Genomic DNA, 288,358 nt, shown 5'->3' with positions numbered 1-288,358 from the left:
CCAAAGGCGCACGGAACTCTGTTACCTTCCCACCAAAGGTAGTCCCTATTTTTCTACTTGCATTTTTTACGTGCTTTCGAACTGCTAGGTTGGCAGAAGAAGAAAATTTCGTCTTAGTTCTAGGTTGCTTCTCTCCTTGTTTAGTTTCCACCCATTGCTTCTTGTCCTACCCTCAGGTGCTTTGGAGAATAGCTTGACTCCCTCTTCTTTGTGGCAGCCCCTGAGATAGTGGAAGACTGCTATCATGTCTCCCCTGGTCCTTCTTTTCATTAAACTAGACATACCCAGTTCCTGCAACCGTTCTACATATCTTTTAGCCTCCAGTCCCCTAATCCTCTTTGTTGCTCTTCTCTGGACTCTTTCTAGAGTCTCAACATCTTTTTTACATCATGGCGATGTAAGTACTGGATGCAGTATTCCAAGTGTGGCCTTACCAAGGCATTATAAAGTGGTATTAACACTTCACGTGATTGCTTTGGAGAGTCCAAAGTTTCTGGTGTCGATGGGCTGATTATTCAGAAATACTCAAGTTTAGCCTTAGGGGAGAAAGTGAAACATTCATCTACGTGACTGAGGGGCAGGTGATTTGAGGGACGTCCCAATCCTGTTTGATTCTCAAAAGCAACTTCTAATTTTCTGCTATCAGTATAACTTGTGTACAATCTTTAATTCAGCTTTAAAAAAAAAGAATTGTTTTTTTTTTTTTTTTATATCTCTTTGCTGTGGGCCTGATCGATTGTTGTGATAGGCTTTTCTGACACTTAACCCTTTTAGGTTTCTGAAGGCCAGAGTAACACGATTTAGTCAACACATGCAGCCGAAAATGTGCTAGATATTATATTTGGATATTTAACATTTGGTATTTGACATCTGTTTGCTGGCCGAGCAGTTCCCCAGGAGTAATAAGAAAGGCTCTCTCATGTATCAAATGCTCAAAACCTTAATACTAATCCAATCATATCCTGGTATAATTTGGCAAATGTCTATAATGTGAGGAAAAATTAGTAATATTATCCCACCTTCCTCCAGTTATCTCAAGGAAAATTAACTTTTCTCAACAAACTACCAGCTCTGTTAGGTGGATGTTCATCCACTCAGTCTAAGAGTCTCTGGCTCGTTCTCTATCTCCTACACAGCCAACCACTTTTTCTCTCTTTTTTTTCTCTCTTCCCTCCTTTCCCTTTCCCTTCCTTCCTTCCTTTCATTTTCTCTCTTTCCTTCTCTCTCTCCTTCCTTCTTTCCCTCCTTCCCTTCCCTTCCTTTCATTTTCTCTCCTTCCTTCTCTCCCTCTCTTTCATTTTCTCTCCTTCCTTCCTTCCTTCCTTCCTTCCTTCCTTTCATTTTCTCCCTTTCTTCCTTTCATTTTCTCTCTTTCCTTCTCTCTCTCCTTCCTTCTTTCCCTCCCTCCCTCCCTTTCATTTTCTCTCCTTCCTTCCTTCTCTCCTTTCCCCTTCCTTTCATTTTCTCTCCTTCCTTCCTTCCCTCCCCCTCCCCCTCCCTTTCATTTTCTCTCTTTCCTTCTCTCTCTCTACTTCCCTCCCTCCCTTCCTTTTATTTTCTCTCTTTCCTTACCTCCTTCCTTCCTTCCTTCCCTCCCTTCCCCTTCCTTTCACTTTCTCTCCTTCCTTCCCCCCTCCCTTTCATTTTCTCTCCTCCCTCCCTCCCTCCTTCCTGCTTTGGCTCTCCAGATTGGAAGCTGAGTTTCTCTCCCCCTCTGTCTCCCCGAAACTCTTCAATGTCACCCACCCATGCTGTAAACTTTCAGCTCATTCTCTTTGCCTTGCATTCTGATGAACTTCCCTTCCATGGGAGTGAAGGAGTCCTCTTTGGTTGAGTTGCCTCTTTCACTGCTGCTGGTACCTTTTTTCTGCTTGGCACAACAAAAGAGCAGCCCATTAAGTATAAATGGCTAATGGACTAATGGGAATACCTCCCTTTTCAATGGACAGCCCAGGCTGGATGGAGCCCAGAGCTTTAAAAGTATGAAACCTGCTGATTAATCCTCAGATTAAGTATTGTAAATGCAAGCACTTTAACGGGTTTAGGAGAGTCCAGGTGAAAAGGACTGTATTTTATAAAATAGATGTTCTGATCAGGGAAACACCAAGACCTGTTGGAGCTTATGAAAAACTACACAGAACTTAGAATAGTAGGGTTGGAAGCAGGGGGGAAATCCAATTTCTTTTTACTACCGGTTCTGTGGGTGTAGCTTGGTGGGCGTGGTGTGGGTTGGTGGGTGTGGCTTGGTAGGCATGGCAGGGGAAGGATACTGCAAAATCTCCATTCCCACCCCACTCCAGGGGAAGTATTCTGCAAAATCCCCATTCCGTCTCCACTCCTGGGGGAAGGATATTGCAAAATCTCCATTCCCACCCCACTCCGGGGCCAGCCAGAGGTGGTATTTGCTGGTTCTCTGAACTCAAAATTTCCGCTACTAGTTCTCCAGAACCTGCTGGATTTCACCCCTGGTTGGAAGGGACCTTGGAGGTCTTCTAGTCCAATCTCCTACCCATGGCAGGAGATTCTATACCGTTATAGACAAGTGAACCAAGGCAATTCTATACCATTATTGCAGTGGTGAAATCCACATTTTTTTACTACTGGTTCTGTGGGCGTGGCTTGGTGGGTGTGGTGTGGCTTGGTGGACATGGCAGGGGAAGGATACTGCAAAATCTCCATCCCCACCTCACTCCAGGGGAAGGATATTGCAAAATCTGCATTCCCACCCCACTCTGGGGCCAGCCAGAGGTGGTATTTGCTGGTTCTCCAAATTACTCAAAATCTCCGCTACCGGTTCTCCAGAATGTGTCAGAACCTGCTGGATTTCCCCCCTGCCTTATGGACAAGTGAACCAAGGCAAATCAATCATATCCTGGTATAATTTAGCAAACGTCTATAATATCTTTTTTCCCAAGATGGCGCTGCCCACAGCGACCTCAGTGAAATGCTCTCTCATGACTATAACTTTGTTGCTTGTAATCTTTACAATTTACATTGTTTTATTTAATTTCCTAGTACGATTTTTGTTGATTCTATCACCAAGTGTTGTATCTTATGATTTATGATGAATGTATTTTTATGATGACTATGGTCATGATTTATCACTATAGCTTATATGTACAATGAGAGCTTATGCACCAAAGACAAATTCCATGTGTGTCCAATCATACTTGGTGTCAACGTTCCAGAAAACCCCAACTCCAATTAAAAACTCCGAGGCAAGCATTTTCTCAAAGTTCCATTTATTAGAGTAGGTAAACTGGCACATCTGGGAAAACCCAAATCTTAGCGGTCCGGGTTTTCCCTCAGTAAATCAAAACCCCCAAAACCATCCCCTCACTCATCAGTCCATCACATGCTCCAATCACCATCCATCCCATCTCGAGACATCACTCCAACCACTCCTTCTCCAGATGCAGGATTGTCCTGACCTTGACCGAAAGGATGAATGCTATTTTGTCTAAATACATTCCTTCTACTAAATCCCCCCTCCTACTTTCCCACACATGAGAAGGTTGCAGTGTGGAAGCTTCCGGGGGTTAATATGGCTTTCAAAGCTGACACTTGGCCAATAAGGAATTCTGTTCCAATCTATTCTATTCTATGCTATTTTATTTATTTATTTTATTTCCAATTTATATACCGCCCTTCTCCCTGAGGACTCAGGGCGGTGTACAGCCAGAATTAAGAACATGAAATACAAATATTAAAAAACAATTAAAATATATATAAATTTGGCCCAAAAATTAAAAATCACAAACCAATTAAAACATTTAAAAATTTCTTCTTAAGCCAGCCCGGCTTGCTGGAAAAAGTGGGTTTTAAGGGCACGGCGGAAGGCACAGAGGTCTTGGATTCTCCTTATCTCTGGGGGCAACTGATTCCAGAGGGTAGGTGCCCCCACAGAGAAGGCCCTCCCCCTGGGGGTCACCAGCCTACATTGTTTGGCTGATGGCACCCTGAGGAGGCCCTCTCTGTGGGAGCGCACGGGTCGATGGGAGGTCGTCGGTAGCAGCAGGCAGTCTCGAAGATAGCTAGGCCCTATGCCATGGAGCGCTTTAAAGGTGATAACCAACACATAGCTATGCTATGCTATGCTATGCTATGCTATGCTATGCTATGCTATGCTATGCTATGCTATGCTATGCTATGCTATGCTATGCTATGCTATGCTATGCTATGCTATGCTACTCTACCCTACGCTACTCTAATTCTATTCTATTCTATTCTATTCTATTCTATTCTATTCTATTCTATTCTATTCTATTCTATTCTATTCTATTCTATTCTAATATGATGAAAAATTGGTAATATTATCCTACCTTTCTCCAATTATCTCAAGTAAAATTAACTTTTCTCAACAAGCTACCAGCTCTGTTAGGTCGATATTCATCCACTCAATATAAGGGTTTCCATCACAATGATGCAAGAACATCCTCTACTACAACCGGACATGACAAGATGACAAATCCAGTCCAGGCCATCTGGTCCATGAAGCTCTCTTCCAATACTGAGTCAACCAACTCTGGCCTGTAACATCCAAGTGCCCAAGAGACTCTCCCTTCGCCTGGTGCTGAAAGGATAGAGTTTTCAGTTGTGCAATTTCAGGTCTGTTTAAGGGACAGGAGAAGGATGAGAAGCTGAAATGGGAGTCTCATACAGACTCTTTGCTCCCAAATCTTTAAAAACACACCTGAATTGAATTGAATACTTTATTTGGCCCGATTGTGATTAGACGCACAAGGAATTTGTCTCAGGTACAGAAGCACTCTTGCAAAGCAAAGCAACAGAGAGAATAACAATACCAATAAAACTTCTTTTTTATGATTTGGAATACCTTAATTTCGGGTAGAGTTGGGGTGACCGGATGGAGCTGAGCATTTATTGGCCAGATGCCCTTCCTGACATCACATGGAGTTTGCAACAGATATGGGTTTTTTTGCACCCTAAGAAAGCAATACTGCTGCTACCTAGGTTTGAACTCTCAACCTTCCGAAAGGGAGCTGAGATTCTTCACCACTAGGCCACATAACAACAACAACAGAAACAACAACAACAACAACAACAACAACAGGGATACCAAATCTCAAGCCAACATGGCAAGATAAACCATCTACTATACATGGATGGCTTAAAACTGTATGCGAAAAGTCCCACAGAACCTGAATCAATACTCAACACAGTTCAACTGTTCAGCAGAGACATCAGAATGAACTTTGGACTTGAAAAATGTGCCATATTATCCATGCAGCGAGGAAAAATGGAAAAAAAAATAGAAGGAATAGAATTGGGAAATGGAAGCATCGTGAAAGCATTAGCAAAGGATGACAATTTGCAGTATCCCCAGAATGTCAAATGAAGGCATTCTGCAAGGGGAAAAAATTGAAGTATTCTATAGAATTCCCTCACATTGTGTTCTGGAGCACAAGGTCTTCCCCACCTCTGATTTTAGCTGCAGAATTACTGATTTTTAAAGATACAGAATTAAAAGAGATGGCAAGGACAGATACATTAAAAGGTAAAGGTGAAGATTCTCCTTGCAGATGCATGCTAGTCGTTCCCGACTCTAGGAGGCGGTGCTCATCTCCGTTTCAAAGCCAGAAAGCCAGCGCTGTCCGAAGACGTCTCCGTGGTCATGTGGCCGGCATGACTAAACACCAAAGGCGCACGGAACGCTCTTACCTTCCCACCAAAGGTGGTCCCTATTTTTCTACTTGCATATTTTACTTGCTTTCAAACTGCTAGGTTGGTAGAAGCTGGGACAAGTAACGAGAGCTCACTCCATTACACGGCACTAGGGATTCGAACCGCTGAACTGCCGACCTTTTGATCGACAAGCTCAGTGTCTTAGCCACTGAGCCACCACGTTCCTGACAGATACATTAGCTTACAGCTAATAAGTGGTTCATTCAGCTGCTCCTATGACATTGTGTACAGTTTGCAGACAAGGAAGGGAAGGAAGTGAATCTCCATTTATGCATGTTTATTTTATAGTTTATAGTTTATATTTACGTGCACTGCTTATTTTATGGAAATGGAAATGAAGTGGACAGCTAACAGCTAAACTTTATATGTGTTTCTGCTATGCACAAAAGAAATGTTGCCAACTAGTGATGGCACAAAATGTGCACATTAGAGCAATGATAGCCAATAATCAAAAGTTGTCTGTGTTTCAATCCTGAAGAACACAAGGCATAAATTAGGGGGGACATCACAAAGAATATTTTTGCATTTGCGGTCAAGCGAACTCGTCAACCTCAGTTTTTTTTCCCCTTCCGCCTCATCCTTCTTATCTCTAGCTCGGATGACTCTGTTTTAAATTTAGCTTAAATGCATATTTATAGAGTAGACGGGAGTATCTTCTCCCTGTGATAACGATCTGCTAATCATGATAAATACTTCACTGATGAGCTAAGTATGTAATTACACGACAGACTACATTTACTCAATAGAGCAGATAGAAGTCTTTCATTTGCTACTTACACATATGTTTATTGCTCATGTGAGCTCATGTCTCAAAATGATCTATGCACACACTTAGATTTTTGTCTTTTCTTGTTTGATGTGCAAACCAGGCAAAATCCAGTCTGGAACACTGACTTGATGTAGATTTGCAAACTAATCCAGTTCAGATTTGAAAACCCGATCCTTTGAACCCTTCAAGCTGAATCATGGAGTCTGATGGATTCGGTTTGGCTTTCTAAGGGTCAAACTGGATAACATTGTTTCCGCTTGCGTGCAAAACTCATCTAAACTCATCTAAATGGACTTGGAGGCATTTGATGGATTGGATGGTTTGCATCAAGTTGCCTGTTTCAGTCCCGAAATCTAATTCAATTTGGTGATTCAGATTCCGTGGTGTGAAAATGTAGAGCCCCCGGTGGCCGCATTGTCAGTTTAGGTAGAACAAAGCTGTGCTGAGTACCTCATGGACACATTTAGCAACATGCAATTGACTTGAAGGACATCAGCAGAACATTCCTTTAACCAGACAGTGTCATTGGAAGGATATTTTGTAAGCATCGGACATCACAATACGAGTTCAAAAGTGGCCATTCTTCAGTAGTCTTCTTTTGTTTGAGTCATGTTAAATAAGAACATCTTCATCAACACTAGATGTAGTGAGGACAACCAAACTGGATGGTTTTAAGTAATTCATTGAGTTGATCGAGTGATATCTCACTTCCCTGATGAAGGGCGCTATTCTCTAGTTGCTATAGAAAATAATACCACCACCATGATCAATCAATCAGAATAGAGCTGGAAGGGACCTTGGAGATCTTCTAGTCCAATCCCTGCCCAGGCCATTTCAAACAAATGGCTGCCCAGTCTCTTCTTAAAAACCTCTAATGATGGAGCACCCAGAACTTCTGAAGGCAAACTGTTCCACTGCTTAATTGGTCTCACTGTTAGGAAGTTTCTCCTTAATTCCAGGTTGCTTCTCTCCTTGATTGGTTTCCATCCATTGTTTCTTGTCTTGCCTTCTGGTGCTTTGGAAAATAAGTTGAGCCCCTCTTCTTTGTGGCAGCCCCTCAAATACTGGAAGACTGTTATCATGACCCACTCCCCCAGTCCTTCTTTTCTCTAGACTAGCCATACCCAGTTCCTGCCACCATTCTTCATATGTTTTAGTCTCTAGGCCTTTAATCAACCTAATTGCTCTTCTTTGCACTTGTTCCAAAATCTCAACATCTTTTTTGTAGTATGGTGAGCAAAATTGGATGCAGGTGTGGTCTTACTAAGGCTTTATAAAGCGGTACTAATACTTCATGTGATTCTGATTCTATACCTCTGTTTGCCTACAACCAAGCATCATCATCACCGTGGATGAGGAGGAGGAGGAAGAGGAAGAGGAAGAGGAAGAAGAAGAAGAGGAGGAGGAGGTGGATTTGAACAAAGTAGAACAATTTAGATGTTCTTGTATTAGCCAGGCTCAATTTCACAGTTATTTATTTATTTGTCTGTCTGTCTGTCTGGCTGTTTGTCTATCTAGTTATTTACTTACTTACGTACTTACTTGCTTACTTTTTATTTGTTTGTTTGTTTGTTTGTTTGTTTATTTATTTATTTATTTAGGTTTCCACACATCTGACAGATTGTCTAGGCTAAGAAATATTCCTTTCTAGTCCTTTTTTCAGAGTCCACCAAAATTCTAGCCAGTTCTTATCAATGCCTGTATTTATTATGCCTCCATTTCTTGAATTATTCATGAAAACAACAACACCAAAAATAAAATTTTAAAAAACCAAAGCAAAACAAAACAAAACAAAACATACAAAGCAAAACAAAACAGGGAAGATTTTATTTCTTCTTCCATAGATGGCTTCCTTCAATGGTAGATCCACTGTGGTAGATCCACAGTCAACTGTTCTTCTTCTTCTTCTTCTTCTTCTTCTTCTTCTTCTTCTTCTTCTTCTTCTTCTTCTTCTTCTTCTTCTTCTTCTTCTTCTTCTTCTTCTTCTTCTTCTTCTTCTTCTTCTTCTTCCTCTTCTTCTTCTTCTTCTTCTTCTTCTTCTTCTTCTTCTTCTTCTTCTTCTTCTTCTTCTTCTTCTTCTTCTTCTTCCTCTTCTTCTTCTTCTTCTTCTTCCCCTTCCCCTTCTTCTCCTTCTTCTCCTTCTTCTCCTTCTTCTCCTTCTTCTCCTTCTTCTTCTTCTTTTAAAGATACAGGTTTCAATTGCAGTTGCGATGCTGTTAAATTTAAATCCCAGCACACAAAATTAATATCTACCTTTCAAATCCAGCCCTTTGGGAAAAATCATGAACAAGGAGTAAGATTATTTTTTTTTAGTTCATCATGACCAAAAATATCTAGTAATACAAGCTGTTGGATTTGGGAGGGGGGCAGGATTTTGTAAATCTTGTTAGACCTATTAGAGCACGCATTCTTTAAAAGGCAATTGTAAAGCCCAGTCTTTATACATCACCATTCCCGCTGTTTTGTCATTTAAAATAATGATCTACCCATCAGCAGGCACAGCGTGAAGAACATATGAGGGCTTGTGGAAAAGCTGTAGGAAATAAATGTATCTGTTTTCGTTTTAATTTGCGAAGCATTTGCTTGTCACTGTGACTAAAAGGCCTTAGGAAATGGCCGCATGGGGTTTGGTGGAGGACGGAAGCTAAAATAGGTCAGATTAGAGTAATGCTTGAATGAGAAGAATGCTTGAATACTTCAACCAGATTGGAAAGCTGTAGGACAGGTTGGGAAGATAGACAGAGCAATACAAGTCACAAAAAGACGAAGGCAGGACTTTTGGGTTGAAATTAGGAGTTGAGCTCATTTTGATTAGAATAGAATAGAATAGAATAGAATAGAATAGAATAGAATAACAGAGTTGGAAGGGACCTTGGAGGTCTTCTAGTCCAACCCCCTGCCCAGGCAGGAGACCCTACACCACTTCAGACAAATGGTTATCCAACATCTTCTTAAAAATTTCCAGTGTTGGAGCATTCACAACTTCTGGAGGCAAGTTATTCCACTGATTAATTGTTCTAACTGTCAGGAAATTTCTCCTTAGTTCTGAGTTGCTTCTCTCCTTGATTAGTTTTCACTCCTTGCTTCTTGTACTACCCTGTTCTACCCTCAAAGTGATGAGCACTTTGACCTTATGAATAAAAAAAAACTTTGTTACTGTGGGGTGCTTGGTGCTCTCTGAGCTTCGAGGTTTTCTTGCAGATGTTTAATTGCCAACTAGGTAATATCAACATTGCAACATCTGAAAAAAAAAAAAAACCCAACCCACCGACTCCAAGCTCACACAGTTCAAGCCTTTGTAGTTCAGGCTGAATTAGATTCAATGTTAGAATGCTCCCAAATCAGAATTTCCCCATCATCTTGTTCTTTGACCTAAAGTTGAGTCTGCCAAGATTTGTCCTTTTCCTTGTTTATATAGATGTAAAAGTAAAGGAGACCTTGTGGGTTTTACTCACCTATAATGGAGATTCTCAGATATCCAGGTCATGGTTGTCACCAAAGGTGCTTTTTCAAGAGGGAACTGGACTTCCTAGTTTTTTTCTTTGAAGCTGTTTCGCTTCTCATCCGAGAAGCTTCTACAGCAGTATAGGGAATGGTGTTCATCTGCTTTCAAGGCCATTGAACCAGAGCTGTCCGAAGACATTTCCACAGTCAGGTGGCCATCATGACGTCAAGGAGCATTTTTACCTTCCCACCAAAGTGATGCCTATTTACCTACTTGCATTTGCATGCTCTCAAAACTGCTAGGTTGGCAGGAGCTTGGGTGAAGACGGGAGCTCACACCATCATGTGGCATGTCTCACATGTTTTATTGTACTGTGAGTTATACAGAGTTTATAGGTCACTGGCTAACCTTTTTGCCATCACGTGATGGCAAAAAGCTGGGGGAGTGCGGGATGGTCGCGCACATGCGTGCCCACACCCATAATTCTATGCGCTCTGCCCCCCCCCACGCATGCGTGTGTGACTCCCCCATGCTCCCCCTACTTTTGGCATGTGATGGCACTGTGGGCCCAGTAGTCCCATTTTTTTGCCCTCCCCAGGCTCCAGAGGCTTTCTAGGAGCCTGGGTAGGGCAAAAACAGCCTTCCCCACCTCCCTGGAGGCCCTCCGGAGGCCGGAAACAGCCCGTTTGCCGACTTCCGTTGGACCCAGAAGGCCCAAAAATCAGCTGGCCAGCGTGCGCATGCATGCTGGAGCTGAGCTAGGGAAACGCTCAGGTGCCCACCAATATGGCTCCACGTGCCGCCTGTGGCACGCGTGCCATAGGTTCACCATCATGGTTATAGGTCATTGTATGTTCTCCCCTTATTGGAGAGATTGCCAGGGAGGGCAGACAATTTTTATGTAGGCTTTCTCCTCCAGGAGTCAAACCTGGTTACCACGCGTGCAGCAAAGGTGGGTTTCAGCAGGTTCTGACCAGTTCTGGAGAACCGGTAGCAGAAATTTTGAGTAGTTCGGAGAACTGGTGGTAAAAATTCTGACTGGCCCAACTCCCATCTATTCTCTGCCTCCCAAGTCCCAGCTGATCGGGAGGAAATGGGGATTTTGCAGTATCCTTCCTCTGGAGTGGGGAAGGAATGGAGATTTTACAGTAGCCTTCCACTGCCACGCCCACCAAGCCACGCCCACCAAGCCATGCCACGCCCACAGAACTGGTAGTAAAAAAATTTGAATCCCACCACTGGCGTGCAGGGGCAAAATTCTGTGTTGCTGCAATGTCCACAAGAAAAAAACTGGTTACAGAATTATAGCTGTCAACTTGTGCCAATTTTTTTGGAGATACCTTTAACAATTTTTTGAAAAATATATTTACTCATATATTTATCGGCTCTCCACTCATGTAAACGAGGGAGTGACCCTAACTATTTGAGAACATGTATTTTCTTAACAGGGGTGTTATTATCTACTATTAATGTCAGTACTATTTTTTAATATATTGTAAATAGTGATGTCTATTGCTGGTCTATGACCGTAGTAAAGTTATATTCTATATTCCTGACGACACTCAGGTCTCAAACCTAGGCTGCTGGCTTTCCAGTTGACAAGCACAGCATCTTAACCACTGAGCCACCACACCGTCCTTATATAGATGGATACTCCATAAATTACTTAACTTCAGGGAAAGCAGAATCAATATTCTGATTATTTCCTGACTCTTCTACCCATGTAGTCTACCACGTCCTACCTACTCCCATTTTATGTTTCATTCTATTCTATAAAGCCACCAGACAGTGAAAATAATTTTTAAAAATGTAGTATTTCTCTTCTACAAACCATCTGTCATGTTTTGGTGTCTGCATGAGGAAATACCTTTTTTTTTTCAATATAACCTGCAGTGAAGGCCAATGACTGGACTTGGCATTTCACTGTAAATGTTGCAACCCCAACTCCCGCAGAGGGATTAATTGAAAACCTGCAGTGGCTCCTTGCGTACTCCTGATCAGTGTTTTGCCAAATTACTTGCAACAGGAGCTTAATTTTCAAGTTTCTGATATATCCAAAAGACCCAATAGAGACTGGAGATATCTTGATGTGGTCCTTGCAACCTTTGATTCCAGCCAACTATGAGAAAATGTTCTGCCACTAAAATCCAATATGACGAGAAGAAGGATTTTTTAAAAAAATCTTTCATTATTTGTCATTTCTATGCCAATCACCCTATTCTAAGTGTCATACCTTTTAATGCAAATAGAATATTATTAATCATATTTATTACATTTAACAAGCTTATATAATTCTAATAATAGTACAAACATTTATGCTAAATTAAAATCTTCCATTATTTGCTTGTTAATATTTATAATCCTTCATTATTTAGTTATTCAATATTTCAATATGTTATTTTTATGTCAATCACCATATTCTGCATGTCATACATTTTAATACAAATAAAGTATTTCGATCATATTTGTTACATTTAGTAAACATACACCTATTCATATTGAATTATAATCTTTCATTATTTATTTAATCGATAGTTTGATATATTATTTTTATGCCAGTCACCATATTATTTAAGTATATTTAGTAATACTATCATTCAAACTCTAATTTCCATTCTTACTATTACTTCTCCTTATTATATAAAAATGTGTATTTTATTAATCCCCCTCTCTCTAGTTTCCATCCCTATTCTAACTTTGATTATGCCATTACTGTATTTAAACATATTCCCTTTTTAACCATCATCTCTTACCCTCTTTAAAGCTTTAATTGTTCGTTTCTTAGCTTGCCTCCCATATTCCTCTCTTGGATCTTTATTTCTGTCTGCTTTCACATCTTGGCTATTCATTTTAAACATTTCTCGAAGGATTCTTGATAATCTACTGAAAGATGGATCTGGCTTGTCTGTCGGTCTTAGATTGTACATGACATAGGGTGATTGTGTAATATCTTTCTACGGGGAAGTTCATATGAAGCTATAAATCACCAACTTTTCAAAGAAGGAAAAAGTACTTCTTCCCCAAAAACAGTAGTATAGGAGGTTGAACTATTTCACATAATGAGAGGCCGAAGCCTAGGATTCATTCATTCATTCATTCATTCATTCATTCATTCATTCATTCATTCATTCATTTTGTAGGTCACCCAATTCTGGGCAGTTTGACAAAATTAAAATAGCTACAATTCCATAAAAAACAAAAATACCCATTAAAAAAAACATACAAGGAAACAAAACCATATTTTCATTTCCTCCTCCATCATTTTAACCCAAGGCATGGAGAAAGAGTTTGTTTGGTTTTTTAAAAAATGAAGGCTGGCAAGTTAGGGCCAGATCAACATAAAACGATCAACTAGAATAATATTAGCCTTAAACCCATTTGGAAAAGTTTGTAGAATCAGTAGTCTTCTCTTTAACTAATTTGGTGATATCTATTCATTGTAGAATCTGCTTTCTAAACACTAGCTGTGTCTTCACAACATGCTGAATTAATATATGATCAAATAACCAGGTCTTTCAAACTGCAGGATTCTATAGTTTTGATTACTCCCTCCTGCTTTCTAACAGAGGTCAGTTCAAAAAATAACCCCTGGATTGCAATTTGTGGGAGGGGGGAGAATTCTTATTTCTTTGCTTTTGCTTGCTGTGCTGATGGCCACAAACTTTTCACATTTAGCAGGGGTTAATTTATGTAATCCAATTTAACACCTCCCTATGTTCATTTTTAGTCTTTCAAAACTACAGCTAGACTTCCATTATGCCAAACAACTGGCTTCCCTACTTTTTAAGTCAAAGATTTATGTTGATGAGCCTAAAGATTGCATGCTACTGTTTTGGCTAAGCAACATTGTGGGATTCAGAACTGGGCTCATCTGGATTTGTGCAGCCCAAATCTGAATTTATATCTTTGAATTGAGAACATCCATTTGTCTTGGGGATAGAGTCTTGTATTCAATTGAAAGGGCTCCATGTTTTTGACTTCTCACACTATTGCTTACTTATAGACAGAAGACCTCCTAACAGAATATCTATATATATATATAAATGGCTGTATGTATGTATGTATGTATGTATGTATGTATGTATGTATGTATGTATGTATGTTCCAGCATAACTCTGGAATGCCTCGAGCAATTTCAACCAAACTTGATACACAGGTGATTTACTAACTGGAAATACTGGGGGTGGGGGTGGGTGGGGGGTAAGACACCCCTGGTGTGTGTGTATGTGTTCCAGCATAACTCTGGAATGCCTGAGCCATTAAGGAGAGGAAATGCAGTATCCTAGAGCGGCAATTGTTTCTGATGTCATGGGAGGGAGAAGGGAGAGCCTGGGCTGTTAAGGTGAGCAAGTGTGGCTTCCTAGAGCGGCAATTGTTTGTGATGTCAGTTCCTTTGCAGCTTCCTCTGGAAAGCCAGCCATGATGTTCACCCTCCAGTGGACCAATGGGGAAGTGCCTGATGGATTTGGGGCAAAGTGCCAGGATTGTAGACAGGGTGGGAAAGAGGAGCACATGGGAGGGGGAAGGGAGAGGGCAGGGATGATGGGCATGGGAGCAGGGGGAAGAAAGGCCCCTCTCAATGGCTCCCTGTCAGACAAAGGCTTCGACGTCTATATATACCCAGGCAAAGCCGGGTTATCAGCTAGTATTTAATACATTCCAGTAAGTCCACTAAGAAGTGACTTTAATTTTTATTTCCCCCAAACGAATTTCCTCTGAGAAATCTATGTTGTCTGAACTTTGCAGCTTAACCTTGCTGATAGTCAGGAACATGAGCTGTCTCTCTCCAATCCAGTGTTTAAAGATCAGCCTGCAAATTTACTCATTTTCTCCTGGCTGTCTGCTAAAAGCAAATAAAAACAATTAAAAAAAAGAGTTGTGGTTCCATCAGGAAGAACGAATATTAGAGAAAGTAAAGCAGAGCAGGAATAGGAGCAGAAGCAGAATTGAAGTACTGCTGTTGCTGCCCGGAAAAGAAAGCCAATGCTGAAAAATAACAATAACAACAAATAATCCTTCCCTACCTGGCTACTGTAATTTTATATCCCAGATGTTAATTACAACAGCATCAGAATTTTTTTTAAAAAAGAAATGTGACCCCCACACAAAAAAAACCACTTAGCAGAACAACACTTCCTTTTACACTTGACGTGATAAAGGAACAGAACAAACAAAGCAAAAAGATCAAAGCAACAATTCAAATGTGCCTTTCCTGCAGAATACACCACAGAGCGCATCAACAGTGTGCAAGACAAATAAACTTCACAGGCAAAGCAGCATGCCCTATCTTGCCTTTTTAAATATTGTTGTGGCCCACCGGCGGCCAGTGGAACTGACAGCAGAGTTGGACAGTGAGGAGGTTGGGGAAGAACATGGGCCAGTCCTAGGGGCTGGGGAAAGCTCGGACGAGGCAGAGAGGGAGGTAGACAGCAGCAAGGCAGAGGAACAGCTGGAGCCTGTTCCCAGTCCATGCATGCGCAGAGCTGCCAGAAGACAAGAACAACTCAAAAAGCAGGGTCGACTTGGGAGTAAGGCCATACCTTGGAGATAATTGGCCCCTCCCATAGGAAATAAAAGAGGAGCAAACACGGAGTGGGCTTTTGCAGGAAACCATTCATTCATTCCGTGACTCTGAGAGACTCTGTTCCAAGTTTTGTCTTGTACTGCAATTGGAAACAATTTACGTGGCAGCTTGCCAAACGAGATAAGGTGTGTTGAGAAATATTCCTTTTGAAAAACTGTTTGGGCAAACCTTGCTGACCATGAATGAACGTAATTCACAGTCGTGTAAATAACAGGTTTTGCCAGTAATTTCTGTCTTCTGCTTGTTAAGGGAGCCTAAGTGAGAACAAATATACTCTGATACCAGGGGTGAAATCCAGCAGGTTCTGACAGGTTCTGGAGAACCGAGAGTGGAAGTTTTGAGTAGTTTGGAGAACTGGCAAATGCCATCACTGGCTGGCCCCAGAGTGGGGAGGGAATGGAGATTTTGCATTATCCTTCCCCTAGAGTGGGGTGGGAATGGAGATTTTGCAGTATCTTTCCCTGTCACACCCACCAAGTCACGCCCACAGAATCGGTAATAAAAAGAAATTGGATTTCACCACTGTCTGATATTGTCATGAATGAAAGGGCACAAAAGAATGAAATGCAAGGATGAGTCCAGTGCTTTTATCCAGAATTGCTCACTTTGTGCTACATGTTCCTTAAATTCCTTCTGCTTTACTCCAAAACTCCACCCAGACCCCAAGTAAGTCATTGGCTCTACTGACTTGGAGAGGAGCACTATTTATTTATTTATTTATTTATTTATTTATTTATTTATTTATTTATTTATTTATTTATTTATTTATTTATTTTTGCAAGAGTCAAAATTATTTCTAATGACATCAGATAAACTGTACCACTTTCTGATTTTAACTGATCTCGAGAAACAGGGGGATTTAATTTAAATAGATTGTTCAGGTTTGCGCATTTTTGTGCAAGTCAGAATGTACAGAATTTTGTAAAGCTGGATTGTGGGGGTTAGAAGGAGTTGTTCAGTGGTCAAACCCATAAGTCGTTTGAAGAAATGTCCATCTGGGTTCAGTTCCAGGTGGGGAAGAAAGTCACTGGAAACATGGAGACTGCTTGGAAAGATGGTTTTTAATGGTGGACAGGACTACATGGTTTGAGATCCTGGGGGGGAGGGGAAGGGAAGAGATGCTGAGAGTGCCCCTGTTCTCTCTGGGCTTTTGAATTTGAGCTTGTATTCTAATTGGTTGTCAGACTCCCATGGGGCCATGCAGTGGCAACTCTGTAGGCTGTCCTGAGTCCCAAGCTTGGTTGACTCTTGCTGGGTGATGATGATTCATTAGAAAGGGCTTTGGGATTCCTATTATGGCTCTGCCAGAAGGAGGTAGATCTTTGTTATGTAGAATAGATTGGCCCAGGCCTTAATGGCCCATTGACAAAGGTTGTGGGAGGGCTGAGTTTCTGCCTCCCTTTTAGGGGAAATATTCTGCCCTTTTAATATTTCCTAAAATATCTCATTTTCCTAGGACGGGGGTGGGTGCTAACTTCCTACAATATCAATATTTAAGGGTATATTAAAGCAAAATGTATTGTTGTGAATGCTCAAAGTGTATACTTGTTTAAAAGTCCAAATAATGCAAATCAGGAGTGAAATCCAGCAGGTTCTGACAGGTTCTGGAGAACCGGTAGCGGAAATTTTGAGTAGTTCGGAGAACTGGCAAATACCACCTCTGGCTGGCCCCAGAGTGGGGTGGGAATGGAGATTTTGCAATATCCTTCCCCCAGGAGTGGAGTGGGAATGGGGATTTTGCAGTATCCTTCCCCTGGAGTGGGATGGGAATGGAGATTTTGAAGTATCCTTCCCCTGGAATGGGGTGGGAATGGATATTTTGCAGTATCCTTCCCCTGGAGTGGGGTGGGAATGGAGATTTTGCAGTATCCTTCCCCTTCCCCTGCCACGCCCACCAAGCCACGCCCACCAAGCCAAACCATGCCCACCAAACCATGCCCAGAGAACCAATAGTAAAAAAAAAAAAAAGGATTTCACCACTGGTGCAAAGCATTTGTTTTCCTCTATGACAACCTAAATTAAAGAAAATGAAATCCTGACAAAATTCAAAGGATGCTAGATACGTCACCTCACACACACAAGAGTAATAAACGAAACAACGATGCATCATTGTGGTTAAATGTAGTCACTATGTGTTTAGTAGAAGTTGTTTATCTAGTTGAGGTAGGTCGGCAGAAATTACATTGAGAAAAGGTGAAGCCATGGATTTGTGGAACAATATTTGCATTGGAGAATGGATCGGTGTTGTAAATATTGACACAAGTGAACTAATTTCATATGCTAATTAAGGGACTGTCCCCTACTGTCTATTGGAGATGAAGAAAAGAAAGGTCATTAAACATTTGAGTGAGCCGAGATCCATTTTGTAGTTTTATTATTCTTTTTTTTTTTTTTGCAGCAGATGGCATGGCGCAATTAGAAAAGCATGTTTTCTGATCGCTGCCTTCTAATAACTTTCAAAAATTCTATGTCGTTCTGGGGGAACATCAGAAAGACAACAAGGATTAGCGGAGCTCAAAATGTGGGTTGTATTTTTATGGCGTGCATATGGTAAACGCTATTTGGAAGCGGAAAATAAACCTGCTTTTCATGCCTTTTGAAAAACCCCCCTTTTTTAAATCTGATTTTGTGACACACATACACCCACAGGGAGAGAGAGAAATACACATGCACACATGCACACAGAGACACACAATATTTGAGAATATGACAGCTTCAATTAATAATGTGCATTGTCTGCAAACGGGTTTTCTGAGCCCTAAAGGCATCCAATATAATTCAAGGGACCCCCAGTGGCATTGATGGTACCAGAGAGATTGATCAGTTGCTCCTTAGAGAGGACCATGTAGTCCATCGCTTTTCCTGCAACCTTGGAAACTGGCTTGATGGAATCTCTGTAAGTGGTTGTTTTTGCCCTTGGCTTTTTCACAATTACGTTGTTCCATGTCTCCCTTCTGTTCCTATCAGACATTATCCAGGCACAATGTCTGCCTGTCTCTGGCACAATTCTCCAGCACTGAATTTCTTTGCCAGGTTGAGTTCTCACGCAGTGTCCAATTTTCTCTCCATCTACAGAAAGAGAGAAACTCCGAAGCTAATTCAGGGGAACAACCTCTGTTGTCTCCCCAGTATGGGCTCAATCACATTCCAGAAAGTTTTTTTTTTTTAATTTCTCAGATGATTAGGTCTTAACAGCAGCTGACAAAAAAGCCAGCACAGTTCTAGGCTGCATAAACAGAGGGACAGAATCAAGATCACGTGAAGTGTTGATACCACTTTATAATGCCTTGGTAAGGCCACACTTGGAATACTGCCTCCAGTTTTGGTTGCCATGATGTAAAAAAAGATGTGGAGACTCTAGAAAGAGTGCAGAGAAGAGCAACAAAGATGATTAGGGGACTGGAGGCTAAAACATATGAAGAATAGCAGCAGGAACTGGGTATGTCTAGTTTAATGAAAAGAAGGACGTGGGGAGACATGATAGCAGTGTTCCAATATCTCAGGGGCTGCCACAAAGAAGAGGGAGTCAAACTATTCTCCAAAACACCTGAGGGCAGGTCAATAAGCAATGGGTGGAAACTAATCAAGGAGAGAAGCAATTTAGAACTAAGGAGAAATTTCCTGACAATTAGAACAATTAATCAGTGGAACAACTTGCCTCCAGAAGTTGTGGGTGCTCCATCACTGGAGGCTTTTAACAGGAGATTGTGCATTTGTCCGAAATGTTATAAGGGTCTCCTGCTCGAGAACTTGAAGACTTCCAAGGTTCCTTCCAACTGTATTTTATTATTCTATGTTCCATGCAAACTAAGACAATTGGGCTGTCGGAGATAATTCCGGACATCTGGTCAATTTAACTGCAGCCTGGAAGGAACATCGTCAGAGGCAATCGGGATATGTAGCTGATATAAGATATTCAACAGAGGTTGTATACGGTGCCAATCAAATGACATTTAAAAATACATTAGAATGAAAGCAAATAAATGCAAAATATATGTAAAATGGAAAAGTCTCTCTGAATATAAAATTGGGGCAGTTCCACCTGAAATAATATTATACCATACCCCCTTAGGGCATACCAGTCAAGTAATGTTGGAGCTAACTAAGCTACAACAGTCTTCTCTGGAACAGTTTTGATGGTTATATTAGAATGAAATTTATTTTTTGTTTAACTATCTTCCGGATGGTAGAAATGGCCATGGTCCTTCTCTTGAATTGATCATAATCAAGCCTTGTTTGAGTATTAAACAGACCCAGAATTGAGAAAGGATCTGATTTCTCCTAAATAAAGAAAAGGAAATTTGGCACATATTTTCTCCCGGCTTTCTAGCATTTTGAAGACACTAACAGATGTTTAGCATCAGGAGAACACAAAGAAATCAAATAATAATAATAATAATAAAAAAAACCCAGCCTTTTGTGGTTTAAGATGTTTAAGAATATAGGGTGTTTTGTACATGCATGGAAAAGCTTTTATTTATTTTTTAATGGGGTGCTTTATGCGTCCGCTGGTCCCAGATGATCTGTCCACAGAATGTGGAAAGCCTGCTGCTCATGACAGTTTTATAAGACTGAACGTCTCTAATTTACAGCCATCATTCCTGGGTCTGTATGAAGTTTGGGGGTCTCTCTGCTGGGAGAGAGAAAGAAGATTGCAAAATTAAGACCAAAGCCTTTGTTTCTCCTCAGGTGTTCCTCAAGTGCCGTGCTGACACATTTCCAGTGGAAATTTCCCTCATGACAGCTGTTGCCTGACGCAACAGCCTAGCTAACGCTCCCTTCAGGTAATTTTTGGGTAATGTGCTGGAAATGTCTTTTTAAATATATATATACACAATATATTCTGTGGCGGTTTCCCTCTTTAACGAATTATTGCTTTTAGTAAAAAAGCTTTTCCAGTGGCCTTCATAATCAGACATCAGTCCAAGGAGTTTGAATTATACACAGTCTTTGTGAATGTAAGATAGGAACTTAGAAAACTCCTATCAATCAATCAATCAATCCATTTTTATTTGGTCATAGATGAGCAAATAGGAAAAAAAATCTCAATTAATTAAGATTAAAAAAAAGAGAAATGTGCGTCAGGCACTGGACCCAGCTGTTCCTCCTCTTCCTCATCAGCCACCTCCATTTCTGGGAGCTGTTGACTCTTCATCTGAGGGCTGACAGATGGCCCAGGCTCCACCTCTCTCTCACTTTCTCTCTCTGACATCTCCATTCCCTCTTCCCCCTCAGTGCTCTCAGGTTGCCTGGATGCTGACTCTGACTCCCATGGCTCCTCCTCATCTGATTCGGTTGCTGGAGGGGCCAGTGGCCACAACAAAATGCATACAACTCTACAATATTTAAGAAAAATTAGTCCTTGACCTACAACCATTCATTTAGTGATCATTCAAAGTTAAAACAGGACTTTAAAAAGTGACTTATAACCCTTTTTCATACTTATGACTATTTGCAGCACCCCTATGGTGATGTGCTCAACATTCAGACCCTTGGCAACTGGTTCATATTTATGACGGTTGCAGTGTTCTGGGGTCACATGATCTCCTTTTGTGACTTTCTGACTAGCAAAATCAATGGGCAAGCCAGATTCACTTAACAACCGTGTTTTCCAAAGCACCCGAAGGTCAGATATGGAATAATGGATGGAAACTGAACAAGGAGGGATTCAACCTGGAAATAAGGAGGAATTTTCTGACAGTGAGAACAATCAACCAATGGGACATCTTGCCCTCAGAAGTTGTGGGGGCTTCATCACTGGAAGCTTTCAAGAAGAGACTGGACTGCCATCTGTCAGAAATGGTGTAGGGTCTCCTGCTTGGGTGGGGGGGCTGGACTAGATGACCTACAAGGTCCCTTCCAACTCTGTTAATCTGTATTTGATAACTTGCCCTTTCCCCCAGGTGCTGGACTGAGCTGTTAGGTAAATCCAATATTGGTGTGGTTTGCATTGTGAGTTGTAGTGCCTTGCTACAGTATTATGACTTGTTAAATTGTGTGTTTTGTTTATAAACGTTTTATGACATTACTTTCTTGTAGATCATAAATAGCGCCACAAAGTTAGGTATGCATTTTGTAAATGATTCTAAATATTTAAACTCAAGTCAAGATAGGAAGCCTGGAGGGGGAAAAATATCCTGATCGTATCCAAGCTATCAATGAATATCTCAGGATTTGTATAGGAGAAGCACATGGGGAAAGAATCAAAAAATGGATTAGTCTAAAATCACTACATAGGCACAAGCAGACTAAGTCCAAGCTCCCTTGAATTCAGTTGACTCTTATCTAAGTGATTAATGTGGAGGAGGAGAGTGCAAAAGTTGGCTTGAAACTCAACATTAAGAAAACTAAAATCATGGCATCCGGCCCTCTCAATTCCTGGCAAATAGATGGCGAAGAAATGGAGGTAGTGACAGATTTTATTTTCCTGGGCTCCAAGAAGACCACACATGGGGACTACAGCCAAGAAATTAAAAGACGCTTGCTCCTGGGGAGGAAAGCTATGGCAAAGTTAGACAGCATACTAAAAAGCAGAGACATCACCCTGCCAACAAAAGTGCGGTCAAGGCTATGGTTTTCCCAGTTGCAACATATGGTTGTGAAAGTTGGACCATAAGAAAGGCTGAGCGCCAAAGAATTGAGGCCTTTGAACTGTGGTGCTGGAGAAGATTCCTGCAAGTCCCTTGGACTGCAAGGAGATCAAACTGGTCAGTCCTAGAGGAGATCAACCCTGACTGCTCTTTAGAAGGCCAGATCCTGAAGATGAAACTCAAATACTTTGGCCGCCTAATGAGGACTCACTGGAGAAGAACCTAATGCTGGGAACGATTGAGGGCAAAAGAAGGAGGCGGCAGAGAATGAGGTGGCTGGATGGAGTCACTAAAGCAGTCGGCGTGAGCTTAAATGGTCTCCAGGAGATGGTAGAGGACAGGAAGGCCTGGAGGAACATTGTCCATGGGGTCGCAATGGGTCAGACATGACTTTACAACTAACAACAACAAAAGACCAGATCCACATGTGAAGGCCAATTAAACTGATTTATTGCTAAACAACCAATGCCTAGGAATCTTATCACCCAACGGTTAGCTAAGGGTCAATGGAATTCAAGGGGAGTTGGACTTAATTCACTTGTGGCCACATAGGGATTCTAGCCTGATTCCCTCTTTTCACTCCATCCCCTGGTTCTTCCATTTTTTTCTCCTACAATTTGTCACTGACAGAGCCTGTCCTTGGCATTATCCAAAGTAAGCCCCCTAAGGAGACATCAACCAAACCCAATGAATTAATGAGTTAATTAATCAGCCAAAGTGTTTTGACATGACAAATAAAACACAAGGAACACTGAGAACATGTTGGCCTCCTTATGAAAGCATCCTGTTACAAATAATCACATTCTGCGCTTGAAAACGAAAAGTGACATCCAACAATGTTTATAATAGAATGGAATAATAGAGTTGGAAGGGACCTTGGAGGTCTTCTAGTCCAACCCCCTGCTTAGGTAGGAAGCCCTACACCACTTCAGACAAGTGGTTATCCAACATCTTCTTAAAAACTTCCATTGTTGTAGCATTCACAACTTCTGGAGGAAAGTTGTTCCACTGATTAATTGTTCTGTCAGGAAATTTCTCCTTAGTTCTAAATTGCTTCTCTTCTTGGTTAGTTTCCATCTGTTGCTTCTTGTCCTGCCCTCAGGTACTTTGGAGAATAGGTTGACTCCCTCTTCTTTGTGGCAGCCCCTGAGATATTGGAACACTGCTATCATGTTGACAGGTTCTGGAAAACTGGTAGCGGAAATTTTGACTAATTTGGAGAACCGGCAAATACCACCTCTGGCTGGCCCCAGTGTGGGTTGGGAATGGAGATTTTGCAATACCCTTCCCCCAGGAGTGGGGAGGGAATGGGGATTTTGCAGTATCCTTCCCCTGGAGTGGGGTGGGAATGGAGATTTTGCAGTATCCTTCCCCTGTCATGTCCATCAAGCCACGCCCACAGGACCAGTAATAAAAATATTTGGATTTCACCACTGCAGCAGATGTATGTTGTGTTTCTTTCCACCACGGCTGTTTTTCTATTCACAAAGCTGTGAACCCGACACACACACAGGGTTGCAATCTTTTTATTCAGCCTCAGGTTAAGGAAGGCAGAGATTGTGAGCTTTCACAAACCACCAATCTGCTAATGGGTCCTCCAAAAAAAAAAAAAATTGCAAACATTGAAATAAAGTCAGAGCGTTTGCTGTTCCGAGAAAGGGGATTTGGTCAACATCTCTATTGGCAGATGTTCCCAAGGAATCCCATGAATTTGAAAAGAAGAGTGTCTGGCTTAGGCAATGACTCAGGAGTCATTTGCAGACTAAAAAAAAGAGAAAGAAATTGGAAGTGTCCCCAGTCAGGCAATGTGACTTCATCCAACTGCACTTAGCTGATGCTGGATGCTATAAAAAGGTTACTTTTTCAGACTGAGTTGACTCCTGGTGACTTCATGGGCCCGTCCACCTCCTTTTCTTGGCAGGAGTTATTTGCTATTTGCCTTCTTCCTGTTTGCTCTCACTTTGCAGCCCTGGGTTTCCCATTCAAGTACTAACCACCCTTGACCCTGCTTAGCATTCGGTGGTGGTTGTTTTGAGCTCAGCCAAGAATAATCCTTGACTGTGCCAACCAGCTGTTGAAGTGGAAAAATAAGCAAGAGGCCTTGAGCAATGAAGGGGAAGCCTCGCCCTACCATATACCATATTTTTCGGACTATAAGATGCACTTTTTCCCTACTAAAAGAGGGTGAAAATTTGGGTGCGTCTTATACACCGAATGTAGCAATGCCCAGCTGCTGGGCCTTCACCTGCTGGCCTCTGCCTCCCAGCAATTTACCTCCTTTCAGCAAACAGCCCGTTTCAGCTTCAGCGCAGCCTAATTAGCACAAGCAGTTGATTGTCGTTGGATCGGCCTCCCGACCATCAGCTGTTTCAGGCTGCGGGGATTGCCATTGCCTATTGCCGCCTCCACGGGCCTCCGCTGTTTGCTGCAAGGAGGCAAATTGCTGGGAGGCAGATTTTCTTTTTCTTGTGCTCATCCAGCTGTGCTGAAAAGGAAAAGGAAAGTAAAGCAGGCTGTTTGCTGCAATGAGGCAAATTGCTGGGAGGCAGAGGCAGATTTTTTTTTCTTGTTTTCCTCCCCAAAAAAGGTAGGTGCGTCTTATAGTCCGGAGCGTCTTATACTCCGTAAAATACGGGAGATGCTGCTGGTTAGGACAAGTGAAATAAAGCCAAACATTTTTTCTAAATAGTTTCCCAGCTTCTTGATGAACATTAAAGCTGCCCATTCAGTTGTTCGACATTTAGAGGGCCAAGAAATATTGATAAAATCAGGAAAATATCCTAGGAGGTGGGCAAAGAAAGTTATTGTTCTACCATTGCTTTATTATCGTTAAACAAAGACCAGTTTGGGTATCACTGGACAATTGAAATTTCAGCTCCTGATAAAACTGGAAATGTTTTTTTTAAACTACATTTTGACTTATTTTGAAAAAGAAAACAACCAATGGCCTAGTTGATCGTCTATTTTTTTTTGGGGGGGGGATGGTACCTTTCTTGGTGATAGGCATTATTTGTTTTATAGAATTTGTTAGTAACAGATGAAGCACTTGGTGGCCCTTGTGGGTTCGGCTCATACATAGAACAGAAACATCCAGCAGAAAATTTTGGTTTTCGCTATCCAAGTTTAATTTTTCTGATGTTGTCTCTCTATTTATGAAACTGGACATAGGAAAAATGGGTGTTTTAATTTCTTAATGTGCTAGAAATTCTGTTTATATATAGCACCACAGAGCAAACTAAGAGTACAATCACCATGTGCTTTACTGCTCATCTACTGTATTTAACTGTAACAGGAAACAGGAAACTCTACTTAGGACAAAAGAGCATGGAGTATATATCATAGATCCAAACTTGTAATTGCTGCCATTTACTGGCTGAATACTACTGTAGTTGTTGCATAAAAATACATTCCAACAATAAATTCCAACAGAATGCGTTTCAGGTTCAGTCAAATTCTGGATCCTTATCTAGATTTGGCTTGGTATGGAATTCTACCCTACCATTATTGGTGATCTATGTTCTTGGGAGACCTAACAAAACAACAACAATAAATTCACATGGTTGTCAGATATAGGGTCCCCCTTGAGATATAAAGTGACAGGTGATAGATGATTGACACTGAATTGAACCCAGAAGGGAAGACATTAAAAAAAAAATACTCTGTACTGTAGTCTAAAGATTCTAGAAAGCAACCAGGTTAAGGAAAATTTGTTGAAAAGTAGGTGAGTGCTGGATTAAAAAAAAAAGAGATTCCATTTCCCCATGCTGTTTGTTTGATTAAAAAGAAACATACCTCTAGTAACTAGAGTCTAGTTCTGTGATGGCGAACCTATGGCATGCGTGCCCAAAGTGGCACGCGAAGCCATGTTGCCCGGCACCCGCGGTCTTGCCTGTTTGTCTTCCTGGTTTCTGGTGTGCATGAATGTGTGACCATCAGCTGTCCTTCACGTGTGCAGCAGTGCCGAAAACAGGTGTGCGCATGCGTGCCAGCCAGCTGATTGTCAGGTGCACATGCACACCAGAACCCGGACGTTCAGCTTTTCCAGAGTGCAATCCCTTCGTGCATGCGGCAGTGCTGAAAACAGGCCTGTGCATGCGTGCCGGCCAGCTGATTGTCGGGCGTGCATGCACGCTAGAACCCAGAAGTTCGGTTTTTCCAGAGCACAGCCCTGCCAGGCAGATGTGTGCACACACAACATTTACGTGCCACCTTTTAGACACTTGGTGCTGAAAAGGTTTGCCATTACTAGTTTGGTTGAATTAGAGCAGGGGTCAGCAACCTGTGGCTCTGGAGCTGCATGTGGCTCTTTCACCCCTCTGCTGTGGCTCCCTGTTGAGTGCTGTGGCACTCAAAATATGTGTCACAACCACCAGTGTGCGACATTCGCTGGCACACGATTTATTGAGCTTTTCAATCGCTGGTAGGCCAATCATGGATAAATCCAAGAAAAGAAAAGTTTCAGAAGAAAACAGAACATTTAATTCAACTACATATGCTAGTTTTGTAGCCGCTCAAGAAATAGTCAGGCACAGGAAGGGTTTTGTGGCTCCCGGTGTTTTCTTTTCTGTGGGAAACGGGTCCAAATGGCTCTTTGAGTGTTTAAGGTTGCAGACCCCTGAACTAGAGTCTAGCTGAACTTGGAAAGGCGAGGAAATAAAAAAGAGGGGGGGGGGAGATCTTGGAAACTCTTTGGTAGAGTTTAATTCCTGTTAACTACCAAGAAATAGCTATGCAATTTTATTGGAAATAAGGGGTTAAGGCATAGGGAAGGGGAGTGAGTGCAAGTGCCCCTTTCTTTCTTTCTTTCTTTCTTTCTTTCTTTCTTTCTTTCTTTCTTTCTTTCTTTCTTTCTTTCTTTCTTTCTTTCTTTCTTTCTTTCTTTCTTTCTCCCAGATGGAGATCAAGGAGATGCATTAAACAGTCACTTTACTTGAATTACATCAAAAGCTTCTATTGCTCTCTCTCTCTCTCTTTTAATCCTACTTGAGACAAGAAGGAAATGGGAGATATTTGGTGTCACAAATCAGGTTGCAACAAGCCTCCACCATCACCCCTTATTTAAATATGTTTCAACCACTAGTAGAGCAAAGGAAAGGAAGTGGAGGAAAAGGAGGTGGGGGAAGGGAAATGGGAGGAGGAAGAGGAAGGAAGGAAGGAAAGAAAGAAGGAGAGGAGGAGGACAAAGAAAAGGGAAGGAAAGAGATGGAAATGAGAAGGAGGGAGGCAGGAAAGGAAGGAAGGAGGAAAGAAGGAAGGAAGGATGGAGGAAGGGAAGGGAAGGGAGGAGGAGGGGGAAGGGGAGGAGGAAGAGGAAGGAAGGAAGGAAGAAGAGGAGGAGAAAGAAAAGGGAAGGAAAGAGATGGAAATGAGAAGGAGGGAGGCAGGGAAGGAAGGAAGGAGGAAAGAAGGAAGCAGGGAGGAAGGGAGGGGGAGGGGAGAGGAGGAGGAGGAAGAGCTTCTAATACTTTTTTTAAAAAAAAATCAGTATTTGAACAATTGCTTTGACATTAATTCAAGTTTTTTGTGGGGGGAGGGGTAATGACTTCATGAACCTATCTGAGCTGTTTTCTTAGAGAAGAGTTTGCCTTGTCCTTTCCTGGATTATTATTTTTCAATTTAGCCTTCAATCCTAGGATTGCCTTGAAGTCTCCCAGTTCAATTCCAAACAGAACTTGATTCTACTTAGCTTTCTTTGGAGATCAACCAAAGTCTCAAATCTGTCTATAAAGTATGTTTTAAAAAAGAAAAAGAAGAAGAAATCAAGATAGCAGTCACAACGGTATTTATTTATTTAAGAAAACGTATATGGCTGTCCAACTTATTCTCAATGACTCCCGGTGGATAACAAGGATAAAAACCCAATGCAAGAACCATAACGAAATAATAGCACACACACACACCATCACCACCATTCCGGCAACAACAATCAAATGAGCCACTTGGTGGGCTCCATCCCAGGGGAGAAATCTACTTACCTTCCCAACCGGTTCGGAAGTGCATGACCGCACGTGTCACATGGGCGCTTGGACCCTCTGTGCATGCGCAGAGGGTAAAAAACAGGTTACTTACTGGTTAAAACCAGGAAGTAATGACAAAAGGGCTGGTGGGTGGAGCCTCGTGCCCAGTGGTGGGTTTCAATTTTTTTTACTACCGGTTCTGTGGGTGTGGCTTGGTGGGCGTGTCTTGGCTTGGTGAGCGTGACGGGGGAAAGACTGCAAAATTCCTATTTCCTCCCAATCAGCTGGGACTTGAGAGGCAGTGAATAGATGGGGGCGGGACCAGTCACAATTTTTACTACCGGTTCTCCGAACTACTCAAAATTTCCACTACCGGTTCTTCAGAACTGGTCAGAACCTGCTGAAACCCACCTCTACTCGTGTTGCTATTGCTACCGGTTCTGCAGAACCACCAGTTCTGCTTATTGCTACTACTACTACTATTATTATCATCATTATCATCATCATCATTATTGCATATGAGAAATTAGGTTTGGATGAATATTTTTTCCCACACTTGTTAATAGCTGTTGAGTGAAAACTGCCGATGAATGCAACCCAAGCTCATCACTGCTGCAAATGTGCCAGCTGCTATGGCTGTATTAATTTCTCCCGTTTCCTTAATATTAAAAACAAATTTCTCATCAGCTGCAGTTCATTCAGGATTTCGTTCGTAACGCCTGGCTTTGACGTACTGAGTTTCAGACTCATAATATAAGGCCAGATTCAGACACGTTTATTTTTTTTTTTAAAAAAAATAGACATTCCTTTGGTTAGGACAGGAGGAAAAAAAAGAGTCAAATCCTATTTGTCTATCATTCCTGAAGCATGAAGCGATGATATCCGTTTCTGAAAATCCGACTCGGCGTTAAAATGATCCCAGTTTGGAAAATGTTTGCACTTGCAGGAAATTTGATTTGCTAAGAAACCTAGAAGACAATCAGACAAAAGGAAATGAGAGAAGCAACCTGGAATTGAGGAGAAACTTCCTAACGGTGAGAACAACTAACCAATTGCCTTCAGAAGTGGATGCTCCATCACTGGAGTTTTTAAGAAGAGCTACGTGTCTGAATTTAGTGGTATAGGATGTGCTGCTTGAGCAGGGGGTTGGACTGGAAGACCTCCGAAGGCCCTTCCAGCTCTATTCTTATCTACCATTGACCAGTTGAGATTGTGCGTTATTCCCTTATTCTATTGTTCTAAAAAGAAACGGAAGTCAATGCTTTTCTTTTTCTTTCCTCTACACTTTTTCTTCTTCCCTATTGTCCCATTATTTTTATTTTTATTTGTATTTTATACTAGCTGAACGCCCATGCTTCGCTACAAAACTATGTGCTCGGGCTTGATAAATTGACACTTGCAGGATGAAACTTAATGTAGAATGTGTAACTCTGTAGCATCAGATTGTGTTAATATAATGCAACTGACAGTTGGAACAGAGGGGAAGGGGGAGTAGAATGTACCAGCCCGCAGCATCCATCGGTATTCATCTGGCTAGCATCCTGTTAGTGTGTGAAAGAGTTGAGGGGTGTTTGGAAACTCAAACAGTATTTGCTGTGTGAGCAAGAAGAACACAGGAAGGAGGCTGGGCGTGGCTTAGCTCAAATGTTCTGTAATAAAGCTGCTTGCTGCTGTGAAAGTAAAACTGAAAGTGAAACTCCTCTCCTCTGCTTGTGTTTTGCATTTGGAACAGATTTCTTTTCAGGTGGGGAGGGGGAGTAGAATTTCTTACCATCAGAGTGTGTTAATAATAATATAGGAAATACTAATGCTCTGATGGTCATTTCAAGAAATCCTTCCTTAGGAAGCACCTAGAAGTCAAGAGGAACATACATGGCAAATTTCAAGTTTGTAGGCTTTACAGTTCTGGAGATTTCATGATTAATGCGTGGTTGGTTTTCGTTTTTATATACAGTATATAGATTTCGATAAACTAATAAAATTTGCAACCAGGAAACAACTCGGATATAAAATCCCAGATTGAAGGAATATGTTTGCATTCCGTCTTTGAATGGGCTGTTTATAGACATTGTGACAAGTTGGATTCCATGGGGTCAAAGTTTACTCTATTGTTCAAACAATGAGTCATATTATAACCGTGTAGCATCTTTCCTATGCATGATCTAAAATGACACATTTTTTGAACAATAAACATTGGAAACACACATTTATGGCTCCAATTACTTGGTTGTCTGAAGACCTGATCACAGTTATGACTTATGAGCCAGTTGTTTACAGATGTAGATGATATACAGATGATTGCAGTGAAATATGGTCATCCTTGACTGAAATTGTTGGATGTAGAATAATTAATCATCTTTGTAAATGAAGGATTTGGTAATATACATTCTAACCCATTTAAAAAACATGGCGACATATGTTGTTCTATGTTTCTTTTTTTATTTATTTTTTTCTGTATTTCTGCAATAAAAGGATAGGCTCTTCTTTTTTAAAAAAATGAGTGCAGGAAGTCCACTACCTATGACCACAATTGAGCCAAACATTTGTGTTGCTAAGGGAGACATTTGTTAAGCGAGTTTTGCCCCATATTAGGACTTTTCTTGCCACTGTTGTTAAGTGAATCACTGCAGTCGTTAAATTAGCAACACTGTTGTTAAGTGAATCTGGATTCCTCATTGCTGGAAGGACACAAAAGAGGATCACGTGACCCCCACGGGACACCGCAACCATCATAAATATGAATCAAGCATCCGAATGTAAAACATGTGAGCTGAAAGGGTCATAAGTGTGAAAAACGGTTGCAATTCACTTTTTTTCAGGGCTGTTGCAAGTTTGAGCGGTCACTATTTATTTATTTTATTTATTTATTTTATTGAATTTCTATACCGCCCTACTCCCGAAGGACTCAGGGCGGTGAACAGCCACGAAATAAAACACATACATATAAAAATTTAAAATCGAATAAAATGAATTAAATAAATTTGGCTGAATTAATACCCATGATTTAAAATACCCATATTTTAAAACACATTAAAATTTAAAATTTGCACTTAAAAGGGAGAAGATTTAGGCGAGGCCAGCTTGATGAAATAAAAGAGTCTTCAGCTCGCGGCGGAAGGTGCGCAGATCCGGAATCCTCCGTATCTCTGGGGGGAGCTCGTTCCAGATCGTCGGTGCCCCCACAGAGAAGGCTCTCCCCCTAGGGGCCAACAGCCGACATTGTTTGGCCGACGGCACCTGGAGGAGCCCCTCTCTGTGGGAGCGTACTAGTCGGTGGGAGGCTATTGATGGTAGTAGGCGGTCCCGTAAGTAACCAGGTCCTAAGCCATGGAGCGCTTTAAAGGTGGTAACCAGAACCTTGAAGCACACCCGGAAGACCACCGGGAGCCAGTGCAGCTCGCGCAGGAGAGGTGTTACATGGGAGCTCCATGCCGCTCCCATAACCACCCGCGCGGCCGCACTCTGCGCCAGTTGGAGCCTCCGAGTGCACCTCAAGGGGAGCCCCATGTAGAGAGCGTTACAATAGTCCAGACGAGAGGTGACGAGGGCATGAGTGACTGTGCGTAGCGAGTCCCGATCTAGAAAGGGACGCAACTGGCGAATCAGGCGAACCTGATGAAAAATCCTCCTGGTCACGGCCGTCAAGTGCTCTTCTAAAGACAGCCATGAATCCAGGAGGACGCCCAAGTTACGAGCCCTTTCCGTGGGGGCCAATGATTCGCCCCCAATAGCCAGCGATGGCGCCAGCTGACTATATCGGGACGTCGGAAACCACAGCCACTCGGTTTTGGATGAGTTGAGCCTGAGCCCGCTTCTCCCCATGCAGATAGTACTAAATGTACTGTTGTATTTTTAGTTCGAAGACGGATAGCACGTAGAGTTGGGATAAACTAGATTTTAGTTAGATTTCCTTTTCATTGCTTTGATCTCTTGCCTTTAATGTCTGTTGTTCATTACAATTTCTCTTCCTTTTCTGTCTCCTGAATAACATTATTGACTCCGAAAGAATGAAGGCTACCTATTTAGGTAATTGTGTTATCCTGTTCTGGGCTTCCTTGTTACAGCTTTTGTGCGTTTCTTCATTCAACATGGGGGAAACCATACCACCTTGTTTTTTTGTGAACGAAACAAAAATAGAATTCTTGATTGGCCAAGTATGATTGGACACACAAGGAATTTGCCTTTGGTGCATATGTTCTCAGTGTACATAAAAGAAAAAAAATACATTCATCAAGAATCATAAGACACAATACTTAGTCATAGGTTACTAATAAACAAATCATAGTAGAAAACAAATAAAACAATATAAATCGTAAAGATACAAGCAACATGGTTATAGTCATAAGTGGGAAGAGATAGGTAATAGGAAGGATGAGGAGAATAATAGTAATAGTCTGTTAGTAAATAATTCGACAGTGTTGTGGGAATTAGTTGTTTAACAGAGTGATGGCATTTGGGAAAATACAGTCCTTGTGTCTAGTTGTTCTGGTGTCCAGTGCCCTATAGCGTCGTTTTGAAGGTAGAAGTTGAAACAGTTTATGTCCAGGATGCGAGGGGTCTGTAGATATTTTCACAGCCCTCTTTTTGACTTGTGCCTTCCTCAATGGAAGGCAAGTTGGTAGCCATTGTTTTTTCTGCAGTTCTAATTCTCCTCTGAAGTCTGTGTCTGTCTTGTTGGGTTGCAGAACCAAACCAGACAGTTATAGAGGTGCAGATGACAGACACAACAATTCCTCTGTAGAATTGGATCAGCAGCTCCTTCGGCAGTTTGAGCTTTCTGAGTTGGTGCAGAAAGAACATTCTTTGTTGACCTTTTTTGATGATTTTTTTGATATTAGGTGTCCATTTTAAGACTTGAGATATGATAGAAACTTGAAGGTCTCTACTGTTGATACTGTGTTGTCTAGTATTGTAAGGGGTGTCACCACAAGCTGGCAGTGACAACGAATAGACCATCTGTTCAGATCCTTATTTTGAAAAGGCTGGAAATCTGGAAGCAAAGCAGGTAATCTGATGAAATCCGACCCAGGTTGTTGGGAGCAATTTGTTGATTCTGTAAAACTCTTAGAGAAGGCTGTAAAGCACTGTAAAGTGATATATAATTCTAAGTGCTAAGTGCCATATACATACACATAGGAAGTGGCTCAATGGTTAAAAGATGCTGGGTTTATCACCTGGAAAACTGACAGCTCATGTTTGAGACTTGAGCATTGCCCGACAGGGTGAGCTCCCGTCCCTTTCCTTAGCTCCTGCCCACCTAACAGTTTGAAAGCGGGCAAATGCAAATAGATCAATAGGTACCACCACGGTGAGAAGGAAACAGAGAAAATGAAAAGAGTGTAAACAGAACAGAAGAAAAATACTAGAACAATACAGTAAGCAATGACAAAGGAGCACAGCGAGACTAATACATCAAATATGATAACCAAAACAATGGATGGGTAGAAAGCAGAGAGGAAGGAGGAAATCGGTGAGCTAGTGATAACTTTCTGACCCATTTTCTTAGCAACTCCATGAAAGATTGTATTCTTTGCACCGTGATCTCAGGTAATATACAAAGAAACCTATCGCCTTTGCAGTGTTCAAGCTCTGTGAAGATGTGTAGCTCTGAAAGAAATTGGATTGAATTGGGAGAGTCGAATCAATTTTGATCAATTCTTTACCTTTGCATGGCCATATACTTTTGTCAGAAGGAAAATCCATGTGGTTCAGTTCCAAGTTGGGAGAAAGACGCTGGAAATAACATGGAGGCTGATTGAAAAGAAAGATGCTGTTTGATCTTGATTAATTTTATAAAGCAGAACCACTAAGCAGCGAGTGGTACTTCTGGAACAGCTGACCAAATGGTTGAATAGGTGGATGGATCTTTATAGTTTCTGTAACTTTGAAGTTCAAGATTTGTGCAATATGGGCTTTGTGTTTCTAAAAGAGTGTTGGGCAATTCCTATTTTGGCTAATGGCTTTCGTCCCGTGTTGGATCTTGGGTGAGGGGCTGCTTGTTCTAATCCTATCCCTCTGCTTCTGTTAGCTGTCAAACTTTGCTGCAAGGAGTTTCGAAATATCCTGTCTTGAACGGATTTCTGCCTGCAGTATTTGCTTTGCTTGTGAATGGAGCCATCTAGATAGTTGATTTCCTCTTTCAATAAGCTTGTTATCTCTTAAGTGCCAGCATCTGCTGTGGGCTGTTAAGAAAGACTGGGGAGCTGCTTTCTGCTTTCTAAGAATATGTTTCTCCATTTCTCCTTTGGGGAAATGTAATATTCTGCCTCTTAATAGTTCCCCAAAATAATTCATTCTTCTGGGGGTGGGGCTTCCCACCCTTTTTAAGCATTCTAAACAATCTGAGAGGCTTGTTTGGTGTAGTGGTTTAAGGCACCAGGCTAAAACCCAGGAGGCTGGGAATTGTAGTCCTGTCTTAGGCACAAAGCCAACTGGGTGATATTGGGCCGGTCACTCTTTCTCAGCCCTAGGAAGGAGGCAATGGCAAGCCACTGTAGGGATCATGTAGGTAGCCTCTAGGAGTCCATGATGATTCAAAGGTGTTTAGAGTCTAACCAACCAAAACCGATCTAATTGGCAGATTTTCCAAATCAGTTCCAACTTTTGAATTAGATCCGGCCCCAATTTCCGAATAGATTTGAATGTTGAAGAAGATCTTGACTCGCCCAACCCCAATAGACCTTTAATAGAACACTTGGCAAGTCTTCTAATATTGAAATATTTAAAGCCCAATACTTCTTTTTTTTAAAAAAAAAATAAAACCTTTGTACTTTTTTTTCTTTTGCTGAACTTTTTTTTTTTTTTGCTTTTTAATCTTAAACTGAGACACAGGCAGGATAGATGATTGGGAAGCCGAGATGAGCATCTCTGATTTTGCAGTGTCCTTAATTGTATTCATTCTACATTCTGATGAGCAGGAAATTACATCAGCCAAATTATTATTCTTGCAGAAGAATTATATCTGATGGGGAGCCGGGGGAGGGGGGGTGGAAAGGAATCTGGCAGGCACCTTTGAATGTAACTTTACCCTGCATTCAGATGCATTTCTGCACTCTGTATAAAAGATAGCCTTGTAATTTTATGAAAAGAACATTTAGACAGCTGTGAGCTTAAATGCTCTCGCATAGTTTCTGCTCTGAAAATTAGATTTTTGCAGGCGTGTATTAAAATTACAATTTCCAGGGAGAAAAGAATCCAAGAGCCTGAAAACATATTTCCTTGAGGCAGATGTTCTCAGCCTAATCCTGGGCAAAAAGGATATATATACCTAATCCTGGGCAAAGAGGATATATACTGTATGTGTGTGTGTGTGTGTGTGTGTGTGTGTGTGTGTGTGTGTGTGTGTGTATAAATAGTGGGTTTCAATTTAGTTTGCTACCGGTTTGCTTGTGCGTGTGCGCGCGCAATGCTTCTGCGCATGCGCAAAAGCATCCAGGCGGATGGGCAGAGCTTCCCGCCACTGCCGCTACCGGTTCGCCCGATCTGGGGCGAACCGGTAGCACCCCACCACTGGTATGTATATGTATATGTATATGTATATGTATATGTATATGTATATGTATATGTATATGTATATGTATATGTATATGTATATGGTAGCTCAGTGGCTAAGATGCTCAGCTTGTCGATCGAAAGGTCGGCAGTTCAACGGTTCAAATCCCTAGCACCGCATAACAGGGTGAGCTCCTTTTACTTGTCCCAGCTTCTGCCAACCTAGCAGTTTGAAAGCATGTAAAAAATGCAAGTAGAAAAATAAGGACCACCTTTGGCGGGAAGGTAACAGCATTCCGTGTGCCTTTGACATTTAGTCATGCCGGCCACATGACCACGGAGACATCTTCGGACAGCGCTGGCTCTTCGGCTTTGAAACGGAGATGAGCACTGCCCCCTAGAGTCGGGAACGACTAGCACATATATGTGAGGGGAACCTTTACCCTTACCTTTACATGTACATGTACATGTATATATATGTATACATATGATATATAGCAGCTGTGGTGGTTCAGTAGTTAGAATGCAGTTGTTCTGTCCCCTCCCACGAGTGGCCTTGCAGAGGCTCAAATAGCCCGGCAGTAACAAACGCAGGATAGAGAGACTGAAGCTGGCCCTTTAATAAATAGTTCTCTTCCAAAGCGTATATCAGTCCAATAGTTACTGTGCAATGTTCCAAAGGTCTTGGCAGACAGCCAGCAGGCTAATGAGGAATGCAGACTCTTGTCAAAAAACTCCAAACTAATAGTTGTAACTCCACTGCATCCAAAACGCCAACAAATTGTTCACCACGCCTTTCCAGCCCAGTCATACCCCTTTTATACTTTGTAGGGTGTGGCCCTACATCTCCTGACCACACCTCTTAGGATGTGGCAATAGCTGTTCTCTACGACGTCTCCTACATCTCTCTCTTGCATCCAATAGGGGCTCCCCCTCGTTACCGGCCTCTGTTTCCTCCTCAATTTGGCTGGGGTCCAGAGGCATGTCAGCAACTGTCAGTTCTTGCTGACTCACCAGTGAAGATGGCCCCTCCGGCACATAACTCGTGACAGCTTCCTCCTCCTCCACATCATCCTCTGAATCAGCATGTGAAGATAAATCAGCCTCCGGGGCCGGGGTCACAACAGCAGTATTGCAGGCTAATTTTGCCAACTGCCAGGAATTCGATCCTGACCAGTTGAAGGTAGACTTCCATCCTTCCGAGGTTGGTAAATTGAGGACCCAGATTGTTGGACGCAATTTGTTGATTCTGTAAAACTCTTAGAGAAGGCTGTAAAGCACTGTAAAGTGGTATATAATTTTAAGTGCTAAGTGCCATATACATACACATATACATACACATTGGAAGTGGGTCAATGGTTAAAAGATGCTGGGCTTATCACCTGGAAAACTGACAGCTCATGTTTGAGACGAGCATTACCAGACAGGGTGAGCTCCCGTCCCTTTTCTTAGCTCCTGCCCACCTAGAGTTTGAAAGCGGGCAAATGCAAATAGATCCAATAGGTACCACCACAGCAGGAAGGTAACAGGGAAAATGAAAAGACTGTAAACAGAACAGAAGAAAAATACTAGAACAATACAGTAAGCAATGACAAGGGAACAGAACAAGACTAATACATCAAATATGATAACCAAAACAATGTATGGGTAGAGAACAGAGAGGAAGGAGGGGAGGTGGAGTCTGCTATCAATCAAATTAGATAGATAGATAGATAGATAGATAGATAGATAGATAGATAGACAGATAGATAAAAGGATAGATAGGCAGGCAGGCAGGCAGGCAGGATGGATGGATGGATGGATGGATGGGCAGGCAGGCAGGCAGGTAAGGTAGATAGGTAGATAGACAGAAAGACAAAAGATAGATAGGATAGATAGACAATAGAGATGGATGGATGGATGGATGGATGGATGGATGGATGGATGGACGAGGGAGGGAGGGAGGGAGAGAGGGAGAGGGAGAGAGATTTTGAGATTCTCCTGTTATGGAAGCAGAGCATCTGGGCTAGAGTGAAAAGAGATTCTGTAACAGGCAGCAGATGGAAGAATAAATATTCCGTTCCAAGAGGGAGATGCCTCAGCAGATGGCAGCATCTGGATGACCTTGACTGATCTTGGAAACTACATCAAGTTGGCCATAGCTAATATGGGAGAGTGTCAAGTAATTTCAAGGCTGTATGTTAGTTTGGGAAATTGCAAAGAGAAGCTGGAAGATGCCAGCGACGAATCCATTTCCATACTGCTGGGAAGAAAACAATGCAGGCAGGGCCCAGCAAGCCACTAGCAGTTGAATAATTGAGCTCGACTCAAAAAGGAGCCTATTTTGTAGACCATCACAGGTAGCAAAAGTCAGCTGATCTCAGAAAAGCTCATCTAAGCTTCAGATCTGGTCGATATTTGGATAGGAGACTTACCAGGAAATTAGGTAAAGGTAAAGGTTCCCCTTGCACATACGTGCCAGTTGTCCCCGACTCTAGGGGGCAGTGCTCATCTCCGTTTCAAAGCCGAAGAGCCAGCACTGTCCAAAGACATCTCCGTGGTCATGCGGCTGGCATGACTAAACACCAAAGGCGCACGGAACGCTGTTACCTTCCCACCAAAGGTGGTCCCTATTTTTCTACTTGCATTTTTTATGTGCTTTCGAACTGCTAGGTTGGCAGAAGCTGGGACAAGTAACGAGAGCTTACCCTGTTACGTGGCACTAGGGATTCGAACTGCTGAGCTGCCGACCTTTCGATCGACAAGCTCAGCGTCTTAGCCACTGAGCCACCTAAAGAGCCACTGAGCCACCTTAGCCACTGAGCCACCTCTAAAGGGACGCTTTAGAAATCACTAAATTTTCTAAATTTAGAAATTTAGAAAAATCAGGAAATTAAAGGGCTGTAATCATTCAATCCAGAGATGGGCTTTACATACTGTAAAAACCGGTTCGTCCAGCACTGGAAATGTGAGCGTGTGCCATCCACGCATGTGTACGGCATCACAAAACATGGCAATTCGCTCGCACCACCATCCGCACATGCGCGCAACATCAAACAACACAGCAATTCACTCACTCACGCGTATGGTGTCACAAAACACAGCAATATAGGACAGGATTGCGCCCGGGCGGGTAGGCGGGCCCAGGGCGGGCCCAGGCCCACCCGTAAGTCGCTAATACCGGTTCACCCAAACTGTTCTGAACCGGCTGAATCCCACTTCTGATTCAATCCAATCCAGGTCAAGAAACAGGCACCCAGGGATTCTAGAACGCTTCTCTATTGGAGTAAAACCAAAGAACGGAATCTTGAAAAACCTGTCCAAATTTCTCTCCATCCCATCATAGTAAACAAAATGAAGGTAGGATCTGTCTGTAGTAGTCCTCAATTTACAACGATTCATTTAGTGACTGTTCAAAGTCACAACAGCACTGAAAAACATGAGTTACGACCGCTTTTCACCGTTAAAACCGTTGCAGCATCCCCATGGTCATGTGATCAAAACTCAGAGGCTTGGCCACTGACTCGTATTTATGACCGTCGCTGTGTCCCGAAGCCGTGTGATTCCCCTTTTGTGACCTTCTGACGAGCAAAGTCAATGGTGAAGCCAGATTCACTTAACGACCCGGTTACTAATTTATCAACTGCAGGGATTCACTTAGCAGCTTTGGCAGGAAAGGTTGCAAAATGGGGCAGAAGTCACTTAACAAACATCTCACTTAACAACAAACATTTTGGGCTGATAAATCGTAAGGATTACTTGGCTCATTCCTTCTTTCCCCACTGATTTAATGTAAGCTGTCTCTTAGGACACTCTTAAATTCTCTTAGAGTAGGCTAGAATGGAAAGTTACAATCTTGGAAAAGGCCATTGCAAAACACTTGTGTGGATATGGTCACCAGGACCTGAGTTCAAATTTGGGGCAACTTGATTATTTATTTAAATCCAGAAAGGAGGTTACAGATTTTAGGTTGCAGAGAACCTAAAGGTGAGTAGCTCAGGTGTGAGTGAAGACGTTAGGCAATTGATCAGATATTGTGCATGTCTAGTTTAATGAAAAGAAGGACTAGGACTGACATGATAGCAGTGATCCAGTATTTGAGGGGTTGCCACAAAGAGGAGTGAATCAAGCTATTCTCCAAAGCACCTGAGGGCAGGACAAGAAGACATGGTGTCGCGATCCACTCGACACCTCACCTGGATCAAGGACTCGCCCCTGATGCGCCATGAGAGCCACCGATGATGGGGGGGAGCTTGCGACGGGCGCCGGACCTTTCTGTACCTGCATTCACTGGTGGTGGGGGTGTTAGCTTAAGCCTAGGCGGTCGGACACGGGGGCGACCAGGGAAAGGGTTAACTTCTGCACAGCGGTAGCGTCCTGGGGGCGGTGGCCGGCGGCGCATGTGCAGCAGGCCCGGAAGGGTGGTGGCGCGATGGTTAAAAGGGCGTTGGGATGCGGCCGCTCCCAACGCCGACTTTGTGTATTGACGTACCATCAGTTTCTCTGCCGATTTGACGTGCTGAGTGGAAGAAAGTGTATCCTGAATAAAGGCATTGCAGCAGAACGTGGCTCGAGTGCTTTTTCTTCACTTGCTCACTTGGCACGCCACTCGGTTCCTGATAGAAAGTCGGCGTTTCCCCTCCTCGCATTCGGCGGCATGGCGGAGGGTGCGGCAGCTGACGCTCCGGCGACCGAGGGGGTGGTGGAGACGGACGAAGAGGGCCCGTTGAGGACCCTGGTAGCCGAGGATGCAGAGCTGCCAGTTGTGCGCCCAAAGGAGACCACGCCCCAGGCAGCAGCTGTTACGCCCAAGACGGAGGAGCGCCGTTCCCGGTGTGAGGAAAGCCCTCCAGGTCAGTGGTTTCCATCCCTCCCTGACCTGGGCGGGTCATCGTCGTTCCAAGGGTGGAGAGAACGCAGGTGGACAGATGAGGAGGACTACGAGATGAGTCGTTCTACTGGGTTAGGGGCGTCCACGCTGGATGTATTGCGCGAGAAGTTTGGTGAGGCGAGTTTTAGGGATGCCCCCTCGTGGCAGCCATGGATGTCGGAACCCCAACCCTGGCACAAGGCGTCGCAAAGCGTCTCGGCACCGCGCTTCCGGCTGGCTAGCCCGAAGTTGCAGATTGAGAAAGGGCAGTTAAGACTCGAATACCGGGGCCAGGCAGTAAGTGGCCCCACTCCAGCTGTATCTCGTACGCAGCTGCGAGACCAGGATCGGGAGGCCATTCCACCGAGAGGCTCGCACCCTGATCAGCAGGGATTGCGAGGACCCAGGGGCCAGCAGAGGGCTGTTCAAGGGGGGAGCGGTGACAGGGCTACCCAGGCTGTTGGACCGGTGGCCCCGGGTCCCGGCTGGGGTCCTGGGCCGTGGCACGGCCCACAGCAACTATGGGGCCCTCCTCCTCTACAAGCCACGTTCGACGGCAGTCCTGATAGGGTCTCTTTGTTTATCAGCCAAATATTGAGTTATATGGACTTGTACGGTCATCTCTTCCCGTCGCAGTGGTCTATGGTGGTGGCCATTACCACTGTTCTGTCAGGAGAGGCAGCAGACTGGGTCGCTGACTTACATAGCGACCATGCGAAAGAGTTGGCCGATGTGGGATTGTTTCTGGAGGCGCTGCGTTGCCGTTTTGAAGACCAATCCCGCACTCAATTGTTGGAAGGTGAGCTGGTAGCATTGAAGCAAGGAGGCCGTCCTGCCCGGCAGTATGTCCAGGAGTTTCGGGCCGTGGCGGGTCGCTTACGGGCGTGGCCTGAACGCCTCCTGATTCATCAATTCCGCTTGGGTCTGGACAGAGAATTAAGACAGGCGTGTGTGTACCGAGGACTGCCACCGAAACTCACGGAGTGGTTTAAGGCTGCAGTAGACCTGGATGTTAGCCTACGGGAATTCCGTCCTCGGGGGGTGGCTGGTTTTCCTACGGCCACACGACGCAACAGCGACAAACCTATGGTCGCGCGGGGGGTGGCCTCTTTCCCTCCCCGCTCCCTCCTCCCAGTGGGGAGGGGTGCTATCCGTTGTTTCAGGTGTAACCAGCTTGGACATCGTGCTGCTGACTGCCCCATACCTCCTGTGTCGACTGTTCCCTCCAAGCCACTGTCCTCAGGGGGGCGAAATCGGGACCGCGGACGTTCTTCCTCGGAATGGTCCAAAAGCGCCACCCCTACGCTGCCATCAACGCCTATTCGTGGGTCGGTGATGGAGCCGAGACCATCACCGCTCCAGGGGAGCACTCCAGTGGCCTCGGACAGTAGTGACGGCGACGCAGCTGGAGACCTCATGGTAAGTGGACCAATTCGACCGTTTGTGATACCAGTGGTATTATGGCATTTGCGGTCAGGGGAGGGGTTGCACCGAGATGCCCTCATAGATTCTGGGTGTACCCGATGTCTCCTCCGCAAATCTGTAGCTGTAGAACTGGGTCTCCGTATGGAGCCTTTACATGTTCCTATACGATTCGAACAAATGGATGGGTCGTTATTGGGGGGCAGGCCAGCAACCCAAGTGACTGAGCTAGTCCGGTTGGAGGTGGGTGATCATTGGGAAAGGATCCGCTTTGTGGTTGTGGATACTATGGTCGAGCCCGTTATTCTCGGTCTAGCCTGGTTGGACAAGTGGAGGCCTACCATATGGTGGGAAGGCGGGTACCGGAGGTTACGGCTGAGTCTTGGTCCCGAGCCAGAGCCAGAGGAACCGGCTGATAAAGTACAGGGGGAAGGAGACGCCGCCACACACACACAACCACCGAACGGGTACCCTGTGGAATACAGTGATTTAGCAGCTGTCTTCAACGAAGACCAATGTGAAATACTGCCACCCCATAGATCAACTGATTGTGCCATTGAACTAAAACCCGGCGTCCGGTTACCGAAACCCCATATGTACGCCATGACTAAGGTGGAATTGGAGGAGTTGAGGCGGTACATTGACAAAAACCTGGCCAGGGGTTTTATTCAACCCAGCCGGTCCCACATGGCAGCGCCTGTCCTGTTCCGGGAAAAGAAAGATGGCGGGTTACGTTTATGTGTGGACTTCAGGGGCCTGAATGCTGTTTGTGTGGAGCATTTGTATCCCCTGCCTCTCATGAAAGATTTATTGGCTACCTTGTCGACTGGAAAGGTGTTTACGAAATTAGACCTACGGGAGGCGTACTATCGAGTACGGATTAAGCCTGGCGACGAATGGAAAACCACCTTCAACTGTCCTCTGGGTAGTTACAAGTTTAGGGTGATGCCATTCGGTCTCCAGGGAGCACCGGCTGTCTTCATGCAGGTGATAAATGAAGTCCTGCATGACCATCTGTATAGGGGTGTTCTTGTCTATTTGGACGACATCTTGATTTATACAAAATCAATGGCAGAACATATAGTTTTGGTCCGTCAGGTGCTTAAAAAATTGTTACACGCCAAGTTATTTGTAAAACTCTCGAAATGCGAGTTCCATCAGACAAAGTTGGATTACTTGGGATATAGAATTTCAGGCGACGGGGTTGAGATGGATCCGAAGAAAGTGTGCGCGGTATTGGACTGGCAGGCACCAAAAACACGGAAGCAACTACAAAGCTTTCTTGGCTTTGCGAACTTCTATCGCCAGTTCATACCAGCGTTCGCACATATAGCCCTCCCCTTGACAAATCTACTCCGTACAAAGGATACGTATCAAAAGGCACGCCCAGGGCAGTTGATAACCTGGTCGCCTGAATGTCAGCAAGCCTTTGACGGGTTGAAGACTTTGTTTTCACAAGCTCCAATCCTCAAACATCCAGACCCCACATTACCTTTTGTAGTACAGGCTGATGCCAGCGATGTGGCTGTGGGGGCGGTCCTTATGCAAAAAACCGCAACCACTGGACTAACCCCTTGTGCTTATACGTCCCGTAAACTGTCCCCTACTGAGAGGCGTTGGGCTATTTGGGAAAAAGAGGCCTTTGCTGTTAGGTGGGCTTTACTGACCTGGCGGCATCTACTAGAAGGTAGCGGAATGAAATTCGAGGTATGGACGGACCATAAAAACCTTGAAGCATTGCAAACCCCACGGCGCTTGTCACCGAAGCAAGTAAGGTGGGCGCAATATTTCCAACGCTTCAATTTTGACCTGAAGTATGTACCGGGGGGAGAAACTTTTTGGCGGATGCATTATCGCGCCTCCCTCAATATAACAGTAAAAAAGACCAAATCGTACAAGCGATAATACCGGAAGCCCAAAAGGCGGGTCGAACATCCCACGGTACAGTGTCCTCGTGGGAAACAGAACTTAAAAAAGCATTGGTGTCGGATGTGTGGGCGTTGGAACATAAATCAATGTTAACGTACGAGAATGGTTTTGCTTGGGTAGGGGGTAAATTGTATGTACCCCTGAGTCTACGTCCGCGCGTATTACACAAGTGCCATGATGTGAAAACAGCCGGCCATTTTGGCTTTCTTAAAACACTGCACCTCGTACGGCGTCAATTTTGGTGGCCTCGTATGAGGAAGGATATTGAGGACTATGTGAAAGGTTGTAAAGTGTGTGCGGGGGCTAAACCCCGGCCTGGCAAACCTCTTGGCCTTCTGCAGACCGTAGCAGAACCGAATCAACCATGGGAGGAGATCGCTATGGATTTTATCGTTGAACTCCCAGAAAGTAACGGATGTAACGTTATATGGACTGTAATAGATCTCTTTTCGAAACAGGCCCATTTTATACCATGTCGAGGGTTGCCATCTGCCCGTAAATTATCCAAACTGTTTTTAGTACATATTTACCGGTTACATGGGGCGCCCCGCCGTATTATCTCAGATAGAGGTGTCCAGTTCACCTCGAAATTCTGGCGTACGTTTGTGACCATGATCGGTTCATCACAGGGACTAAGTTCTGGATTCCATCCATGTACAAATGGAGCTGCGGAGCGGGCAAACGCTATGATAGAGCGCTATTTAAGATGTTATGTTTCATATCAACAGACAGACTGGGCGGAGCTCCTCCCTTTCGCCGAGATAGCATATAACAATGCAGTCCATGGGAGTACAGGGGTCACCCCCTTTCAGGCAGTCTATGGTAGAGAATTCTCTGCCGTCCCAGAACTTGACAAGCGAGATCAGGAGCAAGTAACCCCAGGTATGTGGGCCGTCTATGTTAAGCGAGGATGGCCCCAGATAAAGGAAGCGTTAGAAAGGGCGACACGTATGCAGAAACATCAGGTGGATAAGCGGAGAGCAGACCATAAACCGTTTGCAGTAGGAGATAGAGTATATCTCTCTACCAAATATTTGAAATTACGGACACCAAGTCGTAAATTGAGTCCTAAATACCTCGGCCCGTTCCCTGTCGTAAAAGTCATTAATCCAGTCACAGTGGAACTTAAGTTACCACCGTTACTTGGCAAAGTCCATCCCGTGTTCCATAGTAGTCTATTAAAGCCAGTAGAAGGACTCCGGGAGTCTGGCACCAGGCCTGGCCCGGTAGAGGATAACCAATACGAGGTGGAGCAGGTCCTGGATTCAAAAATCAGTAGAGGGAAGTTAAAATATCTCCTCCGGTGGAAGGGATATCCCTTTGAGGAGGCTTCCTGGGTGGCCGCTACTGATATACGCGCTAATCGTTTGATCAAACAGTTCCATAAGACATACCCTCACAAACCAGGGCCCCGAAGCACAGAACTGACATCTTGATGTGTGGCTAACCTGTTTCTTTGTGTGTTCCAGGAGGGCTCCTGGTAGGGGGAGCCGCCTGTCGCGATCCACTCGACACCTCACCTGGATCAAGGACTCGCCCCTGACGCGCCATGAGAGCCACCGACGACGGGGGGGGAGCTTGCGACGGGCGCCGGACCTTTCTGTACCTGCATTCACTGGTGGTGGGGGTGTTAGCGTAAGCCTAGGCGGTCGGACACGGGGGCGACCGGGGAAAGGGTTAACTTCTGCACAGCGGTAGCGTCCTGGGGGCGGTGGCCGGCGGCGCATGCGCAGCAGGCCCGGAAGGGTGGTGGCGCGATGGTTAAAAGGGCGTTGGGATGCGGCCGCTCCCAACGCCGACTTTGTGTATTGACGTACCATCAGTTTCTCTGCCGATTTGACGTGCTGAGTGGAAGAAAGTGTATCCTGAATAAAGGCATTGCAGCAGAACGTGGCTCGAGTGCTTTTTCTTCACTTGCTCGCTTGGCACGCCACTCGGTTCCTGATACATGGATGGAAACAAAGAGAGAAGCAACCTAGAAATAAGGAGGAATTTCTTGATTCTTCTTCTTGTGCCATATCCGTCATCGGACGTTGGCGATCATGTTGGCAATCCTATTTTTGTCAACAGCCGTATGAAAAAGTGCTGCAGAGTTTTGTCCAAACCAGTCCCTTAGGTTTTGAAGCCACGATGTTCTTCTTCTGCCTGGACCTCGTTTGCCTACAATCTTTCCCTGGAGTATTAAGTGAAGGATGCACTATTTTTCTGGGTGCCGCATCACATGTCCAAGATATTCTAACTTTCATTTTTTAACGGCTTTGATGATTTCCCTTGGCTTTCCCAGGCGGCTTATCACCTCCTCATTTGTGACTTTTAAAAGTAAAAAAAAAAGCCTCTGATGATCGCGCGGCTCAGCTGGGATCATCAAAGGCTTTTAAAAGAAAAAAACCCTTTTTCTTTTAAATGCCTCTGACAATCCAAGCTGAGTTGCCTGATCGGCAGAGGCATTTAAAAGAAAAAAAGTCTCTGCCAATCAGGCAACTCAGCTGGGATCGTCAGAGCCTTTTGAAAGCATTTTTTTACAACCTCTTCGCCAAAGAGGTTGTAGAAAAAATGGTTTTAAAAGTAAAAAAAAAAATGGCTACACCCACCCAGTCACATTCCCCCCCACCAAGCCACGCCCACAGAACCGGTAGTAACAAATTTTAGACTTCACCACTGCTCCAAGGTCCTTTCCAACTCTTGTTATTCTGTTTGTAACAGATGACCAAAGCCAACCAGTTAGCTTATGATATCCCTAAGCAAAACATAATTGCCAGACTAGGACCAATTTGAATGGAGAGTATCTCGTAGACCAACACTCAAAGAGCCATTTGGACCTGTTTCCCACAGAAAATAAAATGCCGGGAGCCACAAACGTCTTGCAACATTCGACTTTTTGTTGTTTGCCAATTTCTCACCACATATTAAGCGTACTGGTAAACCAGTCTCGTCAGCAGTGAAAGTAAATGAATCTGCCCACATTCCATTAAGTGTTCTGTTTTCTTCTGAAAGTTTTCTTGGATTTATCCATGGTTGGCTTACCTGGGGTCAAAAAGCTCAATGATCACATGCCAATGGGTGTCACACATTGGCGGTTGTCAGGGGTGGGTTCTATTTACTTTTACTACCGGTGCGCAACGGGATCGCACATGCGCAGATCGCCAATGACGACATCTGGGGTGGTAGGCAGGGCCTCATGCCGGTTTTACTACCGGTTCTTGTGAACCAGTCCGAACCGGGGGCAACCCACCACTGGCGGTTGTGATGCCTATTTTGAGCGACAGGGAGCCGCAGCATAGGGATGAAAGAGCCACATGTGGCTCCAGAGCCACAGGTTGCCAACCCCTGTCGTAGATCATTCCTTGACTTAAGGACGTAGATCTGTCTGTTGCTCAGTGCTTTCTCCTGGTCTCCTCTCTGCTTTTCACCCACTCTGAACAGTAAAAGCAAAGTAGCCTTTTGGCTAGACACCCCGACTGCCTTTCTTAAACCCACTGAAACATTTTGCGGCTTTACAAAAGTCTAGAGCAGAGTCTCTGGACTTCTGCAGGCCCTTTGCTTCGCTTCAACGAGTCAGCGCCTGCCTGTTGTCCAACTATCAACTGAACTCGATGTGAAATACACGCCTAGTCCTCAGTCTCTTTTTTGTTCAGCCTCTTGATCTTCAACAAGAGTTTGATGCTCAGAAGTCTTAAAAGAGGCATTGCATTTATACATGATGACATGAAGTCGCTCAACTTCAATTTGCAAATCACAATATTTCTAATTATTTCTCATATGTTTTTCATATGTTTTATGGAGGCTAAAACATATGAAGAACGGTTGCAGGAACTGGGCATGGCTAGTCTAGTGAAGAGAAGGACCAGGGGAGACATGATAGCAGTCTTCCAGTATTTGAGGGGCTGCCCCAGAGAAGAGGGGGTCAAAGCACCTGAAGACCAGATAAGGAATCATGGATGGAAACTGAACAAGGAGAGATTCAACCTGGAAATAAGGAGAAATTTTCTGACAGTGAGAACAATCAACCAATGGAACATAAGTTGCCTTTGGAAGTTGTGGGAGCTTCAGCACTGGAAGCTTTCAAGAAGAGACTGGACTGCCATCTGTCAGAAATGGTTGGGTGGGGGGTTGGACTAGATGACCTACAAGATCCCTTCCATTATTCTGTTCTGTTATCTTCAATTCATGCATCACCTAGTACTGCAATATCAATGAACCAGACTTTTTTCCTTTCCACAATAGTGATGTCAGGCATGTTGTGGGTCGGATGTCTGTCTATTTGAATCCAAAAGTCCTACTACAGGAACTTGACTTGCTCATTTTCAAGAACTTTGTCAATTTGGTGTTCCCAGTGGTTTTTTTTTTTTTTTTTGCTGCATTCAAACCAAACTTCTGGCAAAGCTTCCAATGAAAGATTTTGGCAACTCAATCATGATGTTTGTCAGCGTTCCAGAGAAAAACCCGAACTCCAAGTAAAGACTCTGAAGCAAGCATTTTTCAAAGTTCTGTTTCCTAAAATAGGTAAACTGGCACCTCTGGGACATCCCTCAGTAAGTCAAAACCCCCAAAACCATCCCTTCATTCCTCAGTCGATCACATGCTCCAATCACCATCTGTCCCATCTCGAGACCTCACTCCGACCACTCCTTCTCCAGATGCAAGCCCTCCAGTAAAAATCCCGCCCGCCTACTTTCCCACACATGAGAAGGTGGCAGCATGGAAGCTTCCGGCCTAATATGGCTTCCAAAGTTGACAACATTGTCTATAATCAGTTTGTGAGATTTTGGTGCAGCCACTGATAAGGTGATCCTTACCAGGTTGTTGTTGTTGTTGTCGTCACATTAATTTCTCAGTTATGTTTCAGAAATGTATATGCTAAGGCATGTAAATATCAGGGTTCCAAGTAATATCCCCAACGAAAGAAAACTCTGAGGCTTGAGTTTCCTCAAAGTTAGATTTTCTTAGAGATGTCATATTGGCACATCTGGGAAAACCCGAATCTGAAAGTTTCCAGGTTTTCCCCACCCAAAGAAAAGCTCAAGTTCCTGCCCAGCACCCACATGTCCATCACAAGGTCCAATCAAAGCACCATCCCAACTAGAGATGCCTCCCAGTTCCAGCCTTCCAGGTGAAGGGCAAGATGGCCTTGACTCTCTGAGAAAGGAATGTTATTATGACTATATATCAGCCTGGCTCCATACAATCCCCCCACCCAGTTTCCCACAGTAGTAAATGTGGCAGGCCTAAAGATCCGACAAAAAAGATTGCTTCCAGGACTGACAGTAACTTTACCATAAAGGAACAAGCAGCGGTTATTTTAGCTGATGGATGTGAAGTTTTTGATCAATACGGCCAACACAAATAGAACTCGCAAATCCAGTAGGAAGTCACTGGCACAAAACTCACATAACTTGCAGTTGAATTTATTTATTTTATGTTGCACATGGATATATATATATATATATATATATATATATATATATATATATATATATATATATTTCAATCTCCTAACGGCTTGTCAAAAGATGACTTTGGAGCTGAATGTGTGAATATTATTTTTTTAAAAAAATATATTTTTATCCTGCCTATTAGTTTTATAAATAGCTCGCAGTGTCAAACTTACTGTTGTGTTTTTTGTAAACAAAGTTCTGAAATTTTGCAAGGAAGAATAATCTGAAAGCTTGCTATGAACAAGTGACAACAATGTCTGTAACCTTTGCCTAATAGTAATAGCAATCGCTCTTAGACTCATATACTGCTTTACAGTGCTTTACAGCCCTCTCTAAATGGTTTTACAGAGTCAGCATAATTGCCCCCAACAATTTGGGTTCTCATTTTACCCACCTTGGAAGGATGGAAGACTGAATCAACCTTGAGTCTGATGAGATTCAAGCTGCCAAATTGCAGGCAGCCGGCAGTCAACAGAAGTAGCCTGCAGTACTGCACTGTGCAACCGTGGTTCATAAGCTTTTGATTCCTTTCTAATTGCTCATTTCAAAACTTCTGATCTCGTTGAATTGTTCGCTGCTGTCGCTTTGTGTCACAACCAAACACTGAACCTCTTTGGGTTGCACCACTGTACCTGTCTTTTCATGGTCATACCAGGTGTTGCTTAAAGATTCTTAGAAAGGCAGATGCCTGAAATATGTCTCTCAACACCAAGGCATTAACAAGTTTATGAGTAGTGACTCATGTCCACTTGGCTTTCCTGTTGATGCTGATATTAGGGCTCTCCCTGCATGGCCGAGACTTATTAAAGGAAAGAAGGAAGATAAACAAAGAGGTTGACCTTTGCAAGGATTGAACAGCAAAAGATCAACAGGCATTGTATGGCTAATGTTTAACCATAAGACAAGGAAAGCAGAGACAAGCTGGTGATTTCAATATACTGTATAGTCAGTTCACTCAACCAGTTCTCCTTATGTCAAATTGATTGATTGGTTTATTGGTGGGTGGATGGGTGGGTTGGTTGGCTGGCTGGCTGGCTGGCTAATTAGTTGGCTGGTTAGCTGGCTGGTTGGTTGGTTGGCTGGCTGGCTGGCTGGTTGGTTGGCTGGTTGGTTGGTTGGCTGGTTAGTTGGCTGGCTGGTTGGTTGGTTGGTTGGCTGGTTAGTTAGCTGGTTGGTTGGCTGGTTGGTTGGCTGGCTGGCTGGTTAGTTGGCTGGCTGGTTGGTTGGTTGGCTGGCTGGCTAGTTATCTGGCTAGTTGGTTGGTTGGTTGGTTGGTTGGCTGGTTAGTTGGCTGGCTGGTTGGTTGGTTGGCTGGTTAGTTAGCTGGTTGGTTGGCTGGTTGGCTGGTTAGTTGGCTGGTTGGCTGGCTGGTTAATTGGCTGGCTGGTTGGTTGGCTGGCTGGCTGGCTGGCTGGTTAGTTGGCTGGCTGGTTGGTTGATTGGCTGGCTGGTTAGTTGGCTGGTTGGTTGGTTAGTTGGTTGGCTGGTTGGCTGATTCAATGATTGATTCTGTTCTCCCCTCTTTTCCGCTGGTTGCTGAAGAAAATGTATGCTCCTCCCTGTAACATTGATTTGTGTTGCTGTTGTTCAGTCATTAAATTGTGTCCAACTCTTCATGAACCACAGCACGCCAGGTGCTCAAATTCATGTTCAATTGACTGGTGTACCAATTTGCTAACCAATCTAATCTTCCAATTAATGGTCCCTCTGTCCTACACGGTGGAGTGGCAGAGCTCAGATCCACAAGAAAGCCTTGGATTCTTCTTCTCAAGGTCTTTGCATTAGTCAGTAAAACCAGATTAGGCTAATAAGAGAAATCTCTTCTGTCAATACTCCAGAATAATTGTTATCAATCAATCAGAATAGAGCTGGAAGGGACCTTGGAGGTCTTCTAGTCCAACCCCCTGCCCAGGAAGGAAGTCCTATGCCATTTCAGCTAAATGCCAATCTCTTCTATATGTTGAGACCAGGGGTGAAATCCAGCAGGTTCTGACAGGTTCTGGAGAGCTGGTAGCGGAAATTTTGAGCAGTTCGGAGAACCGGTAAATACCACCTCTGGCTGCCCCAGAGTGGGGTGGGGATGGAGGTTTTGCAGTATCCTTCCCCTGCCATGCCCAAGCCATGCCCACCAAGCCACACCACACCACACCCACCAAGCCACGCCCACAGAACCAGTAGTAAAAAAAAATTGGATTTCACCACTGGTTGAGACTCTAGAAAGCATGCAGAGAGGGGCAACAAAGATGATTAGGGGACTGGAGGCTAAAAAGTATGATGAACGATTGCAGGAACTGGGTATGTCTAGTTTAATGAAAAGAAGGACTAGGGGAGAGATGATAGAAGTGTTCCAATATCTCAGGGGCTGCCAAAAGAAGAGGGAGTCAAGCTATTCTCCAAAGCACCTGAGGGCAGGACAAGAAGCAATGGAAACTAATCAAGGAGAGAAGCAACCTAGAACTAAGGAGAAATTTCCTGACAGTTAGAACAATTAATCAGTGGAACGACTTGCCTCCAGAAGTTGTGAATGCTCAACACTGGAAGTTTTTAAGAAGAGATTGGATAACCATTTGTCTGAAGTGGTGTAGGGTTTCCTGCCTAAGCAGGGGGTTGGACTAGAAGACCTCCAAGGTCCCTTCCAACTCTTGTTATTCTATTCTATAATAAAAACACACCTAGAGAGGAATATACATATATGAGGGCAATCTTCTTTTCCAGACTTCACACAACCTCAGGGCAACATCCTAATACAGAGAGTCAGCAGTTTACAAACAGACTGTTTAATGACTATTCAAAGTTACAACGGCAACTGAAAAAAGTGACTTGTGACCATTTTGTGACACTTATGACCATTGCAGCATCTCCATGGACAGGTGATCAAAATTCAAGTGCTTGGCAACTGTCTCATATTTATGATGATTGTAGTGTCCCAGAGGTCACGTGTTCCCCTTTTGCGACCTTCTGACAAGCAAAGTCAGTGGGGAAGCTGGATTCATTTAACAACCGTGTTACTAACTGAACAACTGCAGTGGTTCCCTTAACCACTGTGGCCAGGAAAGTCGCAAAACTCACTTAACAAATGACTCACTTAACAACAATAATTTGGGGGCTCGATTGTAATCGTAACTTGAGGACTACCTGTATTGTAATTCCAGCAAAAGACAAAAAAGAATCATTCCATCCACCTTTGCACTTAGCTCTGTCCAGCAGCTGAAATTAATTTCTGTTTGGTTTAGTTTTAGAATAACTGAAATTGTAAAAAATTGAGGCCACCCTCCTCAGTATATTAAGGTGGCTATGTTATCCAGCATGCACTGGCTTCAGAGACTTTTCCAGTTGTTCTCTCCATGTGGGTTTGTATGCAGCTACTTTAGTTAATCCAATTAAAGAAGAATTAGGGGTAACATAATAGCAGGATGTCAGTATTTGAGGGGCTGCCACAAAGAAGAGAGGGTCAAATTATTCTCCAAAGCACCAGAAGGCAGGACAAGAAACAATGGTTGGAAACTGATCAAAGAGAGAAGCGACCTGAAATTAAGGTGAGGACAATTAACCAGTGGAACAGCTTCGGAAATTGTGGGCACTCCATCACTGGAGGTTTTTAAAAAGAGACTGGACAGCCATTTGTCTCAAGTGGTATAGGTTCTCCTGCTTGAGCAGAGGGCTGGACTAAAAGATTTCCAAGGTCCCTTCCAGCTTCTATTCTATTCTATTCTATTCTATTCTATTCTATTCTATTCTATTCTATTCTATTCCATTCCATTCCATTCCATTCCATTCCATTCCATTCCATTCTAATTATTTCATTCTATTCTAATATTTCATTCTATTCTATTCTAATTATTTCATTATATTCTATTCTAATTATTTCATTATATTCTATTCTATTTCATTATATTCTAATATTTCATTCTAATTATTTCATATTCTATTCTGTTCTAATTATTTCATTCTATTCTATTCTAATTATTTTATTCTATTCTAATATTTCATTCTATTCTATTCTAATTATTTCATTCTATTGTTTCATTCTATTCTATTCTGTTTCATTCTATTCTAATCTAATTATTTCATTCTATTCTATTCTAATTATTTCATATTCTATTCTAATTATTCTATTCTATTCTTTTCTATTCTAATTATTTCATATTCTGTTCTATTTCATTCTATTCTAATTATTTCATATTCTATTCTGTTCTATTCTAATTATTTTATTCTATTCTAATTATTTTATTCTATTCTAATATTTCATTCTATTCTATTCTAATTATTTCATATTCTATTCTATTGTAATTATTTCATTCTATTCTATTCTATTCTAATTATGCAAATTTGCAAAGATGTGTATGACTGGAAGATCCCTCAAAATGTTCAAGCTTTCTGGAGGACATAATTGCTTTAAATTTCAAGAAGGGGATACATCTCCACCACCCAAACTGCAGGGGTCTATGACAACTTGTCACAGCCAACTCTCCTTAGCCAATTGGCTGCAGCCAACTTGCTGCACCACGACCAACTTGCCATGAGGCCACTCGCCATGGCCAACTCACCACAGGACAATTCATCCTAGGACAAGAGTTACGCTAATATAGAAGAAATAGTCTAATACAGTAGAATCGTTAAAGAAAGGATGTCAAAGAAAAAACAAAATGTGAATGATGGAAATTAAAATCATTTAAAAAAATCATTTTAAATAATTAAATTGAATTGTTGAATTGTGCCGCAGCGAGTTGCCCCGTGGCTGGTTGGCTGCAGTGAATTAGCCATGGTGAGTTGATCGTGGTGAGCTGGCCATGGCAAATTGACTGTGGTGAGTTGGCCATGGCAAGTTGACTGCAACAAGTTGTCCCATTCCGAACTTCAGGTCCTTAATGTGAAGGGTGGTTTGATACTGTGCAGGTCCTCCTTCTTAGCAATTGTTCAGAAACATTTCTTTAAATATGCCCAGACATGTGCAAACGATCTGTTGTTTCCATTTAAGACCCAACTGAGATCCAGTTGAGCAGTTTCGACTGCTTGCAAATCCTTGTCAGGATTCCCGAGGCTCAACAAACAGGAAATAAAGTGAAATTGATCCAAATTCTTCCATTTTGGCTTTCTTATTGGTACCTACTGTTTAAAACAGGGGTGTCAGACTTAAGGCCTGCGGGCCGGATTTGGCTCACAGAGTGCTTAGATCTGCTCCAGGGTTCGCCTGGAAACAACAAAGGACCAGCCCACTGTGCTCTGTCAGTGAAAACAGAGCTCAGGGGGGTGCCCCCCCTTCTCCATTTTCAGCCGTGATGGCCTCCCGCAGCCCTCTGCCAGTGAAAACAGAGCTGGGGGGCCACGCACACACACCCCTAAGCTCTGTTTTCGCTGGCAGAGGGCTATCAAAACTAGTTAAAAAAAAACAAAAGAAGAAATGTTTCCCCTTTTGCATTTGAGCATGCAAGAACGGACAGGAAAGGAGAAAGGGAAAGAGGAAAAGCAAAGAAAAAGATGGGAAGATGGGAAGAGAGCAAGGAAGAAAAAATAAGGAAGGAAGGAAGGAAGGAAGGAAGGAAGGAAGGAAGGAAGGAAGGAGATTATAATGAGAGTGAGGAAGGTGTAGCACTTGGCCACCCCAGATGTCCCCGAGTCCTGTGTCACACCCACCATGGCCACACCCACCCCTGGCCATGCCCACAATGCTCCCCCAGGCACATCTCACGCCCTCCCCCCGGCCCTCCGAGATCAAACACAACCCTGCTGCGGCCCTCAATGAAATCGAGTTTGACACCCCTGATTTAAAATCTTTCTCTCTCTATTCTTCACTCCGCTGCTACTCGCAACCTCTATTTTAGCCACTCTGCAAGGGAATTGGCTGCTAAACTGTATCATAATTACTTTAGTGCAGTGATGCTAATGAGGTCCTACCATCCTAATTAGCCACAAGCTTTTAAATGCAAGAGGGATGGCAACTTTTCTAACTGCTCTGTGACAACAATTGCTGTTTTATTGCTGCCTGGCTGCTTTGTAAATTGACTTGGAGAACTGCAAACAGAATGTTTTGAAAATGCACTTGGAGAGGCTTAGCAATTTGTAATATTTTGTCCTTATGTGGAGCAGGTGTGAGGGGATATTTTATTGCTCAGAGCATGGCACTGATTTTTTCCCCCTAATCTAGCTTTCATTTGTTGCATTTGGGGCCAGTTGAAAAGAAAGCACTGGTGAGAAATTGGCAGCAAATTGGATGGTACCACTTAATGCTTTCCAATTAAAGTTCCATGACTCTATAGCAGAGGTGGGTTTCAGCAGGTTCTGACCAGTTCTGGAGAACCGGTAGTGGAAATTTTGAGTAGTTCAGAGAACCGGTAGTAAAATTTCTGACTGGCCCTGCCCAATGGTGGGATTCAAATAATTTAACAACCGGTTCTCTGCCCTAATGATTTCTTCCAACAACCAGTTCACCAAACTGCTCAGAAAGTTAACAACCGGTTCTCCCGAAGTGGTGCGAACTGGCTGAATCCCACCACTGGCCCTGCCCCCATCTATTCTCTGGCTCCCAAGTCCCAGCTGATTGGGTGGAAATGGGGATTTTGCAGTAACCTTCCTCTGGAGTGGGGAGGGAATGGAGATTTTACAGTATCCTTCCCCTGCCATACCCGCTATGCTATGCCACGCCCATCAAGCCATGCCATGCCCACTAAGCCACACCCACAGAACCGGTAGTAAAAAAATTTGAAACCCGCCACTGCTCCTCTTTTATGTCTTATGGGAGGGGCCAATCATCTCCAAGCCTTACTCCTGAGTCACCCCTTTTGTCTTAATTGTTCTTGTCTTCTGGCAGCTCTGTGCATGCATGCACTGGGAACAGAGTCCCCCTGCTCCTCTGCCTTGCTGACGTCAGACTCTGGAGGCTCTGGAGTCGGCACATAACTCCCAGACAGCCCTGGCCCCATCTCTGCCTCCGATGCAGAGCCCTTGTCCAAGCCTTCCACAGACTCCACGACTGGCCCATGTTCCTCCCCAGCCTCCTCACTGTCTGACTCTGCTGCCAGCTCCTCAGGCTGCCAGCAGACACAACTGCTCAGCCATAAAGTTTGAACAACTGAGGCCATGTACAAAGAGGAAAAAGTCTTTACAAAAAGCTGCCTGGTGCTTTGGAAAATAAATTAACCCCCTCCTCTTTGTGGCAGCCCCTCAAATACTGGAATGCTGCTATCACATCACCCCAATCCTTCTTTTCTCCAGACTAGCCAAACTCAAATCCTGAAATCGTACTTCCTATGTTTTAGTTTCCAGGCCTTTAATCATCTTAGTTGCTCTTCTTTGCAGTGTTTCCAAAGTCTCAACATCTTTTTTTTGTAACGTGGTGACCAAAATTGGTTGCAGTATTCCAGGTGTGGCCTTACTAAGGCTTTATAAAGCGCTACTCATACTTCATGTGATTTTGATTCTATGCCTCTGTTTATACAACCAAGGATTGCATTCACTTTTTTGGCTGCTGCTGCACACGGCTGGCTCATGTTTAAGGGATTGTATACTAAGGACTCAAGGTCCCCCTCATTTGCACAAAACCATGCAAGTGTCCACAACCAACTGAAGCTTCCAGATACTTTTCAAGGGCAGTTCCACGCAGACTGCATTGCAGTAGTCAAGACAGCAGGCGACTAAGGGACAAGGGATCATGTTATGCATTAATTGGAAAAGTCTGTAGCAGATTTCAGATTTCAAAACAAACAAACAAACAAGCAAACATTTGGTGTCTTGGCTCCAGTGAAAACTATCATGTTCAGTTGTCACATGCAATGACACAATCCATTTTTGATGTTTGATCTGTGATTGCCCAATTCCCACCTGCAAACTTAATGCTCTCTTCCTAAATGGAGCCAGTAAATATACCCCCCGTGTATTTTTGTATGGTTCACTGAACATCTGAATGCTGTCAAGGAGGACCCAAATTTAAATATCTCCTGCCTCTTGGGATATCTGACATATATTACTTTCAATTCTGAAAGACAGCCAGCTGTCAGAATCTCTGCTCTTTGTTGAACTAAACCTGCAAGTGAAAGATTGCATTCATTGGTATTTTTTCGCTGAATCAGGACTTTTGTGCTATTAATTCATTAATAATTGGGAGCGGCCCAGAGTCAATTACAAGGCGAGAGGCTGTATAAATGTTTTAAATAAATAAATTAGTAAGAAGAAGCATGGATTTCCCCCCCCCAAAAAAAATAATGGATATTGAACATTGGCATATTGGGATTTTGCTTTCTCTAATAGTCCGATGTTAGAAGCTTTTCAGAATTGCTGGCAAAGATTTCTTGCTTACCTTCCTACTCAAAGCATATTGTGGAAAATTGCCACAAATACTTTCGGTCTGAGAAGTACATTACAATGAAGGTATCTTTCTTCAAAAAAGAGAATTATCACTACACACTTCATTCTTGGCATGGTCAAAAAAAAAATCCTACATTTTCGGTGCTCAGGGGATGACCATGCAATTTTCAATGATGCAGGGAAAGCTTCGTGAAGGAATCGGATCCTTCGAAGACATTATACTCAGAAGATACACTAGAGTTTAGGGAGTTCCCATTGCGGTTTTGCTGGGAAGTAACCAAGTATTTGAACAAGTGGGTGAGTTGGTTCTCATGGTCTGAAGCTCAAATCTTTCATTGCCCTTGTCCAGCGGTGGGCTTCAAAAATTTTAGCAAAAATCTCTGCCCGGTTGTTGGGTGGGCGTAGCCATGGTGGGCATGGCTAGTCAGCCTTTTGCACAATAGTGGGGGAGATTTTTGCCCTCCCTGGGCTCTGGAGGCTTTCCTTGAGCCTCTGGTAGGACAAAAATGGTCTCCCCAGGCACCAGAGGCCCTCTGGATGCTGGAAACGGGCCCATTTCTGGCCTTCCCAAACTTCTGGGAGGCCCATTTTTTGCCCTCCCCGAGCCTCCACCTGCATCCAAAACGGGCCGTGTGGGGACTCCTGGGAGGGGCAGGCAGGGTGGGCAGGGCCAGCCAGGAGTGGGATTTGGGGGTTCTCCGAACTGCACAGAAACTTAGCTAGAGGTTCTCCTGAACCCCTGCAAACCCCCAGCAGCCCACCCCTGCCCTTGTCTCTTCCTCAGTCATAGCAATTCCTCCCTCCTCCCTGCTCTGTTATAATCAGCCTAGTTCTTTGAATACTGGGTAGAAGCGAATCCCACAATCTTGCTGGAAGCAAAATGATCACTGCCTAGTTGCTTGCCTGTTCATAGTTTGTGAAGTTTTCCCCTTCCTTTTTTTCCAGATAGAAAAAGATAATCCACCGTCAAGAGTGGTGGGTTGCCCCCGGTTCAGGCCGGTTCTATAGAACCGGTAGTAAAACCAATGGGAGGCTCCGCCCACTGATCCTGATGTCATCAGAAGTGATCTGCGCATGCATGCAATCCCGTTGTGAACCAGTAGTAAAGGTAAGTAGAACCTACCCCTGACCATCAACAACCTTTGGGTATTATAAAAACGTCTCGTATCTTGGCTATTTTTTTATGTGTGTCTGTGTGTGTTGTAGAATTACGATGTTGCAGAAATCAGTTAAGGAATGCTTCTAGACTAAGTCGTGTTTTTTTTTAAAGCAGGGCAACCTGGTCTATCCAAACATGAGATGGAGCATGCTGCTTTCGCTCTTGCCTTTCAGCCCCAATCTGTCCCATATTTGGGTAGACCAGGTTGCCGTGATTAAAAAAAACACTTAATCTCTCCCCTGGTATAGCTGACAAAGCAAGGAGAGCCCATGGCTTAGAGGTTAATACATCTGTCTAATATGTAAGCAGCCCAGGTTCGAATCCCAGAAGGGTATGGCTAGCTGATGAGAGCTAAATACCTTGAAATAGATCTCTACTAGTCTCCCTTTATTTCTTTGTTGGTAAATATAAATTTAACACAATCCTTCTAGACCAGGGGTGTCAAACTCAAGGCCTGGGGGCCAGATCCGACCCACGGGGTGCCTAGAAACAGTGAAGGACTGGTCCACAGTGACTCTGCCAGCGAAAATGGAGCTCGGGAGGGCCGCAAGCTCCATTTTCACTGGCAGAGGGTTGAAGAAGGCTGTCGCAGCCAAAAATGCATCTTGGGAGGCCGCAGGAGACCCTTGCGAGCTCAGTTTCTGCTGGCAGAGGGTTGCAGGAAACTGTCACAGTTGAAAACGGAGCATGGAAGCCCCTTTTTGCTGGCAGAGTGCTCGGGCCACCACAGGTGCCTCCCACACTGGTGACATTGAGCTGGCCATGCCCCCCCGCCCCCCCAGAGGTCAAACACAACCCAGATGCAGCACTCAATGAAATCGAGTTTGACACCCCTCTTCTAGACCCTTTTAAATTATAGTTGCTTGGAAAATTGAGGAGGAAATGGATCCAGCCACTTATATCCTGTGCCACTTAGCCAACCTAGTCTGACCTCAGAAACTGAATAGAGCCACCCTTGGTTGGCATCTGGAAGAGGGAGGGGGCAGCTTTGGAACACCAGAACGGCTGACTAAACTGGATAATTTCCCATGAGAAGGCAACGACTAATGATTTCTCTCCCATGCCCCCAAACTTTGCATAGATGGACTGTGTTACAGTAACCGTAGATACTTTCTCCTGTTCTGGCTCCATGGTTTTGCAGTACTTTGAAAGTCATGTCAGTTTTAGGGAGGAATTCCCATCTCTTCTCCAAAAGAGGATATTTGTAGCTCAGGGAGGAAATGAGGAGTCTCGGCTAACACTGATGTTATTACCTAGCTTGGTAATGAAAAGTCTGCAAAAAAAACAACTAAGCTCAGAGAGCACCAAAGACCTCACAGTCCCCCTCCTCCTCTTCCTCCTCCTCCTCCCCCCTCCTCCTCCTTTTCCATAAACCCTACTCCCTTCTAGCACTGATGTTATTACCTAGCTTGGTAATGAAAAGTCTGCAAAAAACAACTAAGCTCAGAGAGCACCAAGGACCTCACAGTCCTCCTCCTCCTCTTCCTCCTCCTCCTCCCCTCTCCTCCTCCTTCTCCATAAACCCTACTCCCTTCTAGCACTGATGATGTTACCTAGCTTGGTAATGAAAAGTCTGCAAGGAAACAACCTCCTCCTCGTCCTCCTCCTCCTCCTCCTCCTCCTCCTCCTCCTCCTCCTCCTCCTCCTCCTCCTCCTCCTCCTCCTCCTCCTCCTCCTCCATAAACCCTACTCCCTTCTAGCACTGATGATGTTACCTAGTTTGGGTAATGAAAACTCTGCAAGGAAACAACCATGCTCAAGAGAGCACCAAGGACCCCCTCATCTCTTCTGTACTTCCATTCAATATAATTATCATCTTACCTCCTGGAGTCCAACACCCCCTTCTCTTTTGCTACAGTCTTTTCCCATTACACATCCAAAATTAACCTAAGGCCAAAAAAAAAAAAAAAAAAAAGCAACATTCAAAGTCCAGTGCCTGTTCCCTCTCTGTAGCCCTCTGCAATCTTTCTCCATTCGTCACAAATCAAACTGTTATTAGGAGCCTGTTTTTCATTGTTCTGCTGGTTACCTTCAGTTGAATCAATATTAATTACTGTGTATGGAACTGTAGCCTGCAAACAGAACACGATGCAGTTTGAGATCTCTCTGGCTTTCCAGGGGAAGAAGGAAAGAAATACCTAACACCGGAGGAAGGCAAAAACGAGAGAAAGACATATGGTGATACACCGAGGTGGGATTCAGCCGGTTCGGGTGAACCGGGAGTAGCCACCAGGGCACAATCACATCCTATATCGCTGTGTTTTTGACACTGCATGCATGTGTGGACGGCGCACGCGAGTTAATTGCCGTGTTTTGTGATACCGCACGCATGCGTGGATGGCACACACACACTCACATTTCCATTGCTGGGTGAACCGGTTGTTACAGTAGGTGAACCCCACCTCTGGTGATGCAGTTAGTCCTTGAATAAGGACCACAATTGAGCACAGCATTTCTGTGGCTAAGCGAGACAGCTGTTAAGTGAGCTTTGCTCGATTTTACAACCTTTCTTGCCACAGTCGTTAAGGGAATTCACCTTCAGTTGTTGAGTCAGTAACCTGGTTGTTACGTGAATCTGGCTTCCCCATTGATTTTGCTTGTCGGAAGGTTGCCAAAGGGGATCAGGTGATCTCAGGACCCTGCAGCCATCATAAATATGAACCCGTTGCCAAGCAACTGAATTTTAATCACATGACCATTGGGGTGCTGCAATGGTTATGAGTGTGAAAAGGGGTCATTGCTGGGGTGAAATGCTCCCGGTTCGGACCAGATCACCCGATCCGGTAACGATGGAGGTGGGTAGTTCGGAAAACCAATAGCAAAAATTCCTGCCCACCCCCCATACCCACAACTTCTTCGGCCGAAAAAATGCTTTTAAAAGTAAAAAAAAAAAAAAAAAGCCTCTGAAGATTGCACGACTCAGCTGGGATCGTCAGAGGCTTTTAAAAGCATTTTTTCTACAACCTCAGAAAAAATGCTTTCAAAAGGCTCTGACGATCCCAGCTGAGTTGCCTGATCGTCATTTAAAAGAAAAAAAGCCTCTGCTGATCAGGCAACTCAGCTGGGATCGTCAGAGCCTTTTGAAAGCATTTTTTTACAACCTCTTCGCCGAAAAGGTTGTATAAAAATTGGTTTTAAAAGTAAAAAAAAAAATTTTTGGCCACGCCCACCAAGTCACATTACCCCCCCAATCAAGCCACGCCCACAGAACCAGTAGTAACAAATTTTAGATTTCATCACTGGTTCTAAGTCAAGGTCTACTTGTATAACTGTCAATAAATAATTCAGATAATAACTGAATCACAAAGAAAAGAGAAGAACAAATAGGAATCAGAGAATTGGATTGATCAACTGCCACATTCTAGATAACTGTCCAGATCATTCCTATTCATTGTCCATTTAAAAAATAGTTAGGTTTCTAAGGAAAGATATGAGGGCTAGCACCATACATGTTCTCCATGGGATAACACACTTCAGGAGCAAATATGACCCACAGAAAAACCTGTTAGACATACCTGCTCAGAAAGTAAGTCCTAGCTTGATTTTTACACATGCGCCCAATATAAGCCCTACCCCCAAAATAAGACCCTAATTAAGACCCTGCCCACTCCATGGTGCATGGGTAAAAGTTAAGCTAGGGTGGGGATGGGGGAGTGGAGCTCTGGATCAATCTGGAGCTCTGTAATCAGCTAGAGAGGCCTTCAGGAAAGCCTTGCTGGCTACTGAAGATATGGCCCAAGCTGTGCGAGGCCTGGCTGCAACTATCTGAAGCCAAAGCAGTTCCTGAAGGCCTCTGACAGCTAAATAGAGGCCGGGGGCAACACACGTAAGTGAGGTGAGTCAGTGGATCCCCCTCCCAAAAAAATAAGACCTGGTGCCCTATTTTGGTGGCAAAAAAATATAAGACAGGGTCTTATTTTCAGGAAAACACGGGTATATATATTTATTGATTATGAGAATTATTTGCCACCCATCTTGTATCCAATGACTCTGGGCGTCTTAACAACAATTTTGCTCGTCTGTTGACCGGCAGGATTTTCAATCTGCTTGCAAGGAAGGATGGAGGAAGATGGCATGAAAAAGTTGAATTTGTGGTAGGATCACCATGGTTGACTGGTTGACTCCTTCCTGTGGCAAGATTTTTTTGTTTTGTTTTGTTTTTTTAATTTGATTTATATGGGGCCCTTCTCCGGAGACTCAGGGTGGCTTACAATGCGCTAAGCAATAGCCTTCATTCTTTTGTATATTTATACAAAGTCAGCTTATTGCCCCCACAACTGGGTCCTCAATTTACCTACCTTAGAAAGGATGGAAGGCTGAGTCAACCTTGAGCCTTGGCGAGATTCGAACCTGCAGTAATTGCAGGCAGCTGGTCTTAATAGCCAGCTTAATAACAGGGTGCCTTAGATTACTGTACTACCAAGGCTCTTATACAATATTGCCCATCTAGCAGGGTCCCTGCTAGTTTCTTGTGGGTCTTTATTTTTGTCAAGGATATCTTTTTTAAATAATAATAATGTAAGGTATAATTTGATTAAATCATCTCATTGGTGAAAGTGAAACCCTGCCACATAATTCAAAGAATAGATCGAGATATGGATCCAGCCAGGAGAGGGAAAAGACCATATTCCATGCATTTTTTTTGTCCTACCTGGCTTGAGGCCCATCGTGCATTTTCTTAAATATATATATATCTGTTCTCACCCTATTTCATCAAAGCACTTAGCTAAAATGTTGGAAATCTCCCCTCTTGTGTCTTTTTACTTCCATTCCCCCCGTAAGTTATGCACGTAATTTCTCCAGTCTGTTCCAGATACAAAAAGATGTTTTGCCAAAATGTAGACAGATTTTTCTGGGCTCTGCTCAGGGGTTGTAATCCTGCCAAATGTTTACCAACTCTGAATGTAAAACATAAAAAATCCTTGTGACAGTCCATATTTTGCTGCAAGATGCATCAGCTTTCAGCACATTATTTGATTCTGTTCCGTTATGTCTGGATTAACAAAGAGAAGGACTAGAGGTGACATGATAGCAGTCTTTGCAATACTTGAAGGGCTGTCACAGAAAGGAGAGGGTCAACCTATTCTCCAAAGCACTGAAAGCATGAAAAGAAGTAATTGATGGAAATTAATCAAGAAGGGAACCAACCTAGGATTAAGGAGAAATTTCCTGTCAGTGAGAACAATTAACCAGTAGGGTGTTGGACTAGAAGTTATCCAAGTGTAGGAGATGACCAGACTGAGCTTGAGGGAGGGGTCAAGCACGTCATCAGCCTGCAGTACCTTCATGACCACAAGAGATCAAAGTCCATTCCACCTTGAGTTCCATTGACTCTTATCCATCATCAATTTGCTTTGACCATTAGTAGTTCAGACTCTTGTAGGGAGTGTTAGCATCAGGGGTGGGCTGCTGGGGGTTCTCAGGGGTTTGGGAGAACCTCTAGTCAAGATTCTATGCAGTTCAGAGAACCCCCAAATCCCACTCCTGGCTGGCCCCGCCCACCCCTCCCCTCCCTGGAGTCCCCACATGGCCCATTTTGGATGCAGGGAAGTGCAGGGCGTGTGCGGAGGCTCAGGGAGGGCAAAAAATTGGCTTACGGGAAGTTTGGGAAGGCTGGAAACAGACCTGTTTCCGGCCTCCAGAGGGCCTCTGGAGCCTGGGGAGGCCGTTTTCACCCTCCCAGAGGCTCGAGGAAAACTTCCGGAGCCCGGGGAGGGCAAAAATGCCCCCTCCCACTGTGGTGCAGGAGGCCAGCTAGGCCACGCTCACCATGGCCACGCCCACCCAGCAACCGGGCAGAGAACCCCTTGCTAAAATTTTTGAAGCCCACCCCTGGTTAGAATGCAACAAACCTGTGTTCCTTTGAACCACCTCCTGATTCCCTGTGCTTGACACCGAGTTCCCTTCCAACTCTTGTTATTCTGTAATTCTGTAATGAAATCTCCAACTCACAGGAAGCCAAATCTATTAAGGAGAAGTACAAATGAAGATTTAAAGAGACACGTAGCACTATAGCGATGGACAGATCAGTATCTTTTACAGGAAGGAATCAAAAGAGGATGAAATGTCGCTAATCCCAGGTTTCGTTTTGTTTTAATTTGCTGATTTATTTTGTAAGTCTTTGCAGGAAAGAGTCAAACTTGGCAACCATAATGCCTACAGATTTGGGGGGTTGTCAACTAATAAAAAAGAGCAAACCCCAATAAAGTAGAAACTGGTAGAAATGATAGATCTTTCATCTCTTCATCCATCGCCTAATCTCCATATACCATGATGCAATGAAGGACATTTTGTGCTTTTATTCTAAGCTTCTTAAGATGTCTGGCTGGCTGCAGTTAGAAACCACGCCTTCGGCTTCTGAGATCTTATGCACCAAGTATCTCTCAGATAAATATGTCAGCATGTTTTCATCCATAACATGTATTGAATCCAATTAGTTTTGGGATATAGCCCTATACATCAGTGAAAAGTCTGGATCCCTGTAGCCATACTCGCCAAGTGGCTTCCATGACACTTGAATAACAGAATAACGATGTTGGAAGGGACCTTGGAGGTCTTCTAGTCCAACCCCCTCCTCAAGTAGGAGACCCTATTCTACTTCAGACAAATGGTTGTCCAGTCTCTTTTTGAAAGCCTCCAGTGATGGAGTACTCATAACTTCTGAAGGCAAGCCATTCAGTTGCATTAACGGAGGGATTCAATCAAGATCATGTAAGGTACTAATGACACTCTATAAAGCCTTACTAAGACCACACCTAGAATACTGCATGTAGTTTTGGTCACCACACTATAAAAAAGATGTTGAGGCTCTAGAAAAAGTGCAGAGAAGAGCAACAAGGATGATTAGGGGATTGGAGGCTAAAACATACAATGAATGGTTGCAGGAACTGGGCATGGCTAGTCTAGTGAAGAGAAGGACCAGGGGAGATGTGATAGCAGTGTTCCAATATTTACCGGGCTATCACAGAGAGGAAGGTGTCAAGCTATTTTCCAAAGGACCCGAAGGCCACATAAGGAATAATGGATAGAAACTGATCAAGGAGAGATTCAATCTAGAAATAAGGAGAAATTTTCTGACACTGAAAGCAATCAATCCATGGAAAAACTTGCCTTCAGAAGTTGTGGGTGCTCCATCACTGGAAGCTTTCAAGAAAAGACTAGACAGCCATTTATCAGAAATGGTGTAGAGCCTTCTGGTTGGACTAGATGACCTACAAGGTCCCTTCCAACTCTTGTCATTCTATTCTAAATTGTTTCCAGTTATATTTGTCCAACGTACATTGATTCTTGTTCACGGACCAGTGATTAAGATCCTGTCTTTCTTCCACATCTGATCTCGCCTTTCCTCTAATCATTGGAGGAATCTAATTCTTCTAATCGTTCTTCAAGTCTGTCAAGACAGATTAGCCCATTCTTGGAGATCTCTTGCATGGTTGCTGCTGAGGTAGGGAAGAAGGGATGATCTCTCTGGGTACTTATTGCGATGAGGAGTTAAATAATTGATGCATCAAATTAAGGAAATCAATGGGATGGCCACTATTTTTTTTTAAAAAAATAAATAAATATTAATCAGTTAGAATAGTTTTGCAACCAGGCTTGTTTGCCCCAATGTAAGAGACAAATGCCTGATTAATAGTGACAGCAAATGAGCTAACAGGAGCAGAGAAGTAAATATGATCAGACATACTAGAAAAGCTAAATGTGAAGGATGAATATTATTGTCATTGTTGCTGTTATGTATTTCCATTCCCTCTTCTCATCTAAAGGTACTTCACTGTGTTTAGATATTTCACTTGAAGCAGTAACCAGATATAATTTGAGCTGATCTTAGTAAAATGAAATTTGACATCTCTTCACATGTTGTGGACGGACCATCAAAAAAAATCCCCCGTCACTTGAAATCGATATAATGTAATGTACAACATTACAATGTAACATGTAGAATTCCCAGACAAAATGTAGGCAAATCCTACATCGCGAAGCTGTTTTGGTACAGAGAGAGAAATCTTTAACTACATTGATGAAGAAAGCTAAAGAGGGTGTAAAAAAGAGCGGAGAGGAGCAGATATTCAGAAGGTTAATTCAATTCCTAATCAGGTTCCTAATCTAAAGCAGGTGTGTCAAACTCAAGGCCTAAATCCGGCCCATAGGGCCGGCCTGGAAATATCAAAGGACTGGCCCACAGTGCTTCTGCCGGCCAAAACTGTTTTTGGCTGGCAAAGTATTGCTGAAGGCCAGGAGGCCGGAAATGGGCCTTGTGGGGGCTTTGCAGGGCCCTCGCAAAGCCTCTGCCAGCCAAAGCCATTTTTGGCTGGCAGAGTGCTGCTGGAGGCCAGTGACGCCAAAAATGGATCTCTTGGGGGCCTCCGCATGGCCCCTTTTTGGTAGGAAGAGTGCTGCTGGAGGCTGAAAATGAGGCACAGGGGGCATGCATGGCCCCCTGCATCCGCTTTTTTCCGGCAATATGCTGCAGGAGGCCATTCTGGCCAAAAATGGGGCAGAGGGCCCCCACTCTCCATTTTGGCCAGCAGGGTGCTGCAGGAGGCATCTGTCCCCTCTCCCCACCCCACTCCCCACCTCCTGACGGCCCATGGAGGAGAACTGCAATGCTGATCCAGCCCTCAAAGAAATCCAGTTTGACACCCCTGATCTAAAGAGATTTAACAGATTTAACAGATTAACAGAGTTGGAAGGGACCTTTTAGGATATCTAGTCCAATCCCCCGCCCAAGCAGAACACCCTACACCATTTCTGACAAATGGCAGTTCAGTCTCTTCTTGAAAGCCTACAGTGATCAAGCTCCCTCAACTTCTGAAGGCAACTTCTGTTCCATTGGTTGATTGCTCTCACTGTCAGAAAACTTCTCCTTATTTCCAGGTTGAATCTCTCCTTGTTCAGTTTCCATCCATTGTCTGTCTTTGGAAAATAGTTTGACCCCCTCTGGGAACATATTCTTTCTTTATTTGTGTCAGAAGCACCTACAAATGATAGATATAACATTCAACACCGAGCAGATGAAGTAAGTATAAAATAGGTCATGGTAATATAGCCTGCGTAAAATATATATATATGTAAAATAATAAGTAGAATTCAAACTAAATGACATTCGACAGCTTTTCCTCTTGCCAGTATGGGGACTTCCTCCATACATGTTGAGGGACATGGTATGGACCATAGCATGTATGAGATGGATCGTTCTTCTCCTAATCCTTATTTACCAAAGCACCTGAAGCCAGGATAAGAAACGGTGGATGGAAACTAACCAAGGAGAGAAGCAACGTAGAAGTAAGGAGAAATTTCCTGACAGTGAGAACAATCAACCAGTGGAAAAAAATTGCCTTCGGAAGTTGTGGGTAGTCCATCACTGGAGGCTTTTAAGAAGAAATTGGACAACCATTTGTCTGAAGTAGCATAGGTCTCCTACGTGATTGGATTAGATGACCTCAAGCAGGGTCGTCTTAACAGCATTATGGGCCCCGGGCAAAGCAGTTTACTGAGGCCCCTACGACAACTACTCACAGGAATAAAAATGTAAATGGTCGATAAAATTAAACATATATTTATCTGTGCTAATTTCTATTAATGCATGTTAGTATTAATAAAAAATGCAATAAAATGTAATAAATATGTTGCTGTATTTATATGCTACAAGGTGCATTGAAGGGTTAACATACACAGATTAGTATGGGGCCCCTATGCTTGTGGGGCCCATGGGCAAGTGCCCATCAGGCCCATGCGTTAAGACAGCCCTGCCCCCTAGGTCCCTTCCAACTCCGTTACTATTACCGATTGTCCTTTGATCTTCCTACCGTGGTGTGCAGTCTATTTAGCAATTTCCATACAGGAATATATTCAACACGTCCCATTCTCAATAAAAGCCACATGCTTAATTTTGCCCAGAAGATGGTATTCTAGGCCCCAACCAGTGATCTAATGAACATTCTTCCTTAAAATTAAACAAACAAACTAACATACTTTAATGGTGTGAGCAAGCACTGCGTTTTCCTTTCTCCATCAGCAAAAAAAAAAAAAGGGGGGGAGAACAGAAAGAGCGTTGTCAGCGACAAGATGGAAACTGTGTGTTTTCTGAAGCATGAGATAGGAGCCCAGAAGGCATAATTGACTTAGCAAACAGAAATAGTTACATGCCACTGAGCCAGATTCCATCACTATGCAGGAAATCAATTAAGCAGTGCCTTCCTTAAACAGGATTTTGGAATCTGTAGATTTCCTCTTGTCAGTCTTTGAACCAAAATCTTTAAAGGGAAGTTCTGCATCTTTGATCAAATTACTTTTCAAAGTCTTTTTTTAATTATTTTTTTAACTTCAAGTTATTTAAAGTTCTTGGTTTTAACTTACCCAGAGGCCATGCATCATCTTAATGAAGCCGTAGAGGATAGGTTGACAAAGAGATGGATATATTTTTATTTAAGAAGATCACATGACAGTGTATAAGTAACACAGGTTAGACTACCATATTTTTTGGATTATAAGATGCACCGGTGTATAAGACACACCAAGATTTTGAAGAAATAAATAAGAAATAAAAGTTTTTTCCCTCCCTGGCCCTCAGGAGCACTCTGCAGGCCTCCCAAACTCTCTGCGTGCCCTGTTTTACACAAAAACAGGCCCATTTTTTGCCCATTTTTTCCAACCATGGGGGCGTTTTTGCCCTCCCCAGCCTCCAGGAGCACTCTGCAGGCCTCCCAAACTCTCTGCGCACCCCATTTTTCACAAAAACAGGCAAAAAATGGGCCCATTTCTGCAAAAAACAAGGCTCGCAGAGGGTTTGGGAGGCCTGCAGAGTGCTCCTGCGGGTTGGGGGAGGGCAAAAATGCCCCCGTTTTTGCAAAAATCAGGCGAAAAATGGGCCTGTTTTTCGCAAAAATGGAATGAGAGGGGCGGGGCTTTGGGACGCAAAATATGGCTATATTCGGTGTATAAGACACACCAATATTTCCACCCTCTTTTGGGGGTGGGGGGAAAGGTGCATCTTATACTCTGAAAAATATAGTAAATATGCCATGGCTGCCAAAATTGGGATTTCCATTAGAGGGCAGCAAAGAGATTCAGAAAGCTGTAACTCTTCACTGCCCTCTAGTGGGCCTTTGATATTTCTCTCTCCCTCCCTCCCTCCCTCCCTCCCTCCCTCCCTCCCTCCCTCCCTCTCTCTCTCTCGCTCTCTCCCCCACATATTGTACCCTTGGGAATTATAGATATTAGAAAAGGACAATTCATGTATATTTTTTAATTTAGAAGGTCATCTCTTTGTCCTTCTCTCAGATCTGAACATGTTGACAAAGGAACATGCTGTTGCTATGCTGATTGCAGTAGTTCATTCGCATTACAAATATGGCAGATATCCAGTCATTGTGTGCACAGCTTTGAAGGGCTGCCAAGGATCTCAAAGAGAAGTGAGGCAGTTTTGCCCCAGCCCAATGGAGATGAATAGCTCTTCCACTTGGCTTGAGAAAGGCAGCTTCGGCAGGTGAGCAGAATCCACTCCCTTTGCCATGAGAGAACCTTCTGAGGTAGGTCAACCTGATCGTGATGCGTTGTGAAGTAGCATCCCCAACACACAGTAACAGAATAACATCTCTCTTCTAAGGTTTTGTCAGAAGCGATTCTGCAACTTCAAACAAAATGTTGGAAGGGACTTTGGAGGTCTTCTAGTCCAACCTCCTACTCAGGCAGAAAACCATATATCATTTCAGACAAATGGTTGTCCAATCTCTTCTTGAAAACCTCCAGTGATGGAGCGCCCACAATTTCTGGAGGCAATACCATTCAACTGATTATTTGTTCTAACTGTCAGAAAATTTCTCCTTAGTTCTAGGTTGGTTTTCTCCTTGATTAGTTTCCATCCGTTGCTTCTTGTCCTGCCCTCAGGTGCTTTGGAGAATAGCTTGACTCCCTCTTCTTTGTGGCAGCTCCTAAGATATTGGAACACAGCTATCATCTATCCCCTAGTTCTTCTTTTCATCAAACTAGACATACCCAGTTCCAGCAACCATTCTTTATATGTTTTGGCCTCCAATTTCTTAATCATCTTTGTTGCTCTTCTCTGCACTCTTTCTAGAGTCTCCACATCTTTTTTTCATTGTGGCGACCAAAACCGGATGCAGTATTCCAAGTGTGGCCTTATCAAGGCATTATAAAGTGGTATTTACACTTCACGTGATCTTGATTCTGTCCCTCTGTTGATGCAGCCTAGAACTGTGTTGGCTTTTTTGGCAGCCGCTGCACACTCCTGGCTTCTATTGTTTTGGAGAATAGGTTGAGCCCCCTCTTCTTTGTGGCAAACCCTTAGATATTGGAACATGTTATTGGAACACAGTACACCGACATGTATGCAATATGCATCAGTCAAGCCTGTTCAAATGTAGATTCATTTCTTTCAGGGTAATGCCAAGGTTTATCATAAGAAGATAAGCTTTTGGATCAGACCCCTGGTCCATCTAGTCCAGTACTCTGTTCTTACAGTGGCCAACCAAGCACACAAGGAAGCCATCTACTCTTCCAGCAGATATCTATGGAGATTCTCAGTCATCCAGTTCATGGTTGTCCCAAAGGTGTTTTTTTTCAAGAGGCAACTGGACTTTCTGGTTTTTCTTTTGAAGATGTTTTGCTTCTCATCCATTCTGAAGAAGCTGAAGAAGCTTCTTGGATGTGAAGCGAAACGTCTTCAAAGAAAAACCAGAAAGTCCAGTTGCCTCTTGAAAAAAGCCCCTTTGGGACTTCCAGTAGATGATTTCCAGAGGTCATCATACCACCATTAAAGCTAAGAGTCATTGATTCCTGTGGCCTTCATTAATTAGACCTACCTGTTTTTGAAGCCAGTCAAGTTGGCATCCAGCACCATGTTTTGGGTTAATAGTAATACTACTCTAGCACCGCATCCCTAAACAGCTCCTCTATGGTGAGCTGTCTCAAGGAAAGCGATTGCACGGGGGACAAAGGAAGCAATACAAAGACATGTTGAAAGCCTCCTTCAAGTCCCTGGATATTGACACCACCTCCTGGGAAACCCTGGCATAAGATTGATCAACATGGCACCCGCTGATCCACCAAGGCTTCCAGACATTTGAAGACAGAAGGACAACCATAGCTCAAGAGAAGCGAGTACGTTGCAAAGCCAGAACTGCAAATGCTGCAACAGTGGTGCCCACACCTGTCTGCCCAACATGTGGCAGAACATTTCATGCCTGCATAGATCTTACCAGCCACCTGCGGACACATCGTGAACAGCCCACAACCTGTTAGATGTCAAAGTCCTCTTTGAACATGATAGACAAACGTCACTCTAGCACCACTCCAGACATTAGCATGCACACAGATACCATGTTTTCCCAAAAATAAGACCCTGTCTTATATTTGTTTGAACCCTGAAATAAGTGCTTGGCCTTATTTTCAGGGATGTCTTATTACTTTGGGGTGCATGGAGCAAGATGGGGTTCCTCTTGCTGTCTTGTCTTACCTGATTTCCAGCTCTGTCTCCCTAACCCTAACCAGAGGAAATAGCAAGGACTGCCTGTTCATGCGTTTAAATATTTTTGGGGAGAGTTTTTTAACGCATGCGTTCAAAAGTCCGATTGGGCTTATTATCAGGGGATGTCTTATTTTAGGGGAAACAGGGTAGAGACACAGATATAATGGCTAGTAGCGATTCATAAACGACTACTTCCTTCTTTGTCCAGATTGGTGGTCATATTGATTTAATGTTTTCATCCTCAGCTAAGATCTCAGAACTATACAGATGAAGTTGATGCTTGGTCATCTGTTTAACGCATGTGTGTGGTGGTGTGGTGGGTGCAAACCTGACCAGATCTGGAGTGCAAAATTCCAGACTGCCAACAGATGTGGACTAAAACCAGGGAAAAAAACAAACGAACTCCAACCATTTCCTACCTGCTCTTGAGCACTTGTATTTTTGCACCCCGGATTTGGTCAGCTAAACTTAGAGACAGATCCTTCAAAGCTTTCTGACGCTGCCTTTTAACCAACCTAAATAATTCAATATATTCAGGCAATGTGATGACCTCCTTGTTCTTCTCTAGACCCAGCCCAGATAATGTAGGAATATATTGAAAATGCAACTGTCACTAACAAATTCTTGAGAGAAATGTTGAATGATTTTATCTGCATTTAATGAGAGTTGTTCCTCGGAGGGGTAGAGATGTCTGCACAATAAGAGGCACGTTTGCTGTACTGTAATCCAGTTTTGATTGTATTTTGGACCATTACTGGAATTTTCCTTCCTTTCCTGAAATATGGTGTGGATTCACTGAAGTAAAACTGCACGTGTACAACAACAGTTCATTTGTGAGGTGATCGGAGAAGCGGTTCTGTTCATCACCCAGGGAGTCAGTTTGTGTTTTTTCAGTGAATGATGCTCAGCCGTCAACTGTCTTCGAGGCTAGATGGCACTAATGAACATTGTCATGACACAAAATCAAACCTAATTTCATTGGGTGCAAGACAACCGTGACTTTGGCTGTTAAAAAATGATCTTGTTCGTATACTCGTAGGGTTAGGATGAGGCTGGGCTTCATGTTAGTGTATCGTTGCAAATAATACAACCATGGCTTGCAAGAGAAATGCAACGCAGCCTGCCCAACACACAAACACACACATATACATTCATCTGTCAAAAAGCCATTTTGAAAAGCTAGTCAAGGTTCTAAGATCAAAGGTGGGAAGAAGTTATGTTACACTAGCAGAGTACAGGAACAACAAGGTGAAGATATGGGCTTTAGGGCAGAGGTGGTATTCAGTCGGTTCGTACCAATTCAGGCAAACCGGTAGCGGTGACTGCAGGTGAGCCCGCCCATCTGCCCCGGTGTAATGCCATCCTATTTAGCCATGTTTCCGAGGCTGGGCACGTGCGAGCAAAGTGCATGCACGGAAGACCAGGTGCATGCACACATTTGAAACGAATGTGTGTGCATGCGGCAAACCAGTGGTAAGAATATGTGAAACCCACTGATGCTTCAGGGCCTTGTTTACTTAATTTTAATATTGATTGTGTGTGTTTGTGCAGTTTATCTAACAAAGGAGCTGAAGGTCATCTATCACTCTGGAGTCTTACTAACCACAACTTTCAGAGGGAAGCACTGTAGTTTGATAACCATTTGTATCTAGTGCTACCATATTTGGTCTGAAAAAATGGAGGACGTATTCACCTACCATCCAGTACTTGATTGTATGTTGGCAGCAGGGGTGAAAACCAGCAGGTTCTGACAGGTTCTGGAGAACTGGTAGCAGAAATTTTGAGTAGTTCAGACAACCGGCAAATACCACCTCTGGCTGGACCCAGAGTGGGTTGGGAATGGGGAATGAATTTTGCAGTATCCTACCCCTGGAGTGGGGTGCAAATGGAGATTTTGCAGTATCCTTCCCCTGCCATGCCCACCAAGCCACGCCCACCAAGCCACACCACGCCCTCCAAGCCATGCCCACAGAACCGGTAGTAAAAAAATTTGAATTTCACCACAGGTTGGCAGTCTAGATATAGGAGCTGCACAGGTAGTCCTTGACTTATGACCACAATTGAGCCAAAATGTCTACTGCTAACACAACACAACAATTATTGATAGCAAAGAGTTTATTTCCCAGACCTCTTTCCTGCTGATTTTTGTACCCCAAGTACAGTGGTTTTTGAAGCGTGTGTGGGTCTTTTCTTCTTGTATTATCCTATCAAAGGATTTCTCAAACTTAACTAAGCTTATACAATAAAAAAAACCCAGCATATTGCAAGACTAGACAAATGAAAAGGAATTGGGATTATTATACCAGATTGTACTGTAGCACCATGAACCTGGAAGACACTTCGATGCATTTTTTTTAGACATTAACAATCTGTATTTGAGAATGACTGCCCAAAAACATGACGAAACCTGGCTTAAAAACAGTCACTGTGAGAGGGACTTTGGAGTCCTGGTGGACGATCACTTAAACATGAGCCAGACATGTACAGTAGCAGCCAAAAAAAGCCAATACAATCCTTGGTTGTATAAACAGAGACATAGAATCACAATCAGATGAAGTATGAGTACTGCTTTATAAAACCTTAGAAAGACCACACCTAGAATACTGCATCCAATTCTGGTCACCACATTACAAAAAAGATGTTGAGACTTTGGAAAAAGTGCAAAGAAGAGCAACTAAAAGGATCAAAGGCCTGGAGACTCAAACATATGAAGAACGGTTGCAGGAACTGGGTATGGCCAGTCTGGAGAAAATAAGGACTGGGCGGGGGGGGACATAATAGCAGTATTCTAATATTTGAGGGGCTGCCCCAAAGAAGAGGGAGTTAACTTATTTTCCAAAGTACCAGAAAGCAAGACAAGAAACAATGGATGGAAACTAATCAAGGAGAGAAGCAACCTGGAATTAAGGAGAAACTTCCTAACAGTGAGAAAAATTAACCAATGGAACCGCTTGCCACCAGAAGTTGTGGGTATTTCATCACTAGAGGTTTTTAAGAAGAGACTGGACAGCCAAACTTGTCTGAAATGCTATAAGGTCTCCTGCTTGAGCAGCGGGCTGGACTAGAAGACCTCCAAGGTACCTTCCAGGTCTATTCTGATTGGTTGATTGATTGATTGATTGATTGATCCACTTTTGTACTGTGAGTTGTGAAATTGGGTAGCATGTTTGAGTCAATGCAGGCTGTTAAATTTGACATGTATTTTCTATTGATCAAATTGCTATCGATTAGCATCGTTCTTACTACACCAGTCAATCATCCCAGCTGGAATAAGTATTACCAAGAAGTTTTCAGAAGGATCTCATTTGCTTTTAGGTGGGCTAACATGGGCTTTGTATTCATCTATTTTTGGTTTCAACCACACAAACCAAAAGGCAGTTAAGCATTACTTAATTTGTTTGATTTTTTTTTCCAATCTGTTTTTTTTTTCCCCAGGGGACAAACAAATCCATCATGGCACCATTAATCAAATACTGAAAATGTAAGATGGGGAACCAGACAAGAGATTGGTATATCCTAAGGGGACGACGACCCTGTCCTACTTTTTCAACCTTAAATTCACTGGATACATTTCAGGCTCCAGTTTTCAGAACCTGTTTGTTCTAGTGATTAAGGTACTAGGCAAGAAACCAGGAGACTGGGAGTTCTAGTCCTGCTTTAGGCACAAAGCCAGCTGGGTGACCTCACTCTCTCTCAGCTTTAGGAAGGAGACAATAGCAAATGGCTTCCAAAAAAAATCTTGCCAAAAAGTAAAAGGACTAGTAGGCCAGGTAGCTGCCCGAAGTCAACAGTGATTCAAAGCCATGCACATTATTTTTATTATAAATGTATTAGCTTAAATATTGATTTCTAAAATGGATATGTGTTGTGGCCTGCCTGCTGCCAGCAGAGCTGGCGGCAGACTAGGACAGGGCTCTGGAGCCGCATGTGGCTCTTTCACCCCTCGGCTCCCTGTCATTCAAAATATGCATCACAACTGCCAATGTGTGACACCCGCCAGCACGTGATTTATTGAGCTTTTCAAACCCCGGTAGGCCAACCATGGATAAATCCAAGAAAAGAAAAGTTTCAGAAGAAAGCAGAATGTTTAATTCAACTACATATGCTAGTTTTGTGGCCACTCAAGAAATAGTCAGGCACGGGAAGGGTTTTGTGGCTCCCGGTGTTTTCTTTTCTTTGCGAAATGGGTCCAAATGGCTCTTCCAGTGTTTAAGGTTGCAGAGCCCGGGAGTAGGACAATGAGGAGGTTGGGGAAGAACTTGGGCCAGTTCTGGAACTTGGGGAGGGCTCTGATGAATGCTCAGCATCAGACACAGAAATAGAGCCAGGGCCATCCGGCATTTCCCAGCCAGAGAGCAGATGCCTTTGGAGTCAGAGATGAGTGAGGAGGAGGAGGAACAGCTGGAGCCTGTTCCAAATGCACGTATGCGCAAAGCAGATAGGAGAGGTGAACAATGGAGGACAAGGAGCCAGCTGGGGAAGCAAAACAAACATGGACGCTGACTGGTCCCTCCCTGGCTGGGGAATAAATAGGAGGAAAAGGGAGCAGTTTGATTGTCGCAGACAACCGTTCGCATTTCTGGAAAGTTTGTTCCTTGTGCAAGACAAAGACTGCCTTGCCAGAACTGAGGTTTGTCTATTTCTCTGTTTGAACTGACTTTAATTTGCAGCCTCCTGGCTGGAAGCTCACAACTTTGCATTTATCATAACGAGCTGATAAGGACTATTGTTCCAGTTAACTCCTTGCAGGACTCTTTCCTGGATTTTCTGTTGGTGAATGCAGTTAATTCCCAATGTGTAAATAAAGAGGGGTTTTTCTTTGCGAGGGAGTCTGTTTCTTGCTTCTGCAAAGGCTGGGTCAAGAACAATATGATACTTTATTTTTTCCAGGAATACAAGGCAACTGATATGGAGGCCTCCCTTCGCTCTAATAGTGATTGGGTGGAGAGAGGCAGCGGTGAAATCTATTTACCTTAGCTACCGGTTTAGGTGCGCTCCTGCGCAGGAGCACGAGCACACTACACGCGCATCCGCAGAAGGTAATGATGTCCATAATGACGTCCCAGCGGGTGGGCGGAGCCTTCCGCCGCCACCGCTACCGGTTCGTTGAGCCAGATAGAACCGGGGGGATTTCACCGCTGGAGAGAGGGAGTTACCCAAGCCCACCCAATGAGTTTTGTGACTGGAAGGTAGTCTAGAACCTGCACCTCCCCTAACCTTTAATCATGTGTCACACCTTTACGATCAATACTTCAATGGAAGATGAGGAACATCTGCCCTGTGGTTAAAATTCAACTCTCACAAGCTTTTAGATAGCTTAATGAATAGTAAGCTATTATAAAAGCTACCATATTTGAGCTGCAAACTTCCAGAGGGCTGCCAGAGGGCAGCAAAGAAACACGGAAGACTCATTGCCATCTAGTGGCCATCCATATCTGTGCAGCTCCTATTTGGCTGGCCTAAAGTTGCAATATCGCACCACTTGGAAGATCACACTGTGTCCTCCCATCCCCCCACTGCCAATCCTTTTGCGATGCGTGCTTCTGTATGCTTTGTGCATATATCGAATATACCAGGGGTGAAATCCTCTGACGTCTGCTACTGGTTCTGTGAGTCTGCTACCGAGCGCACGTATGCGCGCCTGATGCACGCCCGTGTAGCGCTAAAACATTTTGAAGCCTTCCGAGTCTACAAAGGTAAGTAGAGGGGAGGCAGAAATCCGCTCTACCACGCGATTTAGATTAGCTAGAAAGCAGGAAATCCGATGATTCTAGCTAATATAAATCGTGCATCACAGCTGATCGTCACCCAGCTGATCATCGGAAATACCGGTTCACCCGAACCAGTAGCATTTTTTTATTACTGGTTTGCCCAAACCGGTCTGAACCGGTAGAATTTCACCCCTGGAATATACATACATTGGCTATTGTTTGGCTTCTGGAATGGACTGTTCTCTCTGTTGTAGAAGAGTTTGTGGTCAGTTTGGAAAACTCTGAAGATCTCCTACCTTACCTGGTGACTTTTCTCGGGTTTTATTAAAGGAGCCCATCATCGAATGTTTGACAGCAGTAAGCCAGGGACAAAGGTCATATTTCCATGGAGATACGGTTGCCATCTGTATTTATTGGCTACTTGCCAGGCCCGCAGTCTGATTGTGGGAACCAACGGTGACAATAAATGCACCGCAGAGTGAAGCGTTGTGGATTGGAGCTTGCTTTGCAAAAGGAGACTCCCAAAATACAGGCAAGAAACAGAGAAGTAGAGTCAAAATCGTGGAATCAAAATCGTGGTAAGGGATGTTACATCAGCATCAGGAATTGATTTGCGAAGACCCAAAGAAATGTGCGATTGTGTGTGGATGTGTGTGTGTGTGTTATTTTAACCCTGCATGAAAACAGAACATTTCCCCAGTGCTTGCTCAACTCATTATAGGCAGAACGAGTGGAAAGCTATCCAAAGCACAATCAATTTCTAATTAGACAATCCTCCCCCATCTCTTTCAACCCCAGGGTTTGATTTCAAAAGGTTTTCCTCATTCTGTAAACTGCGAACCTTCTTGCATTAATTAAGCCATCTCGGAGCTGGTTGATGTCCTGATATGTTTAAGATAGATGATAACTGCATTTGAAAGGGCTGGATTTTTCCACCAAGGAGTAAACCATCAGAATAGAGCTGGAAAAGACCTTGGAGATCTTCTAGTCTAATCCCCTGCTCAAGCAGGAGACCCTATACCATTTCAGACAAGTCTCTTTTTGCAAACCTCCAGTGATGGAGCACCCACAACTTCTGAAGGCAACCCATTCCACTGGTTGATTGTCCTCACTGTTAGGAAGTTTCTCCTTAGTTCCAGGTTGCTTCTCTCCTTGATTAGTTTCCAACCATTGTTTCTTGTCCTGCCCTCCAGTGCTTTGGAGAATAAGTTGACCCCCCCCCCCCTCTTCTTTGTGGCAATCCCTCAAACCGTACATTTGGAAATTTTTAAGGGTAACTGCAGTCCTAATAATACTGGAGTGGAAATCCTCTACTAGATGGTTCATTGATTCCAAGAATTAAACAGGAACAGAAGGAAAGTCCATGTTTCAGCTTGAAAGGCACCAAGATGACAACGCTGGGCACGCACACCCAATGAAGCATGGCATCAAAGAAAAGACAGGAAGACAAGCAAGCAATGGGTAGACTACTAGGAAATGCCTGGAGAATCCAGCTGGCTTGAGGGGGAATTGTGCAAGTGTGTTTGGGGAAGTCACCCAGCTAGGTCTCAGCTGGAACCTTTCTCCTCATTTTGACATCTGGTAGCTTAAACAGTAGAGATTATTATTTTTAAAAAAGATAACTTTGATCTTTTTAAAATACCCCCCTTGGTGTGTAATCTCACCTTTATTTTCTCTTTCTCTAAAATACAACTTAAAGAAGTAGCACCCAACCACTACTATGCCTCCTTTCTTCTCCTCCTTCATCCTCAATCTCCTCCTCCTCCTCTTCTTCCTCTTCCTCCTCCTCCTCTTCTTCCTCTTCCTCCTCCTCTTCTTCTTCTTCCTCCTCCTTCCTCCTCCTCCTCCTCTTCTTCTTCCTCTTCCTCCTCCTCTTCTTCCTCTTCCTCCTCCTCCTCTTCTTCTTCTTCCTCCTCCTCCTCCATCCTCCTTCCCTCCTCCCTCTTTCCTCCTCCCTCTTTCCTCCTCCCTCTTTCCTCCTCCTCCTCCTCCTCCTCCTCCTCCTCCTCCTCCTCCTCCTCCTCCTCCTCCTCCTCCTCCTCCTCCTCCTCCTCCTCCTCTTCTTCTTCTTCTTCTTCTTCTTCTTCTTCTTCTTCTTCTTCTTCTTCTTCTTCTTCTTCTTCTTCTTCTTCTTCTTCTTCTTCTTCTTCCCCTTTCTGCCTCCTTTCTCCTCCTCCTTCATCCTCCTTCTCCTTCTTCCCCTTCCCCTCCCCCGCCTCCTCCAAACCACTATTACACCCCTCCACTTCCTCCTTCTTCCATTTTCCTTCTCTTCTTCCTTCATCCTTAATTTATCTTTCTCCTTCTTCATCCACAGTTCTTCCTCCTCCTTTCTTGGTCTTGCTCTGATGATACAGTTTGCCCTGAATTATGGCGCACTGGCACATTTATAGGGTGATTTCATCCACTGATTTATTTAATTAATTTCATGCTTTAATATTATGCAGGGGGGACATGACAAAGTGAGCCATTAACTATTTCTGCTAGCAATAGATCTGGATGAATTTCTTTGGCGAAAATTTATAGGAAATATTGAAAGCGGATTTCTGGCATCCATGCCAACAGGATGATATTGAAAAGAGTGAACCTGGCCAAAGTCTGTTTCATGCTTGGAATCAAGAAAGTTCCTGTTGGCAACAGTCAAGATTTGTGCATTCTCCTGTGGGGGTCTGCGGAGTCCTTGAGATCTGCAGTTCATGATGAGTTGCGAAAGGACTAATAAGGACTTTGAACTGTGGCTTATTTCTTCACGATTGTCTGTCTGTAGCACAGTTATGAATTTTCCCCTCTAGGTTTGTCTATGTGGGGAAGGTTAGGCTGAGAAAGGCTGCCACACTTTTTGGTGAGTTCCATAGCTGAAAGAGACTTGAATCTGGGTTTCCTTCATCTTTATCTCAACGTTCCAACTGACGAATCCAACCACCTTCAAGACCTTCCGGTGTCTGAATGCAAAACTTTATTGAGTACATCATTTCGGCACTCATGAAGGCAAAACCAGTTCTACCTGTAATATACAATATTACTCTTGTGTATTATTAATCCAAAGTTGTCATTACTGTCTAGATGGAAGTTAAACTGCTTCTAGTTTCATGCACTATCATGGGGGGATGAAGATGAGGTTGAGGATGAGAAGAAGGTGGAGGAGGAGGAGAAGGAGAAGAAGAAGGAGGAGGAAGAGAAGGAGAAGGAGGAGGAGGAGGAAGAGAAGGAGGAGGAGAAGGAGGCTTCTTTATCACAGGACTGCAATGAAAGGAACTAGATTTCTAAAACACATCCAGTGCAAAAAAAAAACCTTCTCTACTTCAAGAACACGTTAACCAGTATGAAATAGACCAAACACCCAACGAAGAAAGCAGGGAATACATCGTGGAATTTTGGAAAGTGATGCAAGGGAGGAAAAACAAGATTAGCCAATTAAAACAAACCTCAAAGCATTAAAAAAAAAATACATATTAGCAAGCAAAACCCAAATGAATTCCATACAGTATAACAAAATAAAAAGCAGCCACAGATGCAATGAGCAAACTTTTGGCAATAATATAAAAATACTCTTAATTGCACGTATTGTTTCCAGTAATCACACACAGGCTGCACCTGGATTTTTCTGCCCTAGTTAACGTCAATAGACTGGTTTTTATCATAGTTAAAAGTCTGAACAGACCATTTTCCTTGAATGCTGTTTTTATAGCAGTAGGTGAGCTGTATTCTCCTTTTTTCTAAAACATGGGCTGCAGTTCAGCAAATGATACCGGAGCTATCTGGCTACCAGATAGTCCAATAGTCTAATGAAAAGAAGTCTAATAAAAGAAGTCTAGTGAAAAGGAGGACTAGGAGTGACATGATAACAGTCTTCCAATATTTGAGGGGCTGCCGCAAAGAAGAGGGGGTCAACTTATTCTCCAAAGCACCTGAAGGCACAACAAGAAACAATGAATGGAAAGTAATCAAAGGAGAGAAGCAATCTGGAAATAAGGAGAAACTTCCTAACAGTGAGAACAATTAAGTGGAGCAAGGGTGTCGAACTCAATTTCATTGAGGGCCACATCAGCGTTGTGTTTGACCTTGGGAGGAGTGTGTGTATGTGTGTGTGTGGTTGGGGGTGGGCATGGCGAGCTCAGTGTCAATCATGTTGGGGGCGCCTGCAGGGGTGGGCTTCAAAAATTTTAGCAAGGGGTTCTTTGCCTAGTTGCTGGGTACGCGTGACCATGGTGGATGTGGCCTAGTTGGCCTCCTGCACCATGGTGGGGGGAGGGCTCCCTGGGCTCCGGAGGTTTTCCTCGAGCCTCCAGGAGGGCGAAAACAGCCTCCCCAGGCTCTGGAGGCCCTCTGGAGGTGGCGTTCCCAAACTTCCGGCAGGCCCATTTTTTGCCCTCCCCGAGCCTCCATGCACTTGCCCTCCCCGCGCCCTGCACTTACCTGCATCCAAAATGGGCCACATGGGGACTCCTGGGAGGGATGGGGCAGGTAGGGCCAGCCAGGAGTGGGATTTGGGGGGTTCTCCGAACTGCACAGAATATTAGCTAGAGGTTCTCCCGAACCCCTGCGAACCCCCAGCAGCCCACCCCTGGGCGCCTATGGTGGCCCAAGCGGTCTGCCAGCGAAAACAGGCTCCCGAAGTCCATTTTTGGCTGTGATGGCCTACTGCAACCCTCTGCCTTTGCCCTCCTGAGCCCCGTTTTTGCTGGAAGAGCCACTGCAGCCCCACAGGCCAGTTCTAAGCACCTTGTGGACTGGATCTTCCCCATGGGCCTTGAGTTTGACACCCCCTGAACTAAAGGAACAGCTTGCCTCCAGGCATTGTGGGTGCTTCATCATTGGAAGTTTTCAAGAAGAGATTGGACACCCATTTGTCTGAAATGGTAGAGGGTCTCGTGCTTGAGCAGAGGGTTAAACTAGAAGATGTTCAAGATCTCTTCCAACTCTGTTATTCGGTTATTCTCCCCGGTTTGCCTGGGGGAGAATGGATGAACCTATTCTCCAAAGCACCAGAAGGCAGGACAAGAAGCAACGGACGGAAATTAATCAAGGAGAGAAGCAACCTGGAATTAAGAAGAAATTTCCCGACAGTGAGAACGATGGAAGTAATCTTTCTTTTAGCTCAGCACTATGTTGTCTTTGACATTGTTTTCTCCTTTTCATTCTCCTTGTAGTGAAATTGTTGGCAAAACCTTTCGGCACTGAACAGAACAGCAGCCACCTGGTGTGCATGCGTGTGCTGAGGAGATGATCTTCTGGTTTTCAGCTTACGCATGCGCACCGGCCATCTGATCTTAAAGTTTCTGGCACACATGCACGCGTGAAGACCAGCTGGCCAGAGCGCTTGCACGTGCCAGAAACAGGAAGAGCAGCCGCCCGGGTCGCATGTGCACTCCGGGAAGATGATCTTCTGATTACTGTTGCATGCATGCGCACTGGCCACTTGGTCTTCCAATTTCTAGTGTGCATGCACACACAAAAATCAGCTGGCTGGCAGGCATGTGCACACCGGAAACAGGAAGATCATCTTCCTGGTGCGCACATGCCCACACGGTGGCTGTTCTTGTAGTTTCTGGTGCTGCCGCGCACGTGAAGACCAGCTGGCCGGTGTGCCAGAACCCAAAAGAGCAACGAGCGATGCCTCGCATGTCCAGAGAGATGGCTCAGTGTGCCACTTCTGGTACGCATGCCATAGATTCGCCATCATGGGTCTAGGGTTTCCTGCCTGAGCAAGGGTTTGGATTAGAAGACTTCCAAGGTGCCTTCCAACTCTGTTATTCTTATTTCTAAATCCTCTCCTGGCTCTTTGTATTGTCTTTTGACCCAGCTGTATGTTTTCTACCGTCATTTTAATGATTTATGGTGGATCCATTTTATAGGCTGATGTTATGAGGGTTTGTTTTCAGTCTTGGACTTTAATGGTTCCCTGAACATTGATTGGGGTCCTTGTTTTGCAGAAGGGCAAAAAATGACGAGTAAGTAAATTGCTAATAATGATATTTCATGCACAGACCCTCAGTCTCTTACCTTGGGTCACAGACATCTGTTCTCAACACACCCAAGGGCTGCTCTCTGATTTATTTCAATACATACTGAAAGTTATATTACAGGGCATTTCATGCCAAAACAGCTAGACACAAAGATAATTTTGTTCCTCATGCCATCATTCTACTGAACACCTACCAGTAATTCCCACAGGACTGCTTTATATCTAAATATATTTACCCATGTGATATGTCTGTATTACTATTATCTGTCTGTATTACTATTAATACAGTCTGTAATAGTCTGTATTACTGGGATAATTACTATTATCCTTTTCATCTTTTCTATTACCTTCTCTTATTGAAAGTTTGAAAGTTTATTAGATTTCTATACCGCTCTTCTCCTGAAGGACTCAGGGCAGTGTCCAGCCATATTAAAACACATAGATTTATAAAATTTAAAACCAATTAAAATCTAATATAAAATTTGGCCCGCAAATTAAACACACATACACCCATTTTAAAAATTCATACTAGGCCAGTCTGGCTTGCTAGAACAGAAGGGTATTAAGCGTGCGGCGAAAAGTACGCAGGTCGGGGCTAAGATGAAGCTCTAGGGGCAGCTCATTCCAGAGGGCTGGTGCCCCCACAGAGAAGACTCTCCCACTGAGTGTCACCAGTCAGCATTGTTTGGCCGATGGCACCCCGAGGAGTCCCTCTCTGTGGGGAGTGTATTGGCCAGTGGGAGGTTGTTGATGGCAGAAGGCAGTCTCGTATATACCCCAGTCCTAAGCCATGGAGCGCTTTAAAGGTAACCAACACCTTGAATTGCACCCGGAAGACCACCAGAAGCCAGTGCAGCTCGCGCAGGAGGGGTGTTACGTGGGTGCGCCGAGTCGCACCCATAACCACTCGCGCAGCCGCATTCTGGACCAGTTGGAGCCTCTGAGTGCTCTTCAAGGGGAGCCCCATGTAGAGAGCGTTGCAGTAGTCCAGACAGGATGTGACGAGGGCATGAGTGACCATGCGCATGGCATCCCAGTCTAGAAAGGGACGCAACTGGTGCATCAAGCGAACCCAATAAAAAACTCCCCTGGCCACGGCCATCATGTGATCTTCCAAAGACAGCCGTGTATCCAGGAGAACACCCAAGTTGCGAGCCCTCTCTGAGGGGGCCAAGGTCTCGTCCCCAATAGTCAGCGATGGGACCAGCTGACTATACCGGGACGCCGGAAGCCACATCCACTCAGTCTTGGAGGGGTTGAGTTTGAGCTTGTTTCTCCCCATCCAGATCCGCACAGCCTGCAGGCACTATTGGTATCATTATTATGATTATTATGATTATTATGATTATCACTACTCTGTTGTTTGCATGTACCCTGAGAGCTTCTGCACCAGAGAGAAATTCCTTGTGTGTCTAATCACACTTGGCCAAATAAAGCTATTCTATTCTATTCTATTCTATTCTATTCTATTCTATTCTATTCTATTCTATTCTATTCTATTCTATTCTATTCCATTCCATTCCATTCCATTCCATTCCATTCCATTCCATTCCATTCCATTCCATTCCATTCCATTCCACTCCACTCCACTCCACTCCACTCCACTCCACTCCACTCCACTCCACTCCACTCCACTCCATTCCATTCCATTCCATTCCATTCCATTCTATTCTATTCTATTCTATTCTATTCTATTCTATTCTATTCTAATGAAGAAATTATCTACATGTAAAGAATATTCCAAAGGGGACATGGTGGCTCAGTAGCTAAGACGCTGAGCTTGTCGATCAAAAGGTTGGCAGTTCAGCAGTTCGAATCCCTAGTGCTGCATAATGGGGTGAGCTCCCATTATTTGTCCTAGCTTCTGCCAACCTAGAAGTTCGAAAGCACGTAAAAAATGCAAGTAGAAAAATAGGGACCTTTGGTGGGAAGGTAACAGCGTTCTGTGCGCCTTTGGCATTTAGTCAGGCTGGCCACATGATCATGGAGATGTCTTCGGACAGTGCTGGCTCTTCGGCTTTGAAACGGAGATGAGCACCGTCCCCTAGAGTCAGGAACGACTAGCACATATGCGCGAGGGGAACCTTTATCTTAAAGAATATTCCAACTCATGGAGATATTTATAAAGTTCTCCCAACAGGTCAACAGATTGTTATATACAAAATGAAACAGATTTAGTATAATGTAATGTAACCCATTCTTATAGTCTTCACTTTCTCAAGCGGCTTAGCTCTCCACTTCCCAGGAGTTAGCGTGTTGCCAATTTCGACAGCTGCACCAGGTTTCCCTTTGTCTTCCATAATCCTACAAAAGAAGAACACACTAAAAGCAGCCTAGGAGAGACAGAGTTGTGAATGCCATAATTTGGAAATATGGAAGACAGACATGTCCGAACCATGCTTCCCCTCCCTTACCCCACCTGACTTAACAGAAAACAGAGGCCTTCTGGTAAGTGAAATGTCAAAAATCTGTCATAAACCATGCAACTATGTCTCCGGAGAAAGTAATTAAACTTGGAAACTAAGGTTGTTTTCATAAACAATTTTTTTCTTAATCCATACACCACGCACACTGAGTCCAAGGATTGTGAAAACACCCATGTGTTTCAAAAAGCTGATTAACAGTCCCAGACTCTAAATCAGGGTATCCCTAAAGTGTAAGGTGCAGCTCTCTCTTGGGGAGGTGCAGACGGAGTCCAGAGGAGGTCAAGAAGCTTTCCGTTTTTATGTGACAATAAATCCACCTTTGCCAAAGTTTTATTCTATTGTTTCTTCATCGTTCATTTGTGTTCTTTTTGGTTATTTGGAGGCTTTAGGCAATGGTGAAATCCAATTTTTTTTACTACTGGTTCTGTGGGCATGGCTTGGTGGCCGTGGCAGGGGAAGGATACTGCAAATCCCCATTCCCTCCCCACTCCTGGGGGAAGGATATTGCAAAATCTCCATTCCCACCCCATTCTGGGGCCAGCCAGAGGTGGCATTTGCCGGTTCTCCGAACTACTCAAAATTTCCGCTACCGGTTTTCCAGTTAGAACCTGCTGGATTTCACCCCTGGTTTAGGAGGGGTGCAGACATTAAGGTTATATTAGAGGGAGGTGTGATGGCAAAAAAAAAAGAGAGTTTAGGATCACTTGCTACAGAGATGGTATTCAGCAGATTCTGACCAGTTCTGAAGAACTGGTAGCAGAAATTTTGAATAGTTTGGAGAACTGGTAAATACCACCTCTGACTGGCCCCGCCCCCATCTATTCTCTGCCTCCTGAGTCTCAGCTGATCGGGAGAAAATGGGGATTTTGCAGTAACCTTCCCCTGGAGTGGGGAGAGAATGGAGATTTTACAGTATCCTTCCCCTGCCATGCCCACCAAGCCATGCCCACCAAACCATGCCACGCCCACCAAGTCACACCCACAGAACCGGTAGTAAAAAATTTTGAAACCCATCACTGACTTGCTATAAGTATCTCGCTCAATAGTACTAACTGTGAGAGGGATGTTGGAGTCCTAGTGGACAACCATTTAAATATGAGCCAGCAGTGTGCATCTGGTCTACAACCTTGAAATTCTTTCTTTGTTCTCCCCTAGAAGGTCCAAAATTTCAGTATTTTTTGACCTTGACAATAAAGCTAGGGAGAAAGCGGATTTCAGAAATTATAGCTGAAAATATTGATGCTTGGTAGGTTTTCATTATAGAATACTTGCAACTAAAGAAGAGTTATGCTCAAGCAGCCGAACAAGTCCACATTAATTTTCTTCCAAAGTATGTAATTTAAAAATGTCTCATTCTAAAAAAACAGACTGGTTTGTCAAATCTAACCAACGAATGTTAATTTATCTGAACTGTATTTCAGGACCCAGCAAAGGAGATTAAGGACTTTCAACCTCCAGCTCCAGACTGATCAAATAGCTCAGGAAAATGATAGCAGCACACACAAACAGAAATCATAAATCACACAGAAAAAATATTGTTTTTTAAAAAAATCTGGTCGGTAGCAAGTTCATGTCTTTTTGGCAGACACAATAAGCTGTAATAAAATTAATATTCAGCAAGACTTGGCACACATTTCTAATATTACTAACGCTCTCCCTACTTTGTCTACAGATTAACTGGTCTCACTAAAATTCATATAAACTGCAGGCATCAAAAATACAGTGGCTATGGCTATTATTTGCAAAATAATAATAATAATAATAATAATAATAATAATAATAATAATAAAGCTCTACCTTGTCGTGGTGGAGGGGCTTGCGTGCTCTAGTGATCCTAAGGGCTATGCTGAACAGGTGCAACCATATCAGACAGACCTTAGGTGAAGGGCCAGACAAAATCTGCTCCACAACCCATTCAAGCATGGTGAATACGGAAAAAATGAAATTTATGCCGGCTGAACCGTCGCCTGGATTAACAAGGGTTCCGTTGGATGCTATGGCTCCTGGGCATTCTACGCAAAATGAGTTACAGGGCTCAGCTCCCTCTGCTAGGCAACCAGGGCATGGAGCTGACAAGCTACTGGAAGAAAAACCCAAAAAGCGAAAAATCTGGACCAGGGAAGAAAACACCTCTATTATGGAAGCTTACTATCAGTCTGAGCCAGCAAAACATGGATTTCATAAAAGAATGTATCAGATTTGGAAGATGAACCATACGGACTGTGACACCAGTGAACAAAGGTTAATGGACCAACGACGTGTAATCCTAAACCACAAATTTTTCACTACAGAAGAATTAATAGCAATAGAAGAGAAAGCAATTAATGGTCTGAGTACATCAACAAAGAAGAGTAACATCAAGAATGATTTCCAGACTCAAAAGCAAATTGAGGAAGAAAGGGAAGAAGAGGATACTGAAATGGATGAAGATAAAGAACAAGGAAGCACTAAAGAACAAACACCAACAGATAGTGCTCAATTAGCTGGAAAAATAAAGCACCAAATGGAAGATGCTGAAAGAACACGTTTGCCAAAGCTGAACCAAGTGAACCAGAAAGAATTGAGAAATGTACTAAAAAAGGTCAATGAGGCTGTGCAAACTATTTGAACCACTACATTAGCCGAAACAAACCAACTGATGTATGCAGCAGCCGTCATAACCACCAAAGAACTGGGGTTGAAAATACAAAAGAACCAAAGAGGCAAAAAGGGGAAGCCTAAATGGAAAATTCGGTTAGAATTGAAGATCAAAAAAGTACGTGGAGATTTGAGTAACTTGAAGAACCTAAGGCAAGGTCAGCTAAAGAACAAGCAGGTCAAAAGCAGCCTGGAAGCAAGATACAATCTCAGGAATAAGGAGATTGCGGTAGTAATTGAAGAGCTGAAGCAGAGGACTGTTGCCATCGCTGAAAAGATTAAAAGGTATGAAAACCAAGTATCTCAATTCAAGGAAAACTCACAGTTCAGAGCAAACCAGCACCAGTTTTATAAGAGTTTAGAAAATGGAGACGGAGTAACAACAAATGAAAAGCCTGATAAAGAGAAAGCTCTGAAATTCTGAAATAATTTGTGGGAAAACAACAAGAAGCACAACAGAAATGCAAAATGGATCAAACAGGTTGAGGACTCTATTAAAGTGCATAAAATGGAAAACGTAAAAATAACAAAAGCAATGGTGCAAAGACAGTCAAGAAAAGTGAAGAACTGGAGTGCACCTGGACCGGATGAGCTGCATGGCTTCTGGTTAAAGGCACTTACAAGTCTGCACAAAAGATTGGCAACCCAGATGAACCAGATCCTAAAAACACCTGAAAATGATGAATGGATGACAACTGGAAGGACATTTTTTATCCAAAAAGATAAAGAAAAAGGAAAGGACCCTGGAAACTATAAGCCAATCACCTGTTTGCCAACAACATACAAGCTTCTTACTGGTATCATTGCAAACCAAATCTATGGATACCTGAAAAGTATACCTGTAGAACAGAAAGAATGCTGCAAAAACTCAAGAGGAACAAAGGATCAATTGCTGATCGACAAGCTAATCCTAAAGAACTCAAAGAAAAGACGAACCAACCTGTTCATGGCTTGGATAGACTATAAGAAAGCGTTTGATTCAGTTCCCCATAGCTGGATCAAGAAATGCCTGGAAATCTTAGGCATCAGCAGCAACATACAAAAATTCATGGAATCTTCAATGAACCTCTGGAAAACGAAACTTATGGCTAATGAAGAAGAACTGGGTGAAGTTGAAATTAAACGAGGCATTTTCCAGGCCGATTCCCTTCACCCCTACTTTTTATACTCTCAATGCTACCACTGACAATCATTTTGAAGAAGATGAACTGTGGATACGAACTTGCAAAGAAAGGACTGAAAATCTCGCACTTGATTTACATGGATGATTTGAAGCTGTTTGGTAAAACAAAAGCTGAACTGAATTTATTAATTGAAAACACAAAAGAATTCAGCCAACACATTGGTATGCAGTTTGGAATTGACAAATGTGCAACAATAGCAACCAAAGCAGACAAGATCATAGAAGAGGATGGAATAGAACTAGAGAATGAAGAAATGATAAAGGCAGTAAAATCAGAAGAAGGCTACAAGTACTTGGGGATTTTAGAAGCCTCTGACTTAATGCATAATAAAGTCAAGGAATTAACTTCAGCCAAGTACATTCGGCAAATTCATAAGATATTAATGTCCAAATTGAGTGGAGGAAACATCATAAAAGCCAGAAATACCTGGGCTATACCTGTGATTAGATACTCTGCAGGAATAATTGACTGGACCCAGATGGAGTTAGACAATTTGGACAGAAAAACAAGGAAGCTTATGACAATGAATCATGCCTTGCACCCTAAAAGTGATGTTGACTGATTATATTTACCAAGAGCAGAGGGTGGTCGAGGACTCCTACAAGTAAAGCAGACTGTGGAAGAAGAAAAATGCAGCTTGAATGATTACATCCAGAAAAGTGAAGAACCAATGATTAAGGAAGTAAATAAAGGAGGCCTTTTAAAGACAACTAAAACAAAAGCAGAATATAAGAAAGAAGTAATTGAGCAGTGAGCTGAAAATTGGAAACACAAAGCTCTGCATGGCCAATACTTGAAAAGTATTGAAGGCAAAGCTGACCAGAAACTAACTTGGAACTGGTTAAGATCAGGAGTGCTGAAAAAAGAAACAGAAAGCTTTATTTTGGCAGCTCAAGAACAAGCCCTAGCCACAAACTGCATGAAGGCAAAAATTCAACATGTTACCACCAACAGCAAATGCCGCCTCTGCAATGAGAAAGATGAGACAGTCGACCACCTGATCAGTGGGTGCAGCAAAATTTCACAAACTGACTACCTACAACGCCATGATGTGTTGCTAAGATCATTCACTGGAAATTGTGCCAGAAGTTTGGATTTGAGTACAGCAAAAACCACTGGGAACATCAGGTTGAGAAAGTTTTAGAGAATGAGAAACTCAAGATCTTGTGGGACTTTAGGATTCAGACTGACAGGCACTTGGTCCACAACACACCTGACATAACAATAGTTGAAAAGAAAAAAAGTATGGTTCATTGACATTGCAATACCTGGTGATGCACGGACTGAAGATAAGCAGCAAGAAAAAATCACAAAGTACCGGGACTTGCAAATTGAAATTGAGCGACTGTGGAAAAAGAAATTGTGTGTTGTTCCGATTGTAATTGGAGCCCTTGGAGCAATACCCAAAGGGCTACCCCGCTATTTAGAAATTCTAAATTTGCCAGACTTGAACATTTGGACTCTACAAAAACCCACCTTACTTGGAACAGCTTACATCCTCCGACGATACCTTAACAGTTCCTAGGTCCTTGGTTAGGACTCGAGCTGCTGAGCTATTAACCAGCCTCAAAGGCTGTGAATCTCACTAAAGATTAAATAATAATAATAATAATAATAATAATAATAATAATAATAATAATAATAATAAACAAAGTCCTGGGAAATCAAGCAGATTTTACTTTTCTTACTTGATTGCAAAAGAAATAAATACAGATATAGTCTTGACTTGCAACAATTCATTTAGTGACTGGTCGAAATTACAGCACTGGAAAAAGTGAGTTGTGACCGATTTTCACACTTATGACCATTGCAGCATCCCCATAGTCACATGATCAAAATTTGGACTTTCTGAAAAGCAAAGTCAATGGGGATACCAGATTCGCTTAAGAACTATCTTAACTAACTTAACAACTGCAGTTGTTCTTTGTACAGTCCCCTAATTATCTTTGTTGCTCTTCTCTGTACTCTTTGTAGGGTCTCAGCATCTTTTGTTGTATGTCTTCCCTTCTACTCTGAGTAGAACAAACAAACTGGGGGGGGAACATAAGGATCGTTCTCATTGGAATCTTGGACAAGCATAAAAAAATAAATAAATGCCTAACCTTCATCTAGACCAGTGTGCCAAACGCAAGGTCCGTGGGTTTGATCCAGCCCACAAGGTGCTTAGATCTGGCCAGTGGTGGGATTCAAATAATTTAACAACCATTTCTCTGCCCTAATGACCAGCTGGGTGATCGTGGCCATGGTGGGCGTGGCCAGGGGGTGTGACAGGCAGCACTCGGCCGCCTGCACCCCCCTGGGAGCAAAAATGGGCTGCAAGGGAGCTGCTGCACCCCCCCGTGCCCCATTTTAGGCCTAGTAGTCCCCCCTGAAGTTTCCTGGGAGCAAAAACGGGCTACGGGGGGGGCATGCTGAATCCCCTGCACCCCGTTTTGGGCCTAGTAGTCCTCCCTGCACTTACCTGGGAGCCAAAATGGGCCACGGGGGGGCACCACTCCCCCTGCACCCTGTTTTGGGCTTAGTAGTCCTCCCTGCACTTACCTGGGAACCAAAATAGGGTACGTGGGGACTTCTGAAAGGGGCAGGGACGGGAGGGGTGAGGCCAGCCAGCAATTTAACAACTGGTTCGGTCAAAATGGTGCAAACTATTTGAATCCCACCACTGGGTCTGCCCCATGGGTCTGCCCTGGAAACAGCAAAGGACTGGCCCGCAGTGCATCTGTCAGTGAAAACGGAGCTCGGGAGGGGCGCATGTGGCCCTCCCATGCTCCGTTTTCACTGGCAGAGGGCTGGAGGTCATCGCAGCCAAAAATGGAGCCCGAGAGGATAATGGATCCCCCCCAGCCCCACCTGGGCTACCACAGGTGCCCCCCAAAATGGGTGATGTCGATCTGATCATACCCACCCAGCCCCCCGAGGTCAAAAACAATCCTGATGTGACCCTCAATGAATCGAATTTGACAGCTCTGATCAAAACAAAAATCATGACGCATTTCAGCGAAGGTCTTTCAACAGGTCCTGCAGATGTCCATGTTACGATATTTTCAGGATCAGACTCAATAAATAATTTGAGAATCAGATATTCAAATATATCTCTGTTTATTTACATAAGGCATTCTATATTCACTGAATAGTCACAGATAGAAGCACAGAATGGAAGTATGCAGCTCCTTATATATACAATGGGTGGAGCTAAGTATGGGAGTGGTAAAGTATGAATACATTAAGAAGTGAAGAATAAGTTAACCCCTGACACACACTGTCCATGTACTATTTACATAATGGAGAATAAGGCATTTACTTGTGACAAATCCCCCTCTAAATGCCGATTCGATATATTATAACAATTACATTCAGATTCAGAACAATATAAGACATGTAACTTAGAAGTCAAGTATTTATGTTGCTTAGACGGCAAAGGCTTTGTTAATATGTCAGCTATTTGCTCTGATGTTTCGCAATGAACTGCTTTGATAAATCCATCCTGAGATAACTGTCTCACATGTTTAAATTTTATATCTATATGTCTGGACCTTTGTCCAATGGCATCAGATCTAGATATTTCGATAGCAGCTTTGTTATCTTCATACATAATAAAAGGCAAAATGGGTTTTTTCCAAATGTCTGAAAGTAAATCATTGAACCATACAAGATTATTTGCTGCCTTAGATAGACAAACATATTCTGCCTCTGTTGTCGAGGTGGCTACTAAATCTTGTTTGCCAGTATACCAGTAAACTGGACAATCGTTAAGAAAGAATATATAACCAGATGTGCTTTTTCTACATGAGGTATCTCCAGCCCAATCCGCATCGGCGTAACATGTGAGGATGGGCTCCTTGACATTATTAGGTTCCAACAATAAACAGAAATCTAAACTATTCTTTAAATATCTTAATATTCTTTTGACAGCTTCCCAATGGTATAGTGATGGTTTGCTGACATGTCTGGACAATAAGTTGAGAGGTAAAGCAATATCAGGCCTAGTCCAATTAGAAATATAAAGAAGTGAACCTATGACTGACCTGTAAAATGTATTATCTTTAAATTCAGGAGATGATTCTTCTGTATTCTTCAAAAAATCAGTTTGCATGGGAGTGTCACAGGGTTTAGCGTTACTTAAATTACATTTATTCAAGAGCTCTATGATTTTGTCTCTTTGAGAAAGTTTAAATCCCCTTCTGGTTTTGCTTATTTGAACACCAAGATACTTATTTACCTTACCCAAAGATTTCAAATGAAAAATGTTCATTCAGTTTTGCTACAAATGCCTCTTTCCTTTCTTTATGTTTACCTATGTACAAAATGTCATCCACATAGATCAATACAAATTCTAGGGAATCATTCTCTTTTTTAACAAAGAAGCAATTGTCAGCAGTAGTGGCATTGAAGTTCATGGTTTTAAGAACTTTTACCAAACAATCATACCATTGTTTACCAGATTGTTTTAACCCGTATAAACTTTTATTTAATAACCAAGTCTCATTTTTGTTTGTGTATTGACTGTGGGGTGCTCTTACATATATTTCCTTATCTAATTTTGCGTGTAAATACGCAGTCTGTATGTCGTATTGGAACACATCGAGGTTGAGTGCTGATGCTATAACCAGAGCTGTTTTGACACTCTCTGTTCTTACTGTGGGGGAGTATGTGTCTGTATAATCCTCGGGATATTTCTGTGCATAACCTTGTGCAACTAATCTAGCTTTGTATAGGGTATTGCCTCCCTCTAAATTTTTAATTTTATATATCCATCTAGTGCCAATGATGGTTTTGTCCTTTGGTGCAACTGTAGGTGTGAACACATTTAGCCCTCGTAAACTATCCATCTCTTTAGTCATGGCTGCTTCCCATTTTTTCTTTTCTTCAGGAGGAAGTTTTAACACTTCCTCATATGTGTTAGGTATTGATGATTCTCCATCCATATACATTACATAATCTTTATGTGTTTGGCATTTGATTTCTGCTACTTCTGATTGCTTTTTCTGGTTTACTACCATTGTCATGTAAATACCTTGCTTCTTTATTAGTTAATGAATCTGTCTTTATTTTATGTTGACTGTTTGTCCATGTTTTGATTTTATTTTTATGTGTGTTGTTACTGTGTTCTTCTCTAATCCTTTTTTCTTGGAGTTTGGTGTCTGGGTTGGTGTTTGGGAATATTTCATTAAGATGTATTTTAGACCAGTTGGCCTGTTCATGGAACACAGCTGTTCTGGAAACTATAAATTTATTGTTATTATCGATAAATCTGTATCCTTTTGTACCTGTCTCGTATCCCATGAATCTAAGTCTTCTGGATACATTCTCACCTTTGCGCCTTAGTTGTTTAGGTATGTGTACGTCTGCAGTGACTCCAAATATGTGCATGTGTGCTAATTTTGGTTTCCTATTATACATTACTTCATATGGTGTCTTATTTACAATGCTGGACCAAGTTCTATTTTGTGTGTAATTAGAATATTGTAGGGCTTCTGACCAGAATTGTTTACTTAAGCCAGCATCTTCTAATGTGCATCTAATCATGGTTTGTAATGTTGAGTTCTTTCTCTCTACCACTCCGTTCTGGAATGCAGAAAATGGGCTAGATGTGTAATGTAACATTCCTTTATCTTTTAGCCATTGGGAGAACTCTTTAGACATGAATTCACATCCCCTATCTGTCATGATTTGTTTTATTTTAATGTTGTGTTGTGTCTCTATGCGTTTGTAAAATTCTTTAAATTTCTGAAAAGTTTCATCTTTATGTTTTAATGTGTAAACAAATCCATAACGACTATAATCATCCACAATGGTCAGAAAATAGCGTTTTTTATAAGTAATTGATGGAGTTAGAGGACCAACTAGATCCATATGTACCAAATCAAAAATTTTGTTGGTTGATCTCGTTGATTTTCTAGGTCTGGGACTAATTTTGAGCTTTGTAGATTTACATACTGAGCATTCCAAATAGTTTTCACAATTTTTTATTTTAACACCTTCTGCATGTTCAGTCATCTTTTGCACTACAGGAAAACTGGCATGTCCTAATTTCCTATGTAAGACATGAGCACACTCATCATGAATTGGTTTACCTATCTTAGGTTTTTTTTTATTGTGTGTATCTTTGTGATTATGGGTTACTTCACGTTCCTCATTGTCACTGTTACTATTGTCTCCATTATCTATCTCATTGTCATTTTCCATACTTGAATCAATGTTGTGTAACCATTCCTCCTTTGTCATTAAGTAAGGTAGACCTCCTTTGATTATTACTGTACCTATATTTATTTTGTTTCTCTCTAATGTTGCTTTTCCTTTCGAGAACACAATGTTAATGTCAGAATCTTAGTTTTATGGCACTAAGTATGTTATGAGGAATTTCAGGTATTAGTAATACCCCCTCTATTTTTCCTAGGCCAGGTAAGGTTACATTCCCTCTACCTATCACTTGAAACTTTTCTTGATTAGCTACTTTGATTACAAATTTATCTTCTACAAATGAAGATAATATATTTTTATTATTTGTAGTGTGATTAGTTGCTCCAGAATCAATAAGCCAATTATTGTTCTCTGGTTGTTGTATGTTAATGTTGTCGTGTTTATTTAGCCCATTCAGTGAACCAAATTTTCTATCCTTTGAATTATCTCTGCCCCCTCTATGTTCTCTATAGTTGGGTGGACTTCTATACCTATGTCTATCAATGGAAGACTGTCTGTTGTTGTACCTATTTCTATATTCTGATCTATGTCTTTCTCTTAGAATTTTAGGACAATCCCTCCTATTATGCTCTTTGGACCCACAATTGTGGCATCTAAATGTTTCATGATATCTTTCTGGAAATGCTACCTTTTTATATTGTTTGTGCTCTATGTGGTTGTTATAATGACTTCTCCTTGAATTGTCTTCAGCTATTAACTTATTGGATAGACTTTCTATGGATAAGTATCCTAGATTGATTGTGTCTAAGTGTGACATATAATTATCCCATGATGGGTCAAGTGAGTTGATGATAACACTTTTCATCGTTTGATCTGAAATCACCTCCCCCCTTAAGTGCAGTTCTGCTCTAATCTTGTTTAAAGATATTAAATGTTCACTTATGGTAACCCCTGGCTTTATCCTAGAAGAGAAGAAATCTTTAGACATTCTTGTGGTAGTGGCTACACTTTCACTGTGAAACAAATTAAACATGCATTGAATAATTTCTGAGACAGTCAGATTTTGCTTAATACTGTGATACATGGCAGGAGACACACTAGAAATTAATAAGAAAAATGCTCTGTGGTGTAGGCAATCTAACTTTAGAGTCCAAGGTCTTTTTGGGGGGTTAGTAATAAAAAACAGTAAGTTTTCTTTCATAAAGACAACCTGGAGCTGCTGATACCATTCTTGCAAATTAATGCCATCTATTCTCAGCTTTGGGAAGTCACTGGGTAAATTCCCAACATTGTTGGGTCCATTACTTACAACCGGGGGTAGTCCGTAGTCTTGTAAATGTTTAAAGTTGCAAAACGGCGTGGGGATGCTCGCTACGAGTCTGCATGATTCTCTCCGCATTCCATGTCTTCCTGGGTTGTCTGCGTAGTCCTGCGCATGCGCGTTGTTCATTTCGTTCTTGGAGTCATCGAGAGAGGTTCTCGCTGCTGCAGCTCCCTCGCTTTGTTCTTATTCCGATGAATCAGTCTCCAGCTCGATCTTGGGAGTCCTGGTGATAGCGGGCGCTCGTTTTCTTTTGCTGAAGGCGCTGGTCCTTGGATTAGTCTGCGGCGTGGGGTGGTATCTGCAAGGCTCTCTGGGTTCAGGTGTCGGTTCTCTTGCCGTCTGGATAGGAGCGGGTAGATTTTGAGGCGTTGGTTCGCTTGCTTGCTTTTTTGTTGATTTTTTAGCAATCTTCAGTTTTGGTCCAAATGCAGCAAAAAGCGTTTTCATTGCTGACTTTACTTGCATGTCTACTGAATCTTCTTCGTTCTCTGTTTCTGATTCTTCTGAGGTATATATTTTTTCTCTTTCATTTTTTGTATCGAGTAAGGCTTTTCGCGCCAGACATTTTGAATCCTGCATTCCGATTGGCTCTGCTTCGCTCATCTTAGGGGTCTGTTGGAACCAAGATGGCTGCCATTCGAAATTTTGCGCGGGATTGTTGGTTTTCTTCTTCGCTGCATTTTTATCTGTAAGCATATCACTTACTATTTTTGAGTCTTTTGATTTTTCAGTAGCGATGTGCTTCTCTCTCGCTGCTCCGTTGTTTTTTAGTATATCTTGGAGGTTCGCGACAAGACTTTCATCGCTCTTTTGGCTTTTTAAAAGTTTTAGTATCTCTGACCTGAGTTCGTTGTTTTCTATTTCGTTTTCTTCTTGGTCATCATCTTCATTTATTATTTCTTCGTCTTCTGTGGTGTATTCTTCAGATTCTCTCGAAATTGCATTCGTGGACTCATCTATTATTTCTTGATCCGCTTCCATTTCTTTGCTGTATGCCCTGGTGTTGGGCCTATCTCTTTTAGACATGTTTAAGTTTTTATTGAGTCAATTCAACCATCCTCTGCTACCAGATTGTTACGATATTTTCAGGATCAGACTCAATAAATAATTTGAGAATCAGATATTCAAATATATCTCTGTTTATTTACATAAGGCATTCTATATTCACTGAATATTCACAGATAGAAGCACAGAATGGAAGTATGCAGCTCCTTATATATACAATGGGTGGAGCTAAGTATGGGAGTCAGAGCTGTGGAGTCGGGAGATAAATGTTCCGACTCCGACTCTGACTCCGACTCCTCAGTTTTTTGTACTTCCGACTCCGACTCCGACTCCCCGACTCCGACTCCTCTGTATTAATATGCGAATGTATTTTATACATTCCTTGAAGGAAAGAAAGGCAACATACATGTCATTACCACAGGACTACTGGCTGGGAAGCCAACAGTCTACTGTATTGAACTGTTTAAGCAAAAGACAAACACAATGAAAACAACAAAGTTTTATTAATTTTTTTTATTAATTTAATTAATCAAGTTGCTGGATAGTAGCAGCAGGCATAAACATCAGGAACAGGAACTTTACCAGTTCAAAAATACAAACCACATTATTTGGTTGTTTTAGAACAAAAACAAAGCTTATCTATATGAACCAAAAACAAAATCTGTAAAACCTAGAAATGGTTTATATTAATCTTGAAATGTAGTTATAGGCTTAGCAAATGCAAATCAATTCAATGTAGAGTTCTAAGGAAGAGAATTGCCTCTGCCAGATCCTCTTTCATAGAGGCTCTTAAGTCAGACTTTATTATTTTTAGGGCTGAAAATAATCTTTCGACACTGACTTGGGTGGGTGGCATTGCAGTAACTATTCTGGCCACATCACTAACGATCTCTGGATAAACAAGGATGGCTTCTTCAACAGTAAGTTTTGATGAGCGATCATACTTTTCAACTTCCTTTAGTGCTTTATAAAACTCCTGTTGGAATTTTTTTATTTGGACATTTACTGGTTCTGTAATGCTTATGCGACGTCGCTTTCCTTTAGCAACTTCCATTTTGTCTAAGAAGGAATCAAAGTCTAATTCTTCGTTTGAAGAAGATGATTCTGAGTTACCACTATTGCTTAAAAGAACTCCATCCTCCTGTGGAGGTATTTCAGGTCGTAATCCCTTCATGCGAACTGCTACATCATAGAGGGCCTTTTTCCCAGTAGCAATCTGTTTACTGTTCAATAAAAGTCGGCTCATTGGGTCGACATAAATAGCCGCTAACAAGATTTCATTTTCCAGCAAAAGACTCTCTCTTTTCATCATTGAAGATGCAATGCCCTCAGCTATTAACCCTCCATTTTTGTTCAGGCGATATAACAGGCTCTTCCATTCCAAGAGGAATTTACCCGGGGTTAGATCATCACATTGCAACCTCTTGGTGACAGTGAAGGGGTGAGAAAGAAGGTTCTCCAGCTCTTTTGTTTGTGTCCACTGGCTTGCAGTTAATGCAAGATTTTCATTGTCCATTTCTTCTATGAAGTCTTTAAGTTCAAGCAAACGCTTCACCATTAAATAAGTGCTTCCCCAGCGAGTTGTTTGATCCAAAATGGCTCCTTTTCCTGCACGTCTTTTCAAAATTGCATCTGTTTTTGGGGCCCTGGCTGCAACAGTTACTTGCCGTAATTTGCCAATTAATGTAGCTGCATGGCGATCTTTTAATCCATCTCTTATGGCAAGTTGCAGTGTATGAACAGCACATCGCATATGATGAATAGTAGCAAGCTTCAATGCTTCTTCAACAAAGTTGTCTAAAAAAATGTCAGCATTCTCTTCAGTTTCTAAACTTTCTCTAATACTTGCAGAGCTGTCTTCCTCTAAGTCTAATATCTGTTTGATACCTTCTTCATCTGCCTTCATCTTCTCAATTGTGCTCAACATGTTAGAAGCGTTATCTGTCACAACACATAAAATCTGTTCCTTTTTAATTTCAAAATCTTCTAGAACACCCTCCACTAACTTCTGAAGGTAATCACTGGTGTGATGTGCCTGAGTGTCCTTTACTCCGAGGGTCCATGTTATTGTTTTGTTATTTTCATCCACAAATCTAACATTAATAGCGAAATAATTGACTCTGTGACGTGTGCATGCATCCATTTTAAGGAAGACAAAACGTCCTTTCATAACTTTCTGTAGTTCTTCCTTTTTACATTTGGCCTCCTCAATTATAAGTTTCCTTATACTTTCTCTTTCCAGAGAAACACCAAGTTTTTTTGCCATTTCTCCATTTAGGCCTAAAAAGGCTGTCTGTGAAAAGAAGGATAGTGGTACACTATTCTTTACTACCATTTCAATAATGTGGTGTTTGAATTTTTCTGGTGTCATCCTTATGGTAACTTTGTCAGATATAAAGAATTTTCTTATTTGTGATTGTTCTCCAGTAGATTTCTGAACGTTTTTTGTCACAGAAGTAGATGCAATGTTTTCATTGCTATCTTTCTCATTCACGGCTTCTAACACTTTGGGATGAAAACGCTGTAAGTGTCTTTTCAAATTTGATGCTCTTGTAGGTGCATTTTTATCAGGCCCACTGAAACTGCTAATTTTTGCATCACATTGTTTTTCACCATCATCATCTTTTCTAATACATTGGCACACGTAATGTTTTCCATCACTTGATAATGCAAAGTGCTCATAAACAGTAGACTTTGTTGTGTTTGTTGTTAGCAGTCTTTTTGCCATTGTTTAGGATGCCTCTTTCCCTAAAATATAAAATATGTTATACTAACTGGCATATAATTAGATTTTTAATATCAACATACACAGTCTTGTAAGTTGTACGTACATGGCTTTATACAAACAAATAAGCTATATATCCCAGCACTAAACCTAGACATGATTTGTCCTATACAATATAAACACTTACAGTTGAATCCAAGAAGCTGTTCCACCAAGTTCTTCTAAGCCAGTGGTTCTCAACCTTCCTAATGCCGCGACCCTTTAATACAGTTCCTCATGTTGTGGTGAGTAGCAAGCTTCAATGCTTCTTCACGGTCACTTAACGTGTTCATTTTGCGGTTACGTGAGGCACTGCATGCATTGGTCTTTATTCTTACAGTAGAGAAGTCATTAATTATAACTTTTTGTGAATTGGGACATTTAAACTTGCTTTTTTTAAAATTCCAATCTAAATTTAGTAGGAGTCGGAGTCGGAGTCGGTGCATTGTTTGCCGACTCCGACTCCGACTCCAGGTACCCAAAATTTCCTCCGACTCCGACTCCTCGACTCCGACTCCGACTCCGACTCCACAGCACTGATGGGAGTGGTAAAGTATGAATACATTAAGAAGTGAAGAATAAGTTAACCCCTGACACACACTGTCCATGTACTATTTACATAATGGAGAATAAGGCATTTACTTGTGACAGTCCATTTTTCCATTTTCAGCTACATCAAGCTATGAGAAAAAGGCAGGACTCTTGACTATTCAAACATAGGAGGATTTTGTTCTATCTATCTGCATGTTTGAGAAAGCCATTTATATGTGAATCAAGATATCCTTTTGATTCTTGTGTTTCTGCAGCTTCTGTGATATAGCTGCCAAGTCAAAGAACACAGGGGCCAAAAATATATTGAAAAGATGTCTTTCCTAAATTAAAAAATAAAATAAAATTCTTTTCTATTGTTCTAACTTACACACCCAGATATCTATGTTAGAATGAAATACCGCAAAAATGCCTAGTTTTTATTTATTTATTTATTTATTTATTTATTTATTTATTTATTTATTCCATTTGTATGCCGCCCCTCTCCAAAGACTTGGGGCGGCTCACAATGCATTTAAAATCATTATAAAAACATTTAAGAATTAAAAACATTAAAAACATTAAAACTCATTCACACCATTCATGGTCGGATCTCGCCGGATCACAAAAGCGAGATCAATGGCCCCAGGCCTGCCAGAAAAGCCAGGTCTTCACCGCTTTTCGGAAGGGTGGGGATGGTCCGGACCTCAGGAGGTAACTGGTTCCAGAGAGCTGGGGCAGCCACAGAAAAGGCCCTCCCCTGCAGGCCCGCCAGCCGGCATTGTTTAGCTGACGGGACCCGGAGGAGACCAACTCTGTGGGATCTTACCGGTCGTTGGGAGCTATGCGGTAGAAGGTGGTCTCAAAGATACCCTCGCCCTGAGCCATGTAGTTTTATTATTTATATGATGTTTTAATGTTCCTGTAAGCCACCTTGAGTTGCCAGGTGCAAATAGGCGGCAATCTAAATTTTCTAAATACATGAAAAATAAATAAATAAATAAGTAAATAAGCAAGTAAATAAACAAATATTTTATACAAAACAGACTGAAGCGCACAAAGTCAATTGCAGCTTTTTTAGAGTTAAAGCAGGCAGTTTGGAACGTATTTACACGAATACATTTTTCATCAAAATTAGAAGTGTCATTGTTATTATAGTCCATGTATTTTTCCTTTGATTGGTTCCTTGTTGATATATATCATTGCTGGCTGAGCAAGAAATTTGGATTGATTTATGCTTATATCCTGCCTTCCTTACCATCCATTTGCTATCTGGGCTGTGATCAATTGCTGAACTGCTGAGTTTCAGTAAAGATGATTATATGTTTCCAGATTAGCTTTTCTTCTAATTGCAGGTATAAACTGAATCCATATTCCAATTCTCAGACTACAGATTGTTCCTATAAAATTTTATACATATCCTTTCTCCATATTGAGTGCATGGATCTGTAGTTAAGAAGCAAAATAGAATCCAGTTGCAATTCTATTTATATTGGAATTGCAATTCTCAATATTAGAATTGAGAACCCCACTGCATTCAGTGTGGGGGTTTTTATGAGCAAGCCCAGACAGGAGTATTTTAAAATATTCTTATCTTGATTGTCTTATCTTATCTCAGAGCTGAAGAAGCTTCTTGGATGAGAAGGGAAACGTCTTCAAAGAAAAAACAGAATGTCCAGTTGCCTCTTGGAAAAAAAAAAGCACCTTTAGCTCTTATCTTGATTATTTCATTCTTGCCCTGTTTTGTTTAAAAAAAAAAAAAACCAGAACAAACCCTATCAAAATGGAAATCTATATCTGGAGGTCAAGTGGTAACTGTGAGAGGGATCTTGGAGTCCTGGTGGACAACCATTTAAATATGAGCCAGCAGTGTGCAGCGGCTGCCAAAAAAACCAACACAGTTCTAGGCTGCATAAACAGAAGGATAGAATCAAGATAATATGAAGTGTTAATACCCACTTTATATGCCTTGGTAAGGCCACACTTGGAATACTGCATTCAGTTTTGGTCACCACAATGTAAAAAAGATGTGGAGACTCTAGAAAGAGCAGAGAAGAGCAACCAAGATGATTAGGGGACTGGAAGCTATAACATATAAAGTACGGTTGCAGGAACTGGGTATGTCTAGTTTAATGAAAAGAAAGACTAGGGGAGACATGATAGCAATGTTCCAATATGTCAGGGGCTCGCCACAAAGAAGAGAGATTCAAGCTATTCTCCAAAGCACCTGAGGGTAGGACAAGAAACAATGGGTGGAAACTAATCAAGAAGAGAAGCAACTTAGAACTAAGGAGAATTTTCCTGACAGTTAAAACAATTAATCAGTGGAACAGCTTGCCTCCAGAAGTAGTGAATGCTCCAACAGTAGCAGTTCTTAAGAAGATGTTGGATAACCATTTGTCTGAAGTGGTGTAGGGTTTCCTGCCTAAGCAGGGGGTTGGACTAGAAGATCTCCAAGGTCCCTTCCAACTCTGTTATTCTATTCTATTCTATTCTATTCTATTCTATTCTATTCTATTCTATTCTATTCTATTCTATTCTATTCTATTCTATTCTATTCTATTCTATTCTATCCTATCCTATCCTATCCTATTCAAACAAATTGTCTCAGTGATATACATGTGCTATGGATGAGTTTTTATAAGCAGGAGTTATGTAACTGCATGTAAATAGTTCTGGTTAATGTGTGCGTTTTTAATTCAAATCACCACAAATGGCATGTAGGCTTCCCTAGGCTTTATATAGCGCAGTGCAAATGTTAGCCATGAATTGTAAAAAGGTCACTGTATTCGGTTGATCGGTGTAAATTGGCTGTTGCTTGTAGGCTGACATGGACACAGACCAACACTTGCATCTATTGTTCTTTGGGTCCTGTGTGTGAATCACTGATTGGCAAATTCATGGCACGTCCATAATTACATCAGATTTGGTTCCGGAGGTCCATCAACATGTCTCCTCGTCTCTGTACGAAGAGATTATGGCTGAGAGATGCTTGAGGTCTGAAGAATTTGGGAATTCTTGCAAATCAAGGAAGTAAAAGTTATTTTGGATTGTTCCCTGCTTAAATAGGATAGAATAGAATAATAACTTTATTGTTGCTTTGAATGTACACTAATTGGCATACATTAAAAGGAAATTTCATTGCATACAGCTCTCAAGAGTCACCACCTCTCATATACACTCCATAAATATGACAGATTAAATAAATAAATAAATAAATAAATAAATAAATAAATAAATATTATGCATATATCCACATATATTATATGACACAGAGAAACAACACAGTCTGGTTCAGATGTATAAATGTACATGGTAAGAGAAATGAATCTTGCAAGTTTACCAGACGGATGGCATAGGAAACAAAGCTGTTACAATATCTGGTAGTTCTCTAGAAATATTTTGAAACCTCCTCCCAGAGGGGAGCAACAGAAACGAACCGTGTAGGGTCTCCAACAATGCTTTGAGCTCTAAGCACATAGCACTTATAAGCAATATCCTGAATAATGGGAAGTGAGCTTCCTATAATCTTCTCCACTGTCCTCACCAATTTCTGTAGGGACTTTTTATCTGAGGCGCTGCGGCCACCAAACCAAACAGGGATGCAGTTTGTTAAAACGCTCTCAATTGTGCCTCTGTAAAAAGTAGCCAGGACAGAAGGAGAAAGATGTGCTCTCCTCATCCAGCCAGAAAATGCAGACACTGGTTTGCATGCTTCACTAAGGGTGATGTGTGGAGAGACCAATTCAGATTGTTAGTTATCTGCATCCCCAGATACTTAATATTGTTGACCACGTGACTTTATCTGTGATATATCTTCCTTGTGTGTCTGTGTGTAAGGAGGCAGAATCTAAATAATATATGAAGAGTAACAGCGGTTCCTTTCCCTAACATAACTGATCACCAGACTGATATTGGACTGAGCCAGGTATTTATTTATTACATCGAAGCAGAAGTAATTGGGATTTTGCAAACTTGGATTGTGAATTATTTTCGAGCGTGTTTCATCTTGCATCATGTTAAAACCTTCTTCCATCTCCACAGACTTTCTAGTGTTTGACCCTTTCTGGATTTTATTTATTTTATTTTATTTAGTTTGTCAAACATGTACGAGATAATAGGTACAAATAAATGTTACAAATAAATGTTAATGTTAATACAAATAAATAGGGACAGTAGGACAGGGACGGTAGGCACGCTGGTGTGCTTATGCATGCCCCTTACAGACCTCTTAGGAATAGGGTGAGGTCCACGGTAGACAATTTGAGGTTAAAGTTATGGGGGTTTGAGGATGTAACAACAGAGTCAGATAGTGCATTCCAAGCATTGACCACTCTGTTGCTGAAGTCATATTTTCTGCAATTGAGTTTGGAGTGGTTTACTTTGAGTTTGTATCTATTGTTTGCCCATGTTGAAGCTGAAGTAGTCATTGACAGGTAAGATGTTGTAGCAGACAATTTTGTGTACTACGCTTAGGTCAGAATGTAGGTGACGTAGTTCTAGGTATTTCAAGCCTGGTGGCATAAGGTATTCTATTGTGAGCAGAGGAGTGGAGTACTCTTCTCGTGAAATACCTCTGGACTCACTCAATTGTATTAATGTCAATAATAATAATAATAATAATAATAATAATAATAATAATAATAATAATTTTATTTCTATACCGCCCTTCTCCCGAAGGACTCAGGGCGGTGTACATCCTATTTAAGAACACAGACAAACAACAATTTAAAATTTAAAATAATTAAATAAATTGGCTCAGATTTAAAACCCCAAAAAATTTAAATACCTCAATTTAAGACTATTTTGTTGATAGTCCGGCCTGGCGGAACAACAGGGTCTTCAGTGCGCAGCGAAACACCCGGAGGTCAGAGATCTTACGTATTTCCGGGGGCAGTTCGTTCTACAGGGCTGGGACTCCCACAGAGAAGGCCCTCCCCGTGGGTGTCGCCAGCCGACATAACTTGGCCGATGGCACCCTGAGGAGACCCTCTCTGTGGGAGCGAACTGGTCGGTGGGAGGCTATTGGTGGCAGGAGACGGTCTCGGAGATACCCGGGTCCTATTCCATGGAGCGCTTTAAAGGTGGTAACCAACACCTTGAATCGCACCCGGAAGACCCCTGGGAGCCAGTGCAGCTCGCGCAGGAGGGGTGTCACATGGGCACAACAGTGTGGATTCCAGGCAGATGAGCTGTATTCAAGAATTGATCTGCAAAGGTTTTGTATGCCCTAGTTTGCAGTACGATGTTACTGGGGAAGAAGCTTCATAAAATTAGGTTAACAACTCTTAATGCCTTTTTGGCAATGCTATTACAGTGAGCTCTGGATTGAGTGAGTGAGAGGATTAGGGGTTTGCTTGAGCAAAAAGGGGCATCTTAACATAGCGTAGATTCCTAAGGTACCAATTTCACCCTTAACATTCCTGAAAAACCATCTCCCAATGGATCGTGGCTGCTGAGGCTTATTTGATCTGCCTAGCAATGCCTCCTGAGCCAATGAAAGTCCCAGATTCCTGTCTTAAAACAGAAAAGCCATCAGTGCTTGCCAATCTTTATGCACTAGAATGATAATGGATGCTAGAAAATTGACTGCAAATTGACTCTATTTTAATTCCATAGATTTCTTCCGTCTTCGTATCATTCCTGGAACATTGTTCATATATCTTTTGTCTTTTATAATCTCCCATTTCTCTCTGTAATTGATGGCCTGATTCATTCTGGGGGGAAAAAAAGCAAGGAATATTTGGAAGAGAGAGCAAATTAGATAGGGAATGCTTTGTTAAAAAAAATCATTTTTATTTTATTGTATAAAATATAAAATACAAAAAAAAGAAAATAGGAAATTAAGGACAGGGAAGGGAATGGGGAAAATGGGGTGTGGAATACAAGGGGGAATAGGATAGGATAGGATAGGATAGGATAGGATAGGATAGGATAGGATAGGATAGGATAGGATAGGATAGAACAGAACAGAACAGAACAGAACAGAACAGAATTCTTTATTGGCCAAATGTGATTGGACACACAAGGAATTTGTCTTGGTGATATGCTCTCAATGTACATAAAGAAAAATAAAATACATTTGTCAAGAATCATAAGATACAACACTTAATGATAGTCATAGGGTACAACCTAAGCAATCAAATCATATTAGGAAACAGTCAATATAAATCGTAAGGATACAAGGAACAAGGTTACAGTCAGGCAGTCATAAATGGGAGGGGATGGGTGATAGGAACGATGAGAAGATTAATAGTAGTGCAGACTTAGTAAATAGTTTGACAGTGTTGAGGGAATTATTTGTTTAGCAGAGTGATGGCGTTTGGGAAAAAACTGTTCTTGTGTCTAGTTGTCCTGGTGTGCAGTGCCCTATATGTCCAGTGTCGTTTTGAGGGTAGGAGTTGAAACAATTTATGTCCAGGATGCCAGGCGTCTGTAAATATTTTCACAGCCCTGTTTTTGACTCGTGCAGTATACAGGTCCTCAATGGAAGGCAGGTTGGTAGCCATTGTTTATTTCTGCAGTTCTAATTATCTGTTAAAGTCTGTGTCTGTCTCGTTGGGTTGCAGAGCCAAACCAGACAGTTATAGAGGTGCAGATGATAGACTCGATAATTCCTCTGTAGAACTGTATCAGCAGCTCTTCGGGCATTTTGAAAAAAGAAAGAAAAGGGGGCATTGACTTCCAACTCTTCCTAGCCCAGTACAAGATAAACACATTCCAGCTTCAACTTTTTGCTTTTACACATTAATATATAACTAGTCATTTCTATAACGCCAAATCTTTCTAATCAACAAAACCAAGATAAAAGTTTCTTTTTTTTCCCTTCATGAGCACAAATTCCAGAAGTGATATCCAAATAAGAACACATTTTCCTCTTTAAATAAAATAATCAATTTAACCATTCCTGCTTTATCTTCCTTGCTATGGAAATAACATGTATTATCAGACTGATAATACAAAATCTACCAAGCACAGTTTTATTTTAAGAGGGATGGAAGTCCTTGAAGGTATCTACTGGTCTTCTAAAAGACTGATTGAATTTCCCTTCTTGGAGGATCCAACCCATCTTCTTTTTGAAAACATTCCATGATCACTTCTGTAGGTGTATTAAACAGGGTTTGGGAACACAGGGAGGCAGGGAGCAAGTTGAGGAGGAAATAGGAGGATTTTGGAGGGGGGGGTTGGGGTGTGGTGGGATCATAATAAAGAGATTCAGAAGATCTCTGCCTCAACCCTTCCAAGACCGAGTGGCTGTGGCTTCCGGCATCCCGATATAGTCAGCTGGTGCCATCGCTGACTATTGGGGGTGAATCTCTGCCTCCCACAGAGAGGGCTCGCAATCTGGGTGTCCTCCTGGATGCACGGCTGTCTTTAGAAGAGCATATGACGGCCGTGGCCAGGGGGGCTTTTTATCAGGTTCGCCTGATTCGCCAGTTGCAGCCCTTTCTGGACCGGGACGCCTTGCGCACGGTCACTCACGCCCTTGTCACCTCCTGGCTGGACTATTGTAATGCTCTCTACATGGGGCTCCACTTGAAGAACAGTTGGAGGCTCCAACTGGTCCAGAATGCAGCCGTGCGGGTGGTTACGGGCGCAACTCGTTGTGCCCATGTGACACCCCTCCTGCGCGAGCTGCACTGGCTCCCAGTGGTCTTCCGGGTGCAATTCAAGGTGTTGGTCACCATCTTTAAAGCGCTCCATGGCATAGGGCCCCAGTACCTTCGAGACCGACTTCTGCCACCAATAGCCTCCCACCAGCCAGTCCGCTCCCACAGAGAGGGTCTCTCTGCCATCGGCCAAGTTATGTCGGCTGGCGACACCCAGGGGGAGGGCCTTCTCTGTGGGAGCCCCTGCCCTGTGGAATGAATTACCCCCAGAAATGCGTAAGATCTCCGACCTCCGTGTATTTCGCTGTGCCCTCAAGACCCTGTTGTTCCGTCAGGCCGGGCTATCGATGTAATGATTTTAAATTGGGTGTTTTAAATTTTTGGGGTTTTAAATCTGAGCCAAAATTATTTAGTAATTTTAATTATTTTTAATTGATGTCTGTCTTTGTGCTTTTAATAGGCTGTACACCACCCTGAGTCCTTCGGGAGAAGGGCGGTATAGAAATAAATTTATTTATTTATTTATTTATTTATTTATTTATTTATTATGCTAAGTATAAGTTGGGCTGAGAACAGAGGGCAGAGCTTGCAAGGTTCTATTTGTTGTTGTTAGTCACGAAGTCGTGTCTGACCCATCACGACCCCATGGACAACTTTCCTCCAGGCCTTCCTGTCCTCTACCATCCCCCGGAGTCCATTTGAGCTCACGCCAACTGCTTCAGTGACTCCATCCAGCCACCTCGTTCTCTGTTGTCCCCTTCTTCTTTTGCTCTCAATCGTTCCCAGCATTAGTCTCTTCTCCAGTGAGTCCTTCCTTCTCATTAGGTGGCCAAAGTATTTGAGTTTCCTCTTCAGGATCTGGCCTTCTAAAGAGCAGTCAGGGTTGATCTCCTCTAGGACCAACCGGTTTGATCGCCTTGCAGTCCAAGGGACTCGCAGGAGTCTTCTCCAGCACCAGAGTTCAGAGGCCTCAATTCTTTGGCGCTCAGCCTTCCTTATGGTCCAAATTTCACAGCCATACATTGCAACTGGGAAAACCATAGCCTTGACTATACGCACTTTTGTTGGCAGGGTGATGTCTCTGTTTTTTAGTATGCTGTCTAGATTTGCCATAGCTTTCCTCCCCAGGAGCAAGCATCTTTTAACTTCTTGGCTGCAGTCCCCATCTGCGGTGATCTTGGAGCCCAGGAAAATAAATTTGGTCACTACCTCCATTTCCTCTCCATCAATTTGCCAGGAATTGAGAGGGCCGGGAACCATGATCTTAGTTTTCTTAATGTTGAGTTTCAAGCCAACTTTTGCACTCTCCTCCTTCACCTGCATCAAGGAGCTCTTTAGTTCCTCTTCACTTTCTGCCATTAGAGTGGTATCATATGCGTATCTGAAGGTTCTGCTACATCCTCTATTTCTTCAGAGCTGAAGAAACTTCTTGGATGAGAAGCGATATGTCTTCAAAGAAAAACCAGAAAGTCCAGTTGCCGCTTGGAAAAGCACCTTTGGGATATATCCATGAAACCAACAATTCTGTACAGGTGATTTAACTTTAGCAGTGACTTAGATAATAGCTATGACTAACCCAGAAGACAATAAAGTCCATGTCTAAACAGCCTTGAAAGGATGTTCATGCTGGCTGGAAGAGCTACTAGCAACTCCTACATTAGTTATGACCAGAACCTGCTTTGACTTTTACAGATAATGTCATGTTGACAGAGCAAATCAAAATCCGTCAAAGGAGGCTTTATGTGTTATGGCAGGCTGACATTACTACCAACCCGTGTACCACCTAAATCTTTTGAGCAAACAGGGACTTGTCTCTGCAAATTAATCTGGTCTATTTTTGACGGCCACACAAATGTCAGAAGGTCTTGATGTGGGGAAAAAACAACAATCCAGTTCTCTACTTCTCATTTTTCCTCACTTCTACTCAGCACCGCAGCTGCCAGGTTAAATTTCAGTCATTACATCTAAACATTTACAAGTGTACATTCAGTATTTCCCCCGATCACATTTTACAGACGCATGTAAATGATTGTTTGTATTGAATACCCAGTTGTGAGTTTGCTCAAACTGAAAAGGCCCTTTGTTAGGCCCTGGTGAATATAAGCCATCCACTAAAATCATACCTATTGTGGATTTTTTTTTTCAAATAAATATTGACATACAAAAACAACTCTAAGTGGAAGTGACATCAGATACCTGGGTCATATTATTATCATACGTGGTGGACATGCTCAAAGGCAAAAAAATATTGGACAAAAATACATACGTGGCTGGAAAAACTGATAAACCAGCATATTGATTTAAAGCCAGAAATATTCTTGTTGTGGATTTTACCCAAAAAATATAGTAAGGGGAATGCATATCTAATTATTCATATTCTAAACTGCAACTAGAATTGTATTTGCACTAAATTGGAAAAGTGAAGAGATCCCTACAGATGAGAATGTGATCAAGAAAATATTAGAATGTGCAGAAATGAATAGACTAACACTAGCAATTAAGGCAAAAGAACAAACTGAATATGATATGACATGGGATTTATTTTATCAATGATTAGATAACAAAAATGGAAGTTAGAAACAGGGAAACAAAAGAAAAAGATTAGTGAAGAAGATATGTTAGGAGAGAGAAGCAAATATTATGATTATTATGTTTAATATTATCATTTTAATATTATAGAATCAATGTTAATGTAATGAATATTGTTGTCAATCTTGATTATTATTTTACAAAGGTATCTGTACCCGGACGACACACTGTTTAATTGAAGATGGAATTATTATATATTTTTTAAAAAAATAAAATGGGGGGGGGGTTGGCATGCTAGGAACCATGAGGTTGCGAAGAGCCGCTCAGGACTTAGTGACTGCACAACAACATGAATTCCAACAAAATATAGTAATTATCTAGCTGTCACAGTACTACTTCTAGTATGTCTGTGTGTATTGGGATAATGTATCTAACAGGATGGTGTGAAGTGTTCTTGTGCAAGAAATGTATTCTATTGGTTGTTGTAGGGGTCACTGCTAACTTTATAGGCTGTCTGAATCCCAGGCTTGGTTGAAGCTTGCTGGGTGATGCAATGAAGGGCAATTCCTATTGTGGCTGAATGGCTTTGCCCTGCCTTCGTTCAGAGCCAGACCTTGTTGCAGGCAGTAATGGATTACCAAAACTGCATTTTTAAAGCTGTCCCAGCTCAGTATTTCCTTGGGGGGGGGGGGAGGAAGCTGAGGCTCTGACTTTCTGTCTCCAAGAGCATGTTTCTCAATTTCTCATCCAGAGAAATATAATATTTTGCCTTTTTAATATTTCCTAAAATATTTCATTCTTCTAGGAGGGGTGGGTGCTAACTTTCTACACCCTTAAGTTGAATACTTTCCCCCAAAATATCTTCTCACCTCATGTTGACCGATAGGAAATTTCTTATTTCTGATCCAAATCTAACTGATGTTATTACTGATTCGCTGTTATTGTTCTGACCTAAGCCTCCTGAGTCAGTAAAACACACAAGTAGTCCCAAAAACCTGTTTTATTTTAACAGCTGTGAATTGTGTTCATTCACAGATGAGTCCCAAATAGTTGTAGAGTCCTTCGGGATAAGGCTGATAATCAGGCAAGCCAGCTGGGATCGTCAGAGGCTTTAAAAAAAAAAGAAAAGCCTCTGCAGATCAGGCAAGTCAGCTGGGATCGTCAGAGGCTTTTAAAAACATTTTTTTACAACCTCTTCAGCTGAAGAGGTTGTAGAAAAAATGGTTTTAAAGTTAAAAAAAAAAGTTGGCCACACCCACTCAGTCATATTACCCCGCCACCAAGCCACGCCCACAGAACTGGTAGTAACAAATTTTACATTTCACTACTTGGCTAATCACACCACTGGCTGGCCCCACCCCTGCCCGTTTTTCGACCTGTTTTTTGGCTGGTTTTTTGGTCGTTTTCAGGCCATTTTGGGGGCCCCTTTCAGCTATTTTTCGGGGCGTTTTTCAGGCCACTTTCAGGCTGTTTTGGGGCTGTTTTTGGCCCCCAAATGGCCAAAAACGGCGCTAAACAGGCCAAAAAACAAGGGGGGGGGAGGGCCAGCCAGTGGTGGGATTTGCCGGTTCGCCGAACTGTGCAGAATCTTAACTACCAATTTGGCTGAACCGGTGCAAACCGGCAGTAGCCCACCTCTGTGCAAATGTATACGTCTTGTGGTAACCTGAGATGGGATGTTGAAGCGATTCTAGCAAGACTGCCTCGGGTTTTCCTTGCAAGATGCTAAAGGCTGCTGGAGTTTCTCCTGGTTAAAACAGATGATGGAAATGGGATGCAATAGATCCATTATTTAAAAACAGATCATTTCCAAATTTCTGGGAGGTTTGTGAAGAAGCCTCTCTGCCAATTGTTTTTTTAAGAGTGAAGCGGGCCTTAAATAAAGCCTTGCTGTTTTATTTTTTAATGATAAGGGACCATATATCTAAAGAATCCCTTTTAGCATGACACTAGAAAAGGGGAGGTCAGGCTCATATTTCCCAATCTTGTATTGATTATATTTTGGTAACAGATGGTGCAGAATGTAAATCATCCCCAGGAGAGAATTTTAAGGAGCGCGTGTTAATTTAGAGGTGAATCCTTTCTTAATCCCTCAAAAAGATGGTTTTTATTTTAATCCCTCTAGCGTGCCGTTTTTAATAATACAGATGCTACAGCCCTTAACATTAAAATATCGTATTGGTGTTGTATTTACTTGGCTGTTCTTTCTGAACTTTATGTTCACTTCATATTCATATTGTTGTTGTTAGTTGTGAAGTCGTGTCCGACCCATTGCAACCCCATGGACAACATTCCTCCAGGCCTACCATCCCCCGGAGACTATTTAAGCTCACGCCTACTGCTTCAGTGACTCCATCCAGCCACCTCGTTCTCTGCTGTCCCCTTCTTCTTTTGCCCTTAATCATTCCTAGCCTTGATAGTACAGGGGTTTAAGGCACCCTGTTATTAAGCTGGTTATTAAGACCAGCTGCCTGCAATTACTGCAGGGTTCGAATCTCGCCAAGGCTCAAGGTTGACTCAGCCTTCCATCCTTTCTAAGGTAGGTAAATTGAGGACCCAGTTGTGGGGGCAATAAGCTGACTTTGTATAAATATACAAAAGGATGAAGGCTATTGCTGAGCACATTGTAAGCCACCCTGAGTCTTCGGAGAAGGGCGGCATATAAATCAAATTAAAAAAAAAAAAAATTCCCAGCATTAGGCTCTTCTCCAGTGCGTCCTTCCTTCTTATTAAGTGGCCAAAGTATTTGAGTTTCATCTTCAGGTTCTGGCCTTCTAAAGAGCAGTCAGGGTTAATCTCCTCTAGGACCAACTAGTTTGATCGCCTTGCAGTCCAAGGGATTGCAGGAGTCTTCTCCAGCACGATAGTTCAAAGGCCTCAATTCTTTGGCGCTCAGCCTTCCTTATGGTCCAACTTTCACAGCCATACATTGTAACTGGGAAAACCATAGCCTTGACTATACGCACTTTTGTTGGCAGGGTGATGTCTCTGCTTTTTAGTAAGTTATCTAGATTTGCCCATATTCACATACTCTTCATCAAGAGTAGCACCTAAATGGTTTTTGTATCTTACATCTGATGATTTAATTTTTTTTTTTAATGTTGTTGTACTTGTAAGCAGCCCAGATTCATTGGACATGAGACAGGTGGCAAATAAATTTTATAATGAAATAAAATAAAGTAAAGAAAAAAAATTCTGAGAATTAGGAAGCCCATTTCCCTCAAAGGAAGGGGAGATAGAGAAAAAGTAAACCCCTTTAAACTTGATTGTGAAAAATTCAATGTTTGCAACTGAGTTGTCAAAGTCTGGAATCCAGGTAGTAGTCCTCGACATACGACCACAATTGAGCCCAAAATTTAGGTTGCTAAGTGAGACAGTTGTTAAGTGAGCATTGCCTTATTTTACGACCTTCCTTGCCATGGTGGTTAAGTGAATCGTTGCCGTTGTTAAATTAGCAACACAGTTGTTAAGTGAATCTGGCTTCCCTGTTGAATTGGCTTATCAGTAGGTCGCAAAAGGGGATCACATGTCCCTGGGGACGCTACAACCGTCATAAAGGTGAGTCAGTTGCCGAGCATCTGAATTTTGATCACGTGGCAACGGTCGTAAGTGTGGAAAACAATCATAAGTCACTTTTTTCAGTGCCGTTGTAACTTTGAACGGCCATTAAATGGACTGCTGAAAGTCAAGTACTATCTTGTATCTTACCCGATTCAGTTGTTTTAGCTACTACTGGTAGTAGTTTTAATTCCAACTTAATTTTCGTGGACCTCATCCCATATTTAAGGAGGTTCCTGGGGGGGAGGCAGAGGTGGGTTTCAGCAGGTTCTGACCAGTTCTGGAGAACCAGTAGTGGAAATTTTGAGTAGTTTGGAGAACCAGTAGTAAAAATTCTGACTGGCCCCGTCCCCATCTACTCTCTGCCTCCTGAGTCCCAGCTGATAGGGAGGAAATGGGGATTTTGCAGTAACCTTTCCCTGGAGTGGAAAGGTTACTGAAGAAGCTTCTTGGATGAGAAGCGAAACATTTTCAAGGGGGAAAAAAAGAAGTCCATTTGCCTTTTGGAAAAAGCACCTTTGTGACATGGGTGAAATCCAGCAGGTTCTGACAGGTTCTGGAGAAAAGGTAGCGGAAATTTTGAGTAGTTCAGAGAACCAACAAATACCACCTCTGGCTGGCCCCAGAGTGGGGTGGGAATGGAGATTTTGCAGTACCCTTCCCCCAATAGTGGGGAGGGAATTAGATTTTGCAGTATCCTTCCCCTGCCATGCCCACCAAGCCACACCACACCCACCAAGCCACGCCCACAGAACCGGTAGTAAAAAAATTTGGATTTCACCACTAGACCGGGCCAAAGCCACACTGGCCTGATGTTTCCTTTTCACACTGGGTTGAGCGGGCCAAAGCAACGCGGGTAGACTGGGCCAAAGTGACGTGGGCCGACCCCTTACATTTTCTGGGCTGGATCTGACCACATCGTGAGCTGGATTCAGTTTGACACCCCTGATCTAAGTGGAAAGCATGCTGATGTGGCCTATTCTATTAGGAGAGTCATGTCAGGTTATCATCAGTGAAATAAATAAATAAACTGGTGAGTGCAGTGAACTCAGTGGAGTTACTCTGAGAATTCAAGGGGGGTGGGGGGAGAAGAGAGGCAGTTTTTCATGCCTTCTGCTTAAATATTTATCCGGGATCGGAAAAAAAATATTATTTCCTACTTAACAACTGTTGCAAGGAAAGTCGTAAAATGGGGCAAAACCCGGTTAACAAATGTTTCAGTTAGCAACAGAAATTTTGGCCCCAATTGTGGTTGTAAGTTGAGTAATTTCTGTATACAGTATTTCTGTATTTCTTGAAATAGTGCAAGTGGCTGAGAATCTTTGAAGTCAGTTGGCTTCAAAATCCAATAAATAAGTAAAAGTAATAATAATACTAAATCTAACGAACTATCGGTTCATGAATTAATTTTTAAAAATGCAAAATTACCTAAATTTGGATTTAGACACAGACTCGGTAATTTTCTCCTGATCCATAGCTGGAGCATCTGAGAATATAGAACATAGAATCAAAGGGTTCAAAGGGACCCCAGAGGTCTTCTAGTCCAACCCCCTGCTCATGGCAGGAACATCATACCGTCCCAGCCAAATGGTTATCCAGTCTATTTCTGAAAACCTTCAGTGATGTAGCACCCGGAATTCTAAGTTCTGTTGTCACAATTCAACGCAAAGTTAACACAATCTAAGTGGATCAAGTTGTGATTCTTTACATTGGAAGCGGAGTGGGTGAAATGACTCAGTTGGAAAGCTTTGCGCTTAGAAGGTTGCTACGAAGAGTCGTGATCCATAACTTAATCAATGGGAGTGTGCCACTGCCGTTGGGTTGACGTCGTTAGGTCACAGCGTGGATTTAGATGAAGTGTTATCTACTGTGTTGGACAGGGATGGAAATCCCTGAAGAAACATTAACTTGTGTTAGCTGGTTTTAATCTGTCATCTTCCCACAAAAATATATTGCCTCATGCAGCTGGGCTAAGAGAACTGGAAAACTGATAATCATCACCGGATTATTCAAATTCCCACAAGGAATTGGGAATTCAGACTGGGTTAATTTTGAGAGGCGAAAAAAATGAGGTGTCAATCTGGAAGAAATATCCTCTGTTAAGACTTACAAGGTGGGAGGTATGGTTTATAGATAAGGGCTACCTCTCCAAACCCAAATAGATTCGGATTAATACATTTCAGGCAATAACAGCTAAGCCATTTCTTGGACAGCATTATTTCGTTCTTGGTCCGTTGCATTTTGTGTACTGCTTTATGCCCCAACTGTTATCCAACAAACATGGTTTAGCAGTGATTTTTTTTTATTCCTTTGGCCAGTAACTGGGGCCAGAATATATTTTTACTGACATCTTCAACCTCTGAAGTCACTATTGTGCATCTGTAATTAGTAGCTTTGAGCTCAAGAGTCCTGAGAAGCTAAGCCCAGTTGGAGATTGGTAGTCCTTGGGTGGTCATTGGATTCAATACTACCAGGAGTTGTAGGCTAGACTGAGGAAAAGAAAGAAAGGAAGAGAAGGGAAGGGAAGGAAAGGGAAAAGGAAGGAAGGGAAGGAAGGAAGGAAGGAAGGAAGGAAGGAAGGAAGGAAGGAAGGAAGGAAGGAAGATCCCAAACGTAAGAGCAAGCCATTTCTATCTTGTTGCTAGTAAAATTACCCAGACGTCACCTAGAGGCAGTTGCCCGTATATTTTAAAGATAAGAAATACATCATTATGTGCCACAGGTGATCCTTCTGAGAATGTCAGTCATGCTTTTTATCAAACATGAGATCTCGATAGTTTATGGAGAAGAAGGCCCACTGATGCTACTGCACACCATACTTCTCAGGCATACGGTCTGTTCATGCAATCCTAGTCCAGCCTAGATTTGCTGTGGCATCCTTTGCTCATATATGTTCTAGGTTCACCTGAGTTGTACCCATCAGTGGCCTGCTCCAATCCTTCTCATCCTTGGCAATCATAAACTTCTCTATAGTAGGTCAAGCACAAACTGGGTCTCAGAAAAGCTAAGCAGGGCTGAAGATGGTTAGGCCCTGGTTGGGAAACCACCAGAAAGTCCCAGGGTTGCAAGTTAGCCCAGATCAGGGGTGAAATCCAGCAGGAGGAGGCCAGGTGGGGAGGCGGGGAGTGGCTGGCAGGAGAGGGGTGAGTAGAGGCCAGCGAGGCACCTCTCAATGTGAGTGACATCAAGTTGGCCACGCCCACCCAGTCACATGACCACCTAGCCACGCCCACCCAGCCAGTCATTAAGCAGATTATATTAGTGATCCACAGGATTTAAAATTATGAATTTAGTGGTCCCTGAGGTGCAAAAGGTTGGGGATCCCTGACTTGGAGAGGGCTGTAAAGCACTGTGAAGCAGTATATAAGTCTTAAGTGGTATTGTTATTGCTGATTAGATATGGTACCAGGCAGACCTCAATTATCCAGACTGTTTCTCTCCACTGATTTTTGTTCTTTCCCCTCTTATCAATTAATCCACATTCTGCAGTCCTTGAGAATAATGAGTTCTAAAGGGGCTATTTTGCTTCCTGTCTGCTGCTAAAGATTTTCTTGCTAAGATTCTGGGCTTTCCAGAAGCAAACCCTGCTTATGCCAAAAGATTCCGGTCTAGCTACATACAGATCTATAGTTACAAACATAAATGTATTCTACCCATATAGAAATACTCCTATAAACTCGTATTTTATATCAGTGCCTCCTATAGATAAAGGTAAAGGTTTCCCTCGCACATATGAGCTAGTCGTTCCCAACTCTAGAGGGCGGTGGTCATCTCCGTTTCAAAGCCGAAGAGCCAGCGCTGTCCGAAGACGTCTTCGTGGTCATGTGGCCGGCATGACTAAACGCCAAAGGCGCACGGGACACTGTTACCTTCCCATAAAAGGTGGTCCCTATTTTTCTACTTGCATTTTTTACGTGCTTTCGAACTGCTAGGTTGGCAGAAGCTGAGACAAGTTACAGGAGCTCACCCCGTTACTAGGGATTCGAACCCCTGAACTGCCAACCTTTCGATCAACAAGCTCAGCATCTTAGCCACTGAGCCACCGTGCCCCTTAGTGTCTCCTATATCAGTATTTATATTAGTGTTTCGGTATAGCAGTATCTTTATTAGGGTTCCTGTATCAAGCTGTATCAGGGCTTCTCAGCCGTAGCAACTTGAAGAGTTGCTTGAGTTGCAAACTTCAATTCCTTCAACTCCTCAATGGTTGAAATCCAACCATTTCTTCAGCTCCTGAAGTCGAAGCCCACCCATTCTTAAATTGAAATGCAACAACATCTTCAACTCCTTAAACCTGAAGTCCGCTCATGTGCAAGTTCAAGACCAACAACTTCTTCAGCTCCTGAAGTTGAAGTCCACACTTGCTCAAGTTCAAGACCAACAACTTCTTCAGCTCCTCAAGGTGAAGTCCACACATGCTCAAGGTGAAGTCCAACAGTGTCTTCAGCTTCTCAGGTTCAAACTGCCAAGGTTGAGAAAAACAGGTCTACATTATAATGGTGATAGAAAACATTAAATAGAAAAATTGATTGACCTTAAATACCAGAAATCCTTCATTAGGATTATTTCATGAAAACCTCTTGTGAGGTTTTCTTTTTAAAGAATCTTCTGATATGCACAATATTGTTCAGTTGTGATAATAAGGGTTAGGGTGGGCTGACTTTACCATTAAAATCAAAATTTGCTTTAAGAATACAAGATTTAGGCTTTCACTTCTCCATAACCACTTGAGGGCAGCAAAGAGTTTCAGAGTGCTCTTTACTGCCATCTAGTGGTCTTTTTGAACATTGCAACCCAGATATGGAAGCCCAAATTTTCAATCACACCTACTACAGGGAAGAGAGTCACAAAGTAAACCATGTTAAAAGTGAAAATTGAGTATCCCTCAATATTTTGAGGAAGGAGCAATTTGTATTAGAAAACAAAAATTTGGGGATTTATTATCTATCATTTTGAAAGACCAATAACTTTTCCTGCAAGATTCAATCTTCCCCCTGCGATGATACATTTCCTTTCATTTTATCAAAAAGGACTGTCAGGAGAAAAAAACACCAAAAAATTGAAACTTATTTTTAATGTTTACTGTTGTCTCGTCTTCCCTTACAAGATATTATTTATCCCAAAGTGAATTACTGCGTGACAACGAGTTTGTCAAAATGCAGTGATGCATGTCCATCGATCGCCCAAGCTTTCTTATCTCCACATAGAAAATAATATTTTTTTTCGATCCCGGATAAATATTTAAGCAGAAGGCATGAAAAACTGCCTCTCTTCTCCCTCCTTCCTCGTGAATTCTCAGAGTAACTCCACTGAGTTCACTGCACTCACCAATTTATTTATTGATTTCACTGATAATATCCTGATATGTCTGTCCTAATAGAATAGGCCACATCAGCATGCTTTCCACTTAGATCAGGGGTATCAAACTGAATCCAGCCCGCGATATGGTCAGATCCAGCCCAGAAAATATAAGGGGCCAGCTCACGTCACTTTGGCCCAGTCTACCCGCGTTGCTTCGGCCCAGTCTACCCAGTGTGAAGAGTAAATATCAGGCCAGTGTGGCTTTGGCCCGGTCCAGTCGTGAAATCCAAATTTTTTTACTACCAATTCTGTGGGCATGGCTTCATGGATGTTGTGTGGCTTGGTGAGCATGGCAAGGGAAGGATACTGCAAAATCCCCATTCCCTCCCCATTCCTGGGGGAAGGATATTACAAAATCTCCATTCTCACCCTACTCCAGGGGAAGGATACTGCAAAATCTCTATTCCCACCCCACTCTGGAGCCAGACAGAAGTGGTATTTGCCGGTTCTCCAAACTACTCAAAATTTCTGCTACTGGTTCTCTGAACTGCTCAAAATTTCCACTACCGGTTCTCCGAACTACTCAAAATTTCCGCTTCTGGTTCTCCAGAACCTGTCAGAACCTGCTGGATTTCACCCCTGGCCCAATCTATCTAGTGTGAAGAGGAAACATCGGGCCAGCATAGCTTCGGCCTGGTCTACCCAATTTGAAGAGGAAACATGCTAGCAGTTTGGAGAGTGGCGTCAAGCTGGCCATGGCCAACCAATTGGCCACACCCACCCCAGCCCCCCAAGATCAACCACAGCCCTGATGCAGCCCTCAATGATATTGAGTTTGACACCCCTGACTTAGATGGACAATCCAGAATAATGTACCATCCAGAAGACCCAAAACACCCTGCACAAAATCAATGCTTTGAAGTACAGATAATCCTTGATTTAGGAACACAATCTTTTCATTGCTAAGCAAAGCAGTTAAGTGAATTGTGACCCACTTGATAATGGGGTTTTGGTGTTATTTTTGCCATGGTTGTTAAGCAAATCACAGCAGTCGTTAAGTAAATCATGCCATCATTATGCAAACCTGGCTTCCCCCATTGGGTGTGCTTGTCACTGGGAAGGTGATCACGTGACTCTGGGACACTGCAAGCAGCCGCATCGTTTTTGGCCTCCGTGCATCGCATTTTCGGTCTCCACATGCTCCGTTTTAGACCCGTTGCAGGCTGCGGGGTTCACCACAGGACATCCCCGCAATTTCCGCCTCTATGCATCGCGTTTTTGGCCTCCGCAGCAGTGGTGGGATTCAAAATTTTTTACTACTGGTTCTGTGGGCATGGCTTGGATGGCATGGCATGGCTTGGTGGATGTGGCAGGGGAAGAATACTGTAAAATCTCCATTCCCTCCCCACTCCAGGGGAAGATTACTGCAAAATCCCCATTTCCTCCTGATCAGCTGGGACTCGGGAGGCAGAGAATAGATGGGGGCGGGGGCCAGTCAGAGGTGGTATTTACCGGTTCTCTGAACTACTCAAAATTTCCGCTACCAGTTCTCCAGAACTGGTCAGAACCTGCTGAAACCCACCTCTGCTCCGCATGTCCCGTTTTTGGCCTCCACGTATCGCATTTTCAGCTGGTTCCTATGCTTCAGCACGGATTAAAAAGACGTTGCGATGTTCTTTGTCGTATTGATTCATTTCTGGGCCGATATTTAAAAATACACATATGGTTGGAGGTGATCAATTGAAGGTAAAGCATATCTGCTTAAAACATTGATTCGGGGACTGGTTTTGCTTATGCATTGTCTTTTCCGCATTCTGCTGATAGAGATTAATTAATTTCTATTCTTCCTGCTCCCTTCATTTCCAGCTCTCTCTATAGATTCCTATCAGCCAAAAATAAGCAGAAGTCTGCATTAATTTTTTTTAAAAAAGTATTATGCACTAATCCTTTCAGCACTGATAACTGCTTAGCGCCAGTCATCAAAGTAGCCAGATGCAATAAATAAATAAATAAATAAATAAATAAATAAATAAATAAATAAGTAAATAAATAAATAAATAAATAATCTACTTTTAATACAGAGATAGTCCTCAATTTATAACCACAACTGAGCTGAAAATGTATGCGACTAAGTGAGAAATTTGTTAAGTGAGTTTTGCCCCATTTTACGACTTTTCGCGAATCGCTTTGTTAAATTAGTAACACCGTTGTTAAGTGAATCTGGCTTCCCCATTGACTTTGCTTGCCAGGAGGTCTCAAAAGGGAATCCCGTAACCCAGGGACACTGCAACTGTCATAAATACAAACCAGTTGTCAAGCATCCGAATGTAAACCGTGTAACCACGGGGAATGCTGCAACGGTCGTAAGTGTGAAAAACGGTCAGATGTCACTTTTTCCCAGTGTTGTTGTAACTTTGAATGGTCACTAAAGGAACTGTTGTAAGTCAAGGACTACCTGTATTGTATATGCAGAAGAGGGGGGTGGGCATGGTGACCTAATGGTTAAGACACAGAGCTTATTACCTGGAAAGCTGACAGCCACAGTTTGAGACCCAAATGCTGCGAGAAGGAGTGAGCTCCCGTCACCTGCCCCAGCTCCTACCCAGCTAGCAGTTTCAATGCATGCAAATGCGAGTAGATAAATAGGTACCAGTTTGGTGGGAATGTAACATGCATTTCATGCACCTTTGGCATATAACATTAGCCATGCTGGCCACAAGACCGCAGAAGCATCTTCAGAAAACTTTTGTTCCCTTGATTAAGAAACGGAGATAAGCCCCGCCCCCTAGAGTCGGACATGACTAGCCCGGGGAATTCTTTTACCTTTAATTTTATATGCAGAAGACATTTCTGCAAATGTCGCTGGTTCTGTAGGCTGCATCTAACAGAATCCCATACAATCAGAAACATGGAAAGTCCCATCTATCTCTGGAAAGAGACCTATGATGAAAATATTGCATAGCCTGCCAATTTAGTTTCAAGGGAGAAAATACAACTTGTTATGACTTTTAGAGACCCATGGAGGTTAGGTACAGGATAGAAAGAGAGACTGTCCCTTTCTATAAGGTAAGGTGCTGCGATGGTGCAGTATTCTACCCAGCTCATGGTTGACTCAGCCTCCCATCCTTGCAAGGTTGGTAAAATGGGGGCCCAGATTTTGGGGGGCTGACTCTGTAAACCCCTCAGAGTGTGCTGTAAAGTACTGTAAAGCGGTATATAAGTGCTATTGCTACAGCTACTGCTGTCTTTCTGTACCTGTATCTACTGAAATGGTTTGGGGAGTCCATCTACACTTGCCCCGAGCTGCTATCAGAGGGATTCAGCACTGGCCTTCCTCTGTAGGTATCATGGTTCTTTGAGTAACACTCCCCTGTAAATTGAGGCTTGTCTTCGTTCTCTTTTTAACAGAGTTTAAAGTCTAGGCCTTAATACAATCCAAATTTGAAATGTGATTTGGACCACATGCAAATGAGCACTTAGCATCTGTCAAGAAGAGTTTAAATCAAAGGTATCACTTCTTGGGACTATGGATCAGCTGCGGTGGCAGGTGTATGAGTCAGTAGTGAAATCTGAACCGATTTGCTACCGGTTCGCTGGCTGTGCATCGCAGTATGCACCAAACGTATGCTGCGGGCACGCATGCAGAGTACACACCAAAAAGAGGCTTGGGAAGGTATGTCGAACAGCAAGGGGGAGAAATCAGCTGTGGCGCGCGAGCTTGGGAACCTTTTTAAAAACTTTTTTAAAGCATTTTTTTACTACCGGTTGAGAAGCGGTAATAAAAAATACTTTTAAAAAGTTTTTAAAAATGTTCCCAAGGTCGCGCGCCACAGATGTGATTGTTGGAACCTTTTTTTAACCTTTTTAAGGCATTTTTTACTACCGGTTCCGGAGAACCGGTAGTAAAAAATGCTTAAAAAGTAAAAAAAAAAAAAAAAAAAAAGTTCCGATGATCAGCTGAGTGACGCGCGATCATCGGAACTTTTTTTTTTTTTTTTTTACTTTTTAAGCATTTTTTTACTACTGGTTCTCTGGAACCAGTAGTAAATGGTAGTTTACTACTCTGGTAGTTAAAAATGCTTTAAAAAGGTTTTAAAAACAGTTCCGATGATCGCGCGTCGCTCAGCTGATCTTCTGAACTTTTTAAAAAAAAAAAAATTACTACCAGTTCGGTGAACCAGTAGCATTTTTTACTACCGGTTCGGGCAAACCAGCCCGAACTGGTAGCATTTCACCCCTGGTATGAGTTCAGGAGATGATACGGCTGCTTTAAGCTGCTGTTTGTGACTATACACATTCCTCCGGATGGCCCACATCACTTTTTGCCCTTCAAATCTACTTCTCCCCACTCCTACTGAACACACTCCTACACACACACCAACAAACAGGCTTTTAACTTTTGATATTAATTGATGGCTTTAATTTACCTATTTTTAACTTTGGTTTTAGATGTGTTCTATTGTAAATCACTAAGAGACCTGAGTAGTCAGTGGCGGAACATGTTTAATATAATATATACACAAATACATAAATAATGTAGGGCTTTTTTGTATCGTCTTTAATGGATCTTTTATCTCTAAATGGATATAACAGCATTTGGTGATAATTTTGTGATACAGTAGGATTTACCTGGGAATAAATTTCGCAGAAATGAATGTAACTGATTTTGGGGGGAGGAAAATAGCATGAATGAACTTCAATGCAAACATTTCTCTACCTCTTTTATGTTAAGAGTTTGCAGCAATCCAACCAGCACACAAGTAAACAATTCAGCAGGATTCATTTATATAAGAAACTTTTTTATATACAATACCACACAGCAGAAGCCAGAACCAGAACTCAGAATCCAGAAATACAGAACCAATAATCACAGAAGCAATATAAGACAGAGGCACTCACAGGGGTGGGCTTCAGATTCTTTAGCAATGGGTTTGCTGCCCCGTTGCTGGGTGGGTGTGGCCGTGGTGGGTGTGGCTAGTTGGCCGCCTGCACCACAGCAGAGGGTGCATTTTTCACCCTCCCCAGGTTCTGGAGGTTTTCTTCGAGCCTTCGGGAAGGCGAAAACTGCTTCCCCTGGGGTCTGGAGGCCCTCCGGATGCCGGAAACAGGCTCGTTTTTGGACTTCCAGAACTTCCAAGAGGCCCGTTTTTCACCCTCCCAGATCCTCCATGCAGCCCCTGCACTTAGCTGGAATGATGAATGGGCCACGTGGAGACTCCTGGGAAGGGCGGGGTGGGCATGGCCAGCCAGGTGTCGCATTTGGGGGTTTGCTGAACCCCGGTGATCCTTGGCTAGAGGATCTCCCTGAACCCTGCTGAACCCCCAGGAGCCTGGGCACTCATATATATATACAGATCAGTGAACCTAAGCCACACCCAGGTTCTGAGCCATCTGGGTCACCGAACAGTCCCCATTGGCTGAACTGTTACCATGTCTATTCCAATTCATGAACTCTCTCACACACTGACATTTTACAATGTCAATTTTTGTTCTTCCTTAGGGCCTGTAGTTGTGATCACAATGGATCTACAAACTGCAGCTAGGAGTAAAATCTGAAATTAGAAAGAGGGAAGAATGGAATATACTTCTCAGCCCACAGGCCTATGGGAAATGTAGCCAAGACATCGCTAGACGGTGATAACTAGACAGCTGCCAGTTATTCTCTCCAAACATATCTTGAGTTACTTTTCTGGTTTCCGGTGCTCCCACGTATGTGAAGACCAGCTGGCCTGCACAACGGAACCCGGAAGAGCAACGGGCGATGGCTTGCATGCCTGGAGAGATGGCTCTGTGTGCCACTTCTGGCACACGTGCCATAGGTTCACCATCATGGTTCTAGTTGGTTCTCTCCTTGATTAGTTTCCATCCATTGATCTTGTCCTGCCTTCACGTGCTTTGGAGGATAATCTGACCCCTCCTCTTTGTGGCAGTCCCTTAGTTACTAGAACACTGCCATCATGTCACCACCAGTCCTTCTTTTCACTAGACTTGGCACAATTCCTGCAATTGTTGTTTGCAGGTTTTAGCCACCAGTCCAGTGGTGAAATCTAAAATTTGTTACTACCGGTTCTGTGGCTTGGTGGTGGTGGTGGATGTAATGTGACTGGGTGGGTGTGGCCAATTTTTCTTTTTTTTTACTTTTAAAACCATTTTTTCTACAACCTCTGCGGCGAAGAGGTTGTAAAAAAAATGCTTTCAAAAGGCTCTGACGATCCCAGCTGCGTTGGCTGATTGGCAGAGGCTTTAACGCAGCTGGGATTGGCAGAGGCATTTAAAAGGAAAAAAGGGTGTTTTTCTTTTAAAAGTCTTTGACGATCCCAGCTGAGCCCCACAATCATCAGAGGCCTTTTTGTTTTTTACTTTTAAAAGTATTTTTTGGCCAAAGAGGTTGTAGAAAAAATGCTTTTAAAAGTAAAAAAAAAAAAAAAGCCTCTGATGATTGTGTGGCTCAGATGGGCATGGGGGGGGCAGGGATTTTTGCTACCGGTTCTCTGAACCACCTGCCTCCATCGCTACTGGATTGGGCAATCTGATCTGAACCAGGAGCATTTCACCCCTGCTCCAGTCCCCTGATCATCCTTCTTGCTCTTCGCTGCACTCTTTTACAATGTCTCAACACCTTGTGGTGACCAACATTGGATGCAGGATATAAAGCAAAATGTTACATGAATACAGTATTCTTTTCATTCAGAAAATTGTTGCCGTTCCCCCCCCCCCCCCAAAAAAAAAAAAATCTTCCTTAGGTTCCTCCATCCCAGTTTGATATGTTCAGTGTTGAAAAACACCTCCTGGGCTCCTTAATGAGGCCCGTGTGAATGCCAAACTCTTAAGAGTACTTCCATTATATGACCCAGGTTTACCTAGAGGTATGATTCAGCGCTGACCTCATGGCTCAATACGGATCATTTATATTTTATGCTCCCAAAGTTTAATGTTTCTGCTATTTAGGTAAGTGCTGTATGATGGGCCAATATTTTCTATTAGTGGAAATGATCTTCGGTTTTCTTTCTTTCTTTTTCATAAATGAAGAAAGCTGAAAAATACCCGATCTGGAGTACTGCAAAGTGTTTAGAGAGGGAAGGAATGAAAATATTACTGGCCAGCAAATACACTTACGTACTGTTCCATACAGAGTAGTGTATGGTTTTACCAAACCGACCTTTGCAATGGTAATGTAATGCCAACTTTAAGCCAGCTTCAACCCGTTCTTGAGTTTTCTTGGCAACTGTGTAAAAAAATGAATTTACCATTGTTGGAAGAAATGTCCATCTAGGTTCAGTTCCAAGTGGGGAGAAAGGCACTGGAAATATGGAGACTGCTTGAAAAGATGGTTTAATGCTGGACGGGACCAAATGGTTTTGAGGTCTTGGGCAAAAAGGCACATGGGACAGGGAGGGAGGGAGGGAGGGAGGGAGGGAGGGAGAGAGAGAGAGAGAGAGAGAGAGAGAGAGAGAGAGAGAGAGAGAGAGAGAGAGAGAGAGAGAGAGAGAGAGAGAGATTTATACCCTCTGTTGGACTTTGAATTTGAGCTTGTATTCTGATTGGTTGTCAGACTCCCATTGGACCATGCAGGGGTAACTTTATAGGTATTCTTTTGAGTCCCGAGCTTAGTTGAACCTTGCTGGGTGATGCAATCTCCCCAGGTGCCATGTGGTGAGTTCTGTTGCTAGATGGGTAGAGGGCTAATCCTACCTTTGTTGGATCTTGGGAGAGGGCATTTGCTTATGAATAGACCTAGCCATCTCTTTATCTCTTAAGTGCTGACATCTGCTGTGGGTTATTGAGAGTGTGGGGGCTATTAAGAATGAGTCTGCTTCCTGCCTAAAAAAACATGTTTCTCCATTTCTCATCCAGGGAGGTATAATATTCTGCTTTTTAAATATTTCCTGGAATATTTCATTCTTCTAGGAGAGGGGTGAGTGTCATTTTCTTTGGAGATATTTTTTCACCCACTAGACAGTCAAGGGGGCAGGATACCCAAAGAGACGATTCACATCTCTTTAAAAGAGAAACATATTTTAGATGCTTTCGATAGACCTACCTTGGTACTCATCGGTAATTCATTCACAGAAGATGCAATGAATACTAAAACCACCGAATACTGAGAAAACCAATGACTTGCCACATGATGGGCTATTTCTATTATTATTATTATTATTATTATTATTATTATTATTATTATTATTATTATTATTATTATTTAATTTTTTTAATTACTAACATTACAAACAACATATACAATATTTCACCCTGTGCTATACATAAAAAAGGAAGATTTGGTTCTTCGGATATATCCTCATGATCGCCAAAATCCACGTTCTCGGGGTACAGGTACCGAAGCATCCAATTTTCCCAGCGCATAGTCCACAAATGGTTTCCAAATTTTCCAGAAAATATCTTCTTTATAGTCACCATTTCTAATTTTAATATCGCATGTCATTTTATCGTTTAAAGCTAATTTCCACATTTCACAATACCATTCTTCTATTCTAAAATTCACATCTAATTTCCAATATCTGGCTATTATAATTCTACCCATTATAATCATAATTCTAATCAATTCTTTCTCATATTTTCTTGGTTCTATTTCCTTAATTATCAACAGTAATATAGTTTCTGGTCTCAATATTATTGCTTTCCCCATCATTTCAAATATCATTTCCTCCAATTGTTGCCAAAACTTTTTAACTTTATCACATTTGTACCACATATGTTCATAAGTCCCTAATTCCATATCACATCTCCAACATTGTTTACTAATTTTGTTATCCATCAATGACAATCTTAATGGAGTCAAATACCATTTCCAAACAACCTTATAATGGGCTATTTCGGCCAGAAGAAATAGCGAGTCATGAGACAGCTGACATTGGCAAGTTCTCCCTTGCACGTCAACTATTTGGGAGAAAGATGAGAGATGGGACAAGATTCCTGCTTCAAAATGCGCTGAAGACCGAATTTGATGCATTTTGAAGGAGTTGAGCACTGAGGTATGATTATATGAAAAAAAAAAAAAACACACAGATGTAGGAAATGAGCAGGCTGAGCTCAAAGAGAGGGGTCAAACGTCCCATTAGTCTCAACTCTCTTCGTGCACACAAGAGATCTAAGTCCCGCTATTGGAAGAAATATCCTTCTGGGTTCAGCTCCAAGTGAGGAAAAAGACACTGGAAACATGGAAACTACTTGGAAAGATGGTTTCATGGTGGACAGGATCACATGGTTTGAGTTCCTGAACAGAAAAGGATCAAGATGCTGCGAGTCCCCGGGTTTTATGCCCTCTCTGGGCTTTGAACTTCCTGGGGCACAGGAAGTGTATCCTGATTGGTTGTCAGACTCCCAGGGGATGGGGCTCTTAGCTAGCCTTGTTGGCTGATGTAATCTTCCCAGGTGCCATGTGGTGAGTTTCTGTTGCTAGATGGGTCCTATTATGTTAGTTTCTGTTGCTAGATGGGTCCTATTGTGTTGCAGATGATGGTCCATTGACAAAGGTGGGAGGGAATTGGGTTTCTGCCTCTGGCCCATTGACAAAGGTGGGGGGGGAAGGCAGGAAGGTGGGCGTTGCTTTGTCTTTAAAACATGTTTCTCCATTTCTCATCCAGGGAAATATATTCTGCCTTTTTAATATTTCCTAAAATATTTCATTCTTCTAGGAGAGGGGTGGGTGCTAACTTCCTACACCGCCCACCTTGAATTCCTTGAATTTCTTATCCACCGCCAATTTGCCTTGACGGTTAGTAGTTCAGATTCTTGTAGAGAGCCTAAACTTGCAATAAATCTTTATATTCATTTGAACTGCCTGGACTTGTGATTTTTCCCGTGCTTGATATAAGCATGTGTACGATATCAAAGTGGCTGATTTCCTTTTAAATTCAAACCTGCTTTGCAGGGAGATGAGGACAAGGAAAATGGGGTCTCTCTTAAGTCTTTCCCAGTTGCCCTCGTTTCTCTTCCCTTTCTCTCAGATTTCTTTTCATCTTCCAGGACTCCATTTTTCTGCTTTTGTGTCAGTAGTTCAAAAGCTGGAAATGTCCCTTTTCCTGGAAGGATACAGTTAGTCCTTGACTTACCACGGTTTATTTAGTGACCTTTCGAAGTTACAATGGCACTGGAAAAAATGACTTCTGGTTCTTTCTCACACTTTACGATGGTTGCATCTCCCGTGGTCACGTGATCAAACTGCAGACACACACCACCTGCAACTGACTCATATTTATGATGATTGCAGTGTGCCCAGGTCATGTGATTCCCCTTTTGTGACTTTGTGACAAACAAAAACAGTTGGGGAAGCCGGATTCGCTTCACAACTAACTTTGAAAAGTGCAGTGATTCATTTCACAAATGTGACAAGAAAAATCGTAAAATGGGGCAAAGCTGACTTAGCAACTGTTTCGCTGAGCAACAAAAACTTGGGTTCAATTGTGGTTGTCAGTCCAGCACCTAGGTAGTTCCTCCAGGCAAGGCAGGCCTTGCAGGCAAGGTTCAAATTTTGCCCCCAAAGCCTCCATGTAACAGTGCCATGAGCCAAGCCAGCAGAAGAAAACCATAATCAAACTGGTGACTTGCAAAACGAAACCAAAACCAAACTGATAAATTGAAAAACGAAACCAAAACCGAAGTGGTAATTTGGAAAGCTGAAACCAAAACAAACTGATAACTTGCAAAATGAAAATGAAACCAAATGTGTAACTTGCAAAATGAAAATGAAACCAAATGTGTAACTTTGCAAAATGAAACTGAAACCAAACTGGTAATTTGCAAAATGAAAATGAAACCAAATGTGTAACTTGCAAAATGAAACAGAAATCAAATTCACAACTTGCAAAACAAAACAGAAACCAAACGGGTAATTTGCAAAACGAAAATGAAACCAAACTGGCAACTAGCAAAATGAAACAGAAATCAAATTCACAACTTGCAAAACGAAACCGAAATCAAACTGGTAACTTGCAAAACGAAATGAAAATTGAACTTGTGAACTTGCTGAATCATAAACAAGCAGGGAGGGAATATGACAGCCAAGCACTCCCCATGTAGTAACGCTGGAGAACATTTTTAGCTGATTTGTTTTGAAGAAAATCAATAGAAGCTCGGTTTTCTTTGGAAAGAGCTGCCAGTTTAAGAGATGAGGACAGGCTGTTCTGCATTTTGTAATTACTGAGTCAGACAATAGAGGAACATCGCCTGACGTTTCTTTTCTGAGCAAATGAGGGCATTCCTTTGCTTGCTCCATCCTAGGTGGTTTCCAAGAACCAAGGGATGGAAAAACGTAGCGTTTTTGATCCAAGCGGTGTCAGTAATTTTTCTGACTTCATTGGGCTGATTCCTCATGAGCAGCCAAGATGGTCCAAGGACCTTTTTTTTTTTTTTTTTGTAAATGACACACACTGTTTTTTCCCTTCTGTCACCAACCTGGAGAGCCAGTTGGGTCAGAAACCTGATGGGAAAGAAGTGAGAAGACAACAAGGAATGGCTTCTTTAAAGATTCAGCACAGGGGTCTGCAACCTTAAACACTCAAAGAGCCATTTGGACCCGTTTCCCACAGAAAAGAAAACACCGGGAGCCACAAAATCCTTCCGGTGCCTGACTATTTCTTGAGCAGCCACAAAACTAGCATATGTAGTTGAATTAAACATTCTGTTTTCTTCTGAAACTTTTCTTTTCTTGGATTTATTGGCCTACCGGAGGTTGAAAAGCTCAATAAATCACATACCAGTGGGTGTTGCACATTGGCGGTTGTGACGCATATTTTGGGTGACAGGGAGCCGCAGCAGAGGGGTGAAAGAGCCACATGCGGCTCTAGAGGTTGCTGACCCCTGGTTCAGCAAATGAATGATTCTTGGGAGGGTACAGAAAAGGTGAATTGTGTGTTTGTCAGATGATGCAAAGATGTTGCAGAGTTAGCCATCTGGAGGCTCATGGAAAGTTTAGGGAGTCTTCGACTTGCAACCACAATTGAGCCCAAAATCGATGCTGCTAAGTGAGACATTTGTTGAGTTCCCTCCCCCCACCCATTTTACAACTTTTCCTGCTGCAGTTGTTAAGTGAACCACTGTCATTGTTCAGTCAGTAGCCCGCTTGTTAAGTGGATCGGGCTTCCCCTATTGACTTTGCTTGTCAGAAGGTGTCAAAAGGGGGAAGTCTGCTGAGCCTGGATAGCTCAGCAGACTAATGCATTGTAATTTAACTCCAGTTGTCTGCAATTAGTAAGTTCGAATCTCGCCAAGGCTCAAGGTTGACTCAGCCTTCCATCCTTTCTAAGGTAGGTAAATTGAGGAACCAGTTTGTGGGGACAATAAGCTGACTTTGTATAAATATACAAAAGTATGAAGGCTATTGCTTAACGCATTGTAAGCCGCCCTGAGTCTCCGGAGAAGAGCGGCATATAAATCAAATTTAATAATAATAATAATAATAATAATAATAATAATAATAATAATAATAATAATAATAATAATAAAAAAAAGGGGGGATCCCATGATGCTGGGACAGTACAACCGTCATAAATACGGGTCAATTGCCAAGCGCCTGAACTGGGCATGGCTAGTTTAATGAAAAGAAGGACTCGGGGAGACATGATAGCAGTGTTCCAATATCTCAGAGGCTGCCACAAAGAAGAGGGAGTCAAGCTATTCTCCAAAACACCCGAGGGTAGGACAAGGAGCAATGAGTGGAAACCAGTCAAGAAGAGAAGCAACTTAGAACTAAGGAGGAATTTCTTGACAGAACCATTAACCAGTGGAACAGCTTGCCACCAGAAATTGTGGTTACCTCATCACTGGAGCTTTTTAAGAAGGGATTGGACAACCACTCGTCTGAAATGGTATTGTCTCCTGCATGAGCAAGGGGTGGGACTAGAAGACCTCCAAGTTCCCTTCCAATTCTATTCTGATTGATTGATTGGGCAAATGAGAGGGGGGCGAAAATCCGGAGTGTAGCACGGGAAGGGACGGGTTTGCCCCGTTGCCTAAATCTTTCCGCCTCCCTCCCCCCCCTCCAGACCCTGATAGCGGCGTCTCTTTCCTACTCCAGCTTTGCCCTTTCCAGCTAGGCAGGTGTCCGCACGTAGACTTTGCAAGCTCGGGGGTGAGGGTGGGTACTGCAGCGAGGTGGATCAAACTCTTTGCTTCGGGACTAGTACGTTCTCTGCCCTTGGCACAGCGGAGCAGTGTCTTGGGTGGGGTTCCCACGACCGGCACCAAGCCGGGTCTGGGAAAGGGCGAGGTGCAAGCAAGCGCGCTCGCCTTCGTGGGTAAGGCTGCTGCATTTGCACCTGTTAACAAATTAGATTGGCTTTGGAGGGGGTGGGGGGGGGAAAAGGGATCAGGATGAAATTCATCAGCCAAGGGGAAGCGGTTCGTGTGAACGCAGTCCCGGAGTCCCTGGAAGAAACCCGGGTTGTTGTTGTTGTTGTTGTTGTTTTTTAAAACACTCAGGCTAGGCAAGGCCCTCCTTGGGCTTGAGCTTGTGGCTCAGTGGCTAAGATACTGAGCCTGTCGATCAGAAAGGTCGGCGGTTCGAATCCCTAGTACAGGTCTCCTGCGTGAGCAGGGGGTTGGATTGATGACCTCCAAGGTCCCTTCCAACTCTGTTACTGTTACGTCAAATCTATTCTGAGGCCTCCCTCCCCACGACCTTCGGGTGGGAAAGGACTCCGCCCTTCCATTTCTCCTTTAAACTTCCCCCCACCCCACCCGGGACCGCAAGCGAGCCGCTGAGTTGCAACCGGGCGCCCCCGCCGCCCTCCCTTCCCAGCACCCTGGCTTGGAGCCTCGTTCCCTCCCTGCCAGGAGGAGGAGGAGGCGAGAGGAGCCTCCGTCCTTAGCCATTCGTCGCCCTGTGCGCACCAGCGCAGCATCCGAGCCGGGGACCCGCTAAGCATCGGAGCGCCCCAGGCGGCAGCCGGGCGGAGCGCAGCGCAGCACAGCGCTCGAGCGGGGTCCCCCCGCACTGGGCGGCCAGCAGCCGCCTCGCCTCGCCTCTTTTCCCTGGCTGGCTGGCTGGCTGGCTTGCTAGGTCGCTCTCGTGTCCGAAGCCGGAGATCCACGCGCGGAGCCCGATCGCCCCGCGGCAGGTGGCTCCTTGCGCGCTTTTCCCTCCCGCCGCGCGTCCCGCAGTTCTTCCATCGCTCCGCCGATTTTAGGAAAGAAGCCGAGCGGGAGACGGTTTTCACGACCGGAGCCGGGACACCCACGCGAGACCAGCCAAATCCGAGTTTAACGACCCGTTTTGGTTTAACAAGTCCGTCACCCCTCCGGGTTCCTGCTCCGATTATGGGGCTCCCGGATTGAGGCACGAAGCAGGGGCGTGGGGTGGGGGGTCTCCCCAACCCGCGCAGAAGAAGACAGAAGGAAAAGAAAACCCGCCACGCGGGTTTCTCCAGCCCAGCCTCCTCCCCTCCCCGCCGAAGATCGTGCGGATTTAACTGCCACCCGGGGAAGATGCCGTTCACCGGATGGGCCCTGAGTCTCGCCGTCTTGTGCGAAGGTAAGATGCGAGGAGAGGGGGGGGGAAGGACCAGGAAAAAGCCACGGGAGCAGGCTAAGATTTTGGAGCCGATCCCACGCGGGTTATTCCCACGCGGAGAAGTTCCGCGACTTTGGTGCCCGACTTTGAACGCGGCAGCCAAAGCGCGCCGCGTAAAAAGAAAGAAACGAAGGACTTTTGGAGTAAAGCGAAATCCCTACGTGGATTTTTCTTCCCCCAATAATTTTGCGTGGGGTGGGTGGAGGGCATCCTTGAACATCCTTGATCCCGATAGTTCGCCCACCCCGAGCGAGCCCGTCTGGAGGCCCAACGCCCAAGGAACTTAAATTTAGGATATATAGTTTTAAAAGGGTTTAATTTATCCTCGGTTTGGGCTCTCCAAGGACGCTAGACTCCTTGTTTGCAAAACATATAGGCTCACTCCAGCAAAGTGCGTTCAAAAAAGGCAGGGGGGGGGGAGAGAGAGAATTAGAGTGAGTTCCTGGCTTTCGAAACAACTTTTATATGCATATTCCATTTTTTTTTCCTCCTCTTCCTTGCCATTATGGGATTAAATTGGCTTCAGGTTGATAGAAGCCGACAAGATGAAAAGTTATTGGCTGGCCAGGCAGATGATGCTACCGCAGCTGTTTTGTTTCTAAGGCAAACAGGGGGGAAAAAATCCATTATCTGCTTCTCTTCCATCTGGCATTGTTTGCCAAAGCTCCTGATGTTTGTAGGAATAAATCAGAGTTGGGGTGTTGTAGAAAAAAATAATAATAACTTGCCGTCTCTTCATTAAAAAGAACTCAACAACCCCAAAAATAAATAAATCCGATTTGGGATGATACTTGTATAAACTAGCTATCTTTCCCTCCCTTTCTCTCTGTCTCTTTCCCCTGTTAGGTTAAAATTATTCTTTTTTAAACTTTGTTCAGCTCGGATTGCCACCCGTTAAAGGTTTAACATTGAAGGCTGGGTTTCATTCTTTTGGAAGTACAGATGGACTCACAATACTAGCTTGTTTGTTGCCTTTGCACAAATTTTGTCCCAGTCTCCCAGACAAAGGGACCTCCCCACCTTTGCTGGCTCTCCAAAAGTCCATTTATTTCTAGAATATTAGGGAGGGCTCAAATAGATCGTGTTCCTTTTGTGTGTCAGATTGGCCAAAACATAAAATCAGAACCTTTCTGCAAGTGGATTATAATAATTATATTATGACATGTTATAATAATAGTTATAATGATGTCTCCCCTCTTTGCTTTCGTTCTGGTTATGATGTATAAATATCAAGCTTGCATTTCAATGTTAGACGCTAGGAGGCCTGAGTTAGTGAAGAATAGAAGGCAATTTATTTCTCATAATCTTCTACTTTATTAATCATAATATTCACACACACACACACACACCCCAACAAATTTGTACTTTGGATACACCTGTTCACAGTCAGGAATGTACTTCCCTCCCAAGTATTCTTAATATAATTCATTCTGAATCTCCATCTTAATTTTAATATTCGGATTCAGGTTTACTATGCCATTTATTTCATTGTCTTTGAAAGCAGCCTGCTCTCAACCGAATAAGGAGAAATGCAGAACTTGAATGCAGAAAGTGAAGTGAGATTTCAAAATGGTTTTGCTCTGTTTAATTGCATGATTAGGGAACTGTTTAGCAAGCAGAAATGGGCTTCCTACCTTTTCAATGATTGCAGTGCCTGACTTGACTTTTGGTGACTTTATGAATATCTGTCTCTCGAAATTTGGCAACAGTTGTCTTTCTGTTTGATTTAACCTTGATCTGTGGTCTGCTTAACCAGGACTGATTCTGGTTTATTTTATTCACTGGTAATTTCCTAGCACACGTGCAAAGGATTAGCTTGAGTACGAATTGCAAGACCTTTTTGTTTTGATGTAGGAGGAAAAAAAGTATTAGGAACACTGCTTCATAAATTGTGCTCTGAAAGTACTTTTAAATCTGAGCCCTGCCACTTCTGATTAGGGCTGATGTGCACAGTGCAAATGTTTTGGGAGTATTTTGTGTGTGTGTTTTTATGGTGTAGATTCTGTTGTCAAGTTCAGCAAATGGATCAGGGGCTCATTCAGGCTGGGAAGATACCATTCCCGGCAATAATCTGTAATGGCTTTGAAGGTCTGGATGGAAAGGGGAAAAAGTGATGAATGTAGAAACAGCAGCTGTGCGGCTTTTAGGTGAGAACAGTGGGAGCTCCAGATTTGATAAAGAAAGGAAGGAAGGAAGGGAGGGAAGGAGGGAGGGAGGGGAAAGAAAGAGTAAGGAAGGAAGGAGGGAGGGAGGGAAGGGAAAGAAAGAGAGAGGAAGGAAGGAAGGAGGACAGGAGGGAGGGAGAGAGGAAGAGAGGGAAGGAGGGAGGGAAGGAAGGAAGGAGGGAGGGAAGGAAAAGAGGAAGAGGAAGAGGAAGGGAGGAAGAAAGGGAGGGAGGGAAGGGAAAAAGAAAAAGAGGAAGGTAGGAAAAGAAGGAAGGAGGGAGGGAGGGAAGAGAAAGAAAGAGAGGAAGAAAAGGAAGGAGGGAGGGAGGGAAGGGAAAGAGGAAGGGAGGGAGGGAGGAGGGAGGGAGGGATGGGAAAAAGAAAAAGAGGAAGATAGGAAAAGAAGGAAGGAGGGAGGGAGGGAAAGAGAGAGGAAGGAAGGAAGGAAGGAATGCATTTATTGTAGAGGGGGAAAAACTCTTGCACACAAACGGGGAGAAAAATTATCCCACATTGAAATTAGAGAAAGGTGTGCCTGTAACATTGCCTGCTATGGAGTTTGTTCTGGGGAAATTAAAAATGCAACTGGCTCGTATTTATGACGGTTGCAGTGTGTCCCCGAAGTCACATGATCCCCCTTTTGTGACCTTCTGACAACAAAGCCCATGGGGGAGCCAGATTCACTAACTTAACAAGTGCAAAGGTTCGCTTTTTGTGAAGAAAGAAAGGTCATAAAATGGGGCAAACACTTAGCAAATTTTCACTTAGCAATGTAAATGTTGGGCTCCATTGTGGTCATACCTCAAGGACCAACTGTAGTGTAGGTCAACCACAAATTTCCATTAAGACTTTTATCTGATGATGGCTTGAAGACCCCCTGGTTTCTTCTCAGAGTCTCCTGAGTTTGACACTCTGAGAAGTCGCCATGGTTGACACGCCACCGGACAAATGGCTGCAGGAAAATTTAACAATTCTATTTAATTATTTAAAACAAATTTAAAATATTTTTTAAACTTTGCCATACAGATTTCATTCTGTCCCTCCTTTGGCATCCTGTCTTTAATCATTCTGTTCCACTATTTCTTTGTTATTAGTGTAACTCTTGTCCTGCAGTGACTGCTCCTGTGGCAAGTTGGCCATGGCAAGTTGACTATAGCAAGTTGTCCAATGTGAGTTGGCCATGGTGAGTTGACTATGGCGAATTGGCCATGGGTTGCTGGCTATGGCGAGTTGGCCGTGGGGAGATGGCCATGGGAATTAGCTGTGGGGAGTTGGCCAAGGGGAACTATCCTACAGCGATTTGGCCATGGCAAGTTGACTGTGGCAAGTTGGCCATAGTTAGTTGGCCATGGTGAGTTGACTATGGTGAGTTGACCATGGTGAGTTGGCTGTGGAAAGTTGGCTGTGGTGAGTTGGCCACGGGATAGGATAGGATAGGATAGGATAGGATAGGATAGGATAGGTTAGGATATAGAATAGAATAGAATAGAATAGAATAGAATAGAATAGAATAGAATAGAATAGAATAGAATAGAATAGAATAGAATTTTTATTGGCCAAGTGTGATTGGATACATAAGGAATTTGTCTTGGTGTATACGCTCTCAGTGTACATAAAAGAAAAGATATGTTCATCAAGAATCATAAGGTACAACACTTAATGATAGTCATAGGGTACAAATAAGCAATCAGGAAACAATCGATATCAATATAAATCATAAGGATACAAGCAACAAAGTTGCCTATGGCAAGTTGCCTATGGCGAGTTGGCCATAGTGAATTGGCTCATGGCTGTGGTGAGTTGGCCATGGCAACTTGGCGGTGGCGAATTGTCATAGACCTGTTTTGATGAAATTGGGGTCCTGAGCTTTGTCTTACTTAGAATGGGACTGAAAATATTTTATTTATTTTGATCATGAACTGGATGAAATCTGGAGCTTCTCAACAACCAAACCTGTGAGGTTCAGATGTTATGGAAGAAAAAAAAAATGTTTGCAGGATTCTTTATCAAGATGTTACTTCTTAGCCCATTGTGGTTTCTGTTTTGAAACTACTGTAATGGTTATGAAAATGGCAGAGCTCATAAAGGGAACTCTATCTAGGGAATCTGCAAAGTTTCAGAAGGATGGATTAATAGTTTTTGCTGTAAGGGTTTGAATTGTTTGGAGGGAGGGAAAGTCAATTTATGATTGAAAAATTACAAAAGCGTTTTTAATCATAAAAGAGTTGTATAAAGTAGAGATACTTAAAAGGGTCATCAGATTTGCAAACAGCTCCGAAAGAAGGGTCAGGAAAATCAGGTTTTGTATGTTTTTGTCGTCATTCAGAAGTCATAGAAAGTGTAATAGGATAAATGCAGTGGTGAAATGTAAAATTTGTTACTACCAGTTCTGTGGGCGTGGCTTGGTGGTGAGGGTAATGTGACTGGGTGGGCGTGGCCAACTTTTTTTTTTTAACTTTTAAAAGCATTTTTTTACAACCTCTTCGGCTGAAGAGGTTGTTAAAAAAAATGCTTTTAAAAGGCTCTGACGATCAGGCCACTCAGCTGGGATTATCAAGGCCTTTTAAAAACATTTTTTTCTACAACCTCTTCTGCTGAAGAGGTTGTAGAAAAAATGCTTTTAAAAGCCTCTGATGATCCCAGCTGAGCCGCGTGATCATCAGAGGCTTTTTTTTTACTTTTAAAAGCATTTTTTCGGCTGAAAAGGTTGTAGAAAAAATGCTTTTAAAAATAAAAAAAAAGCCTCTGATGATTGCGTGGCTCAGCTGGGCATGGGGGGGGGGGCAAGGATTTTTGCTACCGGTTCGCCGAACCACCCACCACCATCGCTACCGGATCGGGTGATCCAGTCCGAACCGGGAGCATTTCACCCCTGGATAAATGTGTATATCAAACATTAAACTATCCATATTCATTTTTTTTTTCAACCAAATCTCCAATGATGTTACTTCTTGGATGAGGGGTCCCTAAACTACAGCCCACGGGATGGATACGGCCCACCAATGCAATGTATCTGGCCTGTGCAGTCGTGGGATCCATCCATCCAGCCCCGCCCCTCACCCCGCCCCTCTCCTCCCAGCGGCTTCCCTCCGCACGAGTCGGCGAGTCGGCAGGGCGCTGTCCAAACCAGTACCTGAGGCTCAAAGACCCTCTTCCTCCAGTCTTGGGACAGGCACCACCTCCTACGCTGCCCGTCTTCAGATAAGCCCGGATGGGGAAATGCTGCTCCCTCCCCCACTTCCTGCAGGGCCTGCTGGCGAAGCGCCCCTCTTGTGCATCCACCACTTCAGTCAGATGCATGAATGGAACATGCTCCATGTGTAGGCCAAGGGCAAGACCCATGAGGGGGCTGAGAAGAAGATGACCAGCAGTAACCTGCTCTCCAACCTCAAGTCAAAACAGACAGTGGGATGAAGTAAGCGCATCCAGCGGTACACATCAGAGTCCTGCCCCCGCCTCCGCTAGCTGCTTGGATGGCCAGCCCAGTGCTGGCAACAGGCTCCGGAGCTGCAGTGTGTGCCAACTGAGCGGACAGAAGGTTGTGTCTATAGCCGGAAACCATTTTCCCACACACAAAAAGGGCAGCAAGTGCATGGTAGCTGATGGGTTTCCGACTGTAGCTGCCCTGCCCCTGCCTCGCCTCATCTCATCTCATCCTACAGGACAAGCTGGCTGCCAACTACCCCACCCACCCAAACCAACAAGCACCACTCATGTGAGCGACGTCAAGTGGGCCACTCCCCTGGCCACATCCAGTCGGTTGCGACCATCCCGGCCATGCCCCTTTCCCTGCCATGCACCCCCAGTCCCCCAACAGTCTGAGGGACTGTGAATTGGCCCCCTGTTTAAAAAGTTTGAGGACCCCTATCTTGGATTCTAAATGCATCTTCAAATCACTCCTAAATTTCTTACTCCTGAGAGAATTAGTGCCGGAATTTTTATGTTCTATTAACTCAATATTAACATTCAACACTCGGTCATCAATAGAAACAAAGAGATGAATAACATTTACACAACATTCAATAGATGCAATTAAAAAGCGAAAAGGAAACAAAAAGGACCACAATATCTCCTTGCCTGCAATCAACACCCAGATAAGCAGGGAATACCACCAGACAAACAAAAATTAAACAATAATCAAGGAACAACTAACTCAGACAAACAACCTAAACAAGGAATTATCAAAGAGAAAATCAGACTTCCACCAGAGCAAGCCAATGCATATAAACAGAAAGCAAATCCCACACTCTTCTAGCACTGAAGAGCTTATCTAGTCAGGTAATGAACATCTGCAAGAAAAGAACCAAGCTCAGGCAGCACCAAAAACACCATTGTTCAACATCGTCCTTCAAATTACCTTAACAGAATAACAGAGTTGGGAGGGTCCTTGGAGCAGGTGTGAAATCCAGCAAATTCTGACAGGTTCTGGAGAACCGGTTGCGGAAATTTTGAGTAGTTCGGAGAACTGGCAAATACCACCTCTGGCTGGCCCCAGAGTGGGGTGGGAATGGAGATTTTGCAATATTCTTCCCCCAGGAGTGGGGAGGGAATGTAGATTTTGCAATATCCTTCCCCTGCCATGCCCACCAAGCCACGCCCACAGAGCCGGTAGTAAAAAAATTTGGATTTCACCACTACCTTGGAGGTCTTCTAGTCCAACCTTCTGCCCAGGCAGGAAACCCTATATTATTTCAGACAAATGGTTATCCAATCTCTTCTTCAAAACTTCCAATGCTGGAGCATTCACAACTTCTGGAGGCAAGTTGTTCCACTGGTTAATTGTTCTCACTGCCAGGAAATTCCTCCTTAGTTCTAGGTTGCTTCTCTCCTTGATTACCTTCCATCCATTGCTTCTTGTCTTGCCTTCTGGTGCTTTGGAGAATAGGTTGAGCCCCCTCCCTTCCTTATGGCACCCACTTAGATATTGGAACACTGCTATCATGTCAGCCCTGGTCCTTCAAGAGCCCTGATAAAATTGTGCTTAGAAATCAGAGCTGTCAGTCACAAACTTTTGCCTCTTATTTCTCTCTTGGATTTTTCTGGGGAACTTGAAAAAAAAATAATCAGCTTTTGCAGACTCCTTGGCTATGTCGTCCAAATTCCAGATCACCAGTGAAGCATGTGAAAACTTCAGGACTGATACAGTTCAAAGGATCCCTGAGTCTCACTTTGGCTAAACTGTATGGATAATCTTAGTGTGTATTCCGTAAGATTGAATTGCTGGTCTGGGATGGGCGCGCTTGTAAAATAGTTGTTTTTTCTACGCTTGCCACGGATGTAAAAATAAAAGCAAATTGTAGCTGTGTGCTTAGCACATTCTCCCTTATGATCTGGACCTTCTACATCAGGGGTGTCTAACTCAATTTCATTGAGAGCCGCATCGGGGTTATGACTGACCTTGGGGGGACCAGGGTGTGTGCAGCCACTTCGACATCACTCATGTAGGGGGCACAGATGGTGGCCCAAGTGCTCTGCCAGCAAAAACTGGCTCCCGAGCTCTGTTTTCGGCTGCAATGGCTTCCTGAAACCCTCTGCCAATGAAAACAGAGCTCGGGAGGGCCGCCCACGGTCCTCCCGAGCTCCGTTTTCACTGGCAGAGATACTGTGGGCTGGTCCTTTGCTGTTTCCAGGGCAGCCCCATGGGCCAGATCTACGCACTCCACAGGCCAGATTAATGTGTATTGCATATGTGACCCACAAAGAAACAAGGGGAGTTCCAATTGTGGGTCACGCATGCAAGACACATAAATGTCTTGATTTTTTTTGTTGTTGCAAGCATTCCTATTGGGCACCCATTTCAAAACGCCTTTAAGGGAGGACTATATATATTTAATTGGTGATGGTGATGGTGAAACACAAATTGCTAGAATTGGAAGGGTCACAGAATGGCTCACATCCACCTTTTGTTCTTCGTAGGAATCCAATTAAAACAGTTCCTGTAATGGAGTCAGCCTGTGCTTAAACAGAGGTAAAATGAGGATGGGAATGACTTTAGGATCACAGTAACTTCTAACTATCTTGGGTATGGTTCACCAGAATTTGGGGCACATCCGTTCACAAATGGTGGCTCCTCTCTAAGCTGAGATCTTGCTCTGAGTGAAACTCACACATGAAGATGTGGAGGGGCTGTTCTTCTGGTGGAGCTTGCTTTCATAGCCAATATGGTAGGTCTTGTGTTGGCATCCATTCTTCTGGGAGTATAGACTATGCTGGGCAGGGCTGAAATCAGGGTGGATTTGATTTAAATCGAGTCGATTTAAATCATGATTTAAATCACTAGTAAAAAGACTTGATTTAAATCAACTCGATTTAAATCATAATTTTTAAAGAGCAACTATCATCTCTGCTACTCCTTTGACCCACTGTTGACTCACTGATAGTCCCAGTGTTGCAGAATATACAGCCTTGTGCTACATAACTAAGCTCCATTTCATGCTGAATAAACTAAATTATTTATGTATCTTAAATAGAAAACTATCTTACGATAGATTTTTACCCCCAAAGTTTTTTATTAGAATAAATTCAATAAAAATCAAAAAATCTGATTTAAATAAAAAAATCCGATTTAAATTTTAAAAAATCCGATTTAAATAAAAAAAATCTGATTTTTTTTTATTTTTTAAAAAAAATCATTGATTTTTATCCACCCTGGCTGAAATCCAGCAGGTTTTGACAGGTTCTGGAGAACCGGTAGTGGAAATTTTGAGTAGTTCAGAGAACTGGCAAATGCCACTTCTGGCTGGCCCCAGAGTGGGGTGGGAATGGAGATTTTGCAGCATCCTTCCCCTGCCACGCCCACCAAGCTCACCAAGCCACTCCCGCAGAACCAGTAGTAAAAAAAATTGGATTTCACCACTGATGTTGGGCTATTTTCGTTGATTGTGTTGAGGAGCAGATTCTACTTTTTCCCTTTACAAAGTCATCATGGAACAGTATCCAACCACTAACAGAACAGAATAATAGAATAACAGAGTTGGAAGGGACCTTGGAGGTCTTCTAGTTCAGCTCCCTGCTCAAGCAGGAGATCCTATACCATTCCAGACAAGTGGCTGTCCAGACTCTTCTTGAAAGCCTCCAGTGATGAAGCACCCAAAACTTCTGAAGACAAGCCGTTCCACTGATAAATTGTTCTAACTGTCAGGAAATTTCTCCTTTAGTTCTAAGTTGCTTCTCTCCTTGATTAGTTTCCATCCATTGCTTCTTGTCCTGCCCTCAGGTGCTTTGGAGAATAGCTTGACTCCCTCTTCTTATGTGGCAGCCCCTGAGATATTGGAACACTGCTATCATGTCTCCCCTAGTCCTTCTTTTCATTAAACTGGACATACCCAATCCCTGCAACTGTTCTTCATTATGTTTTAGCCTCCAACTAAAGCATATTAATTAATGGACAATGCACTGTAGTAAATTCTTATGTGTTTTGCTTAATTTAGTAAAGTATTTCTCCCATTCTATGTCATTTTGGATACGTATAAAAGCCTCTAAGAAGCCTTTGGAACAAGCAGCTGATAAGCAGAAAGAAATGCTTGTACAAGGTGAACAAGGTCTTCTTTTTAAGTTTCCATGTCCTACCAAAAGTGATGGGTAGGTTGTAGGAGACCTCTGAGCTTAGTAAACCCGCCATTCTGACCCCGAGCTTCAGACATTTTCCTTAATTTGTCTCCAAAATAATTGTGGAAGTGTTTGTTTTGATATAGGTTTGGGGGGGGGGTTCCTTTCACGCTGAGGGATTTTGTTAACATTTAGTGTCTACACAACTTAAATAGTTGAAATATCTTGCTGGCCTCTCATGGATTCCATGACAATCGTAAATCCTTAGGATATTTCTTTGTTTCTAATTTTTCTAATTTCTAATGTTAAGGATCTTCTCAAAAGTTTATTTTATCGGAAGAACTATCGTGTTACCAGTGGTGAAATCTAAAATTTGTTACTACCGGTTCTGTGGGCATGGCTTAGTGTGTGGGGGGGTAATGTGACTGGGTGGGCGTGGCCAATTTTTTTTACTTTTAAAACCATTTTTTACATGTAAAACCATGTAAAAAAATGCTTTCAAAAGGCTCTGACGATCCCAGCTGAGTTGCCTGATGGTCAGAGGGTTTTTAAAAAACCCTCTGCCGATCAGGCAACTCATCTGGGATCGTCAGAGCTTGGATCGTCAGAGCCATTTAAAACAAAAAAAGTTTTTTTTCTTTTAAATGGCTCTGAGGATCCAAGCTGAGTTGCCTGATCGGCAGGCAACTCAGCTGCAATCATCAGAGCTTGGATCATCAGAACTTGGCTCGTCAGAGGCATTTAAAAGAAAAAAAGCCTCTGATGATCGCCTGGCTCAGCTGGGCATGGGGGTCGGGGGCAGGGATTTTTGCTACCAGTTCTCCGAACTGCCCACCGCCATCGCTACCTACTCTCCCGAGCCAGTCCGAACCGGGAACATTTCACCCCTCCGTGTTACTATCACTAACCTGAGTGGCTTTATTCATCCTTGGTCCATACTCAAGAAGACATGTTTCTATGCTTGTGTTCTAGTGGAGTTTTGATGTTTCATTCACCTTGGTGAAGTTTTCTTTTGAGACTACAATCTCAATTGTAGTTGGGTTCAGGTGGTCGAATCAGCTGCCTGTATATAAATCTTGACATAGGGAGAAACACGAGATGGAGTCTTTCATTTCACCTGTCTGTTTTGTGACGCAGTAGACAGTGCTTATGTGATGGAGGTGATGCCCCCTGCAATTTGATTGTGACCATTGAGAAATAGACTGAACAGCATTCATGCTGGAGAGGTGATGGTATGAGGCCCTTTGGTTTCTTTCACAGACAGACAGACAGACAGACAGACAGACAGACAGGCAGGCTTGGTGATCATCTCAGAGAAGAATGTGGTCCCCTCATTTTCCCTTATTTCTGAAGTGAGCTTGGTTCATTTATTTGGTTCAATTTGCCTAGAATTTTGACCTCTCCTTTTTAATGTTTTTCTTACTCCTTTTGTAAAAGGAGTGTGTTTTTCTTTTTTGTCTCTTTATGAGTAAAAAATGCAAGAAGAAAGTTTCTCTACCTTGGAAAGAAGAGCTGCAGAGAAGGTCTCCCTCCCCTTTCTCTGTTCTTCTGTCTTTCCCTTTCATACTCTCTTTCTCTGTCTTCTCTCTCTCTCCCCCTCCCTTTCTCTCTCTCTCCCTTTCTTTTCTCTTTTTCTCTTTTTCCCTTTCTCCTTTCCTCTTCATATATATATATCTCCCTTTCTCTCTTTCTCTCTCTTTCATTTCTTCTTTCTTTCTTTCTCCTTTCTTCTTCATATCTCTCTGTTTCCCTTTCTCTCTCTTTTCTCTTTTCTCTTTTTCTCTTTCTCTTTTCCTCTTCATCACTCTCCTCTCCCTCTCCCTTCCCTTCCCTTCTCCTCTCCTCTCCTCTCCTCTCCTCTCCTCTCCTCTCCTCTCCTCTCCTCTCCGACATGCAGTGGCTTCTTCTGAGAATGATCACCTGATCATTCCACGTTGCACGATCATCTGTCCGCTAATCCACCCTTCTTCAGACAAGAGTGGAGAAAAGTTCTCCTGCTAAAGTGAGAAAAAAAATCTAGCTCCTGCATTGATCTGGGCCCCTCAAAGGTAACACCTCTTCCTCCCTTGCAGATTTGTTAAAGGAACTCCCTCTTCTTTTTCTGTTCCTTTTTCACATCTTTTCTTTTTCTTCACAAGTGGTGTGAAGGAATGGCTCAAAGACCCAACTGTCTAGACAGAAGCGGAATTTGGTTGGAATCGTTCGGGAGGGACTTTTCCATTCAGTGGAAAATAATGAATAGTGACACATCCAGAGAGCAATTGTGCTAACCATTCCTTCAACCTTGATTAAGAAAAATATTTTTGCTGCGGTTACTCATGATAGCAGTCTCCAAGATTAACTATCCTATCCTGACTATAGCTTATAAATCTGACCTGGGAGCTGTAACCTGGGAGTGAAATACATCTTGTAGGGATGAGCCCTTGTACAAAGTACATATTTATTGTAGCTAGACTTAACTTTGGATTTTACAGATATGAGTGAATGTATCTAATGGGTGGCCTCTGCCGATCTAAAATTGCTTTTGTAACGCATACTTTTCAATTTCCCTATAAGCATAACCACTGCAGGAAATTCAGGTTTTAAACAGAAGGAAATTGAATGGGACAAATGCAATGCACCATTTATAATAGATCTAAACACGCTCTCCATTATACTGTCTTTATTCTTTCTTACTTTTTCAATTTTTCCCCCCATAGTTCTAGGTATACTTGCTTTGTCCTATCGGACTATTTTGCTCATTTTGATTCATTTCCAAAAACTCAGTACAGCATGGGGTGTTTTTATTTCCAGACCCCCGTTTCAAACAATATGTACAACTTTTTCTCTCTTCGTGGTCAAAGTACCTCTGGCTCTTTCGCTTCCTTGTTCAAATTGGGATGCCAACTGCCAAAGAGACATTTGTTGCTCAATTAAGCAGCCGGGCCAAAATGTGTTCAGATTGCATTACCGCATGGCCGGAGTATCTGGCATAGGCTGACCACGGCCCCTTGCCGTTGGCTCTTCTAGCTGGCAATGAAGGTTGCCAAAATCCCAACCTTTGGAGAGTCTGCTTCTCCGGCCACTACAGATTGTAATGCGTGAAAATGTTGTACAGTAGTGGCCAAAATTGTGAAAACCTTTTGGGAAAAGTGTATTTTGGAGGTTTGATGGCTAATAACACCACTTCTTTGTTTTTGTTTTTTGGAGTTTCAAGATAAATCATATTCTACTGCTGGAATGGCCTGGGAAGACTCCAGACCTTACTTAACCCAATGGAAAATCTATGGAGCCGACTAAAGAAACTTGTTAGTCAGAAGTGACCCAGCAATAAAACCCAGTTAATAGGAGCAATCATTCAATCTTGGTTTCACATTAGAACAGCTGCAGAACTAAAAGACTTGGTTCACTCCATGGGAAGAGGTTGTAAGGCTGTAATTCATGCTAAAGGTTACCCAACTAAGGATTAACTGACATGGTGATAATTTTTGTATATCGTTTTTTCTATGGTGATAATTTTTGTATATGTCGTTTTTTCTTCGTGATTCATTTTTGTTCTTTATACTGTACCTGCTATTCTAATAGCAAATCCTTCATAAAAGTTATTGCATTTCATTCTCAATTAAATTATCTTTCCATTGATATATAATTTTATGGTACTACTCAAAAAAAAAAAGTGGTGTTATTGGCTAGTTTTAGAAAATACACTTTTCCCAAAAGGTTTCACACAATTTTGTAAGTGAGCATATAGGGGCAGAACAGTCCTAGAGAGGGAAGGAAGAGAAAGAAAAAAAAAAAGAAGAGAAGAAAGGGCAGAAAGAGGAAGGATGAAGAAAGAAGGGAAAGGAAAATCCTTTTGGCAGGAAAGTCAGCATTTCCTTAAATCCTGCAAATACGTGTCACACCCAGGTTGGAATATCTGTGTGGATGAGGCTTATTTCTTTATTTCAGCTTGTTTTTTAAAAAAATATCCCTCTCACCCAGCCCGCAGGGGAGATGTAAATTAAAGTGAAACTAGGATTGTTGCAGCTTTTCAACCACTTGAGAATAATATCCAAAGAGGAGGTGGCTCCTGGGTTTTAGGAATGAGATCAGTAGTGGGATTCACTTACCTTTGCTACCGGTTCACAAATGTGAGCCTGTGCATGCGTAGAGCTTCCGTGATGACGTCTGGGCAGGTGGGTGGAGCCTCCCACTGCTGCCGTTACCGGTTTACGCGAACCGGGTAGAACCAGTAGAAACCCACCATTGGATGAGATTGTTGTCTCTCCTGTTCTGCTTTTCCAGGTTTTTTAAATCACTGCAAGGAAACTGAAAAGGGGAATGGATGACCACGATGATGTTGCAAACAGCAGAAGAAAAAATATAAATGCATGGGACCTGATTAATATAATGTGATTTCCAAACTAATACAATTTTGAAATGTGAGTGAAAAAGGCAGAGAAAGAAGGAGGGAAGGCCTGGAACATTATGTTATGCAGCAAGTGGAGTCATCAACCCTGATTGTTCTTTGGAAGGACAGATGCTAAAGCTGAAGCTCAAATACTTTGGTCCCCAAATGAGAAGAGAGGACTCCTTAGAGAAGACCCTGATGTTGGGAAAGATGGAAGGTGAAAGGAGAAGAGGACGACAGAGGAGGAGATGGTTAGTCATCGATGCAATGAAAAATGAATTTGGGAAAACTCTGAGAGACTGTTGAGGACAAGGGGGAATGGCAAGTTATGGTCCTGTTGCTGTGGCCTGCCAGCTGCCAGCAGACCTGGCGGCAGACTCAGATGATGAGGAGGTTATGGAGGAACTTGGGCCAGCGCTGGAGTCTGGGGAAGACTCTGATGGATGCTCTGCGTCGAACACAGAGATAGAGCCAGGGCCGTCTGACATTTCCCAGCCACCGGAGAGGCAGCTGCCTTTGGAGGCTAAGATAAGTGGGGAGGAAGAACAGCTGGGGCCTGTTCCAGATGCACATATACGCAGAGCTGTTAGGAGATGAGAACAATTGAGGACAAGGAGTCGGCTCGGGAAGCAAGGCAGATGTGGACGTTGAATGGGTCCTCCCTGGCTGGGGAATAAATAGAAAGAAAGGGGAGTGGTTGTCGTAGAAGACAACAGTTTATATTTCTGGATATTTTGGCTCATTGCATTTCGTGCCACAAAGACTACTTGTCAGAATTTAACTTTGCAGCCTTTCGGCTGGGAGCTCACGGCCTTGCAATTATCGCAAGGAACTGATAAGGTCTGTTACTGCAGTTAAGACTTTAAAGGACTATTGCCTGGACTTTTCAGTGGGTGAATGCCATTAATTCACAAGAGGTAAATAAAGAGAGGTTTTTCGTGACAAGGAGTCTGTTTCTTGTTTTTGCGAAGGCTGGGTCAGAACACCTACGGTCCATGGAACCACGAAAAATTGAACATGATTCAGCAACCGAACAACAACAAATGGAATAACTCCTTATTGTTCAGTTCCACACAGAGTTGCCTCAAACAACAAGATGGGTGGCATATCAATTTAATAATAAACAAACAAATGCATACATCCTTCTTTATTTCCCCTTTGTCAGCTATAACCAATGCCCCTAGTTTAAGTAGGGACGGACAGCACGAATCAACTCTCCTGGAAGCTGAAAATTCATGGTAGGTTTCTCCTTCTAGACTCTTTGAATAATAATACTTTTCATTTATTTCAATTTAATAATCGCTTAACTCCCGACTAATTTGGGGCAGACTACAAATAATAATAATAATGTACCTGGCATCATGCCAGAAAAAGATCCATATAATTCACTACATCTTAATCAGTGTTAGTTGTTGGAGATATGACAGGTAAATACCACCTCTGACTGTCCCTGCCCCCATCTATTCTCTGCCTCCTGAGTCCCAGCTGATCAGGAGGAAATGGGGATTTTGCAGTAACCTTCCCCTGGAGTGGGGAGGGAATGGAGATTTTACAGTATCCTTCCCCTGCCACCCCCACCAAGCCATGCCACGCCCACCAAGCCACACCCACAGAACCAATAGTAAAAAAAATTTGAAACCCACCACTGGTGTGGGCCCCCCGCAGTCCATTTTCAGCCTCTCCATTCAGGCTGAAAATCGAGCAGAGAGCACCCCCCTGCACCCCTTTTTGGCTGGCAGGGTGCTGCAGGAGGTATCCATCCCTCCTCCCCCTGTTCCCCACCCCCTGTTCCGCTGGCCTGCGGAGGAGAAGTACAATGCTGATCCGGCCCTCGAAGAAATCCAGTTTGACACCCCTGCCTTAGAAGAATAGGTGCATGGTGAATAGACCCCATTTTATCCAGAGCTTTGTAAATCCTGTTGATTTCAGCTCCAAAATGTGGCAAGGATGGGACAAGGCCAAACCATATGAATTAAGATTCAAGTTCTTTTTTTTTTTTAATTTGATTTATATGCCGCCCTTCTCCGGAGACTCAGGGCGGCTTACAATGCGCTAAGCAATAGCCTTCATCCTTTTGTATATTTATACAAAGTCAGCTTATTGCCCCCACAACTGGGTCCTCTTGTAATATAAAGGTTGATAAGCAACATTTATTAAGCAATCTCTGAAAATATAACATTCTGTTGTTGTCATTGCTGCTGCTACTGTTATATTAACCCATTTTAAGATGATAGAAGTTGGTTTCATGTTATCGAACGAGACCTTTCTGTTGTTTTCTGGAACATTCAAAAGCAATGCAATTACACCAGGATTCCTTGTATCCCAGTAAGAAAAATATCAATTTTGGATCTTGTTCCTTGTCTGTGGGTTCAGGGAAGTTCTTCCCTGAAGAACTTTGGCTGCCAAAGAGAAACCCCATAACAGGCTGCATGACTTTGAATTCCCACAAAACATTGTTGGAACGATGGTTTTCGCTTTGTATTAAAGCGAAAACTTTAAATCCCTTTCAAAGAGATTTTTTCAGGAGAGCGGAAGAAGCTTCTTGGATGAGAAGCGAAACGTCTTCAAAGAAAAACCAGAAAGTCCAGTTGCCTCTTGAAAAAAAAAAACCACATTTGGGACAGGAGAAGATTTTGTTGGCTAAGCTGGTAGAGTAGCTACATTTTCTGTTTCTGGCAATAAGAATGAAATGGGATGCTAGGTTATTCATGAAATCAGAGATGAAGCTCAGAGCCCGGGGGTGACTTTTGCTGGAGGTTGGGCCGTAAGGTGATCAATAGAGCTGGGAGACTGATTTATTTTAAACCCATCTGTATCCATCGTCATTGCAATTTAAGCTAGATATATGTTGTGGTTAGGACCAGCAATGAGTTTCCTATACTTTTTTTTTTTAAAGTCGCCTTGTAGATGATAGGAAGTCTACCAAAGAAATCTCTCCAGTGTTTCATTGACTCAGTTTCACCAGAGTTTAATATTTGTATGGATCCTTTTGATGGGGAAGCTGGCATGTTGCAGATCCTCTCCATGATTTTTCTCCTCCTCTTCCTCCTCCTCCTCCTTCCCCTTCTCCTTCTCATCTACCACTTCCTCCCCTCCTCCTCCCCTCCTCCTGCTGCTGCTGCTCCTCCTTTCCTTTCCCCTTCTCATCCACCACTTCCTCCCATCCTCCTTCTCCCCCTCCTCCCCTCCTCGTTCTCCTTCCCCTTCCCCTTCTCATCCACCACTTCCTCCCCCTCCTCCTCCCCTCCCCTCCTTTTGTTGCTGCTGCTCCTCCTCCTTCTTCTTCCCCTTCCCCTTCCCATCCACCACTTCCTCCCCTTCCTCCTTGTCCTCGTCCTTCCCCTTCCCATCTACCACTTCCTCCCCCTTCTCCTCCTCCCCCCACCTCCTCCGGCTGGTCCTTCTCCTTTCCCTTTCCCTTCCACTTCTCATCCACCACTTCCTCCCCCTCCCCCTCCTTTTCAAGCTTTTCTGGTGATGTCCCATTCAAATCCGAAGAAGGTTCAATCCCATATATTTGTTGTTTATTAATTTTCTACCATTGGCACTTGGTTGTGAGAAAGGATAACACCTTCTGCATCTAACAGAGTGGCATACACACTTTGATAAACAGATACGGCTTAATGACAAGGTTACCCCCACCCCCCAAACACTTCAGGGTAGATACTCATCAGACCGAACTCCACAAACTTCTGCCCTTCAGCCACCCACCTTGAACTTTCCTCCCGAGCAGAAGGATAATTCATGGCATTAAAATTGATTGAAAGGCAATGTACCCAGGGGCCCTGTGATTGGACGGGAAAAGAATAGTGTTGAGTGGGAGACAGGTATCCACTTGTTGTTCCGTGGGATTATGGAAGATTTATGCCCCTTTGTGGAGCCTTTCAGGAAGCTTTTTCCAGGTGGATTAAGCATGCCATACAATTGCAAAGGACTCTGCTTGAGTATGAGCAATATATACCATGTTTCCCTGAAAATAAGTTCGTGTCTAATATTTTTTTGCCACCAAAAATGGCACCAGGTCTTATTTTCAGGGGTGGATGTCATCCACTGACTCACCTCACTTGTCTGCGTCCCCCCCAGCCTCCTTTTCGCTGTCAGAGGCCTTCAGGAACTTCTTTGACTTCAGATACTTGCAGCCAAGGCCTCGCACACCTTGGCCCATTTCTTCTGCAGCTGGCAAGGCTTTCCTGAAGGCCTCTGTAGCCGATAACAGAGCTCCAGATCGATCCGGAGCTCTGTTATTGGCTACAGAGGCCTTCAGGAAAGCCTTGCCAGCTGCAGAAGAAATGGGCCGGGGTGTGCAAGGCCTGGTTGCAACTGTCCAAAAGTAAGTAATAGCACAGCTCAACCCCCCCCATCCCCACCCTAGTTTAATTTCTACCCATGCACCCTGGAGTGGGAAGGGCCTTAATTAGGGCTTATTTTGGGGTAGGGCACAGATGTAAAAATCAAGCTAGGACTTGCTTTCTGAGTAGGTCATATTTTCGGGGCAACACGTGTGTATGTATGTATGTGTGTGTATATCTAAATCTATCTATCTATCTCTCTATCTATCTATCTATCTATCCATCTATCCATCCATCCATCCATCCATCCTTCCATCCATCCATCCATCCTGTTTCCCCCAAAATAAGACATCCCCTGATAATAAACCCAATTGGGCTTTTGAGCGCATGGCAATAAGGCCAAGTGCTTATTTCAGGGTTCAAAAAAATATAAGACAGGGCCTTATTTTCGGGGAAACACGGTGTGTGTATATCTAAATCTCTATATCTATTTATCTATATCTATCTATCTATCTATCTATCTATCTATCTATCTATCTATCTATTTCTATTTATCTATCTATATCTATCTGTCTATCTAACTATCTACCTCTATTTCTATCTATATCTATTTATCTATCTATATTTATCTGCCTATCTATCTGCCTATCTATTTTTATCTATCTATCTATCTATCTATCTATCTATCTATCTATCTATCTATCTATCTATATCTATCTCTATTTATCTACCTATATCTATCTGTCTGTCTATCTATATCTATATCTATCTATTTATCGATTTATCTCTATCTATCTATCTATCTATCTATCTATCTATCTATCTATCTATCTATCTATCTGTGGCAACTGACTCCTATTTATGAACGTTGCAGTTTCCCGGGATCACGTGATCCCCTTTTGCGACCTTCTGGCAATGGGGAAGCCAGATTCACTTAACAACTGGGTCACTGATTTCACAACGGCAGTGATTCACTCCAGCAAGAAAAGTTGTGACACGGAGCAAAAACTCACTTAACCAATTTCTCACTTAGCAAGAGCAGTTGTGAGCTCAGTTGTGGTCATAAGTCGAGGACTACCTGCATATGAAATTATTCATTAATGGTATGATTAGCCCTGTGGTCTCTTTAACATATCGGACAATTTTCATATATCCTGTTTGAGAGTCACGTGAAGGAACCAGGACTCATTCAAAGTAATTGCAGGTTCCCTTCATTAATGGAAATCCATATTCTGCCCTTTGGGACTTCACAGCGCTCTTCACAGCACACAGCAAAATCTGCCTGCAGATTTCTCGCATCACTTTGCAGCCATCAGACCTGGAAAAGACTTCTTATTCTTATTCTTATTATAATTATTTTGGAAAGGTTTGCATTCAGGAGTTCTTTATTTGTATCTGTTGTACGCTGCACGCAGGGCTTCTATCTGTATTGTTCACATAGGCTGACAGTCGCTCAGCCTGTCTCTTAGAAATGGAATAAACCTCGTGTTGTTCCTAAAGTGGATCCAGAAAAAAGAAAGAGATGTCGTTTTCCGTGTTTTTCTTGGGCTTTCCAGATTGATTATGTGCCATCCAGTGAGTGCCCATTCTTAGTGACCATATAGATAAATTTTCTCCAGGATGAGTGACCTGCACTTTCAGGTCTTAGATCATTCCTGTAAATGAGTCCATCTGCCTTGATGCAAGTTATTTTTCTTTCTTTCTTTCTTTCTTTCTTTCTTTCTTTCTTTCTTTCTTTCCTTCCTTCCTTCCTTCCTTCCTTCCTTCCTTCCTTCCTTCCTTCCTTCCTTCCTTCCTTCCTTCCTTCCTTCTTTCTTTCTTTCTTTCTTTCTTTCTTTCTTTCTTTCTTTCTTTCTTTCTTTCTTTCCTTCCTTCCTTCCTTCCTTCCTTTCTTCCTTTTCCTTCCTCCCTCTCACTCTTTCCTCCTTCCTTCCTCTTCTCTCTGCTTTCATCCATCCATCCATTCCCTTCCTTCCTTCCTTCCTTCCTTCCTTCCTTCCTTCCTTCCTTCCTTCCTTCCTTCCCTTCCTTCCTTCCTTCCTTTTCCTTCCTCCCTCTCACTCTTTCCTCCTTCCTTCCTTCCTCTTCTCTCTGCTTTCTTCCCTCCCTCCCATCCCCTTCCTTCCTTTCCTCCCTCCCTCCCTCTCACTCCTTCCTTCCTTCCTTCCTTCCTTCCATCTGTCCATCTGTCCATCCATCCATCCATCCATCCATCCATTTCTTTTCAAGAAATCCAGGACTTCATATAATGTGCCTCAAATGTGACAATTTGTGAGAGAAGGCTTATGGAAGAACGGGATGATGCGTTATCCTGATCAATATATTAATGGTGTGACATGCTTGAAAATAAATTGTGATTTCCTATTTTGATCTTGCCAAACAGTGGCTGTTTTCAGTTGTTGGGCTTTTCATTGGACCAAGAAGAATTTCCAAAATCTCTTCAATTCAGTTGCAAATGAAAGCATCTGAAAAAGTAAGAATAGGGAGTCTCTTTGTAAAAAGAAGGATATCTTGCCACAGGCCAAAATTAAATTTAGAAAAGTTTACTGAGTTAATAAGGATACACATGCTCTTATTCAGCAGAATTATCTTGAGGAATTTGGATAACTCAATCAGCATTTTCTCTGATTTGGCTGAGGAAAATTGGGACATTAGTCTTAATGGCTACTTAATGGCATGTGCACTTAGAAAAGTAATTAAACATTATATTTAGTAGATAGTTTAAAAATTCATTGTGCAATGCATCCCTTTCAGAAACCCATTATAGATGATCTTACAAAGGAGATAGTAGGAAGACTAATAGTTTGGTTTTCAGTCTAGCAAAATAAATTTATTGGTTTGACTGGGAAGCTTATTGTAGACTTTGGCAATAATTAACTTAGACAGGATCCTTCTCCATCAATGTGTATCAGAACTACCAAATCTTCAGTGGATAAATTCTCCTTCTCCTTCTTCTCCTTCTTCTTCTTCCTTTTCCTCCTCCTCCTCCTCTTCCTCCTCCTCTTCTTCTCCTCCTCCTCCTCCTCTTCCTCCTCCTCCTCCTCCTCCTCTTCTTCTTCTTCTCCTCCTCTTCCTCCTCCTCCTCCTCCTCCTCCTCCTCCTCCTCTTCTCCTCCTCCTCCTCCTCCTCCTCCTCCTCCTCCTCCTCCTCCTCCTCCTCCTCTTCTTCCTCTTCCTCCTCCTCCTGCTTCTCCTCCTCCTCCGTCTCCCCCTTCACCTTCCCCTCCTCCTCCTCCTCTCTCCTGTCTCCTCCATTTTTATCACTTTGGGTCTTGAGGGAGATACAAAGTTCTGGTTCTTGCTCTTCTGGTGGCCTCGATCATTGAACTGCTGTAGAGAGTCTTTGATGTTGTTTCCATCTTCTGGGATGGCTTCGTGTTTCTTTTTTTAAAATATATATTATGCCTTGTATTAACTTCACTTCAAAGAAACTGGGCAGCTCCAAATTTCCAGGAGATGAGGAGAGCCAAGGTTGTAGGCCCTGGTGTTACGGAATGTTCTCTCCATAGAGATCAGAATACAGAATAACAGAGCAGGAGACCCTATACCAGGGATGGCTAACCTTTTTGCTATTGTGTGCCAAAAGCAGGGGGAGCACGGGGGGGTCACATGCGTGTGTGCCCACACCCATAATTCAATGCGCCCTGCCCTCCCACGCTTGCACATGTAAACTCCCCATGATCCCCCACTTTTTGTACATGATGGCACAATGGGCCCAGTAGGCCTGTTTTTTGCCCTCCCCAAGCTCCAGAGGCTTTCTTGAAGCCTGGGGAGGGCGAAAACGGCCTTCCCCATACCCCCGGAGGCTCTCCGGAGGCTGGAAATGGTCCATTTCCTGCCTTCTGGTGGGCCCAGAAGGCCCAAAAATTAGCTGGCTGGCGCATGCATGCGCGCTGGATCTGAGCTAGGGCAACGCTCGCGTGCCCACTGATATGACTCTGCGTGCCACCTGTGGCACACGTGCCACAGGTTCGCCATCATGGCCCTATACCATTTCTAACAAGGGGCTGTCCGCTATCAAGAGGGACCCTTTTTGACAGGCTATAGAAGGTTGTAACTTAAAACTCAAGATTTTTGCAGAGGGCTTCATCTGCTGTGTTATCTTTGATTTGTTTTTGTCATGACAGTGTAGGACACAGTTTGTGTTTTAATCTGTCTATGGATTTTTGTTTAAAAATCTGATACGTTACCAAGAGCTACTGCTTCAGTAAAGAAATGATAAATTTTCCAATTCAGTTAGGGAAAGCCTTTTCTCCTTATTCCATTTTGAGGGAGGAGCTATTCACAAAGTTGTCAGAAGGCTGATTTGACCTGTGATAAAGCAAAATTCTGGTTCTTCTTTCTTTATCTTTTATTAGATTTCTATACCGCCCTTCTCTTTTCGGACTCAGGGCGGTGAACAGCCAAAATAAAAACATTTGTACACAAAAGTTAAAATAATTTTAAAAATAATTAAATGAAATTTGGCCCATAATTTAAAACATTTCAATTAAAGATCAGTATCAAACTTTAAAACCAACATAGAATCAGGCCAGCCCGGCTAACTGAAAAAAAGTAAGTTTTAAGGGCCTGGAGGTCTGGGATCACTCATATCTCTGGGGGTAGATCGTTCCAGAGGGTAGGTGCCACCACAGAGAAGGCTCTCCCCCTGGGGGTCGCCAGCCGACATTGTCTGACTGATGGCACCCTGAGGAGGCCCTCTCTGTGGAAGCGAACTGGCCGGTGGGAGGCAATTGGTGGCAGAAGGCGGTCCCGTAAGTACCCCGGCCCTAAGCCATGGAGCGCTTTAAAGGTGGTCACCAATACCTTGAAGTGCACCCGGAACTCCACTGGAAGCCAATGCAGCTCGCGCAGGAGAGTTGTCATGTGGGAGTGCCCCGTCGCTCCCATAATCCCCTGCGCGGGCTGCATTTTGCACCAGTTGGAGCCTCCGGGTGCACCCCAAGGGGAGCCCCATGTAGAGAGCGTTACAATAGTCCAGACAAGAAGTGACAAGTGCTTGAGTGACCATGCGTAAGGAGTCCCGATCTAGAAAGGCACAAGTGGCGTATCAGGTGAACCTGATAGAAAGCCCCCCTGGCCATGGCCGTCGTAGGCTCTTCTAAAGACAGCCGTGTGTCCAGGAGGACGTCCAAGTTGCGGGCCCTTTCTGTGGGAGCCAGTGATTCACCCCCAATAACCAGTGATGGCACCAGCTGGCTATACCGGGACACCGGCAGCCACAGCCACTCGGTCTTAGAAGGGTTGAGTTGAATCCTGTTTCTCCCCATCCAGACCCGCACGGCCTCCAGGCACTGGGACATCACTTCCAAGGCATCGTTGGGATGGTCTGGGGTGGAGATGTACAGCTGAGTGTCATCAGCGTAGTGATGGAACTCCACCCCAAAACCACGGATGACTTCACCCAGCAGCTTCACATAAATGTGCGAGACCTTCTAATAAATTAAATTTGATTGTTTCAGTAGAGAACACACTTTGTCTTCCTTTTGCCCAAGGGCAACCTTGAGGTGAGAAGAAAAATCCCTAGGCACTAATTGCCCCTTTCAGAAGATCTGGGGCTTTTCCATCAAGTTTCAGACTGATGGATTCAGAATCCAAGAGCATGTGCAGAAGGTAAAAAAACACATTACTTCCTGTTTAAAACTAGGAAGTAATGACACCCGGGTGGGTGGTCGGAGCTTTGCTCCGCCATCACTACCAGATCGCTTGATCCGGTCCGATCCAGAAGATTTCACCCCTGGTGTCCAGTCTCTTCCTGAAAACCTCCAGTGATGGAGCACCCACAACTTCTGGAGGCAAGCCATCCCACTGATTCATTGTTCCCACCCATTAGGAAATTTCTCCTTAGTTCCAGATTATTTCTCTCCTTGATTAGTTTCCATCCATGGCGTCTCATCCTGCCTTCTACATAGCTCAAACAGACGGAGATGTCCTACCTGTGTGGGTAGATGGAAACCAAATTTTGCTTTAACCTCAATTTAAAAGTCGAGTTTGAAAATATTAACATCTTTGAGACATTGTCAATAGGTATATAGCTAAAGCATTCTGCTCTGCTGGTTGTATAATAGCTTACATTGTATTTTAAGGAATGGTTGGTATTTGCTTATTTATATGGTCTATCCCCCCCCCCTCCATTATTTATTATTTAAATTATTTATTTATTTATAATTTATTATTTAAATAAGCAATATTTCAGAAACAATCCAGTTTATGGAACAAATAGACTTATCTCTGTCATGCTCAGGCAGGCGAGTCTTAAGTTTCGCAACTTCAAATGAATGAAAGTTCATGTTCTGAATTGAGAACAGCGGATAAGAGACCAAGATAAGCAACACGGTTTATTCACAGCAACAAACACAAGGGTTAAAATGTAACCTGACATCGGTCGTGCGCAGCCGCTATTTATATTGCAGGTGGGCTCGCACAGCCAATAAAACACTTTAAAATATTCACACCTCCCGCCGGCCGAGCTATCAGCTCAGCCGATCAGGAAGCCTCCCATTGCTGGGCGGCCGCTCATCAGATTGTAACACTCCTCCCCCTTTAGATAGTACAATAATCGTCCAGATAACCCGGGCGCCTACATATACGCCCGGACCAGCGCAAATCACCGTCCAAGCGATCAGAGGGTGACGCCGTCTCCGGTACTTCCTGAGATGTCATCGACGGAGGTAGCTGGTCTGAAGACGGTGGAATATATGATGATCATGCAAGAACATCTACGGGTACCTCTGGCAATGAAGGAGCTGTAATTACAACAGGAGAACGTGAAGACCCCAACGACGGAGCCTCTAGAGTACTATGGTCCACCGGATCAGCTGTCGGAAGTGCACCAAACATATCCGGCTCCTCGTTACCCCGGGTCCGAGCCGTAATGCGACTCCTTAGCTGGTCTATATGGCGCTGCCAGGTCCGGCCATCCTCAAGTTCGACCCTGTAAGAACGGGGTCCCGTGACTAAAATAATATGTCCAGGAAGCCACAAGGGATCATCCCCATAATTCCTGGCATAAACGCCATCACCAACCCCGAACACCTGGGGCCAGCTAGAGGAATCCACAGGTGCCTCAGGTGTATAATCCGGATGTAGCCTATCTAACACAGTCCTTATTCGCTGGCCCATAAGAAGTTCGGCCGGGCTATGATTGGATACCGGGCACGGGGTCAAGTGCTGCGCCAAAAGGTACCGCTCCACCTTCTCTTGCCAATCACCAGGGCCGAAACGGGCCAAAGCGTCCTTGGCTGAGCGGACGGCCCTCTCCGCCCAGCCGTTACTGGACGGATGATAAGGTGCCACTAAGGCATGACGAATACCCAACCCCATCAAAAACATCTGAAACGCTGCTGAAACAAATTGGGGTCCATTGTCCAAGACAATTACATCGGGAAGTCCATGTGTGGCAAATATGTTACGGAGAGCCTTGCTCACAGCATCCGATGTGTTGATGCCATATGAACAACCTCCACCCATTTAGAATACACATCAACCACGATTAGAAAAGTCTGGCCCTGAACCAGCCCTGCTAGATCTATATGCAGCCTGGACCACGGATTCCTGGGTATCTCCCATTCCCTAGGTGTGGCAGCCGGGGGCCCTGGCCGGGATGACCGACAAACTTGACACCTTGCTACCCAATCTGATCAAGCTTAGGCCACCAAACATAACTACGGCCTAAGGCCTTCATTCTCTCGATACCGGGATGGCTATCGTGCAGCCGTTTCAGAATAGTTGGCCGCAATACAGGGGGGAACCACCACTTGGCAGCCCCACAAAAGGCACCCCTGGGAAATAGAAAGCTCGTGTTGGCGGATGGAATATGGCTTAACCTCCGTGGGTAACAGCCCACGCGGCCATCCCCTACGCACCCAATCCATGACCTGTACAAGGGTAGGGTCCTTAGCGGAGTGTTTAGCTACATCCGCAGCTGTCACAAGGGACAGAACATCGTCTATCAAAAGAACCAGCTGGTCCGGAACGGGATCCTCTACGGCCAAAGGAAGGGGGCAGCGGCTAAGGCTGTCCGCATTTCCCAAGGCATTCCCGGGGCGATAAATTAACTGATAGTTATAGGTGGCCAAGAAAACAGACCACCGCGCAAAATGCAGGGAGATAATAATAATAATAATAATAATAATAATAATAATAATAATAATAATAATAATAATAATAATAATTTTATTTCTATACCGCCCTTCTCCCGAAGGACTCAGGGCGGTGTACAGCCTATTTAAAAACACAGACAAAACAACAATATAAAATTTAAAATAATTAAATAAATTGCCTCAGATATTTATATATATTTTTAAATGTTTTAATATTTGTATTCTATGTTTTTTATCTTGGTTGTACACCGCCCTGAGTCCTCAGGGAGAAGGGCAGTATATAAATTGGAAATTAAATTAAATTAAATTAAATTTAAATTTAAAACCCCAAAAAATTTAAATACCCCAATTTAAAACTATTGTGTTGATAGTCCGGCCTGGCGGAACAACAGGGTCTTCAGTGCGCAGCGAAACACCCAGAGGTCGGAGATCTTACGAATTTCCGGGGGCAGTTCGTTCCACAGGGCTGGGGCTCCCACAGAGAAGGCCCTCCCCCTGGGTGTCGCCAGCCAACATACCTTGGCCGATGGCACCCTGAGGAGACCCTCTCTGTGGGAGCGAACTGGTCGGTGGGAGGCTATTGGTGGCAGAGGACGGTCTCGGAGGTACCCGGGTCCTATGCCATGGAGCGCTTTAAAGGTGGTAACCAACACCTTGAATCGCACCCGGAAGACCACTGGAAGCCAGTGCAGCTCGCGCAGGAGGGGTGTCACATGGGCACAACGGGTTGCGCCCATAACCACCTGCGCGGCCCGCATTCTGGACCAGTTGGAGCCTCCGAGTGCTCTTCAAGGGGAGCCCCATGTAGAGAGCATTACAATAGTCCAACCGGGAAGTAACAAGGGCATGAGTGACCGTGCGCAGGGTGTCCCGATCCAGAAAAGGCCGCAACTGGCGAATCAGGCGAACCTGATAAAAGGCCCCCCTGGCCACGGCCATCATATGCTCTTCTAAAGACAGCCGCGCATCCAGGAGGACACCCAGATTGCGATAATCTGGGGAGTAGGCTTATCTCTGGCCAGCAAACCCAAAAGTGGCTTGTGGTCCGTAACTAATTGAAAGGAACGGCCGTAAATATAATTGTGGAACCGCTTTACGGTGGCCACGAGTGCCAACGCTTCTTTATCCAGTTGACTATAATTCCACTCTGTCATCGACAGAGTTCTGGAATAATAGGCAACTGGAGCTTCGGACCCGTTGGGCAAAACATGATTCAGCACAGCGCCGATGCCATATGGGGAGGCATCGCAAACCACGGTGAGGGGTATATGGTCACTATACTGGACCAACACGGCATCAGAAGTAGATCTTTAACAGCCCTGAAAGCAGTAGCTTGGGCTTGCCCCCACTTCCAGGGGGCCGTTCTGTCCAATAGCCGATGGAGTGGTTCCGCCACAGACGCCTTATGCGGCAAAAATATGCTATAGAAATTAAGCAGGCCCAGAAAAGCCTGAAGCTCCGCCCTACATGATGGCGTTGGAGCATTCTTTATGGCATTGACCTTAGAAGGTGTAGGATGAATGCCAAACTTATCAACAAGGAACCCTAAAAATTCGACCTGGGGAACGCCAAACTTACACTTAGATTTTTTAAGTTTCAGGCCCTTTTGTTGAAATCTGCGTAGCACCTGGCAAACACGTTCGACGAGGTCGTGTTTGGTGGTAGCCGAGATCAAAACATCATCGAAATAAGGAACGACGCCAGGAATTCCCTGGAGCAACCGCTCCATAAGGCTCTGAAAAATGCCGGGAGCTACGCATACCCCAAATTGTAATCTGCGGCACTTAAAAGCACCCCGATGCGTGACGATTGTTTGGGCAGCGGCCGTGGCGTCATCAACAGGAAGCTGTTGATACACCTGGGACATATCCAATTTAGCAAAAATAGACCCTTGACCCAAAGATTGTAAGAGGTGTTGAACTACCGGGACCGGATACGGGTGGGCCTGCAAGGCCCGATTAAGGGTACACTTAAAGTCACCACAAATACGGATGGAACCATCCGCCTTAGTGGGGATAACAATAGGGGTCTCCCATCGAGAATGATCCGTAGGCTCAAGTACACCCTGAGCCAGCAACTTATCTATCTCAACATCCACCTTAGGGCGAAGGGCAAAAGGGACCCGTCGGGGATTAAGGCGTATAGGTGGCACCTGGGGGTCTAAATTAAGAGATATGGGAGTACCCTTATATTTACCCAAGGTGCTGTCGAAAACCTCAGCGAACTCTGTTGTCAAGGTTTCAAAATCATCACTAGACGTGGTATGGATGCCGGCAATGGAAAGCCCCAACGCCCCGAACTAGTCTAAACCCACAAGGCTAGGGAACCTGCCCTTGACTACCAAAAGTGGGAGGGGACCTGCAAACTCCCCCCACTCCACCATAAACTGGCTGCAACCCAAAATGGGAATGCCATTTCCTTAGTAGTTGTGGAGACGAGTAGAACAGGGTTGCAAACGGTCACAAGCAAAGGACAGCACCAGCTCTTTAAGGATCTGCCAGGCGATGATGGACTTAGATGAACCAGTATCCACTTCCATCCTGCACGGTTTTCCTTCGATACGAACAGTCAGAAAGATCTTCTTGTGACCCAAGACAGCATGGCTTCCAGACGAGAGAAGATCACAGCGGGAAATAGCGAAACAAGAGTCCTTGTTCTCTCGTGGCCATACTCAGTGGGAGTCATCCCACCTTCGTCGCCAGTGTTCTGAATTGAGAATGGCGGATAAGAGACCAAGATAAGCAACACGGTTTATTCACAGCAACAAACACAAGGGTTAAAATGTAACCTGACATCGGTCGTGCGCAGCCGCTATTTATATTGCAGCTGGGCTCGCACGGCCAATAAAACACTTTAAAACATTCACACCTCCCGCTGGCCGAGCTATCAGCTCAGCCGATCAGGAAGCCTCCCGTTGCTGGGCGGCCCGCTCATCAGATTGTAACAATTCACATGAGAGCTTTATTTTTTAAAAAAATGAAAATTAAATTTAGTTCCTTTTTAGAGCTTTTTAAGAATGTCTTCTTAATTGACGCATTCAGTTAACGACTCAGATTAATCGGCTGATCGTTTATTTCACTTCCGTTTTGATCCACAGTGGTAATGTGCTTGCGGATGCGTGACACCAGCAGTTTGAACACTGCGCATGTTGCAGACCGTGTGTGTTTTTGTGTGTGTGTGTGTGTGTGTGTGTGTGTGTGTGTGTGTGACTAAGAAAGGATTGTCTCTTTGTGGGTCTCCATCTTTTACAGTAATCCTGCTGGCCGGGCCTCCTTAGAACTGTAATTCCGCAGAATCTGCAAAATCAAGATTTCCTTCCGATGGTTGTTGAATAATGTGTGTTGTTAGTTGTGAAGTCGTGTCCGGCCCATCACATTGAATAATGTATGCTTCCTTAATTGCCCCCCTGATGTAAAAGCCCAGGGCGAACAGTTCCTAAAGTCAGTCCTGTTTGCAGAAGAATAATTTGGAAGCAGAAATCAACAGTACAAAGCTAAACAGGGATATTAAGCCATTGAGGGGGGTTTATTTTATTCCCAACAGTTGGGTGCATCTGTGATCAATCCGAATAGAGCTGGAAGGGACCTTGGAGGTCTTCTAGTCCAGCTCTCTGCTCAAGCAGGAGACCCCATACCATTTGAAACAAATGCCTGTCTAATCTCTTCTTAAAAACCTCCAGTGATGAAGCACCCACAACTTCTGAAGACAAGCTGGTTCCACCGGTTAATTGTCCTCACTGTTAGGAAGTTTCTTCTCTCTCTGTCTGTCTATCTCTCTGTCTCTCTCTCTCTGTCTCTCTGTCTCTCTGTCTCTCTCTCTCTCTCTTTATTAAATTTATATTACCGCCTATTTGCCCATGGCGACTCAAGACAGCTTACAGAATATAAGACCGTGTTTAAAACAATAAAAACTAAGAAAAAGAATCAAATAAATTAATATAGTACAATATAACAAAAGCGCCACCCACCTCCCACCCAATTTATTTATTTATTTATTGGTTTGATTTATATGCCGCCCTTCTCCGGAGACTCAGGGCGGCTTACAATGCGTTAAGCAATAGCCTTCATACTTTTGTATATGCCTGCTTAGTAGGGCTTTCGGGGGCCCCTAAGCGGTGTTCTTTTTTATACAAAGTCAGCTTATTGCTCCCACAATCCGGGTCCTCATTTTACCTACCTCGAAAGGATGGAAGGCTGAGTCAATCTTGGAATAGACATGGTAACAGGTCAGCTAATGGGGACTGTTTGGTGACCCAGACGGCTCGGAGCCTTGGCGTGGCTTAGGTTCACTGATCTGTATATATATGAGTGCTTCTGTGATTATTGATTCTGTACTTCTGGATTCCGAGTTCTGGTTCTAGCTTCTGCTGTATGGTATTGTATATAAAGAAGTTTCTTATATAAATAAATCCTGCTAAATTATCTATTTGTGTGCTGTACTAAGTGCTCGAGCCCACTGTAACAACATTGCCAAAAAGGCATTAAGAGTTGTTAACCTAATTTTGCGTAGCTTCTTCTCTGGTAATGTTGTACTACTAACTAGAGCATACAAAACATTCGCTAGACCAATTCTTGAATACAGCTCATCTGTCTGGAACCCGCACTGCATATCGGACATAAATACAATTGAGAGAGTCCAGAGATATTTTACGAGAAGAGTCCTCCATTCCTCTAACTGCAATAAAATACCTTAAGCCACCAGATTCCAAATTTTGGACTTAGACAGTTTAGAACTACGCCGACTTCAGTCTGACCTAAGCATAGTACATAAAATTATCTGCCACAATGTCCTTCCTTCCTGTCAATTTCAGCTTCAACCACAACAATACACAAGCAAATAATAGATACAAACTCAAGGTAAACTGCTCCAAACTCGATTGCAGAAAATATGACTTCAGTAACAGAGTGGTCAATGCCTGGAATGTACTACCTGACTCTGTAGTTTCTTCCCCAATGCCCCGAAACTTTAACCTTAGACTGTCTACCATGGACCTCACCCCATTCCTAAGAGGTCTGTAAGAGGCATGCATAAGTGCAACAGCATGCCTACTGTCCCTGTCCTAATATTCCTTTTTGCTTACTCTTTTCATGTATTCAAATTATGTTTATACTTTTTACCTGTTATATATGCTTAACAAATAAACTTATGATTATGACTTATGATTATGGTTGGATTGCTGTAAGCTCTAAAAACCTTGTAGGTCTTCTAGTCCAACCCCCTGCTCAGGCAGGAAATCCTATACCAGGGGTCGGCAACATTAAACACTCAAAGAGCCACAAAGGTCCTAACCAGAAGCCCCCTGTTCAATTCTGGAGCCGACCGGAAGTCTGGTTCCCCCATCATAGTCTCCTCCTAGCATGGCGTCCTTTTTCCTCTGCCGACTGGAAGTCGGTTCCCCCACCATAGAGTCTCCTCCTAGTGCGGCATCCTTTTTCCTCTACCTGTCCTAACCGAAAGCCCTATCAATTGTGGAGCCAACCAGCAACAGGGAGCCACAGCAGAGGGATGAAAGAGCCACACGTGACTCCAGAGCTGCGGGTTGCTGACCTCTGCCCTATACCATTTCAGACAAACGGTTGTCCAATGTCTTCTTAAAAACCTCCAGTGTTGGAACACCCACAACTTCTGGTGGCAAGCCGTTCCATTGGTTAATTGTTCTCACTGATAGGAAGTTACTCCTGATTCCTAGGTTGATGAGTTGATTCTCTCCTTGATGAGTTTCCATCCATTTGCTTCTTCTCCTGCCTTCAGGTGCTTTGGAGAATAAGTATATAATGAATGTTGTCGGTATGAAGTAGATATTTCCTTAACATTTATTATTTTATGCTTTTGATTTCTTTTGTCTTACTGTTTCTGCACTTTGCAGAATGTTGCTATTCTAAACAGAATATTATGATGAGTCAGTGTCCTCTCTATCATTTGGATATAAACACAAGGCAATTGTTTTTAATTTAATTTGTTTTTAATTTAAAATATATTTTAACCTATACTGAAACGAAAAGGAAAAAGACATTTTACACCATTACAACATTACACTACACCATAGAACCATTACAGATTAATTAAACATTCAAAAAGGAAAAAAAAAACCCAAGAATAATGCCGCTACCGGTTCACCAGAACCGGATAGAACTGGCTGAATACCACCACTATTTTGACCCCTCTGTGGATGCCACTGAAGTTCCACTGGTTAATTGTCCTCAGTGTTAGAAAGTTTCTCCTTAATTCCAGGTTACTTCTCTCCTGGATGAATTTCCATACGTTGTTTCTGGTTCGATCTTCTGGTGCTTTGGAAAATAAGTTGACCCCCTCTTCTTTGTGGCAGCCTCAAATACTGGGATGTCACCCCTAAATTTTCTTCTCTCTAGACTGGCCATACCCAAATCCTGCAACCGTTCCTCATATGTTTTAGCCTCCAGGCCCTTAATCATCTTAGTTGATCTTCTCTACATTTTTCCCTCAACAGGGAAGCTTTTTGAGTTCTGAACTCAATGACCTGGATCAGGGGTGTCAAACTCAAGGCTCGTGAGTCAGATCCGGCCTGCAGAATGCTTAGATCTGGTTCCTCATGCTTCCATATAACACACCTTTGGGTATGTGTGTGTAACGAGTGAATCCCTTTCAGAGTTAGTGACTTTCCAGACGATTATGTTTCTATGAGAGTGAATCGTGAAAAGCGAAGCGTGATTCCTTCGGAATCGAGACCACAAGGCACGTTGCAGAATGGAAAACCAAATGCTTTTTCCCCCAGTTCTCTTTTTTTTTGGTGCTGTTTGCTGAGAAAAAGATACCATATGTTGCAAGAGACATTTTTGGCAGCCCTGCCTTTAATGTGCATACCACATGTCCTTGCTATGTGGTTTTGTGGTTTCATTCCATGTTCACTTATCTTGGAACATTAACTTAACTAATGAAAAGGATGTAATGCTGTGGGCTGAAAAATCCAATTGTTTTCCTAAAAGCATTCCAATATCAAACCCAACCAGGCTAGGCTTGTTGAAGGATTGGGGGGAGAGGACCATGTTGTCTTTTTCCTTTGGGATATTTATCTTTCGGGACATTTATATGGGTTCTTGGACCACTTTTGATTTTTTGATGATAGGACGTTTGTGTGTGTGTAGTTTCTGTAGCAATAAGAGAGATGCGGCTTGTAATAGAATAGAATAGGGATAGGGATGGATTTAGGGATAGGGATAGGGATAGGGATAGGGATAGGGATAGGGATAGAATAGAGAAGAGAATAGAATAGAATAGAATAGAATAGAATAGAATAGAATAGAATAGAATAGAATAGAATAGAATAGAATAGAATAGAATAGAATAGAATAGAATAGAATTCTTTATTGGCCAAATGTGATTGGCCACATAAAAGAAAAGATACATTTGTCAAGAATCATAAGGTACAACACTTAATGATAGGCATAGGGAAACAGTCAGTATAAATTTTAAGGATACCAGCAACAAGGTCATACAGTCATAGGTGGGAGGAGATGGGTGATAGGAATGATGAGAAGATTAATAGTAATGCAGACTTAGTAGTTCATTTGACGGTGTTGAGGGAATTATTTGTTTAGCAGAGTGATGGCGTTTGGGAAAAAACTGTTCTTGTGTCTAGTTGTCCTGGTGTGCAGTGCCCTATAGCGTCGTTTTGAGGGTAGGAGTTGAAACAGTTGATGTCCAGGATGCGAGGGGTCTGTAAATATTTTCACAGCCATCTTTTTGACTTGTGCAGTATACAGGTCCTCAATGGAAGGCAAGTTGGTAGCCATTGTTTTTTCTGCAGTTCTAATTATCCTCTGAAGTCTTTGTCTGTCTTGTTGAGTTGCAGAACCAAACCAGACAGTTATGGAGGTGCAGATGACAGACTCAATAGTTCCTCTATAGAACTGAATCAGTAGCTCCTTGAGCAGTTCAAGCATTCTGAGTTGGCGCAGTTGGAACATTCTTTGTTGTGCTTTTTTTATGACATTTTTGATGTTGGGTGTCCATTTTAGGCCGTGAGATATGGTAGAACCTAGAAATCTGAAAGTCTCTACTATTGATTCTGTGTTGTTTAGTATTGTAAAATGTGGTAGTATGGGGGAGTTTCTCCTAAAGTCCACCACCATTTTTATGGTTTTGAGTGTGTTCAGTTCTAGATTGTTCCGGTAGCACCACGAGGCTACTTGTTCAACCTCCTGTCTGTATGAGGATTCATCATTGTCTCGAATGAGACCGATCACTGCAAACAGAATAACAAAATAACCCCCTGTTCAAGATAGTATGCTAACTTTCCAATCTTCTTGGAATCTTCTGATGGTTTCTCCCTGAGATAGTAACCAAATCCAGCTCTACTTAACATTATGGAGCCAGCCAAGGTTAGCTAGATGCTGCCACTTAGCTGGATTTTATATGTAACAACTGTTTTTCTAAATAAAAAAAAAGGAGTTGAGGGATACTACGTGGATTAGAATATAATGTCAGAAAAACACAAGGTTCTTCTTCCAACAGACTCTTTTTCCAGAGTTTTAAATAAACCTAGGATTGCTCTCACTACATATTAATAGAACAAAAGAGCTAATCTCAACTTCTCTTGTTTTGAAGTTGAAGTTAAATAAACCAGGGATGTAGGCAGATATAAATTGACTTTTCCTCCCTATGCTTGAGGAGGTTTTAATTGTCAAAATAATTTTAAGATAAGTGGGGTCCTTGGTGCTCTCTGAGCTTGGTTGTTTTCTTGCAGACATTTCATTACCCAACTAGCATTGTTAAATTGAAAGCGATATATCAGGGGTGTCAAACTGGATTTCTTTGAGGGCTGGATCAGCATTGTAGTTCTCCGCAGGCCGATGGTAGCTGGGTGCCAGGAGCCGGGGGGGGATATGGGACGGATGCCTCCTGCAGCACTTTGCTGGCCAAAATGGGGCAGCACAGAGGCCTCCCTAGTCCACCCCGCCCGCAACCCATTTTTGGCCTCCGTGGCCTTCAGCAGCACTATGCCGGCCAAAAATGGGCTGCGCAGAGACCTCGGGAGGCCTCAGCCCAGCCCGTTTTTGGCTAGCAGAGTGCTGCAGGAGGCTGAGGAGGCCAAAAACGGGCTGCGGGGGGAGGGGGGCACACGGAGCCCATTTTAGCTCTCAGAGGCACCTTGGGCCAGTTCTTTGATATTTCCAGGCTGGCCCCACAGGCCAGATTTAAGCACCACGTTAAGCAGGGGCGTTGAGTTTGACATCCCTGCTATATATGCTTATAATTCTTCTAATAAGCAGTAGAAAACAAAATGATTTTTTTCGCCTCAGGCTCTACAGCCTAAGCCAGTGATCGCATGCCAAAAGCTGGGAGAATGCAGAGTGGTCACGCACGCACGCATGTCGACACCCATAATTCTATGCACCCTGCCCCCCACACATGTACACGTGACCCCCCCCACCGCTTTTGGTATGTGATGGCCCGGTGGGCCCGGTAGGCCTGTTTTTTTGCCCTCCCCAGGCTCCAGAGGCTTTCTAGGAGCCTGGGGAAGGGCGAAAACAGCCTTCCCCACATCCCCCCAGCGGCCCTCTGGAGGCCAGAAACAGCCTGTTTGCTGATTTCCGCTGGGCCCAGAAGGCCCAAAAATCAGCTGGCTGGCACGCGCACACGTGCTGGAGTTGAGCTAGGGCAACACTGGTGTACCCACCAATATGGCTCCATGTGCCACCTGTGGCACGCATGCCATAGGTTCGCCATCACAGGCCTAAGCACATTTTGAATCTGTTCAGAACAATTATGTATGTAACACACCCACAGTCTCCCAAACTTTCATCATCATCATCATCATCATCATCATCATCATCATCATCATTTTGGTCTTGTCTGTCCACTGCAGAATGTTTCTAATCATTCTGAGTCAGTCCTGAGATTTCTTTTGCCAATTGGACCTGCCATATTTGCTGATGTCGTCCATCCATCTCGTTTTAGTTCTCTTTTGTGGGCACTTTTCATCAAATGGGGTCCATTCTATGACCCCCTTACATTCCATGGAAAGTATATCATATCACAACCTACAGGTATGTTGAGTAAACAATTTAGTGTCTATGGCACACAGTTTCTGGTCTCCAAGTTAAGTTAGGAGATGATCATAGGCTTACAATCAAAACAGAAGTTTTGGACTTTGGACTTTTTCAAGAGGCAACTGAACTTTCTGGTTTTTCTTTGAAGACGTTTTGCTTCTCATCCAAGAAGCTTCTTCAGCTCTCATTCCCAGAAGCTTCTTGGATCAGAAGTGAAACATCTTCAAAGAAAAAGAGTCCAGTTGTTTCTTGAAAATGCACCTTTGGGGCAATCATGACCTTGATGACTAAAAATCTCCATAGAATCGGAGCTGAAGAAGCTCTTTGGATGAGAAGCGAAACGTCTTCAAAGAAATACGAGAAAGCCCAGTTGCTTCTTGAAAAAAGCACCTTTGGGACAACCATGACCTGGATGACTAAAAATCTTCATAGACAATCAAAACAGAACATGTGCAGATCAGTGATGGGTTAAGTCTGTCTTAAATAAAGTATAATGTCACTTTATAATGCCTTGGTAAGACCGTATTTGGAATACTCCATCTAGTTTTGGTCACCACAATATAAAAAAAAAAAGATGTTGAGATTCTGGAAAGAGTGCAGAGAAGAACAACAAAAATGATTAGGGGGACTGAAGGCTAAAACATACGAAGGACGGTTGCAGGAACTGGGTATGTCTAGTCTAGTGAAAAGAAGGACAAGGGGTGATAGCAAAGCGCTGTTCCAATATTTGAGGTGCTGTCACAAAGAAGAGCGGGTTAACCTGTTCGCCAAAGGCAAAACAAGAAGCAATGGATGAGAGAGAAGCAACCTAGAATTAAGGAGAAATTTCCTGACAGTTAGAACAATTAACCAGTGGAACAACTTGCCTCCAGAACTGGTGAATGCTCCAACACTGGAAGGTCTTAAGAAGAGATTGGACAACCATTTGTCCAAAGTGGTATTGGGTTTCCTACTTGAGCAGAGGGTTGGACTAGAAGACCTCCAAGGTCCCTTCCAACTCTTTTATTCTGTTATTCTATTCTGTTAAAAAAAAAAAGATGATTCAATGGTGAATAAAATAACATGCGATTTCCAGAACAAGGTCTGGGTCTGGCAAAGGCATCTAGGTTAAAAGATATGCCCCTGTGTGCTTTGCTGATAAATGTCAATAAGACATCTAAAAATAGCTGCACAGATATGGTCTTAAGTTGATTAGCAGTAATTGGCCCCAAATCAGTGTAATCTCTGATGGGTGATGTCATATGTGATATTCTTTTAAAAAGATTGTAGGAGACTGGGCTTAGTTGATAGAAATGTCTTCCTGGTTGTGGAATGGATGCCAGGATTCGCATCTCAGAAGGGCACCTTCTCCCTATTTTATGTTACTGAGTACAAGTGACAGCATTTTGTCATATTTGGAGTCCCTAAAATCTTTCAGAAACGCACACTGGGGAAAGCTGGAGAAAATAGATATAAGTGAATTTTCAAATATTTACCAGGGATCTAGAAACCGAATGGAAACATTTGGATTTATGTGTGACACAACATATAAGATCTTATCTCATAGGTATTGCTTAAGAAAAACTGTGTGCATATGATGAAAGAGGACTCTGCTAACTGGATAGAACTGAGCATTTACTGGCTGGATGCCCTTCCTGATGCCTACAGGGGGTTCACAGCAGATTTTTTTTTTCTCTGTGCCCTGAGAGAGAACGATCTGCTGCTACCTAGGATTGTACTCTCAACCTTCCCAGTGGGAGTTGAGTGTCTTCACCACTAGGCCATCAAGATGCTTATCCAGTTTGCTCCTTAACACCCAATACATTCCTGAAAGGTCAAAAATAGAACATTTGTGTAACCGGTAAAAACTCTTGTCACATTTCCCCTGGCCAGAAATTCAAAATTTAAATAACTTTTCCCATATGAAGTAAATATATCCACTCTATATCTTTACTGTAGTGTATAATTCTATTCCATAAATATTTTGTGTCCAGTTCTGATCAGCACAATACAAAAAAGTTGCTGGGACCTTTGAAAGAATGTAGAGAACAACAACAACAAAAATGACCAGCGGACTGGATGGTAAATTTTATGATGAACACTTTGGGAGAGCTAGGTACGTCCAGCCTTTTGAAGAGAAGAACTAGGGGTGATAGGATAGCAGTTGTCTAGTACTTGAGGGGTTGTCATAGAAAAGGGGGGCTTGATTTATTCTCTTGTTCTCCAAAGCACCAGAGGACAGGACAAGGAGTAATGGGTGGAAGATTGAAGATTGATAGTAGAAAGTCTAACCTAAATTGTGTGGGGGGGCGGGGGAAGGATTTCCTGATGGTGAGAACAATTAATCAGAGGAATAGCTTGCCTCCTAGAGTTGTGGAAGCTCCATCACTGGAGGTTTTCAAGACTGGACAACCATTTCACTGGGATGCTGTCTTGAGCAGTGGTTGGACTAGAACCGTGATAGCGAACCTATGGCACGCGTGCCACAGGTGGCATGCAGAGCCACATTGGTGGGCACACCAGCGTTGCCCTAGCTCAGCTCCAGCACGCATGCGCGTGCTGGCCAGCTGATTTTTGGGCCTTCTGGACCCACTGGAAGTTGGCAAACAGGCTGTTTCTGGCCTCCAGAGGGCCTCTGGGGGTGTGTGGGGAAGGCTGTTTTCACCCTTCCCCAGGCTCCTAGAAAGCCTTTGGAGCCTGGGGAGGGCTAAAAACAGGCCTACCGGGCCCACCGGGCCATCACATGCCAAAAGCGGGGGGGAGCATGGGGGGTCACGTGTGCATGTGTGGGGGGCAGAGCACATAGAATTATGGGTGTGGACACGCACGTGCGCGACCACCCTGCATTCCCCCAGCTTTTGGCGTGCGATGGCAAAAAGGTTAGCCATCACTGGACTAGAAGATCTCTGAGGTCCCATCCGGCCCTATGACTCTGTGTTCTATATTCTGTCAGAGTATATTCATGAACTGGAATAGGGCATAGTAACAGGTCAGCCAATGAGGGCTGTTTGGTCACTGAAACATGGTATTTGTTGTATGGGGCCATAAGAGACAGTTTGGAGCCTGGGTGTGGCTTAACCGTTCTGTATATAAGCTTGAGGGGACGAACTTCTCCCTTCTCCATTTTGCCTCCTCCATTTTGCCTTTCTCCATTTTGTGCTTCCATTTTGTGCTGTGTTTGTACTTGCTATTTCTTTTCTCTACAACATAGAAAAACCTACAAGGGTATTGTATGCCTTATGTGTTGTTATGTATATAAAGACATTTGAATCCTGCTTAATAGTCTGCTTGTGTGTACTGCAACAAACTCTGACATATTCCTGGTTTAAAGCAACTGGACCCTGAATTTATAGTATCTTTACTATTCCTCTACCACGGATAAAGCATTTGGTTCTGAGAATCCAAACACCAAGGACTGGTTAAATTAAACCATAATCTGAATCGATACATCTTTCTTGGTTCAGTGACCGGTCATAAATCACTTTTTTTTTCAGTTATAAGTCGAGGACTCTCTGAGGTCCTGTTGAGAACTCCTCTGGCTGAATTGGGAAGAGAATGTATTTATTGCTTTAAACTTTAAAGCAATTAATGACATAACTAGGAAGTATCGTAGTAACTCTATCCATACTGTATGAGAATATGCTGGCCATATGATGAACTCAAAAAGGGACGTGGTGGCTCAGTGGCTGAGACGCTGAGCTTGTTGATCAGAAGGCCGGCAGTTCAGCGGTTCGAATCTGTAGCGCCGTGTAACAGAGTGAACTCCTGTTACTTGTCCCAGCTTCTGCCAACCTAGCAGTTCGAAAGCACATAAAAATGCAAGTAGAAAAATAGGGACCACCTTTGGTGAGAAGGTAACAGCGTTCCATGCACTTTCAGTGTTTAGTCATGCCGGCCACATGACTACGGAGATGTCTTCGGACAGCGCTGGCTCTTCGGCTTTGAAACGGAGATGTGCACCGCCCCAGAGCCGGAAACGACTAGCATATATGTGTGGGGGAACCTTATGATGAACTCGGAGGTGATAACCATTTGATCTTATTCCAGCCAGTTTTGAAAGGACAAAGTTGGAGGTGGGAGCTTTTTGAGCCATTTTTTATTTGGGGATTTTCTCCAATAATGAAGCTCTCTGTGGAGAAATGGAAGTTCAGCTAAATTCTTCTCAATCTTTCAATGCAGATTCTTCGTCTCAGGTGACTTCATCATGAGAAAAGGTACTTTCTTCGTAGAGCACGTGAAATTTAGGGAATTCTTGTTTCATTGTGTCAGCTTTACACTCGAGAATCACAGTCAAGAGCTGATCTAATGTGCAGGAAAGGTGTTTTCAAGAAAGTTCTGTTCTGAAATGCTAGAAATTGGCTCTTTCTCAACGTACTTTCTGCAATCCTTCTGCATGCAAGAGTGCATTGGGACTAAGCATAGATCTTGTCCAAGCCTCGGCATGCCTGCGAACATCTGTTAATTAATGCGAACAAAAATTAAATATTGTTAGACTGTGATTAGCAATTCCCACCTTTTTGTACCACCCACAGTTTTTTTCCTAGCAACAGATTTTCCCAGATGCTTTGAACATTCATCTACTTACAAAATAATAGGGAGATCTGTCTTCCAGTCATGTGGTTATCTTAAGAGACAGGACATCTCCAGGGACCATGTCATCTTCCAGCTGCGTCAGGTATGTATCAGGGTCAGTGGTGGGATTCAACTGATGTTAACAACCGGTTCGCTGAACACGCACTCCACGTGTGCACAGTGCATTTGAAAACAGCTCTAAAACTTATCCTCTACTACAGCCCTGGTGAGTAAAACAGCTGAGGCATGGCAATCTCCTCTGCCACGCCTATCAGCTGGGCTTCAAACAAAGGAAATATAGGTCAGTATAGCGCAGGGGTGGGCAGGCGGGCCTAGCTGATCGACGGAGCAAACTGGTTCACTCTTAGCTGATCGTCGGAGCTACCAGTTCGCCTGAACTGGTCCGAACCGGCTGACTCCCACCCCTGGTCAGGTTGTGGTGCACCAGCATCTTGTTAAAGGCGATATTAAAGTCCTAGCATCTCTGTTGGAAGAAGATCCTTAGCTTGGTTTGTGTTTTCTTGATTAGCTTTGTGCGTTGGGCCTATTCTGTTTGGTTGATTTATTTCCATTGCTTGGGATGAAGCCCAGAATGGGTTAGTTCAGCGATGAGTTGAACGTCTTCTCCGAAGGCAACCCCTGGAGTCTCAACATTTGGGAGATGTTAATTCCACCTCCTTCACTTTTCATGAGCTTGCTCTGCCGTGTGCATGGCGAGCCCTCGCGCCGGGAAGGGGAAACAGCTGAGATTCCTCATTTTTAAAGACAGGAGGGAGCTGTGTCTACTGGTTACTGGGCAATCCCATCTCCTCTGTCTGCAGCTCCTCAGACCATGATTCATCTGGCATTTCTGGGACTGGTCATGGCATAGTCCTTGCACTTTGCTGAAGAAGTCTCTTGGATGAGAAGTGAAACGTCTTCAATGAAAAATCAGAGAGTCCAGTTGCTTCTTGAAAACGTACCGTTGGGACAACCATGACCTGGATGACTGAGAATCTCCATAGAATCGGAGCTGAAGAAGCTCCTTGGTTGAGAAGTGAAACGTCTTCAATGAAAAATCAGAGAGTCCAGTTGCTTCTTGAAAATGCACCGTTGGGACAACCATGACCTGGATGACTGAGAAGCTCCATAGACATAGTCTTTGCACTTACAACCAGTGCAGCATCCTAAGGTCACATGATCAAGCACTTTACAGCTGATGGGCATTTACAAGCGTGTCGCATAGTCACGTGATCACCATGGATGTGTTTCACAGATGACTTCCAACAAGCAGAGTCCGTTGAGAAGCTGGCAATAGCAGCATCCCAAGTCATTGTCATGTGATATCTCACTTAATGATTGCAGCAGAAGTGAGGTTGTGAATCCGTCCTCTCTAGTTCGTGCGGAGTAGAAAGTACCTTGAAAGAAAAAAAAAAGAAGAAGAAAAAGCATCATTGAGAATTGAATTTCCTGTCTTTGACACTCTTTAACTTCTTCTGAAATCTTGTCCAGCCTGAAAGCTGGAGGTTTAGAATAGAATAACAGAATTGGAAGGGACCTTGGAGGTCTTCTAGTTCAACCCCCTGCTTAGTCAGGAAACCCTATACCACTTCAGACAAATGGTTATCCAACATCTTCTTAAAAACTTCCAGTGTTGGAGCATTCACACCTTCTGGAGGCAAGTTGTTCCACCAACTGTCAGGAAGTTTCTCTTTAGTTCTAGGTTGCTTCTCTCCTTGATTAGTTTCCACCCATTGATTCTTGTTCTATCCTCAGGTGCTTTGGAAAATAGCTTGACTCCCTCTTCTTTGTGGCAGCTCCTGAGATATTGGAAGACTGCTATCGTGTCTCCTCTGGTCCTTCTTTTCATTAAACTAGACATACCCAGTTCCTGCATGTGTTCTTCATATGTTTTAGCCTCCAGTCCCCTAATCATCTTTGTTGCTCTTCTCTGCACTCTTTCCAGAGTCTCAACATCTTTGAGACATTGTTTTTTAAGAAGATATTGGACAACTATTTGAAATGGTAGAAGGTCTCTTGTTTGAGCAGGGGCTTGGACTAGAAGACCTCCAAGGTCCCCTCCATCTCTGTTGTTCTCAGGGGCTTAATATTCTAAGCCAGTGATAGCTAACCTTTCTGGCATTGTGTGCCAGGAGCAGGGGGGAGTGCGGGGGGGGGGGTGTCGCACACATATGCCCACACCCATAATTCTATGTGCCCTGCCCCCATGCATGCACACATGCCCCCCCATTCCCCCTGCTGCTGGCACATGATGGCCCGGTGGGCCTGTTTTTCTCTCTCCCCAGACTCCAGAGCCTTTCTAGGAGTCTGGGGAGGGTTAGGGTTAGAGTTAGCATCTCTCCTGGAGGCCCTCTGGAGGCTGGAAACGGCCCATTTGCCAACTTCTGGTGGGACTTTGAAGGCCCATTTTTTGTTCTCCCCAGGCTCCAGAGCCTTTCTAGGAGTCTGGGGAGTGCGAAAACGGCCTTCCCAACCCCCCAGCCCTCCGAAGGCTGAAAACTGCCCATTTGCCAACTTCCGGTGGGACCGGAAGTTGGCAAACAGGCTGTTTCCAGCCTGTTTTCCTCCTAGAAAGGCTCTGGAGCCTGGGGAGATAGAAAAACAGTTCATTTAATGACCGTTCAAAGTTACAATGATACTGAAAAAAAAATGACTTACAACCATTTTTCACATTTATGACCGTTGTGGCATCCCCATGGTCATCTGATCAAAATTTGAGTGCTTGGCACCTGACTCATAATTACAACAGTTGCAGGGTCCCAGGATCACATGTCCCCCTTTTGCGACCTTCTGACAAGTCAAAGGGGAAGCCAGATTCACTTAACAACCACGTTACTAACTCAGCAACTGCAGTGATTCACTTAACGGTGGCAAGAAAAGTCATAAAATAGGGCAGAACTCACTTAACAAATGTCTCAATTAGCAACATAAATTTTGGGCTCTGTTGTGGTCATAAGTCAAGGACTACCTGCATTTGCCCATCTCTTTTTAACGTCATGTTGTATATAATAAGATTCTTCCTGATAGGACAGAGTTTTCTTAATTGCTAAGAGAAAAGTGGCAATTCATCTAGTGTCAGCCCTAGAGGCCATCTCTTTCTTTGGATCTTCAGGGCTGCCACACTTAGTGCTGTGGGAAACTGGGAGGGGGGATTGCATGGAGTGATAGAAAAATCTAGCCATAACAACATTCTTTTCCCTGGGAGTCAAGGACGTTCAGCCTGCACCTGTAGTGGCGCGACTAGGAGGCATCTCCAGTTGGGAAGGTGGATTGATTGGACCATATGGTGGACATGTGGGTGCAGGGAAAGGGACGTGGACTTTCCGTTGGGTGGGGAAAACCTGGAAGCTTTCAGATTTGGGTTTTCCCAGATGTGCCAATATGACATCTCTAATAAAATGGAACTTTGAGGAACTTCTAGCCTAGGAGTCTTCTTTCATTGGGGGTGTTACTTGGACATCTAGTTTATTGAAAGTTAAGCTCTGTCCTAGTCTGCTTTGATTTTTCTGCACTTCTCGGGGGGTCTTTCAACTTGCCAGTAAATGATATCCATAAACTTGGCAATTTCTTAGCGGGCGGGGCAGAAAACACCAACTCTGCAGCTAATTGAAATCTCTCCCACTGCACAGAATGCCATCATCAGAGTAATTACAAAAGAAGGAAAAACAAAACAATTAAGATAAAAGAAGCATGGAAAGAAAGCTTTGGATTTGAACGTTGGAGGCCAAAAAACCAAACAAACCCATTTACAGAGAATAAAATTCAGGCATTGTTTTTCCTACTCCCTTTAAAATGGAACCCTGCCAAGGTTTACATTTAATGCTCACTGAAAGTTTAATTCTGAAATAAGCACTTAAAAGCTACCTAGGATAGACATTAGTGCTTAAGTAGTCCCTTTTTCCCACCTCTGAATGTGTGTAAATATGAACTTGACACATACACACACATAGAGAAAAAGACAGAAAGAGGGGGGGGGGAGAGAAGGAGAGAGGCTGTAATTCCCTGGATTTTCTAAATCATTGACTTTAAAAAAAAAAGATGAAGAAGATGAAAGTAACTTCCAGCTGTGTCTAGTCATGAATATTAGTTAAAAAGTAAAGGAGTCACTTCAAATCAGTGGAAAATTATCGTGGTTGTGCGTTTTATCTTTCCATATCTCTAAAGGAGATCACACACTCTCTAGAAGCAGCCTGCATGTCTGCCTGTATTTATTTATTTTTTATACATCCGTAGACTGGACAATATTTTCCTTTTTAGTAAGTTTAAAAAAAAACAAAACAATCCCCTCAAACACTATTTTTGAAGTAAAGTCCTCCGATTCCAGATGTATTGGAAAGGAGATCTTTCTATAGAATGGAATGGAATGGAATGGAATACAATACACTACACTACACTACACTACACTACACTACACTACAATACAATACAATACAATACAATACAATACAATACAATACAATACAATACAATACAATACAATACAATACAATACAGGAATAAGAATGGAATATGAATGGAACAGAACAGAACAATAACTTTGTACACTAATCGGCATACATTAAAATGAAATTTCATTGCATATAACTCTCAAAGGGTCACCAACTCCAATATACACTACATAAACAAGACAAAATAAATAGATAAATATAAAATTATGCATATACCCACAGCATTACAATTTGCTCAGGAACTCACTGGAAGAGTCTAATGGACATTTGAGTAAGTAATTAGAATCTAGCTGGGTGATTTGAGCCATGTGAGAAACTCGAGTGAGCTTCACGTCCCTTCCTATAAATCCTGTTGTTGGTGTGCCACCATTTTGGATGCTGTTATTGATATGGTCTACTTTGTGATTTAACACAAAGTCAGTTCAGGGGAGAAAAATCACAAAGCCTTGACTCAAAACCCATCAAACTGTGCTGCCCCACAAGCGGTTATTCGGCAGATTAAAATATTTCTCATCACCTAATATAAAAAATGTTTTCCAAGACAAAAGGAAATTTTATATGAATACGACCCTCAGGCCTACTTGTAGAGCAAAAATATGGGCAATGTTGCTTGGAAGGCATCTACCGTTCCAAAAATCCAGTTTTGATGGCCTGCAGAGCTTCTGAAATTTGTGTGGGTTGAAATTTGATGGGACATAATCTCTCTGTGATGAAGTAATAAGCAAAATGGGTGCTTTAAATGTTTGTTCTGCTGAACACATCCGTTGTACTTCACTCTCCCAATCTAAAAAGTGCACAAATCTGGAAAGTTTAGTTCTGCGCTATTGGTGAAGTCACCTCCGCACCTGTTTGTGATGGCTCCACTGGACACTTCCCCAGATACCAGTCCAGATATCAGCTCTGAGGTCAGCCCGACTACTCACAAGGAGGCAGCCTCGCCCTTCTTGATGGGCTGCACCAGAAGCTGGCTATTTAGCACAGCAGAGAGAGGGAAGTGATGCTGGAACAAAGTGTTAATTTCCTAGCTGTGTGTTTTCTGGTTGTTGGGATCCCTGCCTCGCTTTGGATTGACACCGTGCCTTGACTTTGGATCATGCCTTGTGAACTCTGGACTTTCCTTGCCTCGTGAATCCTCTTGTATTGTTGATTTAATTTTGTCTGGTGGGTTTATCTTGTTTGGGAAACTTTCAAGTGTCCTGTGGACTCCTTGGTCATTGCTCTGTGGACTAGCACCAGTCTGCTTTTGGCTGGACTTAATGGGAACAGTTCTGGGTTTTTGGTGAAGGGAATTTCTGGGGACTATTAATAAACCCACTAAACCACTGTTACGTGTGTGTGTGAGTGAGCAGAACAGCACACCCTTAAATTTTGAAGGGGAGGAAATTCTCCTCAGAAAATGTCAGTCCACACCTGTTCTTTCAGCCCCAGAAGACAGACTAAACTAAGATACAGACTCCACAAAAGCCTAAGTCTACTTTATTACTTTATTAAGGTTTGGGGACGTGGTGGCTCAGTGGCTAAGACACTGAGCTTGTCGATCGAAAGGTCGGCAGTTCAGTGGTTCGAATCCCTAGTGCAGCGTAATGGGGTGAGCTCCCATTCCTTGTCCCAGCTTCTGCCAACCTAGCAGTTCGAAAGCACGTAAAAAATGCAAGCAGAAAAATAGGGACCACCTTTGGTGGGATGGTAACAGTGTTCCATGCGTCTTTGGTGTTTAATCATGCTGGCCACATGACCACGGAGACGTCTTCGGACAGCGCTGGCTCTTCAGCTTTGAAACGGAGATGAGCACTGCCCCCTAGAATCGGGAACAACTAGCACATGTGTGCGAGGGGAACCTTTACACTTTATTAAGATGGACTATAGTAACAGAACCTAGCAAGTTCTAGGTTCTGTTTGATTGTGTTTCCTGTTTCCTCTTTTCTACTCATGTGGGAGGACTGTGGGTCTATTTTCATAATTCTCCTCTGTCATTTGGATTTAACCAGTGTTTCCCTTCTTGTTGCTTTGGTAACAAATCATGTTTTCTGTCAATGTCAACCTCTTTGCTCTCAGTATGTTGTAATGTCCTTGGTGTACTTCAGCTTTGCTTCCTGTTGCTTGAAGGAGAGGTATACAAAGCGTTCATTTACTAAAGGCCCTTTAGTAAATACTACCAGGATTCAGAGACAGACCCACTGTACCCAATTTGAGGACACTTACTAGTTTTGATTAAATCTTCCATTAAATCTTCCATTAGGAGCCTTGGTAATACAGTGGTCTAAAGCACCCTGTTATTAAGACCAGCTGCCTGCAATTACTGCAGGTTCGAATCTCGCCAGGCTCAAGGTTGACTCAGCCTTCCATCCTTTCTAAGGTAGGTAAATTGAGGACCCAGTTGTGGGGGCAATAAGCTGACTTTGTATAAATATACAAAAGGATGAAGGCTATTGCTTAGCACATTGTAAGCCGCCCTGAGTCTTCGAAGAAGGGCAGCATATAAATCAAACAAAAATAAATAAATGAATGAATGAATGAATGAATGAATGAATGAATAAAAAATAAATAAATAAATAAATAAATAAATAAATAAATAAATAAATAATAAATTATATCCCGTAACTACTATGTTGCTCAATGAAACAGGATGTGACAGAATTACCACCTAACACAGTTGGAAGGGACCTTGGAGATCTTCCAGTCAAGCAGGAAATGCTATACCATTGTAGACAAAGCGTTGTCCAATCCCTTCTTAAAAATTTCCAGTGATGGGGCACCCACCACTTCTGAAGGCAAGTTGTTCCACTGGTTAATTGTTCGCACTGTTGGGAAATTTCTCCTTAGTTCTAGGTTAGATCTGTCCTTGATTAGTTTCCATCCATAGCTTCTTGTCCTGACTCTTCATCATCTTTGTCACACTTGTGTGGTTGACCTTGAGGCCACTTCCCAGTGGGGGAAGTGGGACAGTGCACCATACAGTAGTGGCCAAAATTGTGGAAACCTTTTGGGAAAAGAGTATTTTCTAAAACTAGCTAATAACACCACTTATTTTTGGGGGGGAGTAGTACCATAAAATTATATATCAATGGAAAGATAATTGAATCAAGAATGTAATGCAAGAACTTTCATGAAGGATTTGCTATTAGAATAGCAAGTACAGCATAAAGAAGAAAAGTGAAACACCTAGAAAAAACAAGATATACAAAAATGATCACCATAGGAAAAAACGAGATATACAAAAATGATCACCATGTCAGTTAATACTTAGTTGGGTAACCTTTAGCATGAATTATGGCCTTACAATGTCTTCCCATGGAGTGAACCAAGTCTTTTAGTTCTGCAGCTGTTATAATGTGAAACCAAGATTGAATGATGGCTTCTATGAACTGGGTTTTATTGCTGGGTGGCTTCTGACTAACAAGTTTCTTTAGTCGGCTCCATAGATTTTCCATTGGGTTAAGTAAGGTCTGGGCTCTTCCCAGGCTATTCCAGCAGTGGAATATGATTATCTTGAAACTCCCAAAAAAAAAAAAAAAAAAGTGGTGTTATTAGCCATCAAACCTCAAAAATACACTTTTCCCAAAAGGTTTCCACGATTTTGGCCACTACTATAGATACATCATCCATTCTGATTGATGATGGTTTTTATCGTATAGAATAGCTGATGGGGCGTTTGTCTGTGCTATTGTCTGTGCATTCTACATGCCTTGGGGTGTTGTAAATGCTTCTTGTGTGTAGAAAGTTTGGTGCAAATGACAGATTCTGCATCTCTATGCTGCAGCACTCAGGAAACAATATGGCGGATGGGAATGATGCATCTATCATCGCTGAGGGTTTTGTGGTAGATTTTAAATACAATTAATACAGAAGTAGGACCACTGTTTGGAAGAATGGATGGACAAATGATATAGATAAAAAAAACTCCACGGATTTGCTCACCCTTGAATGAGTTGGTGATTACTTTCCTTTAGAGACTGTAAGCCAGGGGTCCTCAAACTTGGCAGCTTTAAGACTTGTAGACTTCAACTCCCAGAATTCTGGGAGTTGAAGTCCACAAGTCTTAAAGCTGCCAAGTTTGAAGACCTCAGCTGTAAGCATAAGAAGTCCAACTCACACGCATGAAATCAATATTCAAGATTAAAGACAGTAAAAATGGTTTTGGCTTCTTTTTTGAAAATATCTTGTGTTTCACCCAAGTGGCAAAGAGTTACCTTTTTCTAGAAATACTTGAACAGTGATGTTCAGCTATAAATGCTGAACATCGGTTAATTTTTTAAAAAAGTAAGAAAACCATCTTTCATGGAAAGTATCGCAAATACTGTTGGTGTGAGAAATCGTATTATCTTCCCCTCATATGTAGGAAAAAACTTTTGTAGAAGAAAGAAGGAAAGGGTGCCGCAACGAAATAACTTTCTAGGGTTTGAGGAGAAGCTGCCTGTGGCTTTTTGTACCATAGTTTATTATAACTCGCTTCTCCCCTAATTAAATACGCAAGAATTTCTCCTTCAGTATTAATGCCGCATAATGAAACATGGCCCATACTGTAATGTGACATCTGGCACAAACAGCCATCATTTTTCTGTATTAAGGATAAGAACTGGAACGCTCGCCCGTTCATGTCTGGACTTCAAAGGCTTCAAATCCAGATAATTTTGAATAATGTTAATTGCTTGGATCCATTTCAGCCCGGTTTCCAATCGGGATTTGGCATTGAAACTGCTGTGGTAGCTGTAAGTCACTCCAAGAGCCTTTGGACTGGATTGTGGGGCAGTGCATACTAAAACGGAAGATTTTCTTACTCTGCCTATGTGCAGTCCTGCACATACACACACACACACAAACACACACACACACACACCAGCGGTGAAATTCTCTGAAGTCTGCTACTGATTCTGTTTGTCTGCTACCAAGCGTGCGCTTTGCACACCTGCGCAGCACTTAAAAAAGGAACATTTTGAAGCCTTCCATGTCTGCAAAGGTAAGTAGAACAGCGCAGGGGAGGGAATCCGCTGTGCCATGGAATTTAGATTAGCTAGAAAGCAGGAAATCCGACAATTCTAGCTAATATAAATCATGCGTCACAGCTGATCATCACCCAGCTGAACATCAGAAATACCAGTTCGCCAAAACCGGTAGCATTTTTTACTACCAGTTCATCCAAACCGGTCCGAACCGGTACTATTTCACCCTGACACATATGTAACAGTGGTTCAGTGGATTTATTAATATTCCCTCTCAACCCCCTTCACCACAAACTCAAAACTGTCCCAGTTAAGTCCAGCCACAAGCAGAACAATGCAAGTCCACAGAGCAATGGCCAGTGAGTCCACAAGGCACTTGAAAGTTTCCCAAACAAGATAAACCCATCAAGCAAAATTAATTCCACAATACAAGAGGGTGCATGAGGCAAAAAATGTCCAGAGTTCACAAGGCATGATCCAAGTTGGTGTCAATCCAAAGCAAGATAAGGAGCACAATGACCAGGAAATGCACAACTAGGAGATGAACGTGTTGTTCCTAGCATCATCTCTTTCAGTCTGCTGTGCTAACTAGCCAGCTTCTGGTGCAGCCTATCAAGAAAGGCGAGACTGCCTCCTTGCGGGTAGTCAGGCTGACCTTCTCTGCTTCTGCCTTTTCTCTGCCCTTCCTGTTCTTGGATCAGGTGCAGAAGGCAGTTCCTCTTCCTAATCGCTGATCAGCTGCAGCTGCATGCTTTCCCCACCTGGAGCCTCAGGGCTGTCCTGCCACACCTCTGCTTCCGCCAAATCCTTCTCATACAGCTGCTTGGAGCCATTAACCCACTCCCCTCCAGACGTGCCTGGAACTGGTTCATCTTCTTCTGAGCCAACAGCTGGAGAGATAACTTGGGAAGCATCTGGCAGAGTATCACAGCTGCATCTGTCTAGCTCTAGCAAGGCCATTAGTCATCACCATCTCAACATTGGTGTGGAGCACTGCATGTCCTTCCCTTCCAGCAGTATTTGAGCAGATCTTCATGTCCCACTTCTTACTTTCCTCTGGCTGATTGTAGGAACTAGGAAGCCTCTTGGATACAATTTATTGTCTTGCTTCTTCCATAACAGGATAATAGAGTTGGACGGGATCTTGGAGGTCTTCTAGTTCAACCCCCTGTTTGAGCAGGAGACCCTATACCATTCTGGACAAATTGCTGCCTGATCTCTTCTTAAAACCCTCCAGTGTTTGAGCACGCACAATTTTGGAGATAAGCCATTCCACTGGTTAATTGTTCTCACTGTCGGGAAATTTCTCCTTAGTTCTAGGTTGCTTCTCTCAGTCACTTTTTTCAGTGTCATTGTAACTTTGAATGGTCACTAAATGAACTGTTGTAAGTCAAGGATTGCCAGCATTGGGATGTGGGACTTTTGTGGTGGCAGTTTGTGGTTGTTGCATGCTGTCCAGAAAATTGTGGCCTTTGAGCTATACCATTATACTACCAGGAAATGAGGAATTATACTGTAGATCAGAGGTCTTCAAACTTGGCCGCTTTTAAGATTTGTGGACTTCAACTCCCAGCTATGCTGGCTGGTGAATTCTGGGAGTTGAAGTCCACAAGTCTTAAAGCGGCCAAGTTTGAAGACCTCTGCTGTAGATGCATATCTCTGTTTCTGTTGTGGCCTGTCGGCTGCTGGCCCCTCCAGCAGCATGGGAGTCAGGATCAGCATCAAGGCATCCTGAGAGCTCAGAGAGGGAAGAGGGAATGGGGCTAGCAGAGAGAGAGACAGAGGTAGAGCCTGGACCGTCCATCAGCCCTCAGATGGAGAGTGAACAGCCCCCAGGGCTGGAGGTGGCTGATGAGGAAGAGGAGGAAAAGCTGGGTCCAGTACCTGATGCGCAAATGCGCAGAAGGCAGAGGAGAGGAGAGCAGTGGAAATCTGTGGGCTGATCCTTGAGAAGGAAGAGCCACTGCTGCTAGTGAAGCCCTACTCTAGCTCTGGGGATAAAAGACAGGGGGCAGAGATGAATAGATGTGGATCTTAAAAATTTCCAGTGTTGGAGCGTTCACAACTTCTGCAGACAAATTGTTCCACTTATTAATTGTTCTAACTGTCAGGAAATTTCTTCTTAGTTCTAAATTGCTTCTCTCCTTGATTAAATTCCACCCATTGCTTCTTGTCCTGCCCTCGGGGGCTTTGGAGAATAGCTTGACTCCCTCTTCTTTGTGGCAACCCCTGAGATATTGGAAGACTGCTATCATGTCTCCCCTAGTCCTTCTTTTCATTAAACTAGACATACCCAATTCCTGCAACCGTTCTTCATATATTTTAGCTTCCAGTTCCCTAATCATCTTCATTGCTCTTCTCTGCACTCTTTCTCTCTGCACTCTGAACTCAAAGTGAATCTTTGAGTTCACTTCAGAGGGTTTGTCGTGTTTGGGGAGCTGGGTCAGAACAGTTTCTCTCCTTAAACCTGAAACTTATTGGGTACAAATTTTTGATAATCAGTGTCTACTTTCCTCTCCGGTGCTTTCTGTATCAAGTTATGGTAACCGAGATAAACTGGAGGACTGTACTCTGGATTTAATTTTATTGCACCCTAAATGCCATTATCATAACGCCTGGGGATTTTAATGCCAGACTTGGCAGTTCTCTACACCCAACTTAATAGTGTTCTTCTGCTATGTAATAGCATATCCTCCTCCTGCCTCAAAATGTGCTATTCTAAATACATGGTTTAACCGAGGAGGGAGGGGGAAGAGATGGATGCTATCTCAAGTGACCATTAAATTTAATCTCTCTGGTTTAAATGGATCTGTTGAAAGGGACCCAGCTGTGGAATTTACCTACTGGGGTGAGTGCAGAGGTTACAGAAAGGATGATTTTACAACTGACAATCATTCAGGGTGAATGATTGTTCAAAGTTACAACAGCACTGAAAAAAAAGCGACTTACGGCTGTTTTTCACACTTAACAACCCTTGCAGCATCCCCATGGTCACGTGATCAAAATTCAAGTGATTGACAGCCGGTTCATATTTACCTCCTCTTCCCCTTCTTCCTCCTCTCCCTCTCCTCAAACTTTTGCAGGGGTGAAATTCAAAGTTTTTCCCTACTGGTTCTGTGGGCGTGGCTTGGTGGCCGTGGCAGGGGAAGGATACTGCAAAATCCTCATTCCCTCCCCACTCCTGGGGAAAGGATATTGCAAAATCTCCATTCCCACCCCACTCCTGGGAAGGATACTGCAAAATCCCCATTCCCTCCCCACTCCAGGGGAAGGATACTGGAAAAGCCTCATTCCCTCCCCACGCCTGGGAGAAGGATATTGCAAAATCTTCATTCCCACCCCACTCTGGGGCCAGCCAGAGGTGGAATTTGCAGGGTCTCTGAACTACTCAAAATTTCCACTACCAGTTCTCCAGAACCTGTTAGAACCTGCTGGATTTCACCCCTTTGCGACCTTTTGACAAGCAGTGGGGAAGCCAGATTTCACTTAAGAACCTGGTTACTGATTTAATGACGGCAGTGATCCATCGTATGATGGGGCAAAGCTCACTTAACAACCGTCTCATTTAGCCACAGAAATTGTGGGATCCATTGTGGGTCAAGCCTGTGATGAATCTTCATGGGTTGAATGAGGCAGGACACTTTCCCTTTCTGGAAGTCAAGTGGATTTGGAACAACATCTGAGTATTTTCCTCTTATTGTAGAGGAGAAAGATGGGTCATCAGTGCTGTTGTGGTTTTCTGTGAAAAGACTTCTCTCACACCAACACTTTGTGGAAATCAGTGGGTTTTCTCTAAATCAAATGAAGGCATGGCTAGTCTAGTGAAGACAAGGACCAGAAAAGGACCATGATAGCAGTCTTCCAATATTTGAGGGGCCACAGAGAGGAGGGGGTCAAGCTCTTTTCCAAAGCATCTGAAGGCCAGACAAGGAATAATGGATGGAAACTGATCAAGGAGAGATTCAACCTAGAAATAAGGAGAAATTTTCTGACAGTGAGATCAAGCAACCAGTGGAACAGAAGTTGCGTTCAGAAGTTGTGGGAGCTTCATCACTGGAGGCTTTCAAGAAGAGATTGGACTGCCATTTGTCAGAAATGGTGTAGGGTCTCCTGCTTGGGCAGGGGGCTGGGTTAGAAGCTCAGCTGCTTACCTTCCAACTCTGCTAATCTAAATCTTTGTCTGCTTTCTAACAACAGCTGTCTTTCCCAAAGAGATTCTCCACAATCTTTGTCGGTAAATAAAGCAGTAGTTTATCCATCTGAGATTTCACAGGCCCTGATAGGGAATATCTGAAGTGTAAAAATGATGAGCTACTTATATGGCATTGCTATTAGCTTAAAAGGATAAAGGAAACATCTTCCGGTATGATCAGAGACCCTCTTTAATATTAATGGCAATGCTATTAGTTGTCTGCGTTAGCTTAAATAACAATATTTCACTGAAAAGTAACCTGTTGAACAAAGGCAGATAAAGAGCTCAGATCAACTTGCTAGTTGGACTGAATTTTCTTGTCTACCAAACTAGCTACCGGTAATCCTTGACTTAACGACCACGGGTCTATGACAATTCGCCACACCCAACTCGCCACATCCAACTCTCCATGGCCAACTCACCACAGAGTAGGAATTTATTCTCAAGAACCCATTGCTTCAACCCTATGGAAGCCATCTGCACAGTTTTCAAAAGACCATGGCATTTTAAGTGCAAATATATGTTTTTATTCCGTGATGACGTGTGCTTATTCTGTTGGGATCAGGACAGAGATGGTAGTCAGCCGGTTCAAACCGGTTCAGGCGAACCAGTAGTTCCAACGACCAGCTGGCCCTGCCCATCCTCCCCTGTCCTATCCTGTCCTTTATTTCCTGCTTTCCAGCTCATCTCAATTATGCAGCACAGCTGATTCCCCCTCCCCTTGCTTATCATTGCTGACTTGGAAGGTAAGCAGCTGAGCTTCTAAAAGCTCCATTTTCAGCACTGCACACAACGCTTTAGGTGCACGCGCTCACTGAACCGGTTGTTAAGCCGGTAGCATCCCACCACTGGATCAAGAGTGTAACTTGAGCAAAAAATGTGAGGTGTCAGAGCAGTGGTGAAATCCAAATTTTTTTACTACCGGTTCTGTGGGCATGGCTTGGTGGGCATGGTGTGGCTTTTTTTTTTTTTTTTTTTTTTTTTTTGCAGATATTTCACCAAACAGTGAAATATCTGCAGTTGAGCACAGCTGTCAATCACAGTTAATAACAGTCAGCCTATATAAAGGTCTGCATGTAACTACTTTGATTGATTGTTGAAACCAAGGCCTTGCCAGAAATTAGTGAGCTGTTAATAGCAATCATCAAGGGTGCTTGCTAACTTTGTTAGTTCTTCTGTATTAACGCAGTAAAGACTTTGGCATTGTCATTGGGAAGTGTGATTGTTTTAATAACATGACTGCTTTTTAACAGGAAGATTTATTTATTTTATTTATTTGTCAAGAACGTATTAGGCAATAAGTATAAATATGGATTGGATACATAAAATAGATACAAATAGAGGAAACATTAGGACAGGGACGGTAGGATGGATGGAAAAATGGGATTTATTCCACCAAGGAAATGTTTCTTATTATTAAAACAATGGCGCTCTGAATTGCATATTATATAGTACCTAAGCTGGTCTGTGCGTGTAAAAACAGATCTGCTTTGATTTAATACGTTATAGTACCATCTAAAGTTAAACCTGAAAACAAACTGCAAAAGAGAATTTCTCTCAACTTTCATCAAATTCTTTGCCGAAACTATAGTTTTTCTGGCGGTTGTCATTTCTGTTGCTAGTTTAGGCTAACTTTAATTTTTGAACGAAACTTTAATTTTTGAGCGAAACTTTCCTTTCAAAATACTGCTACCAATTTTTCAAAAATATTTTTCCCATGATCTTGGGATGGGGGTCTCTCTGTCTCTCTGTCTCTGTCTCTGTCTCTGTCTCTCTCTCTCTCTCTCTCTCTCTTTCTCTCTCTTTGTCTCTATCTCTCTCCCTCTCTGTCTGTCTGTCTGTCTGTCTCTCTCTGCCTCTCTGCCTCTGTCTCTCTTTCTCTCTCTGTGTGTGTATGTGTGTCTGTCTCTCTCTGTGTCTCTCTCTCTCTGTCTCTCCCCCCCCCCCCTTTACAGCAATGGGCCATTCCATTTAAATGAGGATGGGCTGTAAACAGCTTCTGAATTATTTATCAGCATTTTTATTATTTTGCACGCCAAAACAACTAGACACAAAAACAGCACCCCCACAATGCCATCACTCTGCTAAACAACTAATTCCCACAACACCGTCTTATGCCCTGGGATGTCAAACCACCAAATAGGGCTGTATAACTATTATTCTTCTCATCTTTCCTATTATCTATTTTCTTAGCTTCTTTTGACTATAACTTTGTGGTTTGTATCTTATGATTTAAGTTGATTGCTTATGGTATAGGGCAGTGATGGGGAACCGAGTGCCCAAATTGCACGTGCACATGCCCAAATTAAAAGGTGCGCACGTGTGAACATGTGCATGTGCAGACATGCGTGAATGGACATGCGCACATGCGCAGCAGAACCCAAAGACCAGCTTGCCAGCAGGAGGCAGGGCATCCCAACATCAGCAGCGCGGCAAGAGGTAAGATCTTTTTCTTTTGTGAGCTTCTGTTTCATTGTTGGCAGGGAAACAGAAGCTCACGAAAGAAACGCCATTGAGATATGACCTGGGGCGACGGCACCCGTGCCAGCAGAGAGGGTTCTGTGTGCCACCTCTGGCCCATGTGCCATAGGTTCACCATCATAGGTATAGGGTCTCCTGCTTGGGGGGGGGAGGTTGGACTAGATGACCTACAAGGTCCCTTCCAACTCTGTTAATCTGTATCTTATTTGGTAACCTGTGACTATCACTGACTATTGTATCTTATGATTTATGATGACTGTGTTTTATGATTATGATAATGTTTTATCACTTGTTCCTTGTCTCCACGAGAGCATCTGCACTGAAGAGAAATTCCTTGTGTGTCCAATCACATTTAGCCAATAAAAAATCTTCTGTTTTGTTCTGTTCTGCTCTGATCCTGTTCTGTTCTGTTCTGTCCTGCTCTGATCCTGTTCTATTCTTTTTCTATTCTGTTCTGTTCTCTAATCCTGTTCTATTCTTGTTCTGTTCTGCTCTGTTCTGACCCTGTTCTATTCTTGTTCTGTTCTGCTCTGTTCTCACCTGTTTTATTCTTGTTCTGTTCTGCTCTGTTCTGATCCTGTTCTATTCTTGTTCTGTTCTGCTCTGTTCTGATCCTGTTCTATTCTTGTTCTGTTCTGTTCTATTCTGTTCTGTTCTGATCCTGTTCTATTCTTGTTCTGTTCTGTTCTGTTTTGTTCTGTTCTGTTCTGTTTTGTTCTGTTCTGCATTCTGCCCTTCCCTGCCCTGCCCAGTTTGTAGCCTGCTGTATCTTTAAGGCTCACAATGGTTTGCAAACCTCTTAACGTGCACAGCACAGGTATTTTCTGATCGTGAATGTGGCAGGAGAGTTTGGTATGAGTAGCCTAGCTAGTAAAATGCTCAAGTGAAGGATAATTTTAAAAACTCTCCAGTTAGCTTAGATAAATAGCAATACATAAAAAACTGAAATACAGATAGTCCTCGGCTTACAACAGTTCATTTAGCGACTGTTCAAAGTTATGACGACAATGAAAAAAGTGACTTAGGACTGTTTTCCATATTTAAGACTGTTGCAGCATCCCCATAGTCACATGATCAAAATTCGGATACTTGGCAACTGACTCATATTTATGACGGTCGCAGTGTCCCAGGGGGTCACGTGATCCCCTTTTGCGACCTTCTCATGAGCAAAGTCAATGGGGAAGCTGGATTCACTTAACAACCGTGTGACTAACTTAACAACTTGCCGTGATTTGCTTAGCCACTGTGGCAAGAAAGGTAGTAAAATGGGGCAAAACTCACTTGAATGTCTCACTTAGCGACATAAATTTTGGGCTCAATTGTGGTCATAAGTCAAGGACTACCTGTATTCTGTCATATCGGAGTTTAACTCATTCAGATGAAGAACGGAGGAAAGATAAACGTGGTTGATTTTTTTTTTCTTAACACGCATTTAGAGAACATATTGTTACTTATATTCCAGAAATTGAAAATAAACCTCTGTGAATTCAGTTTATCCTACACAGAGAGACCTCAATTTACGAGCAGCTGCTTAGTGACTTCCAAATTTTTAGCAAAACCGCGCCCGTAGCAAACCCTTGGCTTGCTTAACAACTGCTGTGGCTGCTTTGTGACCATCGTGCTTGTTTAATGACCGCTGCAGAAAAGCTCACAAAAGCATAACTGGCCTGTTTTACAACTGTCACAACAGATGTCCATTCATTATGGTCCTACATCAAGGACTACCGATATAATGAAGGTGATATTTGTAGCAATGCCTAATTGTTGACTGAAAATGGACCGTTTTTCACGGATTGTTTGGTAGTTTTTGTTCATTTTTCATAACCCGGTGATCTTCAGAGGGGTTTGTTGCACAGTTTCCCTAAATGTTCAGGTTATATACTTTTAGTTCCGTCTTTCCAACTTCATCCTGGCAGAAGCGTTGGGTTACTGGCAGGGAAGTTCTGAGCATTGCATTTTCTTTTCTTTTCTTTTCTTTTTTTCCCCAAGTTTTGTTACTTTGTTATTTATATTTTACAAACATATCAATGCATGAACAGTGTGGCACCTGAGTGACTCACATTTTAGTACAAATAAAATAATATTAATCATATTTACTACTGTTGACAAGCTTATATAGTTCTGGTAATAGTACACATATTTTTGTTGAATTATAATCTTTCATTATTTAGTTATTCAATATTTCAATATGTTATTTTTATGCCAATCACCATATTCTGAATGTCATCCCTTTTACTACAAATAAAATATTAATATTTTATTCAATATTTCAATAAGTTATTTTTATGCCAATCCCCATATTCTGAGTGTCATTCCTTTTACTACAAATAAAATATTAATAATCATATTTGTTACATTTAACAGACTTATATGGTTCTAATAGCAATACACATGTTTATGTTAAATTATAATCTTCCATTATTTAATTATTCAATATTTCAGTATGTTATTTTATGCCAATCACCATATTATTCAAATATTCATAATACTACCATTGTTCAAGTTCTGATTTCCCCTCTTATTATTTTACTTCACCTTATTATATCAAGATGTGTATTCCATTAATCCCCCTCTCTCTAGTTTCCATCCCCTTTCTAACTTTTAATTATGCCACTATTATATTTAAAAATATTCCCTTTTTATCCACACGTTAGTACAAATAAAATCAGGATGAGGACCCAGTTTGTGGGGGCAATAAGCTGACTTTGTATAAATATACAAAAGTATGAAGGCTATTGCTTAACGCATTGTAAGCTGCCCTGAGTCTCCGGAGAAGGGCGGCATATAAATTAAAGCAAAAAAAATTAAAAAAAATAAAAATAAAATAAAATCATATTCGTCTTATTACTACGTTTGACAAGCTTATATAGTTCTAGTAATAGGACACATATTTTTGTTGAGTTATAATATTTCATTATTTAATTATTCAATATTTCAATATGTTTTTTTTTATGCCAAGCACCATATTCTGGGTATCGTTCCTTTTACTACAAATAGAATATTAATAATCATATTTGTTACATTTGAGTGTTGCGTTTTCATTGCATCAGAAAAAATACCACGGCCGTCATCTTCTCACCTCAAGGAGAATGTGGAACAACTTCTGCTCGTTTCTTTCCTTTGCTGTTCGCTGAACGAACGCCTTGTTTTCCCAGCATCTGCGTACGGAACAATTCTTCTTTTATGGGGAGATGATTCTTTTCCTTTTTGATCAGTGTTGGCTGGCGCTGTGCCCCCCCTTCCTTGTGTAATATATATATATATAATATATATATATAACAGATGGTTGGTAAAGGGGAGGCTGTTAGCTGTCTCAAATCTGAAGCCCAAACTGTGTGGGACAGGATGGAGGTTGTTGAATGGTTTATAACAGCCCCGTCAATCAATGATCCCTTGCTTGAGTTCGCCCCTCTGGTGGAATTAGGCAACCCCGTGGCCTAACTAATGACAACATTGTGCTGCCTGCCGGCTGCGTCTTCCTAGAGTGTTAAGGTTATTGTTGTTGTGTTACCAACCAGCAGAGTAGATTGCACAGTGAAACGTTGCTGAGAGCAATGAATAAGAGATATGCAAACTGGTTTATCAAAAGCTTACTTTATAGTAGAAAAACAGTTTCATAGTCTTTAAACAAATTCCAAGTCTTTGCCAGTAAATCAGTCCAGTAGTTACAGAATCTTCTTACCCAACAAACAGTAGTTGGTTAGAATAACAAACTCACTCTGGTTCACAAACCACGATGGTTGCAGATCCATCCAATGATAATTAGCAGATAACAACTCCTCTCAATGGTAGCTTATCATCAACAGCTTCATACACAATGGCAGCATCATAACAGCAACCTCTCAACAGCATATCATAGCAGCAACCTGAACACGTTACAGAAGCTTTGCTTAAATATTCTCACAACCAGTAATTATGTGATTACAGCATGACTCAGCATTAAAGCCACATAATACATATACAGATAAAGTAACAGTACACTTATATTGCCTGGACAACATAGTTAGGCTCAAACCATATCCTAACATAGAGGAATGGGAAAGTTTGCTTAAACAGAAGTTACACCGCCTTCCATGAGTTGTCAGGATGAACAAAGGGAAGGTATTTGACGTCATACTTAGTTAGCACTAGATGAACAGATAAGAAATATTCCCAGGAAGGGATGCAGCTGTTTTAATGAGTTGCAGACCAGAGCTATGTTCATGGCTCAAACTCTTGTTTGTGAATCAACTATCAAATATAACTCGGGCCCACCCTGAGTTTCTTAGCAAGCAAGTTTCTACATTTAGGGAAGAAAAACAAAATGCACAGGTACCGTATATGTGGTACCTTGCTCAATAGTAATAACTGTGAGAGGGATCTTGGAGTCCTAGTGGACAACCATTTAGATATGAGCCAGCTGTGTGCAACAGCTGCCAAAAAAGCCGACACAGTTCTGGGCTGCATAAACAGAGAGATAGAATCAAGATCACTTGAAGTGTTAATACCACTTTATAATGCCTTGGGAAGGCCACACTCGGAATATTGCATTCAGTTTTGGTCACCACAATGTAAAAAAGATGTTGAGACTCTAGAAAGAGTGCAGAGAAGAGCAACAAAGATGATTAGGGAACTGGAGGTTACAGGAACCATGTATGGTTGCAGGAACTGGGTATGTCTAGTTTAATGAAAAGAAGGATTGGGGAGACATGATAGCAGTGTTCCAATATCTCAGGGGCTGCCACAAAGAAGAGCGAGTGAAACTATTCTCCAAAGCACCTGAGGGCAGGACAAGAAGCAATGGGTGGAAACTAATCAAGGAGAGAAGCAACTTAGAACCAAGGAGAAATTTCCTGACAGTTAGAACAATTAATAAGTGGAACAACTTGCCTGCAGAAGTTGTGTCCCAAGACTGGAAATTTTTAAGAAGATGTTGGATAACCATTTGTCTGAAGTGGTGTAGAGTTTCCTGCCTGGGAAGGGGGTTGGACTAAAAGACCTCCAAGGTCCCTTCCAACTCTGTTACTCTATTCTGTTCTAAGTATCGGAAAATAACCACGCAGGGAGTGAAGTAAAAAAAAAAAAAAAAAAGCAAGCAGGGGCTAGAAAGAGTTAGCCAAGTGGCAACAGTTTTATATAAAAGAGTGTTTAAGAAAAGAGTGGGATCTGGGTTCAAATCCGATCTTGGTTAAAATCATGGTAAAAAAGGAGCTACCATCTGAAGTCAACAATTTCAGCACTAAGCTGGTTGCCTTTATGTGATTGAGATTCAGGTGTGCTTCCCAAGCAATGCACACTTAACGAGAGTCGAAGTGTCACAAAATCACATGATCACCATTTGAATGCTTCACTGCCAGCTTCCAACAAATGGAGTCGGTGGAGAAGCTGGCACGAGTACTGCAAGTCGGGATCATACGATGTCTCATGTAACAAATGCAGTGGACACGAGGTCATGCATCTGTCACAATCTTGTGATTTTGCTCATCCCAATTGTGCGTGTTAAGCACCAGGAAAATCAAGAGAGCTAGACAGTTCAAACAACAGTAAGTTTGAGCCCGCTACAAGAATCTGAACTACTAATAATCAAAGGAAATTAGCGGGAGATAAGAATAAAAGAATTCAAGGTGGGCTGGACGGAGATCTCTTGTGGGCATGAAGGGACTCGAGACTGATGATGCGTTTGACCCCTCCCTCGGACTCAGCCTGGTCATCTCCTACATTGTGTTCTTAAAGTGAGGATTGCTTGCACACATTTTAAAAACTCTGACAGGGAAACACATGTATACTATGAGCTTAACACACCTTGCTTCCCTCTGCCTTTGCATACAAAGTTAGAAATCAGTAGACAAAATACACACAAAAGGAAAGCATCCAAGAAGAGAAAGAGAGATGGATAATTGCTTTCACTATATCCTGTAGCTTCCCCAGATTATCTCAACCATTTGGGTCCTCCCAATTTCTTTACAGGTATGTCCTCAATTGAGCTCAGAGTTTTGGTCGTTAAGTCATTGTGGTCATTAAGAAGGTCACCGCTTGACCTGATTCAATTTTAAGATGATTATCAAGCTAGTCACCATGGTCATAAATGAATTATGAGGTTGTTAAGTGAACCATGTGGTTTTTAAATGAATCAAGCACATCCAATTTGTGTTTTTCCCCCTATTGCTGCTGGAAACAACAAAAATGTTGCAAATCCCAGTCGCAGTGCGACCCAGTTGCCAAAATGCAAGGGCAGCGGGTAGTCATAGTAGTTATAACTTCAAGGAAGGGTCATAGGTAACTTTTTTTGAGCCCATCGTAATTTCAAATGGTCATTAAGCAATGACTAAGCAATGACTATGTTGGAGGCACGATGGCTCAGCATTTAAAGACACTGAGCTTGTCAGCAACCAACCAGGGTTTGAGACCCTAGCGCTGCACGACGGGGTGAGCTCCTGTTCCTTGCTCCAGCTCCTGCCCACCTGGCAGTTCAAAAGCATACAAATGCAAGTAGATAAATAGGTACCACTTCGGTGGGAAGGTAATAGCCTCCCATGTGTATAGTCACGCTGGCCGCATGACCACGAAATGCCTTCAGACAATGCTGGCTCTATCAGCCAAGAAACGGAGATGAGCCCTAGAATTGTATATGACTGGTCTTTACCTTTACCTGTATATTGACATCAAAGAGAAAATAGATACTCTCCCCTCCTACTTGAGTCTTACTGTATTCCATCTTGCTTTATATTTCTATTAATTCAAGATAAAGATGCCCTCAAAATTGAACTTGGTGCCCAGTAACTAATTGTAGTTATAATGATGCTGTTTACATAGATAAGTAAGATACAGAAGTAGTTTGGATTGAGCTCCTCCAGGATACAGTATTTTTGAACTTTCCAGTTACAACTCTGTTATTTCCTGATGGTCTTTCATCCAAGTTAGGGACATCTTTGTCTACAGTGTTAGGAGAAGAAGCAACAGATGGAACTTAATCAAGGAGAGAAGCAACCTAGAACTAAGGAGAAATTTCCTGACAGTGAGAACAACCAACCAGTGGAACGGCTTTCCTCCAGATGTTGTGGGTGCTCAACCATTGGAAGCTTTTAAGAAGAGACTGGACAGTCACTCCTCTGAAATGGTCTAAGGCCGTGATGGCAAACCTATGGCACGTGTGCCACAGGTGGCACACGTAGCCATATCAATGGGCATGCGAGCTCAGCTCCGGCGCGCATGTGTGCACCAGCCAGCTGATTTTTGGGCCTTCTGGGGAAAGAAGAAAAACTGGGGAAGGCCCGTTTTTCTCTCTTACCTGGCTCCAGAGCCTCTCTAGGAGTCTGGGGAGGATGAAAATGGCCTTCCCCACCCACCCGGACGTCCTCCGAAGGCTGAAATTGACCCGTTTGCCAATTTCCAGTCCCACCGGATGTTGGCAAATGGGCCATTTCTGGCATCCGGAGGACCTCCGGGGGGGGGAGGTCATCTTCGCCCTCCCCAGACTCCTAGAGAGGCTCTGGAGGCTGGGGACAGCAAAAAAAAGGGCCTCCCAGTCCCACCAGAAGTTGGCAAATGGGCCATTTTTGGTCTCCGGAGGAGCTCCGGGGGGTGAGGAAGTCCGTTTTCACCCTCCCCAGACTCCTAGAGAGGCTCTGGAGCCAGGTGAGAGAGTAAAATGGGCCTACCAGGCCATCGCGTGCCAAGAGCGGGGGGTGGGTCGCACGTGGGGGTGGGGCACATAGAATTATGGGGGTGGGCACGGGCACCCATGACCCCCCCACCCCCTGTCCTGGCACGTGATGGCAAAAGGTTAGCCATCACTGGTCTAAGGTCTCCTGCTTGAGCAGGGGGTTGGACTAGAAGACCTCCAAGATCCCTTCCAAATCTGTTATTCTGACAACTGAGAAACAGAATGTCAGACTTCTGGACTGCCTGTTGAGAATGAAGTTGTTGGAGATTTAGTGTGATCATAGCATAATTAATGATAGTGCTTTAATACCAGGGACAGAGGTAGGAAAGGTTTGAGAGGCAGACTGTTATACCACTGACTATTAGCTGTAGACGTCGATCAAGAAGTATTTTGACCTTTTCTATGCATCATTATAGTATAACACTTGGAAATTATTGGTAATTCAGCTTTACTGTGTCAGATATTTATTAAGGGACTTTAATGGATCAAGTTTATGACTTGCGATCCTTCTTAGAAAAATGACATTTTTTTTCCACATGTAGTATTGTGAAAATTGTAAAGTCTAAAAGAATCCGGCAGCGAATTGGGTGGACAACCTGTCAGAGAGCAACAGTTCCAGGATCTTATTTTTTTAAAAAAGTTTCCCACTCTCCTTTGACCTGAAGTTTTCTGTCTGTGGATCCTGTCTAATTTATATATATAAATGCGAAAACCCCTCACCCGGTAATCACGAAATCTCCAGAACCGTAAAGCCTACAAATTTGAAATTTGACACATATGTTCCTATTGGCTTCTAGGTGCTCGCTAAGAAAGGATTTTTTGAAATGACCATCAGATCATTAGTATTTCTTATATTATTACTAACACGCTCTGATGCTAATAAGTTAGTCGTTCTACTCTCCCTCCCAACCTGAAAATAACTCTGGAGAGAAGGGGATAGGATAGGGGAGGCTTCTGTGGGGCAAGCCTGAGGGAGAGAAGGGGATAGGATAGAGATGTTTCTGTGGGGCAAGGCTAAGGGAGAGAAAGGGAGAGGAGAGGCGTCTCTCTCTCTCATACGGTGATCAAGTAGATCAAGTAAGTATTTTTAAAAAATCACAGAAATGTACTCCTCCATATTTTTATAGGTTTATAAGGCCATGTCTGTGGAGGTTCAGTCCCGTATCATGCCCACCATGGCCACACACACCATGGCCACCCCCAGCCCCCCACCCAGCCCTTCGAGGTCAAACCCAATCCTAATGTGGCCCTCAATGAAATTGAGTTCGACACCCCTGGTCTAAGCCGTTGAAATTTTGTCTGTTCCACTTTCTCTTTTTGTATTACTTTAACCTCCCAAGGTGATGTGGTCATTTCCTTCAAAAGTGCCTACAGTTTAAACTCTTCCATCCTCTTTTCGTGTAGAAAGCCAAATTGTTCTTTTGTGACCTTCTGTAAAATTAAAGACTATGTAAAATCACTTGAAAAAAAAATCTGTGGATCTTGTAATCTTGAACAAGTTGATTTCCCCACAAACTTCCGGGTAGTTTGAAGTCTCACCTTATTCCTATGTCTTCCCATTTTAAGGACCAAGAAGGAATTATCCATATCTTCTGGCTGGCTTCTGATAATGCATCCTCACAATGATATAGTTTTATTACCTCTCCTTCCAAATATTGCTATATATTATTATATGACAGTTGGAAATTATTGCCAATTCAGATTTGTAGTTTCAATAGTTGATAGAGGTGAACGTGCATAGAAAGCACTGCATGTTGAAGCTTCCAGAAATAAATTATTAACAAGACAAATACTGTGAAAATGTCTTTGAGCTAGTTGGACTTCAGAACTTAACTGTGGGTCATGAGTCTCTGTTGTTGTTTTTTAAATTTTTTTAACATGTATTATAATTCTGTTTTTCATATTTGCAATTTGCAAAATCTATGGAAATCAGCATGGATACTTTCTAATATTTCACCAAATTTTATGCAATATAAATACACATCGATTGTAAGTAGAATTATTGGACACATTTATTTATTTAGATTTAGACTGGCTGCCCCAGTCTTCACAGTGACTCTGGCAGATGAACAAAAGTATAAACCCATTAAAAGATGCATTTCACTGCATACAATTCAACAAAGAAACATCAACTCGGAATAAGAAATATAGTAATAATAATGTATAAAGATTCATTTGAAAGAATACAAATTAGCTGCAGCTTAATCAGAAAATATACAGACTACGTATTTTGTTCCCAATTAACTCTACAAGTGAGACTTATAAAAATCTTTTATTAAAAAAATAGGTTTTTTTTTTAAAAAAAGGTGTTTTTAGATGTTAGAGTTCGAGCTTTAACTATTAGGCAAGATTACAAGGAGTTAAATTCGCAAGAAACAAATACTATATTTTTCGGAGTATAAGTACACCTTTCCCCCCCCCAAAGGGGGGTGAAAATTTAGGTGCATCTTATACATCGAATGTAACCCGGCCCTCCCACTGGCCCCCACCCTTTGGCCTCTGTCTCGCAGCAGTTACCTCCTTGCAAGCAAACAGCAAGAAAAAACAGCTCGTTTCAGCTTCAGCACAGCCTAATTAGCACAAGTTGATTGGATCAGCCTCCTGACTCTCAGCTGATTTGCTCTCAGCTGTTTTGCACAGGGGTCTGCTGCTTGCTGCAAAGAGGTAAATTGCTGGGAACAGATTTTTTTTTTCTTGTGCTAATCAAGCTATGCTGAAAATGAAAATGAAAGTAAAGCAGGCTGTTTGCTGTTTGCTGCAACGAGGCAAAATTGCTCAGAGGCAGAGGGAGATTTCTTTTTCTTCTTTTCCTCACCAAAAATGGTAGGTGCGTCTTATACTCCGAAAAATATGGTAGTTCTCCACTTACGACAATTGAGCCCAAAATTTCCATTGCTAAGCAAGACAGTTGTTAAATGGCCTTTTTGTTTTGCCACTGTTGCTAAGTGAATCATTGCAGTTGTTAAATTAGTCACATGGCAGTGAAGTCAATCCAGCTTCCCCACTCACTTTGGTTCTTAGGAAGTTGCAAAAGGGGACCGCATGACCCCCGGGACTCTGCAACCGTCGTAAGTACATGCGAGTTGCCAAACATCTGAATTTTGATCACGTGACCAATCTGAGATGCTGCCACGGTTGTGTGAAAAATGACCATAAATCCCTTCTTTCAGTACCGTTGTAACGTCCAGTGATCACTAAACAAATGATTGTAAGCGGAGGATTACTTGTAATCCTTGTATCAACAGTAGAGACCTTCAAATTTCTAGGTTCTATCATATCTCAAGACTTAAAATGGACACCTAACATCAAAAACGTCATCAAAAAAGCACAACAAAGAATGTTCTTTCTGTTCCAACTGCCCATAGAGCTGCTGATACAGTTCTGCAGAGGAATTATTGAGTCTGTCATCTGCACCTCTATAGCTGTCTGGTTTGGCTCTGCAACCCAACAAGACAGACACAGACTTCAACAGATAATTAGAACTGCAGAAAAAACAATGGCTACCAACCTGCTTTCCATTGAGGACCTGTATACTGCACAGGTCAAAAAGAGGGCTGTGAAAATATCTATAGACCCCTCACATCCTAGATATAAACTGTTTCAACTCCTGCCCTCAAAACGCTATTAGAGCACTGCACACCAGAACAACTAGACACAAGAACAGTTTTTTCCTGAACGCCATCACTCTGCTAAATAAATAATTCCCTCAACACTGTCAAACTATTCACTAAGTCTGCATTACTATTACTATTAGCTTTCTCATTGTTCCTATCACCCATCTCCTCCCAATTATGACTGAATGACTGTAATTTTGTTGCTTGTATCCTTACGATTTATATTGATATTGATTGTTTACTAGTATGATTTGATTGCTTATTTGTACCCTATGACTAGCATATGACTATGATTCTTGATGAATGTATCTTGTCTTTTTATGTACACTGACAGCATATGCACCAAAGACAAATTCCTTGTGTGTCCAATCACACTTGGCCAATAAAGAATTCTACTCTACTGTACTCTACTCTATTCTACTCTAGTCTACCTTTTCTGTTCTGTTCTGTTCTGTTCTGTTCTGTTCTGTTCTGTTCTGTTCTGTTCTTTTCTGTTCTATTCTATTCTATTCTACTCTATCTATTCTACTCTACTCTACTCTACTCTACTCTACTCTACTCTACTCTACTCTACTCTACTCTATTCTATTCTATTCAGCAGGTGTGTTTTTTTTTAAAGAACCCACTTTCATGCCAGGAATCTTAAATAGACAATGTTTTTTTTCTTATTTTTTTCCCCTCCTTTCTTTCCCAGTTGCCTTTGGCCTGTACTTTCCCCGGAATGAGTATCATGAAAACGTTTACCTAGAACAGCCGGAAGAGACACCTTTATTACAACTCCATGCCTTAAAAGATTCAGAAGAGGAAGAAGCTTTCTATTGTCTAGTCCCAGATTCCTTTGGAACGGGGTCCAAAAATACCTTGTTTCAGATCGGTGAGAGAACGGGTCTCCTCTACCTCAACAAGAGTCTGGATAGAGAAGACTTCATTGTCCTTTGTAAGTCTCTGGAATTCTTTGCCGGTGGGTGGGAAGACGGAAGGGGTTATCCCAGTTTTTCTTACCTTGTTTTTTTCTTTTTTTCTTTGAAAACGTTTTACTTCTCATCCAAGAAGCTTCTTCGAACTGAATTGAAGAAGCTTCTTGGATGAGAAGCGAAATGTCTTCAAGGAAAAACAAAGGAAGTCCAGTTACCTTTGGGACAACCATGATCTGGATGATGGAGAATCTCCATAGACAAGGAAGGGGCGGTGGTGGGCTGCTGCCGGTTGTAACAACTGGTTCATCTGGAACTGAAAATGTGAGTGCACACCAGTGGTGGGTTGCCCCCAGTTCGGACTAGTTCACAAGAACTGGTAATAAAGCTGGCGGGAGGCCCCGCCCACCACCCCGGATGTCGTCATTGATGTGAACCGGTAGTAAAGGTAAGTAGAACCCACCCTTGGCACACACGTGCCTTCCGTGCATACACACAGCAACGAAAAACCAGCAATTATATAGGACGTGATAGCGCCAGGGTAGGTGGGTGGGGTCAGCCATTTGTCAGAACTACCAGTTCGTCTGAACTGATCTGAACCAGCAGCAGTTCACCACTGGGAAGGGGGTTAGGAAAGGTGTTCCTTTAAGAGGCAAAATCTGATTTATATGACCAGGTTTCTGATGTTCAGTGTGATGGCTGAACATTGGGGACACGTTGAGTGTTGTTTGTGTGTTGTGGGTCTAATTGTGTTTCATCCCATCATTTTAATTTGTTAACGACCTTGAGTGCCCCTCATTGGCAAAAAGGTGATGGTGACTCCGATTTCTGTCTAGAGCGACTTATTCAGTTATTAAGTGGGGTGTTTTGGGGAAGGAAAGTGGGTCTCAAAATGAGCTTTGGTGGCACAGTGGTTAGAGTGCAGTACTGCAGGCTACTTACGCTGGCTGCCGGCTGACTGCAATTTGGCAGTTCGAATCTCACGAGGCTCAAGGTTGACTCAGCCATCCATCCTTCCGAGGTGGGTAAAACGAGGACCCAGATTGTTGGGGGCAATAAGCTGACTCTGTAAACTGCTTAGAGGGGGTTGTAAAAGCATTGTGAAGTGGTATATAAGTCTAAGTGCTAGTGCTATCTTTCATTGCAAAAAATAAAAATGTTCTTGTTGAGGTGCCCAATATTTTCTGAACATTCCTACAGTACCGAAGCATCCATTTGTAACATTAATGAACATTGTAAATCTGCCCTTGACCACAAAGGACATTTTGGTAACTGAATAAGCCTGATCTGCATGAGATATTTAAGTTAGAAATGTAGCTGAAAACCGACACTAGATTAATGCCCCATTGGAGCTTAAAAATAGCTGTTTAGTATACAAAAAGTGGAACTCTGCCATTTTGAACCATGATATGTTGGCTGGAAGAATTGACTCAAGATTTTATTCTATGTTCTTTATGTGATATCTGGAACAAAAATACAGGTGGTCCTCGACTTACAACCATTCATTTAATGACCGTTCGAAGTTACGACGGCACCAGTGGTGGGATTCAGGCAGTTCGCACCCCTTCGGGAGAACCGGTTGTTAACTTTCTGAGCAGTTTGGCAAACTGGTTGTTGGAAGAAATCATTAGGGCAGAGAACCGGTTGTTAAATTACTTGAATCCCATCACTGGACGGCACTGAAAAAAGTGTCTTATGACCATTTTTCACACCAACAACCATTGTAGCACCCCTATGGTCACGTGATCAAAATTCAGAAGCTTGTCCACTGGCATGTACTTATGACAGTTGCAGTGTCCCGGAGTCACGTGATCCCCTCTTGTGACCTTCTCCCAAGCAAGTCAGTGGAGGAAACCAGATTCACTTAACAACCCGGGTTGCCAACTTAACGACTGCAGTGATTCACTTAGCAATGGTGGCAAGAAAGGTCGTGACATGGGGAAAACCCACATAACAGCTGTCTTGCTTAGCAGTGGAAATTTGGGGCTCCTTGTGGTCGATCGTAAGTCAAGGACTACCTGTAGCTGAAACTGCTGCTTCCCATGAGCTTCAGGAATTAATTGCAGGCTCCCTTGTGTTGCATTTCTGCATTCAGCCTTAGATTTTGCATTTTCAACCTTAGATCGGCTTGATACAGATAAATATGAGAAAACATTGGCTTTTTTAAAATGAACTATTAATGAACTACTGGTTAGATGAGCTTATAACTTAAATCTGCACCAAGATTTGCAGGTGAAATTCACATTCACTGAGCCTTGGTGGTGCAGTGGTTAGAATGCAGTATTGCAGCTGACTGCCAGCAGTTCGATTCTCACTGGCTGAAGGTTGACTCAGTCTTCCATCCTGCCAAGGTTGTTGGGGGCAATAGGCTGACTCTGTAAACCGCTTAGAGAGGGCTGTAAAGCACTGTAAGCTATTGCTATTGCTATTGACTCTTCCTTCCTTCCTTCCTTCCTTCCTTCCTTCCTTCCTTCCTTCCTTCCTTCCTCCCTTAGAGAGGGCTGTAAAGCACTTAAGCTATTGCTATTGACCCTACCTTTCTTTCCTTCCTTCCTTCCTTCCTTCCTTCCTTCCTTCCTTCCTTCCTTCCTTCCTTCCTTCCTTCCTTCCTCAGAGAAGACTGTGAAGCACTGTGAAGTGGTATATAAGTCTAATTACAGCTCTATATATTCACTCCCAAAACTGGAGTCCCATTTTCACAGGGGGCTAGTGTGATTAAATGATTGAGCCCTTATCTTTCAGCCATTTGTTTTTAATTTGGAAAAAAAGGGGGGGGGATTGGGTTAAGGTAAGCAATCCTATTGGAATATTACATACCGCTGGGGGCGGGGGGGGGGGGAGAGAAGCAAAACATTGCTTCAGTAAGTCTAGGTTTTATTTCTTTCCTGTATATCGCAAAAGAAAGCCCATTGCATGGAGACAAGGCCAGGATAAATGAAGACATCCCGCATATTGCAAATAGTAAAAAAATGAAATAAAAAATGATAAGGTGAGCCTAGCTGGACAAAAATGCACTATAAAGTGTCAGTGCTCTTAGTGAAATTGCATTCTTTTGTTTGATAGATATTCTGAATGAAAAGAAACCTCACAAATTAATTAGAGATGAGAGGTGTTTCAAGCTGCTGATACAGGTTGAGTTTCTCTTCCAAGAAACTGAAGAAGCTTCTTGGATGAGAAGCAAAATGTTTTTGAGAAAAACAACCAGGAAAGTCCAGTTGCCTTTTGAAAAGACACCTTTGGGACAACCATGACCTGGATGACTTGAGAATCTCCATAGACATTTGATCAATCAATCAATCAATCAGAATAGAGCTGGAAGGGACTCTGATGTCTTCTAGTCCAACCCCCTGCTCAAGCAGGAGGCCCTATACCAGACCATTTCAGACAGATGTTTGTCCACTCCCTTCTTAAAAACCTCCAGTGATGGAGCACCCACAACTTCTGATGGCAATAATCTGGTTGATTATTCTCACTGTCATCCTTGTAGGGTTTTCACCTCATTTTGTCCCTGTATTTTTTTTTTAATTCAGAATCATTGGAAGTCTTAGCTTTGTGGTTTTGTCCAGGTCGGCTTCAGAAGTCCCTTAAATTGACTTAAGTGATCATTAACTATTATTATTATTATTATTATTATTATTATTATTATTATTATTATTATTATTATTAGTCATATTTCTATGCCACCCACTCTCCGAGGACTCTGGGCGGCTTACACCAAAGACAGTATACTAAATAGCATATTGCCCCCAACAATCTGGGTCCTCATTTTACCCACCTCGGAAGGATGGAAGGCTGAGTCAACCTTGAGCCGGTGAGATTTGATCCGCTGATCTGTTGAACTAGCAGTCAGCTGAAGTAGCTGCAGTACTGCACTCTAACCACTGCGCCACCTCGGCTCGGCTTAATATTGATCCAATTGATGTTCCATTGGGGAATTGCTCGAATAAGCGCTCCGTTTGTGTTCCCTTGTCAATCTTTCTCCCTCTTCCTTTTAGCTTCGGGAAGTCCCGTGGCCAAAGTCATGTTCCGCGTTTTTCTCTCTTCCAAACCTTTCCAAACCAAAAACTGTCTTGGCTCGTCGGCTTCGACTTGGGTCAGACTCTCGGTCATCAATGGCACTATGCCGGCGTGCAGCTCTGCAACGTCAAGCCGGTTTTGCTTTCCTGCCATGGATCTCTCTTTTCACATCATGGAGAATAAACCCCCGGGAATCATTCATCAGCTCCAGTCCTTTGCCCTACAATACCAGTGTCACAACATCAGCATTTCCTACAAGCTTATCACAGGTAAACGCTCCATTTACTTTAGGGTGGTGGTGGTTGATTTGTTTGTTTGTTTTTGCTGTTTTTTTAATTATTAAATATAGAAAGAGCAAAAATTTCAATGTCTATATAAACAGTGTGTTGTCTGGGTGTAGTTAGTTTGAGCAATCATCATCATCATCATCATCATCATCATCATCATCATCATCATCATCATAACAATCACGTCCATAACATTAGTAATGATCATATAGAGGGACGCAGTGGCTAAGACGCTGAGCTTGTCGATTGAAAGGTCGACAGTTCAACGGTTCGAATCCCTAGTGCCGCATAATGGGGTGAGTTCCCGTTACTTGTCCCAGCTTCTGCCAACCTAGCAGTTCGAAAGCACGTAAAAAGTGTAAGTAGAAAAAGAGGGCCCACCTTTGGTTCCGTGTACCTTTGGCATTTACTCATGCTAGCCACATGACCACGGAGAGATCTTCGGATAGCGCTGGCTCTTTATAATTTTTTTTTACTACCAGTTATGTGGGCATGGCTTGGTGGACATGGCTTGGTGAGCATGGCAGGAGAAGGATACTGCACAATCCTCATTCCATCTGGAACGAGCTCCCCCCGGAAATACGGAGGATTACAGACCTGTGCGCTTTCCGCCGTGCCCTCAAAACATTCCTATTCCAGCAGGCCGGCCTAGCCTAATCTCTTTTTTAAACTCTTTTTAAATTTTTTAAATTTTAAATTTGTCTTATAAATTTGGGGTGTTTTCCATTTTGTTTTCTGGGCCAAATTATTTAATTGTATTTTAATGGTTTTTTAACATTTGTATTATATGTATTTTATCTTTTGGCTGTTCACCGCCCTGAGTCCTTCGGGAGTAGGGCGGTATACAAATTTAATAAATAAATAAATAAATAAATAAATAAATAAAATAATAATAATAATAATAATAATAATAATAATAATAATAATAATAATAATTCCCACCCCACCACACTAACATGCTTTCCAGCTCTGTTCTCCTGAACAGGGCAACAAAAGAAGACCCAGCCGATCAGCTGGGAGGCAGCAATAGACCGACCATGCCAATCAGCTGGGAGGCAGTGAATTGGGTGCCCCAGCCTTACAGGCTAGGCCACCCTGCAGCCCCCCTGAGAGCCAAAACAGGGCACATGGGGACTCCTGGAATGGGCGGGTGGGGGTGGGGCCAACCAGAGGTGATATTTGCCTGTTTTCCAAACTACTCAAAATTTCTGCTACCGGTTCGCTAGAACCGGTCCAAACTGACTGAATACCACCTCTGGTTATAGAGTCTCCTGTTCTAGCGGGGGTGGAGGTTTTTGGATTAGAAGACATCCAAAGTCCCTTCCAGCTCCATTCCGATTAGCATTACAGTCTTGTCATACCTCAAATCAGTAGAAGTCCCAATGATCTAATCCCCTTTCCCAGTCTCTAAACTAAAGAATCAGGATATGCCAACTTGTCTGAATGTGAGTTGCGAGGTGTATACGAGGGACTTTCAGGACCAAAACAATGTCACAAATAGCTCCAAGTTTCACGAGAAAATAAGGGTTTTTTTCTACCATATTCCAGATGAGAACCTGCCCTTTTATTATAATGAGGAGACCACCACCGTAGGAGTATCCAAACCCCTCGACCGAGAAGAACGAGAAAAGTACGAGATGTTGGCTCAGTGCACCTTGAAGGAAGGCTCCCAGGAGACGTTCAGGGAGGTCCCTCTGCTCATCCATATTCTGGATGAAGACGACATGCCTCCTTTTCTGTCCAATGGGACCAGCACAACAGACGCCGTAGTGGAGTTCAAAAGAAAAAAGGTAAGCTGGCACAAGAGGTATTTTGTCCTTAGGCATCATATTGAGATAGCTGGGTTGTAATAATTAAAAACATTTTTTTTTTGAGTTTTAAAAAGGATGTCTATAAAAGAAAAAAAATAGTATTTGTAGTTTGGAGCAGGGGTGAAATCTAGCAGGTTCTGACAGATTCTGGAGAACCGGTAGTGGAAATTTTGAGCAGTTCGGAGAACCGGTAGCAGAAATTTTGAGTAGTTCAGAGAACCGGCAAATATCACCTCTGGCTGGCCCCAGAGTGGGGTGGGAATGGAGATTTTGCAATATCCTTCCCCCAAGATGGGGAGGGAATGGGGAGTTTGCAGTATCTTTCCCCTGGAATGGGATGGGAATGGAGATTTTGCAGTATCCTTCCCCTGGAGTGAGATGGGAATGGAGATTTTGCAGTATCCTTCCCCTGGAGTGGGATGGGAATGGACATTTTGCAGTATCCTTCCCCTGGAGTGGGGTGGGAATGGACATTTTGCAGTATCCTTCCCTTGCCACGCCCACCAAACCACACCACGCCCACCAAGCCACGCCCACAGAACCGGTAGTAAAAAATTTAAATTTCACCACTGGTCTGGAGGAAGGGATCTAAATTTAATACTGAAATGGGCTTCTAAAAACAGAAGTGCCTTTCCTGACCTCTGCTTTTCGAGCACTGCTTAGCCTTTAGGGGTGTCAAACTTGCATTGTCACGGCAGCGTCATGTGACATTTTGGGACTTTTTTCCCTTTTGCTAAACCGAACGGGGGGTGGGGCCAATACGTGACGCATCCAGCTCGCGGGCCGCAAGTTTGATGCCTCTGCCTTATATGAAGTTATACTTTTTCATCCAGTAAGTTGTTTCCCTATCCTGGAGCATTTGGCAAAAAAAAAAAACCAACCCTCATTTTTGGGTGTTTGCTGCCACCATCAGTCCAGAATTATCATTGCTACTTTTCTTTAGTTCTAATATTTCTTAACTCTGCTGGGTTGAAGATTATGGATGCAATAATATTGATCTGAGAAACCTGTTTAGCTCCGATTAATCATGGTTGGATAGATTATGTTGGTGTTTCATGCAGACTCTTGAAACAAGTACACGTTTTTCCAGCTTTGATTTGATCTTTGTCTTGGTCTAAAATGCATCTTTTAAAGCTTTATTAACACCTATATTGATAAACATATGAAGAACGGTTGCAGGAATTGGGTATGGCTAGAAAAAGGACTAAGGGTGACATGATGGTAGTATTCCAGGATTTGAGGGGCTGCCACAAAGAGGAGGGGGTCAACTTATTTACTAAAGCACCTGAGGGCAGGAAAAGAAACAATGGATGGAAACTAATCAAGGAGAGAAGCAACCTGGAATTAAGGAGAAATTTCCTAACAGTGAGGACAATCAACCAGTGGAATGCCTTGCCTTCCAAAGATGTGGGTGCTTCAGAGGTTTTTAAGAAAAGACTGGGAAATCACCTGTCTGAAATGGTATAGGGTCACCTTCTTGATCGTTGGTCTGGTGTTAGTCTATCCTGATGATTAACTCCCAAACAAGCTAACAAGTCAATCAATTCAGTTTATTACAGTCATAGTCCAGAGACCAGTCTACCAGTCCTTACTTAGCACTGATGATTTTTCCTAGGTTGGGTAATCAAATGTCTACAAGAAAGCAAGAAAGCAACCAAGCTCAGAGCGCACCAAGAACACCACAGTCCTCCTTCTCCCCCCTCCCCCTCCTTTCCCCTTCTCCTTCTCCTCCTCTTCCTCATCCTCATCCTCCTTCTTTCCCCTTCTCCTCCTCCTCCTCCTCTCAAATTCCTCTCCCTTCTAGCACTGATGATGTTACCTGGTTTTGCTAATGAAACTTCTGCAAGAAAGAAACCAAGCTCAGAGAGCACCAAGGACCCCACAGTCCTTCTCCTCCCTCTTTCCCTCCTCTTCCTTTCCCCTTCTCCTCCTCTTCCTCCTCCTTTCCCCTTCTCCTCCTCCTCCTTTCCCCTTCTGCTCCTCCTCCTCCTCCTTTCCCCTCCTCCTCCTCTTCCTCTTCCTCCTCCTCCTTCTTTCCCCTTCTCCTCCTCCTCCTCCTCCTCCTCTCAAACCCCTCTCCCTTCTAGCACTGATGATGTTACCTAGTTTGGGTAATAAAATGCCTGCAAGAAAACAGCCAAGCTCCGAGAGCGCCAAGGACCCCCTCACTCTTTCCATCCTTTATATTTATACCTCTTACATTTTGTGCTAGTGGTTGTTTTGATGCTCTCCCTTCTGTATCCTCTCGCAGGGAGTGAGCAGTGGAGGCGTGTTGTAAATAATTGAATAAGAAATGTTTCATTCGTTTAGTTCGCTGTCTAGACAGTTGGGAAACACTAATGCACTAAGCCAAAGGCTGAATCAGTGCAAGTTATCAGTGGCCCTGGCTAATGTGAATTTAGCGGTGTTATTCTTTTGCTGGCGCTCTTGGGTCAGATTCTTCATCCCCAGGTCACACCTGGAAACCTCTCTTACAATCAGAGCTCAAGAGTTGGGCCTTATTACTGCATCACTTTAATCCATCTATAAAAGAGAATATTTGTAGCTCAGAGTTGAAATGGGGGTGGTGGTCCGTGGTGCACTCTGAGCTTGGTTGTTTTATTGAAGACATTTCATTACCCAACTAGGTAACATCATCAGTGCTAATAACTGGGGATATGCACCAAGCCAAATTCCTTGTGTTCCAATCACACTTGGCCAATAAAAAAATTCTATTCTATTCTATTCTATAATGAGTCTGATATATTCTCAGTTTATATTTTGGTGACTTGCCCTGTCAGTGTTTCGTTGGGGTGGTCTTAGAGATTCTTTGGTTGGGCTCAGTGGTGAAATCTGGCGGATCTATCCAGCTCGCACGAACCGGTAGGGCCGGCGGTGGGAAGCTCCGCCCATCCATCGGGATGACATTACGTCCCATTATTTAACCTCTGCGCATGCGCAGAAGAGGCGTGCACAAGTGTAGTGAGTGCACTCACATTTCCAAACCAGTAGTGAAGGTAACTGCATTTCACAGCTGGTTGGGCTGTTGACTGTGGGTCTATTGTCATATTCGCCATGGCCAACTCACTGCGGCTAACTCACCATGGCCAATTCATTGCCAGACAACTCACTGCAAGACGAGTTACATTAATAACAATAACACTTATTTATTTATTTATTTATTTATTTATTTATTTATTTATTTATTTATTTATTTTATTAAATTTCTATACCGCCCTTCTCCCGAAGGACTCAGGGTGGTGAACAGCCACGAGATAAAACACATAAATACAAAAAATTTAAAATGAATTAAAAACAAATTAAATAATTTGGCTGAATTTAAAATACCCCATAATTTAAAACAAATTAAAATTTACATTTAAATTTTTTTTAAAAATTACATTTAAAAAGGGGAGAAGATTTAGGCCAGGCCAGCTTGATAAAATAAGAAAGTCTTGAGCACGCGACGGAAGGTGCGCAGATCCGGGATCCTCCGTATCTCCAGGGGGAGCTCGTTCCAGATCGTAGGTGCTCCCATAGAGAGGGGCTCCTCCGGGTGCCGTCGGCCAACCAATGTTTTGCTACCACCAATAGCCGGTGGGAGGCTATTGGTGGTAGGAGGCGGTCCTGTAGATAACCAGGTCCTAAACCATGGAGCGCTTTAAAGGTGATAACCAGAACCTTGAAGCGCACTTGGAAAACCACCAGGAGCCAGTGCAGCTAGCGCAAGAGAGGTGTTACATGGGAACTTAGACTTTTATACTGCTCCATAGTGCTTTACAGCACTCCCTGGGCAGTTTTCACAGTCAGCCTATTGCCCCCCAACAATCTGGGTCTTCATTTTAATGATTTTGGAAGGATGGAAGGCTGACTTAATAGCAATAGCACTTAGACTTATATACCGCTTCATAGTTCTTTTACAGCCCTCTCTAAGCGGTTTACAACGTCAGCCTATTGCCCCCCAACAATCTGGGTCTTCATTTTAATGATTTTGGAAGGATGGAAGGCAGAGTCAACTTAGAGCCAGCCGATCTGGATCGAACTCCTGAACTGAGCAGTGAGTTAGCCTGCAGCACTGCGTTCTAACCACTGCACCACCACGGTTCAGTGAATGTGAATTTTACCTGCAAATCTTGGTGGAGATTTAAGTTATAAGCCCACCTAACCAATAGTTCATTAATAGTTCATTTTAAAAAAAGTTTTCTCATATTTATCTGTATCAAAGAAATGGTAGAATAGAATCATTAAAGAAAGGATACAAAAGGAGGGACAGAATGAAATGGGAATGACAAAAATTAAAATATTTTTTTTATTTATTTGAAATAATTAAATTGAATTGTTAAATTGTCCCGCAGCGAGTTGGCCATGGTGAGTTGGCTCTGTAGGGAGTTCTCTGTCAGGCCTGGAAGCCATCTTTTGTATTGGGCCTTCAGAACTGCCACGTTGACTACTGTGGGAAACTGGGAGGGGGGATTGTATGGAGCTGGGGTGCTATGTAGTCATAATAACATTCCTTTCTCAGAGAGTCAAGGACAAATTGCCCTGCACCTGGAAGGCTGGAACTGGGAGGCATCCCCAGTTGGGAAGGTGCCTTAATTGGACCATGTTTATTTTGTGGCTTCTATCATTTGTACCCTACGACTATCATTAAGTGTTGTACCTTATGATTCTTGATGAATGTATCTTTTCTTTTATGTACAATGAGAGCATATGCACCAAGACAAATTCCTTGTGTGTCCAATCACACTTGGCCAATAAAAAATTCTATTCTATTCTATTCTATGTAATGGATGTGTGGGTGCTGGGCAGGGACTTGAACTTTTCTTTGGGTGGGGAAAACCTGGAAACTTTCAGATTTGGGTTTTCCCAGATGTGCCAATATGACATATCTAATAAAGTGTAGATTTGAGGAACTTAAAGCCTCAGAGTTTTCTTTCGTTGGAGGTGTTATTTGGAACCCTTATATTGTTCCATTCTGGTTTTGCTGTTGGCTTCCTTGGCAGTTTCTTGACTGGTGTATTGTTTACTTGATTGATGGTCTGATGTTAATTTTGGAGTTAGGGTTATCCTATGCTGATCTGGGTGCTGATGGCAGGTGGAGAGGTGCTTTAATTTACCTCTCTTCTTTTCCAGGGTACCATCTTGGCAGCATTATCAGTCCTGGATACAGACACAACTCCTATCTTCCCTGTAGATACCAGCAGGAAGATGTATACGGGCACCATAAATTCATCAGATCTGTGGATACAAGAAACGTTTCGTGTGGACCATCTTTTCCATGAGATCTATTTCCACCCAAACGGCAGCCAAGTGCGGGGCACACGACACGAATATAGTAATTTTACGAACATCTTTATTATTGCAACCCACACCTTCTGTTAAAAAGATCATGGTTAGAACTCAAGATGATTTGGAAAGTTTTTTTTTTTTAATTCTTGGAGATGTACACATCTGCACAAACACACACCCATATTTCTGTATGTGCATATCTGTGTAGGTGCCTCCCTTCTAAAGCGTTAGGGTGAAACCTTTATGGGGCTTTAATAAATTAGGTGTGATAGAAATTATTAAATAAGTAGGAAATAATATTAATGGTGGCATAGAACCTTTCTGGCTTTGTTGACCGGTAGTAGCGATGGCAGGAGGAGAAGAGATGGTTTTGCACACGTGTGTGCCCTTTCTGCGGCCCAGTTCCCAAAGGGCCACGGCCTGGGGGTTGGGGACTCCTGGCATAGCAGATAACAGCATCTAACTGAGCTTGAGTTTGGTTAATCCCAGAATGGTTAATATTGGATGAGAGATGGCCAGGAAAAATCTCAAGTACAGACAAGTGGGAACTGGGTATGCCTAATTTAATGAAAAGAAGGACTAGGGGTGACATGATAGCAGTCTTCCAATATCTCCGGGGCTGCCACCAAGAAGAGGGAGTCAAGCTATTCGCCAAAGCACCTGAAGGCAGGACAAGACACAATGGATGGAAACTAATCAAGGAGAGAAGCAACTTAGAACTAAGAAGAAATTTCCTGACAGTTAGAACAATTAATCAGTGGAACAACTTGCCTCCAGAAGTTGCGAATGCTACAACAGTGGACGTTTTTAAGAAGATGTTGGATAACCATTTGTCTGAAGTGGTGTAGGGTTTCCTGCCTAAGCAGGGGGTTGGACTAGAAGACCTCTAAGGTCCCTTCCAACTCTGTTATTCTATTCTATTCTAAGTGGAGAAGACATCCTAGCCCATGGGTGTCAAAATCGCTGTGTCTCGTTGCCATCAGGTGACGTTTTGTGATGTTTTTCCAATCCGCAGAGCCGGGGTGGGCGTGGCCTGCGTGTGACACATCCGCCCTGTGGGCCGCCAGTTTGACACTCCTGTCCTAGACAAAGGCAATGGCAAACCATGACAAAGAAATAATACGATTACATCTCTGTAAATCACTTGGATTAAAGTTCAATTCCAGCGAAACTTACTTTATCTTAGTAATAATCACAATTAATTAATCTTATATTTTATTTAAACTAAAATATATCCCTCAAGTGCAAATTCACCCATGTTCTAGATTAAACATATAATAAAGGTAAAAGTTTACCCTGTCCAGTTGTGTCTGACTCTAGGGGGCAATGCTCACTTCCTTTTCTTGGCTGAGGGAGCCAGCATTATCCAAAGAAAATTTATCTGGTCATGCGGCCAGCATGGCTATATGCCAAAGGCACATGGAATGCTGTTACTTTTCCACCAAAGTGGTACCTATTTATCTACTTGCATTTTCATGCTTTCAAACTGCTAGGTAGGGGCAGGAGTTAGAGTAAGGAGCAGGAACTCACCCCATCACAGGGTTTGCAGGACTCAAACCCGGGCTGTCAGCTCTCCAGCTGATAAGGTCAGCGTCTTTAACCACTGAGCCATTACGCCCCCTTAAACTTATAATAATCAATTTAATTTATGCATTATCCTCTGATTCTAGCCACCCACTATTAAGGAGAAGCTGAATGCCTATTTTTTTTTCTTTCTGTTTTATGAGATCAAAAATCAAAGTAATCAAAGTTGGATCTAGTTATGCCATTTTAGGAGCTTCTGATATTTGCCAATTAATCGGTGGAATCAGTGGTAGGATTCAGCTGGTTTAAGCCGGTTCGGAAGAACTGGGAGTTAAATTGCTGGCGGGCCCTGCCCCGTCCCTTCCAGGAGTCCCCACGTGCCCCATTTTGGCTCCCAGGTAAGTGTAGGGAGGCCTACATGGCCCAAAACGGGATGTGAGGTGTGTGTGTGGTGCAGGCCCCCCACGGCCTGTTGTCGCTCCCAGGAGGCTGCAGGGAGGCCTCCTAGGCCCAAAATGTGGTGCGGGGGGTGCAGTGCATCCCCCCTTCCCCTTGTGGCCCATTTTTGCTCCCAGGGGAGTGCAGGAGGCTGAGTGCTGCCTGTCACACCCCCAGGCCACACCCACAATGGCCACACCCACCCAGCCAGTCATTAGGGCAGAGAATAGATTGTTAAATTATTTGAATCCCACCACTGGGTGGAAATGGCTTCCCTCTGGAAATTGTGGGTTACTCCATTGCTGGAAGTTTTCGAGATAAGTTTGGGCAACCATTTGACCATGATGGTCTCAAATCTCCTGTCTTGGGTAGGGGATTGGACTTAAAGACCTTCAAGAAGACCTCTCCTTCTTTCTTTCAGGCCAGTATAATTGGAATAGGTTGTAGGCTAAGGGTATAAATGTCTTTGTTTCTACCAGAAGTGTTTCCTTCAAAAGATTTGGGGGTTGTGTTATGGAACAGAACTCTGCATTTCGGTATGTCTGTGGCCAGATTTCCCCATAAACTACTGTTTTTCTTCGGGTCCAGTGCCTGTCCATTCTTCATCCACTGGGTGTCTCCCTTTGTTGTGTATTTCCTTCTCCCAAGTGCTAAAAGTGTAGGGAATTTTCTATTTTTTTGCAGAGTTGATACTAAAAAGGACCGTTTCTATTACGGAAAGCCGTTCCATCCTGCTGGATGTCATTGTGAATGACACAACGTACCACGGACCGGACAAATCCTTGACGCTTCACTTCAACGTCTCCATTCTACCAGTCTCCATCCAGTTCTCAAACTCGACATATCAGTTCACGGTGAACAGGAACGCGGCCAACTTTTCACAAGTGAGGATGGCACCTCTCTTCTTTTTTTTTTTTTACACATGAGCGTCTTAGAATTAAATCATCAGCAGGGAAAACATACCTGCGAACGAAAAGATGGTTGGGAGGTAGACAGTTTTAGCTATAAATCTATTTAATTGAACCCTCATGTATGGACCTGGTCTTTCGCACCTAACAGGCGCACATTTATTAGACATGCATTAAAACAGTAAATTATAATTAATAAAATGTTTAAAGTGATTGCCAAGACAAAATAATTAACTGCTTAAAGATTATTAAGCTGTAGAGGAAGTGTTTAGTTGATGAAGTGATCTGTATTTGCGGTTTAGAAGGAGGCAATTAATTTATAGTTAATTTGGACTGGCGATTTTTGTCATTGCAATGCTCAGATTTTACGCTATGAATAGAATAGAATAGAATTTTTTATTGGCCAAGTGTGATTGGACACACAAGGAATTTGTCTTGGTGCATATGCTCTCAGTTTACATAAGAAAAGATACTATGATGCAAATGTTTGAGTAAATGCATGTTATGGCATGTTACTAATCTCTTTCACCGTATAAGCACGCATGCATATTACTTTATTTGTTTCTCATGTGCCGAGTTATCTTTACACTTAATCTAGTTTATTGTTAGACCATGCGTAGGCCTGTTTTCAGAGCTGGAAAAATGTAACTTTTCAATCCCTATCAATCCAAAATTGCTCATATTTTATCTGTGTTAGATACCGAGCGTCTTAGGTAGTTTGTGCAATTTGAGTAAAAAATAAATGTTTAGCTCCTTTTTCAGAGGCTTAATCTGTAGATCGTTCACATTTGTTAATGGATAAATTCAATTTATATGCATGCAGCTCTAATGAGCACACAATTCTAACCATTAACAACCATTGTTGCAGGTAAGTTATCTTAACTGCATTTCCTCCAAAAAAAAAAAAAAATCACATTCCAAGAAGATAATAAAATTAAAGCATGGAGATTTGTCTTACTTCTGGAGAGGGGGAAAAATGTGTTTTGTTACTAATGTTGCGATGAAGAAAAAATTACTGCAAAATGTTAATTGTCTTAAACTCATCCGCTTTAATTCCAGGCGGAATATTTCTCCTCAATTTATTGAAATAAGAATAGCAACACATTAAAAGGCCATTATCATCCTGCTTGTTTTCTTGAACTTCTAAAGAAAAGATGACTCATTCCAAAAATCACATTTAAGAGGCCTTTAATTCATGAGTAAAGTAGCATTTTGAAAGTTTGTTGGCAAAATTCTGAAACTCCCCAGAAGTCTTTAAAACATTGGAGAACAGTAGTTCCCAACCTATGGTAAACAGTATCACAAATGAAATTGAGAAGCAGTTTAGGAAGGGTTTGTTACAAGTCTCGAATTCGGTTTTTCTAAATCAATGATTTTTTAAAAAAAATAAACTATCTGCATCTTAATATTCTTTTTTAGCAGAGATGGACTTTTTGTTTCTATCCAATGAAGAAGGTCTGGTAGGACTTCAGCAAATTTAACTCGGCAAGCAAAGGAAAAGGAGGAGGAATATAATCAGTCAAGAAACTGAGAAAGAATAACATAGCAAGGAGAAAATTATGTCTTTGAGTTGGTTTTTCAGCAGACCAGATACTAATTACACAGGAATAACAGAATAACAAAAGTTGGAAGGAACCTTGGAGGTCTTCTAGTCCGACCCCCTGCTCAAGCAAGAGACCCTATACCATTTCAGACAAATGGCTGTCCAGTTTCTTCTTAAAAACCTCCAGTGATGGAGCATCCAGAACTTCTGGAGGCAAGTTGTCCCCTGATTAATTGTTCTCACTGTCAGGAAATTTCTCCTTAGTTCTAGGTTGCTTCTCCCCTTGATTCATTTCCATCCATTGGTTTTTGTCCTGCTTTTTGTGCTTTGAAAAACAGGTTGACCCCTTCTTCTTTGTGGCAGCCCCTCAAATATTGGACAACTGCTACCAAGGGCCAGGAGCGACATGACAGCTGTCATTCAGATAGCAGGAGAAAATAATCATCAAATACAAATGACATCTCCTGTTCTTAGAGAAGACTCGTAAGGAGCTACAAATCCAAAATGATCCCCACCTACAATTTCAGCTGTATGTAATAAAGATCATCAACCTATTCTCCAAAGCACCTGAAGACAAGACCAGAAGCAACGGATGGAAACTAAGCAATGAGAGATCCAACCTGAAACGAAGGAGGAATTTCCTGACAGTTAGAACAATTTGTCAGTGAAATGACTTGCCTCCAGAGGTTGTGGGTTCTCCATCATTGGAGGCTTTTAAATAGAGATTGGACAGCTGTTTGTCTGGAATGGTATAGGGTCTCCTGCTCCAGCAGGGGATTGGAACAGTGGGCCCCAACCTTTTGGGCACCAGGGATCGATTCCGTGGAGAGAGGTTTTTCTGTGGACTGAAGGGGGTGTGGTTTCATGTGCTGCCTGCATCCTGTGGATGGGGCTTCGCTTGTTTGCATGGGCTGGCTTCTGGCGTGCCATGGACCACTGATGGGGGACCACTGGACTAGAAGACCTCCAAAGTCTTCTCTTCTCTTCTCTTCCCTTCTCTTCTCTTCCCTTCTCTTCTCTTCTCTTCTCTTCTCTTCTCTTTTCTCCTCTCCTCTCCTCTCCTCTCCTCTCCTCTCCTCTCCTCTCCTCTCCTCTCCTCTCCTCTCCTCTCCTCTCCTCTCCCCTCCCCTCCCCTCCCCTCCCCTCCCCTCCCCTCCTTTGCTGTTCTACAGGAACTCTTGCTGACATTTTGATGGCTTCTCTTTTCTTGTTCCCATTCTCTCTTTTTTTGAGCCTAGATAGGAAAACTCTGCATTGACAACTGCATGAAGTTTGACGGCGTCAACATCACATACAGCTTAGAGAGTCCAAATGTCAGCTGCTATGCGGTGGAGATGTCTCAGAGCCATGGTGACAAGTGCGGAATTCTATACGTGAACAATTCAGCCATGCTGCAGAGCCCCGAGTGCAGAGAAATCCACTACCCCGTGCTAGCTAAAGAGGACTGGAGCAGGAAGGAAGCTTACACTCATCTTACTGTCGTGCTTGAAGGATCACGTAAGACTTTTACTGCTTCTAGAAAGCTGAAGTTTGGTTACCCTTGAATAGGAGGGTGGAGTTAGTTGATATACAACAGACCCTGCAAGTAAAGAATGAAGGAATGTTTACCCCTTGTCCAGTTCTTGCTGGTATTGCAACAGATATTTTCATGATGAAATTTTCCCCTGCTCTAAATCTGGTGGTTCCCTTTCACTTGTGAAACAAATTAAAAATTGAAGTTCCTAAGGGCAAGGCTCTCGTACAACTTCTTTTATTGTTCAGTGAGTTAAATAAGTCAACTTTGTTTAGGCTTTTACACAAGAGAAAATACATATATAGCAATAGCCCTTAGACTTATATACCACTTCACAGTACATTCATCAAGAATCATAAGATACAACAGTTAATGAATAGGAATAGAATAGAACAGAACAGTTGGAAGAATACTTACTTATCCAAGGAGCTACTTAGCTCAGACCGAAGAAGCTACTTCAATAAGGAGCAAAACGTTTCAAACCCAAAAAAGAAAAGAAGTCCAGTGGCCATGACTCAGGTTCCATACCGGGGTGTAGAAACATTAATGGATGCATCCATATATTCAATGGGGATTTCCCAGCCAGCCTTGGCTGATCTCAGAAGAATCCAAGCAGAATAATTTTTGGTGAACACTTTAGTGAGTGAACACCAGATTCACCCAGGGCTGAAGGCTAGACTGGGAAGTCATGAAAACATCCCAGAAGAAGGAAAGAACTCACCAAAGAAGTTGCATCACGCTCCATGAAGTCGATCACTGGCTGAAGACTTTTCTATGTAGGAGAAGGGCATGTAGAGACCGGAGGCAGAATCAAGAGAGGACTCAGCCTAGAATCGTTACATGTCCAAAAATACTGCAAGTCCAGCCCTCCTTTGAATTCGACTAACTCTAACTAACTAACACTAAGTAGCACCTAGGTCAATGATGGCGAACCTTTTCGGCACCGAGTGCTGAAAAGGGAGCGCGCACGTGAAAATGTAGGAGCTGTCCAAGGCACATGCGCACGCGTTCCGGTTTCAGCTAACGAACTTCCGGTTTCAGACAGCTACTCTCCCAGAATTCTGGTGCAGATGTGCACGCGACGATCAGCTGGTTGGCGCACATGCTCACACAGGAAAATGGAAGACCAGCTCTTCTAGTTTCTGGCACTGCCTCATGCAAAAAGGTCGCGTGTGCATTAGTGCCAGAAACCCAGAGGAGGAACAGGCGACGCTGCGTGTGCCAGGCAACATGGCTCCACATACCACTCCAGGCACGCGTGCCATAAATTCGCCATCATGGACCTAGGTGCTAGGCCAGCAATGTAGGATAGGATAGGATAGGATAGGATAGGATAGGATAGGATAGGATAGGATAGGATAGGATAGGATAATAGAGGAGAGGAGAGGAGAATAGAATAGAATAGAATAGAATAGAATAGAATAGAATAGAATAGAATAGAATAGAATAGAATAGAATAGAATAGAATAGAATAGAATAGAATAGAATTCTTTATTGGCCAAGTGTGATTGGACACATAAGGAATTTGTCCTGGTGCATATGCTGTCAGTGTACATAAAAGAAAAGATACAAAAAAAAGTTTTTTTGTGAGTGGACTCGAGCAATAAATCTTCTGCACTGGAACTTAACATGTGATCCTTATTTTTCGTGCCTGACATTAGTGGGTTACAAGAATGATTTCGGCAACATGAGGGTGACAGCGATACCACTGGTGTTCTTTCTCTCCTCAGTTATACATAATGATAAGAACTGTCCAGATTCCTGTGCTACGAGCAAAAGGCGATCGGAGTGTGAAGAATGTGGAGGTGTTGGAGTACTGATGGGAAAATGTCAGTGGAGGCAGGGAAGCGGGAAAGGTATGGTTGCATATTTGAAAACCCACCTTAGGGCTGAACCACAGGTGCAGCAAACGCAGCTTTGTGGAATGTGTGCGATTTATCTTTTTTTTTTTTTTTTTTTTTGAGATCAACTGACTGTTGATCCATTGGTTGTGACAAGAATTCGCTGACCGGTTTGTTATCCAGGCCTGATATAGGCTGAGAGAAACTTGTCTAAAGTCACGCAGTCAGCTTCTATGCCTAACGTGGGATTAGAACTCACAGTCACCCAGCCGACTTTGATGCCTAAAGCGGGACTGGAACTCACAGTCTCCCTGGGGATTGGCCCACAGTCAGCCAGCTGGCTTTTATGCCAAAAGTGGGACTAGAACTCAGTGTCTCCCTGGGGATTGGCCCAAAGTCACCCAGCTGGCTTTTATGCCTAAGGCAGGACTAGAACTCATCATCTCCCTGGGGATTGGCCTACAGTTACCCAGCTGGCTTTCATACCTAAGGTGGGACTAGAACTCACCGTCACTCAGCTGGCTTTCATGCCTAAGGCGGGACTAGAACTCACAGTCACCCAGCTGGCTTTTATGCCTAAGGCAGGACTAGAACTCATCATCTCCCTGGGGATTGGCCTACAGTCACCCAGCTGGCTTTCATACCTAAGGTGGGACTAGAACTCACAGTCACCCAGCTGGCTTTTATGCATAAAGCGGGACTAGAACTCATAATCTCCCTGGGGATTGGCCTACAGTCAACCAGCCAGCTTTTACGCCTAAGGTGGGACTAGAACTCACCTTCTCCCTGTGGATTAGCCCACAATCACACAGCCGGCTTTTATGCCTAAAGTGGGACTAGAACTCACAATTTCCCTGGGGATTGGCCCAAAGTCAGCCACCTGGCTTTTATGCCTAAGGCGGGACTAGAACTCACACTCACCCAGTCGGCTTTTATGCCCAAGGCAGGACTAGAAATCGTCTCCCTGGGGATTGGCCCACAGTCAACCAGCCGGCTTTTACGCCTAAGGCGGGACTAGAACTCCCAGTCTCCCTGGGGATTGGCCCACAATCACCCAGGCGGCTTTTACGCCTAAGGTGGTACTAGAACTCCCAGTCTCCCTGGGGATTGGCCCACAATCACTCAGCATTGTATATGAACTGTGGGGACCTTAGCGCTCTGAGCATGGTGGTTTCATTACCCAACTAGAGGTCACGTCATCCGTGCATATGAGCTAAATAGCACCGTGGCTTTATTATCATTATATTAGCAAAAGAAGCTGCTGTATTTGAAGAAGAAACCTAAAGTATTATATCACACAAGCAATTAAACTCCCTCAAGAATAGGTTTGAATTGTCTTATGCATTGCCAAGCATTCAGATACCCTGTTCTGTTTTTAGGAATAACCACCAACTACTCCACCTGTACTCCAAGCATCAAGACATGTCCGGACGGCATTTGCGATGCTGTAGAAAACAAAGATAAGAGAATCTGCCCTCAAGATTGCACAAGTATGGGATCCAAACTTTTTTTTAAAAAAATTACTATTGGCTTTGATACCTGTTTGGTTTCTTTCCATGCCTAAGTCAACAGGTGATAGCATCTGGTGGATGACTTTGAGTTCAGGTAAGACTGATGAGGTGAGAGAAATGATTGGATGGACAACTGCTTGAAGAGCTGAAGAAACTTCTTGGATGAGAAGCAAAATATCTTCAGAGAAAAAACAGAAAGTTCAGTTGCCTTTTGGGGGAAAAAAAAGGAAGGAGTGAACAAGGAGAGATTCAACCTAGAAATAAGGAGGAATTTTCTGACAGTGAGAATAATCAAACAATCAACCTATGGAACAGAAGTTGCCTGCAGAAGTTGTGGGAGCTTCATCACTGGAAGCTTTCAAGAAGAGACTGGACAGCCATCTGTCAGAAACAGTGTAGGGTCTCCTGCTCAGGCGGGGGATTAGACTAGATGACCTACAAGGTCCCTTCCGACTCTGTTAATCTGTTAGATGCCAATTTTCTCACTCAGACTTGCTTCAGCTGTTTTGATAAGCGAACGTTTCAAATATTCATTAGAAAAACGCCATTTGGTACTGAGCGTTGTGCCTCGGTTTAAACTTATTTCAATCTGTCTTTTGATTTAGAAACCAACATTATTGGAGGTCATCAGAAAGGAATCAATGGGACTGGAATCAAGGCAGGACATGGCGTTTGTCACTGCTTTCCAGGAATAAGCTGTTACTGTGCGAAAGATGATATCAGGGGTAAGTCTAAAGTTGTGAGTCTCTCGTTGTATTGCTGGATGTTCTGGCACAGTGATGGCAAAACTTTTCAGCACTGAGTGCCCAAACTGGAACGTGTGTGCATGCCTTTTTTTTTTTTTTGGGCTGTTTCGGCTTGTTTTTAGGCTGTTTTTCGAGCCATTTATAGGCCATTTTTCAAGCCATTTTTAGGCTGTTTTCTGGGGGCGTTTTTGGACTGAAAAATGGCCTGAAAAAGGCCCGAAAAATATCCTGTTTTTTGGCCATTTTCCAGGCTGTCTTCCGAGCCATTTTCAGGCTGTTTTCAGGCTGTTTTTTGGGCTGTTTTCAGGCTGGTTTTCAGTCCGGTTTTCAGGCTGTTCTTAGGCCAGTTTTTGGCCCGAAAACAACACAAAAAAAAGGCCTGAAAATGACCCGAAAAACAGCCTGAAAAATAGCCCAGAAACGGCCTGGAAAACGGTCTGGTTTTTGGCTGTTTTCAGGCCATTTTCTGGCACTCTGGCACCTGCAAAGACCAGCTAGCTGGCATGCATGTTTTTGCTGGAAACTAAAAGAGCAGCTGGTGACAGTCCACAGAGAGGGCTCTGTGTGCCACCTCTGGCACACGTGCCAGAGGACATTTTTCCCTCTCACCTGGCCCCAGAGCCTTTCTAGGAGTCTGGGGAGGGCGAAAACGGCCTTCCCCACCCCCCCGGAGACCCACTTGCCAACTTCCGGTGGACCGGAAGGCCTGTTTTTTGCTGTCCACAATCTCCAGAGCCTACTAGGAGTCTGGGGAGGGTGAAAACAGCCTTCCCCACCCCCTGGTTCCCACCAGAAGTTAGCAAACGGGCTGTTTCTGGTCTCTGGAGGGCCTCTGGGGGGTGGGGAAGACCATTTTCGCCCTCCCCAGACTCCTAGAAAGGCTCTGGAGCCAGGTGAGAAAGAAAAACGGGCCTACCGGGCCATTGCGTGTCAGGAGCGCGGGGAGCGGGGGGGTCGCATGTGCATGCGCGGAGGCGGGTCGCATAGAATTATGGGTGTGGGCACACACGCATATGACCCCCCTGCCCCCCTCCTGGCACTCGATGGCAAAAAGGTTAGCCATCACTGGTATAGGATCTCCTGCTTGAGCAAGGGGGCCGGACTAGAAGACCTCCACGGCCCCTTCCAGCTCTATTCTGATTGATTGGACATGAGGGGAGATTTTAATGTAAAAGGCACTTTCACATTGCTCAGGTGCATTCCAAAGTATAGAAAAATATATTTAACCAAAGTTATTTCAGAAAATGTTGTTTCATTGTGGTGCAAGGGTCATTTCATTCTTTGTCCAATCCTGAGCCAACATTTTACAAGCGAATCCAGAAGGATCTTAACATTGCAGTTTTGCGGGATTCTGAGGTGGCTGTAATACAGTTTGTGTGCTTGTAGTAAATTAGAAGTTGTATTACTTGTATGTGATAATTGGTCTTCTGACCCGCTTTCTGACACCAGGCCTATCCAGCATTTCTAGTCATAATGTAATGTAAAGCAAAGCATGCTCTTAAGAGATGGCCAAGAAACCCTACTATAGGTTTGCAATCAGTTTGAAGGACAGCTGTATGTACGATGGTGGTTCTGACTCCTTTGATAAAAGAAGTTTCACCTGGCGACTGATCTTTGTATAGGCAGTCCTCGGGTTGCGACCACAATTGAGCCCAAAATTTCTGTTGCTAAGGGAGACATTTGTTAAGTGAGTTTTGCCCCATTTTACGGCTTTTCTTGCCACATTTGTTAAGTGAATCACTGCGGTTGTTAAGTTAGCAACCCGGTTGTTAAGTGAATCTGGTTTTCCCATTGATTTTGCTGGTTAGAAGGTCACAAAAGGGGATCACGTGACTCCGAGACACAGTAACCATCATAAACGTGAGTCAGTTGCCAAGAATCCGAATGTAAATCATGTGACTTGGGGATGCCACAGCAGTCATAAGTGCTCATAAGTCACTTTTTTTCAGTGCCATTGTAACTTTGAATGGTCACTAAGCGAACTGTCATAAGTCGAGGAGTCCCTGTATTAGGTAGATCAGCTCTTGGTTTGCAACTCAACATGCATACCTCAACTTACTTAACAACTGTGGCAAGAAAGGTCGTTAAATGGGACAAGACTCACTTAACAACTGTCCTGCTTAGTAACAGAAATTTTGGGCTCAATTTTGGTGATAAATTAAGGATTACCCATAGTTAGCAAGATCAGGAGTGAGAGCAGCATGGTGGCCTAGCGGGTAAGATGCTCGCCTCCCACTTGGAAGGTTGAGAGTTCAATTCTAGGTAGCGGCAGATCTTTCTAGACCGCAAAGGAAAAAAAAATCTGCTGTGAACTCCACATAGGCGTCAGGAAGGGCATCCGGCCAGTAAACGCTCAGCTTCTCATCCTACCCAGAATTAAGGGATTACAGGATCATAAGAAGGGAGAGCAAGATCAGGAGCGAAGAGAAGAATCTCAGATATTTCTTCTTTCTTTGCAGAATCTTTTTGTGATATCATGTGCAAAATGGTGATTGTGGGTGGTGTCGTGCTCTCCTTCATCATCTCGGTTGTCCTCTCTTCCTACTTCATTCATCGGTACCACAAGAATGTGCCAAAAACACCCATCGCCTCGGCAGAGATGACCTTCCGGCGGCCGGCTCAGGCCTATCCCATCAACTACTCATCCAATAATGTCCGTCGACCATCGATGGACTCCGAGAACCAAATGTCAGTAGATGCATTTAAAATACCTGTAAGTTCTTTTCATTTTCAGCTGCTTAATGAGGAAGATATCTTGCCCGGCTTTTATTTGAGGCTTTGCCTCATTGCGAGACAGCGTGTCCCTGAGTGTTCTGCCCCAGCTACGGACCACAAAGAACGCAACACACACAAAGTCCGTACAAACCTTAGTTTACTAATTAAGGACTACTAATGAGCTTTCTTAGTAGTTGTTCAAACACAAGTACAGTTTAAATCAGTCTTTTCTGAACAAGGGCTGTTAATTTAACTTCATTAACAGCCAACAAGAGTCCAAGAAATAATAACTCAATTCTGAGGTACAGTCTTTCAGTTAACGGTAAGCTTACTGTGGTTGGCAGAATGCCCAGAAGCAATTTGCAGGAAAAGAGAGAAGCAAGAGCCGATCAAACGTTTCTGGAGTCAATACACGAAGGAATATGAACAAAGTTGTTTTCTGCAAAATGGCTCAGTCGTCGTCATTCCTTAAATAGGCTAGGGGAGTGGCCAATTAACCCCAAGCCTTACTCTCGAGGAGACCTCCTCCTGAGGAGCCATTCCTGCCTTTTGGCAGCCCTGCGCGCCCGTGCATTTAGAAGAGGTTCCTCCTCTTCTTCCTCTTCACTTATGGGAGCTTCTGGAGGTTCTGAAGGCCCTGGCTGAATCCCCGCCTCTGGCACCAACTCTTCTCCAGCCTCCTCATTGTCTGACTCGGGTGCCAGCTGCACAGGCTGCTGGCGAATCACCACACCAGCCTCCTCACTGTCGGAGTCAGCTATCAGCTGCACAGGCCGCTGACAGGCCACAACACTGAGGGACTTAGAAGGTAGAGGAGGAAAGGAATGTAAAGAAAAAAAAGGGTTTAATAAGATTTTTGGAAGGATTCATTAACCGGCTCTTTACCGCCCGTATTAGTTCTGGCACACCACTGCTCGGTACCAAGTAAAATGCACTAACCAAGTTTCAGAAAGATCACTGGTAAATCTCGGCTTACTATTTGGGGATAAAAATAGATGAAGTACTTTTCTAGACATTTTTCCTTGTGAAACAAGAGCAGTTCATGAGTTTATTGTCAAGCAGATTGGAGAGTGTGTATGTGTGTTACCTGATGTTAACGTATAGTTAGTCTAACACTGCAGTCATGCCTTTTCTTTTTGTTCTTTTTAAACAACCATGATTATCTAAGGAAAGATTAAAGTATGAGTGGTGTTTTTTTTTTTTTAGCAAAAACAATCCCTAGTTTCAAACAGGCAAATTTATTTAAATTTTAGTTTTAAAAACTGAAGTGCAAAATGCATTAGAAAAGCTTTGGCATTTGTATCTTCATTTGTATTCCTTTGAGAAAAATTGTCTGTGTGTCTGTCTTGTCTGCCTGCCTGCCTGCCCCCCCCACCTCTCTCTTTCTCCCTGTCTGTCTCTCTCTCCACCCACCCACAATATCTATCTGACTGACTGACTGACTGACTGACTGACTGACTGACTGACTGACTGACTGTCTGTCTGTCTGTCTGTCTGTCTGTCTGTCTGTCTGTCTATCCATCCATCTATCCATCCATCCATTCATTTATCTCTCTGTTTGTCTATCCATCCATCATCTATCTATCTATCTATCTATCTATCTATCTATCTATCCATCCATCCATCCCTCCATCTATCTTCTATCTATCTATCTATCTATCTATCTATCTATCTATCTATCTATCTATCTATACTTCCCTGCCTCCCTCCCTCCTTCTACCCACCCATCTACCCACCCACAAAATCTACCTATCTACAGTATCTATCTATCTATCTATCTATCTATCTATCTATCTATCTATCTATCTATCTTCCATTTATCTATCTTATCTATCTATCTATCTATCTATCTATCTATCTATCCATCCATTCATTTATCTCTCTGTCTGTCTATCTATCTATCCATCCATCATCTATCTATCCATCTATCCATCCATCCATCTATCTATCTATCTATCTTCCATCTATCTATCTATCTATCTATCTATCTATCTATCTATCTATCTAATCTATCTATCTATCTCTTCCATCTATCTATCTATCCATCCATCTATCTATCTATCCATCCATCCATTTATCTGTCTGTCTATCCATCTATCTATCTATCCATCCATCCATATATCATCTATCTATCTATCTATCTATCTATCTATCTATCTATCTGCCTGCCTGCCTGCCTGCCTACCTACCTACCTACCTACCTACCTATCTTCCATATATCCATCCATCATCTATATCTATCCATCCGTAGTGGCAAAGTGGTTAGAATCTATCTATCTATCTATCTATCTATCTATCTATCTATCTATCTATCTATCTATCTATCTATCTATCATGTGTCCGTGTCTGCCTACCTGCCTGAATCTATAGAAAGCTGTAGAAAAGCTACAGCTAGCAAAAACTACCTCGGACTCTCTGAGATCTAATCAGGCTGGATGGTCAGCTTGATTCAAAAAAGATCTTTTCATCTGGAAAGATTTTTTCCCAGCAATAATCCATCTACCTGCATCTTAGTTTTAATTTTTCCCATGCAATCTAGTGAGCTTTAATCAAACAACTCCTTCGACTTTATTTCCCATTGTGTTCCATGCCAAAATTTTATACAATAAAGCATTTGCTTGAGAGAGGCACATGCAGAGTGGGTGGGGAAAACATAATTTCTGGCTGCATTCACATTTTTTAAAATAAAAAAAAACAGTATAAGAAATGTTTGTGTTTCTAAAAGATACATATATCAGGGTATTTCCATTCTTTTTTTTTTTTTAAATGTACCTTAAAGAAAGCTGCACATAAAAATTCAATGTGTTTGGTGCTCTGAGCCTTGCGTTTTCTTGCAGACACTTCATTACCAAACTAGGTAACATCATCAGTGCAACCCTCCGGTACAAATAATCTCTTCTGTTGGTTAAAAATTCAATATATAATGGAGGTGTGCATGTAACAGCTAACAGGTTTTATTTATCCCCTCTATTTCTGATTGATCAATAGAATTATTTTCCCTCATGGGTGGCTTAAAAGCAAACATTAGAAAAAAGTGGAATGGATTAAGAAGTCAGGAACTTTAAAACTAACATGGCCTAGAGTTAATACATTGGTATTTTGTTGTTGCAAAGTCGTGTCCAACCCATCGCGACCTGATGGTTCCACCAGGCCTTCCTGTCCTCTATCATCCTCTGGAGTCCATTTAAGCTCACGCCGACTGCTTCAGTGACTCCATCCAGCCACCTCGTTCTCTGCCGTCCCTTTCTTTTGCCCTCAATCTTTCCCAGCATTAGGCTCTTCTCCAGTGAGTCGTTCCATCTCATTAGGTGGACAAAGTATTTGAGTATACATTGATATGATTAAACAGAATGTTTATGGATCGCAATTAGATGTTAGGTGGAAGACTGAAATACTCTCTAAAGTAAAGTAAAGACCAACTTTTTTAGAATGAGAAGGAGGACACGTGTGTGTGTGCCGTATCATGTTTCGGTAAGAAGTAAACAAAGCCACTTGCGCACGGCGCACTCTCTCAAAACAATTCTCCTGTGCGGAGCACATGCATCTCGTAATCGCGTCTCGCCGCACTGTACCGAGCCTTGACGAATCGTCATGTCAAATACAAATACGTCACATCACATGCAACGGATTGCCTCGGTATCGATCGAATACGGAGATTTACAGATTAGTCTTCAAGTATTGAAAAGGAGGACATGTAGAAGGACGCCTTTTGAGAGAGGACAGAACTTACAAAAGAAGGACTGTCCTCCCTAAAGGAGGATGATTGGTCATCTTATCTAAAGCAGAAGTACATCTCCACCCCAGGCCATCCCAACGATGCCCTTGAAGTGATGTCCCAGTGCCTGGAGGCTGTGCGGATCTGGATGGGGAGTAACAGGCTTCGACTCAACCCTTCCAAGACCGAGTGGCTGTGGCTTCTGGCGTCCCGATATAGCCAGCTGGTGCCATCGCTGGCTATTGGGGGCGAGTTATTGGCCCCCACGGATAGGGCTCGCAACTTGGGCGTCCTCCTGGATGCACGGCTGTCTTTAGAAGAGCATATGACGGCCGTGGCCCAGGGGGCTTTTTATCAGGTCCGCCTGATTCGCCAGTTGCGTCCCTTTCTGGATCAGGATTCCTTACACACAGTCACTCAGGTGCTCGTCACTTCCGGTCTGGACTATTGCAATGCTCTCTACATGGGGCTCCCCTTGAGGAGTACCCGGAGGCTCCAACTGGTGCAGAATGCGGCCACGCGGGGGATTATGGGAGTGAGGGTCGCTCCCATGTGACACCTCTCCTGCGTGAGCTGCATTGGCTTCCAGTGGTCTTCTGGGTGCGCTTCAAGGTGTTGGTTACCACCTTTAAAGCGCTCCATGGCATAGGACCTGGGTATTTGCGGGACCGCCTTCTGCCGCCGATAGCCTCCCACCGACCAGTACGCTCCCACAGAGAGGGACTCCTCAGGGTGCCGTCAGCCAGGCAATGTCGGCTGGCGACCCCAAGGGTGAGGGCCTTCTCTGTGGCAGCTCCCGCCCTCTGGAACAATTTGCCCCCGGAGATAAGAAGGATATCGGATCTCCGGGTCTTTCGCCGTGCCCTGAAAACTTTTCTTTTCCATCAAGTAGGGCTGGCGTGAACCCCCCATTTTTTTTAGTTTTTTAGTTGTTTAGCTTTTAATCTGTCAATGGGTTTTAATTCGAATTGTTTTATAATTGGGCCAAAGTATATAATTCTTTTAATAATTTTAAATTTTCTATTGTTATGTGTTTTAGTTTTGGCTGTGCACCGCCCTGAGTCCACTAGGAGAAGGGTGGTATACAAATTGAATAAAATAAATAAATAAATAAGTGTGAAACTCAAGACCTGGGGGCCAGATCCGGCCTGTGGGGTGCTTAGATCTGGTCCTCGGAGCCACCGTAGAAGCAGCAAAAGACCAGCCCACAGTGTCTCTGCCAGGCAAAACTGAGCTAGGGAGGGCTGCGGGTGGCCCTCCCAACCTTCATTTTTGCTGGTGGAGGGCTGCAGGAGGCCATCGCAGCTGAAAACGGAGCTCGGGAGCCTGTTTTCAGGGGCAGAGTGCTTGGGCTGCCACAGGCGCCCACGACATGAGTGATGTCGAAGTGGCCACGTTCACCTTGGCCACACCCACCCCAGGCCCTGGAGGTCAAACACAACCCTGATGTGGCCCTCAATGAAATCAAGTTTGGCATCCCTGCTCTATAACAAAAGTTGGGTGTTATTATTTGCAAATCACAGGTTTCCATGTGCATTTTGCGATCTGACCATATTAAGCCCGTATGAACATCAAACATTCCACATGTTTCTGTTCATTACAATAGTTTATTTGTTAGTTATGTGCTTTTTGATAGAGAGCACAACACATGATTGCTTGTTCTACAGGAAGGAGCAATTGGATTACAGTTAACTAATTTTTTTTCTGAAGCCTGCAATCAATTATTTTAATGTTTCCTAGCAACCTCAGCCAGCAATTTCCCCTTGCAGCTGCTAACAACTGTGCCAATGCGATATATCAATTTAGTTCTTCGCTGGAGAAAAAAAATGTCATTGTTTAAATGAAAGCAAGATTCGATTTGGTTTTTAAGAAGCAAATTGGGATCCGGTTGTCATAGTCACCCATTTGTGTCTTGAATGACACACAGAGAAAGAAAGCACACACACACACACACACAAAACTGTTTGCTTTACAATACTTAGCTCTATAAATAGCCCCCAAATGGTGAAGGCACAAGGACTTCGCTCCAACTTCATTTCCAGACTGTATTAGGTGTTAAGTTTGCACACTTGTTACTTGTTCGTCTTCTCAATCTTCCTTAATTTTTCAAGAGGTCGGTGGTACAACTGCATGACCAATAGAGGAGAGGAGAGGAGAGGAGAGGAGAGGAGGGGAGGGGAGGGGAAGGGAGAGAATAGAATAGAATAGAATAGAATAGAATAGAATAGAATAGAATAGAATAGAATAGAATAGAATAGAATAGAATAGAATAGAATAGAACAACAGAGTTGGAAGGGACGTTGGAGGTCTTCTAGTCCAACCCCCTGCTTAGGCAGGAAACCCTACACCACTTCAGACAAATGATTATCCAACATCTTCTTAAAAACTTCCAATGTTGGAGCATCTACAACTTCTGGAGGCAAGTTGTTCCACTGTTTAATTGTTCTAACTGTCAGGAAATTTCTCCTTAGTTCTAGGTTGCTTCCCTCCTTGATTAGTTTCCACCCATTGCTTCTTGTCCTGCCCTCAGCTGCTTTGGAGAATAGCTTGACTCCCTCTTCTTTGTGGCAGCCCCTGAGATATTGGAAGACTGCTGTCATGTCTCGCCAATCCTTCTTTTCATTAAACTAGACATACCCAGTTCCTGCAACCGTTCTTCATATGTTTTAGCCTCCAGTTCCCTAATCATCTTTGTTGCTCTTCTCTGCACTCTTTCTAGAGTCTCCACATCTTTTTTTACATCATGGCAACCAAAACTGGATGCAGTATTCCAAGGCATTATAAAGTGGTATTAACACTTCACGTGACCTTGATTCTATCCCTCTGTTTATGCAGCCTAGGACTGTTGGTTTTTTTGGCAGCTGCAGCACACGACTGGCTCATATTTAAATGGTTGTCCACTAGGACTCTAAGATCCCTCTCACAGTTACTACTATTGAGCAAGGTACCACATACCCTGTACCTGTGCATTTAGTTTTTCCTGCATATATGTAGAACCATATATTGGAGTCAGAGTTGAAATGAGGGGCCCTCTCTGAGCTTGCTTATTTTCTTGCAGACGTTTCATTACCAAAATAGGTAACATCAGCAGTGCTGGCGTAGTCATTGAAAAATACTGACTTATAACTCTTTTTCACACTTACAACCATGGCAGCATCCTCATGGTTATGTGATCAAAATTCAGACACTTGGCAACTGAGTTGTATTTATGACTGTCTCGCTTGCCATCACAAATATTGGGCTCAATCGTGGTCATAAGTCCAGGACTTATGCAAGGTTTTAGGAGCAATAATAAGAACTGTAACCAACTCAATTAGGAAGTGAAAAAGTGAAAAAGAAAACAAAAACATTAAGAGCCGAGGTGGTGCAGTGGTTAGAGTACTGCAGCTACTTCAGCTGACTGCTAGTTCAGCAGATCAGTGGATCAAATCTCACCGGCTCAAGGTTGACTCAGCCTTCCATCCTTCCGAGGTGGGTAAAATGAGGACCCAGATTGTTGGGGGCAATATGCTATTTAATATACTGTCTTTGGTGTAAGCCGCCCAGAGTCCTCGGAGAGTGGGCGGCATAGAAATATGAATAATAATAAAATAAAAATAAATAAACAGCCCAAAGTGCAAACCATGAGTATTTAGGTATTAAAAGCAGATTTTTTTTCCCATGGAAGCCTTGTATGTTATTTGTTTGTATTTATGAGTAGCTTCCCAGAACAGAAAAGCAATTGTCTAGGATGAATAAGGTGGCTTCTCAAAAGAATCGTCCTTCCCCTTCGAGTTCCATAAATCAACACAAAGTATATTTACAAACACCCTGTTGGCACCAAGAATACTGAGAGAATTTAGGCAGATTCCAGCATAATTGTCACCTACTATTTATAAATGTTAAGTTCTCCCGGTCTTATGGGTTAGCTGTCAAGCCTTCTGTAGTTGCAAAATGTAGACCTGGGAACTCTTCCAATCAACCATCGTGGACTGTGTGTTTTAACAACAACCCTCTTAATTTGGCCAAGTCTGGTATAAATAGTAGATCCACAGCTCTTTATCCCACAGACAGGACCACTTTCTTGTGGTTATGTCCTGTTTTTATTTTATTTCCCTCCCCCTATTTTCATCCCGGGCCATGGATCTCAACCTTTAAGTTTAGGCAGGGATGGGCTTCAAAAATTTCAGCAATGGGTTCTCTGCCCAGTGGCTGGGTGGGTGTGGCCATGGTGGGCATGGCCTAGTTGGCCTCCTGCACCACGGTGGGAAGGGGAATGTTTTCGCCTTCCCCAGGCTCTGGAGGCTTTCCTCGAGCCTCTGGGAGGGCGAAAACTGCCTCCCCATGGCTCCAGAGGCTGGAAATGGCTTATTTCTGGCCTTCCAGAACTTCCGGGAGGACTGTTTTCCCCCCTCCTTGAGCCTGTGCACGGGCCCTGCACTTATCTCGCATCCAAAATGGGCTGCATGGAGACTCCTGGGAGGGGAGAGCTGGGGTGGAGTGGGAGGGGCGGGATGGGATGGAATGGGTGGGGCTAGCCAAGGGTGGGATTTGGAGGTTCTTGGAACCAGCCATAGCATTAGCTACGGGTTCTCCCGAACCCAGGCGAACCCGTAGCAGCCTACCCCTGAGAATAGGTAAATCTAGGTCTACCATGTTGTGCTATGGGGACCTATAGTTATAAGTCACAATATGTTGTAGTTATCATGGGCCACCAAGGGTGGTGGTGCTGTCCAGTTTCTAAGCAGAATCCTGTGATCCAATCGCCTCCGTTGGAGTTTTTGATCATCGGCTGCCCTAATTTAGTTTTCAGCTTTCAAATAGAGACTGGACAACCATTTATCTCAAATAATATAGAGCAGGAGTGTCAAACTCAAGGCCTGGGGGCTGGATCTGGCCTGCAGAGTGTTTAGATCTGACCCGCAGGGCCGCCCTGGAAACAGTGAAGAACCAGCCCCTAGTGCCTCTACCAGCGAAAATGGAGCTCAGGGAAGCCACACCCGGGCTCCATTTTCGGCTGCGATGGCCTCCTGCAGCCCTCTGCCAGTGAAAACGGAGGCCCAGGAAGGCTGCACCAGTGGTGGGTTGCCTCCAGTTCAGACCAGTTCACAAGAACCAATAGTAAAACCGGCAGGAGGCTCCACCCACTGACCCGGACGTCATCAAAGGTGATCTGTGCATGCGAACTAAGCACGATACGAAATCGTAGTAAAGGTAAGTAGAACCCACCCGCACACTCCGTTTTCGCTGGCAGAGGGCTGCAGGAGGCCATCGCAGTGGAAAACAGAGCCTCGATGAGTGATGTCGAGCTGGCCACACCCACCCTGGCCACGCCCCCCGACCACCCCCAGCCCTCCGAGATCAAGCACAACCCTGATACGGCCCTCAATGAAATTGAGTTCTTTTGCAGCTTTAAAAATCTGCATTTAAAAGATCCTTTGATATGTGTGGTTGACTGGTTTATATTTAATGTCAGTGCAATAGTGGGGATGTGTGTATCAGACATTTACTCATTTTTATTTGGCCTGTATAAAACCGCACTGGTTTTCGTTTTCGTTTTCTTTTAAATCACTAATCATGATTATTATAGCATTACTCTGGTGTTCTACTGCTATCTTCTGCCTACATTCAGAAAACATTCAGTAATTAGAGTAGCAGAAGCAACCTGGAATTAAGGAGAAACTTTCTAACAGGACAATTAACCAGTGGAACACCTTGCCACCAGAAGTTGTGGGTGTTCCATCACGAGGTTTTTAAGAAGAGATTGGACCGGGGGTGGGTGAAATCCAGCAGGTTCTGACAGGTTCTGGAGAACCAGTAGCAGAAATTTTGAGCAGTTTGGAGAACCAGCAAATATCACCTCTGGAGTTGGGTGGGAATGGGGATTTTGCAATATCCTTCTCCTGGAGTGGGGTGGGAATGGAGATTTTGCAGTATCCTTCCCCTGCCACGCCCACCAAGCCACGCCACGCCCACCAAGCCACGCCCACAGAACCGATAGTAAAAAAAATTTGAATTTCACCACTGGATTGGACAGTAGTATACCTGTCTGAAATGGTATAAGGTCTCCTGCTTGAGCAGGGAGTTGGATTAGGATTGATGTTTCATTATCCCACTAAGTCATATCATCAGTGCAACAAGGACCCTTCAACAATATTAATCTTGTGGTCTGAAAGAGAGAAAGATACAGCTAGCAGATGCACCTACCAGATGTTGCTCAGTTTTTGTTTTGTTTAATCTTTCTCCTCTTCCTTTTCTCTATAGGAAGATCCTAAGTGGGAATTTCCTCGGAAGAACCTGGTGCTCGGCAAGACTCTTGGCGAGGGAGAATTTGGAAAAGTTGTCAAAGCGACAGCTTTCCGACTCAAGGGCAAAGCTGGCTACACCACCGTAGCGGTGAAAATGTTGAAAGGTAGGTTCTCCCTGGGAAATTCTGACAATAATTTGGAAAGAACAAACTGGCTGCTTTTGTGTCAGAAGCACTGAAGTGCTTCTGGATTGAAAGGATTAGCCGGTGACACCAGCGTTTTCCAGGGGGCCTCCTGGACCTTTTGTGTCCCCATTAATGTTCTCACCAAAGTGGTACCTATCTATCTACTTGCGATTACTCGCTTTCGAATTGCTAGTGTGATGACCCAGGACCCAGGCATGAAGGCAACACAGCCAGCTAATAGTTCAAAACTTCCCTTTATTGCTCCAACTTTCCCCCCAACGCTCCCACGTTTCTGCTAAGTCCTGGAGCAAAGCATTCTCTCTCACACACACACACACAGCAGCCGCCTCTGGCTGCGAGGAGTCCAGCAAAAAGCTGTTAGCACAATGGCTTCCAAGCGAGAAGTCCAGCGAGGCGAAGGAACAAGGCAATAAATCCATGGAGCAAGGAAGAAAGTAAAGAGTCCACGAAGCAAGGAACAAGGCAAGAAGTCCTGCAAACTCTAGACGTCGGCAACGGCACACAAAACTCCACAAATTCAGTGTTTGTTCCTAACAAATGCCCCTCCCCACAGCATCTCCTTAAGTCTCAGTTCCCAGGTGTGCCTTGTGAAGAAGGGTGGGGTGCTCTCTCCAGAATCTTCAGATCAGCCTGCATTGTTCCCGTCTCCTCTCCACTCTCCGTGCTCAGGTATCAGGAAGGGGTGGACCTTACTCATCGCCTGAGCTCCGTCGCTCTTCATCTCCACTGCCTGCCCTCTCTGTCGTCCTGCCCCCATTCCTCACTGAGGGCAAGCCATCCCAAGCCTGAGGGGTCTGGGGCTGCCTGTCCTGCTCCTACCCACATTCTTCCGAAGCCAATGAGGCTTCCCCCTCGACCTCCCATCTGCCCCAGCTCTGGTCCATCCTCTTCTGCGGATTCAGGCTCTGACAGAGGCAAGACAGCTAAATCGGCAAGAGCTGGAGCCAATGACAGGAGCTCACCCTGATCTACAGCAGGCCTCTGGTCTCGAACGCAGGCTTGCTGATTGCTGATTAGCCAGCATCCTAACAACATGAGCCACCGCGTTCCCTAACCATGTGAGTCTGAGAGATAGCATCCATGTCATTGGTTCCTTTCGGATGAAGTGCACAAGGCAGCTAGCTTCTTCCAATGAATCCTATCCCTGGCGGCATCTTCAGTATCTTCCCATTTGATGTCCTCTGTCCATAAGTCATCTTTGAATGTCTGACACCAAGTTTTGCGTGGTCTACCCTGCTTCTGCTTTCCCTCTGGCAGGTCCCATCTTACGCCATACATTGTTGTGCTTTCCTTTACAGTGGTCCATATGCCCTGAAACATTTGATATTGTATGAACCCACAATCCAGTGTGACTGTAGTAGCTTGTCAATTGAGGAATCTGGTGGCCCTTTTGTCTTCAACCAACCTCATAATAAGATTTGATTTCCCTGATTTACTGTCTATGTTTTTTTTTATATTGTTCCTGTTCATACTTTAATGAAATAAAATATAAGTATCTTTTACTATGAAGCCCAGCTAATTAATAGGAGTGTACCTCTGTAAGTGTAAAAAATTTAAGCAAATATGTCTATTGATCCCAATCCTTGGGCTTAAACAAGTTTGATTTCTATCCAAATCAAAATTGTGCTTTCCAATTCTTCCCAGTTGTCCTTTCTAAACTCCCCTGTTTAACTTCCCTGTGCCTATTCTTTCTTTAACCTCTAATAAATATAATCACCAATGCGGCTTTCCTGGAAAAAAGTTTAAATAGATGTGTCACTTTCCACCCAAATGTGTTGGTACTCTTCCCCCTTGTAATTACTGTGAGTTAGTCATCCTTCTTTGGCATTTGGATAACAGTTAAAGATTGTGTAGTGCTCAGGAATTGTTCACCTCTACACCTGCCAGGGATGTATGGCCTCGTTGCTGAATTATCCGTCAGGCTGACATGGCTCATATCACATTGTTCAAAAGGGAGGACACAAAACTATAATAAAAACGATTAGACACCATCCTTCAAGCTCTTGTCCTTTGAAGATCATTGTAGAAAGCAGAGTTATGAGCCGCGGTGGCGCAGTGGTCAGAATGCAGTATTGCAGACTAATTCTGCTGACTGCCGACTGCCGACTACCAGCAGTTCAGCAGTTCGATTCTCACCGGCTCAAGGTTGACTCAGTTTTCCATCCTTCCGAGGTCGGTAAAATGAGGACCAAGATTGTTGGGGGCAAGATGGATGACTCTATAAACTGCTTAGAGAGTCCTAAGAGGTCTGTAAGGGGCGTGCATAAGTCCACCAACGTGCCTACCATCCCTGTCCTACTGCCCCCATTTATTTGTATCCATTTCCTGTATTCATAATCATGTTTATGCTTATACAGTATCTGTTATCTTATACATGCTTGACAAATAAGTAAGTAAGTAAGTAAGTAAGTAAGCCATAGTTAGGGGTCCCTTAATAAGTGGTCTCTTCCTGTTCTGTTCCACAGAAAATGCTTCTTCAAGTGAGCTCCGGGATTTACATTCTGAGTTCAACCTTTTAAAACAGGTGAACCATCCTCACGTCATCAGGCTGTATGGTGCTTGTAGCCAGGACGGTAAGTATTTGATTTGATTTCTAGAGAATTTTGATTCCTGGAGTAAAAGGATGAGCAAGAGAGAACGAGTAACCTTAAGAGCAGAAGTGGAGGAATGAGGGAAGGACCACTATAGAACATAGAAGGACAGAGTTTGGAAGGGGTCTTTGGAGGTCTTCTAGTCCAACCTCCTGCTCGAGCAGGTGATCCTATAGCATTCCAGACCAACGGCGGTCCAGTCTCTTCTCGAAAATCTCCAGTGATAGGAGCACCCACAACTTCTGAAGGCAACTTCTGTTCCGCTGGTTGATCATTCTCACCAATGGTAGGAAGAGAAGAAGAAGGAAAAAAGTTAAGAGACACGGTCCATTTCTTTTAAAAATAAATCACCCTGGGAAATTTTGCTCTTTTTAAATTCCTGGCTGGGCAAAACATTCAAGAGTTTAAAATCTAGAGTTGCCTAGGAAGAACCAGCGTTGTTAACTGTGGCAGGGGTGGGTTCTACTTACCTTTACTACCAGTTCGGGATGGGATCGCATGCGCAGATCGCCAATGACGACATCCGGGGCAGTGGGCGGGGCCTCCTGCCAGTTTTACTACCAGTTCTTGCGAACCGGTCTGAACCAGGGCAACCCACCACTGAACTGTGGGTAGCGTGGTCTTCTTTATCTGGACTACTGAAATTGCTGCCATGAGCAGTGGCTTCAGATTCTCCATTTCTAAGCCGCGTCCATTCTTAGGCAATTGTTGTATTATTTCTAATCTTGCCTGGTGAGGATCTCTGCTGGTTTATGCTGTGTTGCATTTCCTAGATCCATAGTTGATCGGGAATATCTGTTTAGCAGAGCTGTGCAGAGTGCTGGATTGAGATAACAAACCGTGATTGGGAAGATGTATAGCCGCTACTGGGAATGTCTTAAAAGCAATGTTTTTCAATCTTGGCAACTTTAAGCTGGGCGGACTTCAACTCCCAGAATTGTGATTGGCTGGGGAATTCTGAGAATTGAGGTCTACCCTTCTTAAAGTAGCCAAGGTTGAGAAACGCTGCCTTAGAGCTATGGCTTCTGTTCCTGGCAGCTACTTTCCAAACTGATGGAAGACACCTTTGACTTAAGAGGATCCCGAGAGGTCAACCTCCTAAATGAAAAATGGTAGAGAAGAGCTTAGAAATGTATCCCCTATTGGTAGCCCACCAAATACTGAGCTGTAATTTCCAAAAGTCAAAGGAAGCTTTTATTGTGCATACATGGGACATGACTTCAAGCAGATCAAATGATAAATGGTAGCCTTACATTGCAATGAAAAAAGGCACACATTGAATTTCGCAGCTACTAAGATTGTTGGACAAGCAGCTCAAAAACAGCCAGGGAAATGATTGAAGCCTGGGAAACAGGTCCTTTGTCAGTCAACAGGAGTGCTGAATTACCACCAGCTTATCAAATACTTAGGACCTGAGGCAGGGGTGAAATTCAAAAATTTTCCCTACTGGTTCTGTGGGCGTGGCTTGGTGGGCATGGTGTGACTTGGTGGGCGTGGCAGGGAAAGGATATTGCAAAATCTTCATTCCCTCCCCACTCCTGGGGGAAGGATACTTCAAAATCCCCATTCCCTCCCCACTCCAGGGGAAGGATACTGCAAAATCCCCTTTCCCTCCCCACTCCTGGGGGAAGGATATTGCAAAATCTTCATTCCCTCCCCACTCCTGGGGCCAGCCAGAGGTGGTATTTGCCGGTTCTCCGAACTACTCAAAATTTCCGCTACTGGTTCTCTAGAACCTGCTGGATTTCACCCCTGAGCTGAGGACTTGGCAGCACAAGGAAACAACAGCCAATTACCAGCACCACATAAACACAACTCATAGAACAGCCCAAAGCATGTATTCCAAAAGAGAGAAGTTCCCTGAAGATGGACTCCAGCATGAGCTTGGAAGAGAAAACCTCTGGTCCCAGTGACCAACCCAAATTCAATCTTAGATCAAATGATGCCCTAGAGATTTTAAGGAGCGTTTTATCTGATTATTTTGAGTTTATAATGAAGGCACCATTTATTCAGGGAAGGGAGGGAGGGAGAGAGAGGGAGGGAGGGAAGACAGAAGGAAGGAAGGAGGGAGGGAGGGCAGAAGGAAGGAAGGAAGGAAGGAAGGAAGGAAGGAAGGAAGGAAGGAAGGAAGGAAGGAAGGAAGGAAGGAAGGAAGTCTGAATCCCTAAAGTCTCATCCTGGAAAGTAATCCTCCAACTATACTTCTGAACAACTAACACTTCTGAAAGTGAGCTGTGTGAAACTAACATGAACTTCACTTAGTGCAAAATAAAAAATAAAAATAAGGACCTTGCCATTTTTAAATTTTTTTTGTGCACACGTATCTGTTGAGGACAAGTTGATTGAACTTCTCCCTTTTCCTCCCTTTGTTTGACCTCAGGGCCTTTATACTTAATAGTGGAGTATGCGAAATATGGCTCCTTGCGGAGTTTCCTAAGGGAAAGCCGGAAAGTGGGAACCAGCTACGTGGGAAGCGACACAAACAGAAATTCCAGCTACTTGGACAATCCAGATGAGCGGGCTCTCACTATGGGCGACCTGATCTCCTTCGCGTGGCAGATCTCCCGTGGCATGCAGTACCTTGCCGAGATGAAGGTATGGACTTCCTCTTCATCCCCAACCTATTTCCATGAACTTTTCCATGGTGGGATACATCTGTTAATTTCTTTTGTGTGTGTGTTTTTCTCCTAAGCTTGTTCATCGTGATTTAGCAGCCAGGAATGTCTTAGTAGCCGAAGGGCGTAAAATGAAGATTTCTGACTTTGGTTTGTCTCGCGACGTTTATGAAGAGGACTCTTATGTCAAGAGGAGCAAGGTGAGGAAGACAATTATCTATTTGCCACAATGATCTGTTTATTGGAAGGATCTGTCAACAGCTGCGAGGGACTTAGACCATTGAATTTTGAAGGGGCACTGCATCACTGTAACCCCCAAAAGGATATTGTACATTTGGAAAAGCTGGGGGGGGGGTGTAAAAAAGGGCTGGAACTGTTCTTAGGGAAAACTATGATAGAGGGAACATGATCGCATGAGAGTTTGGGGTTTTTTTTTAAATCTAGGAGGAAAAATAGGAGACACGTAAGGTAATGTAGCAGGAGATTTTTTTTTTAAAATGCCATCCTTACAACATTAAGAATTTGAGCTTATCCATCAAAACTTGAATCCTGGAAGATTCAGAGCCAATAAAAGTAAGTACTTTATAGAACGCGTAAGTTAAAATGGGATTTTCTGCCCTCGGATGCCATGAGGACCAACTATTTGGATAGCTTTTGGAAGAGGGTCAGACTCTTCATACTGTAACTAGTGTTAACGGACAGACAGACAGACAGACAGACAGACACACACACACACACACACACCACACCACACAAAATAGAAGGAAGATTAGATAGAAAGGTAGGTAGGTAGGTAGGTAGGTAGGTAGGTAGAGAGATAGATAGAAGATAGAAACATAGATAGACGGACAAGAAGGAAGGAAGATAGATACATAGATACATAGATACATAGATACATAGATGGAAGATAGATACATAGATAGACAGACAGACAGACAGACAAGAAGGAAGGAAGGAAGATAGGATAGATAGATAGATAGATAGATAGATAGATAGATAGATAGATAGATAGATAGATGGAAGATAGAAACATAGATAGATAGACAGGCAGACAGACAAGAAGGAAGGAAGATAGGTAGGTAGGTAGATAGATAGATAGATAGATAGATAGATAGATAGATAGATAGATAGATAGATAGATAGATAGATATGGATAGATCTCATAACTAGATCTCATATCAATTCTCATAACTAGATAACTGAGGCAATTCTGCATATCGCAACATTTGAATCTTAGCTTGGCCAAGTTAGTGTAATTGGAAAATCTATCACCTCAAACTCAACTAACTTGCCTCTGAGAAAAAGCAATGAGAGAAACGGAAAACGAGGGATTAAAAAAAAAAAGGAGTGTTGGAGGATTGTGGCTTTAGAAGTAACATTCAGATGTACTTGCAACAAGAAATATTTTTTTTTCTCTCTCTTCCAATAGGGTCGAATACCTGTAAAATGGATGGCCATAGAGTCCCTCTTTGATCACATCTACACGACTCAGAGTGATGTGTAAGTTGATTTATGCTATCGGAAATTTGTATCTTTAAATCCAAGCATTATCTCCATGGGTGTCGATGTGCAAGAGAGACTTTGCGGTATCCTTAAGGCAAAGTGTGCGCCCTGGCATTGTGGCATAAAGGGCTCAAAAATATGTCATTAGTGTCACGTCGTTCCAAGAACAATTTGCAGATGTGGAAAATTTGCACCGTGTTCTGAATTAGGCAAATAACATAATTCATGTTATTTATGATGTCAGGCTTGTATGATGTCATTTCAGACTTGTATGATGTCATTTCAAAATAGGGAACAAGTCAGGTTCGTTTCAAAATAGGGAACAAACCAGTGGTGGAATTCCAATTTTTTTACTATCCACACTGTGGGTGTGGCTTGGTGGGCGTGGCTTGGTGGACTTGGCAGGGGAAGGATACTGCAAAATCTCCCCACTCCAGGCGAAGGATACTGCAAAATCTCCATTCCCACCTCACTGGGGCCAGCCGGAGGTGGTATTTGCCGGTTCTTTGAACTCAAAATTTCCGCTACCGGTTCTCCAGAACCTGTCAGAACCTGCTGTATTTCACCCCTGGAACAAACCCGTCTTGTTCCCTATTTTGAAAATGGCAGCACTGAAACAACACTGACCCATAGGCCATTCACTGTTAATCTGTACTGATTTTTTTTTTTCAACTGACAGAATAACTCTTTCTGAAATGGTAAAGGGCCGTGATGGTGAACCTATGGCATGCATGTCGGAAGTGGCACACACAGCCATCTCTCCGGGCATGCCAGCTGTCACCCGTTGCTTTTCCGGGTTCTGGTGCACATTTGAGCACTGGCCAGTTGGTCTTCACGCACGCATGCGCACCAGAAACCGGAAGACCAGGTGACCGGCGTGCATGCGCACACCAGAAAACAGAAGCTCAGCTCTTCCGGTTTCCTGCACTCTAGCAGATGTGCTCCAGGGGGCTGGTCTTCCTGTTTCTGGCATTCCCCCGCATGCACTCCCATTTCGACAGTCGGTGCTGAAAAAGTTCACCAATACTGGTATAGGGTTTTCTGTCTGGGCAAAAGGTTGGGCTAGAAGACCTCTAAGGTCCCTTCCAACTCTGTTAGTCTGTTATTCTCTCTTGTTCTTTTTTTTTTCCCCTAAAAAGGCTCAGCTCCTTACAGCATTCACTGATTTCAGGGGTGAAATGCTCCCGGTTCGGACTGGATCGCCCGATCCGGTAGTGATGGAGGCGGGTGGTTCGGAGAACCGGTACCAAAAATCCCTGCCCCCCCCATTGCCCAGCTGAGCCACGCAATCATCATTTTTTTTTTTATTTTTAAAAGCATTTTTTCTGCAACCTCTTTGGCCGAAAAAATGCTTTTAAAAGTAAAAAAAAAAGCCTCTGATGATCGCACGGCTCAGCTGGGATCATCAGAGGCTTTAAAAAAAAAAAAAAAGAAAGAAAGCCTCTGCTGATCAGGCACATCAGCTGGGATCGTCAGAGGCTTTAAAAGGATTTTTTTTTACAATCTCTTCAGCTGAAGAGGTTGTAGAAAAAATGGTTTTAAAAGTAAAAAAAAAAATTGGCCACGCCCACTCAGTCATATTATACCCCCCCACCACCACCAAGCCATGCCCACAGAACTGGTAGTAACAAATTTTCACCACTGACTCATTTGGGCAGCTAGTGTAGGTGAAGAGCACGAAGAGCCGGTGGATGGAGTTAAGCAAGTCATCAGCCTAGAATCTTTGCGTTTCCATAAATGGTCTAAGTCCAGCCTCTCGTGAATTCCATTGACTTTTTCCAGCGCCAATTTAGTATTGAACTAAATGTGGCTAGATTCTTGTCCATAGACTTGAAGAATAAATCTTAACAGCTATATAACATATGTTGCTGATTCTTCGTGCCTGATATCTTGCGTGGGGAAAAATAACTTTCAACGACAACTGTCCAGTTCTTCTTTCAGAAGTTACAACATTTATCCATTTTTCTTTGCTGGCTACAGCCCTTGAGTCACTTCCCATCCCCTGCAATTCCTTTGCAAAGCCACAACATCTTGGCTGGAGGATCTCATGTGCTTCTGGAGAGTTCTCAAACAAAAGAAAAACGAAGGATGTTCAGCAGTGAAGACTTGTGCTCATATTTCAATAAGCGGGGGATGAAGAAACCGCAGAAAGTTGGGAAGTAGCCAACTTTGACTGTAACAGCCAAAAAGAAAAAGAAAGAAAAGTCCCAAATCGATGACAGAAGCTTCACAAATTTAGTCTAACTGGGTTATTTAATAAGCATTTATTTAGATACATATCTCCAGCAAATGTTAGCATGCCGATATTTCTGTATGTTTAGCCGGTAAAGAGCAGATAACAGTGAAAAGGGTATTAAATAAAATTGATGATTTAGAGTGGTTATCTGTTAGCACCAGAATAACAGGGTTGGAAGTGACTTTGGACGTCTTCTAATCCCTTCTCAAGCAGGAGATCCTATGCCAGTGTTGGCAAACCTTTTCGGCACCGAGTGCTGAAACGGGAGCGCACACACGAGCGCGGGGGAGCACCGGAAAGCGAAAGAGCAGTTTCCTGGCATGCATGCATGCGCCAAGAACATGAGCTTCCGGTGTGCGCACGCACACCAGTCATCTAGTCTTCCAGTTTCTGGCACGCATGCGTGTACGAAGACCAGCTGGCCAACACGCATGTGTGCACTGGAAACCGGAAGCTCAGCTTCCCAGCATGTACATGCGTGCCAGGGAGCTGCTCTTCTGGTTTCCAGTGCTCCCGTGCATGCGAAGACCTGCTGGCCGGTGGGCATGTGCCCACCGGAACCCGGAAAACCAATGGGTGATGGCTAGCATGCCCGAAGAGATGGCTCTGCATGTCACTTCCAGCACGCGTGCCATAGATTCACCTTCACAGTCCTATACCATTTCAAACGAAAAGTCCAATCTCTTCTTGAAAACCTCCAGAGATGGAGCACCCACAATTTCTGAAGGCAAGTTAATTGTTGATTAATTGTTCTCACTATCAGGAAATTTCTCCTGATTTCTAGGTTGGTTCTCTCCTTGATTAGTTTCCATCCATTGCTTCTTCTCCTGCCTTCAGATACTTTGGAAAATAGGTTGACCCCTCTCTTCTTTGGGGTAGCTCCTTAGCTATAGCAAGACTGCTATCATGTCACCCCTGGTTCTTCTTTTCATTAAACTAGACATACCAAATACTTCTATCTACAAAACCCATGCATTTTTTTAAAAACAACAACAACAACAACTTTGTGATCTTCTGTAGAATCTGCACCCACCGAAGAAGACTGACCCTGGACGAAGAATAGATTCCTTTATGGTCTGCAATTATGAAATTCTTTAGCTGCAATAGATAAATCTTAGGTTTGATCCAGCAAAACAAGGCCGCTCTTCTTCAGTGCTGCCTGACAAATATATAAAGCTGCAGCAAATAATTTTAAGGTGTACACGGAGTATTGTGTTGTGGTCCGCCGGCGGCCTGCGGAGGTGGCAGCAGAGTCGGACAGTGAGGAGGCTGGGGAGCAAATTGGGCCAATCCAGGAGTCTGGGGAAGGCTTGGACGAGGGCTCTGCGTCAGAGGCAAAGATGGGGCCAGGGCCATCTGGGAGTTATGTGCCTCCAGAGTCTGACATCAGCAAGGCAGTGTTAATACCACTTTATAATGCCTTGGTAAGGCCACACTTGGACTACTGCATCCAGTTTTGGTCACCACGATGTAAAAAAGATGTGGAGACTCTAGAAAGAGGGCAGAGAAGAGCAACCAAGATGATTAGGGGACTGGAGGTTAAAACATATGAAGAACGGTTGCTGGAACTGGGTATGTCTAGTTTAATGAAAAGAAGGACTAGGGGAGACATGATGGCAGTGTTCCAATATCTCAGGGGCTGCCACAAAGAAGAGGGAGTCAAGCTATTCTCCAAAGCACCTGAGGGCAGGACAAGAAGCAATCGGTGGAAACTAATCAAGAAGAGAAGCAACTTAAAACTAAAGAGAAATTTCCTGACAATTAGAACAATTAATCAGTGGAACAACTTGTCTCCAGAAGGTGTGAATGCTCCAACACTAGAAGTTTTTAAGAAGATGTTGGATAACCATTTGTCTGGTGTAAGATTTCCTGCCTAAGCAGGGGGTTGGACTAGAAGACCTCCAAGGTCCCTTCCAGCTCTGTTATTCTATTCTATTCTATTCTATTCTATTCTATTCTATTCTATTCTATTCTATTCTATTCTATTCTATTCTATTCTATTCAGAAAGCTTTGAAGAAAAATAGAATTTCTCTTCAAATGTGTCTGTCCTCAGTACTTTTGGGGTATTGTGCAAGGTCTGCAGAAATAACTGCTTCTGACCTTTTAAAAAAATTCTTTCTCCCTCAGATGGTCATTTGGAGTGCTGTTATGGGAAATTGTGACCCTCGGAGGTAATCCATATCCAGGAATTGCTCCAGAGAGGCTATTTAACCTCTTAAAAACAGGTTATAGAATGGAGAAACCGGAAAACTGCAGTGAGGAGATGTAAGTAACCTCAGATAACCAATGTTGCTAATCCCGTGAAGGATTATAATCAGCTATTTTCTCTTAGATTTCTGCAATTTGGATGAACACGGTCATCCATAAGGGGTCAAAGGACAGCAGGGTGATCTCCAGTTCATCATCATGACATCATCTGCAAAGGACATCAATCATATAATTTGTGTGTTTGTGTGATGGTGTCATGACACGACTGACAGCTCCTTGGCTTCTACTGGTTTGTGAATGCAATATGTGTGTGCCTGAACTATCTAGGACAGGGTCTCCAACCTTGGCGACTTTAAGCCTGGTGGATTTCAATTCCCAGAATTCCCCAGCAAGCAAAGCTGGCTGGAGAATTCTGGGAGTTGAAGTCCGCCAGGTTTAAAGTCGCCAAGGTTGGAGACCCCTGGTCTAGGAGTTATTATTTATTGGTAGTTCTAAAGATGAACTTTAATTCCGTTGTTGAAGATGGACATGGTTGAGAATTCTAATGGTTCAGGCCCATAGGTGTGCATATTTCATGGTTGGGAAACACCGATCTAATCCTTAAGACCCTGACCCATAATTATGTTATCCAGTCTCTTCTTCAGTGAGAACAAGGGCTTGCTACAGTAGTGGCCAAAATTGTGGAAACCTTTTGGGAAAAGTGTATTTTTGAGGTTTGATGGCTAATAATACCACTTTTTTTTTTTTTTTTTTTGGGGGGGGGGAGTTTCAAGATAATTCTATCCACTCACTGCTGGAATGGTCTGGGCTATTCCCAGGCCACTTAACCCAATTGAAAATCTATGGAGCCGACTAAAGAAACTTGTTAATCAGAAGCGACCCAGAAATAAAACCCAGTTAATAGAAGCAATCATTCAATCTTGATTTCATATTAGAACAGCTGCAGAACTAAAAGACTTGGTTCACTCCATGGGAACATGTTGTAAGGCCGTAATTCAGAGGTGGGTTTCAGCAGGTTCTGACCAGTTCTGGAGAACCGGTAGTGGAAATTTTGAGTAGTTCGGAGAACCGGTAGTAAAGATTCTGATTGGCCCCGCCCCCATCTATTCTCTGCCTCTCAAGTCCCAATTGATTAGGAGGAAATGGGGATTTTGCAGTAATCTTCCCCTGGAGTGGGGAGGAAATGGGGATTTTGCAGTAACCTATCCCCAGAGTTGGGTGGGAATGGAGATTTTACAGTATTCTTCCCCTGCCACGGCCACCAAGCCATGCCCACAGAACCGGTAGTAAAAAATTTTGAAACCCACCACTGCCGTAATTCATGCTAAAGGTTACCCAACTATTAACTGACATGGTAATCATTTTTGTATATCTCGATTGTTCTACATGTTTCACTTTTCTTTTTTATATTGTCACTGCTAATAGCAAACCCTTCATAAAAGTTATTGCATTACATTCTTGATTAAATTATCTTTCCATTGATATATCATTTTATGGTACTATTCAAAAAAAAAAGTGGTGTTATTAGCTAGTTTTAGAAAAAAACACTTTTCCCAAAAAGTTTCCACAATTTTAGCCACTACTGTATTTGCTTGCTTTGAAGGGTCTGCCACATCCGGCTTGCAAAATTAAGAGAAATACTAGGTTGACAACAAAGATATACAGAAATGGCACATCCAGGATTTTGCAGCACAAATGTGTGGCCCTTTTGCAGGGGAAAAAAATGCTTTGAATCTCCCTTGGAGTTTTCTTGAAAACCACCAGACTTTACCTGAGATGAAAAAAAGAATGCCTACAAGGCTGATGAGAGGAAGTCCTTCTTTAAAAAAAAAAAAAGAAAGAAAAGAAGTATTTTCATGGTTTTTATATTCTTTACAACATTTTAAGTTTTCAGCCTGTGGAAAAGTTGGGTATGAATTCGTTGAATTAATGCATTTAAGCCAAAGTCCTATCATCAATCTTCACGCATTTATATGTGTGTGTTGGAGAAATCTATTGGATTTGTCCTAAAGCTTTTCTGGGGGTTCTGAAAAAGTCATAAAATACACAAGGAAAATTGGATGGATGGATGGATGGATGGATGGATGGATGGATGGATGGATGGATGGATGGATAAATGGATGGATGGATGGATGGATGATAGATAGATAGATAGATAGATAGATAGATAGATAGATAGATGATAGATAGTTAGATAGGACAGACATTTGTGATTGCTTATTTCATAGGGTGCCCCATTCCAGTAGATTCCAATACCACCTTCACAAAACCAACAAAACAGAAATGTTAGAATCTGGGAATTATTCCTCCTCCTCCTCTTCCCCCCTCCTCCTCCTCCTCCTCCTCCTCCTTCTTCTTCTTCCGCCCCCTCCTCCTCCTCCTCCTCCTCCCCCTCCCCCTGCCCTTCCTCCTTTTCATTTGAAGATTCAAAGTTTGCTTGTTCTCTTAAAGGTACAATTTGATGCTTCACTGCTGGAAACAGGAACCAGATAAGAGGCCAACATTTGCTGAGATCAGTAAAGAATTAGAAAAAATGATGGTCAAGAGCCGGGTAAGAACCTTACTTTTAAATTCATTACAGCTACATAGATATGCCTGGAGGTGGTGATTGGTTCATTTCTCTTTGGAGTCTTTTATCCCCTTTGCTCATATTTGAAGAGAACTTGTTCAAGGAGAGATTTAAAGAAAGGATATTTGAAAGGCAGGAAGGGAAAAAAGCCTAGCTAATCGCCTGGGATCAGACGTGCTGCAGTTATTTAGATTAAGACAACATTTGAGGTCAGATAGAATTGCAGAGTGCAAAATGCTTTTGTGTACACATGCACAGGGCGGCTCTGATTATAGCAATCAAATATCACCATTTAATTTAAAGGAAACAGCGTAGCTCTAAACACAAGTTCACGAAAAAAAAAAAAGGCCATTCCGCACAGCGTATTGTCTCTTTGGGCACCTTTCAGAAGTATGAGATGGGAATTCAGCTTCCTTTTCGGCACTTGGTGCCGTGAGCGCACAAGTGCTCCCTTTTTGACACTTGGCACCGCGCATGCGTGTGAAGTGTTCCCTTTTCGGCACTCGGTGCTAAAAAGGTTCACCATCACTGTCCTAGGAGATAATAAAACCGTCACTACCTACTACAAGAAAATAAATCCCCAAAGAGAATCAACATAAACGTAAAAAAAAAAAAATGTTCTCAGGAACCTTTGGAATAAAATTCAAATAAATTCTCAACCCTGGGGAAGAATAGTTGCAGGACATATTTTACAACAAGGGTTGGCACAATTCTGCTGATTTTTGGATTCCCCAAACTTCCAAATGGCTTTCTCCTTTCCATAAGTTGTCTAATTACGCAAAGCCTTGCTTTGCTGGTTTTTTTTTTAATACGATGCAATTTTATTAGAAGGCCGTATTTTGCAATAAAATTAAATCCCCATGATGTTGAGTTGTGATGTGATCACACGATAGCCCTAGGATTTGCACCAGAGCTGTTTAGCGAAGGTTCAAATGAATGCAAAGCACATTATTTGCTTGGGGAGAGGTTTTTTTTTTCCCTTCCATATTCAGCAGTACCAGATGTGCATGAATTCAGTGCTTCTGAAAAAAAAATCTCCATAATTTCAGACAAAGGATTATTCATGGAGGCTTCTGTAACAAATTGATGAGCTGGTCTCCTGAAAGAGATCTAATGCTGGATGGGAAGGCTGTGGATTTCTAAAGGAGTTCCTTGCCAAACCCATGATGTTAACGTGTTGGCAAGGAACACTACTTAAAGTTGAGAATTAGAGAACTTCAGCAGATATCTAAGGAAACATGAATTGGACTGATTCCAAAGAAATATGTCTCCAGATAGGGGTGAAATACAGCAGGTTCTGAACAGGTTCTGGAGAACCGGTAGTGGAAATTTTGAGTAGTTCGGAGAACCGGTAGAGGAAAATTTTGAGTAGTTTGGAGAACTGGCAAATACCACCTCTGGCTGGCCCCAGGAGTGGGGAGGGAATGGAGATTTTGCAGTATCCTTCCCCTGGAGTGGGACGGGAATGGAGATTTTGCAGTATCCATCCCCTGGAGTGGGACGGGAATGGAGATTTTGCAGTATCCTTCCCCTGCCACACCCACCAAGCCACACCGCACCCACCAAGCCCCGCCTACAGAACCGGTAGTAAAAAAATTTGAACTTCACCACTGTCTCCAGGGCTGCTACTTTTCCAGACGATAAAAATATTCTGAATCTCCCCAAACTGAGTTTTTATGGAAAAATGCCCAGCCAGACAGGGAAGAGGGCTCAAGCAGGGAATTAGTCTTGAAACGTTGTGCAGCTGCAAGAGAGCTGGAACCTCCGTGGAACCTTTATTTATTCATTCCCAAGGGAAGGCAATCCATTTTCGGGAGATTCCTGTATTCTAGGCAGAACAACAATGAAGTAGTTAGCTTGAACTCTACCCGTGTGGATCTGGTTGCTTGCGCCGGACATTTTTGGGTCCTTCGGGATGATCGACTTGACTTGAACGGAGACCCAAAGGCCTCTGTCCTTAACCCTCTTTCTCTTTTATTGGCTTAGGACTATTTAGATCTGGCCGCTTCCACTCCTTCGGACTCTCTGCTTTACGATGATGGACTCTCGGAAGAAGAGATGCCTCTTGTGGATTGTAATAATGTTCCCCTCCCTCGAACTCTTCCTTCCACATGGATTGAAAACAAACTCTATGGTAGAATTTCACATGCATTTACTAGATTCTAACCACACACAATCTCCCAAAACTGATTTCTCTTCTGCACTGTTCTCACGCTCTCTGTAAATGCCCTTCCGAGTATTATTTGTTGGTATGAAACCAATCAAAGTTTGCTTGGCAAGTTTTTAAACACCCCCTCTCTCTTTTTTTTTTCTTCTTCATTTCTGTCAAGCTCTGTTCCTTTAGCCGTCTTTTACAGCTGTGTTCAACAATAACCAAAAAAAAAAAAAAAATTAAAGGATGTGAAAACGTGCAACCTATCCTTATATATATATCTATATATCTATATATCTGGATATAGATATGTAGTCTAAGAAAGACAAAAATCCTAGAATCAGGGACGCATTCTCAGGGGAAGTTTAAAAAAAAAATATGCTAGCCATTATCCAATTAAAATTATCCTTTTTGTGTATGTCTGGGGTTGGAGAATTTAAATCCCATATTTTTTGGGAGGTGGTGTCTTCTGTCAAAAACAGCATCACTTTTTTTACGGCTTAAAAGTTTGGGTCGTCTTCTTCTTTTCACCGTTTATAGAGTCCGCTCCAGTTTTGGATTCGGATGGAGTCCACAATCAGAAATGTTGCCTTGTATTATATATTATGTTTCTGTATAGTCATGCCTGCTTACTGAGTAACGGGATTTTTCAGATGGGTTCTGGGGGAGAGCTTGAAAGACTCCGATCCCACGAAAACAACCATTGCTGTTTTCACATGCTTTGGGGTTTTATTTTTTTTCCATGAAAATGTTAGCCTCTACACCCTGTTTTGAATGTGGTTGCAAGTGTCTTAGAAGGAATGTGCTTTGATATTGTGGTGGTGAGATGGACAGTAAAGACAAATCTTGCCAAAACTCCTACATTTTGGTCTCCTACTTAAATGTTGCACATGCCATCAAGGCCTTGAAATGACTTTAATTCAAGCCATGCCTTTCAATTTATTTGTCACATTCAGGGGCTTACTTCCCCAAGCCCCAATTCTTAAATTCGTAGTCGGGCTCTTAAATAGTTTTCATGCCAAGTTAATCCTGTTTTGAAATCCAGGAATTTTTTTTTGTAGAAGTAGGTGAGAACGGGTGGCTCTTTTCAACGGGCATGATTAGATTCCCTATAAGAATCTTGTTTTAATATTTCATTTGCAAGAACCTTAGACTTGATGGGTTCAAGGAATTGGGCTGGGTGTTATCATTACCGCTGCCCAATTCCAAAACCACTTGGAGCACCTTACAAGTTAGTTTTATTTATTTATTTTTTTAAAGACAAACATCAAATTAAGCCATTTACAAAAAGCCAGAATCAAGTTTTGGTTTATATCTATTTCAGTGGCCTTATGGAGTATGTTCCAGGCTCTCAAACACATTTATATACATTTACATGTGTGCCTGTAAACACACAAACACACAAATAAATCTTCCTTCCTTCATCCATCAGTGTCTTTGATTGAAAACATCGCATGCACAGACTTTCAACTTTTTTTTTTTTCAAATTGTGAGATTTATTGTTGCTTTTGCCACGGGGATCCCCACTGCAAGAACCACTTGTGTTTTTGCAATTCCCCTAAAAATAATAACATGCTCAAATTTTAAAAAGAGCAAACGTTTTAGCAGGCTGCATCGAAGGACCTATTTTTTTGCGATTTCTAGCTTTGAGTCCCAGTTCCTTTGGGAAACACATTTGAGTTTCTTGGGGAGGTGAGGGGATCGTTTTGTCATTTGGCTTGCAATTTGCGAAGGGAGTTTTGCCAAGGGCCTTACTGTCTGCACATGAAGTGTTGGTTCTTCAGTGCAGAAAAAATTATCTGTTTTCATTTTTAGGCATGTCATACCCGAACTGGCCCGAAGAGAGCCCTGTTCCACTTGCCAGAAGCGACGGGCCTAAGGCTGTGTTTTCAAGATATGCAAATGATAGTGTTTATGCTAACTGGATGGTTTCACCCTCAGCGACCAAATTTATGGACAGAGTTTGATAGTTAACAGTTACTTGGTGGAAGGTAACCAATGCAGGAAGGAGTCCCCCCTCCCCGTGTCCAAAGAGTTGACTGTCCCCTCAGCTCATTCTTTGAGTAGCAGCAACTGGTTGAAGCAAACAGGAATTTCAAGGATGGGGAAAGGTTCCCTTTACTTTTGAAATTTACTTAAATTTCAATCTACTTTTTAGTTTCTAAAATGTGTCCTTCCCGTTTTCCCTCACGGATGATGAACACTGTCACAGACTTTGGTCCCAACTCTCTATAAAGTCCTAAAAAGTGGCATCCAAAGAGGTTTAAGATGGCGGTCACGATGACATGGTCCAATGGCTGCCATTTTGAGTCCCCTTGACCTCTCTGGAAGATGCCCATAACTATTTTAGCCGTTTTTTGTTTTGGCCTCAAAGTGTTCTCCAAGAATTTCATTTAGATTTGATGCAGCCGGTGGATTTCTTGTCCCGAATAACGTCACATTCCTGGAAACGGCTGTTTTATGGGGGCGGTGAGCGAAATCCTGTGGCTTCACTAGCGACTCCTGTTCTCTGTGGTCGTTGCTAAGAAAAAGGCAAATTAAAGCAAGAAGCACAAAGTGGAAAAGCACTTGGTTTTTTTTTTTCCAAAAATGACTGAGCTTAATTTCACATTAAGCGTTCGCTCAACGTTCGCTCAATTGGCAGTAGGAAATTGGTTTGGAATCAAGAGGGATAACGGACCAAAAAAAAAAAACCATTTTGGAAACTTGTAGTAATGTACTGTTCTGTGGTTATGGGAGAAATAAGTGTTTTTTCTTTTTTTAAGAAAAAAGAAAAACAAAAAAAAATCAGGGTTAAATTGTTCTTACCGTTAGCACAATAGAAAACTTTGATATGTTAGAAACTAGAATAGAGACTCGATCTCAGAATACCCACCCAATCTAATTTGTTTTCCATCACATTCCTTCTGTAGTTTATCTTAACGTGGGCTCCAGATGTTTTGAAACAAAACTGGCACAAAGACAACCAGTTTAGTTTTTGCTCCATAATTTTTTACTTCTTTCATCAAAAATTTTATTTCTGCCACTCATCCGGTACGGATTCCCTCTTAACCGTGGCGAATAAACTTCAAATGCATCATTTATATCTGCAAGTCTTTTTCCCTTCCCTAGACCAAATGTCTGCCTTCCACTTTTAATTCCATTTAAAACCGTTACAGTTTCTCAGTCTTTAGTTAAAATTAACAAGGATTTTTTCAAATCTCACTGTTGGAAGATCTGAAACTCCAGGGATAGTTACTCTCAGAGACAATCTTAACTGTTGGTCGTGAAGAATTGACACTGACTTAATGGTTACACCATCATTCTCTTCCTATTCTATAGTCCGAACCATGTTAAAGCAGAAATCTTGGTTACGTTAACCACAGTTACTAATTAGTAACCACAAACTGTTCAGTTGTGATGAAGACACATAGATGGAGAGGGGAAGGTGGCATTCCCAGCAACTGTGTGAACCAAAAGTAACAGAAAATGAGTGTTGAATCTGCTGTTAGCCCCAACAGAAATTTTAATTTATATGATTCCTGTTTTTGTGTGAAATGTGTGCACACGGTACACGCTCCTTGTCTCATATTTAATCTTTACTCTCTTGTGTGTTTGTGTTTTTTCCTCCTCCATCAGTGTAGAAAAAAAAATGTCTAAGGTTGTTGTCTTTCCAAAGAGATGTGATGTTTTCAATTTTGGCACAGTCTTTTCGGAAGTGAGCTGACTTTTACAGAGCTTTCTTGCAACGTACAGCAGAAAGTGTATTACATGATTGTGTAGTTTGTTTGTTTTTTGTTCATCGTTTCAAGATTTCTAAAGAATGCTGGAATGTTGATCCAACATTTTTATCCTTTTGGGATACGCCTGCATATTCAAAATATACCAAAGCATTGCTCATTCCATCTCTTAGGTTTCAGCGGAGTAATTTTGTGCGTCTCCTTTACGTGCTCCAATTATTTCAGATTGAGTCAGATTGCCAAAAAACACAATCACACCAGAGGGCTGAACACCTCCTTAGGATAACTTGGGTTTCAAAATAAGCTACTTTTCAGATGATAAGAACAGGACAACAATTTCTGTTCTGCAAACTATTATATTATGCATTTGTGTTTACAAGGAAAAAAAATTGTATCTGTGTACACAGATGTCCAACAGCTGTCAGTATCCTGTAACAAGCAGTCATCTCAAATAATAATAATAATAAAATATGTAAATGTCAGAGTTTTAATAATTCTTTGGGGTTGAGCCAGAAGTCTGTAATGATTGAAATGTATCCATCATAAAATGGAACCCTTGAAGATTGTCCAGTTTGGTTTAAAGGAAGAAATTGCATAGTATAGTAGTCCCCGACTTACAAAAGTTCATTTAGTGATGGTTCAAAGTTAACAACAGCACTGAAACATGTGGCTTGTGGCCGTTTTTTCACAGTTACCTTTGCAGCATCCCCACAATCATGTGATCAAAATTCAGCCATCTTGGCAACCGGTTCATACTTATGACGGTCGCTGTGTCCCGAGGTCACGCGATCCCGTTTTGCGACCTCCTGACAAGCAAAGTCAGCGGGGAAACCAGATTCACTTAACAACCGGGTGACTACCTTGTCAACTGCGGGGATTCACTTAACAACAGCGGCAAGGAAGGTTGTAAAAATGGGGCCAAACTCACTTAACAGATGTCTCACTTAAGAGCAGAAATTTTTGGGGCTCCATTATGGCGGTAGGTCGAGGACTACCTGTAGGCAGTAAGCCAAAAAAATAAATATCAGTTCGGTCAGCAGAATCTGCTCCAAACCAATTGGATCCAACTGGATCACAGTGTTGAGCAGTTTTCATCACAGTTGGCTGTTTTACATAATGCATGAAATTATGCTCTGGAAGGTTGCAATCACACCCTGTTTCTGTACCTAATAAGCCAGCAATGTTGGCTTCCAATGTTAGTCTGTATAGAGTCAAAAAAAGATAAAAGATGCGAAAATGGCAATTATTTTCCCTTAATCGTGGACTTTTGAGTACCTTCTAAAAAGCCGATCAATCCAAGCCTTTTTACACAACTTTTCTGTTATTAGCTGTGGAGCAACAATCAAGGCACTTGACAAACAACCATTGTGACCAATGTTAAGGATATTGTTGTGTTACCAACCAGCAGAGTAAGTGCACAGAGAAAAGGTACTTAGAGCAATGAATACAATACATACAAACTGGTTTAACAAAGCTTTTACTTCGTAGTGAAAAACAATTGCATAGTCTTTTAGTCAATCCAAGTCTTTAGCCATTCAAATCAATCCGAGGTTACAGATATCTTCTTACCATACAAACAGCAGTAGATAATAAACAGCAATTCACGCTGGTAACAAATCACGATGCTAGCATATCCATCCACGTCTTCACACACGACAGTAACAGTTCCAACAAGTCCAACCAATTCTGACCAACAATGACTATAGCTTGGCTCTCTCCTTATATACAGTTTACACTAGTAATTATCCACTTAAGATAAGTGAAGTCAGCAGTGCAATGACTCAACAGTACAATTAGGATAATTGCAGTCAGCAGTCATTAGTCATTACAATGACTCAGCAGTACAATTACTCAGCATTATATCTTAAAGTTACAGAATACATTTAAAGTTATAGCACACATATATTGCCTGGACAACTTGTTAGGCTTATACCTTATCCTAACAACTAAAATAGCTGGTCTTTCTGCCATTGACCCACTGTCTTTTTTTAGTTCAGACGCCTTGTCTGTACTCAAAAATAGCCACCAAGCAGCCTGTTGTGATCTAGGCTTACTGAGTCATTACAAGACACAATTAGTCCCAAACAAACCTATTTTATTGTAACAGCTGAGAATTACGTTCATTCCCAGCTGAGTCCCAATTAGTTTCAAAACAAGTCCTTCGGAAGAAGTCCTTCAGAATAATCACCAACCTTTATCTTCTTTGACACCGTGCCAAAGGGCTTACGTGGCAAAGCCCCATGAAGTTCAGAAACAAACGAGATGCCGACTGGAAACAGAGTTAGCAATGTTGCTTTCCTGCAAAAGGCCCAATTTCCTTCATTTTTCTTTTAAGCCTTATGGGAGGGGCCAATCATCTCCTGGCCTTACTCCCAAGTTGTCCCTTTTGCTTTAGCCGTTCTTGCCTTCTGGCAGCTCTGCTCATGCGTGCAGTAGGAACAGGCTCCTCCTGTTCCTCTGCCTCTCTGCTGTCCGATTCTGGGGGCTCCGGAGTCCGCGCATCACTCCCAGATGGCCCTGGCCCCATCTCTGCCTCTGATGCAGAGCCCTCGTCCGGGCTTTCCCCAGACTCCATGACTGGCCCTTGTTCCTCCCCAGCCTCCTCACTGTCCGACTCCACTGCCAGCTCCACAAGCTTCTGGCGGACCACAACACAGCTGTGCCTTTCCCCCCCTGTCGTGTGCAGAAATTTGAAATGATTAAATTTTAATGTCAACAGTGGCGTAACTGCAAAACCTATAGATTAAACCATTTGGTTTAGAGAACATTCCCAAACTTTCGCTATGGGCAGCTAGATGGAGAGTTTGAACACATTACGGATGCTAACTGAAAGGGGTTGTCAGATTATCTGTGGGCCGTAACTAAACAAGAATTTTCTAGAAGGTAGAAGGAAAGCAGTTTGTGTAAGAATCAAAATCCAACGTAAAGGGCCATGCCCACAATATAAAACCATTTTTTAAATTTTTGTTCAGGATTCATTTTACAGGAAGTACTGCAATCTAAAGAAGTTAAAGACAATTTGGCAAGAAAATGAACAAAGGGCCCGTAAGTAATGTTGAAAAATCCAACAGTAAATTTTACCACAGGGCACATACACACAGACAGAAAAAGGAAGATATGTAGATGAAACAGTTACACACCTGCACACCCAGGCGAAACCACAACCACAAGTAAAACAAACTGGGAACCACAGATACAACGACAAAACTGGGTGACCTTTCATTTCCCACCTTCGTTTAAACAAAAATTTAAGAACACAATAAAAGCCTTGACAAATCAGCATTTCACAGGGGCGGCTTGTCAGTTATCTGGGTTTTCTCTCCTATTTGAGTAAAATACAAATTTTAGAAATGTCTTTTGAGCATTGTTTTTGTTTTGTTTTTTTTAATTTGATTTTATATGCCGCCCTTCTCCGGAGACTCAGGGTGGCTTAAAATGTGTTAAGCAATAACGCATTGTGGAGCAGGTCTATTGAGAATTTTCAAAATTGCTCTCTCCATTTTGGCTTTGCGAGAATAAAAGCATCCCACAGTGATCATTGTCAAAACCATTAATTTTTGAAAAAGGGGTTTCTGATTTGCTACAGGTTCTAAAGCTTAGAAATTTTAGAACTACGCCACCTTCGGTATGACCTAAGGATAGCTCATAAAATTATCTGCTACAAGGTCCTACCTGTCAGTGACTACTTCAGCTTCAACCACAACAATACCCGAGCACACAATAAGATACAAACTTAAGTGAACCGCTCCAAACTCGATTGCAGAAAATACGACTTCAGCAACAGACTGGTCAATGCCTGGAATGCACTACCTGACTCTGTGGTTTCATCCCAAAACCCCCAAAGTTTTAACCTTAGACTGGCTACTGTTGACCTCACCTCTTTCCTAAGAGGTCTGTAAGGGGCGTGCATAAGAGCACCAGCATGCCTACCATCCCTGTCCTAATTTTTCCTTTACATCATATATTATTTTACAGCTTACTGTAGCGACACGGATATATATTCTCTATTCTTATTCAATCGTTCATCTATATACTTATATTTATATTAGTATCTATTTACAGAACCATCAGTATCCGGTTAACACTATTCAGTAATTTACACTTCCTAGTTTTAACCCAATTAAATTAACATTCCAAATTATTATTTTGGTTTCTTTTTTCTAACCAATCATACAGTTTGTTCCACACTCTATAATATTACGACTCTTGTTTCCTTTAATTGTATTCATTTTATGTATTCAATTCATGCTTATACTTATATATATTATCTAATAGGTACTCGACAAAATAAATAAAGTAAAATAAAAAGAACACAATAAATACAGTTTTGCACTCTTAACTAAATTTGAAATTGTGGTGTTCCCCCCACTCTCCCATTTCTTTTCACCAGTCTTACTGTGGTCTGTAGAAATACTGCTCTCTCGCTTAACTCCATTTTAGGATGGAGAATATGTCTAGCTTTGAAACGTGTCTCTATTCTCTTTCTTCAAGACCAGCTTGATTCATTTTTTCAGGCCTACTCGTGAAATATTCAAAAGAGAGGCTCCTACATCTAAAAAAAAAAAAAAAAATAGCCAACAACAGCTGAACTTTCCCAAGCCTGGCGTCTTGTGTTTGTAAACAGACGAGATGTGTTCAGTTACCATAGCGCTGGTTGTAAATTAAAAATTGTAGCCTTGCTTTCAGCCGGATAGCCTTACATTTTCGGAGGAACCTCGTCCAAAACAAACCCCACTGCCATAGAAACAGCTGCGGGTAGCATGTGGCATGACTGCAAAAATATTTCGCCATATGGAAGTAGGCGTTAAGGGAATCTTCTTCTATCCCCCATCCTCAAATAAGCAGAATCGGAGTGAATTTGAGGCCAGAGAAGGCCATTTTGTAGATTTGGTCTTTTTTTTTTTTTTTTTTTTTTTTTTTTTTTTGAGGCCAAAGTGCTAGGAAATGGGGAAAGAAAGGAAGGCTAACAGTACAGAGAGAAAGGGTAGCTGTTTGCGGATAGGTTGGAGCTCGAGATGAAATTAAGGGGACTTGGTAGTACAGAAGACAGTAAAAGAATAGAATAGAATAGAATTCTTTATTGGCCAAGTGTGATTGGACACACAAGGAATTTGTCTTGGTGCATGTGCTTTCAGTGTACATAAAAGAAAAGATACATTCGTCAAGAATCATAAAGTACAACACTTAATGATAGTCATAGGGTACAAATAAGCAATCAGGAAACAATATCAATATAAATCGTAAGGATACAAGCAACAAAGTTACAGTCATACAGTCATAAGTGGAAGGAGATGGGTGGTGGGAACGATGAGAAGATTAATAGTAGTGCAGACTTAGTAAATAGTTTGACAGTGTTGAGGGAATTATTTGTTTAGCAGAGTGATGGCGTTCGGGAAAAAAACTTCTTGTGTCTAGTTGTTCTGGTGTGCAGTGCTCTATTGCGTCATTATAGCATCATAGAGAGAGAGAATGAGAGAGATCTGGGCGGTGGCCGATTGTCCTTCTGAAGGAATTGAGATACTGTGAGGCTCATCAGGGAGTGTTGTGACCTAGGCCTCCCAAGATCATGAAGCAGACTCCTCGTCCCGATAAAACCTCTTTTATTTAGGTTAAAGGGAAATTCCTCTCCAGCAAAGTCCCGGCAAACAGTCTTTCAGGAGATTTCATTACAGACCTTTATCAGACTTGGAGAGCGACCAGGCCGATATCTTCCAAACGCCACGCTGTAGCAGTAATTATTTGGCAAGAAGTCAGGAACAGATCTTCACCCTAATGAATTGAACTAATTGTCTCCTGCAAACTCCCCTTTGCTCCTCTTTATTCTTTATGGGAGGGGCCATTCACCATCCACCTGTACTCCCGAGTTGACCCTTGTTCCTTAGCTGTTCCTTTCTCCTGGCAGCTCTGTGCATGCGCACATCGGGAACAGGCTCCAGCTGTTCTTCTGCCCCAGTGATATCCGACTCCAAAGGCAGCTGATAACTGTCCAACGGCCCTGGCCCCATCTCTGCCTCTGATGCAGAGCACTCATCAGAACCTTCCCCAGACTCCAGGACTGGCCCATGTTCCTCCCCAACCTCCTCACTGTCTGAGTCTGCCACCAGCTCCGCTGGTGGGCCACAACACAGAGAGGATATTCTGATTTATAATCAACTTACAGGGATACTTTAACTGGAGTGGTGTGGCCCACAGGGATTCATAAGAAGGTCACTGATAAAAGGACAATCAATTCAAAAGTTGGGTGCCTGGATTATCCTTTTACAAGTTCCAAGAGATAACTATATTCATCCCTCTGATTATTCAAGATGCTAAGGTTAGAGATATTCTCCAAAAGGAGAAAGCAATTGTCCCCAAAATAGCCTGGAAATGAATTTCTAAAGGCTTGTGATGGAAGCAGGTAAGTGGGTGTCCCAGGAGATGATGAAGCAAAGCATTTCTTCTTGAAGTTACTCCCATATGGAAGATTTGAGACTTGAATCTCAGCCATATTCTAAAAGCTGGAGGAGGAGGGTTTTTTAATTATTATTATTAATCTGTAAATGTTCATGTTTTCAGTCAGATCTGTTGCCTCCAGATGCTCCGTTTGAATACGACTTGGCAAATCTAAGCACCAATTGCTTTAAGACCATCTATCTTGGCCAATTCTCTCTCTCTCTCTCTCTTTCCCTCTCCCTCTCCCTCCCTCTCAACTCTGTAGTCAGGACTTCATTCCTTCAACAAGGCCAGTCAGGACGGTGTAGTAGACCATCTCTCTCTCTCTCCCCCGTCTCTCCCTCTCTTCCCCCTCTTCCTCTTCCTCTTTCTCCTCCGTAGTCAGAACTTCACTCCTTTGACAAGGCCTGTCAGGACAGGGTGGTAGTAGACCCAAGGTCACCATTGAAGGGATTGCGTATTGACAATAGGTCCCAAAGCTGCTTTTCCAAAAAGCAACTCCACTTTCTTGGGGGTTTTTTCCCTTGGTTTCCTTTGAGAACTGAAAAAGCTTCTTGGAGGAGAAATGAAACATTTTCAACAGAAAAAAACAACAACTCCAAAAAAGTATTTTTGGAAAAGAACCTTTGGGACAACCGTGACCTGGATGGTTGAGAATCTCCATAGATACTTATTGACAAAACTTCTGGTTCTGTTTTTGTAATGGCTTGTGTAATGGTTTTCTTGAGAAGTTCAAGGAAACTGATTGACCTTCACACATCTCAGGAGTGACTTCAAGCTTGTCCAGTTCAAGGAACAATCGGTCCCTTTTCTGTTTGTCTCTTCCTCTCCATCTCTACTCACAACCAGTGAAGGTCGTGCGGATGGGGAAGCCCCAAAGGCTTCTGGTCTTTATTTATTTTATTTATTTATTTATTTTGTCAAGCATGTATTAGATAACAGATATAAGTATAGACATGATTATGAATACATGAGATGGATACGAATAGAAAGGGACATTAGGACAGGGACGGTAGGCACATTGGTGTGCTTATGATGCCCCTTACAGACCTCTTAGGAATGGGGTGAGGTCAACAGTAGACAGTCTAAGATTAAAGTTTTGGGGGTTTATTTGGGGAAGAAACCACAGAGTCAGGTAGTGCATTCCAGGCATTGACCACTCTGTTGCTGAAGTCATATTTTCTGCAATTGAGTTTGAAGCAGTTTACCTTGAGTTTGTATCTATTATTTGCTTGTGTATTGTTGTGGTTGAAGCTGAAGTAGTCATTGACAGGTAGGACATTGTGGCAGATAATTTTATGTACTATGCTTAAATCAGACTGAAGTCGGCGTAGTTCTAAATTGTCTAAGCCCAAAATTTGGAGTCTGGTGGCATAAGGTATTTTATTGCAGGTAGAGGAATGGAGGACTCCTCTCGTAAAATATCTCTGGATTCTCTCGATTGTATTTATGTCTGATGTGCAGTGCGGGTTCAAGACAGATGAGCTGTATTCAAGAATTGGTCTAGCAAATGTTTTGTATGCTCTAGTTAGCAGTACATATTACCAGAGAAGAAGCTACGCAAGATTAAGTTAACAACTCTTAATGCCTTTTTGGCAATGTTGTTACAGTGGGCTCTGGCACTTAAATATTTAGAAATGAATACTCCAAGGTCCTTGACAGAGTCTTGAGGAAACATTTTCCCCATTCAGTTTCTGCCACCCAAGAGGAAAACGAACATGGAGTGGCTGCAAATGATTTCTCCGGCCTCTTAACCTGGGATATGGTGGCAATTCTATCAACTGAAATACTTTGTATTGCACTCCTGAGCGAGTAAAACCTTGGAGATGTGGAAATCTCATGCTCCTGTAAGGCTGAATGATGCCACAACTAATTAGCATGGAATGCTCCTCCTTTGCTTTTCTTGCCTGGGGGCAATTTTATGATATTGTTTGTAAACTTCACCTTTAAGCATCCTGGACCTTGGCAGCCATCTCTGTTCTTTGTCCTTTTGATGATCTTGTACAAAACAAGGATGTTGCATTTTTGCCAAACCGTTCACTTAGATTTTTTTTCCCCTTCCAACCAGGATATATTTTCTCTGAATATTTCCTTCCATAATTAATTTAAGTAATTGATGTTTCTTGTTGAGTGTTACCAGTGGTGAAATCCAATTTTTTTACTACCGGTTCTGTGGGCATGGCTTGGTGGGTGTGGTGTGGCTTGGAAGGATACTGCAAAATCTCCATTCCCTCCCCACTCCTGGGGGAAAGATATTGCAAAATTTCCATTTTCACTCCACTCTGGGGCCAGCCCAGAGGTGGTATTTGCCAGTTCTCCGAACTATTCAAAATTTCTGCTAATGGTCCTGTCAGAACCTGCTGGATTTCACCCCTGGGTATTACATTTCTTAAACATTCTCATTTTTTTTTTTTTTTGATGAAATTACAATTTAGCCTCTTTTCACCTGTCCTGTGGAGGATTCTCTCATTTTGTACACATTCAATTTGTGCCATTGTAACTAATGCTCTATATCCACATTTCAAAGGCTCAAAGGTTCAATTGATTGTCACTTTTGACAGTTGTCCGTGCTTTGTATCCATACAAAAATCCCCCAGCATGATAGACCGACATACAATTTTCCAACAAAGTCTTTAACGGAACGGAATGGGAGGCAGAAAATTCCTACGCAGAATAGCTGTGAATCACGTTGTCCTTTGTCAGATTATCAGTTAACAACTTTCCAAGGATGACTAAAGCTATTAATGGGATTATCATTGTTTGCACTTGCAAACAGGGTTTGCACACTAGCAATTTATTCTGCTACCCAACTGTCATTGTGATGATTCATTAGGATGAACAGCCCCTACTACTTTGGATAGCCCTGTTGATTTTTAAGTAAAATTATCAGAATAAACTAAACACACACACACACACACACACACACACACACACACACACACACATATCTACACATACAAAATACAAAAAATAAAAGCAAAAGGAAATACACTTCCCAAACAATTGAGGTTTTGAATATAGTATTAAACCTTAGGTGCACAGTTAATATTGATCGGTGTTCATAAAATAAAACTATATAATTTTTATTTAAGAAATTGTAATGGGATAAAAAGCAAGACAACTATTAGAAAAGAAGCAAAGAAAATAAGAAGAGTGAACGTAAGAAAGAAAATAGAGGAGAGAATAAAATACCAGGCAAAAATTTGACTATGAAAGGCCAAGCCCAAATCGTGTCAATATTCCATCCATCACTCTGACAGGCTGCCCCCTCTGACGCACTCTACATTTCAGTATAAGGAAGTTGATTATGTTCCTGTTCAAAACAAGAATCTAACTGATGTTTGGTTCAGTTATTACACCCATCTACTTACACCACAACTATGTTACTATGCCTATGATGGCATACACAGCAAACCACTTCCTTGTTTAGTGAATTACTTCATTTTCTGAGTTCACATGACATATTGGAAGCCAAGATACCCGAGCAAGCTAGGTTTTCATCCACCCAGCTGGATTGCTGGATGGAAACCAACCGAGAAGAGAAGCACCCTGCAATTAAGGAGGAACTTCCTAACAGTGAAGACAATTAACCAGTGGAACAGAAGTTGCCTTCAGAAGTTGTGGGTGCTTCATCGCTGGAGGTTTTCAAGAAGAGACTGGACAATTATTTGTCTGTTATGGTGTAAGGTCTCCTGGTTGAGCAGGGAGCTGGACTAGAAGACCTCCAAGGTCCCTTCCAACTCTGTTATTCTGCTGTAACACACTCTCTCTGGGGCTGTTCTTGAAGACTATTTAGAACAGGGCTGTCAAAGTTGCATCGTCACGGTGGCATCATGTGACGTATCGGGACTTTTCCCCCCCTTCGCTAAACCGGGTGGGGTCGGAGCCAGCATATGACACATCTGGCCCGTGGGCCGCAAGTTTGACACTCCTGATTTAGAAGCTAAAACTGATCCAAAATGTCACTGTCTGGGCAGTTTTGGGGCATTTCACATTTTTCTTCTGTGATGTCTATTCTTCAGTAAGCTACAAGGGGGTTTCAGCAGGTTTCTGGATGCAATTCAAAGTACTGGTTATCATCTATAAACCCCTGCATGGCACAGGGCTTATCTTCTGGACCAGCTATCTCTGCATGCCTCACCAGGGCTAGCAAAAGTGGTCATGCTTCAAGGCCTATCAGATACGTGGGGTCCTTGGTGCTCTCTGACTTTTTTTTTTTTTTAATTTGATTTATATGCCGCCCTTCTCTGGAGACTCAGGGCGGCTTACAGTGTGTTAAGCAATAGCCTTCATACTTTTGTATATTTTATACAAAGTCAGCTTATTGGCCCCACAAACTGGGTCCTCAATTTACCTACCTTAGAAAGGATGAAAGGCTGAGTCAACCTTGAGCCTGGCAAGATTCGAACCGACTTTAATTGCAATGCTTTTAGCCTGCAGAACTATCCAGGCTCCTAGAATAGAATTATTACTTAGAATAGAATTAAGCTGGAAGGGACTTTGGAGGTCTTCTAGTCCAGCCCCGTTCAAGCAGGAGAACCTATACCCGTGATGGCGAACCTATGGCAGACGTGCCAGAGGTGGCACGCAGCACCCTCTCTGGGCACGTGAGCCGTCACCCCAGTTCAGCTCCGCCGCACACATGCGTGTGCCTCCCGCCAGCCAGCTGGTGTTCAGGTCTCTGCTGCGCATGCGCAGGGGTGCAGGGCATGAGGGGGCGCCTGCACATGCATGCACGGGCCCCACACGTGTGCATGCATGGGGGCGGAGCACATGTGTGATGGACAGGGCGCATGCATGGGGTTGTCTGCGCATTGCATTTTGGGGGTTTGGGACTCGGTCCAGAAAAGTTTTTATTTTTTTATTATTATTATTATTTTAAATTTGATTTATATGCCGCCCTTCTCCGGAGACTCAGGGCGGCTTACAATGCATTAAGCAATAGCCTTCATACTTTTGTATATTTTATACAAAGTCAGCTTATTGGCCCCACAAACTGGGTCCTTATTTTACCTACCTTAGAAAGGATGGAAGGCTCAGTCAACCTTGAGCCTGGCAAGGTTAGCCATCACTGACCTATACTATTTCAGGTAAGTGACTATCTAGACTCTTTTTAAAAACCTCCAGTGATGGAGCACCCATGATTTCTGAAGGCCAGCTGTTCCACTGGTTAATTGTCCTCACTGTTAGGGAGTTTCTCCTTAATTCCAGGTTGCTTCTCTCTTTGGTTAGTTTCCAACCATTGTTTCTTGTCCTGCCCTCCAGTGCTTTGGAGAATAATTTGCCCCCCCCCTTTCTTTGTGGCAGCCCCTCAAATATTGGGAGACTGCTATCACGTCACCCCTAAGTCTTCTTTTCTTTAGACTAGCCAAACCCAAATCCTGCAGCCGTTTTTCATATGTTTTAGTCTCCAGGCCTTTGATCATCTTAGTTGCTCTTCTCTGAAAACCACTGGATGGTTTTCTTTTTTTTTTTATTAAATGTTTTTTTAAATGTTTTTTTTTTATTTAAAAAAAAAGAAAGAGCCCGGTGGTGCAGCAGACTAACAGCCTGTTATTAACATCAGCTGTCTGCAATTACTGTAAATTCGAATCTCACCAGGCTCAAGGTTGACTCAGCCTTCCATCCTTTCTAAGGTAGGTAAAATGAGGACCCAGTTTGTGGGGGCAATAAGCTGACTGTGTATAAATATACAAAAGTATGAAGGCTATTACTTAACGCATTGTAAGCCGCTCTGAGTCTCCGGAGAAGGGCGGCATATAAATCAATTTTTTTTTAAAAAAAAAAAATGCATGGTTGCACAACCAGAATGTTGGAAAACCCAGGAACAGCCATTTACACGGACTCCCAACTGGTGGCTCTGATGAAAAAGCACAGAGCAGACCTACCCAATCAGGCAATACAGAGAGTCCTCAGCTGAAAAGCCATTCATTTAACTAACGTTCGAAGTTACAACGGCACTGGAAAAACGTGACTTACGACCGTTTTTCATACTTAAGGGCCATGGTCACGCCGTCAAAATTCAGATCCTTGGCAACTGGCATGTACTTAGGATGGTTGCAGTGTGCTGGGGTGACAAGCAAAGTCAATGGGGAAGCCAGATTGTTTAGCCATTAATACTAATTTAACGACCGCAGAGATTTGCTTAACAATGTTGGCAAGGAAGGTGCGTAAGATGGGGCAAACCTCACTTAACATACGTTTCACATAGCAACAGAAATTTGGGGCTCCGTTGTGGTTGTAAGTGGAGGATTACCTGCGTTGCAGAAGTTTTATTTCCTGTTTTCACACAGTACACAATTGTGTACAACTGCGTTCTAAGCAAGCATTTTTGAATGAAATTAAATCAAAGGAGGGAACACCCCCCCTACATTCTATTGTATCTTAACAGACAGTTTACTTCACATAAAAGAGGGTTTTGACCATAAGGGGCAAAACTCACTTAGCGACAGAAATTTAGGGGTCCAGCAAGGGTGTGTGTGTGTCTGCGTGCGATTTTGACTCAGAGACAGACGCAAGCAAGGAATGGGAAATGTGAAGTCATCACGCAGTCCCCCGCACGTCTTAAAACCGACCTCCCCCCCGGGCGAAGGTGTAAGGGCAAATACAGTCCTTGACTTACAACGGTTCATTTAGCGACCGTTCAAAGTTACACAACGGCGCTGAAAAACAAGTGACTTGGGGCCGTTTTTCCACACTTTACCACCATTGCAGCATTCCGCCCCTCCTCCCAACGGTCACGCGGGTCAAAAATGTCCACGCTTGGCCACCGACTCACAGTTATGACAATTTGCAGTGTCCCTGTGTGTGTGTGTGTGTGTGTGTGATTTCCCCTTTTGCGACCTTCCGAGCAGCCAAGTCCATGTGGGGGAGGGGGGAGCCCATTTCACTTAACGACCATGTGACTGAACGCCGCAGGGAGTGGCTTGGCAGCCTCGGCAAACCTCCCTGACCCAATGTCTCGCTTAGCAACATGAGTTTGGCTGTAAACCGAGGACCTCCCGTATAACGGCGCTCCATCCCTCCTCCGGGTCTTCGCCTAAAAAGCAGCGGGGACTTGGCCGACCTCGGCGGGGACTTCGCGGGCCACTCCCCGCCTGCCAGCGCTCCGCGGGGCCAGCCAGGAGGAGCTTCGGCCGCTCAGCCCCGGCCGGGGATGATGTCACTCGCGCCGCCCGCAGCCTGAAGCTCCGGCGCCGGCGGGTGGAGCGCCCCGTCTTCCCTGCCGACCTCCCCCCCCCCCCCGCCGGCCTCTCCGCCCGCCTCCGCAGCCCAGCCGGGCGGGCGGGGCGCCGCCAAAGCCTTGCCCGCCTCCTGGGCGCTGCCGCTGGAAGGGGCGGCCCCGCTGGGAGGCCAGGCCAGGCCGGGCCCCGCTGGATGCCGGGCGGACGGGCTGGCAGGCAGGCAGGCTGGCTGGCTGGACGCGCAGGAAACGTTGCTTGCCGGCTGCGCGGCGGGGTTGCAGCGAGGCGGAGGTAAGGCGGGCTCCTTCGGGGCTGGGCGAGGGAGGAGGAGGAGGGAGTCCCTTGTAATCTCTTCCTTCTTTCCTTCCTTCCTTCCTTCCTTCCTTCCGCTATCCTCCCCTCCCTCCTCTCTCTCTCTTCCTTCCTTCCTTCCTTCTTCCCTCCCTTCCTTCCTTCCTTCCGCTATCCTCCCCTCCCTCCTCTCTCTCTGCTTCCTTCTTCCATTTCTCTTCTTCCCACCCTCCCTCTCTCCGCCGTCCTCCCCTCCCTCCTTCTTTCTCTCTCTCTCTCTGCTTCCTTCTCCCATTTCTCTCTTCTTCTTTCCTCCCTCCCTCCCTCTGCTTCTTTCCCCCCCTCTCCTTCCTTCCACCTTCTTCCCGTCTCTCCCTTCCTCCCTCCCTTTCTCTCCTTCGTTCTTTCCTCTCTCTTTCTCTTCTTTCCTTCCTTCCTTTCCTCCCTACCTCTCTCTCTCTCTCTCTCTGCTCCCTTCTTCCATTTCTCTTCTTGCCTCCCTCCCTCTCTCTGCTTCCTTTCATCTCTCTCTCTCTCCTCCTTCCTTCCTCTTCTCCCTTCCTCCCTCCCCTCCCCATCCTTCCCTTCCCTGCCCCAAACCTCCATGCCCGGATCCCCCCCACCCCGTTCCCCAATTGGGCTTACTGCATTAGTGAGAGGCTTCTCATCTCTCCCTCCACTGTGTTTGCTGGGTGGGAAGCCTGTTCACACGATCCCAGCCTTGCGCGTGTAGGTCAACGGCCCATGTCTGAACGGCAAATAACCCCCTCTCTCCTTTCCTTCCTTCCCTTCCTTCCTCCTTTCCTTCCTTCCTTCCTCCCTCCCTCCTTCTTTCCTTCCTTTCCTTCCTTCCTTTCCTCCCTCCTTTCCTCCCTCCCTTCCTTTCCTCCCTCCTTTTCTCCCTCTTTCCTTTCCTCCCTCCTCCCTTCCTTTCCTCCCTCCTTTCCTTCCTCCCTTCCTTTCCTCCCTCCTTTCCTTTCTCCCTTTCTTTCCTCCTTCCTCCCTTCTTTTCCTCCCTCCTTTCCTCCTTCCTTTCCTTCCTTCCTTCCCCATCCCTCCCTCCTTCTTTCCTTTCTGCATCCTTTCCTTCTTTCCTTTCTGCATCCTTTCCTTCTTTCCTCCCTTCCTTCCTTCCTTCCTTCCTTCCTTCCTTCCTTCCTTCCCTCCCTCCCTCCCTCCCTCCCTCCCTCCCAGCTCACCGATTCATTCCCCTTCTCCTCTTTGCTCTGAATATATCCTTTCATTTTCCTTGAAGCATTTCTTGCTGGGAGAGCATTTTTCTTTTCTTTTTTCTTTTTCTTTTTTTGTCCTCCTTGAAAACAAGCTTTCCCTAAAAGCTGGCCAGCTGGGAGATGTCTGAATTTGGAAGAAGGGATGCAGTTGTCAGTTCCCTCACCCCCTCTCAGCTCCTGCTTTGCAGGGGAAGAGACTTTCCCGGACTTCTGTGTTGTACAGGGAGGCAAGAGACAAGCTTGGGTGGTGTGTAGACCCAAATTGTAAAGGTTGTGGGTTGGGTTTCTGCTGCTCCTGAACCGGCCCTGTAAATCGCCCAGATTAATACCGAGCTGAACCTGTTGGCAATGAAGCTCTAACCCGATTAGTTAAGCAGCATGTTGTGTGAAGCCGGTTGTGTTGTGAATTGGCACCACTTCCACGTTTGTTTATTGATTGATTTATTAGAATTTGTCAAACAAATACGAGAACAAGAATAAAAGACTAAAAATACAGTCACAGGGACGATCGGCACCTTAGTGCACTTATGCACAGCCCCTCTAAACTGACCACTGAAGTAGGACCACTTACGTTGCTAGTAAGGAAGCTGGAAACCAAAGTCCAGCAAAGAGGTATTTTTTGTTTCTTTCTTGCAAATTTCATCTGTGCTGCTTGTGGGTCACACTTGGGTGTTTATTCCAAAAATTGGATTTTTTAAAAAAATATATTTTTATTTTTTTCCAAAACAAAACCTCGCAGGGTGGAGATTTTTCCCATAACCAGCTGGAAGTTGCTTGGGGTTTTTGTTTTTACTTCTTTGCTAAATTGTAGGTTGCAGCTCCTTGTAGTCTTGCTTTTCTTACTAGGGGCAGTTTAAGGCAACTTGGGGGTGGGGTGAAGGGGGTGTCACAATTTTTTAAAAAACAAGATTTACGCTGGCGGAGTGAGAAGTCCGTCAAAACTTGGCTTGAGGTTTTGTTTTTTTTTAAAGCTCCTTTGCAAAAAAATTCCCGAGTGGGCAATGCTTATATTACAATCTTGGAGGCTCCCTGTGATTCAGAGGTTAATGTATATTATAAGGGCTTATTATTTCTAGCCCAGCCTCAGCCCCAAGTGAAATAATTAGCATTATTCCTGGGTGGGATCGCTGCTGTAGGGGCCAGATCTTGTAAACTTTTAGGGAAACGGCGTCACTCATTCTGCTAGATCAGGGGGTCTGCAACCTTAAACACTCGAAGAGCCATTTGGACCTGTTTCCCACAGAAAAGAAAATACTGGGAGCCACAAAATCTGGGTGGGCTCGATGTCACTCACTTCCACCAGTCACATGACCCCCCCCTAGCTCCACCTACCCAGCTGGTCATTAGGGCAGAGAACTGGTTGTTAAAAAAAACTGGGAACCACAAAACCCTTTTGACATCTCTTTCTCTCTCTCTCCCTCCCTCCCTCCCCCCCTCTCTTCCTCTTCCCTGCCCCCATCTCTGTTTCTCTCTCTCTTTGCCCCGGCTGCTTCTCCATCCCCTGCCATCGCCCTTACCTTCTCAGGCCAGGTGAGGGGTGACTGGGAGGGGAGGGCGAGGGGCAAGGGGTGGGATCACCGGACAGGGAGCCACAGCAGAGGGCCCAAAGAGCTGCATGCGGCTCCGGAGCCACAGGTTGCTGACACCTGTGCTAGATCCTTGTAATCCACATGTTCTCTTCCCGCCTTTTTTGTGTGACCGTTATGCAGGTAGTCCTCGACTTACGACCGCGACTGAGCCCAACATTTCTGTTGGGAAGCGAGACGTTTGTTCAGTGAGTTTTGCCCCACTTTTTCTTGCCGTAGTCGTGAATGGATAAATAAGTTAACACAGTTGTTAAGTGAATCTGGGTTCCCCATCGACTTGGCTTGTCAGAAGGTCTCAAAAGGGGTGTGTGTGTCACGTGACCCCCCCCCGAACATAGAAACCGTCGTAAGTGCGAACCAGTTGCCAAGCATCTGAATTTGGATCACACGATCATGGGGATGCTGCAAAGGTCGTAACTCTGAAAAAACGGTTGTAAGTCACTTTTTTCAGTGCTGTTGTAAGTTTGTTTTTGTTTTTTTAATATATTTTATTGATATTTTTTTGTAAACATATTTGTAAACATATAACAATATGTTGTAATATTTTGTAAGCATTTTGTAAACATATAACAATAACTGGGTACAGCTATTTTTGAGAAATGATAATAGTAATACTAACCATGTTCATAGCATTGATAATCATAATAATATTTGCTTATCCATATTAATAAACCTTAGTGCCATTGTAACTTTGAATGGTCACTAAACGAACTGTTGTAAGAGGAGGACTGTCAGTATTTAACGGAAGTTCGAACCTATTTCTCCCTTGCCTTTTGCTTCCATGTTCTGCCCCTTCAAATAGCTTTTTCTTCTTAGCAGATTTCCTCTCTTACAACAGTTCATTTAGCTACCGTTCGAACTTACATTGGCCCTGAAAAAAACGACCCGTGACCGTTTTTCACACTTAACGACCGTCGCAGTGTCTCCCTGCGGTCACATCATCAAAATTCAGATGCTTGGCAACGGACTCCACATTTACGACGGTCGCCTTGTCCGCCGGGGTGTATGTGTATCACGTGATCGATCTCCTTTTGCCACCTTCTGACACAAGCCAAGTCAATGGGGGAAGCCGGCCCTGTTTCTCACTTAAGACGTCCGGCGATTCACTGAACAACAAGGAAGGTCGTAAAACGATGCCAAATTCCCTTAAGAGGCCAGATGCCTTGCTTAGCGGATGGAAATTTGGGGCTCGGTGAAGGTCGTAAGTCGAGGACCAACTGTGTTTTTTGATTGGTTTCTTTAGACGGTAAGTGGTTTGTTAATAAGAGGCTGTGTTTGCTCAGGGTGACACTAGATACATCATGCAGTTGATTTTATATATCTATCTATCTACCAGTATCTCTATCTCTATCTGTCTGTCTGTCTCTCTCTATAGTATGTGTAGTGTAGTGTAGTATAGTATAGTATAGTATAGTATAGTATAGTATAGTATAGTATAGTATAGTATATGTATGTATGTGTCTGTGTCTGTCTGTTTGTCTGTCTGTCTCTCTCTGTCTCTCTGTCTGTCTGTCTGTTTCTCTGTCTGTCTATATCTATCTCTATTCATCTATCTATCTATCTATCTATCTATCTATCTATCTATCTATCTATCTATCTATCTCTTTCTCACTCTCTCTATCTGTCTGTCTGTTTCTGTCTGCCTGTCTATCTATATCTATCTATCTTTCTCTCTGTCTGTCTGTCTGTTTCTCTGCCTGCCTGCCTGCCTGCCTGCCTATCTATCTATCTATCTATCTATCTATCTATCTATCTATCTATCTATCTATCATCTTTGTCTGTCTGTTTGTCTGTCTGTCTGTGTCTGTCTGTCTGTTTCTCTGTCTGTCTATCTCTCTCTCTCTCTCTCTCTCTCTATCTATCTATCTATCTATCTATCTATCTCTTTCTCACTCTATCTGTCTGTCTGTTTCTCTGTCTGCCTGTCTATATCTATCTATCTTTCTCTCTCTCTGTCTGTCTGTTTCTCTGCCTGCCTGCCTGCCTGCCTGCCTGCCTGCCTGCCTGCCTGCCTGCCTGCCTATCTATCTATCTATCTATCTATCTATCTATCTATCTATCTATCTATCTATCTATCTCTTTCTCTCTGTCTCTCTCTGTCTGTCTATCTGTCTGTTTGTCTGTCTGTCTGTCTGTCTATCTGTCTGTCTCTCTCTCTATCTGTGTCTGTTTCTCTGTGTCTGTCTGTCTGTCTGTCTGTCTGTCTGTCTGTCTGTCTGTCTGTCTGTCTCTCTCTCTCTCTCTCTATCTATCTATCTATCTATCTATCTATCTAAGATTGTTCCTCGTCTTGTTGCATTATGTGATGGCCATGAAGCTTTCAAAGGTGGCCAGTTGAACTGGGATTACTTGATCCTCTGAACTCTTGATGCTGGGGAATCCTTGCCTGTCCCAGTGGACGTGAGCTCCTTCAATTGCCTTGGGCCTGCCTTCCCTGCTCCCTTAACCATCAGGGGTTTGTTGTAAATATTTAATGTGAAATATCTAAATGCCAGCTGCTAATTATCCTGCACCATAAAAATGAAAGTGCAAGATTGGAGCCAATTGTCTCTGTTAGCAAACAGTTCTTGAACGGACGGAGGATTTGGGAAGCCAAAGGAAATAGGAAACATTCTCACTTCCTCTTGTGCTATGCCTAAAAAGTCTCCTGTCACTTGGAAGGTGTGTAGGATAATGGGACTGGGTCAAAATTCGATTTCTTTCATTTTCCTTCCCTTTATACATTTACTTCCTTTCCTTTCCTTTCCCTTCCCTTCCTTTGCTCTTTCTTTCTTTCTTTCTTTCTTTCTTTCTTTCTTTCTTTCTTTCTTTCTTTCTTTCTTTCTTTCTTTCTTTCTTTCTTTCTTTCTCTCTCTCTCTCTCTCTCTTTCTCTCCCTCTCCCTCTCCCTCCCTCTCCCTTTCTCTCTCTCTCCCTCCCTCTTTCTTTCTTTCTCTCTCTCCCCCCTCTCTCCTCCCTCTCTCCCTTTCTCTCCATCTTCTTTCTTCCTTCCTTCCTTCCTTCCTCTGTCTCCCCCTCTCTCTCCCTTTCTCCCTTTCTCTCTCTCTCTTTCTCTCTTTCTCTCTCTCTTTCTCTCTCCCTCCCCCTTCCTTCCTTCCTCCTTCCTTCCTTCCTTCCTTCCTTCCTTCCTTCCTTCCTTCCTTCCTTCCTTCCTTCTTTCTTTCTTTTTCTTTCTCCATGACTTTCCTATCAGAAGAGGCTGCACCTGATGCGACATTTTCCTTGCTGTTCGGAGAACTGTATGGCCACCATACAATAGGCTGTAACCAGGCCTCCCTCGGCAATATGTCTCTATTTTGAAAATGCAATAATAGTAATTAGCATAGTTTTGTGCCTTAAATCTCCTTCCCACAACCTTCCTTCCAGCTGTGTTGTTGTTCGAACTAAGCAGAGGCTGCGGTGCTGTCTTTGTTAATTTTTTTTTTTTTAAAAAAAAAGGAAGAACATAGAAGAGTTAAAAGTTTAATCCCTTCTCCATCATAAGTGGGTTGTTCTCCCGCAAGTGTAAAGGGAGAGATCTATTTAGAAGAGTAGCTCCTGGCTTATGAAAAGAACCTTTTGCGCTGAATCCAAAATGCTTGGGATACAGTATAGGTAGTCCTCGGTTTAGAACGGTTCACTTAGTGACCGTTTGAAGTTATAACGGCACTGAAAAAAGGGAATGTTTGGCACGAGAATGACATTCGGATGCTCACATTTATGACGGGGTCACGTGCTCACCAGCAAAGCCCATGGGGAAACCAGATTCACTTAACAGCCGTGTGACTAAGTGGGGGCAAAACGCACTTAACAAATTTCTCACTTAGCAACGTAAATTTTGGGCTCCATCGTCAGCCCAACAATCAGATGGCAGAATTAACCTCCGATACGGCGTTCCAACTGCTGCGCCTCGGTTAAGTGAGCTTTGTCCCATTTTATGACCTGTCTTGCCACCGTTGCTAAGTGAATCACTTAGCAGTTGTTCGGTTAGTCAGAAGGTTGTTAAACGAATCAGGCTTCCCCTATTGCAGGGGTGGGCAATTGTGGCTCTTTTACAACCTGTGGACTTCAACTCCCAGAATTCCTGAGACAGCTTGGCTGTCTCAGGAATTCTGGGAATTGAAGTCCACAGGTTGTAAAAGAGCCACAATTGCCCACCCCTGCATTGAGTTGGCTTGACAGAGAAGGTCGCAAAAGGGGATCATGTGACAACCCCCCCCCCCCCCACGACTCTGCGGCCATCATAGTCGGTTGCCGAGTGTTTGAATTTGGATTATGTGATCATGGGAATGCTGCAATGGTCATAAGGGTGAAAAGTGGACATAAGTCACTTTTTTCCAGTGTCTTTGCCATGACTCACGATCATAATGGACAGGCTCCATTATGGTCATATCTCAAGGACTTGCTGTATAAAAGCTATGAAGCTGTAGAAGGTGGCAGAGGATGCGATGATATTAAAGCCTTATAAAAACAGGGTTGAATCATGATTCATTACTCGTAATAAATTATTACTCATAAAAAGGCTTGATTTAAATCATCTTGATTTAAATCATAATTTTTAAAGAGCAACTGTCATCTCTGTCCCACAGCGGCTCCTCCTCTGACCCGCTGTTGACTCACCGGACAGTCCCAATATCGCAGAATATACAGCCTCATGCTACATAACGGAGCTCCATTTCATGCTGAATAAACTAAATTATGAATGTATCTTAAATAGAAAACTATCTCTGGATAGATTTTTACTCCAAAAGCATTTCATTAAAATAAATTTGGTAAAAACATATTTAAAAAATCCGATCTAAATTAAAAAAAATCCAATTTAATTTTTTTTTAAATCCAAGATTTTTTTATTTTTTATTTTTTTAAAAATCATCAATTTTTATCCACCCCGTATGAAAATGTTGCCAAGGTTTGTTTACAAAAAATTTTCAGTTTAAGTCGGAACTGAATACAATTTTGCATTATATGTTTCACCAAAAATAACAATGTTACAAAAATATGAAAAAAAAAAAGGGGGAAAAACATTTTAGCCAGTTCTGATTGTTACAATTTTCTTTTGGAAAAAAACCCGCAGCACTTATTTTAGAACTAACTTGCTTGGATCATTGTTATAATAAAAGAATAAAATGGATGCGTTGAAGGAAAGTTGAAGGCCGAAATTGCTATGGCTGGTTTTTTTTTTTGACTGAAAATCCATCTAGGGAATTTTTTTTAAAAAACCCTTGTTTTATTTTCCACAAAGTCTACCGCTTTGTAATATTCTCTGGAATTATTATTTTTTTCCTTCCATTCGCTCATGTCTGGACAAGTCCCTACAGCTTTCTTAGCCAAGATTTTCAAAAATAAGTTTGTTGTTGCTTCGTTTCTAAGGCTGAGATACCGTTCATTTAGTGACCGTTTTTACAATGGCACTGAAAAATAGACCATTATGACCATTTTTCATACTTACGACCATTGATGATGGTTGCAGAGACCCGCGGGCATGAAATCGCCTTTTTCAACCTTCTGAAAAGCAAAGTCAGTGGGGAAGCCAGATTTGCTTAACAACGGAGGCAAGAAAGGTGGTAAAAGGGGGCAGAGCTCACTTAACAACCGCCTCGCATAGCAGCAGGAATTTTGGGCTCAGTTGTGGTTGTAAGTCGAGGTCAATTTATTTTGCAAAGCACCAGAAGGACAAGAAACAATGATTGGAAACTAATCAGGGAGAGAAGCAACCTAGAATTAAGGGGACAATTAACAGTGAGGACAATTAACCAGTGGAACAACTTGCCTCCAGATGTTGTGGGTGCTTCATCATTGGAGGTTTTTCAGAAGAGACTGGACAGAGATTTATCTGAAATAGTATAGTCTCCTGCTTCATCAGGGGGTTCGACTAGAAGACCCTCAAGGTCACTTCCAGATTCCTGTTCTGTCCTGTCCTGTCCTGTCCTGTTCTGTCCTAGCCTAGCCTATTCTCTATTCTCTCCTATCCTATTCCTTATCCTATCCTATTACCTATCCTGTCCTGTCCTGTCCTGTCCTGTCCTATCCTATTACCTATCCTATCCTATCCTATCCTATCCTATCCTATCCTATTCTCTATTCTCTCCTATCCTATCCCTTATCCTATCCTATCCTATCCTATCCTATTACCTATCCTATCCTATCCTATCCTATCCTATCCTATTCTCTATTCTCTTTTCTCTCCTATCCTATCCTATTCCTTACTTTATTTTCTACTCTATTTCCTATTCCCTATCCTGTTCCCTATCCCCTCCCCTTCCTTCCCCTATCCTATCTTATCCTATATCCTATCCTATCCTATCCTATCCTATCCTATCCTATCCTATCCTATCCTATCCTATCCTCTCCTCTCCTATCCTATCCTATCCCCTACTCTATTTTCTACTCTATTTCCTACTCCCTATCCTATTTCCTATCCGATCCCATCCTCTCTCTCTGGACTCGGCTGATCTTGAAAGAGTTAAGCTAGGGCTGATCTGGTTGAGATTACCGTAAGAGGCTATCCCCAAACCCCCAGGCATTTTGGCGAGTTCAAGCTTTCGCCCAGAAAGCAGAAGTTAAGTTAGCCCATGAGGAGAGCTGGAACGAAAGCAGAAACGATCGCCAGGAATAGAAAAGGGTTGCTTCAATCAAGACAAGGAGAGGTCTGGCTGTTTTGGGTTTGTTTGTTTTTTGCAGGTTGATTCATTCAAAACATTTGCATGTATGTCCCTGTAGTGTAGAAGGAGAAGACATGAATAAAACATTTCAGGAAGGTTGGATTGTAGCCTAGTTCTCTCCAAACATCTGTTTTTGTGTGAGGAGTGTGTCCACGTTTCGGTCTTCCTTCAGGGGATTTAAACAGGCGTCTGCACGCCAGCTAAACGGCAGTGCGATTGATACAATTCAATCCAGACGTCATCGTTTGATTCTGCCGATTGGGTCCTACTTATAAGGTGGTGGAACCCGTGACAATCAGTCCTCGATTTACAACAGTTTGTTTAGTGACCGATGTTACAACAGCACTGAAAACAACGACTGATGACCATGTTTCACACTTAATGGCCGTTGCAGCCTCCCCGTGGTCACGCGATTTACATTCGGACACCTGGGAAGCTGGTTCACATTTTTTTAAAAAAAATGATTTATATGCCGCCCTTCTCCGGAGATTCAGGGCGGCTTACAATGTGCTCAGCAATAGCCTTCATCCTTTTGTATATTTATACAAAGTCAGCTTATTGCCCCACAACTGGGTCCTCAATTTACCTACCTTAGAAAGGATGGAAGGCTGAGTCAACCTTGAGCCTTGGCGAGATTCGAACCTGCAGTAATTGCAGGCAGCTGGTCTTAATAACCAGCTTAATAACAGGGTGCCTTAGACCACTGTACTACCAAGGCTCTTTTATGACGGTTGCGGTGTCCCGTGGTCACGTGATCCGCTTTTGCCACCTTCTGCCCAGAAAAGTTCACAGGGAAGCCAGATTCACTTCACAACCGGGTTCCAAATTGAACACCTTTATTTCACACCTGCAGTGATTCGCTTAAGAACTTCGGCAAGAGAAGCCGTAAAATGAGACAAAACCAGTGGTGGGATTCAGCCAGTACGCACCACTTCGGGAGAACCGGTTGTTAACTTTCTGAGCAGTTTGGCAAACTGGTTGTTGGGAAAAATTATTAGGGCAGAGAACCGGTTGTTAAATTACTTGAATCCCATCACTGGACAAAACCCACTGAACAAATTTCTCACTGAGCGACATACATCCTAGGCTCCATTGTGGTCGTAAGTCAAGGACCCCCTGCAATGTTTCCCAAACTCGTGAGAATTGAGACCCTCTTTTTTGCTTAATCAAAGATTTGGGCACACCATTTTTGTTCTCTCGGCGTTTCCCTTTCGGAAGGAAGTTAGAACTTCATGCCTTTGAACGGACTGGTAAGGTTCCTATGTGTTCACAGCACTCTGTTGCTATTAAGGTGGGCGGTTTTCCATGGATCGCTCTGGTCTGATAGCTGATCCGATTGCAGTTGGTGGAGGGGTGCCCAAGAATTACTCAATGAATGTTTGCTAAAACAGGAAATCGTTTAGCGACAAAGCAGGCCTTCTGCTTTGTATAAAAGAAGCATTTAGTGGGGTGGGGAAAACACCCTTTCAGAAGACACTAGTAGTTCAGAATATAGAATAACAGGGTTAGAAGGGACCTTGGAGGTCTTGTAGTCCAACCCCCCTATACCAGGGGTGTCAAACTCAAGGCCTGGGGGCCGGATCTGGCCTGTGGGGTGCTTACCATGTTTCCCTGAAAATAAGATTATATTTTTTAAACCCCGAAATAAGCGCTTGTCCTTATTTTCAGGGAAGTCTTATTATTTTAGGGCGCAAGGAGCAAGGCGGAGCTGCTCTTGCTGTCTTACCAGATTTCCAGCTCTGTCTCCCTAACCCTAACCAGAGGAAATGGCGGGGAACGGCTGTGAATGGGTTTAAATATTTTTGGGGAGGGCTTATTTTCAGGGGAGGGCTTATTTTTGGAGGAGCGTTTATTTTAGGGGAAGGGCTTATTATCAGGGGATGTCTTATTTTTGGGGAAACATGGTAGATCTGGCCCACAGTGCTGCCCTGGAAATAGTGAAGGACCAGCCCACGGTGCCTCTGCCAGTAAAAACAGAGCTTGTGAGGGCTGCGTGCAGACCTCTTGAGCTCCATTTTCGCTGGCAGAGGGTTTCAGGAGGCCGTCCCAGCTGAAAACGGAGCTCAGGAGACCATTTTCGCTGGCAGAGCACTCGGGCCACCACAGGTGCCCCCAACACAAATGACATCATGCGGAGCACACCCATCCTGGCCGGGGTCAAACACAAACCTGATGTAGCCCTCAACGAAATTGAGTTTGACCCCCCCTGCCCTATACCATTCTGGACAAATGGCTGTCTAGTCTCTTCTTAGAAACCTCTAGTGATGGAGCACCACAACTTCTGGAGGCGAGATGTTCCACTTCTTAATTGTTCTTAACTGATGGGAAGTTTCTCCTTATTTGTAAGTTGGAGCTATCTTTGGTGAGCGTCCATCTATTGCTTCTTGTCCTGCCTTCAGGTGCTTTGAAGAAGACATTGATTTTCTCTTTTAAATGGGGTTTTAAATGGAGCCAAATTTATTTAATAATTTTAAATTTTAAATTGATGCTTGTCTTGTGTTTTTAAATAGGCTGTACACCGCACTGAGTCCTTCGGGAGAAGGGCGGTATAGAAATAAAATAATAATAATAATAATAATAATAACAATATTATTATTATTATTATTATTATTATTATTATTATTATTATTACTATTAATCTGTGACAGCCCCTCAAATATTGGAAAAATGCTATCATGTCACCCCTAGTCCTTCTTTTCATTAAACTAGACATACCCAGTTCCTGCAACCGTTCTTCATATGTTTTAGCCTCCAGGCCCCTAATCATCTTTGTTGCTCTTCTCTGCACTCTTTCTAGAGTCTCCACGTCTTTTTTATTTCGTGGTGGCCAAAACTGGATGCAGTATTCCAAGTGTGGCCTTACCAAAACAGTACTAAAACAGTACTAACGTTTCGCGAGACCTTGATACTGTCTCTCTGTTGTTGTTCCTTTATGAGCCACTGCAAAACCTTACTTGTAGTATGAAATGCCCTGAAGGAAGAGATGCAATCAATAGTTTTGTAATCTCTTTTTTTATTAACAGGGCTAAGAAATCTTATCAGAGCGGGTGTTGGTCAAAAGAAGCGGATTCATATCTAAACTATGTTTCCGGAGAAGTTTGTTTTGAAGCAGAAAGTCATTTTAGAGCATTTCAAATCAGATACAAGCAGTAGCAAGCTAGGACGGAAGGAAGGAAGGAAGGAAGGAAGGAAGGAAGGAAGGAAGGAAGGAAGGAAGGAAGGAAGGGAAAGGAAAGGAAAGGAAAGGAAAGGAAAGGAAGGGGAAGGAAGCAAGGAAAGAAAGAAGGGAGGGAGGGAGGGAAAGGAAGGAAAGGAAAGAAGGAAGGAAGGGAAAGGGAAGGAAGGAAGGAAGGAAGGAAAGAAGGGAGGAAGGGGAAGGAAGGAAAGGAAAGAAGGAAGGAAGGGAAAGGAAAGGAAGGAAGGGGAAGGAAGGAAAGGAAAGAAGGGAGGAAGGGAAAGGAAAGGAAAGAAGGGAAGGGGATAGGAAAGGAAGGAAGGAAGGGAAAGGAAAGGAAAGAGGGAAGGAGGGGAGGAAAGGAAAGAAGGAAGGAAGGGAAAGGAAAGAAGGGAAGGAAGGAAGGAAGGGGAAAGGAAGAAAGGAAGGAAAGAAAGAAGGAAGATGATTTTATTTCAAATTAACTTAGCTCTTGGCCCATTCATTATTTTTTGAACAGCATGAGGCTTGAATTTAGTACATGCATAGTGCATAATATCCCAAAGGTGCTTTTTTTCAAGAGGCAACTGGACTTTCTGGGTTTTCTTTGAAGACATTTCGCTTCTCATCCAAGAAGCTTCTTCAGCTCTGACAGGATGGTGGGGAATGGAAGGATTTATATTCCTTGCAGACAGCTGGTCATTTGCATCCTTTTAGAGGGTCCTTGAAGCACTTAGAGGTTTATCTGTGTCCTCAAGGTCACCTGAGTAGTGTTAATGGTTCTGTAGTCTGCCATTTTTCCTCTGGAAATCCATTCCCACGCCATTCAAAGGGTGGTTCATCCCAAATTATATAGCTAAAAGTCTGTAGAGATTCTCAGTCATCCAAGTCATGGTTGTCCCAAAAGTGCTTTTTTTCAGGAGGCTACTGGACTTCCTTGTTGTTGTTTTTTCTTTTGAAGACGTTTCACTTCTCATCCAAGAAGCTTCTTCAACTCTTCCATTCCCCACCATCCTGTCAGAGCTGAAGAAGCTTCTTGGATGAGAAGCGAAACATCTTCAAAAAAAAACCAGAAAGTCCAGTTTGGGACTTTGGGACAACCATGACCTGAAGGACTGAGAAGCTCCGTAGACATCTAGTGTGTGATAATCTTGATCAATGACCAGCCCTTAAGATGAAAAGAGCCATTGAAACAAATGAAACCAAAAGCATTTACAGGATGTGGTTTCAAGCCAGGCAGTGCATGTGGGAAGTATTTGCACATTATAGGAGGCTATAGAGATGATTCATTTGATTGTCAGCTCTATGCTTGAATCTGTTATTTGTAAACTAGAGTTACAGCTGACGCCAACTTAGGATCGCAACTGAGCCCAGAAATTCCGTTGCTAAGCGAGATAGATGTTCAGTGAGTTGTGTCCCATTTTTACAACCTTTCTTGCCACCGTTGTTAAGTGAATCGCTGCAATTCAGAGAGTAGCACAATTGTTAAGCGAATCTGGGCTTCCCCATTGCTCGTCCAGAAGGTCGCAAAAGGGGATCACATGACCCCGGGACCAACAGTAGGTTTCAGATTATGTTACTACCAGTTTGTCGTGTGTGTGCATGCTCGCTTTGTGCGTGTGCATGCCCAGTTCGTGCACACACCTGCCTTCCGTGCATGCGCCTGGTCGTGTGCCTTCCGGCCTCAAAAACATGCCTAAATAGGATGGAATAGAGCCGGGCTAGGTAGGTGGGCCCACCCGTGATTTCTGCTACCAGTTCGGGCGAACTGGTCCAAACCAGTTGAATACCACCTCTGCCCGGGATGCTGCATAAATACATGCCAGTTGCCAAGCCTTCAAATCCTGATCATGTGACCAGGGAGATGCTGCAAAAGTTGTAAGTGGGAAAAAACCGGTCATAAATAAGTTTTTCGGTGAGGTTATAACTTCAAGCGGTCACTAAGCGAATGGTTGTAAGTTGAGGGCTGGCTGCAGTGGCCTGTGGGGAGGGAACCTGACTATGATTTGGTCATCAAACCATCACGAAGTAGTATGATGCATGAGCTCAGCCGCTGGCAAAATTTCAGGAGTCATTCTTTGCTTGGGTCGAAATGTGGAAACCGGAGCATCATGAACCTGGTTTAATGAACCTGGTTTAATGGCAGGACTCTGATGGTTGTTCCTGCAGGAGGGAGAGATGCACTGCATTGAATTCTGGGCTCACTCTTGCTCCTATCGTCTTTAGTAGGTGTAAAACTAGGTTTTGAAGTGAGTTTACAGATTCAGTCTTGGAAAAGTAACAAGCATCTGATATGAACATAATTTTAATATTTTTCTACTGCTTTCTGTCTTGCTTCCTTCTTCTTCTGTTGTTCCTCATTCTTCTATTCCTTCTTCTCCTCATTCAGTCCCATGTCGTCCCCTTTTTTCTATTTTTTTTCCTTTTCCTTCTACCCCTTTTCCTCCTCCTCCTCCTCCTCCTCCTCCTCCTCCTCCTCCTCCTCCTCCTCCTCCTCCTCCTCCTCCTCCTCCTCCTCCTCCTCCTAATTTCTCTCTCCTCTTTTTCATTCTACCCCTTCTCTTCCTTCTCATCCTCTTTCTTCTGGTTTCTATTTTTCATCCTGTTCCTTCTACCTCCTCTTCCTGCTCTTCCATCTTCTAGTTTCTATCTCTCTTCCTGTTCCTTCCACCCATTCTCCTCTTCCTTCTCCTACTCCTCTTCTTTCTTTTTCTAGTTTTTATTTCTCCTCCTGCTCCTTCTACCCCTTCTCCTCCTCCTCTTCCTCCTCTTCCTTCTTCTAGTTTCTATCTCTCTTCCTGTTCCTTCTACCTATTCTCCTCTTCCTTTTCCTTCTCTTCCCTTTTCTAGTTTCTATTTCTCTTCCTGCTCCTTCTCCTCCTCCTCCTCCTCTTCCATCTTCTAGTTTCTGTCTCTCTTCCTGTTCCTTCTACCCATTCTCCTCTTCTTTCTCCTCCCCCTCCTTATTTCTTTCTCTCCTCCTTTTCCTTCTGCCCCTTCTCCTCTTGCTCCTTTTCTTCCTTCTTCTAGAACTTCTCCTCTTTCTCTTATAACTCTTCTACCTCTCCTCCTTCTCCTTTCCCATCCGTCACCCTTCTCCTTCCATGCCCTTTCATATTTCTCTTCTGATTCAGACAGTTCATTAAATTAACCAAAAAGCCTTCTCCTGCATTGGCAATCGTCAGCGGTTTTATTATATTCTTCCAAGGGTAGCCAGGGCCTCTTCCCATCTTCTAGGCTTGTCCAGGCCTAGAGAGCTTGAGAGAGTAAGTAGGAGACAGCTGCTGCTTCTCTAAAGCATAGCCAGAAATCACCTAACCTAAGGCCCAGGGGAAAATATGTCACCAAAACCTTGAC

General features: G+C 43.2%; 1 protein-coding gene across 1 annotated transcript; it reads left to right on the top strand.

The window, feature by feature from the left end:
• The first annotated feature begins 135,248 nt into the window (after window positions 1-135,248).
• RET (ret proto-oncogene) lies at window positions 135,249-257,028 on the top strand. Its single transcript, XM_070946399.1, has 20 exons — window positions 135,249-135,294; window positions 204,399-204,641; window positions 208,614-208,904; window positions 210,471-210,712; window positions 215,846-216,047; window positions 218,648-218,847; window positions 221,653-221,911; window positions 223,658-223,783; window positions 225,148-225,258; window positions 225,885-226,004; window positions 228,485-228,738; window positions 238,699-238,846; window positions 241,354-241,461; window positions 243,860-244,074; window positions 244,172-244,294; window positions 245,524-245,594; window positions 249,962-250,099; window positions 252,494-252,593; window positions 254,598-254,745; window positions 256,579-257,028. The coding sequence occupies exons 1-20, from the start codon at window positions 135,249-135,251 to the stop codon at window positions 256,728-256,730; spliced, it is 3,297 nt and encodes a 1,098-aa protein (XP_070802500.1). The 3' UTR covers window positions 256,731-257,028.
• The last annotated feature ends 31,330 nt before the right edge of the window (window positions 257,029-288,358 follow it).

Source organism: Pituophis catenifer, unplaced genomic scaffold (genome assembly GCF_029215685.1).
Source record: "Pituophis catenifer annectens isolate HBS135680 unplaced genomic scaffold, rPitCat1.0.hap2 SCAF_6, whole genome shotgun sequence".
In the NCBI taxonomy this organism is placed as follows: Eukaryota; Metazoa; Chordata; class Lepidosauria; order Squamata; family Colubridae; genus Pituophis; species Pituophis catenifer.
This window is presented reverse-complemented; position numbering and strand designations above follow the sequence as displayed.

Coding starts and splice junctions, on each gene's coding strand:
- RET (XM_070946399.1), top strand. CDS start 135,249: ATGCCGTTCACCGGATGGGCCCTGAGTCTCGCCGTCTTGTGCGAAG. Junction 228,739..238,698: donor TAGATGCATTTAAAATACCT/GTAAGTTCTTTT, acceptor TTTTCTCTATAG/GAAGATCCTAAGTGGGAATT. Junction 252,594..254,597: donor AAATGATGGTCAAGAGCCGG/GTAAGAACCTTA, acceptor TTATTGGCTTAG/GACTATTTAGATCTGGCCGC.